The 266,570-nt window shown below is 44.1% G+C and overlaps 1 protein-coding gene across 7 annotated transcripts; it reads right to left on the reverse strand.

The window, feature by feature from the left end:
• Positions 1–4,795: 4,795 nt before the first annotated feature.
• On the reverse strand, positions 4,796–213,739 carry actn1 (actinin, alpha 1). Of its 7 annotated transcripts, none has more exons than XM_070878915.1 (22): positions 213,479–213,739; positions 131,501–131,615; positions 128,775–128,894; positions 76,401–76,487; positions 72,848–72,935; positions 70,842–70,920; positions 64,567–64,648; positions 58,288–58,373; positions 45,064–45,156; positions 42,371–42,601; positions 38,202–38,349; positions 34,371–34,521; positions 31,543–31,651; positions 26,064–26,204; positions 22,130–22,312; positions 20,180–20,314; positions 19,130–19,309; positions 17,488–17,634; positions 12,946–13,026; positions 12,491–12,556; positions 6,765–6,923; positions 4,796–5,327 (listed from the first exon to the last, which is right to left on the reverse strand). In XM_070878915.1, the coding sequence occupies exons 1-22, from the start codon at positions 213,578–213,580 to the stop codon at positions 5,169–5,171; spliced, it is 2,742 nt and encodes a 913-aa protein (XP_070735016.1). In that variant the 5' UTR covers positions 213,581–213,739; the 3' UTR covers positions 4,796–5,168. The 7 variants fall into 7 exon arrangements, with proteins under 7 accessions (XP_070735016.1, XP_070735015.1, XP_070735021.1 ...); XM_070878914.1 differs by lacking the exon at positions 58,288–58,373 and adding an exon at positions 58,590–58,675 and having other exon boundaries at positions 213,479–213,737; XM_070878920.1 differs by lacking the exon at positions 12,946–13,026.
• Positions 213,740–266,570: the final 52,831 nt, after the last annotated feature.

Below are 266,570 nucleotides of genomic sequence, written 5' to 3' on the forward strand. Positions count from 1 at the left end.
TTGGAGCTGCACCCATCCGGGCAAGTGGAGAGTATTGCAGCACATCCGACTTGTGCCTTATGGATAGTGGAAAGGCTTTGGGGCATTAGTAGGTGAGACACTCACCGCAGAATACCCAGCCTCTGACTTGCTCTTGTCGTCACAGTATTTATGTGGCTGGTCCAGTTAAGTCTCTGATCAAAGTTTGCCCTCCAAGGCATCAATTCCACCTGAGACATGGTCACTTCGCACCATGAAAGACAGCAAAAAGTGGGAGACCGACAAGATATTTGACAATTTCAAAAGGAAGATGCTTTTCAATGCACATTTTAGAAACAAAATCCAACAGATTCCAGCCAAAAACCCTTGCATCGTTTCCTTTTTAGTGCAAAATTGTGTTTTAGCTACCATTACTGAATGATTTTCTGCTTCTTTGTGTTAATGTTGAAGCTGAAAAGCCCTCACCTCAAATTCCATGAACCAGCACACACTGTAACAATCACTGGATTTCAAATCTACAGAGATACATTCCTTTTATGTTTCGGTTTACGGAACTATGCACAGAAGACATAATTTTCAGATCAGCACAAAGTGTACTTTGGGGGGAAAAGAATACGCAGCCAAAATCTTATTGAATGGCAGAGCAGACTTGAAGGGCCTTATGGCCTACTCCCGCTCCTAATTCTTATCTTATGTTCAAATATTCTCACACACACCCCACAAATATTGACGCACTCCCAGGCCCCACAAATATTGATGCACTTCATCTAATCCATTAATATAGATTGTAAGTAGATGAGGCCCCAGCACTGATCCTTGCAGCACTCCATTAGTTACAGCCTGCCAACTGGAAAATGACCCATTTATCCATTTTCTGCCCGTTAACCAATCCTCTATCCATGCTAATATTTACCCCCAAACTCCATGAGCCTTTATCTTGCGTAGCAACCCTTTATGTGGCACCTTATCGAATGCCTTTTGGAAATCCAAACTACATCCACTGGTTCCCCTTTGTTTACCCTGCTCGTTACTTCCTCAAAAAACAAATAAATTTATTAAACACGATTTCCCTTTCATAAAACAATATGATGATTTTCTAAGTACCCTGTTATTACTTTTTTTGGAATGCTTTGTGTGTATTCTACGGTGAAGACAGATACAAAATATGTGTAAAGTTTCTGCCATTTCCTTGTTACCCAACATCATTTCCCCTGTCTCAACCTCTAAGAAACCAATACTTACTTTTGCTTCTCTCTTCCTTTTTACATACTTCTAGAAGCTCTTACAATCTGTTTTTATATTTCTTGCTCATTTACAATCATATTCTACTTTTTTTCCTTTTAATCAATTTTTGGTCATCCTTTGCTGGTTTCTAAAGCTCTCCCAATCCTCAGGCTGACTACTATTCTTCGCGACATTATAAGCCTCTTTTAATCTAATACTATCCCTTAACTTCTTTAGTTAGCCACAGATGGATCCCTTTTCCCATGGAATTTTTATTTCTCAATGGAATGTATATTCATTGAGAATTTTGGAATATTTCTTTAAATGTTTGTCACTGCTTGTCTACCATCATACTTTTAATCTAATTTCCCAAACTACCTTAGCCACTCGCTACTCATACTTGTGTAATTAGCTTTATTTAAGTTTAAGAACTCTCATTTCAGATTTAAGTATTTCACTCTCAAACTCAACATGAAATTCTATCATATTATGATCACTCTTCCCCAGAGGATCCCTTATGAGATTAGTAACTAACCCTGTATCATTACACAATACAAGATGTGGGGGGGTCAGAGTGCGCGTCAATATTATGAGAATCTGAATGTGCCAATATTTGTGAGGGTTGAGAGTATGTCAATATTTGCAGTGTCTGGGAGCGTGTCAATATTTGCAGTGTGTCTGCGAGTATGTTAGTATTTGCAGTGTCTGGGAGCATGTTAGTATTTGCAGTGTCTGGGAGCGTGTCAATATTTGCAGTGTGTCTGGGAACGTGTCAATATTTGCAGTGTCTGGGAACATGTCAATATTTGCAGTGTGTCTGGGAACGTCAATATTTGCAGAGTCTGGGAACATGTTAATATTTGCAGTGTCTGGGAGCATGTTAGTATTTGCAGTGTCTGGGAGCGTGTCAATATTTGCAGTGTGTCTGGGAACGTGTCAATATTTGCAGAGTCTGGGAACATGTTAGTATTTGCAGTGTCTGGGAGCATGTTAGTATTTGCAGTGTCTGGGAGCGTGTCAATATTTGCAGTGTGTCTGGGAACGTGTCAATATTTGCAGTGTCTGGGAACATGTCAATATTTGCAGTGTGTCTGGGAATGTCAATATTTGCAGAGTCTGGGAACATGTCAATATTTGCAGTGTCTGGGAGCGTGTCAATATTTGCAGTGTATCTGGGAACATGTCAATATTTGCAGTGTCTGGGAACGTGTCAATATTTGCAGTGTCTGGGAATGTGTCAACATTTGCAGTGTGTCTGGGAGCGTGTCAATATTTGCAGTGTGTCTGGGAACATGTCAATATTTGCAGTGTCTAGGAACGTGTCAATATTTGCAGTGTCTGGGAATGTGTCAATATTTGCAATGTGTCTGGGAACATGTCAATATTTGCAGTGTCTGGGAGCGTGTTAATATTTGCAGTGTGTCTGGGAACATGTCAATATTTGCAAAGTCTGGGAACGTGTCAATATTTGAAGTGTCTGGGAACGTGTCAATATTTGCACTGTGTCTGGGAACGTCAATATTTGCAGTGTCTGGGAACATGTCAATATTTGCAGTGTGTCTGGGAACATGTCAATATTTGCAGTGTCTGGGAGCGTGTTAATATTTGCAGTGTCTGGGAACATGTCAATATTTGCAGTGTCTGGGAACGTGTCAATATTTGCAGTGTGTCTGGGAACGTCAATATTTGCAGTGTCTGGGAGTGTGTTAATATTTGCAGTGTGTCTGGGAACATGTCAATATTTGCAGTGTGTCTGGGAGTGTGTCAATATTTGCAGTGTGTCTGGGAGTGTCTTAATATTTGCAGTGTGTCTGGGAGTGTGTCAATATTTGCAGTGTGTCTGGGAGTGTGTCAGTAGTTGCTCCACACAGAAGTGGAACTATTGATACTGCAGGATGCGCCAATGCTCAGGAGTACAGCCAACCCAACTTTTAAATAAACTCACTATTTAACATACTATACGCAGATGATTTGCAAATATGATATCTTTATTTTTAAGTTTAAAGAACCAGTTACCAATACAAACTTATTTTATGTATAAATGCTGCAGTCAAAATTTCTCTCATTCTCTTTCCAAATGAACATAGATGCAATTCAACAGTAGTTTTCTACTTCTGACCCCCAAAACATAAGTACTTTAGTTGAAAAATCTGAGTTAATTTTCAAACTTGCCAGATAAGAAGTTTATGTGCAGCTAGAATTTTGGATGACATAAAAGGGTCAAATGTTGGTCTGAACCAAACCTCCTTGCACGTGAACTTCTTCAAAACTAGGCAACCAGTTTGGTTGCTGACGTCAAATATATTTCAGCAGGCAAAAGAGCACCAAGTCTGAGTAGGGCCCAGTCAAGTTTAATGCCAAGTGCATTATCATCCAGGGCTAATTTGATACCATTTTGGATGATGATCCAGCATCACTATTATTAACTGTTTTTACATTTTAATAACCAGTAATATTCTAGTATGGTGTGGCACAGCATAGGTGAATATTTCTGGTGCTGTTTGACATTCCCAACTTTTGGCTAGATCTGCTTCTGCCAGACAGGGAAGATACACTCAATGGTATTGAGCCTGTCTCTACTGAAACTTCACAAGAACCATATGAAATTGTTCCACATTTTGTTGCACAGTTGGCAAGTCCTGAGTGGCACCCACTCCAAAGCAATGTCCATTTTGGACTTATTTTCCAATTGAAGATAGCTTTGTTCAAACACCGAAAGCCTGAAATCAAATAAATAACTGGAATAATTTGTGCTTCTGGTGAAAAAGTTACAAGAGCTGGGGGAGAAAATAAAACATAATTTGCAGAAACTGTCTCTTTTTTTCCAAGAAAAAAGGATTGCAACTTGGGAAAGTTGTTCTTTTTTCCAAGAAAAAAGGATTGCAACTTGGGAAAGTTGTTCTTTTTTTGCATACAATGTTACACAGGCACATAAAAAATTATGAAAGTTTGTGCTTTTGCGTACGATTCAAAAGTAACCAATATGAAACATCCATCTCATCTCCCCCTCATCTATATTATTCCAGTCTTCAGTAATCACAAAGCAGGGATGTCAAAGTTTTTTGTTTCTATGGGCCATACTGAGGAAGGGGAGCCACATATCCATTTTAAATCAAGATTCCCATTAATTTGTTCAGCTAATTTATTTATATATCTCAAGCTGCTGATATTAACAGACCTTGGTGTTCTAATTATTCCAATGAGGCAGCAGCACAAAGAACAGATCCGTGTAAATCTCTGGGCCTGCAAAATTCAAACAGGACCAACCAGCGAATTAGACTGGGTTGCCGTTGTTTCGAGGGCTGGATTGCCAGGGCTTGGGGATGGTAAGGGGCACAGGTAGTCCACAGGGCGCAGGTTGGATATCCCTGGCACAAAGCACAAGGGTGAGAAACTCCTCAAACCACAGCTGAAAGTCGCTGCTGCAATCTTATTGCTGTCTTTTTCCACTTGAATATTTTAACTACAACATTTGAAACCGCACATCTAATGCGTATATTGAGAAAAAAACCCAACTTAAATATCAAAACAATGGCACCCGTCACATACAAGGCAGGGTGATTTAAAAAAAAAAGTCTGAAAATATTTAACATATTTATAAAATAAATCCTTTATTATGCGGTGTAATGAGTGAACTTGCTCAATTTTGTGCAACAGTGAGTTACAATGTGGCCTGTTTTCATATACATAAAATGTGTACGTTAGTAGAAAATCATGGAATGCAACATTGTGCTTAACTACAGATATCACAACAAAAGTAAATGGTGCATTTTGATTCTTGTTTTTGGAACGTTTTGAGAAAAATACCTATTTCTATAATAAAATATGTTTTGAAGTCGCCTGAAGAAAAAAATATTTCTTCTGTAAACTGCACTTGCCAGCTCAAAGCAGACATTCCGCAATTTCTTTAGTTTAAAGCCAAATAGAGGTGAGCAGACACTGGTTTGCATACAAAAGATGCAGAGTTAGAGGTCACTTTCGCCGTAGAGCGCTGTGGAGAAGGACATGTAGTCCAGGGAGCCAGGAATGCCATCCGGCCCAGAATAGGGAGCCATTCTTGCGATGCAGTATTCCGCCTGGTCTGGGGGTAACTCACGACGCAGTTCTTCAGCTGTGATGTAGTTCTGCAAAATGGAGGAAAATAGGTGTTTTTAAATCAGAGCAGTTTCCCCACTCCAGGGACTGGAGCACACAAATCTAGGCTAACAGTTCTGAAGAAGTGCTGCACTGTCGGAGATGCTGTCTTTCAGATGAGACATTAAACCAAGGCTCCGTCTGCTCTCAGGTGGACGTAAAAGATCCCTTGACATTCTTTCCAAGAGCAGGGGAGTTATCCCCGGTGTCCTGGCTAATATTTATCCCTCAATCAACATAACAAAAACAGATTATCTGGTCATTATCACACTGCCGTTTGTGGGAGCTTGCTGTGTGCAAATTGGCAGCCGTGTTTCCCACATTACAACAGTGACAAAGTACTTAAAGTAAAACGTTTGCGACGTCCAGTGGTTGTGAAAGGCGCTATATAAATACAAGTAGGTCTTTTTTTTTTCTTAGTTAAAATGTAAACTGGGGTTTCCCCAGTCTCAAACAGTTCTATTAAAAGTTACAATGCTCCAATGTTAAATTTAGTACAAATTCAAAGTGGACTTCACTGTTAATTGCACAGTTCTCATCCTTTTCTTTTTAAAAAAAAAACAAACTTCGAAAGAGTAAGGGTGAAATTGCATATGGGTGGGGCATTCAACAGGGAGAAATCGTATTTGTCAACCATTATATGACATGCCCAATATTCAGTTCCATTGAAATGAATGGAACTGAATATTGGACAGGGAGTGTATAACAGGCACTGAATGTGAAAACGCCCGTTATGTGTCCCTGCCCATTGTCACCCGTTAAATATTTCAGTCTGTAGAAAATACAATATATCCAAGTGGAAAACTTTAACACCGCCCCCATCCATCCGCCTGACAAAGTGGCAGTCTCACTTTGCAGGGCACAGGCCAACGATATAAATGTCGACTGATGCTTATGGGTCAGCTGTGTCTCAGTGGGTAGCACACTCGCCTGTGAGTCAGAAGGTTGTGGGCTCAACTTGCACTCCAGGGACTTGAGCACATAAATCTAGGTTGACACTCCAGGGCAGTGCTGAGAGAGAGAGTGCTGCATTGTCGGAGGTGCCATCTTTTCAGATGAGACGTTAAACCGAGGCCCCGTCTGCTCACTCGGGTTGATTGAAATAATGCCATGGGAATTTTTTACAAGAGGAGCAGGTGAGTTAACCCCGGTGCCCTGGCCAATATTAATCCCTCAATCTACATAACAAAACAGATCTGGTTATTATCACATACCCATTCGTGGGAGCTTGCTGTGCGCAAACTGGCTACCATGTTTCCGCATTGCCGTATTACAACAGTGACTATACTCCAAAAATATTTAATTGGCTGTAAAGCGCTTTGAGACATCCGATGGTCGTGAAAGGCACGATATAAATACAAGTCTTTTTTTCTTCTTGGTGAAGAGATGAACGACATCAAATGAACTGAATAGAAGTCAGGACTGACCTTATCACCAGCTAGAACTTTAAACGAGGCCATGACCTGGTCAGCAGTGTCTGTGTCTGTGGTTTCCCGAGACATGAAGTCCAGGAAGGCCTGGAATGTTACCACAGTCATGTTGTTGGGGTCAACGATGTTCATGATGCGTCCAAACTCTGCTTCACTCTGAAATCACCAACCACAGCAATTGTACTGAAGGCTCCACAGAGTCAAAGAGCGCGCACATTCCCACATTACTGCCCATGTTCGGTCTGATCAAGCTCAACGTGTACACCTGCATCACTAATTTGCAGCAGCTAAACGTCATGCTCAACTCGAGATTGATGATCGACAGGTGGTGACTTGGTATAGTCAAGGTTAGGCAAATGCAAATCAGGCTTCTATACGTCAGAAGCTCTTGTGAAAGTGTTAGCTCCCGAGTCAGAGAATTGAGAGTTGAAGGTCCAGTCCAGGACTTGTGCACATAATCAAGGGAGACACTTTGGTGCAGTAATGAAGGAGTGCTGCGTTCTTGCGCACACCAACTTTTGCAGGGAATTTAAAACCAAGGCCCTATCTGGTGTCCAGATGGATGTAAAAGATCCCACTGCATTTTTACCACCCCCTCCCACCCCATCCCGCAAAATAACCAGTGATTTCTCCTGGCTTTCTGCCCAACATTCATCCCTCAAGGCCTCACTAAACCACCGGAATAAATAAACTGGCCATTTAGCTCATTACTACTGACTCCCACTTTTGCCGACATTTCAAAAAAAGGGAATTAGTTGGCTGTGACTTTTTTGGGATGTACTGAGAATGTGAAATGTACTAATATAATTTCACGTTAATTCTTTTGTTCTTCCCAATCATGTTATACAGAACTCTAGATTCAAGCAGAAATAAATTCTTATTCAGGCCTCAATTAACTTGGCATTTGACATCCAGCAATTCAGGGTTTTTAAGGGGATTCTTAAAGTGGGGGGGGGGGGGGGAGGAGAGGGGGTAGGGAAAGGGGTTTTGGGAGAGAATTCCAGAGCACAAGACTGAGGCAGCTGATGGCACAGCTGGCAAAAGTCTGACAAAGAGGGGGATTCACAGGAGGCTGAATTCAGAGGAATGGAGCAGTTTGTCATGAGGGTTTATAGGGCTGGAGGAGGTCACAGATAGGGAAGGCGAGGCCATGGAGCGAGGGAAGGGCCAGGCCATGGGGGAATTCAAATCTAAGGATGAGAATTTTAATTTTGAGACATCAGTGAACCGGGAATCAATGTAGGTCAGCAAGGTCGGAGGCGAGTACGAGACATCGAACTGGCAGCTGAGTTTTGGATGAACTGAAGTTTTTGGAAGCTGCAGTAAGAAACCAGCCAGGTGAACATTATCGAGTCTGACAAATATGACCTGGGAGTGGAGGCGTGTGGTGTCATAGAGGAAGTAGGGAGCTTTAATGATGAACAGAATATGGAGTTGGAAATTCAGCTGCAAGTCAAATAGGACACTGACGTTGCAAACTGTTTTGTTCAACCGCAGACATTGGCAGGAAGGGGGAATGGAGTCTGTGGTGTGGGCACAGAGTTTCCAATGGGAGCCAAGGACAATCTTGCCAGTGTTGAACTGAAGACAGTTACAGCTCATCCAAGACTGGATGTTGGACAAGCCAACTGATTATTAACAGAGGCAGAGAGCGATTGAGAGAGGCAGTAAGGGTTTGAGAAAGGTGGTGGACTGTCCTAAGTGGAGGAAGAGCATCCGGGAGGGCGCTGAGCACCTCGAGCCTTGTCGCCGAGAGCGTGCAGAAACCAAACACAGATAGCGGAACGAACGTGCGGCAAACCGGACTCCCCAACCACCCATTCCTTCAACCACTGTTTGTCCCACCTGTGACAGAGACTGTAATTCCCATATTGGACTGCTCAGTCACCAAACAACTCGCTTTTAGAGTGGAAGCAAGTCTTTCTCGATTTCGAGGGACTGCCTATGATGATGATGATGATGATGATGATGGAGAGGTAGAACTGAGTGTCATCAGCATACATGTGGAAGCTGACCCTATGTCCATCAATGATGTCGTCAAGAGGCAGCATTTAGATGAGGAAGAGGAGGGGACCAAGGATTGATCCTTGCATGAACTCCAGATGAGAGAGTGCAGGGCAGGAAGAAAAGTCAGTGATTCAGATAGACTGGCTGTAATCGGACAGGTAAAAATGGAAACAAGCTAGGCCAGTCCCTTGCAGAGGCTTTGGGGGAGGGTGGTGTGAGCAACTGTGTCGAAGGTTGCTGATGTATAAAATCTTATTTACAGAGCTACAGGACTCTTGTGTATATTGTTAAAAAAAAATGTGAGCTAAACAGCACTGCCCTCCCTTTAGCAGCATACATCGGACACTGGCAAATCTGCAAAGTGGGAATGGAGAAATTCAAACCTGCATACCACCACTCTGGCAGGACTGGAACTCAACCCGTTGGCATCAAAGTGCACCATGAACCGGTTACGCCCCAAGTTAAGGGGCAAATGGCACTAACTCCATCTTCAACAAATGTATCCAAACCTCTCTCTGCAGCCCTGGTCTATTCAGGGTTTGACCACACTGAACACATTATTAACTGATCAGTAGTATCAGCAGTTTATTCAAATATCTCTGGCTGGAATCCCACCAATTTTTTTTCCCATTTCACTCCTGGCCCGAAGGTGTTGACTCACCGTTTGGGTAAAGTTCCACAGGTGCTCGTCACCCTCGAATGCTGGCAATTATTCAGATATGTGCCAAGGCACCAAGTGTCAGCAGTGTATTCTACCTCAGGGGAAGTGCAATTGCAGCTCATATGGAGTTCACACAGTGATCAGGACAGGAGTCCTAGCTGATTGGCCCCTTCCTGACCCAGGGTGCTGAGGTTGGTTGTAGGCCCCTATCGTCATCCTGGCTGACATCAGCAGAGATTGGGGATCAAAGCTGGAACCTGCCCGAACTGTACAGATCAGCTGTACCTCAACCTGCTCAGCCAAGGCAGCAGAATTTGATATGAGAAGAGAGATGATCTGGGTCATATTTATACCAGTTCACATTGGGTGTGCCCCGAATAGAGAGCACGGTGGCTGCAGAAAGTGGTTTGTCTGCATCATTTCGTTTTCAGGGACTGTTACTGATTTGTTTAAACTTGGCTAGTTAAAGCTATTGGAAGGCAAGGCACACATTAGTTACAAGGCACAGCATTAACATTCCTTACCTTTTGGGTGAAGGTATAGGTTTATTAACTAAAAAGCTGCTGGGTGGTTAGCTGTGGCCTCTGGCTCTATAGATTTGTTCTTTATCTTTGTCTCCAAAACAAGTTGTGGCCAACAGTATGAAATAAAAGGGGAAAGGAAACTCTGGGTGGGTGCTATGAGAATTATATATTTTTAAAGTTCCATCTGATTTGTCTGGGTTTGACTTGAACCCAGGTCTCCGAGGTGAAAGTGCAGTTTGCCAACCAGCTACACCATGCAGTCCCCCCCCTCTGTGTATTAACAATTAATTTATTAAATAAGCCCATGTTTTATGCAGTCATGAATTCCCTCCAGTTAATGTCCTGTAAACAGATGTTTTTTTGCAAATAATTGTTCAACCCCATCCCCTCTCGCCCCAAACCCCCTCCCTACCCAAACTTATGACACACCTTTGTCCCTGGTACTGAGCTCTGGAGAGTTCCCTTCTCTCTAAGTATTTCACCTCTCCACCCATTGGGTGGAGAATAAATTACACTGTAACAAGATACTTTTTATTGTTCTGCCTATTTTGAAAGCATTTCTCTCTGTATAAATATAGAGAGGCAACCATTGCACCCAGCTCCATTTTTCTCAGATGTGATACCTCCATTATAAAAGTTATCTTTTGCAAATGAACTATTTAAACAATCCTGTGCTCTATTCTGCCCTTCCCTGCCTCACCCATAAACACCATCAGCTGCAATATTAAAAGCAAGGTCTTGCAATAACCTGCAGCTCTAAATGCTGGCTGGGAGACTGGGTTCAATAAGTAAACTATCAAACTTCCCCATTGTTTAAATAGCGTGCAGTTCCCTTCAACAGCTCACCACAATAAGCAATGTACTACAGCTACTTTCAATTATAGGGTAAATTTGACAAGACTTTGAGAATATTAGAAGCACTGCAAATCAGGAGAAGGGGCCTCCATACCCACTCCTCCATTGAGCAAGGCACTGTGGCAGGAGCCTCCATTGCAAAAGTACTCTCAGGTCCCAACAATTGTTTTGAAATCATTCCATTTACAAGACACAGATTCACTGGAGAGAATTCATGAATGTAGAGAGGTCATTTAGTAAATTGTTAAAAAGAGTAGAGAGAGTGGGGGAATGGATGGTGCATTCAGTTGGCACGCTGTCCTTACACCTTGACAACCTGAATTAAAATCAAATCCAGACCAATGAGTCTGCAGAGTTAGCAGAAATGGGCAGTGGTCTAAACACCCTTTTTTCATATTACAGGTTCAACACACTTCATAGAATCATACAGTACAGAAGGAGGCCCTTCGTCTCTTCATGTTTGTACTGGCTCCTCGAAAGAGCTACACAATTAGTCTCAACTCCCCTGCTTTTTCCCCATGGCCTTGCAAATTTCTCCTTTTCAAGTATATATCTAATTCCCTTTAGAAAGTTACCACTGAATCTGCTCCCAACGCCCTTTCAGGCAATGCATTCCAGATCATAACTCTCTGCGTAAAAAAATCTCATTTCCCCCCCTGGATTGTTTGGCAATTATCTTAAATTGTGGAAGACAATGAGGACACCAACAACATGTAAGCTATTTTGCTTTGTTCAATTAAAAACAAATATTGTTTCACTATGATATCTATTTTTATCTGAGAATCTAATGTCTTTTTGTAATGGTTACATTTATTCTAGTTTACTTTTTCAATCTCCAGTTCCTGAGGTTCTGAACATCTTCTCAATGATAAAACAAAGGAACACAAAAACTGTACTGAACATTTGAACTTTACAGACGGTATAATTTTGTGTAGATTGCTTTATCCAAAAGCTGCAATGCCCGGCAATTGCCCCATGTTGATAGTATCACAAGGAACAGGAGCAAGCCATTCAGCGCCTCAGGCCTGCTCTGCCATTCAATTAGATCATGGCTCATTTCCACCTCAACTCCATTATCCCATAATCCCTGGATCCCTTACCTAACTAAAATATATCGCTCTTAGTCTTGAAAACTCCAATTGTCTTGGAATCCATAGTCTTTTGGTGGCAAGAGAGTTCCAAATTTACACTACCCTTTGTTTACATGTTACATGACTCACGCTGAAGAAACTAGTCATTATAAAGTCTATCTTGCAGCCTCCATTATGAAGGTCTTGAGATTTTCACAGAGGAGGAGTGTATCTACTCCTGCCACGACCTCCATGCTGCACTATGTCTTTGCAGTTTGCAGAAATCCAGGGGCAACCCACTGAATTAGTCAGAGCATGTTAACCAGTCATTCTTCTAAAGTGAAATACCTGAATGTCTGGACAGATTCATCCACAATTTTTCAACAAAAGTACTGTGGGGCATTGCAGCTTTAGCTCAATGTTTCAATGGTCTTAAATAAGACTTTGAAGGAGGATACCCAAGAATTCAGTATCTGGATAAAGCAAATCACTAAACTGCACACAGGTTGTTCTACAACGAACACCATGGATCGCTTACATTCATCACCCGGCTTCAGAACCAGGTGCTAATAAATTGAAAATAGAAGGAATGGGAAGTCACCATACCAGATTGTAACCCATGGAGATAAGGCAAGCTTTGAAATCATCACTGTCCATCATTCCAGTCCTCTTCTACAGAGAGAGGAGGAAGGAGACACCAACAGGACAAAAACAGAGTGAAGGGTAATCACAACAAGAGAAGAATGAGACAGCAAAGTGCAGGACAAGCCAAATGGAAATATGTATCAACAATGAATCAAAGTGGAAAAATAAAAACACAAGATGTGATCAAAATAGATGAGAAGCAGATAGAATGGTTCAAAGACAGGTTCAAAGGTCACAAGCAGGATTCATGGAGAAGATCGTCAGTTGAATAGGAAGACAAATTACAAAAGAGAATCCATCACAAACACAGAGACGGTAGATCAAGACAGAAAAAAAAAAGAGAAAAAAAAACACAAGTTTAGTTAATTCAACATACAGGATTGGAGTAGTTCACATTATACACTAGCAGTCAATACCTGTGCGTCATTTCCAATATCGTACCCCAAGCTGATGAGGCAGGCTTTGAACTCCTCTGTTCCAAGGGTGCCAGAATGATCCTGTGTTAGGCAATGCCACGTGGTACGCCATGCATGGTGATGGAGGCAGCAGTTGTTGGGTGATGGCAAGGGTGGGGAAGAGTGAATAGTTGGAAGGTGTACATGCAAAGGGAACATGGGAGAAGGAAGTAGGTCATGCAAGTAGAAAGAGGAAAACAAAGTGCACAAAATTAGACATCGCAACGGTTCAAACATCATGGTTCCAAATGATATCGCTTCATTTCCAGACCACTAGAAAGTTGAACTCCTCAGTGGCTTGTCTGACAGGGACCAAAACTAACAATACATTCCCTCCTAATCACAAAAGGTAATCTTCAGAGAGGTTCATGCTTTCAGTCAAGAGTTAAGAAGGAACAAATATATACCAATAGTTAACGCTTCAAATCCTGAGAAAATTAAAAGGGAGGATTTTCACTATTATAAAGGAGAACAAACTGATGCCATCTCCAGGTAACCAATGATTTCGACATCCTAGATCCTTTGTGGAATGATCCGATGGTGATTCAGCAGAATTCAGTGTTGTACTTTTGTTATCGGGTTTGCTTCCTGAAGCGATCTCAGTACAAGCTGCCCAGGCTGGGGGGAAGTGGGGTGGAATAGAGAAGAAAACACAATGGAGCAGTTCGACTGGCCATGATGCACCTTTCGTTGCTCATCTACATTTAAAAAAAATGTGTTCATGGAATGCGGGCATTGCTGGCAAGGCCAGAATTTATTGTCCATCCCTAATTGCCCTCGAGAAAGGCAGTTAAGAGTCAACCACATTGCTGTGGGTCTGGAGTCACATACAGGCCAGACCGGGCAAGGACGGCCGGATGATATTAATGAACCAGATGGGTTTTTAATGACAATCCTGTAGTTTCATGGTCCCTATTATAGAATCATAGAATGGATAAAGCACAGAAGGAGGCCATCATCAATACTAGCTTTTTATTTCCGATTTATTTAATTAACTGAATTTAAATTCCCCAGCTGCCGTGGTGGGATTTGAACTTGTGTCTCTGGATCATTAGTCCAGGCCTCTGGATTACTAGTCCAGTAACACAACCACTATACTACCGTACCTGGTAATCCTCCTGCCTAATTCATGGAGTATCAAAAAGGTACAGTTGGGAGGTCCGTGGCCCGTTTTCCTTTCACAATGTTAATTGTGGGAGGGCTATGACTTTAAATAATTGTGTGTTTTTTTTTTATATAAAAGGCAAAGGAAGAGAAAGAAAATGGAAAATTAAAAAAAATTGTTAAGACATTTTTGAAACCCCCACCCTATGGGACATCTCGATTCTGACTGTCCAGAGCCTCAGATTGATCCAGAAAATTCGTCTTTTTAAGACACCAAGTAAAAATTGTCTAATTAACTCGAGTCTCCCCCTCACTCCATATCCCTCTTATATTTAAAAAAAACCTTAATGTTCAGCCCCATCAGTCTCGTGTCAAACCCGTGACATTAGATGGAAGAGCTTGTTTTATTATTCAGAAGTACCTTAAAACAAAAGATATCAATACAATTTCACAGTAGAATTGAAAAAGCTACACATCCAGGAGCAAATGCATCCTTTAATGCAGTGACACGCACAGTGCTCGGGGTAAGGATATGCAGTGACAGCAGTGCAGTGACAGAAGGCAGGTGCAGTCAGAGTTACAAAGTAAAACATATTCAATTCCTCTAAACCAGGTGTTCAAATATCAAAAATATATTCATTAATTAAATACGTCATTCTATTTTTTGCAACTTGCAACATTTAAACAGGCCTTTTATTGGCACTATGATAATTGCACTATATTGTTAATATACAATAGAAAATTAAGCACCTCACACAGAAACCAAATCTTAATATTCTAGATAATTTATGTAGCAACTGTAATGGTTCTCAGAGGGTTAACACTTATTGTATAATACCAGAGTTGATTGCACTTTTAAGAAATAATCCAGCAGTAGAAATACATTAACTAACTTTGACAAGAAGTATTGCACAACCATTGTAGAATGTATTTAATTTTTTTAAATGATACACGTGCCTTTATTTTCTCCTCAGGCCATGCACCACCTGCACACCTCCTCCCTGGTATCTGCCAAAGCTGTTCTGACCCAGTTGCTAAGGAGGACAGCCAGCGATGACTTTCCCGCTCTTCCAGGCTCGGAGTGCCCGAGTTCAGCAATGCAATAGCATTGGGAATTCCAACCTGCATTTCCCCAGTAGTGTGGCTATTCAACTCTCGGACACTCTACGTTGACAGTGTCAAATTGGAAGTTGGTCAAGGACAGATTTCCCTAAATCTCACATGGGTTGGGTTAGCTAATGAGTTCCTTCTTAAGCACGCAAGTGTGTTCGGCTGACATGAAACAGAGAATTTGGCCAGGCAGAATCAAGAGCATGAACCGGAGGGGATTAGTGTACCACATGAATTCACCAATAGTGTGCTGTGGAATGGTAGGACGAGGGTTTTAGTTTACGATCCATTACACGGCAAGTTTCCAGACTTTGAAGAAACTGAAAGTTGAGGGGGAATTGAATGCTGACTGTGCTGGTGGTGTGTGATGCCGAAGGGGGAAACAAGTAAACAAAAGATATTGAAGTCTGCACAACTTTTGTTCTTAATCTAATTGGAACCTGAATTCATTCACTGTATATAAAAAAAAAAGCAGCACGAGTCAAGTTTTGCTGTTGCTGGCTGTGAACCAGCACCAATCAGGCTGGTGATGCCTTAAGGAAGCAGATCACGACTCCCGGTCAACATCCAGGGGAGCAAACTGTGACAATAGCCCCGCTCTCCAAGCCCACTGTCATAAAGCTCTGATCCCTCCGTGGAGACCGGACCCGCTGTCACTCACACGTGGGAGTTAAATGAACAAACACAACCTCTGTGCAACATCAAGAGCGAAAACATTCCTTTCGGACGGAACAGGCTTGAGGGGCCGAATGGCCTACTCCTATTCCTATGTTCCTTTCGCATCCCGCCACCCTCCCCCAGAGGCATTTTCCTTTTCACAAAATACATACTTTGGTATTCAACTTCATCATTTCCCCCCCCACAATTTAATTCCAGGACGCATTAATCACTAATTCCACGTCTTTAATGGATAATGGATGTCTGACAGCACTTCAAGTTCTGATAATGTCCAACCTTAAGATTGAGGTATAAATAATCAGTCAAATACTGAGCCTGAATTAGTTTTGACCGCTATGTTAATCTACACAGGACAAAGTCTAGTTTAAAAAGGCAACTCCCTTGCCGCCTAATTTTCTGCCCTTCTCTCCTTGAAGCGCTGATTCATGCTGGCACCATGGATGCCAACAGTCCCCTATATCCCATTGAAGTGGCCATTCTTCATGTGTGAAGTTGAACTGAATGTTGGCAGGCTGTTTGACAGGGGACAGGAGGTGGGGAGTGCAGGAGAGGGGAAGGAAACAGGAGAGTGGGTTAGAGAAGGACTCCATAGCCGAGTATGATCCTGTCCTAATCAAAAGTCAACATGTACTTTTCCAGGTACTCACTAACAATCAGAAACAGAGCCCTGGCATATTTTTCCCCTTCCTGGCTCTTAGGTGCTGAAAATTACTCTGCTGTTGACGTCAGTTAATTCAGTGAAGACGGAGGTTCCAATCGGAAACCTTCCTGATGTGTGTGGCTCAGGATCACCTGGCATTTACCTACTGAGCCAGCAGGGAGCACAAAGTAATTCGTGCTTTAACAAGTTGAAATTCTGCAGGGAGAGACAATGAGACAAACAAGATAAAGTATAGGAGCTGAAGATGCATGGCACTAAAGGACTACTTTTACCTTTGGTTCCTGTCTCACAATGAGTTTTTAAACATGCACACACTATGGTTGAAAAATTTATAATTGGAAATATTTGCAGGCAAACGCTTAATGCATTTGTATGTGAATCTGCTGAAATGGAGGTGTTCCTACTGAAAGTGCATGTGTGCAGTGAGGGTTTAGCCGTTGTGACCCTATCCCATCGTTAAATAGTCTGCCAAAGCTGCTGTCTAGATTCACACATATGGAGAATGGTCTTTGGAGATGGTACTGAGGAACAACTTTTCTTTGCGATAAGCAGCATGACTTCGATCCCGTCCCCTGTACCCCACAGCATGGTACCTGTACCTTCAGGATAGAAGGGAGGAGGGGAGACATTCAAGTCAGGGTACAGCATACTGAAGAAGCATCCTTTCATTTTAACATCTTATTAATTACTTTGTGTTGTATCAAAACCAGTAATAGATCTTGAGCATTGCACACAGTTTCATTTGCCTATTGGTTAGGTCTCGAAGTTTAGGAGCAGCTAGTAACTCCAATTTAAATTTGGTTTAATTTCCGTGGGAGAGATTCTACTTTTAAAAATATCTTCTGCTTCTTGAAAGAAAATACTGTAATCAAATAACCTCCATAAAGAAAATTAAGTAAGTTTCATTGAGAAATACACACATCAACAGCAAATCAAACCTGCTTGCTTACCCTGTCAAAGTGGTTAAAGGAGGCCCGGAACTCATTCATTTGCTCCTGGCTGATGCCCTTGGCATCTCTGGTCAGGACCTGGTTCTCAATTTCATTGATTGTCCTGGCAATAGTGGTGAGCAGCTGTTCCCAGCCCACCCGGATATGCTGAAACAAAGAGAAGAACATCGATGAAATCACAACACTTGCCTAATGCATTCTCTGTCGCTTCTCCCTGCACTTCAATTTGCTGTTCATTTTGAAGGCCTTTCTCATTGTATCGCTGATCAAATCTGTACCTTGAAAACCATTAAAAATAAACTTAAAAAATTGAAAACCATTTATTCAAATTTGAACAGTTGACATATCTCCTCTATCAGCAACTTTCCCCAGGTACTAACATGGTGGGAGGGAGATAATGTAGCAGGAGTTTTCTCAGTCATTGAGACTTCCTGAAAACTCAATCGATATTGCACCTTCAACAGTTGCAAGGACAACCTCCCTCATTTCAAAACCTGCTAATGAAAGGTGACTAAAAGTAGATGCTTTCAAAATGCTAATTTTGACTTGATTGTCATTTAAGTGTTATTAACCAGTGAAATGAAAAAGAGGTGATATAACCTTAAACAGTCAGCAGGTTGAGGAAATGATGGTCTCCTCCGGCTGGTCAACTTTTAAACGTTGTGCTTTCAACTTGTGTACCATGACATTAAAGCAAACAAATTAGAGGTGAGGATTATTATTGAAATATTAATCCTAAACCTACAAAAATGGTCAGTATTGCACCACCAGAGGTGCAGCAGGGCATGAAACAACAGTGAGAGAAAGTGACCATAACTTATCTTCCCCTCTCTCCACAGCTCAAAGTTAATACACAACCAGCAAAAATATTGCAGTAAATTCAAAAGAAACTATTACTTTCGGCCTTTTCTAAACTGAGAATTTAGCCCTCTGTTTTTTTGAGATGAGTGGATGCCAGATCAAAGTCATGCTGCTTATCGCAAAGAAAAGTTGATGATCAATCATTCTGCAGTATATTTTATATGATAATTTTACTGGACAAATCTTGTGTTAAAAGATTAAGAAATTACACTGATCCATCGAAAAGGGCACGGGATATGTGTAAGTGGTGACTTGTTAAAAGTAAAGGATCAAGTGCCAGGAGGTCAGATTATTCACAAGCTGTGTGCCGTCAGTAGTTTCAGTTCCATAACCCCGACTGCTCCGATATGCACTTGGTTTACAGCATACATGCTGGCATCTTATGTCAAATGATCTGGAGTCTTGGTATGTATGATGTTCGACATTGCGGGGATAAGGGATGGCTGACCGGTGGATTGGGTCGGTGCTCCAGCCTGGGGTACAGGCTGTGATTAGAGGTCCCACTATTCACATCTATAAAGGTGCCAGGAACAACAAAGGGAGATGTGGGAAAGAGATCAGGATCGAGGAGAGGGAGGACCAGTTGAGACATTAAAAAAAAGTCCACACAGTTTCCCAAAAAGTTATCGTCAGCCAGCAGTAGGAGGTTGCAATACATGCAGCAACATTGTAAAATGGCTTCAGCACCTGAACAACGAGTGTAAACTACAAATGTTAGCGCCAAACAGGTGTACAGACACGTGGAACCCACTGCAGCACTGGGAATATAAAAGGTTCTCACCTCCATTGTGTAGTTGGTGTGCTTGTTGTCAAAGATCAGTGCCTCTTGAATGAGCTGATGGTCTCCCTCCAGCTGATCGATCTTTGGTTTGTAGTTGACGATGCTCTTCTCGTACTGTCGGAGGTGGTTTAGCTGGTCTTCCAACGTGCCATGCATCTCAATGGAAATACGGCCAATCTCCTAGAAAAGTTAACAGAAGGCAATGCCGATCAAGATTGTGCGATCAGTATCTCTGCTGCCACCGTGCATGGGCGAGGGTTGATTAACATACGCTACCTGTGACTTTACATCTATACAACAGATACAGCAACAAAGAACTGGAAAATGGTTGGAGTAGAAGTGCTACCCTTAATCTTACAACGTCTTCAAGTGTGAATGAACCCAATCAAAATTGCATAACTACAAAGAGACAGTTGGACGAGGGTACTTCACAATGGGGGAGAGACTACCATGTAACTCTGAAGGAGACATAAAGAACGTCATACACAAAATGCACGCTTTAAAAATTCTTTTTTACTGATCAAAAAGGACATAATCTAGTTTGATACTTCGGGGCAGTAGAGGAAGCGCTGCACTGTTGAAGGGGCCACCTTTGAGATGAGACGTTAAGCCGAGGACCCATCTCTCCTCTCAGGTGGACATAAAAGTTCCCATGGCACTATTCAAAGAAGAGCAGGGGAGTTTTCCCCAGTATCCTGGCCAATGCTTATCCCTCGAACAACATCACAAACTCATTGCTGTTTGTGGGACCTTGCTATATACAAATTGACTGCTGCTTTTTCTATATTACAACAGTGACTACACTTCAAGAAAAAAGTACATCATTGACTGAGATGCTTTGCGACATCCTGATGCCATAAAAGGCACTATATAAACTCAAGTTCTTTCTTTTTTTCAAAAATCTATCACTTTCCCTGTAATAGCACAGTTACTAATAACACAGCTATCACCGTCACCAATAACATAGCTATCACTGTCAGTGTAAAGCACAGGTCACCAATAATGCAGTTCTGCAATCAGCTATGCCATGTTTTTGAGAGTCTCAATTACCTCCATCTTTGTCTGTATCCAAGGACCAATGAAATTGGCTTGTATTGCAAATTGCTTCCGCAGCTTCTCATTGGACTGCTGACGAGCATTCTCCTCCATCAGAGCATGGTCCCTCTGTGGTACCAAGTGTCGAACCTAAAACCAAAATATAATCATACGTGTCACTGCACATGATATACATTCTTTTAGAAGCTCCTTAGGGATAATAAAAACAAGTAGGAGTACGAGTCTCTAGTTTTTACATTTCTCCCTTTCCATCTTCAGGTATTTTGCACTGGATGGGGGACTGGGTAGTGTAACATGGTTCTTTCACCTTCAATCTAGCCCAGTGTAGTTGGATGAAAGTTACCGTACTCTTGATTCTAATAACATTTCTCAGGTTTTATTCCTGGTCTGTACCAAGTTAGCCAATCATGGCCAGAGCAGAGCAGGGTGCTCCAATGGTTGCAGTACCCCTGAGCAAGAGAAGGAAGGGTACCCATCCTGACCTCTGTTGGGAGTGTGTGTGTATGGACCCCAGGTACAGACAGGATCAGCCTCAGATGTGATGTTCTTCGCAGTGGAACAGCCGGCTAGCATTCACCATCAGGACTCACACACACTTGAATAATGGACACTGAGCAAGGTACTGGGAGGAAACAGCTCCCCGAGAAACTGTATCCGAGCACGAAGTCGAAAGGGAGGCAGGGAGAAAGTGGAAGAATAAAATAAAACAACATTAGTATTCTATGCCTTCAAGAGGGAGCTATACCAGTTCTTGTCTGGGGCAGAGATGACATCATGTGGAAGGTAAGTGCCTTTATAGATAACACTTGGCCCATGTGATCTCCTGGACTGGTTTTGATCGCCTGAGGGTGTCGGAGAGGGATTTTCCAGAGCATTTCTTCCTTTATTGGCCCTGGGTATTTTCTCCGGGTTTTTTTTGGCTCCCAGGAGATTATATGGCTACAGGGGGTGGGGGTGTGGGAGAGGAGGGAATGTTTAGTCACGATGCTCCGTTCATCATGAGTGTGGGGCAAGTTTGATGGACCAGTCGGTCGTTTCCTGCCCGTCAATTTTGTACGTTCCTACTTAAAACAAGTTTGTGCACTCTCAGGCACCAATAGCTGGATTGTGTTCCCATTGCACAAAACTATCCATAACTGAGCAGTAATGGTTGCTAAATTAATTGGTTATTTCAGTTAATGAGGCTGTAAGGTTGACTGGTGTGGAAATTGGAAATGCCATGAGAGCAGTAGGAGGTGCAACGTTGAAGGCCTTGTTGGGGCAGAGCAGAGGGACCTTCACCCTATGTGTACCCTTCTTCACCTCCTTCAAAAAATAAAGTGAATGTGGAGCAATAAAATCCTTATGTAATTCAAACCTCATTCAAATAAATTGTGACTAACTAATCGGAGGTGGAAAATGGATTAATAAATTTTAGCACAGTTCGTTGAGAGAGTTGGCTACTGTCTCTTTCTTTTGAAGATTTGCAATGCAACAATCAGTTCCCTTCAGTAGATTACAAAAGAATGAAAAAATGCACACTCAGCTGGAAACAATCTCACCAATATTTTGTTGCCCCAGAGATTAAATTCCAAAGTTTTCAAAAGAAAAGTTTGACACAGAGCCAAAATTCAAATAAAAGCTACAACTGAGATAAACAATGTCTTTCATTCTGCACAGGAAGAATTATAGCCATATTCCGCTCAGAATGATTTCACCCTTGTGTAGGATGGATAGACAGCCAATATGTCTTGTATGATTGTGTTGGGTTTGTATCAAAACTTAACTTGGAACAAGGCTGGCAGACAGGGACAAAACAAATTATGCAAGGGGATCAACGGTTAAGGCCATCAAAAGTAGTTCTATTATGTGTGGTCAATTTAGAATTAGGGTGAGGCACTCAATCCCAACAGAGTCAAACGTGGTTGCAATCACAAGTCAGGTAAATTTAGGAAATGTTCTCACCTTTTCCCACTTGCTGTTAATATCCTGTGGGGCGATAGTTGTATAGGGGTTGATGCCCACCATGTTGACGTGGTAAGTTTGGACGATCTTTGACACCTCGTTGTGAATGCCCAGGATAGCCTGCCGTTCACGGTCTGCTTCGGGCAGAGTGGCTTTGAATTGCTCGTGAGCAGTGATCAATCCCTACAGGGGCAGGAAAGAGGCATGTAACAAAAGGTTAGTCACACTGGGTGCATAGCTTCACTGGACATGAAATGACTTCAGGCAGAGGATCATTTGTTTTCCTTAGAACTTAATCGGAACAGGAATTAATGGAAATTTGACACTGCCACCTCTAAAATTTCCCCTCCATAAATTTCTTACCTTCCAATTTTCAACTACCCACTTCTGATGGTACCGACCTATCCTGAAATACAGCTCCATGGGGACTGGTAGCCATCTAGTATCATTGCCAAATGGCCATTCATTAACAGTGAGCCTGGGGAGTGTGGCGATGGGGGATCCGCTGCAGTCCTCACTAAGTATCTATATGTACACACTTCCCAGATGTCACCGGAATGTGATTAGGAGCAGGAACCCTGGCTGATATTTCCCCTCCCAGGCCCAGAGGCTTTGCAACAACCCTGGCTGAGATCAGCTAGCTCAGCACAGACCGAATTGAACGTGGGGCTTTTCTGGTTCTCTATAGTCCAGTTCCACAGTGAGCAATATCTTTACTAGCCGAAACTTTGGGACAGTCTGCTGATTATAAAATCTGTAACTAGACTATTGGAAGTAAGCTGGCATTTTACAAGTAAAATGAGCAACTCAGCCATCAAAAGATATTTTTGTGACTTAAATATACACTACATGTGGTCTGCCACATTCTTTCCCCCAGATTTGGCATGTTAAAATCATTGGAGTTTACTAATTGTAGAGAACAATTTAACAGTCTTTTCCTAATATAGTAATATATTTTACTAACTGTTATAGTTCCAATTGCTTTCCTCGAGAAATATTTAATAGAGCATTATAGCAATTGAAGAGATTTAAACAACTTTCATTCCTCTTTTTTAAAAACAGGTGCATTTGGTGAAACTGATTCTAACATTTACCTCATGGGCTACAGTAGTGTAGTGGTTATGTTACTGGACAAGTAATCCAAAGGTCTGGACTAATGATCCAGGGAGGGTGTTCAAATTCCACACCGGCTGTTTGCAAATTTGAAATCAGTTAAAAAAGATATCTGGAACTAAAAAGCTGGTATCAGTAAAAGTGACCACTGTCAGATTGTCGTGAATCACTGGTTCACTAATGTCCTTGAGGGAAGCAAACCTGACGTCCTTACCTGGTCTGGCCTATATGTGGCTCAGTCCCACACCGACTCTTAACTGTCCTATGCAGTGGCCTAACACTCTGCACAGTTTTATCAAACCACTTTGGGCAACTAGGGTTGGGCGACACCCACATCCGGTGAATGAATTTACACTGAAATCCAACATTACACATGCTTTAAAAAATAATTCATTATTGGGATGTGGGGGTCGCTGGCAAGGCCAGCATTTATTATCCATCCCTATTTTCCCTCAAAAAAGGTGATGATGAGCCACCTTCTGGAACTGCTGCAGTCGGTGTGGTGAAGTTACTTCCACAGTGCTGTTGGGTACAGACTTCCAGGATTTTGAACCAGCGACGATGAAGCAACTGCGATATGTGTCCAAGTCGGGATGGTGTGTGACTTGGAGGGGGGACTTGGAGGTGGTGGTGTTTGATGGACCTGCTGCCCTTGTCCTTCTATCATGGGTTTTGGAGGTGCTGTCGAGGAGCACCTCCTACAATGTTCACTCAACAACACCAAGAATAGATGGGTGGCCAAGACTTTCTAAATCGTTTTACAAAATTATGGTCGATAAATGTAAAGTGAAGGTGACAACATATGCAGGAACAGGTGTGTACACACCGTCATGCAGTCTGTTGAAACAAAGCAGTACTGACATCAAAGACAAATCCGATAAACTGGGTGCATTCATTGAAATTTTTTTTGAACAATGGCATTAACCAATTTATTTTAAATCGCTTAATGTGTTTGTTGAGAAGCTTAAAATGAATGGTCTGTGTGGTCCATATGGTAGCATTCTGCCTAGAGTCAGAAGGTCGTGTACTCAAGCACATAATCTCGGCTAATAATTGAAGGAATGATTCATGTGGAAGATTCCATCTTTTGGATTAGAAAGTAAACCAAGACTCATCTGGACATAGAAGAGCTCATGACACTATTTGAAGAGAAGGCGTTCTCCTAGTGTCCTGGCCAATATTCCTCCCTTAAGCATCACCAGAAAAACAGATCAACTGGTTGTTTATTTAATTTACTTTTTGTGGGACCTTGCTGTGCACAAATTGGTTGCCTACAAAACAACGATGGCACCACTTCAAAAAAGAAAGTGTTGGCTGTGAAGTGCTTTGTGAGAATGTAAAAAGTGCTATATAAGTGCAAGTTTTTGTGATTTCTTTATTATGTACAGAGGAATTTTATACACACACATACACCCATGTGCATGTTCTCCACATACTTGCGTGTTGTACGGACTGCAACACAAGTATTCAGTGACAGTTTATCTCACACAGTATATGGTTGGGAGAAGTCAACATGAAGTACCAGATGCAGTAGGAACAAGAGAGACAGAAAAGCTAGAAATTATGTTCCATTAGTCTGTATTAGTAGATTTGTCTGGAAGAAGCTTTGCAACAGAAATGTTAAGCTACTCCCCGGGACACATCTCATTCTCCATCTAAGAGTTCAAGCAGCCTCTGACAACACTGTTTCGGCCATAAAGGCCAACTAAGGGGAAGCTATGGAGAGTGACCACTTTCCCTCCTCTCCCGTGTTAATATAAAAGGGGCGTGGCCATGTATTCCTAATCTGCCCTTCCCTTGTCCAGGGTGCTCATGTGGCAGCAACTTTGAAATCTTGCATCCAATTCTTGGACATTAAATTCAAATCAAGTTTGGATGTGAAATTCAAATCACAAAACAAATACAATAAGACTATTGACATCTTCAGAAACATGGCCATATACCACAAAGATTAATTCTGAAAAAGATTAACTCTCTGGAATTGGACAATGATTCAACAGAACTGCATTCCAGTAAGGAGAAAACTTGGTTTGTCTCCCCTCCCCAAAAAAGGTATCATTAAGCTTTCAAAACGAACGGTGAAAATACAATGACTGAATGGTACAGGGCAGTCAGACATCAAGAATAACCAGTGGGTGATGAAACGATTTGACAGGTATCATCACGGACTGCTGGGAGTGTGCAGTGATGAAAATTCTTTGTTGCATGACAGCATTGCTTCTGACTGGTCAGATGTAACAGAGCTAATAACAACATGGAGATAAGTGACTAAAGAGAAGATCAACAAAAGGGTTGGATATGGGTTTTTTTTAACAACAATCAGATTTAGCCGAATAATACAAGAACTCGGAGCTGACGGTGCATTATGACATCAGGTCCATGCATTGGATACATGTCTTAACAAACAGCACTAACAAATTGTCTGCCAGCTTTAATTTTTGTATTATTTTATAATATGTTAATTTTTTACAATAAATTGGAGGGGTGGTAGTAAAAGAAACTGAGGTTTTAGTGACACAGAATCCCATTGTTCGGTGCACGTGGGAATGCCCTTTCATCGTGGCTCCATTTGACGCACAATGTCAGAATGACACTCAGAGCTGTTTGCAAGTCGATTTTAATCAGTTTTGCATTTGCATGGCCAGAAACAAACTTAAATACATCACAGCGGATGGTGTCCTGTGTCAGGCTCCCCGAAATGCAACTCTTAGTTTGTTCCACAGAGCTGGTCACTGCTGGTTTTGGAAAAACAAAAAACACGAAGCAAAATAAAAATGGGCAGTGTCTGAAATGGACAACTATTGCAGTGATCAATACGCACCTGGATTTCCTCAATTGTGTGAACAATGAATGTGTCCTGCAGGTCCTCCATGGCACCCTCCATCCAGTTGTTAAAGGGAGCAGCCCTTTTCGCATATTCTAGATACAACTGGTCAATGGTCTCCAGTAGTTTCTCTGTCCTCTGAAAAAGAATGCAAAATACATTTCAATAAGCTGAAGAGAGGGATGCTGAATTATTTAAGACAGCTCACTGATGTTAATGGGAAACTTGTTTGGTGATTCACCCCCTTGGCAATAATAACTGAGGACTTTATACAGACATTCTGGCTAGTACCCTGTATTTATTAACTCTCAAATTATCCATCAGCCAAAGTTTTGGCTGAATGCATCATCTTGAGTAGTTTTCAGCACAGCCTTGTTGCCATCATAACATACTCTGGAACTCTGCTCTTAAACACTTTGGTGATTAAGTGATCTCGGACATGTCCAGGGACTTGAACAAGGTCTGGTACTGTGCATTTCTAAACAACTTAAACTCCCACCAAAGCTCTGTTCACAAATATATAATTTCCTCTCAAATCACTCAGTCTGTTTTGTAGTTAACATCCTCGGACTCATTTATAATTCACTCAGGGTTTCGCAGTTCGTGTTCGTTCTCTCGCTCGCTCTCTCCAAATCATTCATTCACATCTTTTCCACTCATTATCCAAACTAATCCACTCTTCTTGATGATTTCCCTTTACATTTATCTAGTTCCTTCAGAGTATATATCCTCAGTGCTCACAAGCACCATTTCACTCAGTACAATGGCTGGATTGCAATATCTTGATCTCCAGACATGGGGCAATGAAAATCTGGTTTCTTTCCATTCTTCAAAAAAAACACTTCCTTCTTGCCTCTCTCTAACCAACTAACATATTTTACCTTCAGTGGCTCCACTCTTATTCTTTTTTTTTCATCAACTGACATTATTGATCTCATTAATTCCTCGGAACTGAAATGGAACTTGCACATCACTTTTGCAGCTAAAACTGTTCCCAAACAGCTTGGTTCGCTCTTTCACCCAAAAAATTGTGTTTCCCCTCAACCAGTTTTATTATATAAAGCTCAAATCTATCTCAAGCCATGAATTTGGTTTCCATATCTGGGGAGGTTATATCTGGGGAGGTTCTTCTAATACTGCTCCAGCACGGATTCAAGAAAAACAATTTGCCCTTGTGATGATCTCCCTCCAGCCCGTCTCCTTTACAACCTTCCTCATCTCTTTTTACATTACCAAATTTTATTACGGCCATCAATGGTCAAGATGCCAATGGTCCTCTCTATGATGCTGTGCGTCGCAATATGAGACATGTTGTATTGATGGTCGGCTTCCATCCGGGTTACGTGTAGGGGCGTCATGAGCCAGGTGGCGAGGCCGTACCCTTTGGCTCCCAGTAGCCAGCTCTGTCTTCTGGCTGCTGCTGAAACAGGTCAAATATAACGCTGTCGCGTAGGATGAACGCATCATGGGTGCTGCTAGGATATCTTGCATCGACTGACATGATGCGATGCATGTTGTCTCACACGAGCTGCACATTCACGGAGTGGAAGCCTTTTCTATTCCTGAACAGCTCGGCATCCTCCAAAGGTGCTCGCAAGGCTCCGTGGGTACAATCAATGCAGCCTTGTACCTTTGGGAAACCAGCAATCCTCGAGAACCCCACAGCTCTATCATGGATTGCTTGGGCAGGCATTGGGAACTTGATGAATTCATTCCTCCACGCATACAGTGCAGCTGTGACTTGGCGAATGGAGATATGTATTGCATGTTGAGAGATGGCGCACTCATCTCCAGTTGTAGTTTGAAACGATCCAGAGGCATAGAAGGAAAGTGCAGCTGTAACCTTCACTTCAACTGACAAAGCAGTCCATCTGCCGCTTCTCAGCTGTAGGTCTGGTCTCAGCAACTCAGATCTCACGGACAACTTCTCTGCGGAAACACAGCCTTCTGACACTCCTGGCCAAAATTGAGCCCAAAATATGTACATTTATTTTTCAAAAATTTAAATTTGTTTTAAATATTTAATTAAATGTCTAATTAATTTTAAAAGATGTGATTTTTAAGAAATTTATTTGAAGTGTACATGTATTTTTGGGTGTACAGGGGGTGTTCCCATTTACGCTTATGGGGATTCCGTACATCCGGAATCCTCATAAGTATGAATGGGGATTCCCTTCTTTCATTGGTTGGGCTGACCCACATGATCCCAGGGGTGCTTGCGAACCGCCTGAGCCCCTGGGATATGCGGGCATCTATGCAGGCCTACAGAGGCCCAGAATCACAAGTCAGTGTGGATCCAAAACCATCAGGGAAGTGCGGAGATATTTTGCTGGTCGGAGGCATCGGCCTGCGGGAAGCCTCCTACCACAAATTCAGGGCCCTTGTCTTTTTTGTTCCTTTTAATCTGCAAATACACCATCCTGTGCAATTCCATTGACAAATTCCCATCAAGAACACAGATCTGTAGATATCTCCACAGTCCATAGTTGCCAGGAGTGGTCAGTTTACAGGCGTTATTTTCGAAGATGTGGACTTCCCTTCAGTTTTCCCAAGACAACAGTGACTAGTTGAAAATGAGTACATCTATATCAACTTTACCAAAACAACAGGAGTGCACAAAGTCAGGAAAATTCACCGTAACCCTAACCCTACACTTCAATAAAGTCACCGAGCAGTGAGACAGGGTGGCTGTATTGCTGTTAATGCTCAGGGAGAGGAGAACTTGCCTCAGACATAACTGGTCAACACTTCAATCTACAACAGACAACATCTGAACACAGCATTAGGAAAATGCACTCTTCTGAGCAATTTTAAAAGCAATTTTTCTTTTACCTACAAGATTAGGTTCCGTTTCACCAATTTTACCCTTCCTGTTCTCTCCTGTAGTCTTTCCTGTCATAAGCTCGAGATCTGCCTCAAACCCCTACTAGCATTCGACCCACGAACACTAGCAGTAGCGAGCCTAATTCACTAAATCTGTGCTCCATTCATGTCTGAGTGTTACAGTACCTGTATAACCGTGAGACAAACACCCAACCTTTCATTAACAGCAAATGAATGAGATGCTCTTGTTCAATATGAATGCGATTTGTTTACCAGTACATCAGGAAATCAGAAATGGAACTATATATTCTACACACTACGATATTACATGGGTCAGTTATAAACACACAGCAGAGTTCAAATGATTTAATGAATACAACAATAATTTTGTGAAATGATCCATCCGCGTGAACTCTGGCTAAGTACATGCACATGAATCACCACTAGAGGGCACCATGGGAGTCCACAGTCATTGCTCAGGTACCTCTTATAATATGAAGAATAAAACTGAACACTTCTCATTGTAAATCGGAACATGCTGAAAATCAGCAGTATGAACAATGTAAACAGCCCACTGAGCTGAATCTGGAATTGTCTTAGATCCACCCACACCAGTACAGGCAGGACATTGAAGATTCGTATTCACTCTTTAACCGGTCTGTAAAGCGCGTTCCACTATCTTGTGAGCGTTGACTAATTCCTTACAAATGTGTACAAAACAGTTGCGTTTTTCTTTTGCGGTTTTCTGAGCAATGATCCTCATGCTCCCATTATGCCACCTGCATTTTGCTCCAGTAATATTTATACATTTAGAAGGGTGAACTTTTAATTACTCAACACTTGACGCTTAAAAGCATAGTCCAGTAAAGCCACAACATAATCAGATTAGCAGCCTTCCCACTTTTCCGTAATTTAAATGTACAGGTGTTTTACTGTTTGATCCAGAAACTGTATGGTCACATGCAAAGTGACTGTACCCACCTTCACCCTCGCAGTGAGAACAAACTGACAGATTAATGTGGGAAAGCTGGTTCCGAATTCCACCTTTTTACTGTAGATCAATTTGATTCAATGCACTAGCCGTGCCCCAGGCAGCAGTTTCAGACTTCCTGTGAATAAGGCTGATAAAACTAATCACATCCTTCATAGGAACAGGAGCAGGCCACTCAACCCCTCGAGCCTGTTCCATCATTTCATTACATCATGGCTGATCTGTATCTTAACCTCATTTACCCACCTCGGTTCCGTAACCCTCAATATCCTTGCCTAACAAAAATCTATCAATCTCAGCTTTGATTTTTTTCATCTGGCCCCCAGCCTCAAAAGATTTTTTTTTTTGGGGGGGGGGGGGGGGGGGAGAAAAGAGTTCCAGATTTCTCTAATTTTAAGGTTATGTCCCCTTGTTCTGGACTCTCCCAACAGAGGAAATCGTTTCTTTCTATCTACCCCACTGAATCCTTTGATTATTTTAAACACCTCAATCAGATCACCCCTAAACCTTCTAAACTCAAAAGAAACACAAGCCTGGTTTCTGCAACCTGTTCTCATAAGTTAACCCTTTAAGCCCTGGTATCATCTTGGTGAATTTGCGCTGTACTCCCTTCAAGGCCAATACATCTCTCTCCTGAGCTGCAATGCCCAAAACTGAACGCAGTGCCCCAGATGGTGTCTGACCAGGGCTCTGTACAAATGAAGCATCACTTCCTCCCTTTTGTATTCCAGCCCTCGAGATAAAGGCCAACACTCTACCCTGTCAAATCCTTTCACCTTGCTCTCTCAAAAGATACCCAGTGCAGTCGTAATATTATGCAATCCAAAGAGACAGAGGGAAACTTGAATAAATCAAGACTTTGATGTTTCAATGTGTCTGCTCCTCAACTTCTACATGCCTTAACAAGCAGCAGTTTCACACTTCCTATGAACAAGGCTGATAAAACTAATCACATCCTTCATAGGAACAGGAGCAGGCCACTCAACCCCTCGAGCCTGTTCCACCATCGAATTAGATCATGGCTGATCTATACCTCAACTCCATCTACCCGCCTTGGTTCTGTACACTTGCTAAACAAAAAAGTCAATCTCAGTTTGGAATTTTTGATTGACACCCCCCCCCCGCCAACCTCAGATTTTGGGAGAGAATTCCAGATTACCACTACCTTTGGTGTGAAGCAGTGCTTCCTGACATCACCCCTCAATGGCCTAGCTCTAATTTTAAGGTTACCCTCCTTGTTCTGGACTCTCCCACCAGAGGAAATAGTTTCTCTCTGTCTACCCTATCCAATCCTTTCATCATCTTAAACACTTCAATTCGATCACCCTTTAATCTTCTATGTTCAAGGGAATAAAAACATAGTCTCTGCAACCGGTTCTGATGATGTAACCCTTGTAGCTCGGTATCATTTGGATGAATCTACACAGAACCCCCTCTAAGGCCAACCTGTCAATCCCGAGATGCCCAAAACAGAACGGACTACTCCAGATGGGGTCCAACCAAACTGAATATGATCCTTATGTTTCCACTCATTCTTTAAAAAAAATCTAAACTGTGCTTCTTAGTATGGGCTGTATTAGAGCCACAGCTCATGCACATTTTTTTTTTTTTTTGAGTAAAAAGAAACTACATCTACAAAGAACTGATTGAAGATAAAAGTACCTCCAAGGCATCTCTCCTCTTCTGGGTCAGGGCTCCTAGATTGTCCCACTGATCACAGATTTTCTGGCATCGCTCATTCACGCTTGGAGAATCCCAGTAATCCAGCTCACTGTAAAAGTCAGAAATAATTTACGTTATCTAATGGAAGTCCATGACCAGCAAAAGCTGATCATTGTCACCCTCAGATCTTTCTTCATATCTTTCTTCATATCTGAAAATTAATGCACTGCCATCTCAAGAAACTGTACTGCAAACAGCTTCTTGCTCATGGATTTTAGTATAGAAACCGCAACAGAGAAAGAAGACCAACTTCCATTTATAGAGCACCTTTTGCAGTGTCAGCTGTGGCTCAGTGGCTAGCATTCTTGTCCGAGTCAGAAGATTGTGGGGGTTCAAGTCCCACTTCAGGGACTCGAGCACAAAAAAAATCTAGGCTGACACTCCAGTACAGTGCTGAGGCAGTACAGTGCTGAGGGAGTGCTGCACTGTCAGTGGTGCCGTCTTTCGGATGAGACCTTAAACCGAGGCCCTATCTGTTCTCTCAAATGGACGTAAAAGATCCCATGACACTATTTCGAAGAAGAGCAGGGGAGTTATTCCTGGTGTCCTGGTCAATATTTATCCCTCAATCAACATAACAAAAAAAAAGATTATCTGGTCATTATCATATTGCTGTGTGTGGGAGTTTGCAGTGCGCAAATTGGCACCCACGTTTCCGACTTTACAACAATGACAACACTTCAAAAAGTACTTCATTGGCTGTAATGTGCTTTGAGACGACTGGTGGTCGTGAAATGCACCATATAAATTCAAGTTTTTCTTTCACATCCTCAGTGTTATGTAACTGTGTAAGACTTGCCACCAGAGGGCGCAACTGTTGGAGGCCCAAGGGTCACCTGCACACCTCGTGCAAGGGAGTATAAAAGGTTTTCTGCCATGCTGCTTAGGCAATGGAGTTATATTAAAGAGACTAAGGTCACATCAGTTTTAGCTCACAGTACTCAGTCTTGTGGAGTTCTTCCACACTTAACACAGAGGATATCCCAAAGTACTTTTGAAATGTTATCATTGTTGGAATGTAGACAAACGCAGCAGCCAATTGTACACAGCAAGGTCCCACTTCGCAGCAAGATGAATGACCGGATAATTATGTTGATTGAGGAATAAATGTTGGCCAGGACATTGGAGGAACTCCCCTGCTCCTCTTCAAATAGTACCGTGGGATCTTTCACACAGATCTAAGGCAGATGGGGTCTCTGTTTACCTTCTCATCCAAAAGACGGCACCTCGGACAGTGCAGCACTCCCCCAGTACTACACTGAAGTGGCGGCATAGATTATGTGCTCAAGTCGCTGGAGTGGGGCTTGAACCCATGACTTTCGCACTCCAAGGCAAGAGTGCAACCACTAAGTCAGGGGATTTCAGGATTTATATTTTATGGTATAATACCGGTAACAATGAAAGTTCTGCATCTTTGTATCTTCTCAGGAAGGCGCACAACCAGCTGTGACGGAATACAGTCAAGATTAAACTGTCCAGACCCACGTCACAGCAAGGGCGTGGCCTCTTACATAAAGGAGTGTCATCTGACAGGCAATGACTAGGCCCCAAGAGTAGACAACATGCCTTTTTAGCTGCAGCTTCCCTAGTGAGTCAGTGATCAATGTAGTGTGTGTTGTTGTACTGAGCTGTGCAGAGCAAGAAGTTCCAGGTTCAAACCATGGTGCCAAGTTAACCAAGTCAGTCTACATTACTGAAGAGTCTATAGCTGGCCCAAGTATCCTCAGGCTGGGTGAGAAGGGCTGAATAATGAGGAAATTCAGCCAGGGTTCCTGCGCCTGATTGCTATTCAATAACTCCAACTAGACAACGTGTGGACTTTGGGTCAGGGCAGGATCAGGCTTGTTCTCCACAGAGGATTAGGCCGATAACACTCAACATACAAGCTCACATAAAAATGGCTACTTGCATAAGGTACTGGAGAGTTGCTGGCACCTGTAGAATTAAAAATCGGGGGGAAAAAACAGAGAAGGAAAAGATTAACCATTACTCTCTTTCCCCCCCCCCCCAAAATATATATATTCATTAAAACTAAAGGACATAATTGCTAAAAGAATCTTAATGACTACCAGAGATGGTTACTGAAAGATCACAGGATCTTAAAATTGCTTAGCTCTGTAAATCACTACAAATCCACGACAGTCAGGTGCTTAGTTTCTCAGGATATTACATTATAAGCAGCTAAAAAAAAATCCAGCTGCTAAACAAAATGTTGTTGGCCCTATAAGAATGAATACAAATGAGCTCTAGCCCTACTTCTCGGTCTGTCCGCCCCCGCTCAGGCCTATTACAGCCAATACAAACAGCTGTAGCCGCCTAATCATTCTAACCACCCCCCCCAACCCCAGTTTACCCTCTCCCTCTCCCTCCCCCCTCCATCCACAGGCAAGTCACAACAACTGTTCGCCAGATGAAGTATGCAGCTCCTTTTCAAAAAGACAAGAATAAATGACTCATTGTCTACTCGAAGCTTCACCATATCTGGAATCACATCACGAGCATTAACCATGCCCCAAGTTCTCGCACGTAAACCAGGCAATGTCAGCGCATAGCATTGCTCAGCTTTTACTGTAGAGCCCGAGGAATTCCAATAAACGTCATCTTAGCTAATATACAATCCCAGGCTACCATGCCTGATTAACCCACAAACTACTGCTCAATGAGAAGATGAGACATTGCAAAACAGGTTTGGGAGGGGGGGGACTGGCAGGGGGAGAACGACCAATTTTCTTCACCCAGTAATCTGAAAGCTTTATTACAGCACATACTTCAGTTCCTGGGCGATTGCAGCAATCTGTTCGACACGGTCCTGATGAGCTGCCAGGTCACTCTCGAAGGCCTCATGTTTTTTCAATATAGCCTTGACTTCTGACAGGGTAGCTGTCTCGAAATCCTTTGCCATCAGCATTTCCTCCTTACCTAAAACAGGGAGGTAGATACACATACAACAGTGAAAAAGTACAGTCCACTAACACCCTCTCTTTCAATAACTTTTAACAGGGAATGGGCATTGTATTTTGGGGGACAAAGGTAGAAGGGAGGGAGAAGGAAAGCAAGAGAGCAATCGGTGACATCATCAGCAATACTCAGTTCTTCCTCTCCGTCTCCCCCATCGAGCCTCAAAGACATTTGTCATCCTTTACATTTGCCCGTCTGATGTCACAACTTAATTAAACCCAGCGGTACAGAACCTTGGCATACTGCTTGACCCCAAACTCTCTTTGCTCCCCACAAACATCAATTACCAAGGCCCCTTCTTCCATTTCCAAACCGCAACCCTTCGCTGCCCTTACTCTTGCCATTGAAACCTTAATGCATACCTTTATCACCTCAGAACTTGACGGGGGAGATTTTGCTGGATATGTCCAGGCACATTGGATCAACGAGGTGCAGTAAGTATCAGAACGTTATGTATCTTTGAGCAGCCAATGCAAGAGTGGCATGTGGGAAGGCCTGGGACAGCCCGTTGCCCAGGGGAACCAGATGTAGCTACATAAATGGACACCAAATGATTCCTGGGATATTACAATGTAAATGCAACTGCATCCACAGAGCTTTTCACTGTGGCGAATGAGAGGGCCCTTTATTCACAAGGACAGATTGCATTCAGCTTGGAATTTACTCAAGCTGAATGAATCAAATTATAAAAGAAGAATACTGCACTCTGGTGTGTAATGAACTGCACCAACATTGGCTGAACTGGAACCCTACACGGTAGTGGTCTGCAACCAACATTCAAATGATTTCTAAACAGCACATTATGTAAGATTATAGTAGAAGAATAGGTCTATTTTTGCCATGAAGTTGATGTGTTAGTATCTGTGATGCAAACGGTGGCAGACAGATGCGAGTGGGGAGGGAAGTGAGGCTAGTGATTCACTGTCACTAAATGAATTGGTTTCAGAATACTTATTCCACCAGGCATTGGGTGGTCCAATAGGGTAGAAAACTATCCTTTTGCCTTGGAGGCTCTGTCTGAATCTAGCTCAGACTGATGGGATAAAGACCTCTCTCTCTTAGCCAGTTGAAAGAGTCCTACATGAAGTAAGCTCGTGCTGTCCTCAAATGTTCAGTGTCCAGAGTACACAATTGAAATATAGGAACAGGAGTAGGCCTTCAGCCCCTCGAGCCTATTCTGCCATTCAATGAGATCATGGCTGGTCTGTATCTCAACTCTATTTAACCACCTTTGATCCTTATCCCTTGATACCTTAATCTAATAAAAATCTGTCAATCTCAAGTCTTTAAATTGACCCAGCATCCACAACCTATTGGGGGAAAGAGAATTCCAGAAACCGCTAAGCTGTTTGTGAAGAAGTGCTTCCTGATTTCACCCCTGAAAGACCTAGCTCTAATTTTAAGATTGTGCCGCTATATTCTGATCCCCCATCTGAGGAAATAGTTTCTCTGCATCTAACCTATCGAATCTTTTTATCATTTTAAACACCTGAATTAGATCACCAGTCAACTGTCTGAACTCAAGGGAATATAAGGCACGTTTATGTAATCTATCCTCATAAGTTAACCTTTTCAGCACTGGCACCATTTTGGTAAATCTGCATTGTACTTCCTTTAAGGCTAATATATCCTTCCAAAGGTGCAGTGCCCAAAACTGAACATAGTACTTCAGATGGGGTCTGACCAATTGGCCATTACTCAGCATAAATTGACAGTCTCCTACAGACCAGAAGGACAGCTGGTGAAGAAAGTTGGAACTTCCACACACACTTCAGAAGGAGGTACTCTTCTAGTTTACAGCAGTGCACTGAAGTACTGACTGGTCTACTTGGACGCCATGTCAGATAGTCTGGGAGCCACTATTTAACAACATAATACCTGTATATGGAAATACCCCAGAATGACCACTGCAATCAAAATGCAAATACCAATAAAAATCTTCTTTCTGCCAATAACCTTGTCACTTGTTGGACAGGAGTTGGGGGAAAGAGGGTGTGAAGAGAGAAAACACTAATGCAGACGAAGGGAAGTGGCCCTAGAAATAGTGGATGCATTGGTGATCATTTTCCAACAGTCTATTGGCTCTGGAGGGTAGCTAATGTAACACCACTTGTTAAAAAAGGAGGGAAGAGAAAGTGGGTAATTATAGACTGGTTAGCCTGACATCAGTAGTGGGGAAAATGTTGGAATCAATCATTAAGGATGAAATAGCAGAACATTTGGAAAGCAGTTTCAGGATTGGACCAAGTCAGCATGGATTTATGAAAGGGAAATCATGCTTGACGAATCTACTGGAATTTTTTGAGGATGTAACTAGCAGAGTGGACAAGGGAGAACAGTGGATGTGGTGTATTTGGACTTTCAAAAGGTTTTTGACAAGGTCCCACACAAGAGATTGATGTGCAAAATTAAAGTACATGGTATTGGGGGTAATGTACTGCCGTGGATAGAGAACTGGTTGGCAGACAGGAAGCAGAGAGTCAGGATAAACGGGTCCTTTTCAGAATGGCAGGCAGTGACTAGTGGAGTGCCGCAGGGCTCAATGCTGGGACCTCAGCTTTTTACAATATACATTAAGAATTTGGATGAAGGAATTGAGTGTTAATATCTCCAAGTTTGCGGATGACACTAAACTAGGTGGCGGTGTGAGCTGTGAGGAGGACGCTAAAAGGCTGCAGGGTGAGTGGGCAAATGCATGGCAGATGCAGTATAATGTGGATAAATGTGAGGTTATCCATTTTGGGGGCGAAGGCAGAATATTATCTGGATGGCAGATTAGGAAAGAGGGAGGTGCAACGAGACCTGGGTGTCATGGTTCATCAGTCACTGAAAGTGGGCATACAGGTTCAGCAGGTGGTGAAGAAGACAAATGGTATGTTGGCCTTCATAGCTAGGGGATTTGAGTATAGGAGCAGGGAGGTCTTACTGCAGTTGTACAGGGCCTTAGTGAGGCCTCACCTGGAATATTGTGTTCAGTTTTGGTCTCCTAATCTGAGGAAGGGCGTTCTTGCTATTGAGGGAGTGCAGTGAAGTTTCACCAAACTGATTCCAGGAATGGCTGGGCTGTCATATGAGGAGAGACTGGATCAACTGGGCCTTTATTCACTGGAGTTTAGAAGGATGAGAGGGGATCTCATAGAAACGTATAAGATTCTGACGGGTCTGGACAGGTTAGATGCGGGAAGGATGTTCCCGATGTTGGGGAAGTCCAGAACCAGGGGACACACTCTTAGGATAAGGGGTAGGCCATTTAGGACTGAGTTGAGGAGAAACTTCTTCACTCAGAGTTGTTAACCTGCGGAATTACCTGCCACAGAGAGTTGTTGATGTCAGTTCATTGGATACATTCAAGAGGGAGTTAGATATGGCCCTTACGGCTAAGGGGATCAAGGGGTATGGAGAGAAAGCAGGAAAGGGATACTGAGGGAATGATCAGCCATGATCTTATTGAATGGTGGTGCCGGCTCGAAGGGCCGAATGGCCTACTCCTGCACCTATTTTCTATGTTTGTATATCGCACTCTGTGCTGCCATGCACTGGGACAGTAAAACATCCAGTGCCAGGTTGCCCAAGGGTACAGACCTAAACTGATCCATACATTTGTATTTCATGTTAACCACTTCAGACAGTGAAATAGTTACCATTGGTCCAGGCCTCATGGATTGCTGCTTTCTGCCTGAATTTTTCAGCCAGGTGGTCCAGTCTCTCCAACCTCCTGATTTCATTCAGCAGCCATTCTTCATAACCTTTCTCGGCCTGCTCCAGCGAGCCCCAGGCATTGTTTATATCCTGTAATCATCCAGAACCACAATTAGTGACTCAGACCAATTCCACCACTGGGGTGCCCATTCACATTCACCAACCCAGGGCAGCAGCATCATCCTGCACCAACCGAAAGGCCCACTCCTCTCCTATTACCAAATGGATTGGCTAGCTTTAAATTGATCTCAACAAAGTAAAATCACCTCCAGGGTAGATCTCATACCAGTCAGTTTTGGAACTGAATTATCCCCACTTCCCGTATGTTCACATGCATGTGTCAAGCACACTTGTCAATTGAAGATACAACTTAGCTGTACATGCACGTCAAAAAATAACTATCAAATCATATGTATCAGTCACCGGAATCTCGCACAGTTCATGTAGCGGCCATCTCCGAGCAGGTTCAAATGGGGTGGCATTAACTTAGGCACATCTCCATGGGTACCCCATAATCGGTTACTCTGGTCACCAGGGATTGGAAAAGAGAAGCTGCCCCATTTTCATCACAGTCACAGCGGGGTTACGAAGGTAAAGGTGAATGCACTGTGGGCAGGGCACAAGCACAGCAGATCCTACAGACAAGCATCACCTTACAGCATCGTGTACTTGGTAAGGAAAGGAATTTATGATTCAGCACAGAACCAGTCCATGCTTTCATAGAATCATAGAAATTTACAGCATGGAAGGAAACCATTTAGGCCCATCGTGTCCGCACTGGCTGACAAAAGAGCTATCCAGCCTAATCTCACGTTCTTGGTCCGCAGCCTTGTAGGTTACAGCACTTCAAGTGCATTTCTAAGTACTTTTTAAATGTGGTGAGGGTTTCTGCCTCTGCCATCCTTTCAGGCAGTGAGTTCCAGACCCCCACCACCCTCTGGGTAAAAACATTCTCCCTCAAATCCCCACTAAACCTCCTACCAATGACTTTAAATCTATGCCCCCTGGTTGTTGAGCCCTCTGCTAAGGGAACTAGGCCCCTTCGATCCACTATATCTAGACCTGTCATAATTTTATACACCTCAATAAGGTCTTCCCTTAGCCTCCTCTGTTCCAAAGAAAACAAACTCTTGCTTTGAGCAAGACCTGCTCAGTTCTAGCTGCACATTCCATCCACTAATTAGGTAGTCACATTAATGCTAAATAGAAATCCCAAAACAGCAAGCAGGCTAATGGGAGCCTTACATTGTTATTTGAGAGGGACATACATATATTACGGTTTAGAAGTTTTTTGATTTAAAAAAAAAAGCCCTTAAATATAAGATTGCATTGCTCACTAATCCCTCCTGGGATTTTAAAATTAATTAATGCAAGTTAATCTGCAGTAACAGACACACTGAGTCTTCTGCATATGCCAAGGTCTGAATGTAAAATATGATCAAATAGTGGTGAGCACCAATGCCCAACTGTGATCTGCTGTGGGGGAAATGGTAGCCCCAGCAGGCAGCTAAAGTGCTATTCTACTTATAATAAAGTGCAAGATATCAATCAAAACTATTTGCAGCTCGACAATTATTCAATAGGTTTGTTATTTTAAAAGAAAAAAAAAAATCAGGAGGGTAAAATTATTTTCTCCCTTTATTTTATTCCCCTTGGCTCAACCCTATAAAACACTCCCTCCCAAAAGGTAACCTGCTCGGAGCCCATGATAATACCAAAGTGAAACTGACCATGAGATCATGTGGGCCGAGAGGAAGTAAGAGGTTAAAAAAAAAACACTTGGGTTGACTCTCCTACCCAATCTTTTCTTCCTCATGCTCGGTCATTAATGGAGTGCGAGGGGTTGTGGGGAAGCAGTGATTTATTTTACTTTTGTGAGGGCTGACATGCCCCAGTTCTGGGTGTGGGGGCCAAAGGGAGGACTGTACCCTGAACATTTCTTTTCACAGTGATGACCGGTGGCGGTCCCAGGCAGTTAGCAATCGCGTACTGCTGACCTCTCTGAGCTCTTGCCCAAATACCAAATCCATATTTACTCAGAATTGGTCTCTTATGGGATGAACAAGGTGATTTCATTCTCATGTGCTCAAAGTCTGGAAATATAACATTTCCAATCAGTTCCACAATCAGTGTAACTGAACGCTCTGTTCTGGGCCCCACTCACCCAACTTGTGTTTTTTTTTCTCCCTTCTATTCTCTATTAAATGGTTTCTCCACCTCTCAGAGGTGTTGACCTCTTCCTGGAGTGAGCTTCCATAGGCAATGTGTGCCCTTGACAATGAGAGTCAACTGATTATTGACCATAGGAGGCATCAGAGCCAAAGCTAACCCTGCCCTTGCCCAATGTTCACACTAAGAAGCATTTCCAGCAGGGGGTGTGGGATAGGGATCAGGTGTTACAACCCGGCCCACTTGCCCCTGAAGACACGGAAGCAGATTTTAGCACGACAGTTTTCCCTGCGGATATCAGCCACGGATTGAACCTGGGGTCTCCTTGGCCTGAACTGGATGAACTTCTGGGAAACAAACTCAACTTGATCTGAAGAAAAGCCTAAAAATTGATTTCTCGTTAAATTGCTGCATTAATACACCACTTCATTTTTTAAAACTGCGTACAACCATTAGGTCAGGCACAAGTCCAAAATCAATCAGCTGCAAAGCTGCAACATTTTTTCTTCTGCGTGCAGCTTTTTTAAAGCAGAAGTTTAATCATGTTTCATCTACCTCCCTTACTCTCCCTGCCTCTCAATTTAAAATTTATAACCCAACATTGTATCACTGCCGCATTTTCCAAATATGAAATAAAAGAAATGAACGGAGAAGTTCGTCCTAAAACCCGACAGATGTTCACATTCCCCAGAAGGACTTGAAAAGGTAAAAGGATTTTACCAAGACCAACACCATCAAGTGAAACATGACAACACTTCTGGGAGACTCGTGCATTTCTGAGAGGGTTCTGTCAATGTGACACCAAAAGAAATGGTCGCTGCCTAGGCTGCAGTTCAAGCTGCAACAATTTACATTTTCATGGTTGGTGGGCCCTTCCTAACAGCACTGTGGGAGTACCTTCACCACAAGGACAGCAGCAGTTCAAGAAGCCTAACAACTACCTTCTTCTCCAGGAGAACACAGGAACAGAAGTAGGCCATTGAGCCTCTTGAGCCTGTCCTGCCATTCAATGAGATCATGGCTGATCTGTGACCTAACTCGATATACCCAACTTTGCCCCATATACCTTTGGTTAACAGAAATCTATCAATCTCAGATTTAAAATTAATTGATCCAGCATTAACTGCCGTTTGCAGAAAAGAGTTCAAAACTTCTACCATCCTTTGCGTATAGAAGTGTTTCTCAACTTCACTCCTGATAGGCCTGGCTCTAATATTTAGGCTATGTACCCCTAGTCCTAGAATCCCCACCAGCGGAAATAGTTTCTCTCCATCTACTCTATTCCTAACCAAGAATGGGCAATAAATTCTGGCTTCGTTTGCGACATCTATACCTCCAGAATAAAAGAAGAAAATGCAGAAATTAATTCCAAACATTCACAATCAAACTGGACAGAGTGCATGTGATTTGCTGGCAATTTGCCACTAGGAAGATCAGGGGTGCCAAGAACCAAGTTATGATTGAAGGTCGTAAGCATTAGGAATGGGTGAAAATCATAAAATAATCTGATATTGAAATGAACAGTAACATATATTAGTATTTTACAGTTATAAATGTGAGGGGAAAGGGAATGTCACTGTGCTCCAACATATTGCACAAGCTGCTGTCTACAAAGGTCGGTCTGTCTTATGAGAAATGAGTTTGGACATGGGTTCACACCACTGTCATCAACAATTTCTTCAGTGCAAAATGACAGGATTACTGTGACCAGAGACCAAGCTTTAGATATACAGCCCCACAAGCTAACACTACAGCAATGATAAAATCTGCACCAAATGTGGAATGACTAAACCCCGTACAACCAAATCACACCCAATAACCCAAGAGTCCATTGGAAATGAAAAATGAGCTTGGGGAATCTGAGTTATGAAGCATTTACAACGCAATTGCTCCTCCAGTATATGTTGAGAAAGACGTACTGTATTATTCTATTAATACATACCGACACCATCTTGCCTTCGGATGGCATGAAGGCAGGTCTGTTGCTGAGCCGCAGTTTGGTCTGCAGGGTGTTGAAGTTGATTTCCAGCTGGCACTTCTCCTGCACTTTAGGTGGTTTGTGGAGCCGGCGGTAGTCTCGGAAATCCTCTAGTTTCTGCTGCATGGCCTGCATGGTGTTCTCTGGGGCACGATTCTCCAACCACGGGATGGTGCGTCGGATCCACTCCAGGAGCTACAACATAATGGTGCCTTTAGTGACCTAGAAAACTCACAAAACATTTTCGAGCTCTATACTGCTCCTCCCTCTATATGAAAGTGAATCTGGATGATCGTAAAAGGGACAGTGCGGTCATGGGAGAGTGTCTTACTATGTTATTAATGGAGGATGGGATTGGTGATGCTACCGGGTTGGTGGTCAGGCATGATGCTACGAATTTAGACATGCTAAAAACTACAGGGGGTCAAAGTTCATGCTGGGCACAGACTCTGCTGGACTTTTCTTGGTTGCCATTTTAAACTGTACCTCACCAATACTTGTACGGATGTATTGCTGAAAAACAAACATGGCTGCCAGTCACTTACCAGATCTGGTTGACCCAGGATAGACACCTGCATACCATGTCCAATTACAGATCGCCTTTTAATGGCCCAGAAATTGCGGTTGGATGCCTCCGACCTCAGAGATTTCTATGAAAGTACCTGGTGATCCGGAAACTTCTTGTTCTCGGCCTCTATGCAAAGGCCTGTATAGGGGCCCACGTATCCCAGGGACTTAGGCGCTTCGCACTCATCCCTGGGATCACGTGGGCTGGCCCAACCTATCAAGAGATGGGGGTGTTTACAATTCATACTTAATGGCGAGTTCCAATATACAGAATCACCATAAGTATGATTGGGAAATATCCCCCAAAACACAGAAACACTGAAAATAACAAAAAAAAAATCACATACTTCAAATTAATAAAAATTGAATTTAATTGATTTAAAACAAAAATTAACTTTGTTGAAAAATAAATTTACATATTTTAAACTTAGCTTATTTAACAGGATTTTAAATTATTATTTTTTTAAAGTTTTTTTTGTACTTTAAAAGTCTTACGCTGAAAAAGCAAATCTGCTTTTATCAGTTGTAAGAATTTGAAGGACATTTGTTGGGCAGGAGTTGGCCAACTTTCCGCCCACGGAGGCCCTTTACTTATGGATGTGGTGGATCTATCAAGAGGATTCTTGACAGATCACAAGTTCCTGGTTTAGGCGCATGCGCTTTGCATACCTAAACCCGGAACGTGCGGAGCCCCTACTGGCATGTGCGCACCTCGTTCACTCCTATACGGGCCGCAAATTCAGGCCCATTGTCACTATCCACCATTATGGAGACTGAAGAAAGCCCAGTGCTCAGTAAGCACTGAGGTACCTCAGACATTATTATACGTGCCATCCATGAAAGCTGATGAGTCCAGTACCAGTGACTTGGGCCCAGAACAGTGATACTGAACTTGCATAGAGGTTTACATTTCCTGAGTCCATCCCATTTTGTGTGTTCCACAAGCTCCTGACCCAACTTGACTTATTTTATTTATGCTTCAAAACTAGGGGAAAATTCTAGGAACATTCAGGAGTATAGGCCACCTGAGGTGGCATCGAGATTTGTTACTTCAGGGAAATTAAATAACTGACCCAGGATAACCCATAGCTGGGAAGGATCAGGACTGCAATAAACTGTAGAATTCTGGAACTCATTCTGGAGTGTTGCAGGGAAGGATCTCTTCACACCTCCATCTCTCAGCAATGGCTCAGTGGGTAGAAGCAATAATTGGCATCCTTGGTTATTTAATTCAAGACAGTGCACAACTGTGCCATGTCACAACACCATCCCATAGGTCAACTCTGCAACAAAGTACAGACTAGTTTCAAGGCCACAGCCGACCTCTGTGGTCCCGGACACCACCAGAGCTCTGCTGTTCAGTCTCCTTTGGGAAGAGGAGCCTCCGACAGCCATGTCTGCCACAGCGAGGTACACTACCTCTCGCTGCAAGAGTGTGAATGCTGGCAGGAGGGCGTACAGCAAATCCCTGGCAACCCGACCTACCTGGTAACCCTCCGCAGCTACACTTCCTCTTCCTTCGAAAGTATCAGCTCGAATTAACCCTAATGGCAATAAATGGAGCTTGGGATATAAAAAAAACCTTCAAAAAGCAACTGGGGCAGTTGGAAAAAACGAAAATGGTGTTAAAATCTGTGGGCCTGTCTGCAGGTCCACCTAAATTAAATAGTCTAAAATCAGCCTTCCAAGATGCAGAGGAAAACCAATCTGGAAGGCTACAAATGGCATTACTTGTGAATTAAGAACACAATTAAAAATTTCGGTGAACAGAATAATTACACCTTTCTGTACTTTAGGGCTGATCATTTAGTTTTGTTATATTGCTTGCAGCTATTTGGAGCTGTGTTATTTGAATATTTATCAAGGAAGAACTCCATAGGTGTGCATATATGTAGATGAAATGGGGGGTGGGGCGGGGGGAGAAAGGATGCAGATTTCCCACAAGAGCCTGATGAAGCTCATTTGCGGAATAATAATTAGGGCGATTCCCCAATCCCTTTTTTGAAGCACACATTTCAGATTCAAGGAGAAAACATCCCTACAATTCTATAGTTTTGGTTATGCGATCATGGAGAAATCTTTGTACTTACATCAGTAGCCAGCTTCTCGTAATCCTCCATTAGCTGCTCATTCTCCTGGTTAACAGCCAGAACTTTGCAGATCCGATTGGCTGCCGTCTCCGCCTGGAGAGAGGAGGAAAAGGAAAACAAATCTTGGTTCACACAAGGACATAAAAATCCCTGCTCAACAAAACTTGTCAACGCTGCTTACTCAGGTTACAGAATGGGAACTCGGATCACACCTGGTTTGGTTTCCATGCATCATTATCATCACTGGACAAGTATTCTCTGTTAAACCAGTGAGGCCTCTACAACACCAGAAATTCAATTCAAGCAGTGCAAGAGCAGAATGAAGAGGTTAAGCTTGCCGTTACGGATACTCTTCACAATATCACTTGTACCATTCTTTACCACCTGTTCTCCTTCAACCAGTGAGTGGGTTGGTTTAGGCTTCAAAACGTCTCCATTGCCATGGCTATACATAATCTACCAATGGCTGGCCAGTTTACTATTAGGTGACTGTACTGATCCTGCCAGCCATAAACTGGCAAAAAAATGACCAGTAATCATCATCATAGGCAGTCCCTTGAATCGAGGATGACTTGCTTCCACATCAAAAAATTCACAGGTGTTTCAACGAAGGACCTAAAATTCCAGGTCCAAACTAAATCTTGATGGGTGGAAGATGCCTGTGCTTGGATTTTTTTTTTTATAAACGTGTGGTGACTGTTGCACACCAGCCACCACACGGGCTTGACAGAGCTAGGTCTTGGCTCAGTAGCAAGGATTAACAATCTCCTGGGAGGACAGACGCACCAACGTCGGTGTTCTCGATCAGGCCAACATCCCCAGCATCGAAGTACTGACCACATTCGACCAGCTCCATTGGGCGGGTCACATTGTTCGCATGCCTGACACAAGACTCCCAAAGTAAGCGCCCTACTCGGAACTCCTAGATGGCAAGTGAGCCCCAGGTGGACAGAGAAAATATTTCAAGGACACCCTCAAAGCCTCCTTGATAAAAAAGCAACATCCCCACCGACACCTGGGAGTCCCTGGCCATGAACCGCCCTAAGTGGAGGAAGAGCATCCGGGAGGGCGCTGAGCACCTCGAGTCTCGTCGCCGAGAGCATGCAGAAAGCAAGCGCAGGCAGTGGAAGGAGTGTGCGGCAAACCAGACTCCCCACCCACCCTTTCCTTCAACCACTGTCTGACCCACCTGTGACAGAGACTGTAATTCCCGTATTGGGCTGTAGAGTCTCCTGAGAACTCACTTTTAGAGTGGAAGCAATTCTTTCTCGATTTAGAGGGACTGCCTATGATGATGATGATGTGTCTCCTTGAATGCCCCCCATTGCTCGGACACTGAGTTACCTTCAAGTAGCTATTTCCAGTCCACTTTTGCAAAATCACTTCTCAACCTAGTAAAATTGGTCGACTCCCCCCACCCCCCTCCCCCCTCCCCCCCTACCACCACCATCCCCAATTGGGAACCTTTTCTCCTTTTATTTTTGTCCATATCCATAACTGTTCCAAACCTAACTGAATTACGATCACTACCACAAAACTGCTCTCTCCAACTCATACTCCTTCCACCTGCCCAGCTTAATTCCCGAAAATTAAATCCAGAATTGCCACCCCCTCCCCCGCCTCTTGTTGGACTCGCTACGTACTGGCTAAAAAAAGTTCTCCTGAATGCAAGTTAGGAATTCTGTGCCCTCTATACCCTTTACACCGATTGTATCCCAATTAATAAATATTAGGGCAGTTGAAATCCCCCATTATTACTGTCCTATTGTTTTTGCACTTGTCAGAAATGTGTCTACAAATTTACTCTTCTATCTCCCTCGGACTGTTTGGGGTCTATAGTACACTCCCAGCAGTTTCCAGTAAAAATCGTGAATGAATGACTGAGTATGAGGATACCAGGTCACAGTCCTCTGGTTAATGGTGCTTGGCTCCATGACTGTAGGCGTTCAGACCCAATCAGTTAAACTCCTGTGGTTGTGCTTAAAGAACAGACCGAGTGGTTTTCTCCACCTTGCATTGAACAGCACCCAGCACTCCCAAGGAGGGCAGCTTCATACACTGGTGCCAATTACACCTGATCAGCAACTCAGTCCGACAAAGCACTGAATCTGGTGCCAAACTGGAAGCAGAGTTTTGACATGAGTTTTTGGCAATATTGATTTGCTTCAGCAGCAATCACAGAGGCTTTCATCCATTGTGACAGGGTTGGATAAAACGCCATTTCCAATGGCTGAGAGAAACATAGAAAATAGAAAATAGGTGCAGAACTATTATCATTTTCGCTTTCCGAGAACACTTTTGGAGCTGTCATTTTTGAGTGCCATTTTGGAAGCTTCCATTTGATGAATACTTCCTGTGGTCCACACTACAATCAACCACTTCCTAGATTTTTTCACATAAATTATTTAATTAGGAAGTTTTCTTATAATGTTCAGCCACGGGAGCACAACTAACTCCAGTTGCAAACAATGCTTTTGTATGAACTTTACTCATAACATTCCATTGAGAGATGGTTTATTGGTCTTCAATTAATTCTTTTTCAACCTGATAAAACTATTACATACAATAGTAAAAAAAATCTTAAAATTCAGCATTGTTTAGCAACGATAAATCTCCCCACATATTTAGACATTTTGACGAAGGGAGAATTTTGTCCAATGTAGTGAATTGTGAGTCTGCACAAAATCAATTGCCAAATAATGCAAACCACAAGGTAGGAGCTAGAGGTGACCATCAATTAAGAATAAAGCACCTTCCTCCACCCCCCTCGCACCACAGCTTTGACTGCCATTGGGAGATCCTTACTCTTCATTTGAGATGGTCACTGAACAGTCTCATTGCCAAACACTCAAAGGGCTCACATCTACATCTGCAGTCAGTCCAAAAGAGGAAACATTGATTCTATCTGCAGAAACAAGAACTTGCCAAGATATTTTGTGATAACCAGATCCTGGAATCAATTTAAGAACCAGATTAGCTCTGGAACTGGCCTGAACTGCAAAGCCACAATTCTTTGACAAGATTTAACCTCTTGGCTCTTACCACGCAACCATTTTCCTTTCCTTAACCTCCAGTCACGCAGTAACTTTCAACGTTCCATTTGGTTGCTCGGCAACCAAACAGCAATCTGCAGTTGAGCCTGGAAGATGCAAATATTAGCTGCAAAATGTATTTGTAATAGTGTTTCCAGCTGCATTAGCTCAGTTCCGAGCTGATTGTTGTAATCACAATTCTGCCCCTGTAGAGCACGAATTTCAGTTTTACATCAACAATATCGAAATGGGAATGAAGCAGCAACACTTCACTCCGCACATAACTCAAAGGGGAATGAATCCCCATGGTGTGGGACTGAGCAACAGAATAGAATGTTTCTCAGCTTCAAGCTCTGATCTGTGCCAAGTGAGCTCGTCTCAGTCAAGGTGATAGTGGGACATTTTCCCATTTCTAATGTCAGCGTCAAGCACTCCAAGACAGACCCAGGCCAGCCAGGTCCACAGTAATGGTCCTGCTATGTTCACCCAACAAAATGCCTTAACTGCCAAGCTCAGAAGTCCATTCTCTGCGACATTTCCATATCCCACATCACTCATCCTTCCTGCTTCCAATAGTGAGTTGCCAATTTGTGGCAAATTGTGGACTGTGGAATTGGGCAAGCTAGCCAGTACACAGCTCTACTCTTCCCTAAAACAGACTCATCCCAACTTCAGAAGACCATCACCTCTTGAAATGATTCCAATTCCAACACCAGTCATCCTGTGGCTTCCAAGCGAGATCACCACTTTCAAGCCAATTACTACTAAATTAGGGCCATTTATTTGTACTATGGACCCGTCTTCACTGAGGAACTGGGTTTAAGAGTGCTTAAACCCATGTCACATCCAGCAGAATGGAGCCTTTCATCTCATTAGTGAGGGCTGAAATTTAAACACAGCTGTCATCCAGGGTGAATGGCCACTGTGCCAGAAAACTCCCTGCAAAGTCCCTCTCTTTTTTACTAATCTGTAATGGATGGGAAATGGGGAGTCGGGGTGGGGGACATGAAGGGAGAAGTCAATGTCACACACCTCTTCGAATCTCACCAAAAGGTGTATTAATTTTGTTTGCTTCAGCAGTGGAAAAGAGAAGCAGAATCATCCAGGTTCCTTCTCCTTCTCCCCTGCCCCGCCCCCGCCCCCCCCCCCCACACCAAAAAAACAATTCAACTCCTATTGACTTTTTGAACAGGTCATCAGTAAGCTGCCAAACCAGGTGGAAATATAAACAGGATATTTGAATTGGAGACCGGTCATGTCTTGCATTGCAGCCAAACTTAGCAGTTTGGATTAGCAGGCCTGATTTGAAATGCTACGGCATCACTACAGCGAGACTGGAACCACAAACACTCTACGGGTTCAAAGCGCCAGACTGAAGTCCACACATGTGTAACAGCAGTTGGAATCCTCAATTCAAACAGATTGACAGCTGCTCAGACCGCCACTGTAGTCTTACTGAAACGAGGAAAAGGAAAAAAAAAGGGCAGACAGCCCAAACAAATACACAGGAAACAAAAAGTAAAGCAACAAAAGGCTGGTGGCAGGGAACAAGCAAGGTACTGCATCTGGTACAAGGCAAGTGGCAACACACTGCTTCAAAGTCGCTGCACGCTCACAATCCCCTGCAAATGGAGTCCGCAATCTCTGCCGTGTGATGGTGGAGCAGTGCTAAATACAAACCAAACACTTCCCTACAGGAAGGAAGGACTTTCTTTTTTTTAAAGAGACAGTCATCCTTCCTCACTTGTAAGTGAATTTTTCCAGAGCGAGTGTAGCAGAGACAGAGGCTGGAGATAGCGTGTGGCACAGAGAGACTCAAAGAAGGAGAAAGGAAGAAAAAATGTTTTCGAAAAGTCTACAGAAGCAGAGAAAAAAACAAATGCATCAATGCAAGAAAATGGATAAGCAATAAAAATTCAAGAAATATACAGAAATATCAATCTACAGTGAAAGACAGACAGACAAGCAAGCAGCATTTACCCTCATTAATCACATCTAATTTAAACTAATTGGGATATTACAAACCAAATTAATTTACTGTACTTATTTCAAGGTTCAACTAGAGGGCACCAACACAATGATGAAACTGGGTATTAAAATCCACATTAAACGCCTGAGGAAAAGTGTGTTCGAAGACCAGGCCCTCAAATCTACCACCAAGCTCATGGTCTACAAGGCTGTAGTAATACCCGCCCTCCTGTATGGCTCAGAGGCACGGACCATGTATAGTAGACACCAAGTTGCTGGAGATATATCACCAACGATGTCTCCGCAAGATCCTACAAATCCCCTGGGAGGACAGGTGCACCAACATTTGCGTCCTCATCCAGGCCAACATCCCCAGCATTGAAGCACTATCCACACTCGATCAGCTTCGCTGGGCAGGCCACATAGTTCGCATGCCAGACACGAGACTCCCAGAGCAAGCGCTCTATGCAGAGCTCCTTCATGGCAAACGAGCCAAAGATGGGCAGCGGAAACGTTACAAGGACATCCTTAAACCCTCCCTGATAAAGTGCGACATCCCCACTGACACCTAGGAGTCCCTGGCCAAAGACCGCCCCAAATGGAGAAAGTGCATCCGGGAGGGCGCTGAGCACTTCGAGTCTCAACACTGAGAGCATGCAGAAATCAAACGCAGGCAGCGGAAACATAGAAACATACAAAGTAGATGCAGGAGTAGGCCATTCAGCCCTTCGAGCCTGCACCATCATTCAATATGATCATGGCTGACTTCAGTACCCCATTCCTGCTTTCTCTCCATACCCCTTGATCCCTTTAGCCATAAGGGCCACATCTAACTCCCTTTTGAATATATCTAATGGCCTCAACAACTATGTGGTAGAGAATTCCACAGGTTCACAATTCTCAGTGAAAAAGTTTCTCCTCCTCTTGGTCCTAAATGGCTTACCCCTTTATCCTTAGTCTGTGACCCCTGGTTCTGGACTTCCCCAACATCGGGAACATTCTTCCTGCATCTAACCTGTCCAATCCAGTCAGAATTTTATATGTTTCTATGAGATCCCCTCTCATTCTTCTAAATTCCAGTGAATATAAGCCTAGTCGATCCAGTCTTTCTTCATATGTCAGTCCTGACATCCCAGGAATCAGTCTGGTGAACCTTCGTTGCACTCCCTCAATAACAAGAATGTCCTTCCTCAGATTAGGAGACCAAAACTGCACACAAGGTGTGGTCTCACCAAGACCCTGTACAACTGCAGTAAGACGTTCCTGCTCCTATACTCAAATCCCCTCGCTATGAAGGCCAGCATGCCATTTGCTTTCTTTACTGCCTGGTGTACCTGCATGCCTACCTTCAATGACTGATGTACCATGACACCCAGGTCTCGTTGCACCTCCCCTTTTACTAATCTTTCACCATTCAGATAATAATCTGCTTTCCTGTTTTTGCCACCAAAGTGGATAAACTCACACTTATCCACAATATACTGCATCTGCCATGCATTTGCCCATTCATCTAACCTGTCCAAGTCCCTCTGCAGCCTCCAAGCATCCTCCTCGCAGCTCGCACTGCCACCCAGCTTAGTGTCATCTGCAAACTTGGAGATATTACATTCAATTCCTTCGTCCAAATCATTAATGTATATTGTAAATAGCTGGGATCCCAGCACTGAACCCTGCGGCACCCCACTAGTCACTGCCTGCCATTCTAAAAAGGACCAGTTTATTCCCACTCTGCTTCCTGTCTGCCAACCAGTTCTCTATCCACTTCAATACATTACCCCCAATACCATGTGCTTTAATTTTGCACACCAATCTCTTGTGTGGGACCTTGTCAAAAGCCTTTTGAAAGTCCAAATACACCACATCCACTGGTTCTCCTTTATCCACTCTACTAGTTACATCCTCAAAAAACTCTAGATTTGTCAAGCATGATTTCCCTTGCATAAATCCATGCTGACTTGGACCGATCCTGTCACTGCTTTCCAAATGCGCTGCTATTACATCTTTAATCACTGATTCCAGCATTTTCCCCACTACCGATGTCAGGCTAACCGATCTATAATTCCCTGTTTTCTCTCTCCTCCTTTTTTTTTTAAAAAGCGGGGTTACATTAGCTACCCTCCAATCCATAGGAACTGAACCAGAGTCCATGGAATGTTGGAAAATGACCATCAATGCATCTACTATTTCTAGGGCCACTTCCTTAAGTACTCTGGGATGCAGACTATCAGCCCCATGGGATTTATCAGCCTTCAGTCCCTTCAATTTCCCTACCACCATTTCCTGACTAATAAAGATTTCCCTCAGTTCCCCCTTCTCGCTAGACCCTCGGTCCCCTAGTATTTTCGGGAGGTTATTCGTGTCTTCCTTAGTGAAGACAGAACCAAAGTATTTATTGAATTGGTCTGCCATTTCCTTGTTCCCCATTATGAATTCCCCTGATTCTGACTGCAAGGGACCTACATTAGTTAGTCTTCATTAATCTTTTTCTCTTCACATATCTATAGAAGCTTTTGCAGCCAGTTTTTATGTTCCCTGCAAGCTTACTCTTATACGCTATATTTTCTCCCTCCTAATTAAACCCCTAGTCCTCCTCTGCTGAATTCTAAATTTCTCCCAATCCTCAGGTTTGCTACTTTTTCTGGCCAATTTAAATGCCTCTTCCTTGGATTTAACACTTTCCCTAATTTCCCTTGTAAGCCACGGTTGACCCACCTTCCCTTCTTACGCCACACAGGGATGTACAATTGTTGTAGTTCATCCATGTGATATTTAAATGTCTGCCATTGCCTATCCACCGTCAACTCTAAGTATCATTCTCCAGTCTATCCTCGATAATTCATGTCTCATATCGTCGAAATTTCCTTTCTTTAACTTCAGGACCCTAGTCTCTGAATTAACTGTGTCACTCTCCATCTTAATGACGAATTCTACCATATTATGGTCACTCTTCCCCAAGGGGTCCCGCACGACCAGATTGCTAAGTAATCCTCTCTCGTTACACAAGGCCCATTCTTGGATGGCCTGCTCTCTAGTTGGTTCCTCGACATATTGGTCTAGAAAACCATCTCATACACTCTAGGAAATCCTCCTCCACAGGTTAGCCCAAATAATATGCAAATTAAAGTCACCCATGATAACTGCTGTACCCTTATTGCACGCGTCCCTAATTTCCTGTTTGATGCCATCCCCAACCTCCCTACTACTGTTTGCTGGTCTGTACACAACTCCCACTAGCGTTTTCTGCCCTTTGGTGTTTTGCAGCTCTACCCATATAGATTCCACACCATCCACGCTAATGTCCTTCCTTACTATTGCATTAATCTCATCTTTAACCAATAACGCTACCCCACCTCCTTTTCCTTCCTGTCTGTCCTTCCTGAATATTGAATACCCCCGAATGTTGAGTTCCCAGCCTTGGTTACCTTGGAGCCATGTCTCCGTATTCCCAATTACATCATATCTGTTAACAGCTCAGTTAATTCATCCATCTTATTACGAATGCTCCTCGCATTGAGGCTCAGAGCCTACAGGCTTGTTTATTTAACACTCTTTGTCCTTTTAGAATTATGTTGTAATGTGGCCCTTTTTGATTTTTACACTTGATTTCTCTGCCCTCCACTCTTGATTTTCTCCTTCCTACCTTTTGCTTCTGCCCCTTTTTTACTTCCCTCTGCCTCCCTTCATAGAGTCCTATCCCACTGCCTTTTTAGTTTAAACCCAGTCCCACCCACCCCTTCCCTCAACGACTATCTGTCCCATCTGAGACAGAGTCTGTGGCTCTCGTATTGGACTGTTCCAGCCACCAAAGAACTCACTTCAGGAGTGGAAGCAAGTCTTCCTCGATTCCGAGGGACTGCCTATGATGATGATAAATAGAACAGTCCAACACGCTGTTCCCAGTCTTCAAGACAATGATTCTACACAATGTTACTTAAAAGGAGCAAATCTTTTTGGAGGAGGTTGTGTCAAATTGTTTTATTGAAAGTGAAGTGTTACTAGATTTTCCAGGGTGTATCTGTATTGTGAGAATTACACTAACAAATGCAAGTAATGAGTTAATTTACATAAGAGAAGCTCCCTACAACCACCAACATTTTTGTATTTTTCCGATTTCGGACAAGAAAATCAAGAGTGTACGTATCATACCGAGACATAGTACTAATGGTGGCGTGAGTCGGGGCAGGTCGAGGGTCATTCGTCAAGGCTCAGACCGATTGCTCGCCATTTAAAACATAGCGGCGAAGCCGATACCTAATCCGGCCCGCCGGTTTTTGGACAATAATTCCAGATTTTATTTGACTGATATCAAATGGGAGTTTCTCAAAAATGTCCGGTTTTCGGACAATTCCGATTTTCAGACAGCCGGATTTGAGACGTTGTACCTGTAGCAGGTTTTTGGACCAGGACATTAAAATAAAAATAAGCAATGACGAGGGAAATGGGTTCATTTGATTAATTTGCTACAGCCCAATTTTCAGTTAACACTATCGGTAACACTGAGATTTTGCTGGCCAAGGGACTCAAAAAAAAATTGAAGGCAAGTTGCAAACTTATTCATCGTCCACACAACTTATAAACTACTATAAGACTTCAAACCCAAAGAACGGAAATGTTAAAGTACTGTGGAAGCTGGTAGTGGAGTGACTCACTGTATACTGAGTGCAGACAGTTCCTGTCAATTATTTACCAACTGCATTTCACACACGTGACAGAAGAGCTCACATGACAGCTTGTCAACAAAAAAATAATTGTTCCATAGAAACCTGCTAATGTGTGTTTGTGCAGAAAGTCACTCAGCAAATACATTTCCAATTCAGCAGCCATTTACAGTATAGGTGCAGGTTTGCTGTTTGTTTGTGGCCATTCAAATCCAATATTTACTTACTAAGCAATTTTCTCTCAAAGCTGCACAAATACATTGGGTAGTTATGCTAGGATTACCATGTGTGTTTAGAGTGCAATCCAGTTTGGATACCTCAATATTTTCATTTTTCAGGGAGGCAACAATCTCAAAACATGTGCAGTGTCCAATATTAGTATGCTATAATGCATCCTGAGTTGCTCAGCTCCCACAGTCAGGACCCAGCAGTGGAAAATGGATACCATCACATTTTGGAAAAGCAGGATTGAGAAATTCACTCCTCCTTAGAAAAGTATAAGCCTCTCAAAATACTTCACATAAAAATAAGTACTTGGGAGTGCAATGATTTATGTAGGCAAATGTGGCAGCCATTTTGCACAGCCATGAAGATGAACGGCCGAGGGAGGATCAGGTTGAAAGCCTATTTAAATAATAAATACAAGTGTGTGTGTGTGTGTGTGTGTGTGGCATTGGAACTCAAGTGAAACTTTCACCTCTGTCTCACTTTGGACAGACTGTTGGACCAGTTAGAACAGGGGGCTCCCTTAAGACACACAAAACCACAGTGAAAGACTTGCAGGGTACTAAAAGTCGAAGAAATGCACGACCAGTGGAACAATTCATGCACTGTCTGAAGAGCGAGTTACTACACACAAACTAGCACCAATTCAGCATCAACTTGAAACACAAGCCATTAGTGCAAAAGAAAAAAAACTACAGTAAAACCAGGGCCTGTACCTGCATGGTATCAGGGACAGGACGAGAGGGGAAGGAAACTGCTCATGGGTCATTTTCCTCAGGCTTGCAATACTAATATCGGAGTGGAAAATGAGCAATGAGAAGAGGGTTCAGAGAAGAGCAGACAATAAATGTTTACATTTGCACAAATTCAGTAAACTACAGGAAATCATTGCAGCTGTTTCTCTACTATAGTGCAGACAAGATGCTGCACGACAGGGAAAAACATATTTGTGGACAATATCTGACCAACTGTCCTTAGGAACATCATGTTCAATAAGCAATGCACAAAAGAATAAATTTTCATAAATGGCCTCACATTTGAACCACACACGCGGTCCAGACATTCATTTATAGGCTTGAATAAACCTTCCCTCATCAAAAGTTAACAGAGGGGCCATTCACTTACCAGTTATTTTCCAAGTGATGAGTTCTCAATCTCAATATCAGCTAAGCAATCATACAGGTGTTTAGGTTGTTCCACCCATCCAGGAGATAGAGAGAAATAAAAAAGGCCGAGTCTGCTTGGTTGCAGCCTCTTGATGGGTTGGTTATAAGCGGGTCAGCTGCCCATCTTCCGGACTCGGGAAGCGGTACAAGGAATGGAACAGAATGACTAAAGAGAGAGAACAACTAAAGCACGAGGGAGCTAATGCAAACAACTTGGCGCTATGGAAATTAATACAAATGTCTAAAAAGTATAGTTATATTTATGAAACGATAGTAATCGGGAATGGTTTTAATACGATTTCTCCATTGTTCATACTCAAGCCCTCTTCATAGAGAAAGAATCCACACTGAAGAGTTCATAAAAATGAGCGGACGCCACACAATGGTTTTAAGAGGCAGGCGTGTGAGCTCATGATTTGGACATCATTTGCTGAAATTATTTTTCATTCACTGTTACACATCTTCAATACAACCAGCCATTTTGAACCATAATGATGTTACTCTTCAGGTCCCATTAGAATATTTTTTTTTTTTAAAAAGCAGAAATCAGCTACATCATTAAATGTATAAAGTGCCCTGCCCCAGGAAACAAAACAAATATGGAAAATGGTACCGCAATTCGCACTACTAAAAATAAACTTGTATTGAGTTAATGCAGTTAGGAATCAATTAAGCATATTATACACAATGATTAATTGAACATTATATTGCTCTGAAGATCGGCCAAGCCAGAGAGTGAAGCAAAAGATATTAACATAATAAAGAGAAACGGATATAGTCTACGACAGATAAGAACACCAGTTGCAAGAATGAAGCAAAGAAATTGTAAAAATAAATACATATTTCAACATGAAAGTTGGAAAGGGATTTGCTGCTGGCTTATTATGGACCCACTAATGTTAAAGTCCGGGTTGATATCTCATCGATAGCTGGGATGCATAAAGAGAACTGTCACACAGAACAATTAGAAAGGGAAAGAATGAGAGTTGTTGACCTGGAGCCTGAAATTTACAACTGCCTTTTGATCAGCTCCAGTTGTAGTTACCAGGATTTGCCCATTTAGAGCAGAGGGCCTTAAACAGGCTAACCATCACAATCCTGTGCCAGACACAGGACTAGCTGCAATCAAACTTTGCTACAAGTTTGCCAAGCTCTGAGTCAGGTCCCCAAGATGGAACAATCCAGGAGGGAAAAGCAGATGCAAAGAATAAACTGACGGGAAGTATTTAAATGAAGTCATTCACGTTGGGGGAGATTTGGGGTGGCGGGGCATAATGATCAATCGGATTGATAGCAGGCATACAGAAGTCTATATCCCAGACTGTCCACTCCTGGCATCCCTGTGGCAGAACAATGAAGGAGGAACTTGAAGGGGGAGGGCGGGGAAATGGCAGAGTCAAATGTGGTTTTGGTTTGTTCTTTTGATGTCACCAGTTCAGCACCAAAGTATCATTAACAGTAATTACTCATACAGTTGCTCGGGATGATGAACAAATTTTCATACTGATGCATTCAATACTGACAGAAATAGGTCATTCAATGATTTACACTCTTCATTACAGAAGAGTTTTCTGTAAAAACTTAAAGAACAGCATTTGCTGCAAGTGAGAAGAGAGAGCCCTACAATCCAGGATAGTTGGTGTGATGTTCAGGTCCAAGGATCTCATTGCCACTCAAACTCGTCAGCTGTATCTTTTTTTTTTTAAATGGTTGGAGAGACCAATACAAGAGCTGTACAAAATCTGGTGGACGAGGCAACAATGCGATTCAGCTCAGCACTGCGCACACACACACACATCACACCTACCAACTCAACCGCAAAGTGATAGAGGCCAGGTGGATGGAGAAGTCTACAGTCAAAGTGCAACTTTGATATATTTCGCTCCTTTTCATATTTCAAAAATGTGGGAAAGCAAAATGGGGAATTTGACTACCCAATCGATCAGATTTATATCAAACAAACCGCATTCTAGGGTGACTGAAGTGGAATTGGTGCAATGGATGAACAATATATGTTCATCTCCTAAACCAGCATCTTTTAAGATTTTTATTAGCTGGACCACCGTAAGCCAGACTAAAATAAAAGGTGAAAAGGGCAATATTGGATCTGGCGAAACAAGATAAGAAAATCTAAATGAAAGAGGAATTCTACAGGGGTGAGGTAAGGTTTCTCACCTTCTGCGCACCTGAGAACGCATGGTAGTAACATGAAACATAGGTCATTATAGCCTTTTCATCCGGCCTAAGCGTGTTTATAAGATCTGTGCAAGGAAGACAAGAAAAGATTAAGAAAGAAAAGGTGAGCCAAGATGCAATCAGCGAAGAACCATACTGTTCCCATCATGCAACACAGGAGATCATATCAAGAGTGGAAAGTTCAGCATGGGAAAAACACATATCAGCTGGAGAACAGAAAAAAAGATTTATAGTTAGCCAGAGAAGCAATTGCTGCTGGGAAATATGGATTCCTGGGATACCTTTTGGGCTCCTGAAAATGCATGGTAGAAGCTAGAGACATAAGTCATGATTGCCTTCTCATCCGGACGAGCTGTACCCACAATGTCTGTCAGGAAACACAGGAAAGGATTTAATTTTTTTTATTTTAAATTCAACACAATGTATTCATCTACTGAAAAGTCAATCTTGCAGAGGGGGTGGGGGAGGGGGGGACATTTCGAGACAGTTATATTACACAAGACAGATGGAACTGGGGGCTACACCAGGAGCCTGGTGCAAGAGACCTGTAGTGATTGTTGCGTTCAGTTGAAGATGATCCACAATGAGTGAAAAACAACATATCGTATAGTCGTTAAGATTTTAATTGCCCCAATGCACGCGGAACGCCATAGCAGATTAAGCTAAATCCCACCATTGTTGATGACCTACAAGAGTTTGTTTCAGACAAATTAACAATATAAAATAGCACCATCAACGAGTCCAATGACAGAAATAGAAGGCATATTAAAAACTACTATCAAAAGAAATCAATACAACGTGGCCAATGCATCATCAACTTGTGAATTGGCTAGGTTGCCATGGCAGAATATCAGGTTATGGTGCGTCATTATTTTTTTTTTTTTAAAACAGGAAATGTTTTGCCATGGGACCAGCATTATCATGGATTACCAGAACTAGGGAAGCAAACCACAAGCAGCAAAATATATTGCTCAAGATAATAACATGTTTTACTTTGGATAGTACACAGTGTAACACAATTTTTATCAAAAGACATTAAAGATTTACCATTTTTGCTATTTGAATTTCTACTCCACAGTTGTACTTGAAGGGTGTGGGGGGAATCTGCTGTGCCCCACCCTGGACAAGATGATCAGATCTCACTGCATCCTTCAACAGTCACGTAAGTAAACGACAATCAGTGTCCCATTGCTTCTTTGAGGGATCAGATCATCATGCTCAACAGTTGGAAGGCACTTCCCATTTTCCAATTACGGACCGCAAACAATGACTTCCAATAATATGTGGCCAAACACAGGCATAGAGCCCATTCAAGGCATAAATCACATCAGTCAGGCGACAAAATTAAAAAGTACTGCAAAAGCTTTAGGCAATTGGTGCTCCAATCAAAAGGAAGCTCTACCCCAGAGGGGGATTGCTTTTCTGCTAATTAGTTTGAAGATAACAATGACCATTGATTTCACACACCAGGTAGGATAACAGGATGGGTCCACTGCAATTAAAAATATTCACATGCAAACTCAATCTTGCAATAAAATAAGGCACAACTGATGCTCAACTGAGTGCATGAAAGGAGCTTTAAAATCTAAAATCCTCTGAAAGTAGGCCAGGTGGATAAGGTGGTTAAGAAGGCATATGGAATGCTTGCCTTTATTGGCCCTGGCATAGAATAACAAGACAGGGAGGTATGCTTAAATTGTATAATACTCTGGTTAGGCCACAGCTGGAGTACTACGTGCAGTTCTGGTCGCCATATTATAGTAAGGACGTGATTGCACTAGAGAAGGTACAGAGGAGATTTATTAGGATGCTGCCTGGAATGGAAAATCTTCGTTTTGAGGACAGATTGGATAGGCTGGGTTTGTTCTCATTGGAACAGAGGAGGCCGAGAGGAGACCTCAGAGAGGTGTATAACATTTTGAGGGGCCTGGATATAGTGGATAGCAAGGGCCTATTTCCCTTAGTGGAGGGGTCAATTATGAGGGGACATAGTTTTAAGGTGGTTGGTGGGTTTAGAGGGGATTTGAGGGGAGGCTTCTTCACTCAGAGGGTTGTGGGGGTCTGGAACTCACTGCCTGGAGGGGTGGTGGATGCAGAAACCCTCACCACATTTAAAAGGTGCTTGGATGGGCACTTGAAGTGCCGTAATCTGCAGGGTTACGGACCTAGAGCTGGTAAGTGGGATTAGACCGGATAACCTCTTGTGGGCTGGCGCAGATATGATGGTAAGTACTGCAGGGAATCGAATACGGCCAGGGTGATCTTCTGGACTAGTTTTGATCGCCTGGATGAGTCGGAGAGGAATTTTCCCAGATTTTTCCCCCAATTGGCCTGGGTTTTTTTAATCTGTTTTTTGCCTCTCCCAGGAGATCACAAGGGGTGGAGTGTAGAATGTTGCGGTGCAGGGGGTGTCGCAGTTGTGTGAGGCGGACTGGTTGGGCCGGATGCTCTTTACCTTTCCGCCATTGTTCATAGGTTTATATGTAACCTTTAGGGCTGCTGACCGAGGGCCGTGTGGCTCTTTGTCAGTCGGCGGGACACGATGGGCCAAAATGACCTCCTCCTGCACTGTAGATTTCTATGCTTCTATATTGCTGCTTTTGCACTTAAAAAAGAGGGTTCTGATTTGCATACTGCAAAATGAGTAATATAAAGGCGAATCTGGCTCCTGATCACATTGAAATTGTGTGGCCTGTAATTACTCCGGTAGGCAGTCTTGCATGGTTTGGACATTGCACCAGGTATAGTGCAACTCCAACTCAATGCACAGCTATACTTTAAAAGCACCCAGGCCATTGATCCATCCAAGAACTTTGAAACTCAGCATGAAACCTTTTTAATGTTGGTAGAGAAAGGCACTCCGAACAGGAAATGTCACAGCCCAGGGTAGCAGAGCTCACAGTGAGTGGCAGACAGCAGTATAACTTGGACCTGCCAGTTGCACATCTCTATCTATGGCAGTCATCTGTAGTATAACAGCACCTTCAAAGAGGAGCGTTGGCATGTGACACAAGGGACTATAAAAAAAATCATAATTTTTGCTAAATTGTAACAGGTTTATTAAAGATTGTTTTCACATTGTTCAGCGTATACAGCGCTTAACAGAATGCTGAAGGTTAATCAGAGAAAACACCCATGAGATGATGTGAAATGGTGTGATTTTCCTGGTTTACATGCCATAAAACTTCCACACTTATTAAAATGTGTATACTACTGATCCAAGTTAGCTATTATCGCAACATTTAAGATCAAACAAACGTAAACCCTTATCAACTGTGTAAGGAACAGAACCGTTCAAAATTCACCCGGAATTACAGCCATTTAGTTTACCAATCAGCCTGATCTGGCACCAAATCCAGTTATTTAGCCTTCCAGGCATCTACACCTTTCAACTTTCCCGATTTAATCAGAAAGTATTTTGCAAGCCAATTCCAATTCTGTCTCGCTCTCTTAACTTTGAAGCATCAGTTTCAAATTGTAAAATATTCTGGACTATTGCAAGCCTCAAGGTCTCTTTCTGGAGTTATAGAAGTTGGGAGAATAAGGAAGTCTGGGATGTGCTTAACTTGTCATTCCTCCCCCCACCCCCGCATTCCACATACTTCCTTTAGAGGGATTAACAACTTATTGTACACTGCCTATATAAATCTATTGTAGAACAAAAATGCATTAGTATTTATGGAAATCATAATGGACAAAAACTTATGGTAAGTGGACAAATACTCCTCCCAGTGGCTTAGCAAATATATCTAGTGTGTGGCTCAACCTTACAGCCCAGGAGGATCCCTAGCTGTGCTGAGCTAATTGACGTCATCCAGGGCCATAGTAAAGCTGCTACAATATGCCTCATTGTCCCTCGGTGTGAAAGATGGGGGTGGGGAAAAAACAAAAACCAGTCGGGGTTGCTGCTCTTGATCACAATTTAGAAGCCCTGTCTGGAGTGGACAAAGGGTGAGGATAGGATTAGGCTTGGCTGTCAAACAGTTTGCTGACTGTCTAGGCTCACACATTAATAATGCCCATTTGGGCAAGGCACTGGAAGGCAGCCATTGTCCATGAATAGGCATCTCAGCAAGGAATGGAAACATGTGGGATGAGTGGGTGGAAGGGGAAAACAGGAGAAAATTGGTGGGGAAAATTTTGCCAATTTGAAAAAAAAAGTCACAAATAATGCTCCAAAATATGTAAACAGAAATTATTTGAATATTCAAGACAATATTCATAGTAAAATATTGTCCCTTACTTTAGCCAGATACGTTTGATAGTCTCTACCTCACCTCCACCCCTCTCGACCCCTCCACTGCCTCTGGTTTGTCACGCTACTTGTCCGACATCCAGTCCTGGAAGAACAGAAATTTCCTCCAAAGAAATATTGGGAAGAGCAAAGGCATTTGGTCCCCACCACAAACTCTGTTCCCTAACCACTTATTCCATCCCTCTCACTGGCTACTGTCTGAGGCTAAACCAGACTGTTTGCAACCATGGCATCCTATTTGACTCTGAGCTGAGCTTCCGACCCTTATCCTCACCATCAACAAGACCACCTACTTCCACCTTCTTATCATTGCCCGTCTCCGCATCTGCCTCCGCTCACCTGCTACTGAAACCCTCAACTATGCCTTTGTTACCTCGAGACTTGACTATTCCAATGCTCTCCTGGCCGGCCTCCCATCTTCCACCCTCCATAAACCTGAACTCATCCAAAACTCTGCTGTCAGTATCCTAACGTGCACAAAGTGCTGTTCACCCATCACCCTCTGTACTCAGTGGCCTACACTGACTCCCGGCTCAACAATGCCTCGATTTAAAAAAATTTCATCCTGGTTTTCAAATCCCTCCATGGCCTTGTTCCCCTCGATTTCTGTAATCTCCTTCAACCTGAAAACTCTTTGATCTCTGCACTCCTCCAATTCTAGCCTCTTGCACATTTCTGATTTTAATCACTCCACCACTGGCAGCTGTGCTTTTTGCTGCCTGGGCTTTAGGCTCCGGAATTCCCTCCGAAAGCCTCTCTGCCTCGCCACCTTTAAGACGCTCCATAAAATCAATACCTGTCCCGATATCTCCTTATGTGACTTGTTGTCAAATTTTGTTTGATAAGCCTGTGAAGCACCATGGGACGTTTTACTACGTTAAAGGCACTATATAAATGCAAGTTGTTGCTGTGTCCCCAATTAAAAAAAATTGCAGATGGTCACAGAAGTTTGTTTAATGAAGTTAAATGCAAAGTTTCTAACATGTTATTCAAGTAGGGAGCTGAAAGGTTAAAGCTACTTCTACACTCGAGACTTCAACTTTGAAGGTCAGGAACAATTGCTCAATTGAATACTTCAGTTGCTCGATCTTTCTTTGGTCAGTTGGGTGGCTGACGTGTGTGGAAACCTATCTCCACGTTTGAGTCTCTAAACCACGCTACTGAGAAATCTATATATCTATTATATATATCCCCCTCTCCTAGGCATCTCATCTTGGAGCCATCTCAATCCCAAAGGGAGCCTACTTTGAAAATAGACAAACCTTTATTGCCACAGCAGTGCCAATTAAGTCAAATTTTCTCAAGCCCTTTCTGGTCATTGATGACATTTGCTGTAATGTTAACCCTAGAGACCAGACTGGCAGTCATTGCACTGCAGCCTCTTTGAGTCTATTAGTTGGACCATTCTTTCAAATTAAATCCCAGAACACTAGGTTTGGACATTGAAGAGATGCACTGACTCTGCTCTTTGCAAAACAAGGAGCATTTGCCCATTTTCTCAAGGAGTTGCTGTGAAATCAGGATTCAATTCCAAGTAGCATATGCACTGTCATTTGGGACCAGTTAACTCTAGTCCTATTTATGCTACAGCTAACTAGTGGTAGCTTTGGAAGTGTATGTCTAGTCCAGAGATTATTGATTTTGATTTGAGTGAGCTCTGAAGTAAAATCTTAACTTCTGCATTTAAATCAGCTACAAACCAAACAGTTCTCCATAAGACAATAAATTATATCACAGCATATATTGCTGATTTTTAATCAAAGCATGAAGTGACGTGAAGTCCTGGAACAGCACAAATTGCGAAAGGGTGGAATTAAAGGCAACTTGCAGCCTAGGTGCACTTCAAACGGTTAAGACTGCAACATTTAGTTACTTGCTTTAACTATTTAAAGTGCTCTTTACTCAAAAGATTAGGTTCATCTAGTGATTATAACAGTTCTAAGATGCAACAAAAATCCACTAACATTTGGTTAAGACTAATTACAAGTAAAGCCCCTTCTCACCTTCAGCATCCAACATTTTGGGAATGTCCAGGTATTTTTCTGCCACATCAAAGGCCGTGTTCAGGTTGGTGTAAGGGTCATCCTAACACAACATGAAAGTCAAAAGGTCAGCAGGACATTTCAATACCAACTTGCTCCTCTTCATAAGGAAATTTAATATTCATATAGTAATCTTAAAAGTCTACTGCGGTGAGGAAATTCATAATCCTATCTAGAGCAAATTTAAGTGAAATTATTCATAGCTGACCACACAAAGCAAGATTTCTCAGCTTCCAATTGGAATAATTAGAAATTAGAGTCCTTTAAGTTGCAGCATTCAAACAGCATGACAGCATCACCACTCAACCATTCTCTGTCCCAATGATAATCACCAGATGCTGCTTTTGTGCTGGAGGATTTTTTAAAATACACTAGACGGTCACATCAAAGAAATGCAACAATCTTCCTCAGATTTCCTGGGTTAAAAACAAATCCCAACTGGGGCAGATGGAGGGAAGACATGACTGCAACAGATCAGGGAAAAAAATTACAAGGCTATGGGGAAAGAGCAGAGGTGTGGGACTAATTGGATAGCTCTACCAAAGTGCCAGCACAGGCATGATGGGCTGAATGGCTTCCTTCTGTGCTGCATCATTCTACGTCCCTATGATTAGTAATCAAACGAAGACAGAAGATACTAGAGATACTGTGCGGGCCAGGCATCATCAGAGAAAACACTTCAGGAACAAACCCCCTTCTCAGCACTGCTTCCAGACTGGTTTTAGATTTCCAGCATTTGCAGTATTCTGCTTTTCTTTTAATGATCGGTAGTCAATCCCGTTTCAATTCATAAAAACCTCTGCCCTATATCTGTTTTAAATTAGGAATTTAAAGTTTACCAGTATTGTCGCAAGTTTGAAATAATCTTCTGCAACTGCATGCTGGGAGTCTGTCTGCTGTCTGCCTGTGTGTACAGGGGAAGGTCGAGAAATTTGCATCCCTTGTCAGTCTGTACACTGCTGCAGGCAGTCTGTCAAGGTAAAATTGTTTGATTGTTTAAGCAGACACATGATGCCAGGATTTTTTTCCTTAGAGCAGTGAAGGGTAAGGGGAGATTTAATAGAGGTGTTTTATGAGGGGTTTTGATAAATAAGGAGAAACTGTTTCCACTGGCAGAAGGGTCCGTAACAAGATTTAAGATAATTGGCAAAAGCAGAGGGGAAAGAGGTGATGAGAAGATATATATTTACACAGCAAGTGGTTATGATCAGGAATGCACTGCCTGAAAAAGTGGTGGAAGCAGATTCAGTAGTAAATTTCAAAAAGGAATTGCATATTAAACTTGAATGGAAAAAATTTCCATGGCTACGGGGAAAGAGCAAGGGAGTGCGACTAATTGAATAGCATTTTCAAAGAGCCGGCACAGGCACGATGGGCCAAATGGCCTTCAGTGCTGGATAATTCTGAAGTACTTTTTCTGCCTCTTTCTGTGGGCATAGCACCAGTAACTTTTTTAGCATTGGACAATGGCAGAGGTGCGCTTTCACAACACTTAGTTGTCTCCTGGTTTTGTTACGTTTTTCCTTATCTAAGTTTTCGATCCATTTGCTGGGAGCAGAGATTGTACATGTTGTTTAAGTCTAAGCCAGTTGTATGTCCTAACAATTGGTAGAAGGTGCCAAGTCCATCCAAATGATCGAAATAATATGGATCCTGTGGCTATCAATCAACTGATTACAGACGTCAAGCCATTACCTGTGTTGACCATTTTACTGAAGCTGAGGAAGGAAAGGTGATGCTGCTGTCGGTAATGAGGAAATGGCTTGTTCAAGATTGTTACAAGGATACTTTGGGTTTCATCTCACAAAGCTTTTCATCACAGATATATGGTCCATAGTTACTGAACAGAACTGCTAAAGGATTTTAGAGCTTGAATTGCTTTTAGAACTATAGGCAAGAAATCAATAATTCTATTAGTGCATTCAACTGACTGACGGACCCATCTTGCTCCTGTGCTTTTTTCAGTAAAAACTAATTCGTAACTTTCAACCTATAGCAGGTTATTTTCTGTCCATTTCAAAGCAATCAGGAGTTACAGGGATAATCCACAATAGTAAAACACTTCATTATTCTGAGGCTGAATCAGACTGCTCGCAACCTTGGTGTCATATTTGACCAGAGATGAGCTTTCAACCTCATATCCTCGCCATCACTAAGACCACCCATTTCCACCTCCGTAACATCGCTAGTCTCCGCCTTCATCTCAGTTCATCTGCCGTTGAAACCCTCATCCATGCCTTTGTTACCTCTAGACTTGACTATTCCAACACACACCTGGCTGGCCTCCTACATTCTACTCTACGTAAACTAGAGGTCATCCAAAACTCTGCTGCACGTGTCCTAACTTGCACCAAGTCTTGCTCACTATCCTTGGGGGTGCGGCAGGAGGGCGCTTGCCCCTTCTCGGGTTCATATTCCTATTTATTGCTCAAGATTCTGTTGCACTGGGCACTGCCACTTCTATTTGGCTCATGCTTTCTATTCCTTCTTGCCAGTTTTTCTTGCCAATATCTGTTGCTTTTTTAAATCTTTGGCTGGGGTCATGGAATTGGGGGTTGGTCCTGGTCCCCGTTAATTTATGGCTCGCAATATTAGGGTTGTTTACTCAGTGAGTGCAGTTTATTAGAGTGTTGGTCTTAGCATTAGGAGTTGGGATGGGGGTGGGGCGTATATTCTGGATCAAGGAAAGAGGCAAGTCTGGTTCAGGGTTCAAAACTGTTAAGGGTCCAGGTCAGCTTGTTTTTTGTTTTGGATTATACACTTTAACCACAATATTAGTTTGCAACAACATGATCTTACTGATGAACTTTATTACAATTTGGTGTGACTAATATGTCCCAATATTTTTTACCAGGAAATACAAGTATTGAAAATATTTCCAAGTGTTGCAAAGGTTGAAGCGTGTAACTCAGATTACTTCATTGGGGTTATGCTACAACTGTGAATCAAAAGAGGCGAGTAAATTCCCCTTTAAGACTACATACACCCATAAGCAAAACTTCTGCTACACTAAAAATCTGCTTAATTGCTACAAATATTCGTCCTCAAGCATCACTGCTGAACACAAACCGGATTGTGTTACTATACAAACAATGCAAAGTGACTATAACTATGGGTTGCAGAGAGCAAGAGAGACAACAGTATTGTCCCTCTGAAATATTGAAAGGAAATTGAAAATCAAGCAAATTAATACTGGTAATATACAAATTATCTCCCAACAAATATTATTGCATAAATATTATGAATACATTATGGAGGCAAATGAGACACACTCTGGTTTGTGCTTCCAAACCCACACACCAAATCATCTCAAATCCAATCTCAGGACTGCATATAAGAATGTCACTCACATGAGACCAGCCATTATTCTACAGATCTCGATCTATCTTGCGATCTCTCTCTCTATTTATAGAAAAGCTTGCCGTGCCGAGGAGAGTTAGCTCAGCTACATGTGAACATAATGACAGCAACTAATGGTGGAAAATGGAAACTGAATGTAATGTTATCAAATTATCAAAGCACCATCTCATCAAAGCTTGGAATCTGTTCGTGCAGACTTCATGCATTTTATAATGTAGAAACTAAATTTATAAAATAAATTGAAGTCTTAGCCACAGTCTCATCAGATAATCTCTGCAATGCTGATCAGTAATAATCACCTAAAATGCATTCTCGTTGCTGGCTTGCAAGTTCACAGGTTTCTAGGTTTCTGTGAAAGATCACTTTGAGAGAAAAATACAAGTAGCAGAAAATAGCCACTTGCTCTTCAAGCAAGAAACTAAGAAAACATACCAAGAAACTTCCAACAACCTGAAAGATCTTTGATCAATCATGTTAGGGCTCATAAGAAACCTCGGTTCCTCTCTCTTTCTCTTCTCCGTAACAAAATAAACGGTTTTGTTTTACAACTAGGGAAGACCAAAGTTCTGACCAGCACTAGATGTCCTGGTGAGCCCATGTAGCTTGAGCATGGTAAATGATACAAAATGAGATCAGCAAGTACTTCCTTATTAAAGTGGACTTTACTTTTTATAGTGCCATCTATGCTTGCTCAGTACAATTCAGTATTGATGACAAATTTTACACTACATACCCATACAGGTTGACTGCTAAAGTTCTAAGAATCAATTAATTAGCCTGGTTTAAAACTCACAAATTTTTGTTTATTACAAGTCCTGGCCTTATATGCAGCCACCAAAAACATGTTTTTATTAAAATGTTGCAGTTTTGTTAATTTCTCCCTTCAACACTGCACCACTGTTCCTGCCTTTTAGTCCTATGCAAGTCTGCTTTTAAAGTATGAAGTACTACACCAATTTGTGTCAACAGAATACACGGTATCTTAGACTTTCCACGTCCTCGCACTGCTGCCGTTCATTGGGGCCCCATCTCTCGGGAAGGGGGCCGGGGGGAGGAACGGAGAAAGGGACTTTGACATTATGTAGTTGTGCCCAACCGACTTTCCAACCTCAGGGTCCTGCAGGGTTATTTAAATACAGTCAGCGGGCTCCCGGCACCACACTCGAGAGGTTAGCTGCTACTAGGCTTGCATGGCGAATGGAGACTGCCTCGGTTTGTAAAAACAGAATTGTTCTTTCTGTAAGTCTGCTGCCTCCTCTTCAGCCTGCGGCAGATCATGCTTCGTGAGCCGCAGGTGCCAAAAGAAAACAACATTGTGGGGCCTCCACTCCTGCCAGGTGAACACTAGCCACCTGGGCCTAACAGGCAGCTCACGTGTACATCGTTCAAAGCACATAAATGAGTCATATTTCCCCTATTTTTTAAAATTTATTTGTTCCTGGGATGTGGGCGTCGCTGGCAAAGCCAGCATTTATTGCCCATCCCTAATTGCCCTCGAGAAGATGGCGGTGAACCACCCCTTCTTGAACTGCTGCAGTCCATATGGTGAAGGTGCTCCCAACAGTGCTGTAGGGAGGGATTTCCAGGATTTTGGCCTGGCGACGATGAAGGAACAGCGATAAATTTCCAAGTCAGGATGGTATGTAACTTGTAGGGGAACTTGCAGTTGATGGTGCTCCCATGCGCCTGCTGTTATTGTCCTTCTAGGTGGTAGAGGTTGCGGGTTTGGGAGGTGCTGCCGAAGAAGCCTTGGCGAGTTGCTGCAGTACATCTTGTAGATGGCACACACTGCAGACACATTGCGCCAGTGGTGGAGGGAGTGAATGTTTAAAGTGGTGGATGGGGTGCCAATCAAGCAGACTGCTTTGTCCTGGATGGTGTTGAGCTTCTTGAGTGTTGTTGGAGCCACACTCATCCAGACAAGTGGAGAGTATTCCATCACACTCTTGACTTGTGCCTTGTAGATGGTGGAAAGGCTTTGGGGAGTCAGGAGGTGAGACACTCGCCACAGGATACCCAGCCTCTGACCTGCTCTTGTAGCCACAGTGTTTATATGACTGGTCCAGTTAAGTTTCTGGCCAATGCTGACACCCGATGTTGATGGTAGGGGATTTGGTGATGGTAATGCCATTGAATATCAAGGGCCGATGGTTAGATTCTCACTTGTTGGAGATGGTCATTGCCTGGCACTTGTGTGGCGTGAATGTTACTTATACTTATCAGCCCAAGCCTGAACGTCATCCAGGTCCAGCTGCATTCGGACATGGACTGCTTCATTATCTGAGAAGTTGCGAATGGAACGGATTTGCTACTCATTTGTCCTACGGATGGACATACATCTCATTGCCAGGCCTCAGCACTGGGGAATGAGTTTCTGGGGAAGATGAAAGGAGGCAGGTTTGCAGCAGCATGCATCCTGAAGAACTTTTCTGATCTGCCTTCCCTAGATGTGATGGAGGCGGGGCGTGAAAATCAGTGGGTGGAGGCGAGGGAGACAGCCGAGGCCTAAATGTCTAGCAGTGCTTAATTGGTCATCTTTACTGGTGAATTCACAAAATCCAGCCCACGAATGGAAAGGTATAAATAGCTGTAAAATGGGAGACATTAGTGAAGTTACCCATAGAGACCCAAACAACAGTCATAATTTGTGAAAGTTCTTTTCATCTGTGTCAGATCAATCTTTTTAATCTCAAACATTTTCAGAGATTTTTTTTAATGTTTCCCATGGGAATGGAAGGTTTTGCTGTAGCTGGATTTGGAGAGAATCAGTCAATGCACATACCCAAAAATATAAATCTAGATTGAGTATCCAACTGTCCTAATGTATAAATGTGCACAGCAAAGGCATATAAGAATATAAAAATAGGGTTCCAGACCTTTCGCAGTTTTGCATAGTCAATAAGCTCTGGCCGGTGTCTATGGATAATAGCACAGAATCCAAGGCCATCCTTCCAACTGAAAGGAGAACAGGTAAGGAAATTATATTGGCGTTAACATTTCCACAAATTTCAGTATCAGACTCAAGCGATATTTTGAAACTACTCGAGACTGAATGTCATAATGAAGTCCCAAAATCTTAATGTCACCACATTCTTCAGCCTGCCCAAATCTAATGTGCACTTGCCTTCCCCCCAGTATGTGTACAAACTGCTTAATAGGCGCTGGTATTTAGCACCACCCTGACAGGCCTGCATCTCCGTGCATTGTGCTAACAGCTCCTTTAACAATTAAAAGGATTTGCTCGAGGGGCTGAAAAGGCCTAATCCTGTTCTGATGTTCCTCAATTAATTTTTCAGATTTAACCTTCTGCACAGGTCATTTGGTCCCAACCAAGGATCAGATGATGTACAAGATATATAAATAAAGCTGCTTCTATATTGTGCAAGATGGCGTGCTAATGCCAATGGCTCCTGATGTTTGGACCATAGGCAGATGGTGGCAACCTCTATAACTTGCTGGATTCACTAATGCTGACGTCAGGGAAGATCAGATTCAAAAAAACAAGGTCTCCAGCTGCTTGCCTTGGGGAACCTGGCAAATTACCTGTGGGGTGACCTCCAGATCCGTTAGCAACAGCATGGCACTTACGTAGAAGCAGCTCAAGAGGTGCACAACAATAATCTGGGGTGACTCTGCCAGTGATGCTCTTGTGCCCCCTTCCACCCCTCTGAGGATAGACTGTTAACCCACAGCTTTCAGCGCTATTATAACGTGTCACTTTGGTCCACTGCCCAATCTGAATACAACTCTTTTCACTTCCTGGGATATTATGAGAATGTCAGTGGCATTGCTTTCTTCCGTTTATTTCAAATCCTCTGTTCTTTGTAAGAGGGCTCGGGCAAAGTGCAAGAGGATGCTGTGCAGACACTAGCTGAAGACCATGAACAATCATACTGCCGCAAGGCGGTGCACGATAGGACAAGCTGTATCATCCTGTACTCCATGACCCTGCCAGTCATCTTTTAGCAAGTTCATATGAAACCAGGTTGTCATCATTGAAGCCCATTTAATAAAACTAGAATTGAAACAACATTTTATTTTAATCTCAATGTGGGTGGTGTTGAGGCTGATCACTTCTTAGCAGAGTGGCATTTTCAGCAGATCAGCAGGAGGTAACCTGCCCTGGATGGATTGACAGTTTTCTTTTCCTCCTGTCTCTATCGAAAAGAAACAAAACTAGACTCTCAGTCGAAGCCGACGATTGTCAATGTGTTAGACTGAGAATTGGTGGTCTACCACATGTCCAACAAAAAGAGTTTGATGTTCACAACATGACCGTTTAGCTCAGCTCACCCCAATAGGCAACATATACCACAGTAACCATCTCTTTATATAGGAGCATCTACAAATGTAATGTTGTTGCAAAGTGCTACAGTTAATAGTGGAATTGCAGCTTTTATCCAGACATCAGATTCAGGAAGAGTTGGACTCCTTGAAGGAGGGAGTTTCACTCTGCTTTGCTCTAGAGTTAGGGCACAACAAAGGATTAAAACTACACAAACATAACATTGGTGCACAACAGAAACTGCTTTGCACAGATGTTAAACTTGCAGTGTAATCAAATTTTGCACAGGATGGTAAAGAAACCAATGCCAGTGGCCAAGTGAGTTTCTGCATTTCAAAAGTAAGCAGCCCAATTAATTTTTTTGGAATGACTGGATTACCAGGGATTTTGACCCCTCAAAGTTAATAAGTTTCAATCATTATAATGGGAACTGTGCAAAGTGAGTGAGTGAGCGAGAGAGAATGAGTGAGCCAGTGTTTCACTTTTACTAATTAACTCAGATGGTTTGATTGTAACATTTAATTACCCATCTTAACCAGGCAACTGTAAAACTCCGGCTGAATATCTTAAAAGGGGTACACTTTCAGACTGGATTACCTGATGTGAAAGTTCTGAATGTTCACATTCTTATAAGGAGCAGTCTTTCGCTGACACCACAGTAGGAGCCCTTCCTTCGCAGATGTCTCTGTGAAAACCAGAGGCAAACTTTAGAACAAAATGCCACTGTGTAAGGGTAGAGGAACAACATTTACCAGACAGTCTGAGGGTACATCTGTAGTTGGGAGTTCAGGTTCACCGGTCATTGAAGGCAGCACCTCAGGTTGATAAGACCATTAAAAAAATGAATGAAATTGTAGGTTTTCTCACAAGGTATAGTAAATAAAAGTCAAGTGGTAATAATGGGCCCAAGTTTCCACATGATTTGCGCCTGATTTTTTAGGAGCAACTGGTGGAGAACGGACTATCTTAGAAATCACAATTCTCCACATTTTTTTTTCTGCAGTTCTAGTCAGATAGAACAGTTCTACTTTGGAACAGAATTTTTTCTTCAAAAGGGGGCGTGTCCGGCCACTGACACCCGATTTCAAAGTTTCCACAGTGAAAACGTACTCCAAACTAACTTAGAATGGAGCAAGTGAAGATTTTTGTAGAACTGAAAAAACCTGTTCTACACATTAAAAAATCAGGCGCAGGTTACAAATTAGGCGTCCAGAACGAGGTGGGGGGGAGGGGGGAGGGGGGGAAAGGGAAGTTATTAAATTCTACAATAAATCCTTATTTATACTTCTACAAATATTATACAAATAAATCCAACCTGAATAAACATTTATAAGCAAAGAAAAGATTAAATAAACCATCTTCCTACCTGTGTGAAAGTGCTTCAGACACGGAGAATTTTGCAGTCAGCCTGAGGCGCCCGTTCTTCCCGCGGGGGGGGGGGGGGGGGGGGGGGGGAGGAGAAAGAGGAGGAGGTGCCCGTTCTTCCCGCGGGGGAGGGAGGAGACAGTGAGAAGGCTGCAAGTGCTGATGGCAATGTGCTTTTATTAAAAAAATGTTCAAAAATTAAACAGCTACAAAAATGGCCGAGTGCCAATGATTTTTTCACACTGCGCGTGCGCGAACGCCCCAACGCGCACGCGCAGCGTTGCCGGCAGGAAAAAAACTAATTTAAATAGTACCCCCCCCCTCCCACTTACAAAATCGCCGCGAGTGTAGGCTCCGCCCCCCTGGGCGCAACGCCAGGCAGACAAGGAGCTGCAGAACGCTCCAGAATCGCGAGGTTTTTTTTAGGCGCCGTTTTAGGCGCGAAATACGGGCGCCCAGCTCGGAGGGGCGCCCGTTTTTTATCGTGTGGAAACTTGGGCTCAATGAGTCAACATAAAACTTTTAAAACTACCGTGTGTAGGACTATGTGTCGGACCGGGCTCCACACTATAGGAAGGATGTTGAGTTTTGAGAGAGGGTACAACACAGATTTACTAGGATGTTGCCTAGTATGTTGAAAAAATGGGAGCTTTTTTTCCCCCATTAGATTGTGGGGAGATATGATCGGTGTTTAAAATAACGAAGCATGGGACAGGTAGATAGAAGCAGATAGGTTCCAGTAGCTGAAGGATCTAGAATGAGGGCCCATACTCAACATTAATCGTAAAAGATTTAAAACAGAGGGCAGGAGAAACCTCTTCACGCAGAGTTGAGGCCCTGTGGAATTCACTTCCAGGTTTAGTGGTTGAGGCAGAAACGATGCCAACATTTAAAATTAGAATGGATAGGTGGATGGGGGAATATGGGGATATGGGAGCAGGGTGGGCATATGTTGAACTATTTGCTCATCTGGAGGGTAAACACTGACATGGACTGGTTGGGACAAGTCTGTTTCTGTGTTATAACTTCTATGTATTTCAATAGATCACTTAGAATCCCATTAGATTGCCACTGGTCTTACAAATGGCAATCCCAGTCTCAAATTCATCTGGCCATTACCAAGTTATTTGTGGAGGTTCACAGCTGGTACCAGAGATGATGCACTTCCTGGTGGTTAAATGAGGGGAGGATTACACTACTCCTCAAAAATAACCTATCTCTTGTGCAGTTACTGGGTGGCACTGACAGCAGTCACAAAGCCCACAATACAGACCAGTTTGCCTTCCTAATTAAAGGAAAATAGCAAGAAAGTGAGCTTAAAGGGGCAGGAGGAGAAAATATAGCACTAAGAAAAGATCAGTATGAAACCTAACAAGAGCAAACCTCCATACATATCCTATCAATTGGAAGATCATTGCCTTGGAAATTCAAATCTGTCAACAATCAACAGGTTCACCTTTCTGGATTTCCTGTCCAGTTCAAATCATAGTTGCTCTAGTTAAAGGAAAACTATATGCCTGCAGTAGGGAATGAAAATAGGAACAGAAATATTATGCCCTTTCCACTTAACTCTGCTAAAAGGCTGCAATTATATTCAGATTACACATGTTAAAGACAAAAATCAGTCCGCTGGAGACCTGCCCCATTGGGTCCCCCCGATGGAAGAGATCTGTTTAGATGACATACCTATTCCACAATCTATTCATGGTGTAGCACTCGATTGGCATTCAGTAGCAGGAAGGGTGCCAAAATCCACTTTGCAGAATGACAGCCAGTTCATAATAGACCCATGAGATGTGTCACCAATTAATTTACTTATTTATTTCCAAGCAGTGGCATCTTGTCCCAAGGGGAGGGTGAGGTGGGAAGGGAAGTGGAAAGAGGTGACCCTTCTTCCTCCCGCACTTGTTTACTGTTTAAGACTCAAATCCCTTGCTGTATGGAATAACTAGCAGAGGATAGATTAGACTTAATGGCTGAATCATTAAAGGCAAGATCCACATTTTAAATAACTATCTGACATGGATGGTTCCTTGCCACAGCAGTGCTTTCAATATGAATTCCAGGGCATCAACATCCCCAGAGATCTTGATTGTTAGAACTTCGCAATAAAGGTTGCGTTGGAGATCATTTTGTGTGGGTGTTTTTGTTTTTGAAAGCCTACAAAAACACAAGTCAGTTTTAAAAAAATTACTTTAACATTTGGTGTTAAACATTTAGATGCTGTTCAATGCTGGGAGCATGCCATCCGTTGCAGGGATTTTACACTTTAGCTTTCCTCATCATCCATTTTATCCTGAGGACTGTGTTATAATAAGGGACAAGTCTGTTTGTTCCCCTTATGGTGAGGGGAAGGGGAGAGAATACAAACAATTTCTATTAAGATTTGGGGCCCCTATTGAATACCATGTATTTCTAGCTGGGATCAGAGAAAAGCATTGTAAAAGCAGAGTACTTAATTCATGAGGCTAGCATTATATAAAGTAAGCGATAAGCAGATTGCAATTTGCTGGTAACCATGGATAGAAATTGATTAGGTTTCCCAGCTAGTAACTACTTAAACATTTACTAGGAGTTTTATCGCCATAGTTTTGTAAACATGTTTGCTCTTCACCAATTCAATTCAGAAGGCAGGAAATGGTCACAGTGAGGACTACACATATTTAAGCTAAAAACCAAGCAGGCGTTCAATGTTTCAGACTCCAAATATTGACTGCAGAAGAAAAGCCACTGAGCTTATTTTTACTCTTGGCTACGAAAGGATTCCAACAGCAAACCTATTTACCTTCCACGGAGATATCCTGAATGGCAAATCGAAGGATGATTGTCCAGATCATACCAAGCGTCATCTTTGCATTTCCATCCACAATTTCTGGAAAGAGAAAAGAAAACAATTCTTCAACAAAGCCTCAAACAACTGTTTGACTAACTTAAGGCTTTAGATAAAAATAAGGCAATGAGCCCATTACCCACAAGAACAAAACAGGCATTCAATTTCTTTAACTCAAGTTAAAAGTGTCCAGAGATATATGTGTTTAAATGTCAAAACTTGAAGTCCAATACTGGTGTGTATTCAGTAAGAAAGTTAAACTTATTTGCATAATCTGTGGTTTCAAGAACAAGGGTGCATGTCAGAGGGCATATTGTAAGCAATTCAAACAGCTGCCATTAACAGTGTAAAGCACATTTTTGTTTTAAAGCATTTTATATAACAATGAACACTTGTGAATTTCAGCTACAAGCGTCCCCTCTATATTTATAAAAGGTAAAGAGATTAAACTCTAACTGAATAGGATAAATGCTTGAAAAGGGAAAAAGTTGTAGGACTGTGGGTAAAGAACGAGAGAGTGGGACTAATTGGACAGCTCTTTCAAGGAGCCAGCATAGACTCGATGGGCTGAATGCCCTCCATCTGTGTTGCAAGATTCTATGATTGGCAGTTATTTCCTTAAGTGGAAGAAATCACTGCATCTGATAGTAGACCAAAAGGCAATTATCAATTTCAAAAACAAATTTTATTGAATGCCACACTGATAATTCAGAATGCATATAACTGCAGTTCAAGGTCATTTTAAGGCCATGTAGCATCACCAAGGGTTCTAGCTTGCATCTTTCTATAAATATTTATTACCTATTGATGTTGTAGCCTGCTTCGTAAAAACAATAATGACATTATGTCGATCAAGTCCATCACAGCACACATCCTTATGGACCCTTTTCCCAGAGCAAATAATAAAAGATCAATTGTTCAAATCGATGTTTAAAATGAAAATTGTAGTTCACTCATATTGTGGTGAACTGGATATCAAACTGGGCTTCTACTGTGTAAAAATTAGTTTCAATATTCTGGTAACCTCATATATATATATACAAAAGGTTCCTGGTCTGACCAGAGTTTGCTGATCTCAGCAGGGGTGGAACAAATGGCCCCAATGTCCCTGTGATACAGAGAAGGAAGGAACATGAATCAGCCAGGATTCCTGCTCCGGACTAGGATCCATTGATTCTCACTGAAAAAATGGCCATGTGCACATCTGGTGGGGACAAGACTGGGCCCAGCTGATTATGTCCTCAAATAGCCTGCTGGCATTCACTGACGAGCAATGTACCCTCGAAGCTGCACGGCCGGGTAGTGATGGGATAGGTCCCGCGCAGACCGTTCACTGTATTTTACATTGTAAATACCGCGCATGCGCAGGAATTTAAAGGGACCGTGCACTAAACGAAACAGGCTGCGCGGAACAAAGTGCCGCTTCCAGCGAACATTGCTGACGAGACTTGCACACGAACAATAGCCATTGGGCAGGTACCAGGAGTGTTGCTGCCCCATGGAACCAAACTCCAGTACAGGTCATCGACTTCAGGAAAGGAAAAGTGAGAAGGTGGGAAACACGGAAAGCTACTTCAGTAACAAAAACTACTGTGAATTTGCATCCCTGATGGTTACAAGATTTCTTCAGCATAATCCCGATAGCAGCCAATTTAAATCCAGTGAAAAGTAAATAAGTTTGTTGCTGGGAGCCATTTCTGATGGTATTTGTCTGCCTTCAAGGCAAATTTGCTAACACAGATGGCTTATGACTTTCTCAGTCTTCTCCAAATTACATCCATCTACAACTACAACTTGCCACCTTGGACAAACAGAGTCAAGATGGATACACTGAGGCCGTTCTGCCCACCTATTCAAAAAGAAAAATCTACAGGTCTTTTCCTCTCCCCACAGTATCCATCATCATAGGCAGTCCCTCGAACGAGGATGACTTGCTTCCACGAGTTCACAGGTGTTTCGATGAAGGACCCGATGTTCCAGTCCTGAACTCCAATTGAGGGGATGGAAAATGTGAAGGGTGAATTTTTTTTAATTTTTTTTTTTATAAATGTGTGGTGATCGTTGCACACCAGCCACCACACGGGCTTGACAGAGCTAGGTCTTGATCCAGTGGCAAGGATTAACCAAGACAACTGGAGACCTGCTCTGCTGCACGGACCTAGCGCGCACACATATCGCAGTGTGGGCTGGCCCGTGCTGTCCCTGGGCCCTCTGCTCTTCTGGGCCCCGTACCCTCATCTGTCGCACCTCCGCCAGGATTTCCCGCCGCCCATCCGCCCCAACCTTTCCACTCCTCTGCACCTGGGCCCTGCCGATGTTCCTGCCCACACTCCAAAACGGCGACCAGGGTTTTGATGACATCACCCAGTCGCCCATCTCAAAATTGGCGCACACTTGGAGCAGCTTGCGCTGGTATTCTAACCCTGATATGATCACTGTTCCCCAAATGCTTCCCACTTCATTCTCCAGCACTTCCTCGTTGGGTTGGAAAGACATTGGTCAAGAAAGTTCTCTTGTACACATTTTATGAATTCCTCTCCCTCTTTGTTCTTTACACTGTTACTATTCCAGTTTATATTGGGATAATTGAAGTCCCCTATTTACCACATTACAGACATTTATTCTTTAAAGCAATTTGTCTCTCAATCTTCTGCACCTTGTTTATGTTTCATACTGGTGCACAACCCCCTGCCGAATGTGTTTAAACCGTCTCCCACAGCACTAGTTAACCTTCCCATAAGGACATTAGGCACATTGAACTTCCCTTGTCCGACGTGCAGGAGACTATGTGCATCCAGAATTGGCCTATACAGCCACTTGAAGACACATGCCATTGATGATTAGCACATCAACGTCTTTGTTGGATACGACAGACTACCAAGAGAAGGACATTAGTCCCAGCTGTTGAGGGGCCACAGATCCTTACTACCCCAGAACTGGTCCCAAAGCCCGAGGAAGCTGGAATCCTCCTGCACCATTTCTCCGGTCACATTAACCTATCTAATCCTACTATTCCCATACTCTTAATTTCCTCCCGAGCTCCTGACTGCAGGATGTCAACCCTTTTTCCTTCCTATACCATTGGCTCCTAACTTGGGCTATTCTCCCTCCCCCCACCCCATCAAAATGTCCTTCACTCTGGCTGGTGCAACCCACTATGCTGTGCACAAATTGGTTTCTGCCATTCTCTAGAAATGACTACACTTCAAAAGCACTTTGTGACAACCTAAGGTTCTGAAAGACATTATATAAATGTTTCAGAAGACAAATATTCCTGACAGAATGTTCTGTTATTTCCAGTTTGCTACACATGCAACACACAGGAACCAACTGCAAGCCTTATACAGAATCCAACAGGCTCTTGAATGTCTCAATTATTAAGCTTCCCGAGTTCCATTTCAGGTGTTCCTACAAGACATCAGTCCTGGATCTGTCCATTGCCAGTTTGAAACTATATGCAATTTTACCTACCACTAAAGTTCACCTTTTTGATACTGCTTAATCTCTTACATAGTCCCTCAGTCCTCATCTTAATCATCAATTTCCTCACCAATTTCACATATTAGCCCCATGGTGACACATTCCCATACAGTCAATGCACTATTAATGTAATCTTGAGCAAGTGCAACATCATTGTTCACTGCACATTTGACACTTGATGTCGCTTTACTTAAACTATTTTGCCAGACTGATTCTCCAGCTGCCCTCAATTAGAAAGCACAGATACACTCCAGGATCACCTCCCTAACCTCCATTAAACCCGGAGAGCCGCAACTCATCAGCTAAATACCCCACACAGCTGCTACAATTTACAACTTTATTTTCACAAAGTTGCATTTCTCCTGGTCTGAAAGGGGCTACATTCCAGAAGCTAAATCCTCACTACACACATCTCTGCAAAACAGAAAGAACCCCATAGGTTCTGTTCAAGTTTCTCGAATTGCAACAAAATTATTTACTTCCAACACCAATCTTTGCACACCAGCCACAAAAGCAAAATAAGTTTCATGACATATTTTAAATATATACTGAACAGCATCAGAACATCTAAATGCTCTGAAGTTTTACATTTTACTAATCTTTGTCAAGTTTGAGAACTGTTGTAAAATAAAATGGAAAATTAGCAAATGAACAATTAATATCATAATTATATTTAACAATTGTACTACTGAGGTACATGAACAACACGACGGTCTCATTTAAAACATGGACTTTTTTTGGTTCAAAAGTGTGTTGATTTTGTCTGCGAATATTCCTGGGAATGACCAGAAAGGATAGATCTGCTGTCCAAATGTTCTAGGTGCCCCATTCTCTGGTTTGGACATCAATAATGTAAAGTCCTTACACAATACCACAAATCCACACGAGGCACATTCTATGGACAAGGTCACTCCATGACCTGAACCTTTAGGACTAAGTGATGACCCTGCGTGGGACCTCCCTTTATATACCTGGGTGACCAGGTGAGGAGTGTCTCCCACAAGTTCACCCCGTGGTCAAGGTGTGCATTTCTTACATATATACAGTATTGCAGTGTTGTTACATAAAGGTTACATACATGACATCACCTCCCCCTCAACATCTTATTGGGATCATAGGTTAAGTCTCTCGGGTGGTCTGCGCTCTCTCATGGAGCGTCGCAGTTGGGGCTGATTGTTGAGCCTTGGTATGCGTGTCTGTCACCTGTGGTGATTCCGGCCTGACCGCAGGGACTGTGCATGCTGCTGAATGTTCTTGTTGCTCGTTCACTGGCGGTGGTGTTCACTACCATCTCATAATCTTCCTCAGGTTCCTCAGTGTCCATGCTGAACCTTTTTTTTTAAACTTGGTCCAGATGCTTGCAGCATATCTGCCCATTGTTACGTTTAACCACTATGACCCTATTCCCCTCTTTGTCTATTACAGTACCCTCAAGCCATTGGGCCCCTAAGCGTGATTAAGAACAAATACGGGGTCATCAATTTCTATACATCTCCCCCTTGAATTTCGGTCATGGTACTCGTTTTGGCGCTTGCCCTCAACAATGTCCGACAGGACTGGATGAATGAGGGACAGCCGAGTTTTGAGTGTTCGTTTCATGAGTAGCTCCACGGGCAGGACCCCCGTAAGCGAGTGCGGTCGGTACCTATAGGCCAGCAGGGGGCGCGATAGGCGGCGTTGAAGGGAGAGTCCTTGAATCCGGACCATGCCTTGTTTTATGATTTGGACCGCACGTTCCGCCTGGCCATTGAAGGCCGGCTTGAATGGTGCTGTCCTGATATGGTTAATGCCATTACCCGACATGAACTCCCGGAATTCGTAGCTTGTGAAACATGGGCCATTATCGCTAACAAGGATGTCCGGCAAGCCGTGGGTCGCAAAGACCGCCGCAGACTCTCCACGGTGGTGGATGTCATGCACGAATTCAAAATGATGCACTCGATCCACTTCAAGTACGCATCAACCAAAATGAGAAACATTTTTCCCCATGAATGGCTTGCGTAGTCTGTCAATACGTGACCATGGGCTGGTGGGCCAGGGCCACGGGCTGAGCGGGGCCTCCCTGGGGGCATTACCACGTCGTGCACCTGCGAACAGTTTTCCAGGTCTGAATCAATTCCTAGCCACCACACGTGACCGTGCAATGTCCTTCATCAGCACGATGCCTGGGTGCTCGCTGTGGAGTTCCCTGATGAATGCTTTCCTGCCCTTCTGGGGCATGACTACCCGGCTGCCCCATAGTAGGCAGTCGGCTTGGATGGAGAGCTCATCCAGCCGTCTGTGAAACAGTCTGACCTCCTCAGGACATGCTCCGTGTGCGGGCGCCCGATCCCCAGTCAGGGCACATTTCTTAATCAAGGATAGGAGGGGATCTCTGTTGGTCCAGATTTTGATCTGGTGGGCTGTGATGGGGGAGCCTGCGCTGTCAAAGACATCGACAGCCATGACCATCTCAGCGCTTTGCTCTGCTGCCCCCTCGGTGGTGGCCAGTGGAAGCCTGCTGAGCGTGTCAGCGCAATGTTCAGTGCCGGGCCGGTGCCGGATGGTGTAGTCATACGCAGCGAGCGTGAGAGCCCATCGCTGTATGCGAGCTGACGCATTGGCATTGAAGCCTTGCTGTCTGACAACAGGGATGTTAACGGCTTGTGGTCCGTTTCTAATTCAAACCTCCTGCCAAAAAGGTACTGATGCATCTTTTTCACCCCATAGACACATGTGAGTGCTTCCTTCTCAACCATCCCATATCTCCGTTCCGCTTGAGCGCGCGACCTGGAGGCATAAGCCACAGGTTGTAGTTGGCCCTCAGCGTTACCCTGCTGCAACACGCACCCAACTCCATAGGACGATGCATCACATGTCAGAACCAATTTCTTACGGGGGTCATACAGGGTCAACAACTTATTTGAACAAAATAGGTTTCGCGCCCGATTGAAAGCCCGTTCCTGACAGTGCCCCCAAAAACTAACACAACCCTTATGCAGGAGCACGTGTAGTGGCTCCAACAATGTGCTTATGTTCAGCAGAAAGTTCCCGAAATAGTTTAAGAGTCCCAGAAATGAACACAACTCCGATGTGTTGCAGGGCCTGGGCGCTCGTCGAATTGCCTCACCGGATCCCGTCTGCAACAACCCCCTCCTGCCCAGAAACGCGACCTCGGGAGCCAAAAACACACACTTAGACTTCTTGAGTCGCAGGCCTACCCGGTCCAGTCGGCGTAGCACCTCCTCCAGGTTTCACGACCGATGATGAGGATGCCGTCCTGAAATACGATTGTTCCAGGAATGGATTTGAGCAGGCTTTCCATGTTTCTTTGAAAAATCGCGGCCGCTGATCGAATGCCAAACGGGCACCTGTTGTAAACAAACAGTCCCTTGTGCGTGGTGATGGTGGTCAGTAGTTTAGATTCGTCGGCCAGTTCTTGGGTCATCTAGGCTGAAGTGAGGGCCAACTTGGTGAACAGCTTGCCACCTGCCAGCGTGGCAAAAAGGTCTTCCACTCTCGGGAGCGGGTATTGGTCTTGTAGGGACATCTGGTTGATAGTGGCCTTGTAGATCCTGACCAAGCCATCCGCTTTTAGGACGAGAACGATGGGGCTTGCCCAGTCGCTGAATTCAACGGGCGAGATGATGCCCTCTCAGCAACTGGTCCAACTCGCTCAATTTTCTCCCGCATCACATACGGCACAGCTCTGGCTTTGTGGTGCACTGGTCTGGCGTCCGGGGTGATGCGTACCACCACTTTGGTACCTTTGAACATCCCGATGCCAGGTTGAAATAGTGACTCAAATTGCTGTAGGACCTGTGAGCATGAACTTCACTCCACAGATGACATGGCGTGCACATCCCCCTATTTCCAGTTCATCTCAGCTAACCAGCTCCTCCCTAACAGTGCGGGACCATTGCCCGGGACAATCCAGAGCGGCAGCCGGTTCACCGATCCATTGTGTGTGACTGCCAACATTGCACTGCCTAGCACTGGAATGATTTCTTTGGTGTATGTCTGTAATTGCGTCTCAATGCGTTCTAGTTTGGGTCTGATGGCTTTGAGTGGCCACAGCTTTTCGAATTGTTGAACACTCGAGTGACTGGCTGGCCCCAGTGTCCAACTCCATGCAGGGACAGGGATGCCATTTATAGGACTTTCATCATCATGGGTGGTGTTTTGGTATATGAGCTGTGAATGTTTGCCACATGAACCCGTTGAACTTCAGCGTCCATTGATTTGCCCCAAGCGTCATCCTGCCTCGCAGACCCCTCATCTGGTTCATCCGCCTCGTATATTAGCCTGGTTACAGGCTTTCTGCACATTCTGGCTAAATGGCCACTGAGGTTACAATTTCTGCAGACAAACTGTTGAAACCTGCAAGTCCTGGCAGCATGTCTGCCCCCACACCTCCAGCATGAAATGAGATTCCTACTGTTGTGAACAAAAGAGCTGTTGCAAGGCATTCCTCGTTGATTGTCCCTTTGACTGCTCGAGCATCCTGTTAGTGGGCGTCAATGGTCCCATCCCGGGCCGCATTGTCCACCGGGGGGGGGGGTGGGGGGCGGGTGTAAATGTCCCTTCAGCCTGCCATTGTTTCTGTGGAGACTTACTCTTGGGTCTATTGCTGCCTGGGGTGTCTCGAACTGTCCTTGCCTGCCTGCGGGGCTCTGTCACGTTTATGATATTGACTCCCTGATCCATCGCCATGTTGGAGGCAGAATTGCACGTGTATATTGTCTTGGTTTCCTCCTCCCCCGCCATAAAAGTCTGAGCCATCAACGCCGCCGCTTCCAAGGTCAAGTCCTTGGTCTCAATTAGCTTTCTGAAAATCCCAGCATGACCGATGTCCTCAATAAAGATATCCCTTAGCATCTCCCCCTCCTGCAGGCTTCAGTGAACTTACAGAGGCTGGCCAAGCGCCGAAATCCGGTATGCTCTGTCCTTCCCGACGTCGGTATGTATAGAATCTGTGTCGGGCCATGTGTACGCTGCTCGCCGGTTTGAGGTGCTCACCAATTAGTTTGCTGAGCTCTTCGAAAGTTTTGTCCACCGGCTTCTCGGGTGCTAGCAGGTCTTTCATGAGCACGTAAGTCTTAGGTCCACAGCTGGTCAGCAGATGAGCCCTTCGCTTGTCGGCTGCTGCGTCTCCCAGCCAGCCCTTCGTGACAAAGCTCTCATGGAGCCTCTCAATTAAATCATCCCAGTCCTCACCAACACAGTACCGTTCATCTGTGCTGCCGGTGGCCATTCTCGTGGGTCGTTGATTCCCATTCTTGTCGCCAATGTAAAGTCCTTACACAACACCAAAATCCACATGAGGCACATTCTATGGACAAGGTCACTCCATGACCTGAACCTTTATTCACAGGACCAAGAAGTGATGACCCTGCGTGGGACCTCCCTTTATATACCTGGGTGACCAGGTGAGGAATGTCTCCCACAAGTTCACCCCCTGTGGTCAAGGTGTGCATTTCTTACGTATGTACAGTATTGCAGTGTTGTTACATAAATGACAAATAACGTAACAAAACCACAGAAAAGCAGCTCTGCATAATACAGGGCCAGGGAAAGAGCATCTGGCACTGAAGGGAGGTAATGCAGGAATTGGAAGGAATTTGTATTTTCCATCACCAATTAGTGGGCAGCAGGAAATAAATATAAAATGATTTATACAATAGCAGTGCACTTACATCACATGAAGTAGCGCAGCACTGTTAACCAACTTCAGTCACAAAAGAAAGGAATACACAACTCAATACTAAAATAAACAAGAACATGTGGGAAAATAACAAAAAAATAAAAACGTACAAAAGAACAACAATCCACGCTAGCCACCTTCAGAGCTGTTGCTAATGGTTCCCTACACTGCAAATCTGCTTACAGGCAGAAACAGATTTGGTAAATGGCTAAATGTGGGAAGAGTGAAGGGTAAATTCATGCAACAATATGGCTACCAGTAAAACATCATTGAGCACCCGTGCTCCGGACTATTCATAGTTTCAGGTGACTAACCTGGTGTGTTCAACCAGCTCCTGTTTTGGGGCTTCCATAGATATAACTAATTTGGTATTATTTCCATTTTTTAAAAAAATGTATGAACAGTGCTCTGACAGCTTTGCATATGCTATCAATTGGGACCTGTTAAATATATACCCAGGAAGCAGCCATGGCAACAGAGGAATGACCTTTAACCCGGCAAGATGTTAACAGTATAGGATGCACTCAACCATCCATTTTACTTGGAGGTGATGTGTGTGCGAGTGCGTGTACGCTTGTGTTTGTTTTACTGGCAGTGTTGATACTGACTTGTTAATGCGATCAATGTTCTTTGTGTGTGATGCTCAATGAGGAATTCACAATTGTGATAGAACTGTAGGTGCTGAGAAATTTACATGGTAATTATTGAGACTTATTAAAACTACCCTTGGATGACTTGGCACTACAATTCCCATTTCATTTCTCCAATGGCCACAGGTTTATTTAGTTACTCGTGACCCTTGATATGCTGCAAAAGGCTGAATGGTAAATCACTAGCTTTCTTCTTTCTGAACATATGGTTATTGAAAAGCTGTATACAATAGTGCTAATTATGTACTGTAGTGTATGAATAAAGACTCTGACCAGATACTGTGAGCTCAAAGTAAAGTGTGACCCTAGTCCTTTATTGCAGGTCTTCAGAGTGCCTCTCCAGCCTGTGAAGCCTCCTTAAGTACAGGTGCTCACTCCAGGGGATGAGTCCTCTGGTGGTTAAACAATGTATTTAAGGGTTTACATATAGAACACAACTCCCCCCCCCCCCCCAAAAGTCAATAGTGTAACTATTTACAAGGTGAGTCGATCTGGGGCATTTCTTTCCTTGGTTGATTGTCTCGGTGCAGATGCTGGTTTTGGTGAGTAGTCTGTTGGGCCCTCGCTGGGCTGCTGTGCAGCTGGCCTTGCTGGGCTGCCTGGTGTGGCGAGTCCTGCTGGGCTGCTGTGGGTGATGGGTTTCTGCTTTGTCGTCAACTGCTGTATCGGTTGCCACTGGTGTGTGTGTGTTGGGGGTCAAAAAAGGTAGGGTCTAATGTGGGTTGCGCTGGATAGTCCGTGAATCTGAGTTTGGTTTCGTCCAAATGTTTCCTGTAGATGAGTCCATTTGAAAGTTTGACCCGAAATACCCTACTCCCCTCTTTGGCCACAACAGTGCCGGGAAGCCACTTGGGACCTTGTCCATAGTTCAACACAAATACAGGATCATTAATCTCAATTTCGCATGACGCTTTTGCACTATCCTGATATGTACTTTGTTGAAGCCTTTCTCTCTACCTGTTCGTGTAGATCAGGGTGGACTAACGAGAGCCTTGTCTTAAGTGCTCTTTTCATGAACAGTTCAGCGGGTGGAATCCCAGTGAGCGAGTGGGGTCTCATGCGGTAACTAAGCAGGACTCAGGATAGGCGAGTCTGTAGTGAGCGTTCAGTTACCCTCTTCAAGCTCTGCTTGATTGTTTGCACTGCTCTCTCTGCCTGACCATTGGATGCTGGTTTGAACGGGGCAGATGTGACATGTTTGATCCCATTGCGGGTCATGAACTCTTTGAACTCTGCACTGGTGAAACACGGCCCGTTGTCACTCACAAGGACATCAGGCAGGCCATGCGTGGCAAACATGGCCCGCAGGCTTTCAGTGGTGGCAGTGGACGTGCTTGCTGACATTATCTCAAATTCAATCCATTTGGTGTGCGCATCTACAACCACTAGGAACATTTTTTCCAAGAATGGGCCTGCATATTCGACATGGACCCAAGACCGCGGTTTGGAGGGCCAGGACCATAAACTTAGTGGCGCGTCCCTGGGTGCATTGCTTAACTGTGAACATGTTACATTTGTGCATGCAGGACTCTAAGTCTGCATCGATACCAGGCCGCCACATGTAGGATCTGGCTATCGCTTTCATCATTACAATCCCTGGGTGGGTACTGTGGAGATCACTAATGAAAGTGTCCCTGCCCCTTTTTGGTACCACCAATTACCCAACAGAAGGCAATCTGCCTGTATAGACATTTCATCTTTGCGCCGCTGGTACGGCTTTATTTCTTCCTGCATTTCTAATGGGACCCTGGGACCAGCTCCCATGAAGCACACAGTTTTTTTTTACTAAGGACAGTAAGGGGTTCTGGCTCGTCCAGGTTCTAATCTGTCGGGCGGTAACAGGTGATTGCTCATTCTTGAATGCTTCCATTACCATAACTAAATCTGCAGGCTGTGCCATTTCCAACCCCGTGGTGGGCAATGGCAGCCTACTGAGAGCATCGGCACAGTTTTCTGTGCCTGGCCTGTGGCGGATTGCGTAGTTGTATGCGGACAACGTGAGCACCCATCTCTGGATGCGGGCCGATGCGTTGGTATTTATCCCCTTCCTTTCAGAAAAGAGGGATATCAGTGGCTTATGGTCAATTTCCAATTCAAATTTGAGCCCAAACAGATATTGATGCATTTTCTTTACCCCATAAACACATGCTAACGCTTCTTTCTCAATCATGCTGTAGGCCCTCTCCGCCTTAGACAAACTTCTGGATGCATAAGCAACCAGTTGCAATTTCCCAGATTCATTAGCTTGTTGCAATACACACCCGACACCGTATGACGACGCATCGCATGCTAGTACCAAACACTTACATGGATCATACAACACAAGCAATTTGTTTGAGCATAACAATTTTCTAGCTTTTACAAAGGCATTTTCTTGGTGTTTACCCCATACCCATTCATCTCCTTTACGCAGTAAGACGTGCAGTGGTTCTAACAGTGTGCTGAGACCCGGTAAGAAGTTACCAAAATAGTTCAGGAGTCCTAGAAACGACCGCGGCTCCGTCACGTTCCTTGGCCTCGGTGCGTTCTCGATTGCCTCCATCTTCGAATGGGTGGGCCTGATGCCGTCCGCCGTGATTCTTCTCCCCAGGAACTCCACTTCAGGCGCCAGGAAAACGCACTTCGAGCGTTTTAACCTGAGCCCCACGCGGTTGAATCGACTAAGAACCTCCTCCAGGTTCTGCAGGTGCTCGACTGTGTCCCGACCTGTAATCAAGATGTCGTCCTGGAAGACCATGGTGCGCGGGACCAACTTCAGTAAGCTTTCCATGTTTCTCTGGAATATCGCCGCGGCTGATCGAATCCCAAACGGGCATCTGTTGTAAATGGAGACCTTTGCGCGTGTTGATGCAGGCGAGGCCCTTAGATGATTCCTCCAGCTCCTGCATCATGTAGGCCGAGGTCAAGTTCAGCTTCGTGAATGTCTTTCCTCCCACCAGCGTCGCAAAAAGGACGTCTGCCTTTGGTAGTGGGGATTGGTCCTGCAGGGAGAAACAATTGATAATTACTTTGTAATCACCACAGATTCTGACGGTGCCGTCTCCCTTGAGGACTGGAACAATCGGACTGGCCCACTCGTTGAATTCAATCGGCGAAACAATGCCCTCTCGTTGCATCCGTTCCAGCTCGATCTCCACCCTCCCTCTCATCATGTACGGTACTGCTCTCGCTTTGTGATGGATGGATGCCCGGAATTAGGTGCCTCTGCACTTTTGCTCCTTGGAACTTCCCGATGCCTGGTTCGAATAGCGAGGGGAACTTGTTTAGGACCTGGGCACACGAAGTGCCGTCGATGGGAGCGCGTGCTCGGACGTCGTCCCAGTTCCAGCATATCTTCCCCAGCCAGTTCCTGCCGAGCAGCATGGGGCCATCGCCCGGTACCACCCAGAGTGGTAACTTGTGCACCGCTCCATCGTAGGAGACCTTTACAGTAGCACTGCCAATTACGGGAATCAGTTCTTTTGTGTACGTTCTCAGTTTAGTGCGAATGTGAGTCAGGACTGGCCTTGAGGCCTTGCTGCACCACAATTTATCGAAAGTCTTTTTGCTCATAATGGACTGGCTCGGCCCGTGTCCCGCTCCATTGACGCCGGGAGTCCAATTAATTCAAATTTCAGCATTATTGGGGGACACTTTGTGGTAAATGTGTGCACCCCATATCCCTCTGCCTCCTTGGTCTGAGGCTCTGGTTCGTCATGATCCGCCGTGGATCTGTCCTCCTCTGCAACATGGTGGTTTGCAGGATTAGCAGGGTTTGCAGCTCGCCTGCACATACGTTGGAGAGATCACATTTTTCCACAGCCCTTGCAAACGTATCCTTTGAACCGGCATGAATGGAAACGATGATCACCCCGCAGCACCAACAAGGTGTTAACGGCCTAGCATTCGTCACCCTTGATGGTGGACTCAGACATCTGTGGACGTGCAGCTGCAGGTATGTGTGACCTGCCCTGTATGTTACGATTCAAAAACAACATCACTTTGTTCACAGTACTTGTAGCAGCACTCATGTGCTGAGAGATTTGCTTGGTATTGTCATTGGTGGCGATGAACGCCTGGGCTATCGCTATGGCTTTACTCAAGGTTGGGGTCTCTACAGTCAAAAGTTTGCGAAGTATGGTTTCATGGCCAATGCCACGTACAAAGTCGTCCCTGGGCACGTGCTCCAAATGTCTTTCAAATTCGCAATGTCCTGCAAGGCGTCTTAGCTCGGCGACATAGCTCGCCACTTCCTGGCCTTCAGACCTCTTGCATGTGTACCTCGCCATCAGAACGCTTTCCTTCGGGTTAAGATGCTCCCAGACCAGTGTGCACAAATCATATGATTTCTCTGTGGGTTTCGCTAGAGCGAGCAGATTTTTCATGAGGCCATACGTTGGTGCCCCGCAAACGGTGAGAATCGTCCTTTGTTTGGCAGCTTTCGCTTCTCCTTCCAGCTCGTTGGCCATGAAGTATTGGTCGAGTCGCTCCACGAAGTTTTCCCAATTATCTCCCTCCGAAAATTTCTCCAGGATTCCCACTGTTCTCTGCATCGTTGCGGTGGGGTTCGTCATCTGTATCTCGTCACCAGTTGTAGTGTATGAATAAAGAGTCTGACCAAATACTGTGAGCTCAAAGTAAAGTGTGACCGTAGTCCTTTATTGCAGGTCTCCAGAGTGCCTCTCCAGCCTGTGAGGCCTCCTTAAGTACAGGTGCTCATTCCAGAGGATGAACCCTCTGGTGGTTAAACAAGGTATTTACGGGTTTACATATATAACAAAACTCCCCCCTCAAAAGTCAATAGTGTAACTATTTACAAGGTGAGTCGATCTGGGGCATTTCTTTCCTTGGTTGATCGTCTCGGTGCAAATGCTGGTTTTGGTGAGTCGTTTGTTGGGCCCTCGCTGGGCTGCTGTGCAGCTGGCCTTGCTGGGCTGCCTGGTGTGGCGAGTCCTGCTGGGCTGCTGCGGGTGATGGGTTCTGCTTCGTGGTCAACTGCTGGATCGGTTGCCACTGGTGTGTGTGTTGGGGGGTCAAAAAAAGGTAGGGTCTAATGTGGGTTGTTCTGGATAGCCCGTGAATCTGAGTTTGGTTTGGTCCAAGTGTTTCCTCTAGATGAGTCCATTTGAAAGTTTGATCTGAAACACCGCATAAATAGGAATTTTTGTTCCCTTTGTGAAATAATAATAATCAAAGCACTTTTATTAGACATTTAATCATAGATAACTACTATCTATTTAATAAAGACATCAGTGGCTGCACATATTAACAGGAAATGCACTTTCTTGCAGTGAAAGCCTGCGCCAATCTACTTCATAAATCCAATCACTGAGTAAACACAAAGAGCAGAATGACATTCATGGCTGAACCTTCCTTGCTGGTGGTATTTTTGCTTCTTGTGGTGCTGTGCATGAAGCACCTATGAAGTTGTACAAGATAACTGTGACTCCACCAATAATTGAGAGATGGATGAAATGAGCAGTAATGGCCCGGATTTTGTGGTCAACGGCGAACAAACGGCACTCATCATTCATTATGCTTACATATGCCCACAGAATGAGCGTTTACACTGCGATTTGTGGTTATCAGACAGTCAAAACAGTGTGGCACCATCTGGGGCCTTTGTGAGCAGAAAAGCAACAGCATGTCCGCTCAACCAATCAGATTTAGGAATCCTTACTGAGGCACGCAGAGTTCAAACCAAGAAGTGTAAATTAGAATAATTAATTCAATGTAAGTCATGTACGGAAAGCAAAATAAAGAGGGAAAGAAAAATGGGATTAAGAGGGAGTGATAAAAGACATTTTTATTTTATTTAAATGGTTAAATGTTTTAAAACCTCCAATAATAATTAAAATCTGAAGGAATGAAACTTCACATTGGAAAAGTAAATTTTCAATACCAGAAAGGCTGTTTGCTGGTAGTCAAGGGCTGGATTTTCAGTTTTGCTGTTTTCAGAGTGGGAAAGTTACTGCCCGGGGAATGTCTATGCTCTGGGGAGAAATTTTTGCCATCTGGGCCCTGCGCCCGCAAAGGGAGGCGTTGTGCCGTTTTCGCAGCGCAAAAATGGGAACTTCGCCAACTAGGGAGTGCTCAGAGAGATGCCTGAGGGGGGGGGGGGGGGGGGGGAAGGGGGGGGAAGCACAAACAAATTTTTTTAAAAATCACAAAGCCATTGCCCACACAACACAAATCGCTACAAAAAAAAAAACACTCAAACTTGAACTTATCTTTTCTGCACTTGATTTACCTCACTGCCACCGGCGAGGCTGGACCGCTCGGTTTGACCTGGCGGTCACTGCGGGGCATACGGATCGGGTGTGAATTAAAACTCGTGTGGTGCCGCTACGAGAGGCGTTACACACTTAGTGCGGCTCTTCCCAGCGGTGTTTCAAAGCGCCGCCGCAAAACCCGACCCGAAGCTCCCGACCGGACACAGAAGACCTTGTCGCCCCATTTCCCACCACCCCGGGGCGGGAACCTGGAACGCAAAGTACCTGAAAATCCAGTCCCATGACTCATCACACCGTTAAAAAATCACTTACACTTGAATGGACAAGACCTAACATTTTCTGGCGTGTTTAGTGGGTAAGTACTGCAACTTCTCGCCCTTCATATATGTGAATGCCGAGTCTATAGGCAAGATTCTGTTAGCGCGAAGCTTGTGGAGGATCATGGCAACTCAGACTGCAACTTCCTGATTTATGTGTTTAACTGCGCATGTGCAGACGCCGAGGTTAACTCCTTAATGGTGAGCGCTGATAGCCAATATCTACTTGGCTGTGGAGAATGTCATTAGCCGGGAACTCTGTACAGGCACTGCTCTAGTCCACAGTAACCTGTTCAGTCTCTCGTTGCTGGAGAAAGACCAATTTCAGATCATTACCTCTCACCACAGTATCTTACCCCAAAATGGTTTCTTTACATAATTTTATTTAAACCTTTTAGATGAACAACAAAAACATTATTTCTGATAAGAGTTCAAAAGTTGTCACTAGGAATAGATCAATTGAATGTTGGAGCTGCTTCAGGAAGGAAAGTGACTTTCTCCGTTAAAATTCACCACCTGAAATCAGTTTGTGCACCTGTGATCCAACATTTGAATTAACTGTAAACAAAATTATTGTTGTCTCAATGTGCTTGTGACCGCCAGTGCTAGCCTGAAGATACAACTCATACGGAACTAGTTCCATGATGCATATACTAGCCCATTGAGACAAGCGTGTAGCGCAATTAAATTAACAATCTCAACATTAAAGCCAGTTAGTTCGTCAAACCTCACTAAGTAGCAATGGTTGACTGTCATCATCATAGGCAGTCCCTCGAAGCGAGGATGACTTGCTTCCACGCCGAAAAGGGATGAGTTCACAGATGTTTCAATGAAGGACCTAATATTCCAGATCCCGAACTGCATCTTGGAGGGTGGAAGGTGTCTGTGCTTGGATTTTTTTTTATTTTTTTTTAAAACGTGTGGTGGCTGGGTGCACACCAGCCACCACACGGGGCTTGACAGAGCTAGGTCTTGGTCCAGTGTCAAGGATAATCCAAGATGACTGGAGACCGGCTCTGCTGCACAGACCTAGTGTGCACACATATAGCAGTGTGGGCTGGCTCATGCTGCCCCTGGGCCCTCGCCTCTTCTGGGCCCCAGACACACACCTCTCTTGGACCCTGGTCACTTCATTCTACAAACTCTTGCTGCTCCTTCGCCCCTCCTGCTGTACCTGCCCATACTGCAATCAGCGACCTGACTTCGCAGCCGTCGCCCTCCTGCAGTTGACTGTAGAGCCCCCCTCACATCTATTGCCCTCTCGACTGATGCACCTCTAGGATGGACACCATTGTCTTTATCAGAACAAGCTGCTGGAACCAAGCTTGCTTCAAGCTCACTGGGTTATTTTGATAGTGCACATTAATATTTTTCTTTGATGATGATTTGAAGCAGCTCCAACATTCAATTGGTCCATTCCTAATGACAACTTTGCAACTCTTCCCTGAAAGAATTTTTTCGTTATTACCTCAAAAGGTTTAAGTAAAATTTATGCAAAGAAATAATCTCGGGGTACAATATTGACAAAAAAAAACAAAGGCGACTGTAAATGGCCCTAAGCAAGTGTGTCCACTTGGAAGGGAAGGACATCTGGAGGATACATGCTCACATGCCTCTTAGTGGTTAGTCGGCAGGCACGGCAAAAAGGTGGAAGCAGGTCACTTGGCTAATGTGACATCAAAGGGGAAAGTGGAAAGAGGGGAGAAAAAAAAAGGAAGTTAAAATGGGCCAAAAAAAATTCCTTTACAGTACAAGGCAGAATGATTGCGCAGTCAAAATACTTGCAGATTATTTGAATCATAAAATTCTTTGAAGGGTTTTCCGCACAGTAAGATGTAAACCCCTTGTGAGCAGTGACACTGAAAAACAAGTTCGAGCAGGAGGTGCGCACTAAAATATATGACTCCCTGGCCTCAGCAGCTGGGCTGTACCGAGAGGAAAAAGGGAAAGCACGCAACCGATGCAAAGTTGGCAGCTGAGTCAAACTTCATGTTCTCACAGGTACAGCAGTCTGCTGACCCACAGGAAAGGAGGTGTCACGTTTTGTTTCAGGAAAGAGGGAGCAAATGCTGCAGAATGTTACAGGAAAGCATAGCGTCATGCGCAAAGTTCACCGGTGCTTGTCGGAATTCAAATCCTTTACGGCAAATACTCAAATTCCCCAGAAAGAATTCAGGAGGGCTCCAATGGCTCAGTGAGTAGGTATGACAACCAATGCTGAGCCACACAGAAAATCAGGATCAGCCCCAAATTAGCTGATGGCAGGAGTAGACACTACGGGCCCAAGTTTCCACATGATTTGCGCCTGATTTTTTTAGGAGCAACTGGTGGAGAACGGACGATCTTAGAAATCGCAATTCTCCACATTTTTTTTTCTGCAGTTCTAGTCAGGTAGAACAGTTTCACTTTGGAACAGAATTTTTTCTTCAAAAGGGGGCGTGTCCGGCCACTGACGCCTGATTTCAAAGTTTCCACAGTGAAAACGTACTCCAAACTAACTTAGAATGGAGCAAGTGAAGATTTCTGTAGAACTGAAAAAACCTGTTCTACACATTAAAAAATCAGGCGCAGGTTACAAATTAGGCGTCCAGAACGAGGTGGGGGGGGGAGGGGGGGAAGGGAAGTCATTCAATTCTACAATAAATCCTTATTTATACTTATACAAATAAATCCAACCTGAATAAACATTTATAAGCAAAGAAAAGATTAAATAAACCATCTTCCTACCTGTGTGAAAGTGCTTCAGCCAGGGAGAATGCTGCAGGAAGCCTCAAGCTAAGGCAGCCGTTCGTTCCCGCAGGGGGGGGGGGGGAGAGGGGGAGGAGGCAGCCGTTCCAGACGGCGGGCGGGGAGGGGGGAAGGAGACAGTGAGAAGGCTGCAGGAAACCTCAAATTCAGCAGCCATTTCCCGGATGGCGGGGAGGGGGGGAGGGGGGCGCCTGTCGGGAAACGACTGCCTCAACTTTGAGGCTTCCTGCAGCCTTCTCACTGCTGCAAGAAGCCTCAGTGCTGATGTGCTGATGGCAATGTGCTTTTATTAAAAAAATGTTCAAAAATTAAACAGTTACAAAGAACTACAAAAATGGCCGAGTGCCAATGTTTCCTTCACACTGCGTGTGCGCGAACGCTCCAACGCGCACGCGCAGGATTGCCGGCAGGAAAAAAACTAATTTAAATGGTACCCGTCCCCTCCCACTTACAAAATCGGCGTGAGTGGTAGGCTCCGCCCCCCTGGGCGCCGCGCCAAACAGACATGGAGCTGCAGGGCGCTCCAGAATTGCGCGTTTTTTTTCCGGCGCCGTTTTTGCCGCGAAAAACGGGCGCCCAGCTCGGAGGGACGCCCGTTTTTTAGCGTGTGGAAACTTGGGGCCTACAAATCAGCTCAGCGGCCTGGGCAAGAAAAGAAAAAGCAAAAAAAAAATCTCTGGTTGGCCAGTGACCAGGGATGGAAGGTACTGTGGAGAATGGCTAGTGTTCAACTACTGCACCCTCCCAGATTAAATGGCCTGCTGACATGCAGTGTCTCAGCCACACAGCAAGAATGACAACTTACACAGAATTTACAGCACAGAAACAGGCCATTCGGCCCAACAGGTATATGCTCCACACGAGCCCCCTCCCACCTTACTTCACGTCACCCCAACATATCCTGGAGCAAAGTTACCATTACATATGGACCAATGAGGATAGGACTACCCAAGACTACTCAGATTTCAGTGAAAAGCACGTTAGGAATACTTGTGACGTTCAGCTGGGTCTTGTATCTTTTGCGCATACTCCAATATCTCTATCACTACCATCCTCTTCCTATTCAACTCAATTCAACCAAAATAATAAAATTAGGAATATGCAGCCTTTCTCTTCCCCCTGCCCTTCTGCCCCCTCTTTCTTCAGCCCCACCCTAAGAAGATGGCAGCCAAAAGGTTTTCTGCTAGTTTTTAAGCATTAAAGCTGTCACACTGAGTCATGACACTGCCATTAGGAAGCAAGGCTGTAAGTAGTATCATAGGGTCGAACTTACGAATGGCACAGTTTTTGTACAATATTTTACATACTGGCAGTGCCTCGCTGCATTACTTTAATGCAGGCATTAACCCATGTAGCAATAATCATCATCATTTCTTCCCAAAAAAACTGTCTCCTCCCCCCCTCCGTGGTTTTTATATTGCACGGGATGTGAGCTCCCGCAGCTGGTGCCAAACCCAGAGTACACTTCCAGCAGACATGCCCGCCTGGTGCCAGTGGCACAAGCCTTGTGCAATCTAACAGCAGCTTACGTCAAGCAGCACACCAGCTTCCGACGTTCAAGAGAATTAGCCCGAGGAGCAGCCATGTGAACACTATCTAGGCCCACTCCGAGGCCTCAATTCCAAACTCTACAGACTGCCTTAAATTGTCATTTCTCACAAACTGAAAGCAATGGAGGCACGAATTTGATTTGGGCCCGGAGCAGAGTGGAACGACAATGCAGTTTTACTAGCCAGAGGCAAACGTAAAATTTCAAAAGGTAGTTGGTGAAGCACAGTCTGTGCTCTTTCACTGTACATTACTGATGGTGTTGACAGCCTTGCAGCAGTGCTGTAAAACTAGGTGGCACCACCTCCAGTTCCCTTTATAAAAACACCACCTCCAGAGGAAAGAGTCATCATCAGGTCTGGCTGCCTGTAGGCGAAACAAGCAAAAGGTCCAGCCAGCAGAAAATAAAAGCAATACATCGCAACTTAAAAACACCTGCACATACATTTTTGGGGTCCTTTCAGTGCTGTGGAATCTGGAGTACTAGAATCCTTAGGCTATAACAACGGGTTAAAGGCATTAAGATTGGTGATCAAATGCATTGAAAGCAGTGTCAAATTTCGGATTGTTTGAGAGTGGTCATTCTGTGGGCGATCATATTGTGAACAGTATCAGCTGTGGCTCAGTGGGCAGCACACTCTCCGAGTCAAAAGGTTGTGGGTTCAAATCCCACTCCATGAACTTGAGCGCATATATCTAAGTTGACACTCCAGCGCAGTGCTGAGGGAGTGCCGCACTGTCGGAGGTGCCGTCTTTCGGATGAGATGTTAAATCAAGATCCCGTCTGCCCTCTCAGGTGGATGTAAAATATCCCATGGCACTATTTTGAAGGAGCAGGGGAGTTATCCCCAGTGTCCTAGCCAATATTTATCCCTCAATCAACATAACAAAAACGGGTTATCTGGTCATTATCACATTGCTGCTTGCGAGCTTGCTGCTGCGTTTCCCACATTACAACAGTGACTACACTCCAAAAGTACTTCATTGGTTATAAAGCGCTTTGAGACATCCAGTGGTCGTGAAAGGCGCTATATAAATGCAAGTCTTTCCTTTCTTTAAACACCTGATGGAGGCTCAATGGCTCATTAACTAAGACGCAATTCTACTTGGCTATCATCAAGCTCAGAATTTGAATTCCACACTCAACTGGCACTGGATTATCTCTAGCCTCAAGTCATCCATCTTCAGGGTGGAGGGGGAGAAGAATAGCCAACACTGTAAATGGATAAGGGCGGGGGGAGGGGGGCGGAAGAGAGAGGAGAAAGAGAGGAGACACCCTACAAAAGCAGGAAATTGGAAACTGAAAATGCAAAGTAGATCTGTTGTCATCTGACACGCAAAAACCTGACCCTGATTTCTCATTTCAAATGCGGACATACAGGGACCTGCATTTGATATAATGAGCGCCAGTGTAATTGTGCATATATTGACATGGTACTTTTACAACCTTCAGGATCCGAAAGGTTGAAGGATGAAGACTAAATTATTGTTTTCGGTGATGGACCTCCCTTTTCTGGGAGTATTCCTGGGAGTAGCGTTTATAAGCAACTACCTGCTCAGAACGTTCCTCCCTGAACAATCCCTCATTTTACACAGGGCCGTTCTACATAAATAAAAATATATTGGGGGCAGTTATTGCTAAATTAGACCATGTTGGAAAATTAACATAACCCAATCCACCCGACAGAGAAAAACAACGATAAAAAATTCCACGGGCTTCTTTCATTCCCGCATGGAGCACTCGAGCGCCAAAATGGACTTGATTTTGGTCAGGTCTATATGCAACACTGCAGACAAGTAGCTTTAAAATGTTACTGCAGCATAAATCGCCAAGCATGGATCTCAGCAAAGTTCCTTCTGCTCTCCAGCTTAGCTATAGCAGTATTATTTTATCAGGTGTATGGAACTCAGAATCCTTCCCCTCCCATCCTGTTTCATAGGAACACAGGAGTAGACCATTCAGCCTCTCGAGCCCGTTCCACCATTTATTTAGATCACGGCTGATCTGTATCTTAACTCCATCTATCCACCTTGGCTCCGCAACTCTCAATACCCTTGCCTAATAAAAATCAATCAAGCTCAGGTTTGAATTTTGCTACTGGCCCCCAGCCTCAGGTTTTTTGGGGGGAAGAGTTCTAGATTTCCACTACCCTAGAAGTGCTTCCTCACATCACCCCTCAATGGCCGAGTTCTAATTTAAGGTTATGCCCCTTTGTTCTGAACTTTCCCACCAGAGGAAATAGTTTCTCTTTATCGACCCCACTGAATCCTTTGATTATTTTAAACACCTCAATCAGATCACCCCTGAACTTTCTAAACTCAAGGGAACACAAGCCCGAGTTTCTAACCTGCTCACATAACTTAATCCTTTCAGCCCTGGTATCATCTTGATGAATTTGCACTGTACTCCCTTCAAGGCCAATACATCTCTCTTGAGCTGCGATGCCCAAAACTGAACGCAGTGCCCCAGATGGTGTCTAGGCATCAACTGAAGCATCACTTCCTCCCATTTTGTATTCCAGCCCCTGAGATTAAGGCCAAACATCCTCCCCAATCAAATCCTTTCACCTCGCTGAAGAGATACCCAGTGGAGTCTTGATATTATGAAATCCAAAGGGACAGGGGAAAACTTAAATAAATCAAGACTTTGATGCATCAATGTGCCTGCTCCTCAACTGACTCCCCAGCCTTAATATTCTCCCAGGCTGCTCTGTGGGCCTGCAATGTTTCAAGCTCCCATGACTCCAGCGCTGGGAATTCTGTAGCAGCTTCTCCCAGTGTTGGTCTGCCACTCCCCACTCTGTTACCCCCAGTTAGCACATGAAATGGTCTAGGTGGCTCCTTTTCTATGCCACTGGGCTCATCTGTTTTCATTTGGAAGCCCCAGTGCCAGAGGCCGTGATAAAGAGGCAGCAGTAGTTTCCTATGCTGCTGAATTCAAACAGGGCAAACCCAGCAGCAAACACAACAGCCACACTGACTGGGAATCAAAGGGGGGGGGGAAAAAAAAAGAGTGGCAGACCAGCACTGGTGAGTAACGCAGGGCTTTGCCACCGAGTTTCCAGCATCCAAGCCAAGCTAGTGTAAACAATATTGCGAGTACCTACGATGCCCGGGAGAGCAGGAGACCTGCTGGAGAGCTCGCCAGAACAGGGTTGGGCCAGAAGCAGCTACAACAATACTTGGATAGATCGGTTTTTTTACTTGGATTTATCAAGACTCCACTGCTCTATAACTTGTGTAGCAGAAAGGTCACTGTGGCTCTGACTTTACAAACCGAGTAAATCTGTCCATAACCACTTTTTAAATGGCAAAGTAAATGTCAATTTCTTACACTAACAATGCGTATGGTGAAATGTTCAGCATATTATGCACAGAGTTAGAGAGTATGGACAGGCACAGGGATTCGAAGCTAGTTTGGGATGAGCTTTTGTTACAGTGATGCTCAATTTTACACACCCCAGGAATTCATCCCATGAACATCCTACTTTGTAGGATATGCATGAGCCCATGCTTTTTCAATCCCGTCTCCTGGTGAAGTAGCCCAGCGAGGTAACGTAGGGACTTTGACGGGAGAAATTAAAAATAAAAAGAAAAATATTTAAAAATTTGCAAAATAAGCTTTTGATTCGACTTCATAAAAGTGGCAGGATTTTAAACAGAAATCAAGTTCCAGCCACTGTAATAGATTTCAAAATAATACTTCAATATTCACCAACGATTGTATTTTTAAAACACAGTATAACTTATTGGACTAGTTAACAAAGTTTCCCTGATCTACTTTTCTATTACAACCTGAACAGAATCTGGAAGTACAGGTGCAGCATCCAAAATTCGGAGTTCCAGAATCCGGACCAACTGGTGGAAGGGTCATAGAAACATAGAAACATAGAAAATAGGTGCAGGAGTAGGCCATTCGGCCCTTCTAGCCTGCACCGCCATTCAATGAGTTCATGGCTGAACATTCAACTTCAGTACCCCATTCCTGCTTTCTCGCCATACCCCTTGATCCCCCTAGTAGTAAGGACCTCATCTAACTCCTTTTTGAATATATTTAGTGAATTGGCCTCAACAACTTTCTGTGGTAGAGAATTCCACAGGTTCACCACTCTCTGGGTGAAGAAGTTCCTCCGCATCTCGGTCCTAAATGGCTTACCCCTTATCCTTAGACTGTGACCTCTGGTTCTGGACTTCCCCAACATTGGGAACATTCTTCCTGCATCTAACCTGTCTAACCCCGTCAGAATTTTAAACGTTTCTATGAGGTCCCCTCTCATTCTTCTGAACTCCAGTGAATACAAGCCCAGTTGATCCAGTCTTTCTTGATAGGTCAGTCCCGCCATCCCGGGAATCAGTCTGGTGAACCTTCGCTGCACTCCCTCAATAGCAAGAATGTCCTTCCTCAGGTTAGGAGACCAAAACTGTACACAATACTCCAGGTGTGGCCTCACCAAGGCCCTGTACAACTGTAGCAACACCTCCCTGCCCCTGTACTCAAATCCCCTTGCTATGAAGGCCAACATGCCATTTGCTTTCTTAACCGCCTGCTGCACCTGCATGCCAACCTTCAATGACTGATGTACCATGACACCCAGGTCTCTTTGCACCTCCCCTTTTCCTAATCTGTCACCATTCAGATAATAGTCTGTCTCTCTGTTTTTACCACCAAAGTGGATAACCTCACATTTATCCACATAATACTTCATCTGCCATGCATTTGCCCACTCACCTAACCTATCCAAGTCGCTCTGCAGCCTCACAGCATCCTCCTCGCAGCTCACACTGCCACCCAACTTAGTGTCATCCGCAAATTTGGAGATACTACATTTAATCCCCTCATCTAAATCATTAATGTACAGTGTAAACAGCTGGGGCCCCAGCACAGAACCTTGCGGTACCCCACTAGTCACTGCCTGCCATTCTGAAAAGTACCCATTTACTCCTACTCCTTGCTTCCTGTCTGACAACCAGTTCTCAATCCATGTCAGTACACTACCCCCAATCCCATGTGCTCTAACTTTGCACATCAATCTCTTGTGTGGGACCTTGTCGAATGCCTTCTGAAAGTCCAAATATACCACATCAACTGGTTCTCCCTTATCCACTCTACTGGAAACATCCTCAAAAAATTCCAGAAGATTTGTCAAGCATGATTTCCCTTTCACAAATCCATGCTGACTTGGACCTATCATGTCACCTCTTTCCAAATGCACCGCTATGACATCCTTAATAATTGATTCCATCATTTTACCCACTACTGATGTCAGGCTGACCGGTCTATAATTCCCTGTTTTCTCTCTCCCTCCTTTTTTAAAAAGTGGGGTTACATTGGCTACCCTCCACTCCATAGGAACTGATCCAGAGTCAATGGAATGTTGGAAAATGACTGTCAACGCATCCACTATTTCCAAGGCCACCTTATTAAGTACTCTGGGATGCAGTCCATCAGGCTCTGGGGATTTATCGGCCTTCAATCCCATCAATTTCCCCAACACAATTTCCCGGCTAATAAGGATTTCCCTCAGTTCCTCCTCCTTACTAGACCCCCCGACCCCTTTTATAACCGGAAGGTTGTTCGTGTCCTCCTTCGTGAATACCGAACCAAAGTACTTGTTCAATTGGTCCGCCATTTCTTTGTTCCCCGTTATGACTTCCCCTGATTCTGACTGCAGCGGACCTACGTTTGTCTTTACTAACCTTTTTCTCTTTACATATCTATAGAAACTTTTGCAATCCGCCTTAATGTTCCCTGCAAGCTTCTTCTCATACTCCATTTTCCCTGCCCTAATCAAACCCTTTGTCCTCCTCTGCTGAGTTCTAAATTTCTCCCAGTCCCCGGGTTCGCTGCTATTTCTGGCCAATTTGTATGCCACTTCCTTGGCTTTAATACTATCCCTGATTTCCCTTGATAGCCACGGTTGAGCCACCTTCCCTTTTTTATTTTTATGCCAGACAGGAATGTACAATTGTTGTAGTTCATCCATGCGGTCTCTAAATGTCTGCCATTGCCCATCCACAGTCAACCCCTTAAGTATCATTCGCCAATCCATCCCAGCCAATTCACGCCTCATACCTTCAAAGTTACCCTTCTTTAAGTTCTGGACCATGGTCTCTGAATTAACTGTTTCATTCTCCATCCTAATGCAGAATTCCACCATATTATGGTCACTCTTCCCCAAGGGGCCTCGCACAACGAGATTGCTAATTAATCCTCTCTCATTACATAACACCCAGTCTAAGATGGCCTCCCCCCTAGTTGGTTCCTCGACATATTGGTCTAAAAAACCATCCAAAAGTCGTCCGGAATCTGTAAATTGTTCCGGAATCCGGCTCCGCTGATCCTGGGCCTCGCCCCTCTCACTTCGCTGCCCTTAACTCAAGGCTTTCTCACCAGCCCACCCCAACACTTCCTCGGCGGCGGGGCCCCGCCCAAACAGCTCCTCGGCGGCGGGGCCCCGCCCAAACAGCTCCTCGGCGGCGGGGCCCCGCCCAAACAGCTCCTCGGCGGCGGGGCCCCGCCCAAACAGCTCCTCGGCAATGGGGCCCCACCCAAACAGCTCCTCGGCGGCGGGGCCCCACCCAAACAGCTCCTCGGCGGCGGGGCCCCACCCAAACAGCTCCTCGGCGGCGGGGCCCCACCCAAACAGCTCCTCGGCGGCGGGGCCCCACCCAAACAGCTCCTCGGCGGCGGGGCCCCACCCAAACAGCTCCTCGGCGGCGGGGCCCCACCCAAACAGCTCCTCGGCGGTGGGGCCCCACCCAAACAGCTCCTCGGCGGCGGGGCCCCCCTTTCTGATGTTCCGAAATCTGGAAATACTCGAACCTGGGTTTGGGTGTTTCGGATTCGTGATGTCAAAGACATTCCAAAGTCCGGGAAAACGCGGAATACGGAATGGCCTCGGTCCCAAGAGTTCCGGATTCTGGACGCTGCACGTGTATTACGATAGGGAAACTGTAAGGAGTTCAGCAGTAAGTATGTTCACTGAGTTGCATGGTTAACAGGGGCACTGCCAATGGACAGGACAAATGCTGAAATATCCTGGTCCAATGAGACAGCAGCTCAACTTCAAAGTTGACAGAACTATTGGGTAAATCTTACCACAAGACAACATCCAGATCCAGTTTTATCAACACATTCACTGTACCATCTCCACCGCGAGCGAGCAGATCACAACACAATTGCAGCAGCGGAACTTCCAGAGACAGTCCCATTGCATCAGTAGTTAAAATCACTGTATATAGCTGCCACCACGGACCATATCCCACCCTTGCTGTTCAATGGAGGTATGCAAGCTTTTTGTAAGTTGCGGAGAAGGAGCAATTATGAACAGTTACCTTCCTACTATCTGGTTCAACGTACCATTGACGGTTATTGGGAGAAGGGATCAGTCTTCAGGGGGAGAGGAAAAGCACGGAATGTTTCTTCATGTTTCGGAATTTAATAGTGAACACACTAACAGTACAGACAAGCTCACTATAGATGCTCCATTAAAGGGCAAATTTTGACCACACGATTAGGGAAGGAGAACCAGCTCAGCATAAGCCAATTCTTAAACATTAGCAGCTATGACGGTTTCACAACCGCTTCGACTTTGTTATCTTACTTACCACATGTCAAACTTAAATTAACCACAGTCCAATTATCTGCCTTCCTAATTATGCACCAGAATTCTAATAGGACAAAACCTTGAATGAGACATAGAAACAACATCATTTTATATTTGTTATTTGAATTTTATGTATTCCTATTTGAGGATATTACTGTACCATACAAGACTAAAATGTAAAGGCTCTCAAATAGCCACCAATTCCATTATACACAGGCTGGAGGTGAAGGGGCAGAATGTCCCTCCCATTAGGGTGGACAATGGAGGAGGTACAGTATTTGAAATAGCTGACTGATGAAGATAATGCTTTAGTTAAAACATTCAGCAGCTCATATTGGAGAAGGTTCCTTTTTTGGGGGAGAGGGAAAAATATATTTTAAATGGCTCATTTGTAATCAAATCCACACACATCTACTGTACAATCACAGCCAGACTTCACACATTGTCATTGATAGTCCTGTATAGCAACTTTAACTACATTACTTGAATAGTTATCCTAGTAAATCTGCATTTGTTGCAGTTTGTTTTTGTCTTGGAGTATGGCCAAAGTGCTGGTTAAAGTTCTGCCAAGAAAGGTGAAGCAGGGGGAGGGAGGCACAGATGGTTCGAGTCAGAAGACTAGAGGGCGCGGGGGGGGAGGGAGGAGAAAAGAGTGCAAGGCTGCAGATGTAAATGGCTGGGGTGGGGAGGGACGGGAAGCTGCAGATAAGGAACAGGATTTTAAATTTGATCACTTGGGAGAACAATGAACCAGCATAGGTCAGCGGCAATAGGTGTAATCAGCGGATAGGGCTTAGTACGGGACAGGATGCGGTAGCAGAGTTTTGGACAATTTAGAATGTGTGTAAAGTGGAGGTTTGGAAGCTGTCAGAGAGTAATGGAGGAATCGACCCTAGAAATGGAGGCCTGGAAAAGGTCGACGTAGGAGCATCAGGTGATTTTGCAATGGTGAAGGTAAGTGGCCTTAATAAGGGGTAGAATATTGTGTCTGAAGCTTTGTTCTGAGAACAGGGAGTCGAGGTTGCATACAGCCTGAGTGAGAAACCAAAGAGTGTGAGCAAGTCAGCAATAAGGGTAACAGGGGACAAACTATGCCTTTGGTCTTTCTGATCAACGACTGGAGGTAGGTCAGATTTATCAATAATTTAATATCAGTTGATGTCTCCGAGCGGCAGGACTGTCGTATGAGGAGAAATTGGGTCAACTAGGCCTAAATTAACTAGAGTTTAGAAGAATGAGAGGGAAGCTCATTGAAACGTATAAAATTCTGACTGGGTTGGATAGACTAGATGCGAGGAGGATGTTTTCCCTGGATGAGAAGTCTAGAACAAGAGGTCACAGTCTCAGGATACGGGATAGGAAATTTAGGACCAAGATGAGGAGAAATTTTTTCACTCAGAGGGTGGTGAACCTGTGGAATTCTCTACCACAGAAGGCTATGGAGGCCAAGTCACTGAATATATTTAAACAGGAGATTGCTAGATTTCTAGACACAAAAGGCATCAAGGGGTATGGGGGAAAAAGCAGGAATATGGTGTTGAGAATGAGGATCAGCCATGATCATATTGAATGGAGGTGCAGACTCGAAGGGCCAAATGGCCTGCTACTGCTCGTATTTTCTGTTTCTACGAAGGGCTCTTCCTGTTATTTCTCGTATGCGCAGCTGAACATTGCAAAACAGCACCTTGTCCTTGAAGTGGCTGTGACAATAGAGAATATTATTTCTAAAAGTATTTTTTTATGTGGCCGTCCCATCTCTTTCATTCACCACCCCTCCTCCACCAAACCAAATCCACAGCCAGAAACATAGTTACAAACCATGGCTGTTGCCACCGTGCATCTGAATCTACCCCACAAAGTAAACTGCCCGAACGAGAGTATCAAACGTGTGTACTCTGCTGAACGAGGGTATTATCTTACATTTACGTGTGTTTGGATGAGAATCTTGCTCAGAACGTCAACAACAACTTGCATTTATATTGTGCCTTTAATGTAGTAAAACATCCTAAAGCACTTCACAGCAGCATAGCAGACTAAATTGACACCAAGCCACATAAGGAGATCTTAGGACAGATAAAGAAGTAGGTTTCAAGGAGGGTCTTAAAGGAGGAGTGGTAGAGATACAGAAAGGTTTAGGAATGGTACTCCAGAGCTTAGGGCCTAGCACAGCCACCAATGGTGGAGCGCTGAAAATCGGGAATGTGCAAGAGGCCAGAATTGAAAGAGTGCGGAGGTCCCGGAGGGTTATAGGGCTGGAGGAGGTTACAGAGATAGGGAGGGGGCGAGGCCATGAACGGATTTGAACACAGATGCGAATTTTTAAATCGAGGCATTGCCATACTTTTACTTTGAAGTACTTCAAGTACTTTTAAATGAGGTCGATTGACGGTGTTGAGACCGAATAGAACAGAAAGGGTTAAATACTCGGATTATTGACAAAAGGTGAAGTATGATCTTCCTGAAGACCCAAATAATAGAAGAGTATGTAACGTACGTGAGGACTACTGCATGTTACATAGAAAATGGAGGAGTGAACCATTTTGGGGTGGTTACTTGCCATTTCTTTTGGGGTTAGATGACAGTGGCGTGCCTTTGGGTTCCAGAGGCGTCACTGAAGGTAATGCATGTTAGCAGTCACCTTCCTTGCTCCTCTGGTTCACAACAACACGTTTTGTGTAAGCACAAGGCACTTCGTAGTGGAGTATACGGAATAGACTTTATTGATACACCATACAGGTGATCAGCCTAACTGTACACAGAGAGTGGCTTTTCAGCTTCAAGTTCTATCTTTCGAGCCCTCCAAAGAAATACTGAAAACGATGCTCCTTTATATACCATATTTTGGCTGCCTCAAAGGAAAATGTCATAGATAAGACTTCATGAGGTATCTGTTCCCAAATCCTTTGAAGACAGACCATTCATGTTAACAGTTGTAATTATTTATTCCAAAACTACTTCCCCCAAGCAAAACTTCCTGACATAACAGTTACTAACATCCTTGAAGAATAGACTTTATCAACCATTACCTTTCTATACAATAGCTAATAAATACTTCTAATGTTTTATTACCCTAGCTTCTAAAGTTACACTGCAATCACTCATGGCTGATGTCATCTATTTCTTTGCATAAGCTTTTTTCATATCCGAAGACAAGCTATGCCTTCTTCTCACGAAACTTCAAAGCCATCCTGTATATGTTGGAAAGTCTAATGCTCCATGATATGAAGAAGTTCGACTGTTAAACTTGGAATTCTCCACGATATCCAACAATGCTGTTCCTTTTAGCACTGCTCACGGTACGGTCTCTAACATTCAGTACTGTCATTTCCTTCATGAAGAGCTGGGACACGAGAATGTTTCCAATGTACAGCACAGCCCTCTGTGTGCTCCTGCTGATGAACAATAGAAGCCCCCCAGAGGCCATTTAAAAATTCATCTTGCTCCAGACAGGTCAACGGTTCAGGTGCATACTCATGCTAATTACGGGAGAGAAGGAAATGAACTGGTGTGAGTTCAACCTGGTGTTCTCGTAACCCAACATTTACATGTTTCCGCCCAAAATATTATCTGACACATCATTCACTCACATGGACACAGTGTTGAGCTGACTGTGTTCTGAAGACATTACAGACCAAGATGTAATGTTCAGAGTGGCATTGGATTGTCGCTGGATCCTGACATGGTGTACAAAAAGGAGGTCTGCTGCCCGAGCCTGTGCAACAATTTATTATTCTTTTTTAAATTATACTTCTAAATTTTGATCTTGCCAAAAAGTGAGCTGCATCAGTGTTGGGAATTAAATATTGCCCGTCGCCCCCCCACCACCCTGGGTCCAGTGTGGAGCAAGCTGAAGCTCGCCCTACCGATGTACCTTTGGTTTTGGCCAATTCTCCTCCGCCTTTGCCCCGCACCCCCCTCCCCACTCTCTGAGGTGTCGGCTCCTTACTCTGGTGCAGTTTCACAACTCTCCAATACTGCACCCTGGTACTTTCTTCATCTGTGAGTTTAGAAAGTGATGTTGGCAGGCTATTTGGCTGTGAAGGACATCACAACCCAAATCAATGTGTTTTCCAGAAGGGATAATGATCAGGAACAGAAATCCTGACTGACTTTTTTCCTCCTGTACTGCCACCCCAGCTGGCTTAAGTCTCTGCCGATCACGAATCCAACTTTTGTCCCTCCTGGCTGGTGTAACTCAGTTAGCAATTGGACCATCAAGGATCCCCCATCAATTTCAGTCTCCATAAACACACCATGTCTCCGTGTCTGCCATTGCCAAATATATGTAGGTTAGGGTCTGCGGTTGTTGGTGTGATCTCAATCCTCTGCCTGCATGGCAAAAAGCCTTTTACTTCTAAACCTTAAGGAAAAAACACAAAGTTTAACCTGCACTTAACACTGGCTTTCAGGGATTCTGTCAGAAAATTAGTTGATGATAATGGCATAGAAAGTCCATGCATTCCATACTCCTCTATGGTGCTGCATGTCTGCGAGGAGGCAGCCCTGCTATTATGGTCCTTGACTTTAATAGAACAAGCCACAGTGCAAATAGCATCATAGACTATCGATGTGCCGAAACCTGCCTCATAAATAATTGGTTCCTTTATGGTGACCACATATTGGGCTCAATTTTCCCCAAAGCATTTTTTTGGCGTACTTGAAGAGTTACGCCCTATTTTTTGGGGGCCTTAGTACGCCCCCAAAAATATTCTAAGTCTCTCTCTCTCAAAAATTGAGCCCATTGATACTGTCTGGTGCTTAAAAAACGGTCTACAAACGTGTACCAATGGACCTGCTGTTTTCTTAATGTCAGCATTACAGGGGATTTAATGTTGGCTTCCTTTGCTCGAGATCTACAGGCATTTTATACCAAACTTGCCGCAAACTAACCGCTAGTTCTTGGTCCATCTCGCATTTTTCTTTCCTGCTGTTTTTAACCTTGGCGGTGTTTTGCAGTATGGGACTTGCCATTTATCCAAGTTTCTCAGTTATTTTTCTGTTGAAAGTGGCCCAATTTTCAGGTAAATGCCACTGTGCAATAGAGTAATGTAAGTCTCTATGTAGCGTGATACTTGGATATATTCTTGTATTCTACTTGAATACAGTGAATAGCTTCTATTGCAGCTGATGTAGACCAGCCATGCTATCTGCAAAAATGCAGTTCTGTTGGGGACATTAGGTCATCCTAGGTCACTTCCTATATAGGAGCCATACATCCGCAGCCACAGCAATACTTGCCAAACCTGGCAATCCGAGTGAAATACACTGCCCATGATTTACACTGATAGAGAGATTGCTTTATCCCTCTTCACTCTCACTCTGGGCTTGCATTGCTCCCCAGGACTAGATAGATTGTTAAGAATTTCCTCTATCGAGGGCTGTAGAAATCAGCTCCTCCTTCTGTATGAGCTCAGTTACATTGTGTTATGCTCATCCCTCCTCAGTTTGATTCAGTGGTGGCATTCTCTCTCCCGAGTCAGAAGGTTGTAGGTTTGAAGCCCACAGAGGTGCCGTCTTTTGGATGAGACATTAAACCAAGGCCCCTGTTCAGGTGGATGCACAAGATTCCATGGCATTATTTGAAGAAGAGTGTTATCCCAGCATTCTCCTCAACTAACAGCATTTACGGTCTCTAGGACCTTACTGTTTCTCTTTCAAGACCATTCTCAAAAGACCTGCACTTGATCCATCTGTCCTCTCCCAACTACTGCCCCATCTGTAACCTCCATTTCCTCTCTCATATCATTGGTTCCTAGCTCTGTGTTCCCTTCTACTACTTCCTGCTCAAATCCCTTTCACTCCAGTTTCGTCCCTGCTCACAGCACTGAGACAACCCTGGTCAGAGATACCAATGATGCCCTCTTTGACCACAGTGTGTGATCTCTCTTTGTCCTCTTCAGTCTCTCTGTAGCTGAGCAGAATTCAAGTTAACCGGGTCTGCAGGGAACTTTCCGTCACACGTGCCCCAGCTCTTCATGAAGGAAATAACAGTACTGAATGTTGGAGACCTTACCGTGAGCAGTGCTAAAAGGAACAGCATTGTTGGATATCGTGGAGAATTCAAAGTTTAACAGTCGAACTTCTTCATATCATGGAGCATTAGACTTTCCAACATATACAGGATGGCTTTGAAGTGCCGTGAGAAGGCATAGCTTGCTTTCGGATATGAAAAGTACTTATGCAAAGAAATAGATGACATCAGCCATGAGTGATTGCAGTGTAACTTTAGAGGCTAGGGTAATAAAACATTAGAAGTATTTATTAGCTATTGTATAGAAAGGTAATGGTTGATAAAGTCTATTCTTCAAGGATGTTAGTAACTGTTATGTCAGGAAGTTTTGCTTAGGGGAAGTAGTTTTGGAATAAATAATTACAACTGTTAACATGAATGGTCTGTCTTCAAAGGATTTGGGAACAGATTCCTCATGAAGTCTTATCTATGACATTTTCCTTTGAGGCAGCCAAAATATGGTATATAAAGGAGCATCGTTTTCAGTATTTCTTTGGAGGGCTCGAAAGAGAGAACGTGAAGCTGAAAAGCCACTCTCTGTGTACAGTTAGGCTGATCACCTGTATGGTGTATCAATAAAGTCTATTCCGTATACTCCACTACGAAGTGCCTTGTGCTTACACAAAACGTGTTGTTGTGAACCAGGAGCAAGGAAGGTGACTGCTAACATGCATTACCTTCAGTGACGCCTCTGGAACCCAAAAAGCACGCCACTGTCATTATTACAGATCGGACATCTAACCCCAAAAGAAATGGCAAGTAACCACCCCAAAATGGTTCACTCCTCCATTTTCTATGTAACATGCAGTAGTCCTCACGCACGTTACATTCTCTTCTATTATTTGGGTCTTCAGGAAGATCATACTTCACCTTTTGTCAATAATCCGAGTATTTAACCCTTTCTGTTCTATTCGGTCTCAACACCATCAATCGACCTCATTTAAAAGTACTTGAAGTACTTCAAAGTAAAAGTATGGCAATGCCTTGATTTAAAAATTCGCATCCATGTTCAAATCCGTTCATGGCCTCGCCCCCTCCCCATCTCTGTAACCTCCTCCAGCCCTATAACCCTCCGGGACCTCCGCACTCTTTCAATTCTGGCCTCTTGCACATTCCCGATTTTCAGCGCTCCACCATTGGTGGCTGTGCTAGGCCCTAAGCTCTGGAGTACCATTCCTAAACCTTTCTGTATCTCTACCACTCCTCCTTTAAGACCCTCCTTGAAACCTACTTCTTTATCGGTCCTAAGATCTCCTTATGTGGCTTGGTGTCAATTTAGTCTGCTATGCTGCTGTGAAGTGCTTTAGGATGTTTTACTACATTAAAGGCACGATATAAATGCAAGTTGTTGTTGACGTTCTGAAGAGTTCTGAGCAAGATTCTCATCCAAACACACATAAATGTAAGATAATACCCTCGTTCAGCAGAGTGCACACATTTGATACTCTCGTTCAGGTGCTTTACTTTGTGGGGTAGATTCAGATGCACGGTGGCAACAGCCATGGTTTGTAACTAGGTTCCTGGCTGTGGATTTGGTTTGGTGGAGGAGGGGTGGTCAATGAAAGAGATGGTTCAGATGGGACGGCCACATAAAAAATTACTTTTAGAAATAATTCTCTGTCACAGCCACTTCAAGGACAAGGTGCTGTTTTGCAATGTTCAGCTGCGCATACGAGAAATAACAGGAAGAGCCCTTCGTAGAAACATAGAAAATACGAGCAGTGGCAGGCCATTTGGCCCTTCGAGTCTGCACCTCCATTCAATATGATCATGGCTGATCCTCTATCTCAACACCATATTCCTGCTTTTTCCCCCATACCCCTTGATGCCTTTTGTGTCTAGAAATCTATCTATCTCCTGCTTAAATATATTCAGTGACTTGGCCTCCATAGCCTTCTGTGGTAGAGAATTCCACAGGTTCACCACCCTCAGTGAAGAAATTTCTCCTCATCTTGGTCCTAAATTTCCTACCCTGCATCATGAGACTGTGACCCCTTGTTCTCGACTTCCCATCCAATGGAAACATCCTCCTCGCATCCAGTCTATCCAACCCAGTCAGAATTTTATATGTTTCAATGAGATCCCATCTCATTCTTCTAAACTCTAGTGAATACAGGCCTAGTCGACCCAATCTCTCCTCGTACGACAGCCCTGCCATCCCAGGAATCAGTCTGGTGAACCTTTGCTGCACTCCCTCGATGGCAAGTATATCCTTTCTTAGGTAAGGAGACCAAAACTGCACACAATACTCCAGGTGCGGTCTCATCAAGGCCCTGTATAACTGTAGTAAGACATCCTTGCTCCTGTACTCAAATCCTCTTGCAATGAAGGCCAACATACCATTTGCCTTCCTAACTGCTTGCTGCACCTGCATGTTTGTTTTCAATGACTGGTGTACAAGGACACCCAGGTCCCTCTGTACATCGACACTTCCCAAGCCATCACCATTTAAATAATACGTTATGTTTTTCTTACCAAAGTGGATAACTTCACATTTATCCACATTATACTGCATCTGCCATGTATTTGCCCACTCACGCAACCTATCTAAATCACCTTGCAGAGTTTTTGCAACCTCCTCAACTCTCAGTCCCACCTAGTTGTGTCGTCAGCAAACTTGGAAATATTACATTTGATTCCCACATCCAAATCATTTATATATATTGTGAATAGCTGAGGCCCAAGCACTGATCCCCTGTGGTACCCCACTAGTCACTGCCTGCCAGCCTGAAAAAAACATGTTTATTCCTACTCTCTGTTTCCTGTTAACCAATTTTCAATCCATGCCAATACATTACCCCCAATTCTATGTGCTTTAATTTTGCACACTAATCTCTTATGTGGGACTTTATCAAAGGCCTTCTGAAAATCCAAATACACTACATCCACTGGTTCTCACTTATCTATTCTATCAGTTACATCCTCAAAAAACTACAGTAGTTTTGTCAAACATGATTTTCCTTTCATAAATCCATGTTGACTTTGTCTAATCCCATTGATATTATCTAAGTACGCTGTTATCACATCCTTTATAATAGATTCCAGTATTTTCCCTGCTACTGATGTCAGGCTAACTCCCTGTTTTCTCCTTCCTGCTTTTTTAAATACTGGGGTTATATTTGCCACCTTCCAATCTGCAGGAACTGTTGTTCCATAATCTATAGAATTTTGGACGATGACAACCAATTCATCTTCTATTTCCATGACTACCTCTTTTAGTACTCTGGGATGCAGGTCATCAGGCCCTGGGGATTTATCTGCCTTCAGTCCCATTAGTTTCTCCAGCACTATTTTCTTACTAATAATCATTTCCTTTAATTCCTCTTGCTCACTAGACCCTTGGTTCCCTAGCATTTCTGGGACGTTTACCCCCACCAGCTATCATTCTCCTTACTGCAGGAGCCTCAGGTAAAAATTGTGTTATTAAAAACTCAAGTCAAGTCATTAACAGAAGGCAGGTAAGGATTGATCTCATCTACATTTGAGCCCATCTCCTGACGTGCTCCTTCAGCACCGTGTGCCTGAATCCATCGCCGATTTCACCCTGTTTTGTGTTGGTGGCACTTGGCAATTCCTGCAGGAGCAGGAATTTTACAGCGCAGAAACAGGCCATTCAGCTCAACAAGCCTGCATTTATGCTTCACATGATCCTTACTTCATCTTGCCCGATTTACATATCCTTCGATTCCTTTCTCCCTTATGTACATATCTAGCTTCCCCTTAAATGTGTCTATGCAATTCGGCTCAACCACTCCATGTGGTAGCAGGTTCTATATTCTAACCACTCTGAGTAAAGAAGTTTCTCCTGAAATCCTTACTGAATTTATTTATGGTCCCTAGTTTTGGACTCCCCCACACTTGGTGGTTAGTTGAACATCACCTTCAAGAGTAAAGGCCAAAGCAAAGTATTCGATTAGCATCTCTGCCATAATCCAAGAGTCCTTTCTAAGCTGTCCTCAACTATCTTTCAATGGCTGAATACAGTCTTTGATGGTCCTCTGACTATTGGAGCAGCTTTTCTCATTATTACCACAGTTGTCGACTATCCGCTTTGCCATTAATCTTTTAGCTGATCCAAAACTGCCCTAGTTGTATTTAACTGTTACACACTTTTCTTTGTTTTGCTGGTTATTATGTACTTGTAATTTATAAAAGCATTTCTGTTTACATTTTATTTACTGTTGTACAATTTGAGAGAAAGTATCGAGCATCTTTGACAGATCACGAGGGAATAGGCTTGTGCATCTTAAGGTTTCAATCTGGACTCTGAAGGGGGATGCTGCATTTAGTAGATTCCTGTACTTGGTTACCAGCAGTTATATCTGTTGCTGCATATCATCGATTTGGTTTTTTAAAATTTAAAGATAGAACTATTATCCTCTGGGCAGCTGATACTGTATCTTTCAGAAGTTATGAAAGGGGCTTTCCCCGGGAGCGAGTCAGTATTTGCAGGGAGTTCCCCTGCTTAAAATTAAGCCGTATTGATTTCAACAGAGCTGCAAGTGACTTAGGAGATGACGAGATGGAGAAGCTTGTTACAAAACTAGATTCTTTATAGTAGCAGCTGGCTGCATGCCTGCTGAATCTTTTAAATTCGGTATGAAAGCATCAGTTTTTCTCCTCAGTTTTCTCTTTCACTGCCCGGCCCCCCACCCTCTCTGTTCCCCCCCCCCCCCTCCCGACCCTCCCTGTTCTCCCCCCGCACCCCACCCTCCCTCTCTGCCCACCTTCCCTGCACCCCCCCCCCCCCCCGGCTGTCTGTCTGCCCCCCCCTGTCTGTCTGTCTGCCCCCCCCAACCAACCCTCCCTCTCTGCCCCCCCCCACCCTCTGTCTCTCTCTCTCTCTGTTCCCCCCCCACCCCTCTCTCTGTCCCCCCCCCACCCCTCACTCTCTCTCTGTCCCCCCCCCCCACCCCTCACTCTCTCTCTGTCCCCCCCCCACCCCTCACTCTCTCTCTCTCTCTCTGTCCCCCCCCACCCCTCTCTCTCTCTGTCCCCCCCCCACCGCTCTCTCTCTCTCTGTCTGTCCCCCCCCCACCCCTCTCTCTCTCTGTCTGTCCCCCCCCCCACCCCTCTCTCTCTCTCTGTCTGTCCCCCCCCCCCACCCCTCTGTCTGTCCCCCCCCCACCCCTCTCTCTCTCTGTCCCCCCCACCCCTCTCTCTCTCTGTCCCCCCCACCCCTCTCTCTGTCCCCCCCCCACCCCTCTCTCTGTCCCTCCCCAACCTCTCTCTCTCTCTCTGTCCCCCCCCCACCCCTCTCTCTCTCTGTCCCCCCCCCCCACCGCTCTCTCTCTCTGTTCCCCCCACCCCTCTCTCTCTCTGTCTGTCCCCCCCCCCACCCCTCTCTCTCTGTCCCTCCCCAACCTCTCCCTCTCTCTCTCTGTTCCCCCCCCCACCTCTCTCTCTCTCTCTCTCTCTCTCTGTTCCCCCCCCCCACCCTCTCTCTTTCTCTCTCTCTACCCCCCCCTCCCCACCCTCTCTCTCTCCCCCCTCCCCCCCTCTGTTTTCTCTCTCTTTCTCTCTGTTCCCCCCCACCCTCTCTCTCTCTCTCTGTTCCCCCCCCCACTCACTCTCTGTTCCCCCCCCACTCACTCTCTCTCTCTCTCTCTCTGTCCCCCCCCCCCCAACCTCTCTCTCTCTCTCTCTGTTCCCCCCCCACCCCTCTCTCTCTCTCTGTTCCCCCCCCACCCCTCTCTCTCTCTCTGTTCCCCCCCCACCCCTCTCTCTCTCTCTGTTCCCCCCCCCAACCTCTCTCTCTCTCTCTGTCCCCCCCCCCCACCCCTCTCTCTCTCTGTTCCTCCCCCACCCTCTCTCTCTCTGTTCCTCCCCCACCCTCTCTCTCTGTTCCCCCCCCACCCTCCCCCTCTCTCTGTCTGTTCCCCCCCCACCCCTCTCTCTCTGTCTCTGTCTCTGTTCCCCCCCCACCTCTCTCTCTCTCTGTCTGTCTGTCCCCCCCCACCCCTCCCTCTCTCTCTCTGTCCCCCCCCACCCCTCCCTCCCTCTCCCTCTCTGTTTCCCCCCCCCCACTCTCTCTCTCTCTCTGTTCCCCCCCCCACTCTGTTCCTCCCCCACCCTCTCTCTCTCTGTTCCCCCCCCCCACCCTCTCTCTCTCTCTCTGTTTCCCCCCCACCCTCTCTCTCTCTGTTCCCCCACCACCCTCTCTCTCTCTCTCTGTTCCCCCCCCCACCCTCTCTCTCTCTCTCTGTTCCCCCCCCACCCTCTCTCTCTCTCTGTTCCCCCCCCACTCACTCTCTCCCCCCTCCTCTTTGTTTTCTCTCTCTCTCTCTGTTCCCCCCCACCCTCTCTCTCTGTTCCCCCCCCCCACTCTCTCTCTCTCTCTGTTCCTCCCCCCATCCTCTCTGTTCCCCCACTCCCCACCCTCTCTGTGTCTCCCCCCCTCTCTCTCTCTCTGTCCCCCCACCACCCTTTCTCTCTGTTCCCCCCTCTCTCTCTCTCTCTCCCCGTTCCCCCCACCCTCCCTCTCTCTGTTCCCCCCATCCTCTCTGTTTCCCCCCCCCCACCCTCTCTCTCTCTGTTCCCCCCCCACCCTCTCTCTCTCTCTCTGTTCCCCCCCCACCCTCTCTCTCTCTCTCTGTTCCCCCCCCACCCTCTCTCTCTCTCTGTTCCCCCCCCCACCCTCTCTCTCTCTCTGTTCCCCCCCCCACCCTCTCTCTCTCTCTCTGTTCCCCCCCCACCCTCTCTCTCTGTCCCCCCCCCCCACCCTCTCTCTCTCTCTCTCTGTCTGTCTGTCCTTCCCCCCCCTCCCCACCCTCTCTCTCTCTGTTTCTCCCCCCCCCCCCTCTCTATCTCTGTCTGTCTGTCTGTCCCTCCCCTGAAGGATTTCTATGTTTTGACTCTTGTTGGGATGCAGGTGCTCGAAGCCATGCAGTGTCTGTCCCAAGGTGACCACATGCGAGTGGAGACAAAACCGCTGCGATAACAAAGTGTGTTTGACAATGCAACACAGCTGAGCCTAATCCTTTCCTCAGCCAACATGCATTAGCCAGCGGGGAGCGCGGGATGGAAAAAAAAAATCACGAATGGGAGCCCTGGCGGATTTTTCTATTATCTGAAGCCAACTGTAGCACTCCAGGCGCTGCCTGGGCTGAGATGAGTTAACTCGGCACAGACCAGAGATTGGAAATGCACATCAGATGCTCACAGGATTGAGCTCAACTGCCTTTCTGACACCAAAAGTGGAAGTTCGCACATGAAGAACAGCCAGTTGAACGAGGGAGCTGGAGGTGGCCAGTGACCATGGAACAGTAGCTCGCCGTGGCTCAGTGCCTTCAGAACAGATGGTAATTGAGAGAGCGAAGGAGCAACATGCAGAGTCTTCATTGAAATCATCTCAAGGCAACACATCATTTCTATCCCCATCCCATTGAAAAAAAAAGAGGTAATGAGTAACCCTAACACAAGAGCAGATTCTAGCATCTCACAAAAAACAATGAACAGATTACCATTTTCCTTTAGGCTCAGCAAATTTTCTACTTTATAACCAAAGAAAAGGCACATTTTTTGCCCAAGGAAACACTGCTAAAATATGCTGAAGTAGAAGTCCAGACATTGGGATTAATGGAATACATCTGGAGGGAATCGGATGAACTGCTGCAACTGCACCACCTGGACTTACTGTATCTCGTCTCAACCGAGAGCCTACAGCTCATTTAAGCAACAAGAGGTCAGTAGCTACTGCAACACTCGACAAGCTACAATGTGCTTGGAGACTTGCAACATGTTGAAAACAAATCGGGATCCACACAGCACTTCCATCATTCATGAGCCAGCTGCTCAATGGCAGCAACAGTGCAAAATAAAGGCACATTTAATTAGATTAAAAGAAAGAGGATAGATGACAGAGTGTTGTTCTGGGAGGAAGGGAAGGAAGGAATTATTTCATACCAGCCACTCTGCAGTTTCCTCTATAAGCTGTGCAGGAGGACAGGAGATTGATATTGTGTGTTAACGTGCTGCAAGATGGAGTAAAAGGAGATCATGCACGATTCCCCCAAGCCATTTGGGCATGTTGCTCTGGGGATGCAATGAATGGAGACCAAATGTTTTAATGGGCAGCTTATGGAGAGGAGACCTATCTCAAACATTCGCAGAGCCCTGGTATCATGGATAGAATAAGATACCCAGCCAGATTTAGAAGACTCAACATGTCCTTTATTTTTAGGCTGCAGGGTATTCCAGTTCGATGCAATGAATACTGTTAATCGATGACATGAACCAGGTTCGGCTACATTTCACCATCCCATCTCATTCTCAGCACAAGAGGCTTCAGAATACATATATACATGGTTACAGGGTCCTTCTGTCTCAGAGCCTCCTTTTCCTTACAAACAGTAGTCCTTGAATAATCCAAGTTCCAAATACCTTTTAGTGCACATTAATAAAGCAAGACCAGACAGTGAGTTTTTCATCCTCCCACTCCAGGTGTAATAATCATTAGAGGGGAGGTTCTTAAAGGAGCCATGTCCTTCCTCTGGGAGCAGGGCCCTCATCAGCCTACGGCTGACATACCGCCCTCAAGGACCCTGTTACAACACATACACGCACACATAATGCCGTCTCTTTAAAATTGATTTCAGTCATATTCCAACACCCCCCTCCCCCCAACCACACTAATCTCCCAACCTCATCTCCGTTCCACAATTTAGTCTGAAACATTGTGAACTAAAATTGTTGTGTATAATTCTTGGGACGTATCTCCAAGGTGTCACCCTTGACTCAGTGGTAGCACTCTAATGCTGATTCAGAGTGTCACTGGTTCAGACACACAATCCAGGCTGACACATCAGTGCAGTAGCTGAGGGAGCACTGTGCCATCGGAGGTGCCATCTTTTGAATATGTTGTCAAACCGAGTTCCCGTGTGCCCTCGCAGAGGGATGTAAAGGATTCCATGGCACTTTTCAATAAAGAGCAGTGAGTCCTCCCCAATGTCCTGACCATCACCAAAACAGATTACCTGCTCATTTAACTCATTTCTGTTTGTGGCACCTTGCTGTGTGCTATCTGTCTGCACGCGGTTCCACTACATTGCAGCAGTGACTATATTTGGCGGTGAAGAGCTTTGTGGCAACATGAGGACATGCAAGGGAGAGAGAGAATGAATGAGGAAAAAAAGACAGAGAATTTGAGAGCGCAAAAAAAAAAACAGGCAAAAAAGATTAAGGGATAGAAAAAAAGATAGATGTGAGTGATAGATGCCTTTCTTCATGTAATCCTCTTACACATTTTTTGGTTGTATTGTGAAACCATTTAATTTCTTCACTTACATTACATCAGGTCAATGCTGATGGCAAGACAGAAATTTTGATTTCCAACACCAATAAGGCAGTGAGACTGGAAGTTGGGGGCGATAGAGAGACAGGGTTAGACTTTCCATTATTATCGCTATCGCCCAAAAATGGGAGATATTTCTGACGTTAGTGGTTGTTTTATTTTTCAGGATCGCCGGAATATCGCCCATTTTAAAAACCGCTAGTTTTGCCCTTTTAAATTTGGGGGATAGCCGTAGCGATATGAAATGGGCGATAGCTGTGTATTCAGTCGTGCAAGGCCAGCGTCCATAGCAATGGCAGTTCTGTGCATGCACTTTTTTTCAGGCAAATAATTTTTCCCGCAATTTGGGAAGTCAGGGGTCATCAGGGTTGGAGAGAAGGATGGTTGTGTTGAGGCAATGGAGGTGGAACATGAGGTGTCGGGAGAGAGTGATGTTACAGGGAGAAGGAGGGCAAACGCCTTTTCTGATGAAGCCAATGAAGCTCTGGTCCACGAGGTGGAGACTCGGTGGGGCCAATTAACCTGGGGTGGACTTGGGAAACCTCCCCACCCGGATATATGAACGAATATGGGCGGACATCGCCGAAGTGATAACTTCGGCAGCCCACGATGTGAGGGAGCCAAACCAGTGCCGCAAGCACTGGAACAGTCTGGTGGCATCTGCAAAAATAAGTATTAAATTAATAATTGTAATGATGCACTGACTCATTAATTAGAATGTAAATCTGCTGGATTGTAATTAAGCTGGGTAATCTTGGGTAGCATCCCTGTTAAGTCTTGGATTGGGGTCGGAATCTGCACGCCCAGGACTCGAACCCTGGGAGGGCAGGTGTCCCAGAAACCATTCCATGCAAATGTGCATTCGTAATCTTGCTGAGATGCCTTAAACTGAATCAACAGTATTATTATTTCAACGCTTTGATCAAAAATTGTGGCCACAGAAATGACTGGAAACAGACAGACCGCAAACACTCGGCATATCTACCACTTTAGTTTAGAAGGAGAACTATTAAATTATATCATTGCTTGTGTGTTGTGAGCAACTCTTTAACTAGGGCACCGTCTCCTTTTTAGTTAGGTTGGTGGATGAGGGCACGACTGAGTGCTGAGGAGTCCGGTCAGCTTTACTCAGACTGTGCGAGTCTCTCCGGCTGCTGTCAGTCACACAGTGAGCCAGCCTGGACCGAGGGAGAGCTGCCCTGGCTCATTGGGACACTTTGGGACATTAACTTCGGCCACACGGAGGTCTCAGAGCACAGCCCAGGGACACGGTGTCCCCTCCCCTCATGGTGTGGTCATTGCCGAGCTCACCAGCGGTCCCGATTCCCCCCCCGGGGACTTCCATCGATTGCAATAACCTGGCTCCCTCCCCTCAGGCGGCGAATGGCACGGCCCGTGGATGGGGCCTTTCCTGGAGATCGTACGCGAGGGGGTTGGTGTCAAGCATTAGTTCATAAATACGATCGTATTAAATTTCTTCTCTGAACATAGCTGTTATAACCATGAATCCACTGGATACAAACCATATTAGCATATAACGTTAATGATGAATAGCATGTACGATGACCAATTGTGGATTACAATATCTATGTTTCCCTTAAAGTATCGCGGCAATTATACCATGGTCTGGTCATGTTTGCAGAAGATGATATCTTAGAATCAGGTGGAGCAAAGGCAGACCCGGAGGAAGGCCTGTGGATCTTTTTCAGTTAACTGACCTGGAGGAGCGTGCCTCAGCCCTTGTAGGGGCACATAATCATTCTGCCACCTGTGGTGGAGCAGATCTTGTTGTTGCGCCACATGAGTAATGTATAAACCAGTGGTAATTTAAAGTAATTTAATGCCATTTGATTATAATATATAAATGATGTAATGTTATGCATGCAGCCTTTGTACTCATATGTAACGTCTCGCATTCAAATTTATTGCAGTAGTGTTGCTCCTCCTACATATGCCTGCGCAGCGCAATCATTCTCATGTCTCCCTTTCTCTTCTACTAACCTCAATTATGTTTTCCAGCTCCCCGGGCTCAACGAGAGGCCCCTGGAGCATCACCCCAATTGCTGCAGGTCACGCTGTCCACGGGGGAAAGAAGATACAACCGAGGAGAAGGATAATGAACCGGTCGAGGAATCTGCAGTACCTGCAGCCACGTCATCCTCAATGTATGAAGTAGCGGGGCCAAACGGCTTGCAGCGGGGCACTCCGAGTCGTCCAGTGCTCACGCCGACCCCGCAGAGGTTGGATCGGCGAGGTAGGGACACACAACGATGGATAGATATGAACGAGGACATGGTGTCACTGTCGAGGGTGAGCGTCGACATTGGCCGAGAGCTCCTCCAAGTGATTGGCGGGTTGACCGGCAACATTGCCACACTGTCTGCTAGAATCTCGGAGGACATGGGGCAGATGGTTGCGGCAATGTGGCGAACGGCCGATCCAGTCGATGCCATGCAGCAGGCGATGGTTTCAGGATACGGCACTGCACCCCAAGGTGCCGTACCACCAACAACGACGACAGGAGGAAGCAGTTGCTTCTGACTCCGAAGAAACATCTTCTCCTCGGCCCCCTGAATTGAATCCGCCAACGTCACCCCTCAAGGTGCTCTACTGCAAGGCGACTTGGCCCCATTACTAGGACATAAGTGGGAAGGTGGGGGGGGGGGGGGGGGTTATAATGAAGGGGGGGTAAAATAAAGGAGGGAAGTATGGCCGCAGGTGGCGGGGAGTGCCAATCTATTTTAATTAAAATTATAAAAAATTTGTTGAATGTTGGGGATGATAGAAGAGTGTTTTTGCAGTGTTATTATTAATGGGTGAAAAATTTTGTTGGGGTATTATAGTTTGTTTATAATTTTTTTTTACATCAATTGTTGAACTAGTAAAATTTTTTATTGAACTTTACAATTGTTGTGCAGTGTCTTCTAATAACGTACGGTTAAACATCAATACAAGGGTTGCAAACAATGGCCAGGCCAGGATGAAACGCAACTGTAACTGTCGCCAACGTAACTTCACGCAAAGCGTTCATTTAGGAGCTGCTGACGCAACAGTCTTGCAGCTGTGTAACTACCATGGGGCTTTTCTAGTGGGGGGGGCATGGGTTCATCACCAGGCTGATCGTCCTCCTCGAGGTCCTCGTCCTCGTCGCTCTCCTGAGGTGGACCGGCGGTCCCATCTGGCAACTGTTGCCCTCTCCAGATAGCTAGGTTATGCAACATGCAGCACACCACAATGAACTCAGCGACCTGTTCAGGGTCGTATTGTAGGTTGCCTCCAGAGTGGTCCAGGCATCTGAAGCATTGCTTCAGAAATCCAAATTGTCCTTTCGACGATATTGCGTGTGGCTATATGGCTTGTAGTGCTTCTCGGTTTCTGTCTGGGGTTTACGCAGGGAGGTCATGAGCCAGCTGGCAAGGCTATAACCTTTATCCCCTAGCATCCAACCATGACCTTGCAGCTGACACTTACAGGTCAGAGACAGTGCTCTCACGCAAGATGTGCACATCATGATGCTCCTTGGAAAATTTGCATTTACTGCCATGATTATTTGCTTGTGGTCAACAACGAGCTGCACATTTAGGGAGTGGAATCCCCTTCGGTTCCGAAACACCTTTGCATCCTGTAAAGGTGCTCGCAGGGCAATGTGCATACAGCCGATTGCTCCCTGCATCTTGGGGAAGCTTGCTATTCTCAAAAACCCCAAAGCTCTCTCACTCTGTGCCTCCATGGTCATAGGAAGTTTATAAAGTCCATCCTGCATGCGTAAAGGGCTTCAGTCACCTGTCGAATGCAGCAATGTGTGGTGCGCTGAGATGCAGCAAATGTTGCCAGCTAAGGCCTGAAAGGAGCCTGGTGCATAGAAGGAAAGTGCCACAGTAACCTTAACCTCAATGGGCAGTGCGGTCCTGATGGTGCTGGTAGGCTGCAGATCTCCCTTAATTAGCTGGCATATCTCGTTGATGACTTCCTTTCGGAAGCGCAGCCTTCTAACGCACGTTTTATTGTATAAGTCCAGGTATGATCGCTTATCCCTGTAAATGTGTTGGGTGTAAGGTCTCCTCCTCCTCAGCAGTCTGCCACCTCTGATTGGGAATGCTCTTCAATGAACCTTCTCCCATCTCTTTCTGCAGCATGTGAGTAGTCATTAATATTGGTTGAGAAATTACAGGCCCCATCACTATAAATGCTCTAATCTGTCATCAACAAATACAATATAAACTCAAAATTGACCAATGTGATTAGATGATTGGCAAGATTCTAAAACGCCCTTAAAATCACATAAGAATAATTTCAATGCTTCCATCAACTTCAAGCAGCCTTTTATTAAACTTCCTCTGATTTACAAAATGGCGGCCGGGTTAAGGTCAGGTGAGTGCAGCTTTTCTTGAGCGTCTTTTTGGGCGAGCAATCATTTGGGCGCAATATGGGTGAAATGTCGAAAGTAGCGCTCGGTGATAATCGGGCGTTAGTTTCCATTATAAACTGTATTCTGGGCCTTGCATAAGTGATGACGTCAGATTTTATTTTTTTAAAAAAATAGGCTGGGCGATTCAGCTCATTCCTTTATGCCGAAAGTTGCATCGGTGATAAATGGGTGAAAATCGGGCACTAGTTTCCATTTATCATCAAATAACAGCATCTCGGTGCTTATATGGGCGCTAAATGGGCGAATATGTGCTGAAAATCTAGCCCTAGAAATGGAGGGAGAGGGGCAGCGGAAGATGTGCACATCTGGAACCAGAAGCAATGTTTAAAAAACATAAAAGCACTGAACCTTAAATGGTTTCAATTTGGCTACAGGCATGCTGTTGCTCTCAAGTGCTGAGCTAGAACAGAAAGAGGAGACGACGCAGTTCGAAGAATGAGATAACTTTCATTATTGCCTATACAACAGAAGTAGGGATAACTAACCCACAAGAAAAAAAATTAAATGAACTACAATGGGGATTTACAAGTTCAAAGGCCTTTTCAAGGAGAGTTTCCCAGATAAGTCTCACCACACAGAAAATACAGCTCACGCAGGACTAATTCAAACAAGGCAGGAATGTTCACTGGCCAACAGTGCACACGCCGCACTGCTACATTTCTCATTAAGTACCGCAGAGAAAGAAATGACTGCTACACTTTGGGTGCTTTTATATTTCTGTTTTTTGCGCTCGGTATCAAATTTTGTCTGCTGACACTCCAGTGAAACCCCATGGGACATTTTACTACATTAAAGGTGCTGTATAAATGCAAGTTATTGTTGGGTTCTTTTGGGGTGGTGGGGGGAGTGGGTGGGTGACACCAAACCTACCTTCTTTAGTCAGTGTCTCAGCTCTCATATACTGTTAAGGGCCTCTACTAAAAGAATGCTGAAAGCCAATTTAGAAAATGCAGACACATGTGCAGAGCACCAGGTCTCAGTTTTTCCAGTTGGCCTCTTCCGACATGCTTAGAGGAGATGCCAGGTGGTATGCTCCTCCTCTATGCATTAGTAATCTCGCCTCAGAGTTAGTAGGTCATGGGTTTAAGCCACACTACAGGCCTTAAGGACACGGTCTAAGCTGATACTTCAGTGCGACACTGAGGGAGCACTACACTGTTGGAACTGTGGTTTTTCCAGATGGGACACTAAGCCACGGCCCCCGTTACCTGTTTTGGTGGACGTAAAAAATGTCACGCTTTTATTCAAAGAGGAACAGGGGTGTTTACCTGGTGTCCTCAACTAACATGGCAAAAACAGATTCTTTGCTAATCATTGGATCATGCTGGCACAAACTGACTGCCACATGTGTCTCATAACAAAGACTCCATTTTTAAATAAATTCATTGGCTGTTACACATTTTGGGACATCCTGATGACATGAGAGGTACAATATAAATGCAAGTTCATTCTTTATCAAAAGACTTCTGCAGTTTTTAGAAAAGGCATCAGTCTTGACTCAGTGGTAGCACTCTTGCCTCAAAGGGTTATGGGTTTTTGTTAGGCAAGGGTATTAAGAGTCATGGAACCAAGATGGGTAGATGGAGTTATGATACAGATCAGCCACGATCTAATTGAATAGTGGAACAGGCTCGAGGGGCTGAATGGCCTATTCCTGTTCCTAAGTTCCATTCCAGAGACTTGAGCCCATAATTTAGGCCGACACTACAGTGCTGCACGGTCAGAGATGTAGAGGCCGAAACTGCCCCGCGCTGGATTTGCAGCGCATAATTCAAATTAGTAATTCATTTTGCGCCGGCATGGGAAACGCCGGAGATGGCGCAGATTTGCCCTCCGAGAAAAAAAAATGGTGGGGCTGGTAACCGTGCGTTTTTGGGGTGCGCGCTCAATGACCAGCGCCGCGCTCCTCGTGTCAGTAGGCGCCGATGACGACAGCGCATTGGTGCTGACATCAGCGCATCGTTAACGCACCACGTTGCAACGTCCCTCCCCTTCTCTTAAAGGGGAGGGCTGCTGCGATCTGAGCAGCACCTTCAGTGCGGCCCACTGGGCCACCAGGGAGGGCGTCGGCTGTGCCAGCAGCCCAGCACCTAAGATGTGGTGTCGATCTGCCTGTTGACGGCCCGGACGAGCCAGCAGCTGCCATTGTCGAGTCTACTGGAAAGTCACCCGACACAAAAAAGATGGCGGCCCCTCCTCTTTAAGGGCTGCCGGGCACCACCAGCCACCACAGCTTCTCGCACCAAGAAGCTGTCTGTGCCATCACCCCGCGCAGACCTTGCTCCCGCCGGACAATGTCCCCCACATGGGGCACAAAGGGGGTTGACGCGGGGAGATAAGGGGTTGGCGCGCACACCGATGACATAATCGCCGTGGCACAGTGCAAACTCCTCTTCACCCGGCAACTCCCGGGGGCAATTCCTGAAGGGGGGGTGCTCTGTGCACAGCGCCCAGGTGAAAACCCTTTAGCAACGGCGCCAATGGGCCTTGCGCAAAGGGGCAATTTCGGCCCCGTAGTCTTTTGGATTAAATCAAGGTCCCGTCAGTGTTTGCAGGTGAGCATAAAAGATCTGACGGCACTATTTGAACCAAAACCACTAAAAAACAGGTTATCTGGTCATTATCTCATTGCTGTTTGTGGTACCTTGCTGTGCACAAATTGGGTGTCGCTTTCCCCTACATTACAACAATGACTACACTTCAAAAGTACTTTATTGACTGTAAATCGCTTTGGGGCGGCCTGAGATCATGAAAGGTGCTATGGAAATGCATGATTTTTCTTTCTTTTAAAAAAAAAAGTGAGTGTGCCAGGACTAAGGGCTCAACTGTCTCGCTGCATCATCCATCGGAATGTCATGATGCTGTTTAGCTCCGTGCCTTAAGCATACTGCTATTCTGAAGTAACTCAGCAGGTTTACAAGGCAGCCCAGGCAATTCCTAGTACGGGTGACAGACTGGAAGACCCAGAAATAAAATGGGATCCACACTGCTGGCAGAAGTCAGATGAGTAGGTCTGTACTTCGTTGTGCCACAGACTGAGGGACCCATGTGTTTAGAGTTGACAACAGTCTGGTTATTTGAACTGCTGGTTACAATTGTGGCATGGTTTCGGCGAGACAACCAGGTGTAGGAGAGGGAGCAGCAGTACCAGTCACATCGCTATCAGTGGAATGTGATACACACAATTCCACAGGCTCAGGAGTTACTATAGCTACACTTAACGTTTCACACAAATATGCTGAAATGTTACATGTTCTTGTATGAGTATAGACTTCAGTGATTCAATTTTTGACATTTCTTTATTCTGCTGTTTACTGTATTGTAAATAAATATAAAAACTAAACAAGTCAGTGGATAGCACCCATCGACAGGGAAATTGATCAAAATCTAAAACCCAGGGTTGGCCAGATCCACAGAAACATAGAAAATAGGAGCAGTAGTAGGCCATTCGGTTCTTCGAGTATGCACTGTCATTCAATATCATGGCTGATTCTTTACCTCAATACCATATTCCCACATTTTTCCCATACCTCTTGATGCCTTTTGTTTCTAGAAATCTATCTATCTCCCTCTTAAGTATATTCAGTGACTTGGCCTCCACAGCGTTCTATGATAGAGAACTCCACAGGTTCACCACCCTCAGTGAAAACATTTCTCCTCATCTCGGTCCTAAATTTCCTACCCCGTATCCGGAGACTGTGACCCCTTGTTCTAGACATCCCAGCCAGGGGAAACATCCTCTCCGCATCCAGACTATCCAACACAGTCAAAATTTTATACGTTTCAATGAGATCCCCTCTCATTCTTCTAAACTCTAGTGAATACAGGCCTAGTCGACCCAATCTCTCCTCATACGACAGTCCAAGTCAATAGACCCATGGGTTTGTGCTGAGTGTGCCAGGAGGAAGTACAAGGTTTTGTTTGACAGCCACCGGAGAGTCGGAGCTGCCAAGAAAATCCCAACAGCATGTAAAAGGGTCCCATGTACAGCAGTAACAGGATCATACCTCAGAATATTTTGGCAAGTAAGGCGATTATCGCAATAACTGTATTTACAGTATTAAGGAGCAGAGGGCATGGTAACGGGATGGTAACGGTCACACAGATTATCCTTCATGCCAGGCACATTACACAGGCAAAATGGTCACTGTGATTCAAATCATAACCAGTTAAAATTTGATATGAGAGGTGGCGTGCTGGCGAGGGAGAAAGGAAAGTGAGATGTAGAGTGAGTCACATATGCCGTGTCCCTGGAATTATTAAATGTGTCTCTAAATACTTTGATATGGCTATAGAAATCTCGGACGCGGCTATAGAAATCTGGATCAACTGCTTCATTCTTCACGTTCCTACCTTCAGCTCCAATGGAAACAAGTTTCACCCCCTTGCCGGCGATAAAATCCAGAGCTTTGTTGACATTCGATATTTTATGTACACGCATCTTCCCTCTTTCTGGCTTGGCCAAGCGTTCACCTGTTAATGGAAAATAAATATGCATATTATAATAATTAAGTAATTATCTGTCAGGCTTTAATAAATGCTTAAACTCCCTCCCCCCACCCTTATTCTTTGCCAAGGCCGATCAACACAGCAGCATTGTTCCAGTGATCAACATCTCCAGAATGGGGATATCAGAGTTGTAGATTCCGTATGTCAGTATGAAGCAGGCTAGGACAGGTGTTCGCCATTCTCCTCCTTCCTTCCTCTCACCACTTCTTTTCATCCAAGTGCTAAACGAGGAGTGAATGTAGATCCAAGAACAAATGAACCAAGTCTATCGTGGGCTACAATGGCGAGGCAGGTAAGCTAAAGCAGCACCTGCACCACCCACAGGACATACTATAAGCATCATCCATCTGAACTGCTCAAATACCTGACACTTCACAACCTTACAGACTGGACTTCCAACCACTTAACTGTCTCCTAACTTATCAAGCCTAGATGTGGCTAAATTAAAACAAAACAAATGATCTCCATAAACTTCAGGTCATCCAAAACTCTGCTGCCCATGTCCCAACTCGCACCACGTCCCGTTCACCCATCACCCCTGTGCTCGTTGAGCTCCAAGGCTCCCGGTTAAGCAACGTCTTGATTTTAAAAGTCTTGTTTTCAAATCCCTCCATAGCTTCAGCCCTACAACCCTCCGAGATACCCATGCTCCTCCAGTTCTGGCCTCTTGAGCATCCCTGATTTTAATCGCTCCACCATTGGCAGCCGTGCCTTCAGGTGCCAAGGCCCGAAGCTCTGGAATTCCATTCTTAAATCTCTACAACTCTCTTTCCTCCTTTATGCCGGTCCTCAAGACCTACCTCTTTGACCAAGTCTGCCCTCATATCTCCTTATGTGGCAAATTTTGTTTGATAACGCTCTTGTGAAATGCCTTGGGACATATTTCATTAAAAGCGCCATATAAATAAGAGTTTTGTTGTAAAAGTAAACATTAAATATTAAATAGTATAGTATGTTTTATCAAAGCTACTCTCTACCTGCCCTATGGTCGGTCATCATATAATCTGAAATATAACTCGTAGTTCAGTAATCTCCACTCAGATCCCAAACTGACTTTTTCCTCGTCGCACATGGCAAGTGATGCCTTCTCAGAGGATGCTCATCATACTTGGAGTAACACGAGTGAAAAACACTGCAACTCCCCAAAGCCCACAAGCAGCTGCTCACACTTTAAACAACATCTCATCAGTACACTACACATCCAACAGCCTGGAAGAGTCCAGCTACTGAATGAAGGCAGCTGCGTTGCACTGAGGATAACTGGAAGCTCTTGCCCGGTCAGGATGCTGGTACATTAGATTCAGCCACAAATGACAATGGGATCATAGTACAGGGTCCTCAAGTTAAAAGTTAGATCACCTATATTGATTGACTAGCAATAAACACCATAAACGCTCCAAGAGTTTTGTCAAGCTACGGGCAGAGACCACTTGTCTTCATTTGATAAGAGGGCACCAATACCTGATTCCTTGAGTAAATGACATTATAAGCTCAACCTGCAGAGTTTCAATAGCACTCTAAGGGAGTGGAAGGCATGGTAAATATGCTGCAGCTCCTTCATGGTCAGTACATGGTTCTGTCAGAATCTGGAAGAATTCAGTCTGTGCTGCTTGAATGTAGATATATGTATAGGTATGAACATAGACAAACACAAACACAAAACAATGGGCCAAAACTTGCGGTGGGTATGACACCATACTCGGAGTTCGCCATCATACCGCCTTTGAAATGGACCGCAAGTTTGGAATTTCCACATTCGCGCTAAATCCCAAAACCTGCTCAGCCTTGGAAATCCTAATTTCAGGCGCAGAGTGGGCTAATTACCCACCAACTCCCCAGCGATTAACTACGAAAATTTTATGGCTGATGTATAGAGGCCCTGTCCCTGTTTGCATCAGCCGTAAGAGGAAAAGGGCCTGTTTGCATTAGTGTAAAGGGATTAGATAGAGACAGTTATACATTCTATTAGCTCTGGAATGTGATGAAATGAATTGTAAAACTGTCTGAAACATCTCCAATGATTAATGCACAGATTTTTCAGATATTTGTTTGGGCTGTGTTGTATTTATGTTTGTATCACCTGTCCATGTTAATCGTGTCAGATATTTCCACTTCTTATAGATGAATTTTATATGAAATTTCACAGAGCTTGAATGATTTATCAGAACTCTCCAATTCCTAAATTAGATTTAAGAATTAATTTTTTTTTAATAAATGTGTGTGAGGGGGAGAGAGCGAGCCATTTTGAAATTATACATCTTCCTAGCCCTTATAATTATTCTGAAAGTATAACATTGGGTGAAATGCAACATAAAGGAAGTTACCAGTATTGGTGGTAGACACTCTCCCTTCAGTGTACTGATTGGAGCACCAGGCTCACGTGATCCCGGGTATACTTCCGCACATGCTATGCCCCTGGCATCCATGGGCCATTACTCTGCCCTCCAGTATACGGTGTCAGAGAGCAAGTTCAGGAAGGAGGGTCCCAATCAGCTAAGTTTGCAGTGGCATACTCCGCAGGAATGTTGCCGAGCGCAAAATCTGCCCCAATGAACAGTAAAGAAACCTACCAGAAATAACCTCCAAGAGAAGCATGAGTTTGAGGCCATCTCGAAAATCCTCCTCGATGCTTTCGATCTGTGTGCCTGCCTTGCGGAGATGAGAGTTACACCAGGCTGTGAAGGTCTGTAAATATAATGGAGATCTCACAATTAGGAAGAAATATTTTATCCACCGAGAGACTTGCATCATTAAGTGGCTTCTACAATGCAGGCTGAGATAGGGCGAGAATGTCACGCTGTATAATGGTAAATTGCTTTTGATTTTTTTTTTTAAAAAAGGGACATTTGCTCAATTTCTTTGAAAACTAGTCTCCATTTGCCATTTGGGAACTAATTATTTTTCTTTACGTTTTGGAACTTCTTTCTCTCAGTAGCAGATTATCTAAAGACCATTGCAGTCAGGGCTGGAGGTGGCAAATTTAGAACTAGAGTCAACAACTTGCTTTCACATCTACTCTTAGTTCAAAGTTACATCACAGATTATCTGATAATTAGAATTTTTAGTACTGAAGTTCCACATTATTATTTACATTGCTTAATTCAAATTGTTCGATAGTTCAGTTTTTTTTTAAAAACAAAATATGACCAAATTATCAGGAGTCAAATTCCTTGGCTTGTCAATTTTTGTCCAATTGTGCTTCTGTGAAGTGCCTTGGAATGCTTTCCTATGTTAGAAGCGCTATATAAATGCAAGTTATTGTTGTAGTCTGTATATAACGCCTTTAATGTAATGATTGCCCCAAAATATTTCAGTGGCAAAGGAGTTTTGGATGAGTTGTAATCCATCATGGGTAGAACCCAAGAGGCCAGCAACTAGAGTTGTACAGTAATTGGGGTCAGAGGTGATAAAGTAGTGAAGAAGTGTTTCAATAGCAGTGAGGACGAGGCAAGGACAGAAGCACGCACTGTTGCATAGATGGAAATAATTGGCTTTGCAGTTGGGAGCTAAACTCAAGATCAAATAAAACCCCAAGGTTGTGCAGCATCTGGATGCATCTAAGGTGTCAGGGAGACATCACTGGGGGCTAAGGGCTGTTTTTTTTGGCAGCAAATTCAGCTTTGGTCATGTCAATTCCAAATTGAAGGAAGTTCTTGCACATCCAGGACTGGACGTGGCCCAGCCAGTTGGACAGCGCTATTTGAGCGTCACCGGCATAAGTCGGATAAGCTGACTCCACGTCCCAAAGGGCAACTTGTAAATGGAGGAAAAGAAAGGGGTTAAGGATGGACAGTTGGGGCATATCCAAGGTGTGCCTGTGGCTTGTAGACCACTACCTTCACTGATCAACACAAGAAATCCGAGGTCCTCCCCACTAACTCAATTTAAAGATCACTGGCATTGGCCTCTGTTGACTGAATAGCCGACATTCCATTTTTATTACATGAGATCCTTGGATTTCTAAGCAATTTGTTAATTTTCTCTTGAAACTGGTAAATAAGTTGCATGGTCTACAATATACAAAAAGGACCGCTAATCCCTATAATCAAGATCACTGGTTTATGTTCACTGAATAAATCAACTTCGTGTTTATTACAGGGGATTGAAGGATTTCTTTTTTTAAAAAGGCATGTTTTGGATCACATTCCAAGATTCTGCCCAGTCTTTTGTGAAATCGAAAATCCCATGGCCTTGATCAAATTTCTAAACAGGCGTCATGTCAGTGGAACTCCGTAAGTGGCTGGTGATTCTTAACTTGCTAATGAGCAGCCTGCCTTCCCTCCCAGAGGGCATGCCCGTTCTACTGTTCAGTTAAATATTCGATTTCATCGTCTCAAAATACCGCACCCTTCCACAATATCACTGCCTTCAGGCACATAAAATACAAGAGTGTAACAATGAGAGAATTGACTGTCAGTCAATTCTTAACCATATATAGAGAAGGAGGGCTTCTCGTACCAAAATATATTGGTTTCTCATTTCCTCGCCATTGCTCTATTTCCTTCCAATATAAAAAGGAGTATCCATCCGGTAATACAAAGCCAGGCCTGATAATAAAGCTGCACCGTCAATACACGTTGGTTTTCTAGAAAGTGAGCCAATAGGTTTTATCTTTGAGAACAAAGTGGTTGCTTTATCGAAGTCTCTCAGCTGTTAAAAGCTTTTAGCAGCACCACTTTCTGTTATCTGTTTAAAATGCCTGCTGGCTGTTAACTTCCTCTTCAAATTTGTAGGACAAATAAAATGACACAGGGACCAGTAAATTACATTCAATGAGTAGGCTCGCTGTCTTTAACTCCTTAGTACCTTGACTATGTGCTACTTTCATAATTGCCTTTATATGAGTTTGTAAGAAACTTGAAGAAAATAGATGACTGCTAGTACCATTTCTTTTGTTTTATATGGTTTTATTTCCACTTGCCAATTTTTTCTCCGTAAGAAGACATTCCGGGATTTGTTCCCAGGGTGCCTGTTACCCTCTAGGACCTGTCAGAGGGCTATTCAGCTGCAGAGCTATCACAGCTGACCCTGATATCTATAAATGTGCATCTTTTCAGCAAGGGAGACTGGATAGTGGCCAGCACTGGGAATCCTGGTCTATTTTCCAATCCAAACCTGGGAGCACTGAATCCAGTTGTTCAGACCAGCTAACTCCTTGATAAATGTTCAGTCAATTTTAATCTTCAAGTTACAGTGGTGGCAAAATGAACACAGCAGGTCAACACACCACGTCAGCAAGCCGCAAAGTGATCAGCATCGTACCAATGATGGTCACGGTGGCGAGATGTTTAAAATGATCAAAGAATTCGACACGGTAGACACAGGGAAACTATTTCCTCTGGTGGGGGAATCCAGAACATGGGGGCATAATCTTAAAATCAGAGGCAGGCCAGTTAGGAGTGAAATCAGAAAGCACTTGTTCACACATAGGTTAGTGGAAATCTGGACCTCGCTCCCCAAAAGGCTGTGGATGTTGGGTCCTATGAGATTTTCAAGACTGAGATCAATAGAGTTTTATTAGATAGTGGTATCAAGGGATATGGAACAAAGGTGAATAAATGGAGTTGAGGTACAGATCAGCCATGATCTAACTGAATGGTGGAACAGGCTGCAGGGGCTCAATGGCCTACTCCTGTTCCTATGTTAAAAACACAATATCTACTGAAGTCAAGAAGCCAAAAAGTGTTGTTGATGGGTAACTGCAAATCACCAGAGCAGTTTAATGCACCTTCTAGCAGCGGCTTCAAGAACTGCAACCTCTAAAACCAGGGAACATTTTGTGGCTAGGCAAGATGGTTTTGGGTGGAGGGGTGGGGGGGGGGGGGGGGGGAAAGTGTGGTGGTTTAAAAAAAAAAAGAGACAAATTTAGGGAGCGAGGATTTAAATTAAAATGTAGGACCACAAAAGTAGTAATCTCAGGATTGCTACCAGTGCCACATGCTAGTCAGAGTAGGAATTGCAGGATAGCTCAGATGAATATGTGGCTTGAGCAGTGGTGCAGCAGGGGGGGATTCAAATTCCTGGGGCATTGGAACCGGTTCTGGGGGAGGTGGGACCAGTACAAACCGGACGGTCTGCACCTGGGCAGGACCGGAACCAATGTCCTAGGGGGAGTGTTTGCTAGTGCTGTTTTGGAGGAGTTAAACTAATATGGCAGGAGGATGGGAACCTATGCAGGAAGACAGAGGGAAACAAAATGGAGACAGAAGCAAAAGATAGAAAGGAGAAAAGTAAAAGTGGAGGGCAGAAAAACCCAAGGCAAAAAACAAAAAGGGCCACTTTACAGCAAAATTCTAAAGTGTCAAAATGCGTTAAAAAGACAAGCCTGAAGGCTCTGTGCCTCAATGCGAGGAGTATTCGGAATAAGGTGGACAAATTAACTGCGCAGAAAGCAGTTAACAGATACGCTGTGATTGGCATCACGGAGACATGGCTTCAGGGTGATCAAGGCTGGGAACTCAACATCCAAGGGTATTCAGCATTTAGGAAGGATAAACAAAGGAAAAGGAGGCGGGGTGGCGTTGCTGGTTAAAGAGGAAATTAATGTAATTGTAGGGAAGGACATTAGCTTGGATGATGTGGAATCGGTATGGGTGGAGCTATGGAATACCAAAGGGCAGAAAACGCTAGTGGGAGTTGTGCACAGGCCACCAAATAGTAGCAGTGAGGTTGGGGACAGCATCAAACAAGAAATAAGGGATGTGTGCAATAGAGGTACAGCAGTAATCATGGGCGACTTTAATCTACATATTGATTGGGCTAACCTAACTGGTAGCAATGCGGTGGAGGAGGATTTCCTAGAGTGTATTAGGGATGGTTTTCTCGACCAATATATCAAGGAACCAACTAGAGAGCTGGTCATCCTAGACTGGGTGATGTGTAATGAGAAGGGACTAATTAGCAATCTTGTTGTGCGAGGCCCCTCGGGGAAGAGTGACCATAATATGGTAGAATTCTTTATTAAGATGGAGAGTGACAAAGTTAATTCAGAAACTACGGTCCTGAACTTAAGGAAAGGTAACCTTGACGGTATGAGGCGTGAATTGGCTAGATTTGACTGGCAAATGATACTTAAAGGTTTGACGGTGGATAGGCAATGGCAAACATTGAAAGATCATATGGACGAACTTCAACAATTGTACATCCCTGTCTGGAGTAAAAATAAAATGGGGAAGATGGCTCAACCGTGGCTAACAAGGGAAATTAAGGATAGTGTTAAATCCAAAGAAGAGGCATACAAATTAGCCAGAAAAAGCAGCAAACCAGAGGATTGGGAGAAATTTAGATTCAACAGAGAAGGACAAAGGGTTTAATTAAGAATGGGAAAATAGAGTACAAGAGGAAGCTTGCCAGAAACATAAAAACTGACTGCAAAAGCTTCTATTGATATATGAAGAGAAAAAGATTAGTGAAGACAAACGTAGGTCCCTTGCAATCGGATTCGGGTGAATTTATAATGGGGAACAAAGAAATAGCAGACCAATTGAACAAGTACTTTGGTTCTGTCTTCACAAAGGAAGATACAAATAACCTTCCGGATGTACTAGGGGACTGAGGGTCTAGTGAAAAGAAATTGTGTTCGGGAAATTGACGGGATTGAAGGCCGATAAATCCCCAGGGCCTCATAGTCTACATCCCAGAGTACTTAAGGAAGTGGCCCTAGAAATAATGGATGCATTGGTGATCATTTTTCTGCAGTCTATCGACTCTGGATCAGTTCTTATGGACGGGAGGGTTGCTAATGTACCACCACTTTTTTAAAAATGGAGAGAAAACGGGTAATTATAGACCGGTTAGCCTGACATCAGAAGCGGGGAAAATGTTGGAATCAATCATTAAGGATGAAATAGCAGCGCATTTGGAAAGCAGTGATAGGATTGGTCCAAGTCAGCATGGATTTATGAAAGGGAAAATTATGCTTGACAAATCTTCTGGAATTTTCTGAGGATGTAACTAGTAGAGTGGACAAGGGAGAACCAGTGGGTGTGGTGTATTTGGACTTTCAAAAGGCTTTTGACAAGGTCCCACACAAGAGATTGGTGTGCAAAATCAAAGCACATGGTATTGGGCGTAATGTACTGACGTGGATAGAGAACTGGTTGGCAGACAGGAAGCAGAGAGTCGGGATAAACGGGTCCTTTTCAGAATGGCAGGCAGTGACTAATGGAGTGCCGCAGGGCTCAGTGCTGGGACCCCAGCTCTTTACAATATATATTAATGATTTAGATGATGGAATAGCGAGGGGATTTGAATACAGGGGCAGGGAGGTGTTGCTACAGTTGTACAGGGCCTTGGTGAGGCCACACCTGGAGTATTGTGTACAGTTTTGGTCTCCTAACTTGAGGAAGGACATTCTTGCTATTGAGGGAGTGCAGCGAAGGTTCACCAGACTGATTCCCGGGATGGCGGGACTGACCTATCAAGAAAGATTGGATCAATTGGGCTTGTATTCACTGGAGTTCAGAAGAATGAGAGGGGACCTCATAGAAACGTTTAAAATTCTGACGGGTTTAGACAGGTTAGATGCAGAAAGAATGTTCCCAATGTTGGGGAAGTCCAGAACCAGGGGTCACAGTCTGAGGATAAGGGGTAAGCCATTTAGGACCGAGATGAGGAGAAACTTCTTCACCCAGAGAGTGGTGAACCTGTGGAATTCTCTACCACAGAAAGTAGTTGAGGCCAATTCACTAAATATATTCAAAAGGGAGTTAGATGAAGTCCTTACTACTCGGGGGATCAAGGGTTATGGCGAGAAAGCAGGAAGGGGGTACTGAAGTTTCATGTTCAGCCATGAACTCATTGAATGGCGGTGCAGGCTAGAAGGGCTGAATGGCCTGCTCCTGCACCTATTTTCTATGTTTCTATGTTTAATTGAGTGTAATATTTCCAAGTTTGCAGATGACACTAAACTGGGTGGCGGTGTGAGCTGTGAGGAGGACGCCAAGAGGCTGCAGGGTGACTTCGACAGGTTAGGCGAATGGGCAAACACATGGCAGATGCAGTATAATGTGGATAAATGTGAGTTATCCACTTTGGGGGCAAAAACATGAAGGCAGATTATTATCTGAATGGCGGCAGATTAGGAAAAGGGGAGGTGCAGCGAGACCTGGGTGTCATAGTACATCAGTCATTGAAAGTTGGCATGCAGGTACAGCAGGCAGTGAAGGCGGCAAATGGTATGTTGGCCTTCATAGTAAGGGGATTTGAGTATAGGAGCAGGGAGGTCTTACTGCAGTTGTACAGGGCCTTGGTGAGGCCTCACCTGGAATACTGTGTTCAGTTTTGGTCTCCTAATCTGAGGAAGGATGTTTTTGCTATTGAGGGAGTGCAAAGGTTCACCAGACTGATTCCAGGGATGGCTGGACTGACATATGAGAGACTGGATCGACTGGGCCTTTATTCAATGGAGTTTAGAAGGATGAGAGGGGATCTCATAGAAACATATAAAATTCTGACGGGACTGGAAGAATGTTCCCAATGTTGGGGAATTCCAGAACCACGGGACACAGTCTTAGGATAAGAGGCAGGCCATTTAGGACTGAGATGAGGAGAAACTTCTTCACTCAGAGGTGTTAGCCTATGGAATTCCCTGCCGCAGAGTGTTGTTGATGCCAGTTAATTGGATATATTCAAGAGGGAGTTAGATATGGTCCTTGCGGCTAAAGGGATCAAGGGGTATGGAGAGAAAGTGGGAAAGGGGTACTGAGGGAATGATCAACCATGATCTTATTGAATGGTGGTGCAGGCTCAAAGGGCCTACTCCTGCACCTATTTTCTATGTTTCTATGAAATGTCTCATGATTTCGACCTCAGCAGCCGATGGCAGCACAGACTTCAGGGAAGTGCTCTTCCCATTCCCATCTCATAGTGGTCCTGATGGAGCAGATCACAATGTGGAGTTGTAATCTATGATAACCTTACTGTATCAAGGGGAAGAAACTGTAACTTTCAGTGTCACTATATATTTGTTATGTAAGCCTTGTGCACAAATCTTTGAAGATGGCAGGACAGGTTAATAAAGCAGTTGATAAAACATACGAGATCCTGGGCTTTATAAATAGAGGCATAGAATACAAAAGCCAGGAAGCTATATGCTGCACCTATATAAAACACTAGTTCATCCCCAGCTGTTGTCATATCCAATTCTGGGCACCACACTTTAGGAAGGATGTGAATGCTTTTAAAGAGAGTACAGAAGTGATTTACTAGAATGTTTCCCGGGATAAGGGATTAGAGTTACATGAATAGACTGGAGAAGCTGGGATTGTTCTCCTCAGAGCAGAGGAGGCGAAGGTGAGATTCGATAGAGGTGTTTAAAATCATGACGGGTTTAGATTGAGTAAATAAAGAGAAACGGTTTCCAATGGCTGAAGGAACGATAACAAAAAGGCACAGATTTAAGGTGATTGGCAAAAGATCCAGAGGCGGCATGAGGAAAAACAGTTTTATGCAACGAGTGGTTAGGATTTGGAATGCACTGCATGATAGGGTGGTGGATACAGATTCAACAGTAGTTGGATAAATACTTGAAGAAAAAATTGCACGGATATGGGGAAAGAGCAGGGGAGTGAGACTAACTGGATTGCTCTTTGAAAGAGCTGGCGCAGACTTCATGGGCCAAATGGCCTCCTTCTCTGCTGTACTATTCTATGATTCTATGAAGGGTTTATTCCACAGGATGTTCATTTGCACACGTATATGTTATCAGTCATAACCTACTGCTAACAGGAAGTCTGGTTAGGTTGCAGATGTGAAATAACTAGTGGTTTGGTACCTCAGGGATAGCAAAGAAAGAGATGTTTTAAACACTAAACTGTAACATAACTAAAGGGTGAAAAAGTAGCGAGAGAAATTAGATTTCAGGACTGCAGCACCTTCAACTGAAATAGCAAACTGGTAAAATCATATATTAATGCTTAAGCTCGAATCACACATTTTTAAAAACCCCATACAAAATACTAGATTTTCTGAATCTAAAAGAGGCTCTTTCACTTTTGAAACACTGCAAATTGTAGCACTTGGAGCCATTAACCTGCAAGGTGAAAAGCGGACAAACACAATGCTGTCAAGAGCTACACAACTAAATGTTGGAATACGACACAGAGACAATGGGATCATCAAAATACAGACCCTCAAAGTAATACACATGTTTTTTTTGCCAGATGACAGGGCAGAGTATGGTCAGTGGAGCAGGGAGTAAATTGCATTGACAAGATGAGCTTGGAGAGGGCATGAGGGGAGTTAGTAAGGAAATTAGTGAAAGATGCCGATTTGGGGCAGATTTGGCTTGTGGGCAAGGGGAAGAAGGGGTTACAGCAGACAGTCAACTTTAGTGACAAAAAAGCCCAAAAGCTCCTTGTACTTGTTGGAGATGAAGGTGAAGGGGTAGGGGAGAATGATTTCTGGAGACTGCTGGTAGTGGAGAAAAGCAGCCGCAGTTATCTCCACTCTAAAGAATGATCCTAAAGTAATGGATGGTTTTGGCAGAGGAAAGCATGTTTGATGTGGTCCAGTAAGATCGGATTACGGATGGCTAAACCAGTTGTGTGACCCTTGGACTTGAGGGAGTAAAGACGGTGGCCATACTGGGAGAGCAACCAGGATGGGAGAGTGAAGATTTTACTGGGGAAAAGGTGGCCATGATGGGGGTAAGAGAATGGTTGACCAAACTGACAGTTACAAGTTTGTGGCGAATGAAGGGTCAAAGGTCAGGTAGAATTTGAAGTGCAGTTGTAAGAGACTTGGGCAAAAAATTTTTTACAAGGACGGACAAAGAAGGAAATGGGGTTGGAAGGGAGATGTGGATGGTGAGGGAGTTACAGAAATAGCCTTGTCCACGATCGAGACTGTGGGAGTAAAAAGAGGCCACGGGAGAAGGCACAGTGAAGGAGTGGCCATGAATATGGGTAGGAGAGGTTATATGGAGGGGAGAGGTTTAGGGAAGGCAGGCAGGCACTGAAATCAGAGAGCAGAGAGTGGATATAAAGACTGAAATCACCGGAGGATGAGAAATCATTCAGTGCAGTGGCTGAGAGAGTAAAGGAAAGAGGAATCTATGCCAAATTCGTCCGGCTTATTAGATTTGTCAAAATTAAGTCAGAGGTTGGAGAGATTTGCCATTGAAATGGAACCTTGGACTCAGGGGTGCATTTCCTATAGAACTGAAGGAGGAAGACATTTCAGTAGCTCAGGTTGGGCTGGAGATTAATGGGAAACTCTTATCCCTGGTCTGTACAGAGCAGACCAATGCAAATCCAGGAAAGGCTTTACAAACATTATTCGGTGACTAATGCAGGGCACAATTAACACGAGCCGGAGCTAAAAGCTGCTCACATTGCTGTGCAAACATATATTAATTATCCAGCCAGCTTCCTGTGGGGCCAGCTGGCTCTGCCAACAGTTGAGATGCACCATGTCCTGAGAAGCAAAGTCACACCCGAGGAGCATGTGGCCATATCCCCAAACAAAGAAAACCGTTAGCAGTGCTGAAACTAAAATCTCTTGCAGTGGATACATTTCCAAATTCACTCGGGCTCATGGATTTGTTCTGTGCCTACGTGATTTGCGTTGAATTTATGGAATTCTGCAGAAAACAGTGATATACAGTACATAATATTTGGAAATCATGCCGTTTACACCTTGGAGGGAAATTATTCAATTAATTTTTTTTTTAATGTCCAAAAAATCTCGACAAACCTCACAATGCCAGTGTGCAAGCAACCATCTACATGTTTTTAAAATATCAGCATATGTAGGAAGCACAGAGCTGAAAGGAAGCAAGCAAAACGTTTAACTTATGATATGCAAGCACAAGCAAAAAATATTCAGTTATCTGCCAGCTTTTCAACCATCCCAGATATTTAATGCAATAAATGCTTTATTACTTTTCTGATTCCTGGATGCAGAACATGCACAAATTGGTGAAATCATCAGGAATCTTGAGGGGGTGAGGGAAGAAGGGCTTAGTGAGGAAAAGGAAATAATGAAATATTCACTGCTTTGCATAGTTCCATGCCACATTGCTGAATTGTTTATAAACGCTTCATACAATTTTGTTTTGGAGTGCAGTGGCTTACGTAGGCGGCTGACAGAACTGCATTTGTTAACAGGAACGATGCCGATCAGCTCCATTTAATGACGACATCACCCTTTCTGCTGCATCAGGACCAGCTCTGAATAGCTGTCAATCACCACATTCAATCAGGGCAGCATCGGAACCCTCAGAGTGCACTTACAACTGTAGGGTCATTATGAAGAAGCTTGGCTTTGCAACGAGACTGCAGTTATAAAGGTCGATTTTCCAAGTACTCGCCTGCAGTTTGCGTGTTCCCCATTATTGTTTTGAATAGCACTTCTAGCGAGGCACCTCGTCACAGGCAAGGAGTTAGAAACTCTAGCCTAGAATGTAAATGCAGCCTGAACCCAGTCCTACACTCAGAGGGAGTCTCATTTCACATCGTTTTGTTTCAGAATCAGTTCTGTCTGAACAACCGATTTCCAACACAAAAGGCTTAGTGTTTAAACTACAAAACATTAGCGATGATGAGCCCTCAATTGAATTTTTCTCTTTAGCTTCATCCAGAATATTCAAAAAGTTAGAGCTTGAAGGTTAGAGTATAAAAGGAGAATTGAATATTCTGATATTGCCAGGGATGAGGAAATTAAGTTATGAGGAGAGATCGGAAGTTAGGACTGTTCTCCTTGCAACAGAGAAGGCTAAGAGGTGACCCAATAAAGGTTTTCAAGAAGATAAGTGGTTCGGAGAGTGGATAGAGTAAAACCATTCCCTCCAGCAAGTGGATCAATAACCAGAAGCTATAGATTTAAAATCATTGGCATAGGATTTAGGAGATGAGGTGAAATGTTTTCACTCAGTTGTCGGGATCTGGAACGTTCTCCTTGAAAAGGTGGTGGAAGCGGATTCCATCAATAATTTAAAAAAAGGGAGTTGGACAAGTACTTGAGGTTGAGGAACTTATAGGGTTACAGACAGAAAACTGGGCATGTGCTTAGTCCCACAACTGCTCTTTCAAAAGAGCCAGCACAGGCACGACGGGCCAAATGGCCTCCTTCTGTGATTCAATATATATCTGTAGCAACTAACAGGTTAAAGAATTAGCTCCACTCCAGAACTGTACCAAGCATATAAAGAGGTATTCGGTAGATAACAGATATGTAGTCGCCAAAGGCAAGACAGAATCATTAATCTTTTGGGCTGATTGAGCATTTGGGCTGCAGAGCAGCAATACACTGGAAATACACAAGATAACCCTCTCTACTGTGCCCTATACAATTAAATGGATTGGGGTGCATTCATAGTGCAACTTCACTGAAAGGCTTTACAACTAAAGTAAAAAAATATAACATAAATCTGAACTCTTGACCTGACCTGACCCCAGACAATGGCAGTCTCAACGTTCAGGTTTGACGATTTGACACTGCGTGAAATATAATTCTGGGATGGTGTTAAACTGGGATTAAAGGGTACTCAGGGGGCTCATTTTAAACCCACTTGGGAGTTCATTTGAAATATTTATAGGGTGCCTCCTGCAAACAGTGTTTTCTATACCCTAAAATTTCAAGCACTGGGAGAGGTGGGTGTGTGCACGTTTGTGTAACCAGAAACGTGCGGAGCTCTCAGCTGGGCAGAGGAACTGCAAGTTCCAGCCAACGAGGGTACAACCTGTATGCAAGCTATATGGAGATCAAAACGGCTGCAGCAGATCCAGAATTCTCCAGCAAATTCTCAAGCTATTGTCGAGGAGAATCGGAGAAGAAACCGCTGCAATAAGTTATGCAAGGATGGGAGCAAGTGGGGAATCAACCATTTCTTTAGAACATAAGAAATAGGAGAAGGAGGAGGCCATTTGGCCCCTCGAGCCTGCTCCACCATTCAATAAGATTTTGGCTGATCTGATCTTGGACTCAGCTCCACTTCCCTGCCCGCTCCCCATAACCCTCGACTCCCTTGTCACTCAAAAATCTGTCTATCCCCACCTTAAATATATTCAATGACCCAGCTTCCACAGCTCTCTGGGGTAGGGAATTCCAAAGATTCACAACCCTCAGAAGAAATTCCTCCTCATTTCCATTTTGAATGGGCGACCCCTTGTTCTGAAAATATGCTCCCAGTTCTAGATTCCTGCACGAGGGGAAACATCCTCTCTGAATCTACCTTGTCGAGCCCCCTCAGAATCTTATACGTTTCAGTAAGATCACACCTCATTCTTCTAAACTCCAATGAGCATCGGCCCGACCTGCTCAACCTTTCTTCACAGGACAACCCCTTCATCTTAAGAACCAACTTCGTGAACTTTCTCTGAACTGTCCCAATGCAAGCACAGCTTGAGCGTCCAAAATCCGGAGTTCCGGAATCCGGACTGATTGGTGACAGGGTCGTCCGGAATCCGTAAAATGTTCCGGAATCGGGACCTGCCGACCTCAAGGTCCCGTCGCTGCCCGACCTCGGGCCTCACCTTGACTCACCGCCCCTCGCCGACCTCGGACCTTGCCTTGCCGGCCCACCCCCTCCGCGATGGGCCCACCCGACCAGCTCCTCGGCAGCGGGGCCCGCCCGAACACTTCCCCGGCGACGGGGCCCTGCCCGACGACCTCATCACCCAGCGAGCACCCCCCAACCCCCTTCCTGAAATCCGGAAATACCCGAACCTGGCCTCGAGTGTTTCCGGATTAGTGACGTCAGAAAGACGTTCCAAAATCCGGCAAAATGAAAAATCCGGAACGGCCTCGGTCCCAAGGGTTCCGGATTCTGGGCACTGCACCTGTATATCCCTCCTTAAATAAGGAGACCAAAACTGTACGCAGTACTCCAGGTGTGGTCTCACCAATGTCCTGTACAGTTGTAGCAGAACTTAGCTATTTTTATACTCCATCCTCCTTGCAATAAAGGCCAACATTCCAATTGCCTTCCTAATTACTTGCTGTAACCTGCATGCTAACCTTTTGTGTTTCATGTACAAGAACCCCCAGATCCCTCTGTACCGCAGCATTTTGTAATCTCTCCCCATTTAAATAATAATGTTTTTTTTATTTTACCTACCAAAATGGGTAACCTCACATTTTCCCACATCTGCCAAATTTTTTGCACACTCACTTGGCCTGTCTATATCCCTTTGCATAGGCTTTGCATCCTCCTCACAACTTGCTTTCCCACCTATCTTTGTATCATCAGTAAATTTGGTTACATTACACTAGGTCCCTTCATCCAGGTCATTAACATAGAAAAATAGATGCAGGAGTAGGCCATTCGGCCCTTCGAGCCTGCACCGCCATTCAATGAGATCATGGCTGATCATTCCTTCAGTAACCCTTTCCTGCTTTCTCTCCATACCCCTTGGTCCCCTTAACCGTAAGAGCCATATCTAACTCCCTCTTGAATATATCCAGTGAACTGGCATCAACAACTCTCTGCGACAGGGAATTCCACAGGTCAACAACTCTCTGAGTGACTAACCTGTGGAATTCCCTGCCGCAGAGAGTTGTTGATGCCAGTTCACTGGATATATAGATTGTAAGTAATTGAAGCCCCAGCACTGATCCCTGTGGCACCCCACTAGTAACAGTTTGTCAACCTGAAAATGGTCCATTTATCCCAACTCTGTTTTCTGTTAGTTAGTCAATCCTCTATCCATGCTAATATATTATCCCCAACCCAGTGAGCTCTCATCTTGTACAGTAACCATTTATGTGGCACCTTATCGAATGCCTTCTGGAAATCCACATCCACTGGTTCCCCCTTATCCACCCTGCTAGTTACATCCTCAAAGAACTCCAGAAAATTTGTCAAACATGATTTCCCTTTCATAAAACCATGTTGACTCTGCTTGATTGTATTATGATTTTCTAACTGTCCTTAATAATGGACTCCAGCATTTTCCCAACGACAGATGTTAGGCTAACTGGTCTATAGTTTCTTGCTTTTTGTCTCCCTGCTTTCTTAAATAGTTAGCGGTTTTCTAATCCGCTGGGACGTCTCCAGAATCCAGGGAATTTTGGTAGATTACAACCAATGCATCCACTATCTCTGCAGCCACTTCTTTTAAGACTCTAGGATGCAGGCCATCAGATCCAGAGGACTTGTCCACCTTTAGTCCCATTAGTTTGCCGAGTACTTTTTCTCTCGTGATAGTGATTGTTTTAAGTTCCCCCCTCCCAATAGCCCCTTGATTGTTATGGGATGTTTTTAATCGTGAAGACAGATACAAAATATTTGTTCAAAGTCTCTGCCATTTTCATGTTTCCCCATTATTAATTCCTCAGTCACATCCTCCAAGGGTCCAACGTTTACTTTATCGATTCTCTTCCTTTTTATATACTTGTAGAAGTTCTGATTGTCTGTTTTTATATTTCTTGCTAGTTACTCTCATAATCTGTCTTCGCTATTATTTTTTTTGTCGTCCTTTGCTCGTTTCTAAAAATTTCCCAATCCTCTGGCCTTCCATTATTCTTTGCAACATTGTATGCCTTTGTTTTCAATTTACATATTGAAACTTTAGCCATGTGCAAGTCCTACCTCAACTGTGCACCAATCCTCAGAAATTTAATAAAGCAACATTCAAGTTATTGCCAGCATGTTAAAATGTTAGAAACATTGTCAAACCCACGCACCCCTTTAATAAATTGTCCAGCTGGCTTCAGTTATTCTTCCATCCTCTCCACTTGTTTTCACAATTCCTTCCATGTATTTTAAATTTTGGGTTAAATGTGTTGTAAAAACATCACTTTAAAAAAAAATGTATATTCTGCTTAATTCAAATTTTCTGATGATTGAAATCTTTTAACACCATAATTCAAACATTTATGCATTATTTACATTGTGCAATTCAAAGGACTGGATAATTCACATTTTTTTTTAGCACAAGGAAGACGATGGCCATCCTATTAAAAATCAAGACCATAAATTGGACTTTTGGTTGCTGTAGGTTGCAATATAAATCCACTTAAAATAAAGAACAGATTTAGAGATGAACCAAACAAACATCATGCTCATAAAATCTCTGGAAATGGTCTTTGAATCCTTATCTAAAACTAAGAGGTGAGCGCCAAACACAATCTAGATACTATAGATTCAGTCGTGCCAATATTTACTGTAAAAATAAAGTCGAAGCTAATAGTGCAAATTGGATAGAAACTTGAGCACAGATGCGCAGAAGGTTTAGAGGGGATTTGAGGAGAAATGTTTTCATCCAGTGTGTGGTGGGGGTCTGGAACTCACTGCCCCCGAAAGGTTGGTAGAGGCAGAAACCCTCATAGCATTTAAAAAGTACTTGGATGTGCGCTTGAAGTGCCATAACCTACAACGCTATGGACCAAGAGCTGGAAAGTGGGATTAAGCTGGTTGGCTCTTTGTCGGCCGGCACAGATGCAATGGGCCAAAGGGCCCATTTGTTGTCCAAGATGCGACGCTCTGCCACAAGCTGCACGAAAACGGTATCTCAGGCTGGATTAAATGGCATCGTAGCTACGGACTAAATGCGCCACAAAAGATTAGGGCTTGTCTATTTCAGTCTAAATACACTTTTTAACGGCATAATAAATCTTGATGCCAAACAACCTCCCTGGCACCGAAAATTTACTTTTACAAGTGTAGAATCTCATTCCTTCAGCTTTTAATTGTTTGAGATTTTATTTAAAAAAAATAAAATTTCATTATTTTTTTCACTTTCTCTCGATCTCTCTCTCATTCTGTACCTTATTTGACATTGAACTTACACTTCCCGATTCAAACTCTGTGCTGCTCATTAACAATTCTTCAATCTGATTGGTTAAGGAGATACACAGTTGCTTTCCCTGTTCACACAGGTCCCAGATCCCCTGTTGAGGGTGCTGCGCTATTTCCATCTTCCATTAGCAGCAACGTGTCGTGCAAACACTCATGGCCATTTAACAGGCAAGGACAAGTCGAACAAACGGCAGTTGCAATAAATCCTGGCCGATTCCTTCATCGTGAGGGGTCATCATGTACACTGCACAGATTGTGTTCGAGATACGGAGCTCAATTTTGGCCCACCCCATTTTTCGGAGCACTTACTGGAGATGCGCCACTTTTCTCCGTTCAGAAGTGCACCGAAAAAATTCCTCCCCACTTTGGCCGCTGTCTGGCCTCTCCTCTGTCATCGCGCAGTATGGCCAGTCAAGTCCGGGGCGGAGCTAGCGTCCTGCACTGAAAACAGTGTCGGGATGTCTGCACATGCTCATTAGAGTTGGGTCGCAATGTGCAGTAGTGCCGAAATTTGGCAATCGGCCATTTTTAAAAGGAATCGTAGCTGCTTATATTTTGCCGTTTGCTTGCTGCAGCCTATTCGGTGAGTTTGCTTCCTGCAGCCCTGTGTGTACTCAGATATCGGCAGTTCAATCGCTCCCGCCCCTATCCCTGGCCGAGTGGCCTCCCGGTACGTTGTCATCCCGCACCTATCCCAGGCAGAGTTTTCAGATGAAGGTAGGACTTACTTCTATTTTTTATTTGTTATAGAATGCTCATTACATTTTGTGCTTTGTAAGTCTTGGTGCTTTAGGTGCAGGTCCTCTCCGCTTCCCGTCCCGCCCTATCCCAGGCCGAATGGCCTCCGACGTACCTGCACTGATTTCTTAACTCTCCGCAAGGGTTTTCTGAAGTGGCCACATCTGCTGGCCTATGTAGATTTGGAGTAACTATTAGCTGGCTAAAGTGGCCTAAATGGCCAAAACTGGCATAGGTGGCTGGTAACGCCCACTTTTGAGAAAAACTAAACTAAATTTAAAAATTTGTAACTAACTCATTTAGTGGCGCAAATTGAATGTGCAAAATGGGGGTTTTTAAGATACGACAGAAAAATCAAGTTACTCCAAAAAACAGAGCAACTGCTGGCCAAAATTGAGTCCACAGTCCCTGCACTAGGATTTTCCCAGTTCTGCACTGACAATCACATGGGCATTATCACTGGACACTTCTCTACTGTCCACTGTCTGTAGAACTGGTGTGCAGGACACTCCTGTAACTGCAGTTAGTGTGAAGACAGTCCTTGCAGTCAATGGTACGGTGTATTAAGACAAGGAGGTTACAATTAGTGGAACCACTGGAGGACACCAAGTTCTTATGAAACTTATTACAACAACCTTTGGACTGCTGTATTGATGGGGTTAGATGAAGAGGGGTAGAAGGAGGCTAATATGGAGCATGAACACTGGCATGGACCTGTTGGACCAAATGGCCTATTTCTGTGCTGTAAATACTTTGCAATACATTACTCTTTTGAATAGTAGATTTTCCTCACCCGGTTCCTCAAAAACATTAACCAGCTGAAGCAAGGAAGGATTTAATTCCTTTTCCCCCACCACCACCAAACCCTTTATCTCATCTGAACAGGGAAACTAACAGTGAGATACAAGTCCATAAGGCAACAGCCATTTGGCATCCCAGCCAATGAACCACTCTTCATGCACGATGAATGTCAGCGTGACATCATAGCCAACCCGTACCCCACGCATGCGTGCACACATGGAGCAAGGGACACAGAGGCCAACTGCAGCACCATAAAACTAGGGATTGAACAAGAAACAAGTGCCATGAAACACTTATCTGGAGAAACGGAAAGAAATCTTGTGAGTCAGAGGTCATGCAACATTATAGATGTTGGATATCATTTCTCCGTTGGACAGGATTCTCCTGTTGCACTCATGTACACTGATGACTTACTTAGGTACAGTACCACTTATATTAGAGCAAGGCCATCTTTATGACTAAAAATACTAGAATTCTTCCCTATTCGGCCACATAATGGAGGGCAGGCAAGCAACTTATTCCCAATGTTCTTAGAGCACCTTTGTACCATTGGGATTGCCCTCAACCACTGATGGACGGTTTTCCTAATATTTTTAAAAAAGGACCAGGAAACACTGGGAACCTGCATTGCTACAAGCTGTCTTTCGTCTACACTTAAAACTGAACTCCCCATTTACCTGGAAGAATCTCGGGACTCTGACCTCAGGAGGATCAGCAGCATCAGCTAAAGTAAACAGGGGAGAGCAGGGTATGAACGTTGCTGATCTTTCTTTGAGTGCCACTCCTTTAGGACTCCTTATATGGTTGTTAAAAAGTCTTCATATTGCTCTGTAACTCAGTCTCTTGGACATGTAACTTCGATATGACTCATCCTCCACTCTACAGCTTCTCAATATGACCCTGCCTGGATCAGGAACTGGTCATAAGGAAACAGAGGTTAGAGTCCACATCCTACACTACATATATTACACATTATATTCAAGGTTAGTTTCTCACCCTTACTCACAGATGAGGGAAGAAAATGTTGATTCTTATACGGTTTCTGCTCAGTTTCTATTTGAACACGAATAGTTTGGCTTTATGTGGGGCTTGTATGTGGTTCTGGTTATTTAAACCGGTGTTATTCACTATTAATTCTGGCTGACTAGTCTCAGCTCAGCAGTTGGTATAGTAAATGCCACACAAGGTATTAGAAGCAAACCATCACAATGTTTTAAAAGGAGAAATTCAGAAGCATCTTCCAAGAAAGAAAAAAAAACAATAACGAAGGAAATCAGTGTGAACTTTGAGAGGTAAATTTCCATATCCTTTACTCATTTGAATATATCTCACACGTACACCCACTCCAAAAAAACAATCTATGCAAATATAATCTCCAGTATCAGCAACCGACAACTAAAATGAACACAAGCTCACAGCTTTTACATGCAAAGAAGAGTTCAGAATTTGCTCGATAACACTGCTCTGCTACCTTATCTGCTGTGTTCACAACACTGAAACAGGAACTGGCTTCTGAGGATCCTTACAATGTCAAATAAAGAGCACGAATACCTAGCTAGTCATGACCCATAGAATTTTTTTTATCTTTGACCTTCAGAGGCCATTTTAACATTCAATGCTTTAAATGAAACTAATAGGTAGCCTCAGCAGTCCTTGCTATCATTATAAATCATGACTCCATAAACCTCACCGTATGACTAAAACTCGCAAGAACTCACGTCAAAAAGGCTGCTAAATTAATTCAACAATGTCAATATTTGAGTGTCAAAATGTTTCAGAAGGGAACCCTGACCCTTTGGCTCTGCTCCTAGCCTCATCCCCTGTACGATGAAACATTAATCAAACACTTCAGAGACCAAGAGTAAAGCCAGTTCATAAAATCAGCAACCTCCTACAGATGAGAAGCAAGATTTTTTTAGGAAAGCAGTTATATAGAAAATTCTTACCTCTGGGATTGGGGTTCAAATTCAGCCTAGGCTGACAGTAATGAAGCATCCCTCCCCTCTATTAAGTGTGAAGGTCCTAGATTGTATGAGTTTGTAGTGCACGAGAGTTCACAATATATGACAATTTAGTTCGAAATAGTGGTTAGTGTGCAACATGTACACTAGCCTCTATTTCATACTAAATTGTCATATCTCTGAGGCCAATTGGGAGCAAGGAATACTTGACTGCTGTACCTAGCCTGAAGAGGCTGAATGTGGACATCGGATGGTAAAACAACAAAACTGCTCCATCCCTCAATTTGTTGAGCACAATATTAATCCTAAGCAACCCCTAGCCCCAACCTGCCACAGTGCCAGAGTTTACCAATATATTGGTGAGAGCGAGAGAGGGAGAGAGCAAGAAGCAAAAACAGATTGCAAATCCATCTGGCTTCATCCCATGTAGCTCCCAGTATTAGAGGCTTGCAAACACAACTTTACTACCCTTTTGGCCATAAAATGCTGCAATCCTTACAGGACTTTTGTTTGGGAGCAAGGGCAAAGGAAAGAGAAAGTGAAAACACAACATTCCTGTTTGGAATGATATATTAAAAAAAGCATTTTAAATGGGGGTGGCTGAATGTGGGGTTTTATGCACCATACTTTTCTGAAAGGTATAAGAACCATGTCTGAGTACATGGAACCTCAGCAAAAGATCTCAAAAGCTAAATGAACTCTTATCCTGCTCAAAGAATGCTATAGGATTGTTGGAGAAAAACCAGAAGCAAATGCTTTAGGAGTGAAGTAAGAATGTTAAAACTTCCATTTTCTCTCTTGCTCCACTGTTTCTTAACCGAGAGCATAGATAGATGACCTGCTCTCAGCTTTTTAAACCAGCCTTGCTTAGTAACAAGTTGCCATCTGGTGTGCTAAAGCAGCTGGGCCTAACTATCTGACTTGATTTTCCTTCACAACTTGTGGCAAACAATTTAACTGGAATTGCAACAACTCGGGTGGATGTAAAAGATCACATTACACTCTCCGCAGTGTCCTGGCTAAGAGTTATCCCTCAACGAGCATCACTGATAACATTACCTGGTCATTTATCTCCGCGCTGCTTGCATGATCTTGCCGTGTGCAATTTGGCTGTCTCATGTCCCTACATTATAACATTGACTAGACTTCAAAAGCACTTCATTGGCTGTGAAGCATTTTGGAATGTTTTGAGGTTGTGAAAAGGTGCTATATTAATGTAAGTTTCTTCTTTCGTTCTGTGTAGTGATAGAGGCCAATACTGACCAGGATGGCCCATCCTCTATCAGCGAGGGGTAACTTTTCCCAGCCAAACAGTGATAGGGAATAATAATTACCATGGGAATGGTTGGTGGGAGAGAGGGTTCAGGTAAGGATATCGCTCAGGATCACTATCCATTCCTTGTTGGTGAGATCAGGTGAAGAGAAGATCAGGTGAAGAGAAGATCAGGCTCCACTATAATGGCCTGCTCAGTCAAACACGTGTTGACAGTCACCATCTAGCTCACACGGAGAACCACCACTTTGCCAAGATAGCTGGAAGGCAGTGATTCCCTTTGAAACAATATAGTCAAGCGAGTTGCCATACTTGAGAAGGTTGAAAGTTGGAGAGATCCTAAGCCAGCTTCAGATAACACTGAAGGCCTCGGGTGGCCTCCACCCGGCCTCAGCCATCAGCCCTGCCTGCTCGCCTTTGTCTGTCTCCAGCCCCCTTCTGGTTAATGAATCATCCAGCCTGGCATTTAGGTTTCGCCAGCGAGACCAAGTCTCGACTTTGGTTAATGATTTGAGCCGAACCGACCTGCCCCCGGGCTGAACTCTCTGCCATTTGATCCCACTTATCACCTAAAAGCAAGCTTGTTAATCTGCTGGACAAAATGTAATTAGAAATTATAGTTCACATTCCCTGTGTGGCACCAAAAGCATCTAATCCATTCGGTTGTTTCAGTGTTGCCCCCTTCCACCATTGAAAAATGGGATGTGCATTTTATCACCTATAGAAGACAGCACCCGAAAGAAATTGGAGAAACAAAGCAGCCAAAGAGAAAAAGCTAGAGGGCATGAGTTTGCACCTGGTGAAAGCTCATCCCAGCCATTAACTTGGGACATAAGTTAGACAGAAATACTGATCATATCTGTCATTTGGGAGAAGGCCAGGTGCAATTTCTGATTTACAAGTCTGCTTTCCATGTTACAAGCAGCACTGAATAGCACTAAATCTTGCATTTTACCAGTATTTTGAATAACTTTGATGTTGGGCTCATTTATTTTCCCTATTTCTGTGCTCAGAGACACACAAAAGCAATGGAAGCGGTCTTCTGACACACAAGCAACAAAGTCCTTTCCCTATGGTCTGGGTTGAAACCCAGGTCACCCAATTGCAGCACCATACGCTGTTGAATGATTCCAAGGTTTATGTTGCATTCCATGGGCTCAAAATTGGCCCCTGCCGATTTTTGGCGCACTCACCCGAGGTGCGCCAACTTCAGAGGATAAAAACGGCGCCAAAAGATTGTCCCCACATTCTGGCCGCTCCCATGGCTTGGAGCAGCGTGGCAATTCAATTAGGGGGCAGAGCTAGGGCCCTGCGCTCAAAAGAGGCCGGCAGTTCAATGCATGCACACTGGAGGTTTCGCGCATGCGCAGTAGCTCCTCTGCAGCGTGGGACCCGATGTCCTGCCCCTATCCCAGGCCAAGTGGCCTCACGACACGCACCGGGCTGCTGCGCGTCATAGAGTCCCGCACCTATCCCCGGCCTCCTGACTTCCCGGGTCGAGGTAGGACTTGAGTTTTATTTTTTATTTATTGATGGCTGTGCTTTGTTTAGTGAGGAGAGTTTTGATTGGGGGGGGGGGGGAGGGAAAGAGAGGTGATAACTGTTTTTATTTGGATAATTTGAAAAAATTATGTAAATATGTTTTGTCTCTTTACCTTTTATTTTTGTAGTTTAAGCTTCCATGAATGCTTCTGTTTTGTAGTAAATTAACTTTGCGAAGTTTGTCATATGTCCTGTATAGCCGTTTGATCCTATTTACATTCTTTAGTCAAGTCATTAAGTACCTACCTGCGCTGATTTCTTAACTCTCCGCAAGGGTTTTCTGTGCGGCCACAAACGCTGGCCTAAGTTAGCTTGGAGCAACTATTAACTGTGCAAAGTGGCTTAAATGGCCAAAACGGGCGTTGGTGGCTGGTAACGCTCCCTTTTGAAAAAAAACGAAACTAAAAAAAATCCTGACTGAGTCTTTTACACTGACGCAAATTGAATGTGCAGAATAGGGATTTTTAAGATACTCCAGAAAAATCAAGTTGCTCCAAAAAAACAGAGCAACTCCTGCGTAGGAAGCACTTCTTCCTAGCATCAGTCCTAAATGTATCTTTTACTAGTTTTTAAATTGCATCTTCTTGTCCTACCCTCAATTTAATTAAAAGTAATATATTATTCTCTCAAATTAAATACCTCCAATTGCCTCTAATGACACCTCCTTTCCAGACTGGAAATTTCAATTGTCTTTCCTCAACTCAGATCATGAACATTAGGGATCAGTTTTCTGGCTGTTCTTTACACTGCCTCCAGTGCTTGAATGTTTCCCTTGTCTCACAGCGATCAGACCTGCATGCTGCATTCAAGGTGCAATACACCACCTGAGATGTTGGGAGGTTGCCAGCACACAGGAGAAAAATTGGAGGAAAGGTTAGAGGAAAATTGCAATTTTTAACATACAAAGGAAACCAGATAAACTGCTCAAATACAAGATCAACAAACACCACCACTCAATCGCCTCATCAAGACACAAAATTAGACCATCTCTACCTCAGATAGAGACATACTTCCCCATGTATCTGGTCACAGATCGAGCATCCCTGCACCAGATACATCATAATCAATCTGATCACTGAAACAGCATGAATACAAGACATCGGTTAAGTTAAACATTTAGCATTGTTTCCAAAGCAAGAGTAGTGCTACTGACAAAAAAAAATTGATGACTTCCACAAAAGCTGTAACAAGCACCCATCTTTGTCCGTGTATGTAGCCATTTGTCAATAAGACACTAACTACCCATTGGGAGGAATGTCATCTTTCTGTTGCAACTTGCAGGTACAAGACAACTTCAATGCGTCAAGCTGGGGAGTTGAGAGATCCTCAGAAGGAAATACATATGCAATGAGGAAAAGCCTACAAGAATAATGGATTCCAATTAATGACTGCACTTGACATTGGTATTATTACAACTGAATAATGGGGATCTCCAAGAGTGTTTGCTACTTCAGGCATTTCAAGCTTTCCTGTGCTTATTGCTCAAGGCCATATTGATTATCTAAAAAAAGACAGCCAAATGGCTCAAATAAACAAATGCAAACAATTCTGTGTTGACAGCAATTATGCTAGCTATCAGTCGACGATTCTTTTAAAAATAAAATAATTCAGGGAGCTTTGCAAAGCCACTGATAAGAGTTTGGTGACTTAATTAAAAAAAAACTATCTTCTTCCACTGCCTCCCCGGCACAGTCCTCTCACCAGGAGGGTGGGGAGATAACCTGTATGCAAGCCTTGGTCGTGGTTAAATTGTTATATGGCATTCGTTTTCCTCTGCTCTTCCTCAACATACGGTGCGCAGAAACATTTTTAACTTGCAATTTCAACTTAGATTTAAGAAACATATTTTGGAAACTAGCTAAAACTACAGCAGCCTTTGGTCTGAAATAGAGAACAGTTAGCATCACATATTTTGACACTCCAACTCAATCGGGTGCAGTACACTTCTGGTGGGAATGGGAATAATTCCCTTATACAATCAAAAGCCACATACAAGACATGAACCAGAAATCATGCATAACTCCCTCTATGTTTTCCTGACAATGTGGGTTAGCATTAGCGATTGAAGAATATCCACTGTTACATCAGTACATATTTCTCACATTCCCTTCTTAAGCCAAGTCCTATTGTAGTTTTTTCACTTTGGAATTGTGCCCACTTAGGATGCTGAGCCATAGAGAAGCCCACTTGAAATAAATCCTGCAGAGTACAGAATGTGTGGAAAGAACTCAACTGCACCCCTGGATTAAGTCAAATGTAGATGCATGCTTAAATAGGATAGGATAATGCTCCTGACCAAATTACAACTGTCCTGCTATAGATGCCAGTCAAACATTCTGCTCCACAAATACCACTCTGACAGCTCACATCAGCTTCACTGGCACTACCTCCAATTTCTATTCATCTGCAACATATCATCACAGCAATCCTCAAATCAATCTCATACCGTATTTACTCTGAACATATGAAACACAATCAAGGTGAAACAAACTCCACAGATAACAGAATACAAAATCTGTCTCGAAGTGATACGGACCTTTATTTTCGTTTTTTTTTTTGGGGGGGGGGGGGGGGGAGCAATACTAGAGACCATAAATATAACAGTCATCAATAAATCCAATAGGAAATTCAGGAGAAACATCTTTACCCAGAGAGTGGTTAGAATGTGGAACTTGCTACCACAAGAAGTTGAGACGAATAGCATAGATGCATTTAAGGGGAAGTTAAATAAGCACATGAGGGAGAAAGGAATAGAAACATAGAAAATAGGTGGAGTAGGCCATTCGGCCCTTCGAGCCTGCACCACCATTCAATATGATCATGGCTGATCATGCAACTTCAGTACCCCATTCCTGCTTTCTCTCCATACCCCTTGATCCCTTTAGCTGTAAGGGCCACATCTAACTCCCTTTTGAACATATCTAACAAATTGGCCTCAACAACTTTGTAGTGGAGAATTCCATAGATTCACAACTCAGTGAAAAAGCTTCTCACATCAGTCCTAGATGCTTACCCCTAATCCTTAGACTGTGACCCCTGGTTCTGGACTTCCCCAACATAGGGAACATTCTTCCTGCATCTAACCTGTCCAATCCCATCAGAATTTTATATGCTTCTATGAGATCCCCTCTCATTTTTCTAAATTCCAGTGAATATAAGCCTAGTCGATCCAGTCTTTCCTCATAGGTCAGTCCTGCCATCCCGGGAATCAGTCTGGTGAACCTTCGCTGCACTCCCTCAATAGCAAGAACATCCTTCCTCAGATTAGGAGAGCAAAACTGCACCGCAGTAAGACCTCCCTGCTCCTATACTCAAATCCTCTCGCTATGAAGGCCAACATGCCATTTGCTTTCTTTCTGCCTGCTATACTTGTATGCCTATTGTCAATGACTGATGTACATGACACCCAAGTCTCATTGCACCTCCCCTTTTACTAATCTGTCACCATTCAGATAATCATCTGCCTTCTTGTTTTTGCCACCAAAATGGATAACCTCACATTTATCCACATTATACTGCATCTGCCATGCATTTGCCCACTCACCTAACCTGTCCAAGTCACCCTGCAGCCTCTTAGCATCCTCCTCACAGCTCACACTGCCACCCAGCTTAGTGTCATCTGCAAACTTGGATATATTACATTCAATTCCTTTGTCTAAATCATTAATGTATATTATAAATAGCTGGGGTCCCAGCACTGAACCTTGCAGTACCCCACGAGTCACTGCCTGCCATTCTGAAAAGGACCTGTTTATCCCACTCTTTGCTTCCTGTCTGCCAACAGTTCTCTATCCACGTCAATACATTACCCCCAATACCATGTGCTTTAATTTTGCACACCAATCTCGTGTGGGACCTTGTCAAAAGCCTTTTGAAAGTCCAAATACATCACATCCACTGGTTCTCCCTTATCCACTCGACTAGCTACATACTCAAAAAATTCCAGAAGATTTGGCAAGCATGATTTCCCTTTCATAAATCCATGCTGACTTGGACCGATCCGGTCACTGCTTTCCAAACGCGCTGTTATTACATCTTTAATAATTGATTCCAGCATTTTCCCCACTACCGATGTCCGGCTAACCAGTTTATTATTCTCTGTTTTCTCTCTCCCTCCTTTTTTAAAAAGGGAGTTACATAAGCTACTCTCCAATCCATAGGAACTGATTCAGAGTCCATGGAATGTTGGAAAATGACCAATGCATCTACTATTTCGAGGGCCACTTCCTTAAGTACTCTGGGATGCAAACTATCAGGCCCTGCTGATACGATAAGAGGAGGAGTTGTGGGAGAGGCTCGTGTGGAGCATAGAGGCTGGCAGAGACTAGCTGGACCGAACGGCCTGCTTCTATGCTGTAGACTCTATAACTCTATGTACTTTCTGAAGTCCAAATGCTGGCTGACTGGTATTGTCCACAGACCCGGTTCCACCAATTATGAATAAGTGACTACCATCAAATACTGGCCAATATTTTCTGCTCATGAAGCACTGATGCTCGGGTTACAGGAGTGTGTAATAATTCCCATAGCTTTCAATTCGGTATTACAGAATTGCAGATAAATTCTGTGATCTGGCCTAAGGATAATCTTTCACCATTATAGCCTTCAAAAGCAGTCAGTAATTGTAAATGTTAGAACGAGGCAGATTACTTCATATTCAGAAACATCATGTAGGCCAGGCAGACTGGTTAGTGAAACCCAACCATAATGCATCAGTCAAAAAGCAGTGAAAGGGAGCACAGCTACCGCCCAATAAAGTACAGCAAAATGCTCGGAGTGACTTGTAGATTGACTCTCTGATAGTGCAAAAAAATATCGGTTAGCTCCAGCATTGCGGAATCAGTTGATGGATGATTGTTGGAAGTGATAACTTGCCAGCAGAATTCTACAGGTTCTGTCAGGTCTGGTACTCAGCCATAGATTAGACTAGCCCAGTATCCAACAGGCAGGTCTTCTGAACTTCCCATTCCTCTGTGTAGCAGACACAATATCTGTTGGCAAGTCCAAATAGGAGGAGAAAGCTTTATGTAAAAAAAAAAAATGCTTCAAGAGAATTGTAACTGCATATTTTGTTAACCACAAAAATGAAGTCGTTCAGAAAAATGTATGGAGTTTAGGACCTGCTGCTGCAAGAGGAGGATACAGCCATTTAAAGTTATGTTTAAGAGATTTTTATTCTTGCGGGGGAGGAAGCGAGAGGAAGCAGGACGTCATTATACTTGACAAAAAGCCACGACTGTAGGGCTGAAGAGCTGCACTTTTCCTTCAAGAACCCTTTTCCTATGAATGGTTGATGGTCTGCAAATCTGTGCTTACAAAAGAATTCTTTTTTTTTAAGTGCAATTGTAACAAAGTGAACTAAAAGCGGAGGAAGAACTAAAGTATGGTAACTGTGCTTTACATGTTTGTCAGAAGGGTCAGTGGGTTAGGCTCCCATTATGATCTACATTTATACAACTGCCAGCCAATAGCCTGGACCAGCCCTGCCCGGCCCCCCCAGGTGCTGTAATATCATGCAAGACCCACGCTAGTGCTGCCAGCTTCCCCTGGCATGGGTCATGTGCAGCCATCTACAAGCAGAGTGTGCAACGGCCAGAACTCACCAAGTCCAGCTGTTGACAGGGCCCGTTTTTAGTAGGTCTTCTGGGCCGGGCTACTAGTCATGGCCAGTTTCAACAATTTTACACGAGGCATCAGTGCAACATGAAAGTGCCTAGTGGGCACCCCCCCCAAAAAAATAAGGAACGCAGGCCTCATTTTAGGTGGGGGAGGAATTCTTTAAACTAGCAGTAATATTTCAACAATTATTAAAAGAGATGCCCAAGAAACAGATGTACTAACAGATCTCGGCTCTAAATCAGCACAGATTGAGGTGGGGTGGAAGGGTGCTACAACTGATTGCAAGCCCCTAGGTTTGGGACGGGCATAGGAAAAAAAAAATCAGCAAGAGTTTCTGGTCCTTGATCGCTATTTTACGATCCCTACCCAAAGTGCACACTTATTGGGCGAGGACAGGACTGGGCTTAGCTGTAATATCCCAGGTGAACAAATACCATGACAACATTCACCATCATGGTTAACACATGAATATTGGGCACTTGGGTGAGGTGCTGGAGAGTAAACAGCGCTCATGGAACTAGTCGCCACATCCCTGGCAGTGACTGCAATTTTTTTCAAATTATCTTCTGCATTTCTCTTCCCCTACCAGGTCTATACTATTGAAGAATTCAAATTCACCGTTGATATATTGAGTGTTCATGTAATATTAACCTCCCTGCAATCTTGCAAAATATAATGACTGTTATAAATGGTCCTAGAATCGAGAAGGGAAGGGAGAGGAAATCAGCCCATTGAAGGTCACTTTGTTGTTGAAGCTGGTTAACATTTTAAAATTCATAACAAGAGTGACTTTGCATTGCAATGAAAGACACTCAGGAATTCAAAATGCTAACACTATAAAATTCAAAGCCCAGTTGTGAAGAGAGATTACTGTTTTGCAACATTTTGGACAACTAGCAAAATCCAGGTACAAGGGAGCTCCATTAGGTCATGATTTAAACCACCATAAATATACAGCATTAATTAGTACTTCATCATAGTTAAGTCTATCGTAAGCTCAAGTTGTCAGACTTGCGGGAATTGTATTTTTCAACTAAAACTCGGCTCACTCCCACAAATGCACTCATCAACCAATCACAGGTTCCAGCCACCAAGATGGCCAACCTAAGACTGTCCCCCCCTTTACTCTTGCACAGCGTGATGAAGGGCTGAAGGAAGAAATCGAAACCGTCCTATTGATCTAATTTAATTGGGGAAAATCTCACTTAAGTAGAGGTCAAAATGACTGCCAAATACATCCGTAAGTCAACAGTGGTGGACAAATATTTGCAGAAGAATTAGAAACGCATATTTCTTCCAGCTCGTACAATGATGTTCCAGGATGTTACTTGTGATTTTCTGCTTTGATGAGACAAAATAGTTCCTCAGCATTCAGAAGCCAGAATGCACTTGCTTTTATTCGCTTGCTAGAATCGACAATTGCAGCGATTGTCATTCATTGGCTACCCTAATGCTAAACAAAGCCTGTACTATAATGCTGGTACTTTGTAGTAATAACTGGTAAGGTACTTGGAGAAAAGTTCCTCTTTAAAACTACCATAGAAAACTGCAAGAAACCAGAGGACCACAGAAGGACTGAAACTAGGCAAGTTTATGAAGGTTTAATCTGAAATGCATACACCAGATGGGATACTGCCAGAAACTATCAAAAGAATGAAATCGCAGAACAGAACACTTAGTGATTCATAATTAAGAAGGAACCAGTCTAGACTGGGTGGGGGACACGAAAGAGTCCCAAGGACTGAGAATTGATCTTATTCTGGATCCCAGTTATATGGCAAAGAACTGCAGAATGACAGTGGGCCATCTAGAATAGTCACGACAAGATTACAGGGAGGTTATTACACAAACACTCAATATACAGTATCGCAAAAGTGAATTTTAATTCTTTGATGGCACGGATCTGATAGAGGAAGAGAAATGCAGAAGATAATTTAAACAAGGTGACAGTTACAAACAGCCATTAAGATGTGGTGACTAATTAGCCTGCATGACAAGAACAGGAAGTATAGACAGTCCTTTCAGGCCATCCTGGCAATGGCTAGATAAATCCTGACCATATCTATAGTCTTCCAGGATCTCTGTAGCCTGCCTTGTGGTCTGCAGAATTTCAAAATTATTCGCAAAAAAAGAGAGCAAGAGGAAATAATGTAATTTTCCATTTCTCTCCCCTCCAAGACTCCAATTCTTTCCTGCTTGAGCAATATACTTAAGCTCATTGTGCATCTTTACCTTTAGGTCACATTTACTCACACAAAATATGATCATTTAGTAATACACTAGGCCCCATTGTTAGCAATGCTTCAGCAGACTGCCTCAGCTGCATAACATCAGAAGTCAGCTGTCTGAAAGACATCAGTGCATTCACTTAAACCAGACGTACTCTGGGAGCTGGACTGGTGCCAGCAGCGACGTATTTTGATGCATAACTTCAGTTCAACCAATCGTGGCATGATAAGTCGATCCACTAAGCCAAAAAAAATCAAGTCATTAATGTTTATATTCTGATAGGTAGAAGGCCTGCTGAAACTCAGTACGAAGAGCTTTTCTTGTTGTTTTAAGCCTAAATGCCTCCCCTTTTTGATATAGTTTCCAGCCTGCCTTTTAGAACACCCATTTGATGCACACTAGTTCCCAATATCTCAATACAAAGAAACATTGCTCCTAGTTAGAACTCCAAGCTAGTTGGCACTTCAGTGGATTTTGGTACAAAATGCTTCTCTCTCAACCTCTACTTATAAACCTCTACTTTTCACACAGTAAATTGCAACAATGATTGCAACATTGATCCAACCATACTGTAAATGCATGATGACTTTTTTTTAAAAACGTGATCAAATGTAACTCTGTGGCCATATTGCACTGTACAGTGTCAACCTCAATCTTATACACAACAGGAAGGTCCCGGGTTCCCCTCTCCAGTCTGATTATGGTTAGTTTTCAGCCAGGGTGCAATGGTTCCCCATCATTAGATGCAGTGGAAGAAAGAAACATAAATGAACACAAAAAATGACCAGGGTTCCTATCCCTGATCTTTACTCAGTAATCCCTCCTGCATCAGATGCATGGTTACACTCTGCAGCAAGAGCCTGATTACGCCAATTAGCCTGCCAACCCTCAGTGCCCAACTCACACATGAACCACCACCACTTGGGTGACACAGGTCTGCTGCCACCTGCAAAACCGCACACCACAATTAGTCTGTTTTTATACCAATGTTTATGATTAGCAATGTTCAAGGATGGGATCTGTCCATAAGTCACAATTTCGCAGGCATTCTACTGGTTACAGACATTTACACTGAACAGATTTCTGTCCGTATATCACCACATATCTGATTGCTTTTCCATTTGCCAACTTAGTAGCACATTATTGCTGTTGCTCGGCACTGTTGCTAGCTTGTAGTGTGAATGCACCCAAAAACTCAATTTTCTATTATTGCAACTCATATTAGTAAATTTGAAAAAGATGAAGGATTCAATTTAAAATGATAACTATGAGAGAGAGGTTGGGAGAAATATCTTCATGCAGAGTTGGTAGTGCATGGAATGTTTTGCCACATGGAGTGGTTGAGGCAGAGACCATTGTGTCTTTTAATGGGAAAATTGGAGAAATATTTTTGAGTCAGAGGAAAATGCAGAAGTGCAGTAGAGTGAGGTTAATTCTGAACTGCTATTACCAAAGGGCTGGGTGCAGATATGTTTGGCCAGTTGACCCCTTCCGTGTGGTAAACATGTATGGTTCTATTTCTACATCAGGAGTGAAAATTGATAATTGAGCTCGCGGTAGTGTGCGCGCGCGCGCGCGCGCGCGTGCGCTAAGATGTCACATGTGAGTTCCTGATCCTTGCTGTGCTGTTAGAAGGGCTGCAAAGAACTCTACCTTCCAGCGGTGACAAAATCAGAAGATAAAATGGACATCGACAGATCCTTGGGTGAAGATCATGAGCACCACCTTGTTTGCGGAATGGTACGAGAGGAGAGACAGTAGCCCATGTCTTACGATCTAGTCCTTTCATAGAAACATAGAAAATAGTTGCAGGAGTAGGCCATTCGTTCCTTCGAGCCTGCACCACCATTCAATATGATCATGGCTGATCATGCACTTCAGTACCTCATTCCTGCTTTCTTTCTATACCCCTCAATTCCTTTAGCCGTAAGGGCCACATCTAACTCCCTTTTGAATATATCCAACGAACTGGCCTCAACAACTTTGTGGTAGAGAATTCTACATGCTCACAACTCTGAGTGAAGAAGTTTCTCCTCATCTCGGTCCTAAATGGCTTACCCCTTATCCTTCGACTGACACCTGGTTCTTGACTTCCCCAACATCGGGAACATTCTTCCCGCATCTGACCTGTCCAATCCCATCAGAATCTTGTATGATTCTATGAGATCCCCTCTCATCCTTCTATACTCCAATGTATAAAAGGCCTAGTTGATCTAGTCTCTCCTCATATGTCAGTCCTGCCATCCCAGGAATCAGTCTGGTGAACCTTTGCTGCACTCCCTCAATAGCAAGAATGTCCTTCCTCAGACTAGGAGACCAAAACTGTACACAATATTCAGGGTGTGACCTCACCAAGGCCCTGTACAACTGCGATAAGACCTCCCTGCTCCTATACTCAAATCCTCTCGCTATGAAGGCCAACATACCATTTGCCTTCTTCACCGCCTGCTGTACCTGTATGCCAACTTTCAATGACTGATGTACCATGACACCCAGGTCTCGGTTGCACCTCCCCTTTTACTAATCTGTCACCATTCAGATAATATTCTGCCTTCCTGTTTTTACCACCAAAGTGGATAACCTCACATTTATCTACATTATACCGCATCTGCCATGTATTTGCCCACGCACCTAACCTGTCCAAGTCACCCTGCAGCCTCTTAGCGTCCTCCTCACAGCTCACACTGCCACCCAGCTTAGCGTCATCTGCAAACTTGGAAATATTACATTCAATTCCTTCGTCTAAATCATTAATGTATATTGTAAATAGCTTGAAATAACCAAAACACCATCACACAACTGTTCAATTCGTGTTTAGATCCTCGTGATGGAGTCAAGTTACTCCTTGTTGAGCATCTCTGTATCCATCCACGGGTATGATTAGAAAAAATACAACCGGTCATTCATTTCATTGCAGTTTGTAAAATATTACTGGCCCAGATTGGCTGTGCTTTGAGATGTTCTGATGTCATTAAGTGCTTGTTACAAGTTTAGGATTGCCGTCGATACCTTTTTGGGTTCTGTAATATCACGTCAATTCCATGGGAGGGTCCTATACTTCATATGTGTTGGAGTTGGCTCTCACTGCCCAATATTTACACAATAAAAAGGAGATGTAACAATGCATCCCCCTCAAAATATCAACTGGATATTGTGTCTTTCACAAGTGCATGCTTCTTGAAATTTTTTTGAAGAGGGATCGAGAAACCAAATAAACCCTTATTTTAAAAAAAAGGAGGCAGACAAAAAGCAGGAAACTATAAACCAGTTAGCCTAACATCTGTCGTTGGGAAAATGCTGGAGTTCTTTATTAAGGAAGCAGTAGTGAGGCATTTGGAAAAGCATAATTCAATCAAGCAGAGTCAGCATGGTTTTATGAAAGGGAAATCATGTTTGAAAAATTTGCTGGGGTTCTTTGAGGATGTAACGAACAGGGTGGATAAGGGGAACCAGTAGGTGTGGTGTATTTGGATTTCCAGAAGACATTCGAAAAGGTGCCACATAAAAGGTTACTGCACAAGATAAAAGTTCTCAGGGTTGGGGCAATATATTAGCATGGATAGAGTATTGGCTAACTAACAGAAAACAAAGAGTCAGGATCAATGGGTAATTTTCCGGTGGGCAAACCGTAACCAGTGGGGTGCCGCAGGGATCAGTGCTGGGGCCTCAACGATTTACAATCTATGTTAATGACTTAGATGAAGGGACCAAGTGTAATGTAGCCAAGTTTGCTGATGATACAAAGATGGATGGGAAAGCAAATTGTGAGGAGGACACAAAAAGTCTGCAAAGGAATATAGACAGGTTAAGTGAATGCGCAAACATTTGGCATTTAGAGTGTAATGTGGGAAAATGTGAGGTTATCCACTTTGGCAGAAAAATAGAAAAGCAAATTATAATTTAAATTGAGAAGAATTGCAAAATTCTGCAGTACAAAAGGGACCTGGGGGTCCTTGTGCATGAAACAGAAAAAATTAGTATGCAGGTACAGCAAGTAATCAGGAAGGCAAATGGAATGACGGCCTTTATTGCAAGGGCGGGGGGAAAGAGTATAAAAGCAGAGAATTGCTGCTACAACTATACAGGATATTAGTGAGGCCACACCTGGAGTACTGCATACAGTTTTGGTCTCTGTATTTAAGGAAGGATATACTTGCATTGGAGGCTGTTCAGAGAAAGTTCACTTGGTTGATTCTGGAGATGTGGGGGTTGACTGATGAAGATAGGTTGAACTTATATTCATTGGAGTTCAGAAGAATGAGAGGTGATCTTATCAAAATATATAAGATAATGAGTGATCTAGAAAAGATGGATGCAGAGAGGCTATTTCCACTCATGGAGGAAACTAAAACTAGGGGACAGTCTCAGAATAAGGGGCTGCCCATTTAAAACTGAGATGAGGGGGGGAATTTCTTCTCTGAGGGTTGCAAATCTATGGAATTCTCTGCCCCAGATGGCTGTGGAGGCTGGGTCATTGAATATATTTAAGGTGGAGATAGAGATATTTTTGAGCGATAAGGGAATAAAGGGGTATGGGGAGTGGGCAGTGAAGTGGAGCCAAGTCCATGATCAGATCAACCATGATCTTATTAAAATGGTGGAGCAGGCTCAAGGGGCCAGGTGGCCTACTCCTGCTCCTATTTATGTTCTTATGTTTTTATAACCACTTGGCAGGATGAGGCCAGATACAAATTGTTACGCTACATCATAACACAGTAAGTGAATACGAGATCATTTATGATCGGATTCACTTTGTTCAAATCGGTACAACTTGCCTTCGCGTAACAGAAAGTAGTGTGTGTGCCATGCTTCCCCACATCAGTCCAATCATTCTACTGGATTTGAACTACCCTTCTGCATTCTAGACTTGAGCCTGGCCAAAGCCAGTCTTCGCAGCTTTCTGAATGAAGACCAAATGGACTTCGCGCTGGACCTGACTGCCCGGTGTCTGACTGCCTGTGTCTGTCTCTTCTTTTGTCCTCGTGCTTGCAGCCAGAGGGCCAGCGCGCCCTTGCCAAACATTTGGGACAGAGACTGCCCAACACCTTAACAAAACCTTCCCTCTGGGACACTATCAAACATCTTCTGAAAATTCATATACACTGGATAGATAAAGGGAAAGTAGTAATTGGTCACTTCTTCAAAAAGCTCGACTTGATGCGTCAAACACAACTTGCCCGTAACAAATTGATGCTGTCTGTACACGATTGTCCAAATGCTTACTAATTTGGTTAATAATTATTATGGATTCTGAAAGTTTCTCCCAACTGACATTAGACTAACTGGTCTCCAGTTACCCGATTTATTGTTCTCTTCCTTCTAGAGTAGTGGTGTTAAATTAGCGACCCCTCCAGTCCCCTGCCACAACTTGCATATCTAAGAAGGATTGAAACATATTGGTCTTTCATCAGCTTAGGGTGCATGCTGTTGGTCCAGTGACTTGTCCAGCTCCAGTTTTGCTATTTTTGTCAGAACCAATTCCTTCTCCATAGTTATCGCCAACGAAGATTCAACATTCTCCTCTAGCACATCTACATTCTTACTCCACCATCATTTGTAAACACTGACACAAAATACCATATCTTCATCCTTCACAACTGGATTCCCCCCAGAGTAGTTATACTCAAATTATTCTTTTACTTTTAATTAAAAATACACTTACTGTTCCCGTTTTACAATTATCTGCTTTTTTAAAAAAAAAATATTTCCATTTCGTCCTTCTAATCTGTTTATACCTCCCCATTACACTTCCTTAATTCCTAATGACTTTCTTCAGTATTGTTAACCCTAGTTTTATTATACGCTTTCATTTTAAATTTCAGTTTGGTTTTAACCTCTATTTATCCACAGAATCTTTTGATGCACCCTTGTTATTTTATATCGAAATAGTTTGTACATGCAGTCTCATAGTAAATGCTTATTTGAAGAATCCTCACAGCTGATCTGTCGTCTTGCTTGCTAACTTTTCTGCCAGTTCCTTTCTTATCTTAATTAACTTGGCTTTTCCAGTCCAGCTCCCATCTTTGACTCACTCTTTTCTATTTTTATACTGAACTATCTTGCGGTCGCTATTTCCCAATTGTTTTCCTACTTTCTCATCAGTTATTTGTTCTACTTCATTTCCCAGACCTTGAACAATACTTTTCTTTATGGACAAAAAGCATACTGATTTAGGGAGCAGTCTTAGATGCATTCAAAAAATGTGGTGAATATGGAAATGCAAGAAATATTCAAAACAGATTTGGAAGCTTTACCAACTATGGAAGGGTAGAATATAGTAGCAATAGTGGGGTATCTTTGATCATATATATTAATCAATTTTACCCCAGTCTAGTGTGGAATAGTTAGCCAATATTATTGCCTTGTTGTTCTTCTATGTCTCTCTAAATGGTCTACAAATTTCACATCTACCATGACTGTTTGGTGGCCTGTAATGTACACAGAGAATTATATCATTTCCCTTTCTGCTCCTTAACCCTATACATGTAGACACTATCTTAATCCCCAAAAACCATTCTATGCTCGAATGTTGTGATAGAATCCGTTAATAATATTGCTACTCCACAAACCCCTCTCTCTCTCTCATCATTCTTGAACAAGTTAAAACCAGAAATTAAGTTCCCAGGTCTGACCAAAGCTGAACTACCCCACTGTTATTGCTACTATATTATACCCTCCCATAGTTAGTAAAGCTTCCAAATCTCCAATTAGGTTTTAAATTCTTTCAGCATTCCCATATATACACACCACTTAACCCTGACTCCAATTTTATGACAATCTTACTCCTTTTGCCTGTATTATAACAGTGATTATGCTTCAAAAGTACTTTATGGCTGTGAAGCATTTTGGGACATGAAAGACGCGACAGAAATGCAAGTTCTTTCTATTTTTCCTCCTTCTGAATTAAAAAAAAAAATTTGTTCCCCCGTTTTCTCTTTTCCTTTCATACACCCCCTTCCACTTTCTTTATGTTTTTCCCTTTCCACTGCCATACAGGTTTAAACCCTCCCCACAGCAATACTTGCTTTCCCATGGAGGACATTAGTCCCAACCCTGCTCGAAGTCCACCCATACTATAAAGGCTATTATTTTCCTAGAAAGGACCCCGATGTCTCAGGAGTCAGAGCCCTTCCCTCCAATGTGTTCCCCCCAACCACACAGTCACCTCCTTTATCTTGCTATTCATGTGCGAACATACATGGAGTAATGCCGAGGTTATTACACTTCAGATTCTGCTCTTTAATCGACCCCCAATTCTGAAGTTCTCTTTGCAGACTTCAATTCAGTCTCTTCCTACGTCATTGGTTCTAACAAGTACAACTTCTGCCTAATACCCTTTTCTCTATAATCTTTGATATCTTTTACCTTGACATCTGGGAGCAACCCATTGTTCAGGACTCGGTTGTGGCTATTCTATTCCCATAACTATGAAATCCCCATTACTACCCAGCTTCTGCAATTCAGTTCCTCATCTTTGGCAATCACCTGCTCTCCACAGTGCTGTGGCTTTGCTCGTGGTTGTCCTCCTCAGGAGGAGTGGTCAGTCAGAAATACTGAACACCCGTTTCTCAAGTGAACCCGCTCAGGGGATCCCTGCACTGCCCCATCTCCTCTTCCTAACCCAATGGATAATTATTCACTTCCATTCCTCACCATCTTGCTCTGCCTGTGGGATGACCATCTCCTGGAATTTGCATTCCAGGAACCTTTCAGCTCCCTGTACATGACAGATTGCTCCAGGGCTCCTCAAACCCAAACTTTGAGCCAGAGACACATGTTGCATGCGTGTTTTATCTGTAACTGGTTTCAGAGTCACTATTTGGTGTGGCGGGAGGGAGAGACGCCATGGTTCCCACTCCTTATTCTAGTGACCCCAGCTGCAAAGTGCACACCTGGGTAGGTTGGCAATTAGCTGTGGTGCCCCACCATGGTCAAATAGCCTGACAACAGTCTCAGGTAAGGCTTCCACTTGAAGAATGGCCACTTATGCAAAGGAGGGTAACTGCTACCCATGTGACTGTGCTCTGGAATGAGCTAGCAATTTCAGGAGAATTGGGAGTAAACTGGAAGGGGTGAAATAATAATTGATGCAGTGTGATACAGGGCACTGAATCACAACATCCCAAAAACAAACCCAAAATGTTGCGACTCAGATTTTTCTATTTTAAATGTACAACAACCCAAAACAACAACATTTTGCAGTGACTAACAATTGTGAAGTGCAAGTTTTAAAATGAAACACAGCTGAAACCTTGCACATTCCTCCACGCATTGCCACTGCAAATTCCCCAAGGAAAAAACATTTTCTTCAAATTTGCATTAGAGACGAATCACAGCAAATTCTTTAAAGCAGTTCAGTATGGAACACTTCATCTTGAAACGCTTCCCCGATCTACTGCATTCATTTTATGGAGTGAAGTCAAAGTCTCGAGGGCTTCTATAAAAGTAATTGCTGCATACTAGGTAGAAGAGCAATAAGCCTGTATTAGCACTTTATGAACCAGCCATCAGGCAAGGAGCCCCCCGAGAAGCCTTGTGAATTAGACACTGCACCAGCTTTGCATTAACATACTGAGCTGGAGATATTTCAGCTGCAATGCGTTAGCACAACATTCAAAGCTTGAAACCGTCAGTCAAAAGAACTCCGCTCGAACATTCAATTGTTCGCCATAGCACTAATGTAGATTGCACTATGTGGACTGTTCTCATTTAAAAAAAAACGAGGCTGTTGAGATCCAAATCCTACGTCTTGTTCAATTCCTTGTGCTTACACTAGAATAAACAGATTTCTTGGCAGATGCTCATCTGGGGGCCAGTGAGCCTGGACAGTGTGCTGCCAACAAATCAGGCTATTCAGGGAAACATATGACTCACCAGTGAAAGTGTTTAATTGGTCATCAAGCAGAATTTCCATTTACAAGTATAATTAAATGCTGACAATTATCAAATTTGAACCATTAATGTTTCAATTTGCTCCCTCCGTATGCATGTGGCTACTTCCCTGCTGAGGTAGCTCGAAGCAATGCTGACAACTAAACGCACAGTAGTGAATGTGAGTGCGGTTCTGCCACTTCGGGTACTGTTCCCCTCCTTTTCAAAATCAGTCATCAACCCCTCCTTAAAAAGCCACCCTCGACCTTTCTACCCTTGCAAACTACCACCCCATCTCCAATCTCTCTTTCTTCATCAAAGTCCTCGAATGTGTTGCTGTCTCCAAAATCTGTGGCCATCTTTCTCCTACCTCCGTGTTTGAATCCTTGCAATCCTATTTCCACCCCTGTCACAGCACTGATGTTCCTAACCAGTCACAAATGATATTCTCTGTAACTGTGATGCATTACCCCTTTTTCTTCTCCTTGACCTCGCTGCAGACTTTGACATGGTCCACCACACCACCCTCTTCCAATGCCTTCTCCTTTGTTGTCCAGCTCAGTGGGACTGCTCTGGCTTGGTTCCACTCTTACCTATCCAATTGTAGCCACAGTACCTCATGTAATGGATTCACTTCACACCCCCAAACTATTACCTCTGGAGTCCCTCAAGGATCCATCATTGGCCTCCTCATCTACATGTTGCACTTTTGTGACATCATCCCCAGACATGGCATCAGTTCTACATGCATGCAGATGACACCCAACTCCAACTCTCTGACCGCTCCACTGCCTTTGTTTTGTCAAGACTCCTTATCGGATATCCAGGTCAGCGCCAATTTGCTCCAGTTAAACTATGACAATACCAAAGCCATCGTCTTCAATCCCACCACTCTGTACCCTCACCACTAGTTCCAACCCCGTCCCCTGCCATTGCCTCAGGCTGAACCAGATTGTTGACCTATTCGACCTCGAGCTCAGCTTCTGATCCCATCTCCTCTTCATCACAAAAAAACATCTACTTCCACTTCTGTAACATCGCCTGCCTCAGTTCCTGCTTGGTCCATCTGCTGCTGAAACCAGGATCTATGTCTTGGTCACCTCCAGACTTGATTGAAGTTTATGGAGGGTACACTCATCCCAATCCCTTTTCCTATCCCAAACATCCATCACCTCTGCCCTTGCTAATCTACAATGGCTCCTGATCCTCCAATGACTCAAATTTAAAATTCCCATTATTTTGTTTAAATTCCTTCATGGACTTCCCTGTCCTGTCTCTGTAACCTCCTCTAAACCTACAACTCCCCACCTGAATTCTCCATTCCTCGGACTCTGGCCTTTTATGAATCCCACCCCTTCACCCTACTATTGGCATCTGTGACTTCAGTCACCTAGGTAGGGCCCACACTCTGGAATTCCTTCCGTAAAGCCCTTCCCATCCACCTTCCTCGCATTCTTAAAACCCACCTTTTGGTCACCTCTCAACATTTCCTTCTTGCCATTCAATTTTTTCTTAGATCTATGAAGGGTCTTGGGGTGTTTTTTAAAAAATATATTTAAAATGCTATCTATATCCATGATGTGTGTGTGGCAGAGAGAGACACACACAGTTAGGCAGTGAGGAAACATACTAGTCATTATTTGTCAATTTACATTTTGATATGCAATGACTGATATGAGGAATACTGCAATAATCCTCCTCCTTGCCCATCCAGATGTACAATGCTCACAGAAGAGATATCGCTGCAGTACTACAGGGAGCAGATTAGCAGTTAAAGAAACAGGAAATTGTGCAGTGCACTTTCAGAGAAAAGGCTCGCCGGGTTATTGGGTTGTAAGGATACATCCGAGCTGCCTTTAGCACTTGCAGTTCACACCACGTGCACCTCGACAGCACCAGCACGCGAGAAAGATCCCAGCAGCAGACACCAAATTGAGCTGCAGATTGCAATTACAGTGTCCAGCCAAGGTGCATCACTAACCTCACAAACATGGCATGGGAAAACTGGAGAGATTAAAAGGTTGCAAATGCAGAACTGAAAAGAAGCCACCCCAAACATTAACCTGTTTTTCCCTTTCAGCCACTGATCAACTTGCTATGTGGTTCCAGAATTCTCCATACTTTTTTTCATGGAAAAACTGGAATGGGGGATCTCATCTGCCTCCTATCCCAATGAAATGCAAGTTTGGCTATGTTGGTGGAACTCTCGTCTAAGTCATGGGCTCGTTGTGGCTCCAAGACTTGCAGCATGTGCACTTGGGAGGGTGTGCTACTTGTGATTCTATCCTTCAAGGGAGACTTCAAATGAGGCCCAATCTGTCTGTCCCAGTGGATAAGTGGACACTAAAGATACCATCCCAATGAGTGAGTTGTACAAACCTACTTGACAATTACCCCTGCCATCCCTTCCCCTCGGTAAACTGCAGGGAAGGGAGAGGAGGCAGAGAAAGCAGAGAACCAAAACTGGTCTAGGTATGGTTTTGAAGAACACACATCAAAATTCTATTTTCCCAGAGACAAATAAAGAAAAATGCCCCGACACGTACACAAACATACAGCTGTACATCGGATGTATAAGGTGCACACATTTAAGTTTGGGACAAAGAGAAGCGGTGCTTTAATGGGGACTGTGACAATCGTGCTGTACTTCCCCATTTATCTTCATGGTGCCTCGCTTCATTGGTAAAAGGAAGAAAATACAGTTTCATGCATTTAGTTTTACTTTAAAGTGTAGACCTGACTGCAGCTGGCGAAGCCCATGAACATCGGAGTCTGGCCTCCAAAGTTTCCCCACATCTTACTAGCGTGTCGCTGACAGAGAGAAAGCAGGACATCTGCCACCAACTGCACTCTCCTATGATAAATTCACCTCCCTCAGTAGCAAACGTGACAAGTCTCTGATGTTAAGAAATCTTTTAAGTCACACTGAACATCTTGTTACCACAACCAGATTCCCCTTCCTCATCCCTTCCCCAGAAGAAATGCAGTGAAAGCTAAATATCGCACCTTCTGACTATGTATCATCAATGACTGAGGAGAACCCAACTACCACGCTGTAGCTATTATCTTTGTATGCATAACTCCATTTTAGTCTTTCTATAACTGGTTCTTGTTGGCACGGTATTGTAAAATAAACAGCAAGGGTTGCAAGTATAATCATGGCTCTATAGGGATATTCAGGGCTCCTTCTGTTAGCTCAATCTTAGCGCTTGCAGAAGGAGCAGGGAGTCCAGGGCCCAGATTCAGTGGCAGTCGGGAGCAGCGTCGAGGAGGTGCGTGGAGAGGCCTATAAAAGGTGTACTTGTGCAGCTACAGGGAGAAGGCAAAAAAGTAGAAAGAAATCAAAAGGTGATGTCACAGCCAAGAGGGTAAGTGATTGGCGAGTAGTTTTTCTTTTTACTCTTCTATATCAGTGAGTAACTTTTAACATTGTTGTTGCCAATTTAAGTGTATCTAAGGGTTAAGTCATGGCAGGAGAGCTCGGTCGGGTGTTATGCTCCTCCTGTACCATGTGGGAACTCAGGGACAACACCAGTGTCCCTGACGACTATATCTGCAGGAAGTGTATCCACCTCAAGCTCCTGACGGTCCGCGTTGTGGAGTTGGAGCCGAGGGTGGATTCACTCTGGAGCATCCACGATGCTGAGAATGACGTGAGTATCATGTGTAGCGAGTTGGTCGTACCGCAGGGAAAGGGTCCACAGCCAGATAGGGAATGGAAGACCAACAGGAAGAGCAGTGCAAGGAAGGTAGTGCAGGAGTCCCATGTGGTCATCCCCCTGCAAAACAGATACACTGCTTTGGGTACTGTTGAGGGGGATGACTCATCAGGGGAGGGCAGCAGCAGCCAAATTCATGGCACCATGGCTGGCTCTGCTGCACAGGAGGGCAGGAAAAAGAGTGGGAGAGCAATAGTGATTGGGGATTCAATGGTGAGGGGAATAGATAGGCGTTTCTGCGGCCGCAACCGAGACTCCAGGATGGTATGTTGCCTCCCTGGTGCAAGGGTCAAGGATGTCTCGGAGCGGGTGCAGGACATTCTAAAAAGGGAGGGAGAACAGCCAGTTGTCGTGGTGCACATTGGTACCAACGACATAGGTAAAAAAAAGGGATGAGGTCCTACGAAACGAATTTAAGGAGCTAGGAGCTAAATTAAAAAGTAGGACCTCAAAAGTAGTAATCTCGGGATTGCTACCAGTGCCACGTGATAGTCAGAGTAGGAATCGCAGGATAGCGCAGATGAATACGTGGCTTGAGCAGTGGTGCAGCAGGGAGGGATTCAAATTCCTGGGGCATTGGAACCGGTTCTGGGGGAGGTGGGACCAGTACAAACCGGATGGTCTGCACCTGGGCAGGACCGGAACCAATGTCCTAGGGGGAGTGTTTGCTAGTGCTGTTGGGGAGGATTTAAACTAATATGGCAGGGGGATGGGAACCAATGCAGGGAGACAGAGGGAAACAAAAAGGAGGCAAAAGCAAAAGACAGAAAGGAGATGAGGAAAAGTGGAGGGCAGAGAAACCCAAGGCAAAGAACAAAAAGGGCCACTGTACAGCAAAATTCTAAAAGGACAAAGTGTTAAAAAAACAAGCCTGAAGGCTTTGTGTCTTAATGCAAGGAGTATCCGCAATAAGGTGGATGAATTAACTGTGCAAATAGATGTTAACAAATATGATGTGATTGGGATTACGGAGACGTGGCTCCAGGATGATCAGGGCTGGGAACTCAACATCCAGGGGTATTCAACATTCAGGAAAGATAGAATAAAAGGAAAAGGAGGTGGGTTAGCATTGCTGGTTAAGGAGCAAATTAAGGCAATACTTCGGAAGGACATTAGCTTGGATGATGTGGAATCTATATGGGTAGAGCTGCAGAATACCAAAGGGCAAAAAACGTTAGTGGGAGTTGTGTACAGACCTCCAAACAGTGGTAGTGATGTTGGGGAGGGCATCAAACATGAAATTAGGGGTGCGTGCAATAAAGGTGCAGCAGTTATAATGGGTGACTTTAATATGCACATAGATTGGGTTAACCAAACTGGAAGCAATACGGTGGAGGAGGATTTCCTGGAGTGCATAAGGGATGTTTTTTTAGACCAACATGTCGAGGAACCAACTAGGGGGGAGGCCATCTTAGACTGGGTGTTGTGTAATGAGAGAGGATTAATTAGCAATCTCGTTGTGCGAGGCCCCTTGGGGAAGAGTGACCATAATATGGTGGAATTCTGCATTAGGATAGAGAATGAAACAGTTAATTCAGAGACCATGGTCCAGAACTTAAAGAAGGGTAACTTTGAAGGTATGAGGCGTGAATTGGCTAGGATAGATTGGCGAATGATACTTAGGGGGTTGACTGTGGATGGGCAATGGCAGACATTTAGAGACCACATGGATGAACTACAACAATTGTACATTCCTGTCTGGCGTAAAAATAAAAAAGGGAAGGTGGCTCAACCGTGGCTATCAAGGGAAATCAGGGATAGCATTAAAGCCAAGGAAGTGGCATACAAATTGGCCAGAAATAGCAGCGAACCCGGGGACTGGGAGAAATTTAGAACTCAGCAGAGGAGGACAAAGGGTTTGATTAGGGCAGGGAAAATGGAGTATGAGAAGAAGCTTGCAGGGAACATTAAGACAGATTGCAAAAGTTTCTATAGATATGTAAAGAGAAAAAGGTTAGTAAAGACAAACGTAGGTCCCCTGCAGTCAGAATCAGGGGAAGTCATAACGGGGAACAAAGAAATGGCGGACCAATTGAACAAGTACTTTGGTTCGGTATTCACTGAGGAGGACACAAACAACCTTCCGGATATAAAAGGGGTCGGAGGGTCTAGTAAGGAGGAGGAACTGAGGGAAATCCTTATTAGTCGGGAAATTGTGTTGGGGAAATTGATGGGATTGAAGGGCGATAAATCCCCAGGGCCTGATGGACTGCATCCGAGAGTACTTAAGGAGGTGGCCTTGGAAATAGTGGATGCATTGACAGTCATTTTCCAACATTCCATTGACTCTGGATCAGTTCCTATGGAGTGGAGGGTAGCCAATGTAACCCCACTCTTTAAAAAAGGAGGGAGAGAGAAAACAGGGAATTATAGACCGGTCAGCCTGACATCGGTAGTGGGTAAAATGATGGAATCAATTATTAAGGATGTCATAGCAGTGCATTTGGAAAGAGGTAATATGATAGGTCCAAGTCAGCATGGATTTGTGAAAGGGAAATCATGCTTGACAAATCTTCTGGAATTTTTTGAGGATGTTTCCAGTAGAGTGGACAAGGGAGAACCAGTTGATGTGGTATATTTGGACTTTCAGAAGGCTTTCGACAAGGTCCCACACAAGAGATTAATGTGCAAAGTTAAAGCACATGGGATTGGGGGTAGTGTGCTGACATGGATTGAGAACTGGTTGTCAGACAGGAAGCAAAGAGTAGGAGTAAATGGGGACTTTTCAGAATGGCAGGCAGTGACTAGTGGGGTGCTGCAAGGTTCTGTGCTGGGGCCCCAGCTGTTTACACTGTACATTAATGATTTAGACGAGGAGATTAAATGTAGTATCTCCAAATTTGCGGATGACACTAAGTTGGGTGGCAGTGCGAGCTGCGAGGAGGATGCTATGAGGCTGCAGAGCGACTTGGATAGGTTAGGTGAGTGGGCAAATGCATGGCAGATGAAGTATAATGTGGATAAATGTGAGGTTATCCACTTTGGTGGTAAAAACAGAGAGACAGACTATTATCTGAATGGTGACAGATTAGGAAAAGGGGAGGTGCAAAGAGACCTGGGTGTCATGGTACATCAGTCATTGAAGGTTGGCATGCAGGTACAGCAGGCGGTTAAGAAAGCAAATGGCATGTTGGCCTTCATAGCGAGGGGATTTGAATACAGGGGCAGAGAGGTGTTGCTACAATTGTACAGGGCCTTGGTGAGGCCACACCTGGAGTATTGTGTACAGTTTTGGTCTCCTAACCTGAGGAAGGACATTCTTGCTATTGAGGGAGTGCAGCGAAGGTTCACCAGACTGATTCCCGGGATGGCGGGACTGACCTATCAAGAAAGACTGGATCAACTGGGCTTGTATTCACTGGAGTTCAGAAGAATGAGAGGGGACCTCATAGAAACGTTTAAAATTCTGACGGGGTTAGACAGGTTAGATGCAGGAAGAATGTTCCCAATGTTGGGGAAGTCCAGAACCAGGGGACACAGTCTAAGGATAAGGGGGAAGCCATTTAGGACCGAGATGAGGAGGAATTTCTTCACCCAGAGAGTGGTGAACCTGTGGAATTCTTTACCACAGAAAGTTGTTGAGGCCAATTCACTAAATATATTCAAAAAGGAGTTAGATGAAGTCCTTACTACTAGGGGAATCAAGGGGTATGTGAGAAAGCAGGAATGGGGTACTTAAGTTGCATGTTCAGCCATGAACTCATTGAATGGCGGTGCAGGCTAGAAGGGCCGAATGGCCTACTCCTGCACCTATTTTCTATGTTTCTAAGTACAGGTAACAGATTGAACAAGAAGTTCCACAGGTGTGTTATACATCTAGGCTAAAAAAGCTGCTGAACACCTTCCTTGGCAGAATTAAATGGAGGGAAAGGGAAGGGGGAGGGGGTGGGGGGGTTCTACACTGTTACACAAGAGCTCTCAATGGATTCCACCAAGACCCAAGTGCCATTGAGATATGCGTAAAGAGGCAGTGGTCCAAGTTTTATTTGTTTTAAGTGAACACATTTTGGGCAGCCCAAGGAGAAGGAGGGCAGCAAAGGAACTTCTCCATATAATATACTCACACGTTGATCTCAGCTCAGCCATGGCACACCTTCGGAAGCAAGGGTTAGAAAGAAAGCATTTATTCACACACACGCTCAGAAGCTGGTGCAGAGCACTGAAGGGCAATCCAAGCAATCAAAAGAAGATAAATTAGTGAGTGGTGGTTGGAAGAACCAGAGAGAATCAAATGCATTTCAGTAACAAAATGTGGCCATCAGCAAGTATTTAACTCAACAAAAAGTGCACTCACTCCACTGGGCATTTATACCTCATAGAAAATGCGATTGGACTGAGTTGGAGAGCATCTCAGACACAGACACATCAAAAGGTCAGCTGCAACAGTGACTGATTGTGTTCGACAGGTTATTGTAGCTCAAGATGCAAAATCCTGCTTGCACTGAAGCAGAAAGTAGTTTAATTATATGAACACAAAATGTTTATTTGACGGAATATTTGAAACTTCCAGCATTTGTAGCTAGACTTGACTCAAGGGAATCTTTTGAGATCAATGTTTTAGGGAGATTTGACAGTTCTGTTTACACTGAATGCCAAGTCGCTGTAACGTTGGGCTCAAGTTTCGGCCTGAGTTGCTCCTATTTTTTTGGAGCAACTAGTTTAGAATGGAGCATCTTAGAAATTGCAATTCTCAGCATTTAGTTTGCTCCAGTTCTAGTAAGTTAGAATAGTTCCATTTTAGAACAGATTTTTTTTTCCAAAAGGGAGTGTGTCCAGCCACTTACGCCTGTTTTGCAAGTTTAAGCAGCGAAAACTTACTCCAAACTAACAGAATGGAGTAAGTGTAGATTTTTGTACGCTCAGAAAAACTTTGCCTCCACTTATCATCAGGCATAGGGAACGAGAGATGGGTGGGGCGGAGAAGAGAAGGGGGAGGGTTTACAAACATTAAACACTTCACTTTTACAAATAAAGAGCCATCATCAATAATAAATGATAAATAAAATCAATAAATCAAAAATAAATTTTTTTTAAATAAATAAAAAATTAAGTTTCTACTCACCGACAGCAGCACCGGGAGCCCTGCAAAAGCGTGCTGGGACGGGCCACACCCCCGTGTCTCTCTCTGCCTGTGTCAGTGTCTCTCTCTCTGTTTCTGACAGCGAGGGGTGGGGGGGGGGGAAAGAGAGGGGAGAGAGGAGAGAGAGGGGGGGGCGAGGGGGAAAAGAGGTGAGGGGGGAGAGAGAGGGACTGAACGGGTCCCTCCACCGCCGGGCACCCATGGAGGACTTCGGGCAGGGCCCACCCCCAGCGAGAGGCTGGGCGGGCACCGACGACGTGGGAGGGAGGGAGGGGAAAGAGGGGGAACGGCTGAATGGGAGGGATGAGGGGGTGCGGAAGTTGAACAGGAAGGAGGGAGGGAGGCTCGAGTCTGATCTTCGCCGCCCCAGTGAGCCCATTCGGCCAGGGCTAGGGGCGGCGTGTTTCGGACCCCTCCCATGTAGCCTCAGGGGCCTGGAGCTACTGCACTTGCGCGCATGTGCAGAGGTCCCAGCACTGTTTTCAGTGCCAGGACCTGGCTCCGCCCCTCACGCATTCTGCTGCCCTGCGCCAAGGGCCTGGATCGACCGGACGGAGGGGAGAATACCAAGGTAAATAATAGGCACTGTTTCTGTTCTAAAAAGTTGGTGCACCACACAGAGATGTGCCGTTCTAACCCTGGGGGCAAACTTGGGCCCATTAACCGGTGACACACCAATAGATATAAAGCAACACAGCCTTTAACTGCAGGTCAAAAGTGTTTTGGGGAATTAAGTTTCAATCTGTAAAGATTCACACCAGTGTAAGGGTTAAGACGGGCAGTCCATGTGCACGCACGCAACACTAATGGAATCAATGGCCATTCACACTGCCCAGCTCTTTCAACGAGTGTACGTGAAAAGCAACAGAAGGGAATTGAAATTAAAGTACTGTACACTGCATTTATTTAAAAAGTGAACTCATGTTCTGAATGCTGCTCTTACAAGTAGCCCTTTGTGCAGGAGGCTCAGGTCTGGAAGAGGTAATTGTGTATAGAATGCAAACAACACAGTAGTATGAATAGTTTTATTCTTTCAGGGAGGGAGTAGGTTTGAAGGGGGGGGGGGGGGAAAAGAGAAAGAGGGGAGGAAACAAAAAAAATGACTAAGCTGGTTGCCTGCTCAGTCAAGTGATTGATGAATTGATGTAAGCAAATGTCATTTGGCTGATAACATCCATTCACTGATGTCAAGGTCACTCTCATTGAGAAAGTTAGCTTGCATTTTAAATGGCTCTAGATAATTATGACAAGAAAATGATAACTTGCACAATTGAGCCAGCCTATATTAAACTGCAGTCGGGACTGCATGGTACATGCACTTGTTTGGGAGCATGGAGCTACTCAGAAGTCAGTCACAGCTGACTGTTTGCTGGTGCAGAAGCCAATTAGTTTTCAGCCGCAAGTACAAGTACAAAACCTAAATGTAATGCTCATCTTTAGTTCAAAACTGAGTGACAAAGGTTTTTTTCTTGAGATTAGTTAGCCATCTATAAAAAAGGAACACGGTCTCAATTTTCATTCCTCTTTACACCAAACCTCTGCCTCAGTTTGATTTGATCCTGCCAACACCCACTTTTGTCTGTCTGTCACAAGATGCATGGCAGTGACCCCCTCAAAGTTCCGACATCTGATTTTTCTCTGCCCCTTCTACACAAGGTACAACTCATAGCAGGAACTATGGGGAATGGAGGAAATCTGACCTGCACATTGAGCAACTGAATTTGGACATCACCATTCTACTGCTTCTACATCTTCCTAAAGATCCCAATATTCCTTTGAAACTCGGGCCATCACAAATTTAGGCCATTTGGGATCAGAATTTTTAAAATAAATATATAAATGTACACATGCACACAGTAAGTGCCAAGATCAGTGTTAACCTTGGAAAATACGCGGATGGCTGTTCTGCAACACAGTCTATTTAACAGAATCAAGGGAGCATCACCAAACTTGCCTTAAAAGGGAAAACTTCTTGTTTTACACATTTTACAAAAAAGGACAACACATGAAAGAACATTTTCCTTGTTGCAGATAGGCTCCCTACTATATACACAATCTTAAATCAGTGACATCCTACTATAAACTACAACAAGAGCATCAATAAATTAAATCAAGCACAAGTGCACTTTTCACCTTCACTTAGCTTATTCCCATCCTGGATGGCTCAGGTAAATGTGGGGCAGAGTGGGACAACAGTCTTTTTATTAAAATTGTGTCTTCACTTCATTCTGCATTCTTCAATAAAATGCAGCTTTGGGGTAGGGGAAAATAAAAGGAGCATCTTTCAGAAAGCAGCATGCACTCCGATTATGAAATGCCTCCAGTAAATTGGGAAAAAGCAGCTTAAAACGGTGCCCAGTTGTTTGATACAGTAATTATAATTGCCTGAAATTGTTTTGATCCTGCCAGTGACCCAAGGACACACTTCCCTGCAGTATCAAAATATCAATAGTGAACACAATACCAGCAACTTGTTTTACAAGAACCCTTTCATCAGGCCATAGGATTTACAGCGTATTTATAAACACAGCCCTCTCTTCAGTCTTCCTCTGCTCAGTTCCAAAGCTACTAACAGTTTGCTGGAAACTGTGTACTGGAACTTTGTTCCCAGTTTAAAATACTTAATTTGTCATTATTACAATTAGTATTTATGTGGGCCATCTCAATTGATGAAATGTCTATTCACACACATTAAAAATCTCTTGGGAGGGTGGGGGGGGGGGGGGGGGGAGGGAAAGAGAGGAAGAACGTACAACATAGAAATGCCTTTGAGCAGCGTCTTGTAGTTATGTTACAGTTTCCAGTTTAATTTCTCCGTCCCAATTTTGCCCTGTTCTTTTCTGAAATGCCATCTGCCCTCCAGTCCATTACCCAAGAGCCATTCACCATATGTAAGCTTAATCAACAAAGTATCACTCGGCTATTCCACCACACGGGGCATCACCACTATACCAATCTCGTCTTGACTGATCACCCACATTTGCAATGGGTACCAATCCCTGGCTGATTCTCCCCTCCTTTGCTCAGGGCAACATGATCCAAGGTAACAATACCACCCAAGATCAATTAGCTTAGCACTGACCAAGGATTGGATACAAGACCTAGTCCAAATGAGGCAGCAGGTCAGCCACTCAACCACCAGTCAAATGAAGCGTATCTTTGGAAATTGCATTGACAGGAGTCGGAGAGAAGCCAACATTTGAAGATTCTTCTCCACTGGGTAGAAAGGTGCAATCAGAACGAGAATGGCTTTGGTAGACTGAGGTTTATATCTGCTACACTGCTCCATTGCAATTACATTTGTTACAGCCTGCATACAGCCTACATGCAGCGCCAATAAAAGACTTACCTGTACAAATAATGAAGTATTTTTATTTTTTACTTTTGTAAAAATCAAGTATGTTTTAAGTCCCACTGTGCCCAACAGCATAGGCAGCCAGGAAACCTGTTCCCAGACTTTTGTCAGCGCGCCATCCAACACCCTCCCAGGACCACAGCGAAGTCATGCCCAAGATATGCTGTTTTAAATAAATCATCATCATAGACAGTTCCTTGAAATCAAGATAGACTCACTTTCGAACAACTCAATGCAAAGGCTGTAGCACGGTTCAACAAATAAAACACATTTCAGCTTCCTTATAGTCGCTGGAGAAATACCACCAACGATGTCTCCGTAAGATCCTACAAATCCCCTGGGAGGACAGATGCACCAACATTAGCGTCCTCGACCAGGCCAACATCCCCAGCATTGAAGCACTGACTACACTTGATCATCTCCGCTGGGCGGGCCACATTGTTCGCATGCCAGACACGAGACTCCCATAGCAAGCGCTCTACTCGGAACTCCTTCACAGCAAACGAGCCAAAGGTGGGCAGAGGAAACGTTACGAGGACACTCTCAAAGCCTCCCTGATAAAGTGCAACAACCCCACTGACACCTGGGAGTACCTGGCCAAAGACTGCCCTAAGTGGAAGAAGTGCATCCGGGAGGGCGCTGAGCACCTCGAGTCTCATCGCCGAGAGCATACAGAAATCAAGCGCAGGCAGCGGAAAGAGCCTGTGGCAAACCTGTCCCACCCTCCCTTTCCCTCAACGACTATCTGTCCCACCTGTGACAGAGACTGTGCTTCTCGTCTTGGACTGTTCAGCCACCTAAGAACTCATGTTAAGAGTGGATGCATGATGACGATGATTAACTCCTGTAGTGCTTTGGTCTGGTGTGATTTTTCCACCAGCTTCTCAAGATCAGAATGCAGCACAACTATTTATGGAATAACTGGAAATTTGTAAGAGAAAATGCTTGTGTTTGCAATAAAAAAAATAGCTCCTGAAATAGGAAAAGCTATGCAGAGAGGCCTTCAACTTTAGTAAATATTCAAGATTTTTTTGAAATGTGTAGACCCAATTCTGATCTACTCTCATCTGGTTATCATTTATGATCAAACGGGCAGTTTATCTAAAGTTTGCGTAATGGACAACAATCACAAATTCTGCAACTCCATAAGTATGAAGTTGGCATGCAGCAATGGAAAAAAGACCTAACATTTTCTATATATTACTCAATCAACGTACAACTAATCACATCTAACACCAACAGTATGCAATTGATAAGCGCATTGTTCATTTTAAGAAACAAAGACATTTAAACCTGCATAAACAAGCAACTTAAGCATTTAGTCTGATGTATTCCAAAGAACATTCACAAGAGAATTACAGACTGTAAGAAATACTTAAGAATAAGCTGTGTAAAACAGAGAGGATTTAGTGAGCTCTTTTGTAATGCATCACTTGACTGATCTTTTCTCTTTTCACACAGACTCTCCTACAGCACCGGAGACTATCAACTGATCAATAACCAGATAAAATAAAAATGTTAGCCTCTATATAGCATTTCATCATGCCAAAATGACTCAAGTACTTCACACAATGAATTACTTTTGGAGTGCTGGGACTGTTATGTAGGCAAATGCGACAGTTCTGTGCCAGCAATGTCCCATAAAACAACATGGAGTTGCATGACCAGTTAATCTGGTTTTTGTTTTTGGTGGTACTGGTTGAGGGAGCTATAGCGACCAGGTCATTGGGACAACTCGCTGCTCTTCGAATAGTGCCATGGGATCTTCACTAGCCACTGAATGGGTAAAACAGGCAAACCGAATATATTTACGTGGTCAGTATTCCTTGCTGATGGAAGGTGTGGAGAAGAGGGAAGGGGAGGGGAGGTAGGTGAGGGAACACTCAGCAATCAAGTGTATCCTCCAAGATATTGCTTTATGCCTCCTAATTGCATTGACGTGGACCATAAAGAGTTTGTTGTCCATCCACCCTCTCAATTGCAAGGAATACATGGCTCGCAATATCATGCCCTGGCAAAAAAGAATCTATACCACAATTCATAGTCAGGGCTCTGTTTTACCCTGTAGAAGAATTAACAGTTTCCCATAACTGTACAATGTGACAGCACACACTTACTATATCTGTATTTGTACAGTCCTGTAAATCTGCCTGCAATCATGTAAATAATTTCAGTTTATCCACAATCCAAACAGTATATTCATCCCAAATTGTTACTGTTATTCACAGTCCACCAAGCAGCTAATTGTTGCTTTATATCATATTCAGTGTATCTAAAAATGAGTCAGTCATACATAAAATAAGCAATACAGCATAGATTTTATCTAACTCTGCCTTAAGAAAGGCAACAGGCCGTTCTTTCCATTAACTCTGGGCATTAGCAAATGCTTCCTTTTACAAACATTCCGCATCCATGTCCCACGTTATCAGAGCTTTACAAGATTTTTTTTTTTACCATGACACAGGGCAGAATTCATAATGTTGATAGAATTCAGTTGGAACAAGGATGTAGTGGAATTGTGTTCGCAACCCCTTGTAAACCCATTTTCTGTCAGCTTCACTATGTACAGAAATTCCATCAGAGCTAAATTCTGACTAATATCAGATAAAATAGAAATGAGGTTTTAAAAATACTTTTTACATTACGAGTTGATTTATTATGGCATTGCACATGGGGAGTCGACTTGAGACCAAGTGTAGTCTTTAAGTGAAGCGAGGTTAGAGACTGGGAGATAATTGGACCAGGATGCACACAGGATTCATGTATTCTATCCTTATTTTTCATAATGCTTAGGATTTTATATTATTTCATCTCCAAGACCTTGACAGGGTACGGGAGCATAGAGGTTATGTTAGTGAATTAGTCATCCAGAGGCCTGGACTAATGATCCAGAGTACTTGAGTTCAAATCCAACAGCAGCAGCTGTGGAAATTAAATTGAGTTAATTAAATAAACCTGGAATAAAAAGTAATATCAGTAATGGTGACCATGAAACTATAGGATTTTCGTAAAAACCCATCTGCTTCACTAATGTCCTTTAGGGAAGGAAATCCACCGTCCTTACCTGGTCTGGCCTATATGTGAATCCGGACCCACAGCAAAGTGGTCTTCTCAAGGGCAATTAGGGACGGGCAATAAATGCTGGCCTTGCCAGCGATGGGCACATCCCATGAACGAATAAAAAAAACACCCTTCCTAAAGTGATGCCTAGAATTGGACAATACTCCAGCTGAGGCCTAGCCAGTGATTTATAATGATTTACCATAACTTCTTTGCTTTTATACCCTATGCCTCTATTTATAAAGCCAAGGATCCTGCCACTTTCAAAGATTTATGTAAGTGAAGCCCAGGTTTCGCTGCTCCTGTGCCCACTTTAAAGCGGTACCATTTAATTTATATTGCCTTCCCTTATTCTTCCTACCAAAATGCATCATTCACACTTCTCGGCATTAAATTTCATCTGCCATGTGTCTGCCCAGTTCACCAGTCTCTCGAAGTCCTCTTGAAGTCTGCTACTATCTCCTCACTATTTATTACATTTCCAAGCTTTGTCTCATCTGCAAACTTTGAAATTATGTCCTGCATACCCAAGTCTATGTCATTACATAGGAATTTATAAATGGAAAAAATTGACAGAAGCTACACACAGACATAAGATTTTTAAATATACTATTGTCAATCTCCCATATCGTTGCATACAACAAGTGAAAAAATAATCTTCAGATGTAGCAGGATTAGAGTTCAGGGAATAAATACCCAGGGTGTGCAGATGTAATTCAGTCCCCATTTTAAATTCATACATTGTCCTTATTTTTATATTTCCATTTTAAACTCCAATGTCCACATTTATAATAGAAACTGTGTGTAAATTTGCCATGTTGTATCTACACTTACCATCAGTGGTGATGCTGCATCACCTCCGTTGGAGGGAGCATGTTACTGCAGCGTGACCAGTTTATATAAGCAGCCTCCATTTTAAATATGCCCACAGGAATTTAAAAAAGGAAAAATATAATGAGAATCTTGCATCTGCTTGCTTCTCAATAGATTTATCCACATTCATTCATGAGAGTGCCCAACTGTGGATTTAATTTTTCTATAGCAAAGTTAAGTTCGCAGGCCAAGCTGAAATGTTTCTGGTGCGCTAAAGCCCAGAGGAATTTTCTTCAAACATAAGTTTATGTTCGTGAATTACAGGATGCATTGCTGTGGGGGAAAACTACCAAATACCAAAAGCATTTTGACAAAGATCACAAGGCAGCATAACCCAGGAGCAATTAACAGTTCGCCCACATAAGACAAGATTATTTCCAGTACACAGCTTGCCATTTGCTTCATATGCCTTTTATGCTTTTGAATGAATCAGCACGCAGGACAGCTTTTCAATGTCAACTTCATGTGGGTACTCACTGAAGTTACAGCAACAACTAGTCAGGTGGTGGTAGTGGAGGAAACAGACTCAATCGTGGCTTTCAAAAGGGAATTGAATAAGTACCTGAAGGAAAACATTTGCAGGGCTAGAGGGAGAGGGCGGGGGAGTGGGACTAGCTCAAGTGCTGTTGCACATAGCCAGCACAGGCTCGACGGGCCGAATGGCCTCCTTCCCTGCTGCAATTATTTTATGATTCTGGGTGATGCAGTCACAGTCTGGCCTGTTCTAAATAATAATCAATACCAACTCAAAAGCAGTTCAATAGATTAGGTATCCAAATTAGATTTTTTATTTTATGAACTAAGTGTGCACTGCTTTCAGCAGTCCTGGATAACCTTTTATGTTCAACAATGCCATCATCAGTGACATAGAACCGGGCCTATTCTTCCAGTTGGACATAGAACGCTTAAAAGAGACAGTGAATTATTAGGTACAACTCACCAGAGCACTCCAGCAAATCTGGGTTTCTGTACAAGAACTTGGGTTCATAGGAGAATCATAGTATCATAGAAATTTCCGGCACAGGAGGCCATTCGATCCATCGTGTCTGCGCCAGTTGAAAAAGAGCTATCCAGCCTAATCCCACTTTCCAGCTCTTGGTCCGTAGCCTTGCAGGTTACGGCACTTCAAGTGCATATCCAAGTACTTTTAAAAATGTGATGAGGGTTTCTATCCCTACCACCCTTTCAGGCAGTGTTCTAGACCACCACCAGCCTTGGGTGAAGAAAGTTCTCCTCAACTCCCCTCTAATATTTCTACCAATTACTTTAAAATCTATGCCCCCTGGTATGGGAAATAGGTCCTTCCTGTCCACTCTATCTAGGTCCATCTAATTTTATACACCTCAATTAAGTCTTCCCTCAACCTCCAGTTCCAAATTAAACAACCCCAGCCTATCCAATCTTTCTTCAGAGGATTGCAGCATGCAAATATCGGTAGAACATCCGAAATCCGGAGTTCTAAAAACCAGAATTGTCCGAAAACCGAACATTGTGCAGATTGCAAGAGTCGTTGTCCGGAATCTGGAAATATTTCCCGAAAACCAGACTTTTAAGCTGTACATACCTTTTTCCAAGCAGGAATCCAAAAAAATACACAGCCCGGCCTCGAGGTTGCCGGATTCGGGCAGTCAGATGTAATGCTCCGAAATCCGGAAATACACAAAACTCAGTCCAAGGGTTTCTGGATTCAGGACATCGAATTGTCTGCGAAATCCGGACAAACCCGAAAACTAGAATGGTCTCAGTCCCGAGGATTCGGGACATTCTACCTGTATTGAAGCTCCACTGAGGAATGTCTTACAAGATGCATGTGCCAACTAAAGGGAAGATGGTAGCCCAATATAATTTTCACTCGCTGGACAGTTCAGATTTTGGATGGGAAAAGTATGTCAAACACATGGACAGATGATGACCATTTCTGGAGCCTTTATTGCAACAATATTGCTCAGAGAATTATTGAAATGAGAGAAGCCAAAACCACATACAAAGTCAGCTTTGTAACTGAGCGTTACATACCACAACACTTCGCTGCCAGGAAACTGGTCTGTGTTTGCTTTAGTATAATTTCTAGGGCCTCAGTTGCTTCAGTGCTTAGTTCACTCCACAACCCGAGATGGCAATGCAGCCTTTTTAACAAACACTATACCTGTATTGTATTTGAATAAAGCATTCTAAATTTTAAAACCAGGCGATCAGAATTAAAAGAAATTGTGTTCAACTCTCCAACTCACTCAAGAGACTAGAGTACAAAAACACTCCTGTGCAGTGCTGCACTGTCGGAAGTGCCATATTTCCGATAAGATGTCGAACCGAGGCATCATCTGCTCTCTCAGGTGGACGTGAAAGATCCCATGGGACTATTTCGACTAGCAGGAGTTATCCCCGGTCTCCTGCTCAAAATTTAGCCCTCAAAGTAACAAATAACAGATGATCACATTGCTGTTTGTGAGAGCTTGCTGTATGCAAATTGGCTGTCATTTTCCTACTTTACAAAAGTACTTCATTGGTTGTAAAGCACTTTGGGACATCCTGAGGTTGTGAAAGCGGCTATATAAATGCAAGTCTGTCTTTAACCTTAAAGCTACAATAAACTTGCAAGGCTAAAACCTGGCACTTTAAGGTAGTTAACTGCTTAGTACTTGGGCAGCAAAGCACAAAATGGAAAGGGGGGGGGGGGGGGATGGATAAGAGAAATTTTAAGAGCTAAAATTTATTTGAGAGAGAGAGAGAAAAAATATAAGACTAAAGAAACGCTGGACCCAGGTAATTGTAAGCTTTCTCGACTTCTATTATCTGCTAACCAATACACCACTCATCTGTTCTACACAACAACTTCATATTGGTAGCACATAACCCGCCTGGCCTCCTCTCATACATTATTTTTACACATCCATCATTCACATAACCAAGCAAGCGCCCTGAACCGTCACTTAAAATGACAAATGCCTCCACCGGTGTATTCTGGAACACAAGACGGCTTGAAGCCTTGGGCTGCATTCTATCTCACTTCCTACTCCTCTAATCTTTCACATCTTTCGTACTACCTTGCAACTCAACAGCTTTTCTTTTTTGGCAGAGTGTCTCTTGTTCCCTAACTTGAGAGAAGCTAATCAATCATACTCTGATATACGATACAACGTTGGCTGAGTTTATAGTCCATGGTGAGGTTGGTGAACTTCATTTCCTGTCATTCTTCAATTTTAAAATTGTGACCATATGCAAAACATTTCTATCAATTTATCTTCATCCAGGTACATTGAGTAGGAGAAAGATCTAACGCCACTCCAATACGTCTGCAGAATAATGCCCCGTCAAACTCATTTTCCCTTCTCCCTCCTGTCATTACAGTACACATACACATGGTTCATCACAGCAACCAGCCACAGAAAACAAAGTATTTTCTACACTTCAAATGAGAATGTATGGTGTGTTAACACTGAAGATTCACTTTGACTATCATGTTGAGATATCTTTTTCATGGTCTCTATTGAGGATCACTCAAGCGGCAAGCTTCATTCACTTACCAAATGTTGATGCCTTCCGTGCCTGGGCTGTTTGAACAAGTTAAATAAAAATAATCATTGTTAAACTGTTTTTAGTCGTTAATAACGCAAACAAGCTTTATTCTAGCCTGAAACCACCTTGGAAACACTATATAGACATTATAGGGGCAGTCTTTTGGAACAAAATGTTGCAATGGCAGGGAGGAGGGAAAGAGAATGGGCAAGAAGACGGATATAAAATGGTCATTTTGTATGGCTCTTTCGATAATGATGGAGGTATTAAGTAATCCATCAGATAAGAAATGATGATGCTTCAACATTTACAAAGAATGCTGGAGCCAAGAAAACAAAAACCTGCAAATACTGGACATCTGGCAAAATAAAATAGAAACTTTGTTAATACACAACAGCATCTAGAGAAAGAAACAAAAGGTTAATATTTCAGAGTAAAATCATCAGAATTGAGTACATCTGAAACATTAACTTGACTTTTCTCCTTCAGATTTGTCTGACTTGTGCATTTCTTGTATTTTCCATTTATTTATTATTTTTGGAAGAACAGCTTTCTTGAAGGGAGGAAAACACTGATGGATTGTTCAACTTCCATGTACCCCAACAAAATGCACACACATGAATATCCCTTGTCTGGTCAGTCTCAAGTCAATATAGCAGTATACTCAACCCCATTTAATAGATTGTCAAGAATCATGAGGGGTCTAGACAAGAGTAGATAGAGAGAAACTGTTCCCATTGGAGGAAGGGTCGAGAATTAGCGGACACAGATTGAACGAGATTGGCAGAAGAACCAAAAAGTAGCAGGAGGAAAAACTTTTTTTTATGCAACGAGTGGTTAGGATCGGAAATTCACTGTCTGAAAGGGTGGTGGAGGCAGATTCAATTGTGGCTTTCAAAAGGGAATTGCGCAAGTACCTGAAGGGGAAAAAAAGTTGCAGGGCTACAGGGGAAGGGCGGGGGAGTGGGACTAGCTGAAGTGCTCTTGGAGAGCCGACACGGGCTCGACGAGCTGAATGGTCTCCTTCTGATAATCTGTACAATTAGCGGAAAGCAGACACGAATGAGTGCGAAACCACAGTCTGTGAATGAGCTCCACTTCCGCAGCTACATCATTAAATCCACTGCAGCAGATTTCATGCTCAAATAGTTCTTCAACCTGCTTGCGAGTCTCCAATTCCAGCACCACACATGCCGACCATAATAAACTACTTCCGTAAACAGCTGTGTAGGAGAACAGTGGCAAAGATTGAATAACTTCAGGAATTCATGACACTCATGTTTATACAAAGCCTTTCAGATAATGAGCTATCCCAAGCTCCCTTACAGTAGTGGGCAGGGCAGGAACATACATTAGAGCAGCATCAGAAAAAGAGGGTGTCCTTGGTATGCATAGCTGGAAACATTTCTTAAGAAACAGATGCTCTATACTGCCCTGGTCTGATGCCTAAAACAAGGAGGGAGGGCATAAGGGTGTCAGAAGGCAAAGGCAATACATAGGTGAGGAGATATGAAGCTGAGCAGGATGATTTTGAAATCAATGTGGGGAGAACAAGGAACAAGGTGGTTGGTGAGAACATGGGCAATGAATCTGTAGGACTTGGGTTGGGATGGGATGCAGGTTACATACAGGCTCCTGAATAAGCTGGAGTGTAAGGTGAAGCGGGGGGGAAGACCAGCAACAAGAGTACTGGAAATATGAAGGGAAATTTTCCAGTGGGTGATCTTTTGGTGCAAGCACTTTAATCCCTCATACCAAAAGATCATCCACCAGAAAATGTCTCCTATAGAGCCGAGATGACAGAGACCATGGACCTTTAGTGACCCCACACCTCAAGCAATGCCATTTATAACTACAAGGGTTTGAAACCTCCTTTGTTTTTGTTTGGAAGTTGCACTTGCCGACAGCTGATTTGGGCAGCTCACTGCTACAATAGACTAATTAATTGCCTTAGTGCAATTATTTTACATGTTGCTCAGCTAAATCATTAGCTGAAACCAGAGATGAGAAGTTTAGCGACTGAAACAGAGGAAATATACTTTCCTGGTCTGGTACCCTTAGAAAGAGGATGACATGAGGGAGGGGATAGGGAGGAGGGCATGAGGGAGAGATGAGAAAAGGGGAAGGAGCATTAAAATGCTGAGAGCCATGTGCCAGTGATATTGATGTGGAAAATAAATGTTAAATTCTGTAATTTTTATACTGGTTTAAATTATAAAAGAAATTAGGTCCATAAAGTAACTGTAGCACCGAGACAGTCAACAGTTATAACACACTCACTGTATCTTGGAAGTCTGAATGAATGTAGAAATTTCAGGAAAAATTTCTGGAATATTCCTACATTCATCTGAAACCACTGGGGAAGCTTCCATCTGTATATCAATGAGAGCCAGCCCAGCATCTCACTGGATCCCTCGACAACTTGCGTTGTCAGACTGGTTCTCTAACATCCAGCCTTGAATGATCTGAAACTTGGAAAGACCAAAGTCATCACCTTCAGATGCCGTAACAAACTCTGTACCCTTGCCACTGACTCCTTCTCAGGCTAAAATTTAATGTTTGTAACCTCACTGTCCCATTCAACCCCAAGCAGAGCTTCCAACAGAATAGCCACTCTTCCATCAACATAACTCCCTTCCTACCTCAGCCCATCTGCTGCTGAAACCCTCATTCCTGCCTTTGTCAGCTCCAGACTCGATCACTCCAATGCTCTCCTGGCCAGTCTCCCATCTTCTGCCATCAATAAACTTAAATTACATCCAAAACTCTGCTGCCTGTATTCTGTCTGACACCAAGCCACACTTGCCTATCATTCTGGTCCTCGCTGGCCCACATGGGCTCCTATTTCCCCAACACCTCAAATTTAATGTGTTATTCCTTGTATTTAAATCCCTCAATGCCCTAACTGATCCCATCTCTATAAGCGTTCTCCAATGCTACAATCTCTCCCTTTCCTGACTCCAGCCCCTTGTACATTCTCCCCTCCCTTCATCTCACTATTTGCTGCCACGTCATCAGATGCCTAGGTCCCACTCGCTGGAATTCCTTCCCGAAACCCATCCACTTCTCTCTCTCTTTCCCCCCCCCCCCCCCCCCCACCCCCAAGACCCTCCTTAAATCCCACCTCTTTCACCAAGATATGGGTCACGTGTTCAATTTACCATCTGTTTTCCTTGTGTGAAATGCTTTGGGATGTTTTTTTCCACATTATAGGTGCCATATAAATGCAACTTGTTACTGTTCTTAAAGTAGTTTGTTTTACAGTGTTAACTTTTTCCCCCAATGCTAGTAAAATACAGCAGAGGCTTTCAATACACACTTCTCCACCAAACTATATTGATTTTAAGTTAAAAATAAAAAGAATTTAAAAAAAACACTGCACATGAAACAATAATAAAAACAACACAAGAGGGGCTAGCTTTTCTAAGAGATGAGACTAATGAATTATTGACCTGCTGAGAAAATTAGCAGGAAATTCCTAGCCCAGTTCTGTATGAAGATATTCTGGTGCAATAAGCAGGGGTGTTTAAACCACAAGCACACATGATTCTTCCGGTACCAGTTTATTTCTCGCATGAGCTACTCATACCTACATTGTAATCATTGCAAGCCAAAGGTTCACACCATACTTCTCTCCTGGGGTTTTGTTTTTCAACAGTTGAAATGATCACGTGTGGTTACTGACACAACGTTCAACAGTCAAAAGTCCATGTTTCAAAAGGAAGCCTCGAACATGAAACCCTACTGAACGGCAAACAAATCTTTTAAATATGTGACACGATTCATCAACTCCAAACCTCTGCAGTTCAGAACTTGCATTAAACAATAAGCATCTCAATCATGTGCTGTCGTCCCTTCCAGCTGTATCATTCAGGTTAATCTCACTGATTCATCCATACCAACCTACACTATTTTGGCAAGTCAATATTTCTGCCACAGCTTCAATGCCACTTTTTCCTGCTCTCTTCCCCAGTCCTATAAATTATTCTTTCACTACGCTTGATCCAGTTATAATTGGCATTCCAGTTTCCCCTCAGTCCCATTACAGTTCATGCTCACTCATGCGCAGGCTGTAGGGCTGACTATATCATAACATAAAAAGGCCAAAAAAAATATACTTCTTGTATATTTTAAAATTTAAAGACGCCATGCTGAGCTAGAAGAGCGGCTCCTAAGCTTCTGCTGCCCTTTATTCAGAGTCTAGAAGCTCTATCAGGGTGACCAATGGTGACAGATTCTGAAAAGGTGAGATCATGAGCTGTGCAAACAAAGAATCTGGTCCCAACACTGCACGACACCTGCCTTTAAAAAGAAAGCTATTCAAATCACTGAGCTTCACCATGTAACCCAGACAAATCTGGGGGTTCACTTGGTTAAGTATGTTGGAAGGTGGGATTAGGCTGGGTAGCTCTTTTTCAACTGACACGGACACGATGGGCCAAATCGCCTCCTTCTGTGTTGTAATTTTCTATGATTCTATGAAGTATGGTGTCCGTAAATATTCCACATTACAGTATCGAGCAAGTGTTCATTAGTAAATTCTTTTATCTCCACTTCAGGACCCAATCATGATGCACTGCAGCAACTCGCCAAGGTTTCTTCGACAGCACCTCCCAAACCCACGACCTCCATCACCAACAATGACATGGGTAGCAGCCGCATGGAAACACCACCACTTCCAAGTTCCCCTTCAAGTCACACACCACCCGGACTTGAAAATATATCGCCGTTCCTTCATCGTCGCTGGGTCAAAATCCTGGAACTCCCTACCTAACAGCACTGTGGGAGTACCTTCATCACACGGACTGCAACAGTTCAAGAAGGTGGCTCATCACCACCTTCTCTGGGGCAACCAGAGATGGCAATAAATGACACCCACATCCTGTGACTGGAAAAAAAAAGTGGCTGACACTTAGTGCAGTACTGATGGAGTGCTGCATTACCAGATGTGCATCTTTCAGATCAATCATTAAACCGAAGCCCAGTCTGGCCTCTCAGGTGGGTACAAAAGGGTTCCTGCCAAAAGGGCAGTTCCTGCCCACTACAATCCTGGTGCAGTGAGGGTCTAAACTTCAATTTTAAAACAGTTCTCTTGATCCGGAGGAATTATATTAAAATTACAAAGCACACATACATAAAAACACTTCCAAATGGATTTATTGGTAACCAGTAGTAGTTCCCATACTGTTATTGAACTATTCTGGTCCCCAGTACCTGGTCTAAGTAGCCAATCACATGCTGTGCTCAACCCTGATGTCGACACACTTTCAGAAAGAATCACTGGATCGCAATGGGAAGCATAAATCCTGGTTGGTTTCACCCCTGCATATCATCCCATCATAGGCAGTCCCTCAAATCGAGGATGACTTGCTTCCACGTCAAAAAGTTCACAGGTGTTTCAATGATGGACCTAAAATTCCAGGTCCGAACTAAATCTTGAAGGGTGGAAGATGCCTGTGCTTGGATTTTTTTTTAACGTGTGGTGATCGTTGCACACCAGCCACCACACGGGCTTGACAGAGCTAGGTCTTGGTTCAGTAGCAAGGATTAACCAAGACGACTGGAGACCTGCTCTGCTGCACGGACCTAGTGCGCACACATATCGCAGTGTGGGCCAGTCCGTGCTGCCCCTGGACCCTTGCCTCTTCTGGGCCTTGAACTCATGCCTCTCCTGGACCTCGATCACGTCCCTCTACAATCTCTCGCCGCTCCTGCAGTACCTGCTCACGCTCCAATCACTGACCTGGACCTTGATCCCTGCATAGCAAGGATGCTAGTTCCCAATTGATGTAACCCTGCTGTCATTCTGACTCAAAGCAGCTTAGATCAGGCACTAAACGAGAGACCTTGCAAATGTGCATCACGTGTATTCTGGCCTTTTGAACATCCGCCATTGGTAGCCGTGCCTTCAGTTGTCAAGGCCCCAAGCGCTGGACTTCCTCTCTAAACCTCGCCACCAATGTTCCCTCCAATTTATTTTTTATGCGCGGGCCCTTTAAATTTGCTGCGCGGCCACGCATGCGTGGTATCTCTTCCAGCGCCAGCGGCTGGTGAGCGGTCTGCGCGGGACCCCGCGATTGATGAGCAGTTGCACATCTTGGGGGAACATTGCTCTCAATGCTCTTTCCCCCTTTAAGACACTCCTATATATTTATATATATGTATTTGTGCGATATAATAAGCAAAAAAGAAATGAAAGCCAATCATTTATACAATTAGCAGTCCATTGACAATGTTTTTTTTCCCCACACACACACACACACACACACACACACACACACACACACAGGTACATCTGGCACCCATTCAAAGGGATAGGCCACATTGTACATCCTTAGTATAGCTGACTTCTGAAACAGTGGTGGTCAACTCAAGGCATTCCTTCATTCACACCAAAGATTGTTGCAGCAAACTCAAAACCACAGTACTCGAGCTTTGGGACTTAGACTCGAGAAGCTGCAATAATTGCCCACAACATGCTAGATCCCCAGTGTGAAAAAAAGTGAACCGCTCATTTCATCAAATGTGTGAAAATTGTTTTATTAGTCCACTGAAGCTCATCAATGGCTGAACATGCAAAACTAATTACTAAATTGCCTCAGCAGAACCACGGTGCCATGCAGGAATAGGGCTGTCAGCTATCCCAATCCTTCATTATTTTCACTACAATGTAAGCTGTAGTTGAGGTGGGGTGCAATGTTCCATTAACTTTTATGCACAGAAAATGTCAACATTTTAATGGTAAAATGCTGGCGAGAAAGGGAGAAACCATCAGAATTTTACTTTTGTAAAAGAAAATGCAGATTATATACAAACACCTGTACTTCATCAACTGGCAACTATTCTTGTGAAATAAAAACAGAAAATGCTGGAAATGCTCAGGTCAGGCAGCATGTGTGGAAAGAGAAACAGAGTTAACGCCTGAAAAGATAACTCTGTTTCTCTCTCTCCACTGATGCTACCTGATCTGAGTATTTCCAGCATTTCTGTTTTTTATTTCAGATTTCCAGCATCCGCAGTATTTTGTTTTTCTATTCCTGTGTGAACCAAGATAGTAAATTTAAACAAGCTTTTGATGATGGGGTGGGGGTTCAAGAGAAAAGCCATCAAAGCCAAGCCTGGCTTGGTCTCAACTAGACATCCACACAAGCATGTTTTTCAGCAGGAGTGACTGGATTGCAATCAGGAGTAGAAACCAAAGGTGATTTTTCCCTGAATTGCCCAGTCCAGGCCATTATATACACTGCGTTTTGTTCTGCAGTGTTCCTTTTAAAAAAAAATAAAGAGCAGATATTTGGCTTACAATTTTAAGAGTTGTCATGTTATCAAATGCTTTCAATTCCAGTACCTGTGTCACATGAAGATTGAGAAGAGGGTTGGTGCGATGACGCAGCCCTGCTTGACCCCGGTCCGGACATGGATTGGGTCTGTGATGGATCCGTTAGTCGGGATCACACCACACAGCACTGCCCCCCCCCAGTCATCAAGATCCACAGCATGGCCCTGGAAAACATGGACCGCTTTGCATACCTTGGGAGCATATTATCAGCAAGGGCAGACATAGACGACAAGGTTCAACACTGCCTCCAGTGCGCCAACACAGCCTTCGGCCACCTGAGGAAGAGAGTTTTCGAAGATCAGGCTCTCAAATCTGGCATCAAGCTCATGGTCTACAGGGCTGCAGTGATACCCGCCCTCCTGTATGGCTCGGAGACGTGGACCATACACAGAAGACACCTCAAATCGCTGGAGAAATACCAACGACGTCTCCGCAAGATCCTGCAAATCCCCTGGGAGGCCAGACGCACCAATGTCAGTGTTCTCAATCAGGCCAACATCAAAGCACTGACCACACTCTACCAGCTCCATTGGGTGGGCCACATTGTTCGCATACCTGACACAAGACTCCTAAAGCAAGCGCTCTACTCGGAACTCCTACACGGCAAGCAAGCCCCAGGTGAGTAGAGGAAATGTTTCAAGGATACCCTCAAAGCCTCCTTGATAAAGTGCAACATCCCCACCGAAATCTGGGAGTCCCTGGCCAAAGATCGCACCAAGTGGAGGAAGAGCATCTGGGAGGGTGCTTAGCACCTCAAGTCTCTTCACCGAGAGCATGCAGTAAACAAGTGCAGGCAGCGGATGGAGCGTGCGGCAAACCAGACTCCCCACCCACCCTTTGCTTCAACGACTGCCTGTCCCACCTGTGACAGAGACTGTAATTCCCGCATTGGACTGTACAGTCACCTAAGAACTCACTTTTAGAGTGGAAGCAAGTCTTCCTCGATTTCGAGGGACTGCCTATGATGATGATGCTGCTGCTATGTCATATGACATATCTAAGTTTGTCTGTGTTGGAGATATGGTGGTGATCCTTTGATACCTTGTCTTATTTGAGATTTAACATTTGTTTAAAGAGAACTAACACTGTTCAGTGACATTTTGCTCATTGTTTTCCATGTCTGTAAGACACATGGGCTCAAAAATTGCAGTCCACAGCACAGCTCTGGAGTACACTGCGGACTTACGGAAAGAATACGCACCTACCTGATGGCGGCTCTCCTTCGCAAACTTGCGCCCTGATGCAGCGAGTAGGAGGGTAGTGCAATGGCCCACGGATCCCAGCCTGTGCAGAAGCGTACCTGGGATCACGTGGGCCTGGTCCTCCAATCACGAAACAGAATTAGATTTTACATAATTTCTGAAGGAAATCCCATAATCAGTTTAATAACAATTAATTTACATGATTGGAATTTAATTCCTAATTAGCTTCACTCCATCAATTTCACTACATCTTAGTTCTGTTAGTAAAGTTTTAATTTGGCTGATAATTATCGACCTCGTTAAAACACCAATCTTTGCAGAAACAAAAAAAAACTAATTTGATACTATTAAACAATCCGATTTCAGAGATGAAAATGGTTAAAACATGCCTGAGGTATCTCCTTACGCTGATGTAAACAGGCTCTGTACGCAATTGCTGGGCAAAGAGCCTAACTCTGTGCCAGCAATTGGTTTTTCTTTGGCAGTGTGGATAATCTGTCAATCCGTACGTTGGCAGATCGCAAGTTTGGAACTTAGCTCATGTGCAAATCTGGAACTTTCGGGCCATTTCAAAGGTGGTATGACGGCGTATTCGAGAGTACGCCATCACACCAACTGCAAATTCTGGCCCAGTGTTCCATGCTGGCTAGTTTCCTGTATATAGGCAATGTACACTGCACTGCATTGAATTGCTTGTATCTTTGGAAAGGATAGTTTAAATGTAGAATTCTCTGCCACAAACTATTGTTGAAGCAGAAATAATAAATTATTTTAAAAAGCATTTGGCTGCTTGAAGAGGAATATGAAAAAAGGACACTGGGAGCAGGCAGGAGAATGGGATTAGACTAGGTGGCTCATATGGAAAAAAAGAGACCACAAGAGACTTGAATGCCCAAAAATTAACAGGGAGACGGGAAGGGTGTGGGGAAGTGCGGGGGAAACCTGGCAAGGCTGGGGACGTGGAGGCCCTGCCGATCTTAATGGCAGAGCCTCATTTAAATAATCTGCTGCAGACTCCTGCTCTACGGTAGGCCGAATTAGTAGCCTGGCTGACAGGTGGGAACTCATTCAGACATCAGGTGGTCACGGTCAGGGTCCCGTTGAGACATTCCCTGCAATCAGTACAAGATGGAAGCTCCAGGCCACTATCAGGAAAGGGGGGGGGGGAGGGGGGAGGAACGACAACAGGGCTGCAATTGGACCATCGAGAAGAGGAAAGTGATCAGGGCTATCATTGCGGATATGTTGGGGGGTGAGGGGGGAGGCGGTGGTATGGAAGAGTTGGAGAAGAGAATATTGGTGCCCTGATCCAGGCTGGGGGAGGGCGAAGGCTTCCTTGTGAGCCTGGGGGTATGCTAAAAGGAGCAGATCTTCAGCATCCACCTTGGCCAGTTCGCACCTCCTGCCTCAGACCTGCTGCTGGGAATCCCACAATGTAGGCCTTCCCCTTACTCACTGTACCGATTATGTCACCAGTCCACAGCTTTTGAATGTTAATTAGGCCCTCGCCTGCCTTTTGCAGGAGCCTCAAAAAAGGCCCGATTTGTGTTTGTTAAATTTTGAACTGGCGGAAATGAGGTTAGATTGCTCAATCCTGATATTTAACCCCCAACTCTCTCCGGCCATTGGCGGGGGGCTAAAATCAAGGCCGATGTGTCCAACATGGTATGATTCTACGAGTTTCCAATTCAACCCAAGAATCAAATACCTCCACAATAAATAGATTTTGCTTACACTTGTCCTGCAGACCTTTGCCCAAGTACGTGACAAGAATTTCAACCCTGTATGGATGCAAGTTGTGTGCAATGGCGCGAGTCCCTATAAATACAGAGCATACAGGCTGCAAATGCCACACGGCTCACAAAGTAGCCACAGAAATTTAAAAAAATGAAGTGACAGATGGGAAGAGACAAAAATAAATAGAAGGACCCCCTTCATCATAGTAGTTTTGTACAATGCAGCTCATTGCACCCAATTCTTTTTTTTAAAAAACGCAGCGAGTTACGATCTGGAATGTATGACCTGAAAAGATGGTAGAAGCAGATTGAATAGTAACTTTCGAAAGGGAATTGGATATATGCATGAAAAGGAAAATTTTGCAGGGTTAAGGGAAAAGGAGGGACCAAAGAGCTAGCATGGGCCGAATGGCCTCCTTCTGAGCTGAAAGATTCTATGATTTTATGAAATCAATACTACTAAATTTACCACTGTGGATTTAAAAAAGAATAACTGAAGAAATCCACCAAATGCAACAAGATAATATACTCCAAGCAGCATTTGCAGAGAGGTCACAACACAGCACAGCACCCACACTGGTCTTTGAGAAATGGAAAATATAACTCAAAGTTCAACACTAATAGAGCTTTACTGCTGCAAGAGCAGAAATAAAGCACTTGCAATAACTGTATTGAGAAATGTGTCATTGTGAAGGCTCAAAGCTTTAGCACTTGCCCAAGGAAAGTTAAAAGCCTTGTGTGCGCAGTATTTTCTACATGCTTAAATTAAATTACACTCCCTTCTAACTATACCATTTAACTGCTGGTGTACTTCTTCCAAGGTCCGTTCTTTTCAGCTGACTCCTGACACGATAGATAACTAGCACCAAGCCGATCTGTGCCCTTGCACAGCAACTGCTGCCCATGACACAACTATACCATGAAGATAATTTGCCACACCTAGAGTACTGCGTACAGTTTTGAGCTCCTTATTTAAGTAAGGATATACTTGCATTGGAGGCTGTTCAGAGAAGGTTCACGAGGTTGATTCTGGAGATTAGGGAGTTGACTTATGAAGATAGGTTGAATAGGTTAGGCCTATACTCATTGGAGTTCAGAAGAATGAGAGGTGATCTTATCGAAACAGACAAGATAATGAGGGGCTTAACAAGATGGATGCAGAGAAGATATTTTCAGTCATAGGGGAAACTAAAACGAGGGGACATAGTCTCAGAATAAGGGGCCGCCCATTTAAAACTGAGATGAAGAGGAATTTCTTCTCTTAGAGGGTTGTAAATCTATGGAAATCTTTACCGCAGAGAGCTGTGGAGGCTGGGTCATTGAATATATTTAAGGCAGAGATAGACAGATTTTTGAGTGATAAGGGAATAAAGGGTTATGGGGAGTGGGCAGGGAAGTGGAGCTGAGCCCATGATCAGATCAGCCATGATCTTATTGAATGGCGGAGCAAGATCGAGGGGTAAAATATCCTACTCCTGTTCCTATTTCTTATGTTCTTATGTACTCTGTGCCCTCGCCCTGCTCCAAACATTGGAGTGCTTTGGTTCAATCCAGCTGAACAGAAGTAGCTTCACTTCGCTTGGATTCAGAAGGATCAAACTTACTTCCCTTTCACTCCCAAAACCACAGCATGGAAACCCTGTAAAGTAGTCAGCACTGAACCAAGGTCTTATCTTACTACTGAATAACAGAGGAACCACCCTTAAGCTGATCTGATTAGGTTCTGGTTGAACAGAACTAAGCTGGTTCGGTGAGGCTGTTCCAGTCCACTGCAGCAGGCCTAATATTACTGTACTGGAATCCGCAGCCTGTACTTGGAGAATCAATACTTCTCTACTTTACAAACCACTTTCCATGTAATAGATTTATCTCTTGCGACAATATTAGTTACATGGATAGAAGTCTATAACAAACTATTTTTAAAAAGCACACACTTCAACTGAAGAAATGCTGACTGATTCGCAGTAAATTTAGGCCTGCTTAGAATTTCCCATTGGCATCTATAGCAGTGAAATGAGATAAATAAACTGCAGCAACACAACCAGGAACACCCTGCAACTTTAGCAGGCACCACATTCAAGCTTGGCCATGTTTTAAACGTGACCTTAAGAGAAAGGTAGGGTTTCCCTGACAGTTCTGTGGGTGAATGCGACTTGTAATAACGAGCATACACATCAGGCAGGTTTGATGCCCAATTATCAGATCTGAGGCGTGGTGCGGATGTTGTCATTACTCTGAGTTCAAGGACTGAGCATGCATTGATACAATCTTTACATGACACGCATAAAACTGCCTGTAATGTATTTGCTTCTTGGGTTCTTATGAACTAGTTGGTTTATTAACAAAAGTTTATCACGCTACACATTACCAGTTCATCCACTGGACTCACAACTGTATAACTTATCATGGATGATCTAGACCCAACTGACTGGGATTTTATTGAGTTTTGTGAACATCAAGTGACTGGCTAAGCCACTCTCAATGCAACAGCTCTACAAACCTATGAGCATACTCACAGGTGCATACATTATACTGCCCATGTGCAGAATTCTGTTATGTATTCCACTGTGTATCTCATTTTACAAATTGTCAAATAACAAAACACACAATCCACATCCATTCAAGCTGCACTGCAATGAATAATGGTCAAAATTCCTTGCTAAATAATCTGAATTGTTTGAGTTTGTAAATAGTAGAGTGGACAGGGAGAACCAGTGGATGTGGTGTATTTGGACTTTCAAAAGGCTTTTGACAAGGTCCCACACAAGAGATTAGTGTGCAAAATCAAAGCACATGGTATTGGGGGTAATATACTGACGTGGATAGAGAACTGGTTGGCAGACAGGAAGCAAAGAGGAATAAACGGGTCCTTTTCAGAATGGCAGGCAGTGACTAGGGGGGCTACCGCAAGGTTCAGTGCTGGGATCTCAGCTATTTACAATATACATTCATGATTTAGACAAAAGGAATTGAATGCAATATCTCCAAGTTTGCAGATGACACTAAGCTGGGTGGCAGTATGAGCGGTGAGGAGGATGCTAAGAGGCTGCAAGGTGACTTGGACAGGTTAGATGAGTGGGCAAATGCATGGCAGACGCACTATAATGTAGATAAATGTGAGGTTATCCACTTTGGTGGCAAAAACAGGAAGGCAGAATATTATCTGAATGGTGACATATTAGTAAAAGGGGAGGTGAACGAGACCTGGGTGTCATGGTACATCAGTTATTGAAAGTTGCCATGCAGGTACAGCAGGCGGCGAAGGCGGCAAATGGCATGTTGGCCTTCATAGCGAGAGGATTTGAGTATAGGGGCAGGGAGGTGTTACTGCAGTTGTACAGGGCCTTGGTGAGGCCACACCTTGAATATTGTGTACAGTTTTGGTCTCCTAATCTGAGGAAGGACATTCTTGCTATTGAGGAAGTGCAGCGAAGGTTCACCAGACTGATTCCTGGGATGGCTGGATTGACATATGAAGAAAGACTGGATCAACTAGGCTTATATTCACTGGAATTTAGAAGAATGAGAGGGGATCTCATAGAAACATATAAAATTCTGACGGGATTGGACAGGTTAGATGCAGGAAGAATGTTCCTGATGTTGGGGAAGTCCAGAACCAGGGGTCACAGTCTAAGGATAAGGGGTAAGTCATTTAGGACCAAGATAAGAAAAACTTCTTCACTTAGAGAATTGTGAACCTGTGGAATTCTCTACCACAGAAAGTTGTGGAGGCCAGTTCGTTAGATATATTCAAAAGGGAGTTAGATGTGGCCCTTATGGCTAAAGGGATCAAGGGGTATGTAGAGAAAGCAGGAATGGGGTACTGAAGTTGCATGATCAGCCATGATCATATTGAATGATGGTGCAGGCTCAAAGGGCCGAATGGTCTACTCCTGCACCTATTTTCTATGTTTCTATGAATGACTTATTTTGGGTTAATTTACCAACTTCTGATTTTGTCTTTAAAAGCCCCAAACAGACAGGCAAGTATGCCTCTTGGTATGTGTGTCACTATTGTGAAGATTATTTTCCTACTCCAATAGCCTATGGAAGAGGACCACCAAAGGTACTTTTTATCCCCTCTCTACCTGAAGGCTTACTGTTCCAACAGTTAATTGCAATCTCCAGTTCTTCATGTCTGGTTCGTGTCAGTTGCCTATTCAACAATAAAAGGTGTCAGTTGTGAGTCTGACAATGTTCTTACCCGATATTCATATACATGCACTACTAAAAGGATGATGAAAACATTGGTGATTCTCGTCCTTATTCCTTTCCAAAGAAATCCCAGAAGAGTCACAGATCAGACTCTGTTTTTAACAGATCTCATTGGTGCCTGCATTGCTCTTCATATGCGAGTTAGACAAACATGTGGAGGATATGCAAGCAACAGCAATAGAACATTTCACCACCCAACATCTGCATTTATGTAGCACCTTTAAAATGTAGATAATTCAGCAATATGCTTCACAGGGTGTAAGAAATAACAATGGCAAGCCAAAGGAGGGGAGGTGACCAAAACCTTAGCCAAATTAGATGGGTTTAATGAGGATCCTAAAAGAGTGGGAGATAGAGAGGTTTAGTGAGGGAATTCTATAGCATTGAGCCGAGGCAGCTGAAGGCACGACCGCTAATGGTATGGTAAAGTGGAGGGGGGCGGGGGGGGGGGTGGCGTGGAGGAGGGGTGTGCACAGGAGTCCAAAGGAATAAAGCGTTTGAGGGAGGGAGGGGTCATAATGTTGGAGAAAATTATATCTAGAGGGGCAAGGCCATGAGCGAACTTAAATAGAATGATAAGAATTTAAAATTTGAGGCACTGGGAATTGGGAGCCAATGGAGGAGAGGGCTGTTTGGCAAATGCAATTTGATGCAGGATACAATAGGGCAGCAGAATATCAGATGAGCTGATATTTAGAGGAAAGAGGATAGTAGGCAAGTCAGAATGGAGGTGATAAACACACAGATGAGGGTTTCAACAACAAATAGTCTGAAGCAGGGGAGGAGGCGGGCAATATTATGGAGGTGGAAGTAGGCGGTCTTTCTGATGAATAGGGTAGGAAGTTGGAAACCCATCTCAGGGTTGAGCAGGATGCAAAGGTAGTGAGCAGTTCAACCGGAGACAGTTGCTGAGAAAGGGGATGGAGTCAGTGGTTAGGCTTCAGTTTTCCCAATATTTAGTTGGAGGATATTCAGCTTAGGCAAGGCCAAATGCACAATCCCAACCAGTGTTCATTTTTGTGAGGAAGGGGGTGAAAAGGGAGAAGGAACGAACGGATAAAATGCCCATTATCAATTTATATTACAAAGCCACAAAATAATCGATCACTCTTAACATGCCACATTGTTATTCCTAATTTCATTTGTAACCTTGGGAATATTGATAAGAGTAATCTATACTCTCAGCTGAAATTCAAAGTTGCTCATCATCATCATCATCATCATAGGCAGTCCCTCGGAATCGATGAAAACTTGATTCCACTCCTAAAGTGAGTTCTTTGGTGGCTGAACAGTCCAATACGAGAGCCACAGACCCTGTCACTGATGGGACAGACATTCGTCGGTGGAAGGGGGGGTGGGACTGATTTGCCACACGCTCCTTCCGCTGCCTGCGCCTGACCTCTTCACGCTCGCGGCGTTGAGATTCGAAGAGCTCAATGCCCTCCTGGATGCACTTTCTCCACCTAGGGCGATCTTCGGCCACGAACTCCCAGGTATCAGTGGTGATGTCGCACTTTACCAGGAAGGCTTTGAGAGTGTCCTATCTTCTTTGGCAGCCCCTTGGAGTCGAGGATGACTTGCTTCCACACTAATGGGTTCTCAGGCGACTGATGAGTCCAATGCGGGACCTACAGTCTCTGTCACAGGTGGGGCAGACGATGATTGGAGGGACGGGTGGGTGGGGTGTTTCCGTTGCCCACCTTTGGCTCGTTTGCCGTGAAGGAGCTCCGCATAGAGCAATTGCTTAGGGAGCCTCGTGTCTGGCATGCGAACTATGTGGCCTGATCGAGTGTGGTCAGTGCTTCAATGCTGGGGATGTTAGCCTGGTCGAGGACACTGATGTTGGTGCGCCTGTCCTCCCACGGGATTTGCAGGACAGTTTCGGGTAGCTTCTTTGAACTTGACAAACATTTCTTCAGGAAATACCTTCCACAAGTGCACCAGCAACACTCAACACTTCAAAAAGGACACAAAATGTTCAATACAATGCTTTCTGTTTCAATGAATCTCCCAGTTCAGATGCAGTTGTGCCAATCCACCACCCCCCCCATCCGATCTGATATCAGCCAATCCTGAAAGTTCCTGCATCCTTTTTTTATTCATTCTTAGAATGTGAGCATTGTTGGCAATGCTAGCATTTATTGCCCATCGATAGTTGCCCTGAGAAGGTGGAGGTGGACCTTCTGTTTGAACCGCTGCAGTCTGTATCTTTTGCAGCTGTCCCATGCAACTCAGTAACTTGCTAGACCACTTCAGAGGGCCGTTAAACGTCAACCACGTTGGTGGGACAGGAGTCACATATAGACAACCCAATACCCTACCCACCCATCCCTCCAATCACCGTCTGCCCCACCTGTGGCAGAGATTGTAGGTCCCACATTGGACTCATCAGTCACCGGAGAACTCATTAGTGTGGAAGCAAGTCATCCTCGACTCCAAGGGGCTGCCAAAAAAGATAGGCCAGATCAGGTAATAACAGCAGGTTTCCTTCTGTAAAGGACATCTGCGTCACACCTTTGCAGACGCCTCTCCCACAGTTGGTACTTCAAATACAAACTTTCAATAAAAGGGGCGGAGTATTCAGGTACATATTCCATATATTTTATTTTCATTCCCAATTGTTTGTCTCCCTGGTCAGATGCCTAGAGTCAAAAGAGCAGTGGAGACATAGACAGTCCCTATGCCACCAGCAATAACATCTAGGACCAGCTGGCAGGAGGCCACTCAAACACGAGTTCCCCTTTTTATTTTCCCTCCCAAATCAAGGCTCACACCTGTGTCAGTTCCCATAGCACAGCACCAAAGGTTAGCAAGCTGACGTCCAGTGTCATCGCACTGTCGCAACAGTAATCAAACAGGTAGGTTGGCAACAGCCAAAAGTTGACTTTTTTTTTTTTAAATGCATGAACCACCATAATTTTCCACCATCGCAGGTAATGAAAAGACAAGCATAAAATCCTATAGCATCACTTGATATTCTTGGCAACAGCACAAAATAAATTTTGGCGTGAAAATTGTGTTAAGACTTTGGCTTGCTGAGCAAAGCCCAAGACAAATCGTGCACTATGCAAGCACTTTCTAACTTTATCCATTCAAATTACCTTACACAAAAGGATTAAGAGAGAGATCCAAGGATTCATCTGCACAGTGTGTCATAGCAGATAGAAAGGAAACTTGCACCTTTAAAATCCGGAGGACATCCCAAAGTGCTTCACAGCAAATGAATTACTTTTGGAGTATAGGCATTGTTGTGATGTCGTCAAACACAGCAACTAATATGTGCACAAGATCCCATAAACAATTATATATGAGATAAATGACAGGTTAGGCTGCATTTTGGTGGTGTTTCTTGAGGCCATGTGGGCCATGACACCAGGAGAATTCCCCAGCTCTTTTTATAGCACAATGGAATTTATTATGCCCATGAGAACAGGCAGATAGGGCCTAACTTTAACAGCTTATCCAAAAGGCAGCATCTCTGACAATGGAGCACTCCCTCATTGCAGCACTCGAGTGGAATGATATCCATGCAACGGTGTAGTGCATCTCTGTAAATTTAACTTTAGGATTTCCAATATTAATGGATGAGAGACTCCAGCATGGGAGTCATGCAAACCAGGGAGGCCCCAGATTCAATCCCAGTCCGTTGAGCTAGCCAATTTCAGCCATGGCAGCAGTAGGGGTGCCCCTGGCTCAGGGAAGGGTAATCTACCTTTGATTGCTTGAAGGCAACCTCTCCCGTTTACAGTCTACCAGATGAGGACAGGATTAAGCTCAGCTATGATACTCCCCACTGTCTAATAGACTGACATTTGCCATCGCAGCTCGCACAAGAATAGCTAATCAACACCTGTGAAATCATACCCCAGTGTAAACATCTTTGGGAAAGATTGGGAGAAAATTGAAGGGGAAAATGAGTCCTAAATTATCAATATCTGTTTGTCTCACAAAACAAAAAAATCTTACTGATCGTACCAACCAAACATGCAGTTTTGTCCTCTATAAGCCATTTCTTACACCTTCAGTGCTTTGAATACCTTATGTCTGGGTTGATGAAGTGTTTACTCATCAACAGTAAATCTTTTATTTTAAACACTAATGTTCCATTTTAAAACCTCTTCCATATTTTTGCCTGTAGTTAATAAATGCCATCTGTTTTCACATTCTCAACATCTGCTGTCATTTACAGTGTTCATCAGGTTAGCTGCTACTCTCCAAAATCTACTGGTAGTCATTGTCTACCGGGGCTACTGGTAGCCAGTGGGGTCACCATGTGTTTTTGAGGTGGAACATGTCAGAAATGAATAAAAATGCAATACAAAAAGGGAGTAAAAACTCCCTACATGGTTTAGTATGCAAATGAAGCATTTGATATGGTACTAAACTGTACAGGCCAGGAAGTCCCCAGGTGCAATCAACCAAATTTGTGCTATGTTAGCCAATTTCAGAGACAACTCTGCAATTAGACTCAATGGCACTGGGTTGGTGGGTGGAGGGGAAGAGAAGAATGAAAAGGAAATTAGCTGGAGTTCTTATTCCTGATCATTATCCAGAAAATGCTGAGTGGCTATCGGATGAGGACAGATCAGATGAGGACAGTCCTTTCTGAGGAGTGACCACTTGGGTGAAATACAGAAGGCTGCTGCCATTTGCAGTGCCATATCTCAGCACGAGTCACAACACGCCAGAGAGGGAAGGGGAGAAAACTGGAGGGGAAAAAGTCGGATGGTGCAAGGGCAAGTAGTAAGAGTTGCATTAACCCTACTGGAGATTCCGGATCAAAATCCCCACCATTTCACTCCTTCATTTCACTATGTAGATAGTACAAGTTTCACTCGACCCGAGGCACTCGTGAAAGTATCTAAAACTTTAAACTGGCATATCATTGATGACCTGAAAGTTGATGCCAGTCAAAGATCACAGCAGTGACAACAATCAGCACTCTGACAACCCTTTGAAACACTGCAGTGACCTTCCATTGACAAAAGCATCAAAACTAAAAGCTACACAGCAGCACTACTGCTTTTAACCTTTTGAAAACTATAAGTAGAACAGAGCCAACAATTTTTTTTAAAAATGGATGAAAGTTTCACAGTTTCTTACATTACTGCAATTGAGTAGCTCACCTCAACTGACTCCAGATAGTTGGGGAAGGGAAGAAGGAATTATAGTGGGTTAGATCCCACACAACTCTGAAGAGGAGGGGAAAATATTGAGATGTAGGAACCATTAACTTGTAACCAAAATAAAGCAGAAATATTAATTTAAGGTTATGCATTTATGAAATGGACATTTTTCCCCCTTTACAATACAACATTAAAAAAACAGCTGATCCTGTAGTGTATTTAGTAGAGTACCTAGGCCCAACTCCAAAGCGCTGGGTGGGAGTGGCAGGAAGAGAGGGAGGTCAAGCCTCAGTGACTTATTAGACAAAGAATTCTCCAAGACACACACCATTGCCAAAGTCTCAGTTCTCCGTCCACTATCTTAACATAAACAGGTAATACATCCCACATTTCACCATACCAGCGAGCAAATAACATTCTAAACTCGTTGAAGACATCTAATGTGCACAGCAGCAGAAACTGCTTTTAAAACAGGACATTTTCAAATGCAAGGTGATCAGTCTTTTACTAAGTCTGCGCTCAAGAGTTGAGTACCCTTTTCATATGAATAAAATGGGATAAACAAGCAAAGTTCTTCCATCTCAGGTTTGTCCCGATATAGTACAGAGAAACTGAACATCAGCTGGATAGGTGTACACAATTGGTTTACTAAAATAGACTCAAATCTTCAAACAACCAGCAACTAAATTTAGTTGGCTTCTCCCACTCAATATGAATACACAGACAGACATACACAATTCCTCTCAATACAATCTGGTTATTGATAATGCTGTGTATTCCTTCTGGATTGGTACATTCCTGATGTTTTGTGTTTTTGTAAAAAAATTCAAGAATAGTGTTAGCAATTTGATATTTGGGGTGAGGTGGGGAAGGGGAGTCCTTACTGTGGCAGAATATAAAATTATAAAAAAGAGAAATAAAAAGAAAGGAGAGGACTAGAGTGTTGTAAAAACATGATAAATGCCTTCTGCAATGCACAAACAGACAGATTTTGTTATAAGGTACACGACCCCAGCCTTTATAGTCTGCAAAGAACAGTTCTTGATTTTTTTTTCCAAAAAGCACTATTCAGTCCTGGAAGGTAGCTTTTAAGAATTCCATAAGGATCCCCATGTCCATATGGGGTTAGGGCTGTGGGGGAGCAGGGGAGGGAGAAAGAAAGAGTCAAATATTTTTTCTTTATGGCAATGACAGATCAAAGTACAGCACTAATAAGCCACGTAGCCCATAATTCAACAACAAAAAATCCCAAATCAGACAATCAGTTAATAACTACCAAAATCACAGCATGGCAAACATTGTATTGAGCTGGGATAACCTTTGAACAGAAAAGTGGGAATCACAAAACACGCCCATCAAGCCAGTGGTTTCACTTGTGGAAACAGCATACAACTCATCAATGTAATGAAGCTGTTGTCTTAAAAGCAGTAAAGCTAGCAGGAGTGTTACATAAATGGGAAGAACAAACCAACACAGCACGCAGGCCTGGATCCTCTAACTAATTAGAAAGCTAGATCTGGTCTTCAAAATTATAGGAGGTGATCCCTTCGCACTTCGGCCCCTCCTTAGATATAAACGTTCTCTGCCCAACCTTTGACTAATGACTGAAGAAGGAATGGAAAAAAAGTAAAACCTTTCCTATAGTACCCCTGACAGGCAATACCCAGCACACACCCTATATATACCGTCTGATTCCAACAGCACTGTTTGCACCTCTTCGCTTATTTTTATGCTCTGTCCCTTAACATTTCAATCTGGGGCATCTACAAACATTTTCTTAATAAGTTAAGCTCCTTTCTTCAAACATTTCAGTCCATTCCTTAGGCCTGATAACAAGAGGGAAGCAGGAGATTAAGAGAAAAGCCACAGTCACCTTCACTCCGCAACAACAACAAGAGAATTTACAACTATCACGCGCTAATCTGAACAAAAAAAGTACAACAATGTCACTTCTTTGGTACGTCAAAGAAGTTCAGACATTTAAAATTATATACACCTAATACAGTGAAATGACCTAATGCAAAAAAAACTCTGGCCAAGACAAATCAAACACTTGCATAGAAAGAACGACTGTTACCATTTTTGGACATGACTGTACAGTACTAAGCCAACCCTCATCCTTTCGAAACTCTTACCAGCTCTAAAATATTTTCCAACATTGTCTGAAAATTATTTAAACGTGTTTTAGCACCTAAATTTCCCTATTTCGTTTTTTTTAAAGAAACAGTTCACTGACTTAGATCAGGAAAAAAAGAAAGTGTCAGTGTTTGAGAAAAGGCTTAGAGAAATAGAAGGCACAGTATGTTTCACTTTAAAACAATAGGATCCAGGCAGTAAATCCAAGGATTAACTGCTTCCTATTAACCAGCTTCCCGACTGACAGCTTGTTCATTCTGTCCTGCTTTCAATAGCACTCACAGAAAGGGAGGGGTGAATTAGTTATGAGCGACTTCAAATAAATAACAATGGTACCTTGTACACACGGTCACAGTCCTTTAAAAGAATCCCCTTAGCCACAGCACAGAGTGCGATTTGAAGATTAACCTCTGCTTGGTCTCTGCCTCGTGTCTGACATTGAAACAGGTCGGGGTGGTGTGGAAGACTCTCCCAGTAATACCAGGTGAGAGCGCGATAGCTTCGGCCTTCAGCAGTACCAACAGTATGCTAAATCCCATCATTTCAGTGGGTGATTCAACCACATTGCTCGATTTCAAATGTTTCCTTTAAAAAGAGTGCGTGCAACAGTCGATGGAGGAATTAACACCGAAACTGAACTCATTCGGTTCATTTCAAAACGGTCACAATTAGATTCGCATGTAAATGACCAAGATGAGCTTAATGGTACAGTATTCTGAAATCTGGTCAACCACAAAAACTCTAGGGGGATGGGGGGTCGAACTAAGTCTGTGCTAAACATGGAGACTACCTGCACAACGCCAGGACTACACCCAGGCCATCCCTGCTTTGGTCAGGGAGGAGGGGAGAGTGTGGGGATGTCTCCTGCATTCAAAGCTTTTATCGTTCATAGCCTTGTCTCCCCTCTTGACCATTGCAGGAGCGATATACGGGTCTAACTGTTTGCAAATCCGGGCAGATACTGGACGCTGCATTGCTGAATATACAGAGACTCATCCAGCGACCATCTGTTGCATTCAGAACTTCAGTCCACCAGAGCCCAGCTACAAAACCAGGAACGTGACTCAGCCTCAACTCTTCTCCCAGCTCCACACAACAATGACACACACACACAAAAAATGAGCCCTTTTCAACGATTCTTTTTTTAAAATAAAAATACATCACTGCGAACAATCTACAGCTTTCACAATCACTTTTCCCCCCAAGTAAAACAGCATTCATTTCAAAAAGGGGGTGTGTAAACAGAACTAGATCTGCGCCTTTGCTAAATGTATAATCATCCAGCGGATATCAGTTGGTGACTTCCATCTAACCGAACTGGAAAGCAAGGAAGAGAGATAATGCTTTGATCCTCTAGGTGGATAGAGCCGGTTGCTCAAAAAATGAAAGCACCCGCGCAGCCCGCTGCCACTTGCCTTTCTCTGCTGTTTTTCCCACGCTGGGTCCAACAGGAGGTCCCTGTCCCAGTCATCCTCTGGCTGCATGTAGTCTTCAGTCTGCGAGTGGTTATGATCCATGCTTTGCTTGCCTTTCCGTTCCCCTCTCGCGCGTTGTTCCAACCCGGGTTACAAGGTAACACAGATAGGGTGCAGCCAGCGGCGCTCGCCTCTCTCTCCGCTACACACAGGCGCCCAGCGCCGCACCTCAGCCGCGGAAATGCCGCCCCTCCCGCCGCCCATTGGCTGCGGCGCGCCGCCCGCGCGCACTCCTATTGCTGGAGTGTGCACGTCAGTCTGCCAGCAGTGTCCCTGGGAGGGGGATCTGTCCATGTGACAGGCCTGCCTGTGGCCCAGAAGCGGTGACATTTGTAGTTTTTCTGCCATTTAATCCTTCCAACCCGCTGCATTCAGACGGACAAGTTAGCAATGCAGCAAATTAGGCAATTGCTAAATTCTGAATGTAATGTTCTGGAACCTGTTATTAGCACTGCAATCAGTTTCAGGCGGATCGATAACACGGTGCATATACTGAATCTCAGCTCTCCCCGCAAAGCTGGTGCCGGCTGAAAGGTGCGATTCCCCTCTGTGAATGCAGCGTTTTAATCGAGGTAAAAGACTAAGTATAAAGAGTGACATTCCCTAAAATAAATTAGTAACATATAGATATTATAGTTATAATTATTGTCATAATACCAACATGGAACTATATATATATATATATATATATATAATGACAATGATTCTAACTATATATTATAGAAATAGTTATCATAATAATCTCATCGTGGACTATATATTTTTTTTTTAAATAAAAGTTCCACGTTGAATTTAACAATGATCCAACGCCCATTACATCGATGAACATAATCTATGCATCAGATGCCTCTTGGGTGATGCCACTGAGATGGGGGCCGCATCTTACAGCGTCTGTGGAGTCTGACTCAGTAAAGGAAGGCTAGACACTTAGATCGTAGCCGGGGAGGAAGTGGAGGGTTCAAGTGTCATTCTCAGGTTTCTCATTTGACCGAGTTGACGATAAAATGTGGAAGATTGTTTTTAAACTCCGCAAACGTTCTTTGTCATAGGGATGAGCATACATGCGGGAGAAGGGAGTGGAGGGATGTGGGGCCGAATGGGGAGAGCTGGTTAGAGTGGGGGTGTGAAGGATAAACACCCGCACAGAGTGGCTGGGCCGAATGGTCTGTTTGTGCTTATAATTTGTTTAATATGTGAACTATACAGGGTAGATATAAACAGGGTAGACCACTCAAAAGTGCTACTGAAAAATAAATATATATTTATAATGTGTCTTCATTACAACAGTGACTACACTCAAAGTACTTCATTGGCTATAAAGCGCTTTGAGACGTCCGGTTGTCGTGAAAGGCGCTATATAAATGCAAATGTTTCTTTCCGTTTGAAAAGATTGAGCGAATAGAAGGGCGTAAAATGGACATGTAACGGTCGCTAAAAGCACAATCCTCAACTTCTCTGATCTTTAATTACAGACAAATCGCTTTGTGGTGGTTTGGGAGACGGGACCAAACGTCCCTTTTGTTCACAACCCTCCAAACCCCAACTTGTACCAGGAGCTCCCTTGAAAAGCAGTTTACATCGCGGAGGAAGTACTTCAGTGGGATCTCACGATCCTTCTGCACAGTAACCAGCTCTCAATCGATTTTAATCCCACTTTCTCCCTATTATTAATGCTCTAACCGCCCCTATTATTCGTGTTCTTATATATACAGCCGTCTTTGCGTGTCTAACTGAATTTCAGGAGGCTAAGGAGTGTGATTTACATAATCACATTTCTCCTTCCAAAATCAGAAATTCTTTTCGTGTGCAGTAAACATCCCGAATTAGATTCAATTTTTTTCATCTCTCTCTCGCCGAGTTAACTCTGGAACCGAGCGCTCGCATTCCACAGATTGCTGGCAAACTTCTCCCTCTCGATGGCATGAAAAGTTGCCTGAAAATATGCAGGGGCAGGACGAGGAGAGAGGATCGCACATTTCCTCGGGCGGAATTTTCTTTCCCATCTAAGGTAGTCTCTCGGTTCTTAACACACACACACACACACACAAAACCCGCCCCCGGAATACTGGGGTATAAGGCGCAGAAAACTCGCTACCATATAAGGGAAAAGTTAAAAAGGGCTGGAGGTGACGTTAAGCAGCCCAAGGATTGAGACAGGACACAGAGGGAAAGTCGTTAATGCAGCCTACGGTCTCACTCGCTGTGCAGCGCTGACCGATCCGAAAGCACACTTGTCAGTATTTTATGACCAACTATTAAACAGGCAGGCTCCAACGGCCAGCATAGTTTTCAACCGAGCAGTTCAGTTTTACTTACAGTGGCCGTTAAAAGGTTCCAGTACAGCCACACATCGTAAAGTTTAACAGGACTGTACAGGCAATTTTATCCTTAGTGTAAATCTCATTTGTTTCATTGATGTTAAACGTGGCTCCCTCTCTGGGCTCAATGAGTTAAATGCACCACCTTCTTACGGTATTCAGTGCAATGAAGCAGTAAAGTAATGTACCAATGGAAAATGAGGGACACATTCAGCAGGTCAAGCAGCATCTGTGGAGAGAGAAACAGGGTTAACGTTTCAGGTCAATGACCTTTCATCAGGTGTGTTTAACCCCTGATCTGTGCTCAGTTATCTGATCTCAGCCCCTGTGACATCGGGTCCATTAAAATGTGAGCTTTATGTCCCCAGCCCTTGGGGCCAGGGGAGGCGAAAGCAGCCAGGGTTCCTATTACTGAGAATTAACCATTCACCCCGTTGAAAACAATATGGTGCTTACGAGTCTGATGTAGGGTACACATCCCAAAACGCGTCTCTTCTCTTTACAGATGGTGATTGCCCTCTTGTGTATTTGCAGCATTTTCTGTTTTCGTTTCAGATTTCCGGCAGGTGTAGCTTTCCCTTTTTATGTTGGTGATTATGAGCGTTGGGCTGAGGCAGAAGTTAAAAGTGTCCTCCACACTTAACCGGCTGTTGATACGTATTGACCAGACTGATGCATGTAAAATGGCTATTCAAGATTATTCCTAATTTCAAGCACAAAGTGTGGAATGACAAAAGGGTGTTCACCCCATCAAAACTGGGCCTTAGCAGAGCATATGCAGTCACAGACTCTATCCATTCAATACCCACCAGGAAGCAGCCAAACCTGCATCATAAGGCTCAATTCAGTTTAACACAAATGCCTAAGGCTAATCACAGATCCATGGTTCCATCATCATTGGAGCTCCTCGAATTATCCTTCATATCATTAATGGCAGGGACTTGAACCCTGGTGTGTTATTTCAAAACATTCATGATTGCGCCTCCATTGACTTGTTACATACTGCAACTGTGTCATGGCTTGCAAGTTGTGGACATCTTTGGCCTTTCAGTTCTGCGCGGAGGGGTTTCCTGTACAGGCTGCTCCTGCATACTCTCAACCTTGCCATCCTCGTCTGCCGTCCGGACACGCCATGGCATATCATCTTGCCGTCCGGAGGAGGCGGGAGTCCTCCCACTATTTATCGGGGACTTGGCCTGGAGGGTGGTGCACGGAGCAGTCCCGTGCAATAAATTTTTAAGCCGGTTCACGGGCTCCCAGGCCGCCTGCAATTTCTGCGGTCTGGAAGAGTCCGTGTTCCACGTTTTTATTGAATGTGCGAGGTTGCAGCCCCCGTTCAACCATTTAAAGGGGCTGCTCCTGAAATTCTGGCTGCACTCAGTCCCACACTCCTGATCTTTGGGCACCCTGTGCGGAGGGGAGCGGGTAGGTCCGAGGGTCTCCTCGTAGGACTGCTCCTGGGCACGGCCAAGGGTGCCATCAGCCGGTCCAGGCAGCGGGTGGTCGAGGGGGTCGTTCAGCCCGACTGCCTGCATCTCTTCCGTGTGTACATCCGGGCCAGGGTGCCCTTGGAGATGGAGCACGCGGTATCCACCGGTACGCTCGCGGCCTTCCGCGAGAGGTGGGCGCCGGAAGGACTGGAGTGCATCATCACCCCCGGCAACCAAATTTTAATTTGATTTTATATGTTTTAAAGTTTAATTTGTTTTAATTGCTGGGTTTTAGTGTCCCCCTCCCCATTTATAGGGGGCGCTTGTATATATTGATCTTTGATCCCTAAAAAAACCCACAAAAAATACAAAAAAAGGGGGAAAAAACAAAAAAGGGCCTGGAAAAATGGTTGGAGTGTCCCCCAGATCAGGGGGCACTTGATTTAATTATTTATTTATTGTTTCCAATGAAAAGAGTTTTGGACATCTTTGGCTCAGTCAATGATTAGCTCATCCACCTTTTGATGGGATTCCTCAATCAGTGGTCCCATTCCCCTTCCTCCTGACACTCATTTGCCCGAAGCAATTGACACTTTCTGCAAGTGATCAGGTTAATTAACCACCACCTCACACTTGACATTGACCAATCAAAGATAGTACTGTCTACTGCCACTACGTAGCAGCTTTTAACACCTGACCTGACTCCAATGGTTCCCTCCAAAAAGGTCTATTTCCAGTTGCAGTGAACATAAAATAGAACTCCTCAGATTTTTTTCCATCCATCAGCAACTTTCTCCCTCTCCCAAGATGCTAACTCCTTGCTGGGGGACCGTTCCACATGTAGCCATTGCTCATATATGAGCCTCGAAAATGAGTGGTGGCAACTGTTTGCTAAGTGGAGAAAATGCATCCGGGAGGGCGCTGAGCTCCTCGAGCCTCATCGCCAAGAGCATGCAGAAATCAAGCGCAGGCAGCGGAAAGAGCGTGCGGCAAACCAGTCCCACCCACCCCTTCCCTCAACTACTATCTGTCCCACCTGTGACAGAGACTGTGATTTTCGTACTGGACTGTACAGCCAGCTGAGAACTCAACTGGAGAGTGGAATCAAGTCTTCCTCGATTCTGAGGGATGGCCTATGATGATGATGCATTGGAGAGATCAACTAATTCAGCATTCAAAAAGGATCAAACCTGGGACTTTCTTTCTCAGTATGACTAAATTACACCCATATAAAGCCACTGACTCATTGGGGACATATTCTTACTTGTTTCAAATTCATTCATACCCGAGTAAAATCAGACACAAAATACCAGCTTGGATTGTTAATCTAAACAGTAAGAAATCTGTGATCTCAAATAATCCTGGTACGAACTAAACCCATCACCAGTTTCATTCTGACGCCCCCAAGTATATTCATTGCCAAGTATAAAACAAGACAGCTCCATTCCTGAATTAATTCAGTGTCAGTAAAAGCAGTTGCTGGGAAACTGAAACAAAATGTGAGATACCAGTCTTAAAAGGGAGTTCCACCATCAGAGCCACTTTAAAAAATGAATCAGTTAGTAAGAATTTTAAATTTTTACTTTTTTTGTTGCTGGTTCTTGGTTATGACTGTTTAGTGACTGACAAAAAGCAGATATTATGGTCCAGTTTTAGTTCAATGGTTGTTCCCTTAATCCTGTTACAGCAAATAAGCAGTTTAAAAACCAACAGACACCTGTACCAATTATTTTGATGCTTTTATGCAAGTGCTGTCAGTTACAGGCTGAAGAATAATTTCTTTTGAGTGGTGAAATATTCAAAATCCCTGATGTCCCAGTAACTTTTATGAGTAATATAAAAGACCAATTCAGTCTGAAGCTGGACGCTTGGGAGGAGGGGACAGGGGACAGGGGTTGACAAATCTGAAAATCCTGAAAGAAAGAAAAAAAAAGCTTGAATTTTCAAGAAACAGTTTAGATTAACACAGACTCCCACAATGTGAAGAAATTTGTATGGAGACATCAGATATTTCCAGTAGCTAAAAGCAAGTAAGAGACAATAAAATGAAACTTGCATTTATATAGCGCCTTTCATGACCTCAAGACTTCCTAAAGCGCTTTACAGTTAATTAAGTAGTTTTGAAGTATAGTCATTGTTGTAATGTAGGAAACGTGGCAACCAATTCGCACAGAGCAAGGTCCCACAAACAGAAATATGATAATGACCAAATAATCTGTTTTAGTGATGTTAGTTAAGGGATAAATATTGGCCAGGACACTGGGGAGAACTCCCCTGCCCTTCTTCAAAATAGTGCAAATGGGATTTTTTACGTCCACCTGAGAGGACGGACAGGGCCTCGGTTTAACGTCTCATTCAAAAGATAGCACCTCCGACAGTGCAGCACTCCTTCAGTCAGCCTAGACTTTCTGGGCTAGAAATTTGGTGCATTTGCATCACCAGTTAGCACCCCCGGAGATTATGACATCATCATCGTGCACATTGCCCCGTTAGCACCCCGGCCCAAAATTTAGCTTTCACTCCTCTGCAACTGGCCCGGGTGATAATGCTGACAGATTCAGGGGATGCATATCGGGTGGCCGGCCGCTACCAGGGCGTAAACTAAAGGCCGGGTGGCCAAGTGCAGAAAACCACACACCTTTTTGTTGCCGTTCCAGAAGCGGTTTCTTTGTGCGGTCGTGGCCGCGATCGCACAGCCCGGCACTTTGGTCTGATCACTCCCTGGTGGTCCAGGTAAGGGCCTTTTTCTTTTGCAGAGTCGGCAGCGTGGGCCCTTCCCTTTAATTGAGGGAGGAGCCTCTCAGACGCGGCAACGCTACGTGGCCAAGTGTGTATCGCTGTTGAGGTGTACGCCCTTTACTGCCCCAGGAAGGAAGTGGAGCGCTTGATTTAGTGCTCCACTTCCTTCCGGGGGCGGTAACCCGAATTTAGAGAGAGGTGGGGCTTCCGCACCTGGTGCTAAGTTTCACGCCTCCCGGATGTTACCACCCCCAAACAGGGTGATAATGAATTTCACCCCCTCTGTTCGTTTTCCAGGTACGTTACTGAAAGCCTATCTTAATCTTAGTCTAGGATCTCAAAGATATGGGGAATTGAGAGTCATCCATGAGACTGAACCAAGATATAAGAGCTGAAATAATCCAGTGTAAGAAGGTTGGAAATGACCCAAACACATAATGACATCATGGGAGGGAGGCAAGGGGAACAAATATTGTTCCTGAGGCCAATAATGTGAAACGATCTAGGGGTAGATTTCAGCCCATTGCCCACTGGTCGTGCAGATCAGCCACCATTCTAGAAACCGCCCGACTTCCATTTCCATTATAATTGGTGGCCAATCTGTAAAGACAGTTTTACACGCGCATGGCAAGTTGAAAATCTACATCTTAGTAACTTCTCCAAGTTAATTCCTTTTTATGAATAAATTTAAAATATATATATATATATTATTTATCAACACCTGCTGGAAACCTGTATGTGTGGACCCCACCGGGTGAGGACAGCATCACGCTCAACTGTGAGGCACCCACATTTGAATAGCCTGTCAGTAATCACCGAGAAGGCTCACACATAAATAATGTCCAATTATGCATGATACCAGAGGCCACCTAACAACCATGAGCCCATAACCCAAAGAGCCAATGCTACCAGGAGAAATGGGGAACAAGATGAAATTAGCACAACAAAAGTAATAGGGCTGTGATTAGTGAGTCTGTAGACATTGATTAATTTGGGAAATGGGTACATGAGTACTGGGATGCAGATAAGCCAGATCCCGTGCTCATCAAAGATCTAGGGGCTGAAATTGTCCCTCCCCTTAAGGCCTGTTACCGCCGGAAATCGGTGGCTATGCTGCGGAGTGCAATGGCCACCGATTTTTCGTGTAATAGCCGCCATTTTGAAAGTTCCGCTCCGGCGGTATCCCGGAGGTGACCTGCTCCCCCCATGAATGCTCCATGCTAAGTGCATCATTGGAGTGCACACCACTGATGTTCCCCCTCGATGGTGAAATTCCGCCGAAAAAATCTTGCTCCCGCAGCTCGGTGCCAACGGTAGCCTTTTCTGCCGGTGCACTGTGTTTGGAGTCCTTTTTAAAATGGCCGTGCGGCTTCCATTAAAGGGGAGGACCTACTGCACTGCCGCCGTGTTTTTTTTGTCGGCCGACTGCTATGTCGGGTCGACAATTATGCCCCTGGGTTTGGCTGGGCCGCTAACAGGCAGCCTGGCAACCCCTCTTGGGTGCCAGGGTGCTGGCCCAGCCGAAACCCTCCCTGGTTAAAGAATTGCACAGGCTGTCCCCTTTAAGTGAAGGGGAGAGCCGTGGTGATGTGGCACCACTGATGACTGAGAGCGGCGGCCACAACACTTGCCCCCAGCTTCCGCCCCTCTAGAGGGTGAACTTCCGATCATCGCTGCACATCTGCCCCCATGATGACCAACTTCCAGTCTGCTGAAAATAAAAGCCAAAGAGTAGAATTTCACTCACGAGGCCACCTCATCCAGCACACCGGTAAAAACAACAGAAACAGGGTAGACGCGGCCCGTTTCCAGCGGTGGACAATTTCGGCCTCCTACACTTTAGCACATTCCAGTAGGAGTCATTGGATAGTAATCAGTAACCAGAACTTTGACCAATTCTTCTGTTCTTTGGCAAGGGACAAAGACACAAACTGTAAAATCACTACTGCCACCTTGTTGGAAATTAGATAACTCAGCGCACATCGGGGATTAAACCCAACCGGGGTGGGGTGGGGTCAACCTAGTTTATATGGTTCATACCACACAAGGCATTGCACTAATTCACTGAGCCATTTGAGTCACTTTAAAAGTTTGGCCCCAGCTGGAGTATTGTGTCCAATTCTGGGCACTACACTTTCAGCAGGAGGTGAAGGTTTTGGAGAGGGTACAGTCGAGATTTACTAGAATGGTTCCCGGGATGAGGGATTAGTGTTACGTAGATAGACTGGAGAAGCTGGGGTTGTTGTCCTTAGAGCAGAGAAGGCTCAGAGGAGATTTGATAGAGGTGTTTAAAATCATGAAGGGTTGATAGAGAGAGACGGTTTCCAATGGCTGAAGGATTGTTAACAAGGGCACAGATTTAAGGTGATTGGCAAAAGAACAAGAGACAGGAGGGAAAATGTTGCTATGCAACAAGTGATTAAAATTTGGAATGCACTGCATGATAGGGTGGTGGATACAGATTCAGTAGTAGCCTTCAAAAGGAAATTGGATAAATACTTGAAGGAGCAAAAATTGTAGGAATATGGAGGAAATGTGGGGCCATGGGACTAACTGGATTGCTCTTTGAAAGGGCCTATGCAGACTTGATGGCCAAATTACCACCTCCTGTGCTGTACTATTCTATGATTCTAAGATTATCCTCATGTAAATGACCAATAAACATAGGTCCCAACCACAAACAAATCTGACTCAAACTGCTATTGCAAAGATTGCAATAGGCCGCTCAAATCCACCTCCCCAATCTATAAATATCACTCAAAGGCAACCTCAAAAGGTGGCCATTTGGAATGGAACTCACTGTTGTCCTTTGCTAATTCAGTCTAAAACATACTAGTTGCTGAAGCTAGGCATATCTCATAGGGCAAAACCTTGAGGAATGTATGCTGCTAATTAAGTTAATCAAAGTCATCTTTAATCTCACAAGTCAGGAAGAATCTATTGTAATTTTCAAGTGTATTATTAAACAATTGTTTGGTGTAAAACAAATCTACAATGTATTCCCCTAGGTCTGCTTTTTAAATTCAGCGCAGATGGAAAACTGGAGAGACACAACAGAGAGGGCAGTACACTTCTCCATAGCAGTAGTACTGTTTGCAGAAATAGGCCAACACTTCTAATGGATTGCACACAGCTAGGTTTCCTTTTTAAGTTATATATTAAATTGTTCTGCATTGGTGCTTTGGGGGCAATTGGGGAGTAAAGAGACAATGCAAAGAACAGAGCAGAAAAGGTAGTGGTAGTGATTGTGGATAACAGCTGTTCCTTTACATGTCTGGGTCCATTGGAATTAAGAGTCCCTTTGCACTAAAGAGGGAAGTGATTTTACCTGTAAATTCAAATAAAATGCTGCTTCTATAATACCCTGTATTAGTTATAAAGCATACACTGGCACAAACTCAGAGACCTTGTTAGGAAATGTAACCGTACAGGGCCCCAGGTGGAACCGGTGAAAGGACACCTGCGCAAATGTGATCCCTCCAATTGAAGGGGTGGAAGATGCCTGTGCATGGATTTTTTTAACGTGTAGTGACCGTTGCACATCAGCCACCACACGGGCTTCACAGAGCTAGGCCTTTATCCAGTGGCAAGGATTAATCATTGATCACTTTACTAACTATTAATACCTATTGCAAACATGCCTGTTCACGATCATACGTGTGTGGATTTGACACCAGATTAAGTAGGTAGTATTAAGAGTGCAAGAGTTTAGACCTTCAGAGGAAGGAGAGAGAAAAAAAAGGGGAGGGAGCTTGAAGGAGGGAGAAAAAAGGGGAGGGAGCTTGAAGGAGGGAGAAGGAAGTTAAATCATTTAAGCAGTAAAGGGCATAGCTTAATTTTAGTCAAAACAATTAGGGAAGGATAGATCAATGATGTGGCAATTCCGAGGATTGGAGAGCAGAAGGATAGTTTACCAGAGTTCCCATTTCTTTGACAGTGAGTCATAGAACACACACACACACACACGTGATGGGTTGGCGTTGGTACCAGTGATGGAAGAATGCTGCCAACACAATGGGTGGGAAAGTAATGAGAAGAAGGAAAAACCAGGGGAAATAGATTAAATTATCTTTTGAAGAAAATTCAACTTTAGTTAAGCAAAATTGTTTCAAAGAGCAGCCTGCTAGAATATGAATTAAACTCCAACCTGTCTAGAATGCAAATTAGAGCTAATCCTTGTCATAAATTGCTTGTTCCTTCTCTCTACCCCTTTCTCACGAGTCATCATCATCATCATTGGCAGTCCGTCGAAAGAGGATGACTTGCTTCCACATGGATTCACAGATGTTTCAATGATGGACCTGATATTCCAGTCCTGAACTCCAATTGAAGGGGTGGAAGATGCCTGTGCGTGGATTTTTTTAACGTGTAGTGACCGTTGCACATCAGCCACCACACGGGCTTGACAGAGCTAGGCCTTTATCCAGTGGCAAGGATTAACCAGGACGACTGGAGACCTGCTCTGTTGCACGGACCTAGTGTGCACACATATCGCAGTGTGGGCTGGCCCATGCTGCCCCTGGGCCTTCAGCTCTTCTGAGCCCCGTACCCTCATTTGCCACACCTCCGCCATGATCTCTTGCTGCTCCTCCGCCACAATCATTCGCCGCACCTCTGCCAAAATCTCTCACCGCTCCTCCGTCACAATCTCTCACCGCTCCTCTGCCACAAACATTTGCCGCACCTCTACAACGATCTCTCATTGGGAGCAGCGAGAGATCATGGCGGAGGAACGGTGAGAGATCGTGGCGGAGGTGCGGTAAATGTTTTTCATGAGTACAGTTGAGTCAAGTACACCTTTTTTAAAAATCAGTATGATTGAAACCAGAAATCTTATTAAAATGACATGACAACACAACTTGTATCAGCTCGCTCAGGAATGCTCATTAAAATAATGAGATGCTGGAAAAATAAATGATGAATAAATATTTGTTTTGCCTTTGAAGGTGCAAAAGTATTTGATTAAGTAAATCTTGGATCATACATATAGGGCCTAAAGTATTTTGAACTTGGAGGGACCAGAGAGATGCTTGCCTTGAACACTTTAAGCAACAGTATTCATCATATCTAAAACAAAATGATTTTGGATGACTGTAATTTAATTATTGGGCTGAGCTTTCTTTTGCAGCTGTGTTCCAACACACTATGCGTTGAGATATTATGGTAAGGATACAAGCACTATACAGCTACAACCTTCCAACTCAGGGGGAAGAGTGTGCTACCACCAAGCCAAGGATGGCACACAGTTAGGGGCTAATTGAACATTCTTAGGATCAAGAATGCAAGAAATTGTCACCATACTGCACATCAGGAGTCAATAGAATGAAAATCGGGCAAGTTCTATAAAGGACGTCTTATCTGCTTTGCCAGATGAAAATCTACTAATTATCTTTATAAAAAGTGTGTGTTGGGTAACTCTTTTTCTGTAAACTCTATTCTAGGATCATCTCAGAAGAGAAAAGATAACCCACTATTAACTATTTCCATAAACCCCTCTTCCCTACCCCTTCCATCCTTACCTACAACAACAAGTGTAAGGAGCTCATATATTTCTTTGTCACCAAGATAGAGACCATTCATTTCGCTGCCTTTGCTGCTTCCCCTTACCCACCGCCAAACCTTCCACAGCCCCCATCTTAACTCTGCACCTCCATCTCTTTCTCTCTGCTTTCCATCCCCAACTCCTCCCAAGCTCATTATATCCATGAAACCCACCTCCTGCTCACTTGACCCCATTCCCACTAAACCGCTGACCCCCAACTTCCCTTCCTGGCCACTATGTCTGCTTACATAGTAAATGATTCCTTCTTCTTAGGCACTGTCCTCCCTCCCCTTCAAAATCATTATCACCCAGTCTTCAAAAACTGCACCCTCAAACTAGTTTGTAAGAATAACAGTGCTTATTAATGATTAAAATTGATTTTGTGTGTGTATAAATATTAAAAGTGTAGGTTATACAGAAAGGCCTGTTTGTGTAGAAACAAAATGGAAGCCCACAGAGCTGCCACATGGGTTTTGTGTATTGGAAAGGCATTTCATCTAATCAAGAGATGGCTGAACCAGGCCAGACAGTCACATGTATGAAGAGAGTCAGTAAGGAACTGCCCTGGGACCAAGACCCAATCCTGAGGCTTTCAGAGGGACAATGGCTTTTGAGAGGTATAAAGAACTCAGCCAAAGACTCTTCTCTCTCTCCTGAACCAGCCAGCCAAAGGGAAGTAACGTATCACTCTTTATTATAACCTCATTGTATCTGTTGTAACTAAGGTGGACGTGCATGTGTGTGCGCTTTTTAATAAACTGTTCCAATTGTTTTAAAAGAATTGTCTTGCTGTCAAATTTAATGCCAGAGATTTAGAAATCTTACAATTAGTGGAGAATGCGTGCAACTGGCGAGACAGCTTTTTGATGATTCTTTTGAACAATTGGAAATCTCGGTAGTTGCGATTCTAATCTGTGTTGTGAATAAGCAAGAAACGATTAAACGGATCAGGAGAAATGGCGTCTTAAGGAGCGGTCATCTCGATAGTTGTAACTGTTTAAGTGGGGACCCACCAGTAGTTATATTCAAAAGACACAGGATGAAGGGATCAGTCATGGACAGAAAGCCAACAATAAAAAGAAATGTTGAGCTAGTTTATCAGCCGAAGTTATCTAAAAGGTTCCCGATAAAAGACATAGAAGAGTTAAAGGCACAGGCACAGCATATCCACGAGGGTCAACCTGCGTCATTTAGGGAGATGGTGAAACTTATCCAGGAAAGGGTAGATAAGGGAGAACTAAGGCCAAAACAGGCAAACACTCTCGTGGCCTTTAGAGCATTTTATTGTGCCCGGAGAGATGAGGAATTAATGAGACAGGACGTCAAAGTGATAAAAGATTTGAAAGAATTGCAAGTAAAAGAGATTCAACTAAAAGAGAGAATGAAGGTATAAAACAACAAAAGGAAGAAGGCCTCCAACTTGTGAAGCAGTTAAAAGAGGGAGAAATAGAGCATTTAAGACAAGAATTTGGCCAATTAAACCGCAGTATTAAGCAATTAGAAAGAGGGGCCGAACAGGCAACTTCATTGCTACAACAACAAAGTCTCCCAAACTTAAATGCCACAACAGCCATTGTTGAATCAAATGAAAACAAATTAGAGTTAAAAAAATATAAATTGGAAAACTTGAGGCTGCAGCAAGAGATAGAAGATGCTAGGGGAGCATTAAGGGAAGTAATTAAGAAGCCACATAGGGAGGCAGATCACTCCCAGTGCCAACTAGAAATAGCGAGACTAAAAAGTAAATTAGGGGAGCAGCAGGCCCTGGTATCTGCAGTAACTCGGGGAGCCATAACAGAGACAGCAGAAGGGGACGAGGTAGGAAGTCAGTATAATCCCCAGGAGGGTGGTGTAGAATGGGATACCTTGGAGACACAAGAGCCAATCGTAGCTATAGTAACCACTTCTTCATAATGTAATGCGCACGGCCACATCACCAGTAACTCACAGCCCATATCTGGTGTTGACGCCACGGCGTGTAGCCACAAGTTGGGGCCCCATTAATGATGGGGATGACCCACTGGAAGTTAATAGGAGGTGGGCAAATTTCAGGAGGTGTCACCCCGAGTTGGAAGAGAGACACATAACATGAGTTCTCTTCTTGGCCTGTTCCACTTCCCTAAAAGCTAATCGGCCAGACACAGTCCTCGAGCCTGGCACAGCGGCCGATGTACTCATGACCGAGATCCTAAACCATTTAGGGATCCAAAACTTGAACTTAGTGGCTCTGCTTAATCAGACCAAGCAGCGCCCAGAAGAAACCCCTAGAGCCTTCAGTAATCGCCTGTACGATATCTATCAACATATGCAGAACCAGGCACCCGCAAATGCTACAGTAGGAAAAAATCAGGAACAATTTAAATCGATGTTCCTGACCCAATTTCACCCTTTAGATAAAACCACCCTGGGAATAGCCATGAGGCCCACCAATCAGTAGACAGATATAGAGACCAGCGCTCAAATAGCCTGGGAGATGGTAAAAGAACAGTTAAAGGGGAAGTCACCACCCACTGCAAATAAACCAGTGTCAATGGTGGAGGGATCTTGAAACTACCCCTTTAAGGGACAGTGCTTTAATTGTAAGAAGGTAGGCCACCTAGCAAAAGACTGCAGCAGACCCAGACCAGCACCGAACCATGTTGCAACGCATAGATACCTCCCGAGGGACGAATCCAAGCCCTCTGGGACAGATCAACGATTGGATCAATTGATAACCCTCATACAAACCCAAATTGCCACGGGGAGGATGCAAAATCATTTACCGGTACACGCAATTGCCAATGCACACTCATTCAAGGACTGACCCTATGAGAGGGTTCGGCCCCCAAAGATTGGTCAGAAGTGGGGTTCCGACGTGATGGTAGTGGGAGATGAGTAGTCCTTGTTGTCGTAAAAAGGGGGCGGGCAGCAGATTATGCTTATCGATATTGGCTCAGCCGTTACCATCATCCACACCCCATACCCTGAACACCATGTGGCGGCGGGCAAGGGTTGTATGACCCTTAAAGGGTTTAACGGTGATATAACCCACCGCGTATACAGGGAAGGTCACTGAACTCCAGTTGTGAGGCCTCACCTGTAAGGTCCCAACACCAATGCTGACCACCACCCCCTACAGAAGGGGAATTTTAGGGACTGATGTGTTGGATCAGTATGATGCGGTGATAGGTTATAATCAGGACTGTGTTTGGATGGGATTGGGAAATAGGCAGGAGTGATAGAAATTTCAGATGCTCACTCGGTTTTTGCTATTAAAAAGCCATCTGAGTATGATGCTCCAGGGAGCGAAACTGAAGCTGTGGCAAAATTAATTCAGGAACACCTAGCAGTGTTTGCCACATGCAAGCATGATTGTGGAAAAATGGCAGGCGAGGAATCTATTGAGTGCCTCACTGATTCACTAAACTGTACCCCATCCCAAGGGAGAGTCACCCTTACATCCGAGACACCATAAAATCCCTAGTCGAGCAGGGTGTTCTTAGGACAGGCACTTTCACGACCAATTCATCCACATGGCCGGTTAAAAGGACTGATAGCAGCTGGCGACTGACTATTGATTACGGAACATTAAATTCTGTAACACCAGCCTGCTCATTGGTAGTAAGAAAAACTCCTATCATATTATCTCAAATTCCTGCTGGTTCCAAGTACTTCTCGACCCTCAACATTGCCAATGGATTCTGGAGTATCCCTGTTAAAGGAGAATTTACATTCACATTTGAGGACCAGAGCTATCCCTGGACATGCTTGCCTCAGGGGTTCCACAATGCCCCCACAATATTCCACAAAAGAATGGCTGCAATTTTAAAAGCCTTTTCCCACCCTACCTGCTTGCTGCAGTACGTGGATGACCTACAGCTGGCAAGCGACAGCATGGAGGAGCATCTGTCCTTTTTGCACGAACTTTTGACATTGTTGGCTCAGGCAGGACTAAAGGTAAATCCTCGTAAGGCTCAATTAGTAAAGGAACGGGTCACCTTTTTACAAGTGTCCATTTCTCCAGAGGGATCATCCCCCGATTCTTACAAGGTGGAGATAATACAGCGATTGCCATTACCCACTTCAAAAACAGCCCTACGATCATTCTTGGGTTTGGTGGGGTACCAAAGGAACTTTATCCCAGGCTTTGCAGAGTGTGCAAAGCCCCTGTATGATTTAATAAAACTGCAGGGTGATGACATACGCCCGGCATGGACTGATGCCCACACCCAGTCCTTGGCTAAATTAAAAACTGCAGTGATCCATGCCGCATGTCTGATCCCTCCTGATCGCACGCAGCGCTTCCATTCTGAGGTCGGGGCCACAGAGCAAAGCCTCACTGCAGTTCTGTGCCAAATGCGAGCTGATCGACTACAGCCCATTGCATATGCGTCTCGAATCCTGCAGGGGGTAGAAAAGACGTATACCGCACACGAGCGCCACCTACTGGTCATCTTCTGGGCAGTACATCAATTTACCTTTATTACTGGGTTACAGGCTACAATCCTGCACAGCGGAGACACACCTTTGAAACTACTGATGAAACCTGGAGATTCGCTGGTTTAGAAACATAGAAACATAGAAACATAGAAAATAGGTGCAGGAGCAGGCCATTCGGCCCTTCTAGCCTGCACCGCCATTCAATGAGTTCATGGCTGAACATGAAACTTCAGTACCCCATTCCTGCTTTCTCGCCATAACCCTTGATCCCCCGAGTAGTAAGGACTTCATCTAACTCCCTTTTGAATATATTTAGTGAATTGGCCTCAACTACTTTCTGTGGTAGAGAATTCCACAGGTTCACCACTCTCTGGGTGAAGAAGTTTCTCCTCATCTCGGTCCTAAATGGCTTACCCCTTATCCTCAGACTGTGACCCCTGGTTCTGGACTTCCCCAACATTGGGAACATTCTTCCTGCATCTAACCTGTCTAAACCCGTCAGAATTTTAAACGTTTCTATGAGGTCCCCTCTCATTCTTCTGAACTCCAGTGAATACAAGCCCAGTTGATCCAGTCTTTCTTGATAGGTCAGTCCCGCCATCCCGGGAATCAGTCTGGTGAATCTTCGCTGCACTCCCTCAATAGCAAGAATGTCCTTCCTCAAGTTAGAAGACCAAAACTGTACACAATACTCCAGGTGTGGCCTCACCAAGGCCCTGTACAAATGTAGCAACACCTCCCTGCCCCTGTATTCAAATCCCCTCGCTATGAAGGCCAACATGCCATTTGCTTTCTTAACCGCCTGCTGTACCTGCATGCTAACCTTCAATGACTGATGTACCATGACACCCAGGTCTCGTTGCACCTTCCCTTTTCCTAATCTGTCACCATTCAGATAATAGTCTGTCTCTCTGTTTTTACCACCAAAGTGGATAACCTCACATTTATCCACATTATACTTCATCTGCCATGCATTTGCCCACTCACCTAACCTATCCAAGTCACTCTGCAGCCTAATAGCATCCTCCTCGCAGCTCACACTGCCATCCAACTTAGTGTCATCCGCAAATTTGGAGATACTGCATTTAATCCCCTCGTCTAAATCATTAATGTACAATGTAAACAGCTGGGGCCCCAGCACAGAACCTTGCGGCACCCCACTAGTCACTGCCTGCCATTCTGAAAAGTACCCGTTTACTCCTACTCTTTGTTTCCTGTCTGACAACCAGTTCTCAATCCACGTCAGCACACTACCCCCAATCCCATGTGCTTTAACTTTGCACATTAATCTCTTGTGTTTCCTCGCAGCACCTCAGCAAATGGACATTGGAATTTATGGAAAGAGACATTGATACCATTTCCGAACCCACCACCTTGCTGTCACAATTTCTGATCTATGAGGGAGACCTGCATGTATGTCCATTACTCCCGATTAACTTTGAGACCCATCCTGTGCAGAAAGAGCCCATACAGGGTGCTCCAGACATCTATAATTGATGGGTCCTCATCACACATTGAAGGATCTCCTCACACCTGATATGCTGTGGTATTGCCAGAAAGAACCATCCAGCGAAGATGCAACAGACAGTCTTTACAATATGCAGCAGTCGCCGCACTTCTAACTGCTGTAAAGGAGACCTCAGATAGACCCGTGAATATTTGGTCAGATAGTGCCTATGATATGATCACCATGCTCTCCCTGCCCCTATACTACAAAAATGACTATTGTACGATAGACGGTAAGGCCCTGGTCCATGGGTCTGGTTACACCTGCTCTGGTCATACCTTAAACAGCGATCCTAGCCTTGCTTCATAGGAAAGGTAGCAGCCCATAGAAAAGGGGGTCCACATAGTGAGGGAAATTCCAGAGCAGACAGAGCAGCCAAGGATGCTGTGATTGATGGGGAGATAGAGAATATAGTTGGAGAGCCCTGCAATGCTGTTAGCCTCCCCAACAAGATACCTAGATTTAAAATCCATGTAGCAGCAATACTGGTCATATGCTGTTGTAAGCACCTGGCATGAGGAAGGCAGACCCCTTCCTCAACTAACAGCCTGGGCACCTAATACCATACTAGCCACTGCCCCTGACTCAGATGAGCAGTTGCTGATGTTCAAAAGAAAGCCAAACACTTGCCCGGTAGTGTGTGTTCCACCAGAGATGGTTCAGGAACTGCTCTCCCTCTTTCACTCCCACCCCACTATTCGGCCCTGGTAACCTTCCATAAGGTAGCATCCACAGCTTGGTGGCCTTCCATGAGGGAAACAATCAACCAATACGTGGCACGATGCCTACCGTGCCTGCAACACAATCCTCCTGCATGCACTAACCAAGCCTTGCTTCAAAGCGCACCCCCACCTCAAGGGCCATGGATTCACCTCCAGATAGACTTCATTGGGCCACTTCCACAGGCGCAAGGCAATTTTCAGCATGCCCAGTGGTGGTGGATCAATTCACTAAATGGATCGAAGCATTCCCCTGCCACTCCAACACTGCAATCACAGCATCCAAAACACTATTGAATCATGTGTTTTGTACGTGGGGAGTACCAATACAAGTGGACAGCAATCAAGCTTCACACGTTACCAGTAAAATTTTTACCTACCTGCAGGAAATGTTGGGGATAAAACACAAATTACATATTGCTCACCACCCTCAGTCGTCCGGAGGGGTCAAAAGGGGGAACAGGACCCTCAAATTAATGTTAAAAAAATTGTGCGCGGACCACCCCACTCAATGGGCTAACATGCTGTTAGCCCATTGAGTGTTAATGTGCTTAATGGCAATAAGGTCTACACTTCATAGAACAACAGGGATCTCTCCATTACCAGGCCATGACAGGTAGGCTCATGAGAACACCAGGCCAGCTAATACAACAGGGATGAGCCCCCTGACAATGAAAACATGTAATTGCAAGTGGCAGGAACAAGTGGTAGATCACACCGATCAGATCAATCGATTTGTGGCCACCAAATTGGGGAAGTCAAAAAAACAAATTAAAAAGGAATTTGAGAAGAAAGTACATCCCTTTGAATACGAGGTGGGAGTCTCAGTAATGATTTTTCCAGTAGAGTGGACAAGGGAGAACCAGTTGATGTGGTATATTTGGACTTTCAGAAGGCTTTCAACAAGGTCCCACACAAGAGATTAATGTGCAAAGTTAAAGCACATGGGATTGGGGGTAGTGTGCTGACATGGATTGAGAACTGGTTGTCAGACAGGAAGCAAAGAGTAGGAGTAAATGGGGACTTTTCAGAATGGCAGGCAGTGACTAGTGGGGTACCGCAAGGTTCTGTGCTGGGGCCCCAGCTGTTTACACTGTACATTAATGATTTAGACGAGGGGATTAAATGTAGTATCTCCAAATTTGCGGATGACACTAAGTTGGGTGGCAGTGTGAGCTGCGAGGAGGATGCTAATAGGCTGCAGAGCGACTTGGATAGGTTAGGTGAGTGGGCAAATGCATGGCAGATGAAGTATAATGTGGATAAATGTGAGGTTATCCACTTTGGTGGTAAAAACAGAGAGACAGACTATTATCTGAATGGTGACAGATTAGGAAAAGAGGAGGTGCAAAGAGACCTGGGTGTCATGGTGCATCAGTCATTGAAGGTTGGCATGCAGGTACAGCAGGCGGTTAAGAAAGCAAATGGCATGTTGGCCTTCATAGCGAGGGGATTTGAGTATAGGGGCAGGGAGGTGTTGCTACAATTGTACAAGGCCTTGGTGAGGCCACACCTGGAGTATTGTGTACAGTTTTGGTCTCCTAACCTGAGGAAGGACATTCTTGCTATTGAGGGAGTGCAGCGAAGGTTCACCAGACTGATTCCCGGGATGGCGGGACTGACCTATCAAGAAAGACTGGATCAACTGGGCTTGTATTCACTGGAGTTCAGAAGAATGAGAGGGGACCTCATAGAAACGTTTAAAATTCTGACGGGGTTAGACAGGTTAGATGCAGGAAGAATGTTCCCAATGTTGGGGAAGTCCAGAACCAGGGGACACAGTCTAAGGATAAGGGGGAAGCCATTTAGGACCGAGATGAGGAGGAATTTCTTCACCCAGAGAGTGGTGAACCTGTGGAATTCTCTACCACAGAAAGTTGTTGAGGCCAATTCACTAAATATATTCAAAAAGGAGTTAGATGAAGTCCTTACTACTAGGGGAATCAAGGGGTATGGTGAGAAAGCAGGAATGGGGTACTGAAGTTGCATGTTCAGCCATGAACTCATTGAATGGCGGTGCAGGCTAGAAGGGCTGAATGGCCTACTCCTGCACCTAGTTTCTATGTTTCTATGATTCCATGATTCCAAATTATGGGAAAAAGAAACATGCCTTTGAGCCCAGGTGGTGGGGACCGCATAAGATTATAGACCAATTGAACCCCGCGGTTTATTTGATTCAGTTACCGGGGAAAAAGGGAGTTAAGGACAAGAAGTGGTTTCACATTAATCAGTTAAAAATTGCCAAAGAGTAAATACTGCACTGATCTAGTTTCCCACAGACCATGTTATGGATCCTCAATTGTCAGGACGATACTGGCCACGACCGAAGCCGAAGGAAGATGGAGAAGCGGGAGCTGCAGCATGACTCACGAACATCATCAATGTGCTTTGAGAAGCGACGGTGCACTGAAGATACAGGAAGGGGAGAGTCTCTGCTGGAGATGTGATTATACTATAGTAAATCCCCTATGTGGCCTACACCTTACGAGGTGGGAACCAAGTTAGACCATCCACTTTTCTCTCTCTCCCTCTCAATGTTTATGATATGTGATCCCTGAGGAGATAAACCATATGAGGGGAGGGGAGTTTGTAAGAATAAAAGTGTTTATTAATGATTTAAAATTGATTCTGTGTACGTATAAATGTTAAAAGTGTAGGTTATATGGAAAGGCCTGTTTGTGTAGAAACAAAATAGAAGCCCACAGAGCTGTCGCATGGGTTTTGTGTATTGGAAAGGCATTTAATCTAATCAAGAGATGGCTGAGCCAGGCCAGACAGTCACATGTGAGGAGAGCCAATAAGGAACTGCCCTGGGACCAAGACCCAATCCTGAGGCTTTCGGAGGGACAATGGCTTTTGAGAGGTATAAAGAACTCAGCCAAATACTCTTCTCTCTCTCCTGAATCAGCCAGCCAAAGGGAAGTAACTTATATCACTCTTTATTATAACCTCATTGTATCTGTTGTAACTAAGGTGGACGTGCATGTGTTTATGTTTTTTAATAAACTGTTCCAATTGTTTTAAAAGAATTGTCTCATTGTCAAATTTAATGCCAGAGATTTAGAAATCTTACTCCCTGCCCTTACAAACTACCACCCTATCTCCATCCTTCCTTTCCTCTTCAAAGTCCTTGCACATGTTGTTAGCTCCCAAGTCTGTGCCCATCTCTCCTGCAACTCCATGTTTGAATCCCTCCAATTAGGTATCCACTCCTCCCACTGAAATGGCTCTAACTAGTCACGAATTACATTCTTTGTAACTGTGTGACATTTTCCCTCCTCATCCTCCCAGCAGCCTTTGACATGGTTGCCAATAAAATCCAATGTGTTTTCCATTGTTGCCTAGCTCAGTGGTTTCACTCTTATCCAATTGTAGCCAAAGCATCTCTACCAATGGCTTCTCTTTCCACCCCACACCATCACCTTCGGATCCATCGTTTATCCTATCCTCTTGCTCATCTCTGTATGTTGCCAGATAGTGACATCATCTGAAGGTGAGTATGATGATTACACCCAGCTCTAAATCACCAAAACCTCTCTTGATCCCTCCACTGCCATTAGACTGCTTGTCCAACAGTGAGTTTTAGATAAGTTACAATTTCCTTCAACTAAATGTTGGGAAGACCAAACCCATCACCTGCAGCCCCCATCATAAACTTCATATGCTCAGCATAGACACCATCCCACTTTCCAGCCATTGTCTTAGGTTGAACCAGACTGTGTGCAGCCTGGTGTCCTATTCAACCCCAAGCTGAGCTTCCAATTGTGTATCTTTTCCATTACAAAGAATGACCATTTCCATCCATGTCTTACAGTGCCACCTTATCTCACCCGAATCAGAAGATCATGGGTGCAGGCCCCACTCCAAGGACATGAGCACATAATCAAAGCTGGCAGCTGAAAGCAGTATTGAGGAAGCGCTGCATTTTTGAAAAAAAAAAGTGCGATTTTTCAAATGAGACATTAAACCGAGGCCCTGTCTATCTGCTTGAGTGCACATAAACATAGAAACATAGAAACATAGAAAATAGGTGCAGGAGTCGGCCATTCGGCCCTTCTAGCCTGCACCGCCATTCAATGAGTTCATGGCTGAACATTCAACTTCAGTACCCCATTCCTGCTTTCTCGCCATACCCCTTGATCCCCCTAGCAGTAAGGACCTCATCTAACTCCTTTTTGAATATATTTAGTGAATTGGCCTCAACAACTTTCTGTGGTAGAGAATTCCACAGGTTCACCACTCTCTGGGTGAAGAAGTTCCTCCGCATCTCGGTCCTAAATGGCTTACCCCTTATCCTTAGACTGTGACCCCTGGTTCTGGACTTCCCCAACATTGGGAACATTCTTCCTGCATCTAACCTGTCTAACCCCGTCAGAATTTTATATGTTTCTATGAGGTCCCCTCTCATTCTTCTGAACTCCAGTGAATACAAGCCCAGTTGATCCAGTCTTTCTTGATAGGTCAGTCCCGCCATCCCGGGAATCAGTCTGGTGAACCTTCGCTGCACTCCCTCAATAGCAAGAATGTCCTTCCTCAGGTTAGGTGACCAAAACTGTACACAATACTCCAGGTGTGGCCTCACCAATGCCCTGTACAACTGTAGCAACACCTCCCTGCCCCTGTACTCAAATCCCCTTGCTATGAAGGCCAACATGCCATTTGCTTTCTTAACCGCCTGCTGCACCTGCATGCCAACCTTCAATGACTGATGTACCATGACACCCAGGTCTCTTTGCACCTCCCCTTTTCCTAATCTGTCACCATTCAGATAATAGTCTGTCTCTCTGTTTTTACCACCAAAGTGGATAACCTCACATTTATCCACATTATACTTCATCTGCCATGCATTTGCCCACTCACCTAACCTATCCAAGTCGCTCTGCAGCCTATTAGCATCCTCCTCGCAGCTCACACTGCCACCCAACTTAGTGTCATCCGCAAATTTGGAGATACTACATTTAATCCCCTCATCTAAATCATTAATGTACAGTGTAAACAGCTGGGGCCCCAGCACAGAACCTTGCGGTACCCCACTAGTCACTGCCTGCCATTCTGAAAAGTACCCATTTACTCCTACTCTTTGCTTCCTGTCTGACAACCAGTTCTCAATCCATGTCAGTACACTACCCCCAATCCCATGTGCTCTAACTTTGCACATCAATCTCTTGTGTGGGACCTTGTCGAACGCCTTCTGAAAGTCCAAATATACCACATCAACTGGTTCTCCCTTATCCACTCTACTGGAAACATCCTCAAAAAATTCCACAAGATTTGTCAAGCATGATTTCCCTTTCACAAATCCATGCTGACTTGGACCTATCATGTCACCTCTTTCCAAATGCACTGCTATGACATCCTTAATAATTGATTCCATCATTTTACCCACTACCGATGTCAGGCTGACCGGTCTATAATTCCCTGTTTTCTCTCTCCCTCCTTTTTTAAAAAGTGGGGTTACATTGGCTACCCTCCACTCCATAGGAACTGATCCAGAGTCAATGGAATGTTGGAAAATGACTGTCAACGCATCCACTATTTCCAAGGCCACCTCCTTAAGTACTCTGGGATGCAGTCCATCAGGCCCTGGGGATTTATCGGCCTTCAATCCCATCAATTTCCCCAACACAATTTCCCGGCTAATAAGGATTTCCCTCAGTTCCTCCTCCTTACTAGACCCCCCGACCCCTTTTATAACCGGAAGGTTGTTCGTGTCCTCCTTCGTGAATACCGAACCAAAGTACTTGTTCAATTGGTCCGCCATTTCTTTGTTCCCCGTTATGACTTCCCCTGATTCTGACTGCAGAGGACCTACGTTTGTCTTTACTAACCTTTTTCTCTTTACATATCTATAGAAACTTTTGCAATCCGTCTTAATGTTCCCTGCAAGCTTCTTCTCATACTCCATTTTCCCTGCCCTAATCAAACCCTTTGTCCTCCTCTGCTGAGTTCTAAATTTCTCCCAGTCCCCAGGTTCGCTGCTATTTCTGGCCAATTTGTATGCCACTTCCTTGGCTTTAATACTATCCCTGATTTCCCTTGATAGCCACGGTTGAGCCACCTTCCCTTTTTTATTTCTATGCCAGACAGGAATGTACAATTGTTGTAGTTCATCCATGCGGTCTCTAAATGTCTGCCATTGCCCATCCACAGTCAACCCCTTAAGTATCATTCGCCAATCCATCTCAGCCAATTCACGCCTCATACCTTCAAAGTTAGCCTTCTTTAAGTTCTGGACCATGGTCTCTGAATTAACTGTTTCATTCTCCATCCTAATGCAGAATTCCACCATATTATGGTCACTCTTCCCCAAGGGGTCTCGCACAACGAGATTGCTAATTAATCCTTTCTCATTACATAACACCCAGTCTAAGATGGCCTCCCCCCTAGTTGGTTCCTCGACATATTGGTCTAAAAAACCATCCCTTATGCACTCCAGAAAATCCTCCTCCACCGTATTGCTTCCAGTTTGGTTAGCCCAATCTATGTGCATATTAAAGTCACCCATTATAACTGCTGCACCTTTATTGCATGGAAATATCTGAAAGAGAAGGGAAGTTCCCTCCCCCCACCCACCGTGTCATAGCCAACATTTATATTGCTAACAATATCAAAAAGCAGATTAACTGGTCATTATCTCATTTATGTTTGTGTGACCTTGCTGTGCACAAATTTGCTGTCATACTTACCTACTTAACAGCAGTGACTAAACTTCAAAATAATGGATTGGCTGTAAAACAGTGAGATTTCCTGAGCATGTGAAAGGCACTATATAATTACAAGTTCTGGTCTTTTTCTCCCCCTTTGTTAACCTCCAAACTTGACTATTCCAACGCTATCCTTCACCCTCCATAAACTTCAGCTCATCCAAAACACTATTAACTGTATCCCATCCTGGACCAAGTCCTGCTCATTCTTCATCTTTGTCCTGGCTCACCTATACTGGCACCCGGTCCCCATTGCCTCAAATTTTAAATTCTCACTATCTCACCCCTCACGATCTCTGTAGCTTCCTCCAGTGTTACAGCACCAAGCCACCCTGAAAACTGCATTCCTCGGTCTCCAACCTCTGATTCTGACATCCTCTCCCCCTTACCCTCACCACTGCCAGCTGTGTCTTCAGCCATGAAGGTCTGACACTCTAGAATTTCCTCCCAAAATCCCTCACCTTTCAAACTCCCTCTTGTATTTTAAGACCCTCCTTGTGAACTTTGATTGCCCCTCCTAATATCACCTTATCTGGCTCAGTATTCATTGCTTATCCTTACGCCTCCATGAAGCAACTTGGGCTGTTTTTTTATGTTAAAGGTGCTTTTTAAATGTAGGTTGTTGTTGACTCTATCTCACCCAGACAATAAACTGACATGTTATTCTGAAATGCAATTATGCCACTTACACATGACATCATGTTGGTCTCTCCCTCCCCAAGTTTGCCAAACATTTAGAAATATATTCAAAAATATAACCAATCTCTAAATGGTGGTGGTTTTATATTTTTAATAAAACCTCTGGCCTTGAACATTGTTCACCGTGGAAAGGTAAGATTCTGCTTAGAATCCAATCTCTATTATTGCACTCATCGAGAAAACAATACTTCTTATAAACTTGAAGTGAAACCTGTGAAAATTGTATTTTTTTTAATACAAGAGAGGGGAGACATTGTTCAGACCATAGCAGGCGAGTGTAAGGAAACATCCATTTAGTGCAGGACAGAAAGAGCCGAGTTACAGATTTATTAAAGGATTCCTTTGTAAGTAGTTTGACAAGTGGCCTCTGCTGGGAATAGGAGAGTTCACATTTCATCTGAGGCTGGGCTTTGAACCCAGATCTATCAGGGGAGTTGAGTGCATTGCCACAAGATTGATGTCCTGCATATTCTCTTTTGTTTAAAAAAATGACTAAAATATAACTTTTTACACTTCCTGAAATAATTCTTCAGTCTGGGATTTTGTACTTAGTGTCAGCCTTGGCTCAGTGGTAGCAGTCTTGTCTGAGTCAGAAGATTGCGGATTCAAGACCCACTCCTGAGATGTGAGCACATGATCCAGCTCGAAACTGCAGTGCAGTACTGAGGGAGTGCCGTCGGAGGTCCCGTCTTTTGGATGAGACATTATAGCTGCCCTCTCAGGTGAGCATAAAAGATCCCATGGCACTATTTTTAAGAAGAGCAGTGAGTTCTCCCCTGGTGTCTTGACCAATATTTATCCCTCAATCAACAACTGCAACTTGCAACTGATACAGTACAACAGTCATATGAGCAAGCAACTACACTTATAATGCCCATTTACAATGCCCCTAAATTTAGAGATACCAGAGCTCCTTGTGTCCTGCTGATGAACACTCTAAACATTTGCACAGACCACTGATTACTGACTTCAAACCTCCAGCTTTTTTCAATCAATACATACCAAATGGTGGTACAGCGGGCTTTCCAAAGTTTAAAAAAAACTTTTCGAAGGGCCCACGCATGGCTGAAATATATAGCGCCTGATCCAAGTCAAACAGGCCAGAAAGATCCCAGGTTTGATGCCTCATCTATTCTAACAGATGTTCTCAGATAGCAGTGATAGGGGTATTAGGTTTGGGTCAATGTCTCTGTGCTGGAGAAGGGAAAACCAACCACTCTTGAATTGTATGTACTAACCTCTGGTACGGTTGGTTGGACAGATTGATTGTATCTGTGAATGGGGAGGGGGAGAGAATAAGTCTGAAGTGGAAAGAATACTAAAAGTAACCTTTGGTGAAGTGGTTTGTTTTTTCTGTTGAAACATACAAATCCAAATATCCACTTACTTTTCCTATTTAAAAAAAAAGAAAAATCTATTGATTGTGAAGTAAGAAAAAAAAGTGCTTAAAATGAAGCAGCACGTAAATTTAATATAAAATTTCCAAAACATGTGCACTAGTAGGGAGAGAGAAGAGCGCTGTACAATTTTTAAAGTTATCGCCTACACTTCTGATAATGAAAGGCTGTAAAACTGTTTACATGAGGTACTCGAAGGCAACTGGTGCCTATGGGATTTTACCCCAGCAAAGGAATTAACACCTCCAGGAGAGAACTGCAGAGAATATGAATTTTAAAATAACATTGGAAAAGTTACTTGCTCTGATGGCCAAGTGGGTAAAATACATTTCCCAGTGTGGTATTTATGCCACGTAGACCAGAAGGTTCGATGTCCAATTTGCATTATGTGGTCATCTCACGTTAGGGCCTCACTGTCCTTTGTCTGCAACCACAAGAACAAACAATGCCCAGGTTCTCGCTTCCGACTGTAATCCAATGATGCTGCTGGGAACTGCGCAACTGTGTTGGCACACTGTTGGGTAAAAACTGAACTGGAGCTTGGCTTTGATGCCCCTCCCCCACTGACAAACAACCCGCTGACACTTACACTTCAGGAAATCCCGTTTGGGCGTGACGCTAGAGCATTGCTGACAGCTGACAGTCAGTCTTCAGGAAAAGAGAGGAGAAAACAGTTTTGTTAGGTAAGGGATTGTGGAGCCAAGGCAGGGAAATGGAGTTGAGGTATAGATTAGCCATGATCTAACTGAATGGCGGAACAGGCTCGAGGGGCTGAATGGCCGACTTCTGTTCCAATGTTCCTAAAACTGAGTGTAGTCGCTCTTATAGCTGTGTAGATTCAGCTCACAGTCACAGCCATATCTTCAGATGTGCCAGCTGTGCCTCAGTGGTAGTACTCTCGCCTCCGAGTCAGGTGTGGGCTTAAGTTCAACTCTGGACTGGACTGGAGCACAAAATCTAGGTTGACACTTCAGTGCAGTACTGAGGGAGTGCTGCACTGTTGGAGGTGTCAGCTATGTACATGCAAGTTCTTTCTTTCTTGCAAATGAGCTTATTCCTTGATGAGCCTATTTCTACAAAATCAGCAGTGTTATACCAAGGTTTGTCAAATTAAATTCAGCATTAACGTCAGTCAGGTAATGTCACTAAAGAACTCTTGGTTCATCAACTCTTGGTGTTTGTGCTATGCAGAGCCAAAACTATTGTCCACAGAACTGAGCGATGCTCAGCTTTCTCCTGGGATATGAAAGGGAAGATCATATTCAATTCTGGTCATCATGATGCAAGATGAATGGGATTGTAAGGATATACACGTTAAAACTCAGCAGAACTGGAGAAGGGGAAACAGGGGATGGGGGTGGGGGGGGGGGGGCGGGAAAGAGTCAAGTAAAACCAACACAAAAATATTCTCAAATGTTGCCTTTAAATGAGTACATTAGAATTTTACAGTAATATCAAAACAAACTAGCAAAAACAAGTGCACTAGAAATTCATGCTGCATCATTTCCTATAGGTCTGTCTACATACAGTAAATCTGTGTGTAAAACAGTGAAACTTACTGTTGCAAGAAAAAGTTGGTACATTTTCAGTTATTTCCTCTCCCCCCTCCTCCACACAAACATTTCAGTGACAGATTCACACATCTGCAGCTATCTCTGCTTTACTGGGAGAAAGCACCTTTGATATTGAGAATGATAGAACTCTTCTCTGCTGCAGGATACAAAGGATAATAACCAGCTTGGAATTTAATATAACATAAGAAAAGGGTCACACTGACTGGACAAATTTTTCTTACATGAAGTGACTGGCCACATTTGTAATGGAAGCACACACAGTGAGACAGCATTATATTACGAAATAGGACATCATATGCTGAAAAGAACTTGATGATGTGTACTTAGTAAGCACGTGTTAATCACACATTTATGATTGTCATCACTTTGGAATTACTTGACGATTCAACCAAGCAGATGTGCTCAGCAAACAAGCCCAACATTGACAAAACTGTAATTAAATTATCTTTATCATTCAATAGCAGTAATGAGAGAAAATATATTTATTAGCTCCATTAATAAAAGGAAGAAAAAGAGGGATCACTCAGAAATATACACTATATTCCATACATTTCCACTCATGCTTAAATTGATTTGCTTGGCTAAAACCACAGGTGTTGCAGGTTTCAGTGTACTCAGTCAGTCTGCTTCACATGTCGGCATTCCCTTTCACACGGCTTTTACACTATTCCAATAGTGAGAGATATGACAGAATACTTTACAGAAATATGCAGAATTATATTCAGGCTTTTAAGTGTAAAGTCCTGTCCCCTCAGTACAGATTCACACGAGGCATGTAGTGAAGTCAAGGTCACTCTGGACCTGCACCTTTATTTCACAGCTCTGGAATGCTGTACTTGCCTGAGACCTGCCCTTATATACCTGTCTCTTGCAAGTGCACCCCTGGTAGTAAAGTATGCAGGTGGTTACAGGTCATATCTTATTACAGTCATGTATAGCATGTTAGGATACAGTTATATATAATAATGTAAGATACATGACATCACCCTCCCCAAGGTCTTATTGTCTTTATAGGTTCAGTCTCTCAGGTGGTCTACGCTCTCGCATGGAGCATCTGAGTTCTGGTTCAGTTGTTTGCCTTGGTGTCTGTTTTTTTTTGGGTGTGGTTGCTGGTATCTCGCCTGGGCTGTCTGTTTCGATTGGTGTGATTGTTGTTGACTCGCCTGGGCTGTCTGTTGGCATTGTCCTTTCCTCAGGTTGTTCCCTCTGTCTGTCCACCAGGTGTGGTGCGAGTTCCACATTGTAGTCTGCCTCTGGTTCCGCAGTGTTGTTGGTAAATCTGCTTTTGACTTAGTCTACATGCCTCCGGCAGGTTTTGCCATTGTCCATTTGTACTACGAGTAGCCTGTTTCCTACCTTGCCCATTACTGTCCCTGCAAGCCATTTGGGACCCCTGCCATAGTTTAGTACAAACACTTTGTCCCATATCTCATTCCATCTCCCCCTCGAATTTCTGTCATGGTACTCAGTCAGCATACGGCGCTTTGCCTCAACGATTTCGTGCATGTCTGGGAGGATTAATGAGAGCCTTGTTTTTAAAGTACTTTTCATCAACAGTTGCGTGGGGGGGATCCCAGTCAGTGAGTGCGGACGAGATCTGTATGCCAGCAGTAGTCGCGACAGGCGACCCTGCAGCGTGGGACCTTGGATTTTAAGCATGCCTTGTTTAATGATTTGCACTGCTCTCTCCACCTGGCCGTTGGAGGCCGGCTTGAACGGTGCCATCTTGACGTGATTTATGCCGTGGTCAATTATAAAGTCTTGGAATTCTGCGCTGGTGAAGCACGGACCATTGTCACTGACCAATATGTCAGGGATTCTGTGCGTTGCAAACATGGTTGCGAGGCTCTCCACAGTGGTGGAGCTTGTGCTCGAGTTTAAAATGGTGCATTCGATCCACTTTGAAAATGCATCTACAACTACGAGGAACATTTTGCCCATGAATGGGCCCGCATAGTCTACATGCATCCGCGACCACGGTTTGGTAGGCCAGGGCCAGGGGCTCAGTGGAGCCTCACTGGGGGCATTGCTGAGTTGGGCACAAATGGTGCACCTTCGGACGCAAAGCTCCAGGTCCGCGTCAATACCAGGCCACCAGACGTGGGATCTGGCTATGGCCTTCATGAGAACAATCCCCGGGTGCTCGCGGTGGAGCTCCCGGACAAATGCCTCTCTGCCTTGCAGAGGCATGACTACTCGGCTGCCCCACATCAGGCAGTCTGCTTGTAGTGATAGCTCATGCATGCGCCTGTGAAAGGGTTTTAATTCCTCGGGGCAGGCATCGCGAGTCTCTGCCCAGTCACCGGTTAGGACACATCTTTTTACTAAGGATAACATGGGGTCGCTGGCCGTCCAGGCTCTGATTTGGCGAGCCGTCTTGGGCGAACCTGTGGACTCAAAGGCATTGATTGCCATGACTATCTCACAGTCCTGTTCGTCAGACCCTTCCATGGTCGCCAGGGGTTGCCTGCTGAGCGCGTCGGCACAGTTGTCTGTGCCTGGTCTGTGCCTTATGGTATAGTCGTAGGACGCCGGCATGAGTGCCCACCGTTGAATTTGCGCCAAACGTGAGGGACGTAAGGGGCTTGTGGTCGGTTTCTAACGCAAACTTGGCCCAGAAAAGGTATTGGTGCATCTTTTTGACACCGTACATGCACGCGAGCGCCTCCTTCTCTACCATTCCGTACCCGCGCTCCGCCCGCGAAAATGACCTGGAGGCATAAGCTATGGGTTGTAATTTGCCCGCACTATTGACATGTTGCAAAACGCACCCGACCCCATACGCTGACGCATCGCATATGAGAACTAGCTTTTTACCTGGGTCAAAGAAAGTCAAAACACTGTTGGAACACAGAAGGTTGCGTGCCTTATTGAAGGCACGTTCCTGGGCGTCCCCCCAAAACCAATCGCACCCCTTTCTGAGTAGCACGTGGAGAGGCTCCAACAGCGTGCTTAAGTTCTGCATAAAGTTCCCAAAGTAATTGAGTAGCCCGAAAAAGGCGCGCAGTTCTGAGACATTCCGGGGCCTGGGTGCCAGGCGAATTGCTTCTGTTTTGGACTCTGTTGGGCGGATTCCATCAGTGGCAATCCTTCTGCCCAAAATTTCAACCTTGGGTGCGAGAAACAGGCACCTGGATTTCTTGACTCGTAGGCCTACCCGATCCAACCGCTTTAGTACTTCCTCCAAATTACGGAGATGGGAGTCGGTGTCCCTGCCCGTGATAAGTATGTCGTCTTGAAATACAACCGTCCCCGGGATGGACTTGAGCAGACTCTCCATGTTGCGCTGGAATATGGCAGCTGCCGACCTGATGCCGAATGGGCATCGATTGTACATGAAAAGGCCTCGATGTGTGTTGGTGGTGAGTAGCTTGGATTCCTCGGTAAATTCTTGCGTCATATACGCAGATGTGAGGTCTAATTTTGAGAAAAGTTTACCTCCAGCCAATGTGGCAAATAAGTCCTCCGCTCTGGGCAGCAGGTACTGGTCCTGTAGGGAGACTCTGTTTATGGTAGATTTGTAGTCCCCACAGATTTGTACGGATCCATCAGGCTTCATGACTGGGACGATGGGATTTGCCCAGTTGCTAAATTCCACAGGTGATATAATGCCTTCCCGCAGAAGCCTGTCTAGTTCGTGTTCAATCTTTTCCCTCATCACATAGGGTACAGCTCTGTCCTTGTGATGGACCGGTCTAGCATCCTGTGTGATGTAGATTTTGACTTTGGCCCCTTTGAAAGTGCCCACACCTGGCTGAAAGAGATGTTCAAATCGCTTTATAACTGTTGAGCAGGAGGTCCGTTCCTCTAAGGACATGGCATGGACATCATCCCATTTCCAGTTTAGTTTTGCCAGCCAGCTTCTCCCCAGCAGTGCTGGGAGGTCTCCGGGGACAATCCACAGGGGAAGTCGGTTCACTGTCCCTTTGTGTGTGACAGAGAGCATGGCGCTGCCGAGGACTGGTACGATTTCTTTGGTATAGGTCCTTAGTGTGGTGTCGACCCTTGTGAGTTTTGCTCTGTCTCTTTTATGCGGCCACAGTTGTTCAAATTGTTGAGCGCCCATGAGAGATTGACTCGCTCCCGTATCCAGCTCCATGTTGACAGATATCCCGTTGAGTAGGACCCTCATCATTATAAGAGGCGTCCTGTTGTAGGAGCAGCGGCCATTGATAGTGTTGACCCGCTGTACACCGGTGTCCCGGGTACTGCCCCACCATCTTCTGATCTGCTTTCCGACCCATCCGATTCGTATACCAGCCGAGCTGCCATTTTTTTGCACATGCGGGCCAAATGCCCTGTATATTCACAATTTCTGCAAACAGCCTGCTGAAATCGACATCCCCTTGACGAGTGCCCACCCCCACACCTCCAGCACAGACCTGTTCCATTGTTCAAAGTGTTCCCAAAGAATGAGCTGCGTCTGGCTGATCTCTCTTGAGCTTCTCTTAGTTTGTAGTTGATTGCTCGCATTGTGGGTTGATGAGGTGTGAACGGCCGTTCCTGTGGCCCTTGATGGCTTCTGCTTGCTGTCGAGAGCCTGTTCTCCCGGTTTTGTCTGTGTGTGGGGGTAGCAGCTTGTTTAGTGCTGTGAACTTCTTGTTCCAATATTTTGTTAGTTGTCGTACCTGCGTTGTAAATCAACCTCGTTTCTTCTTCCCCTACCAAGAATGTCTGTGCAACCAGTGCTGCTGCCTCTAAGGTCAGGTTCTTGGTCTCTATGAGCTTTTGGAATATGCCTGCGTGGCCTATTCCTTCAATGAAAAAGTCTCTCAGCATTTCTCTCCTCAGTTCATCGGAGAACTCACATAAACTAGCCAACCTCCGAAGTTCCGCCACGAAGTCGGGTATGCTCTGGCCCACACAGCGTCTGTAGTTGTAGAACCTGTGTCTGGCCATGTGTAGGCTGCTCGCTGGCTTCAGGTGGTCTCTTACCAGTGTGCTCAATTCTTCAAACGACTTGCTTGCTGGTTTCTCGGGTGCCAACAGATCCTTCATTAAAGCGTATGTTTTCGAGCCACAGCTGGTCAAGAGATGGCTCTTCTCTTGTCTGCCTTATCGTCACCTAACCAGTCTTTGGTTACAAAGCTTTGCTGGAGCCTTTCTATAAAGTCCTCCTAATTGTCTCCCGCATTGTACTTTTCATCTGATCCGTTGTTCGCCATTCTGTGGATTCTGTAATCCCGTAACCCGTCGCCACTGTAAAGTCCTGTCCCCTCAGTACAGATTCACACGAGGCATGTAGTGAAGTCAAGGTCACTCTGGACCTGCACCTTTATTTCACAGCTCTGGAATGCTGCACCTGCCTGAGACCTGCCCTTATATACCTGTCTCTTGCAAGTGCACCCCTGGTGGTAAGGTATGCTGGTGGTTACAGGTCATATCTTATTACAGTCATGTATAGCATGTTAGGATACAGTTATATATAATAATGTAAGATACATGACATTAAGAATAAGAACACATGCTTAAGAGTCAGAAGCTTTAACGGCTCTGTTGATCCTACAGTTGATGTTATGCTGTATACTATATGTCACATTTGCATTTGTGGAGAACCTAATCACATCAAAATGCCTCAAAGTGTTGTACAGTGAGTTGAATTAAATCGACAAATGCAACAGCAATGTCTCACAAACAACAATGAGGTGCATGACCAGTTCATAGATTTTGTTTTTCTGGTGTTAGTTGAGTGAGAATTGTTAGCTGGGATTGGGAGAATCCTTCAAAAATGCAGCACTCCCTCTCACTGCACTGGAGCGTCAAGTCTACATTGTGAGCTGAAACCCTGATCCAGACTCAAATCCACAACTTTCTAACCAAAGGCGAGAGTGCTACCAACTGAAACAAGTCGATACGGGTGGGCTCCATACTTGGCTCAGTTCTGATGTATTCGCCTAGCTTGTTAAAAACTTAGTCATTTAAAAAAAACACTGATCATCACTCTGGAGCATAGCTTATGCCAAAGCATAATTTGCAACTGTAAAGATTTCATCCAAGTATTCGCAGCTCAATTTATTTTCTCAGTTTGGATCCTGGTTTTACCCACAGGAAATGTTGATTCTTTCGATCAATCAGTTTTATTTAGAAAGAAGGACTTGCATTTCTATAGCACCTTTCACGACCTCACAAGGTCCCAAAGTACTTTTGAAGTGTTGTCACTGTTGTAATGCAGGAAATGTGGCAGCTAATTTGTGCACAGCAAGCTCTCACAAACAATAATGAAAAATGACCAGATCAAGTGTTTTAGGGATTGGTTGAGGGATAAATGTTGGCCAGGACAGCAGGGAACGCTCCACTGCTCTTCTTCGATTAATGCGGTGGGATCTTTTCCATCCACTTTTACGAAGGCAGATGTAAAATTTCATCCAAAAGACGGTGTCATGTATTTAACCATCTTGCAATGACATAGTCATATAACTGTAACTCATGTACACTGTACCTGTACCCTAGAAATGCACACCCTGACCACAGGGGGTGAACTTGCGGGAGACACTCCTCAACTGGGTTTGCAGGTAAAAAGGGGAGATCCCACCCAGGGTCAGCACTCCTTGGTCCTGGCAATAAAGGTGAAGATCAGAGTGACCGTGTCTGATATATCTATGCCTCGTTTGAGTTTGCAGTAAGGTGCAGGGACACTACATTTGGTGACGAGAAACGGGAATCACCGAACCACGAGGATGGCCACCGGTGGCACAGAGGAACGTTACTGTGTGGGTGAGGACTGGGACGACTTCGTGGAAAGACTCCAGCAGAGCTTTGTCACAAAGGACTGGCTGGAAGAGACAGCGGCTGACAAGTGGAGGGCGCATCTACTGACCAGCTGCGGACCACAGACGTATACGCTGATGAAAGACCTGCTTGCACCCCAAAAGCCGGCGGACAAGTCCTTTGAAGAGCTCAGCCAGCTGATAGTGAGCATCTCAAGCCGGCGAGTAGCGTACACATGGCCTGGCACCGGTTCTACTCTCACCGGCGTCGGGAGGGACAAAACGTCTCGGACTTCGTGGCGGAACTGCGGCGCTTGGCCAGTCTCTAAGTTCTCCGATGCCTGCAGGGGGGAGATGTGAAGGGACTTTTTCATCGAGGGCATTAATCATGCCGGCATTTTCAGGAAGCTCATAAAGACTAAGGACTTGACTTTAGAAGGGGCGGCATTGATAGCTCAGACCTTTATGGCAGGGGACGAGGAGACCAAGCTAATTTACTCGTGCAGCCCTGGTCCAAATGTGACGACGGACCAGGGAGTTAACATTGTGAACGCGGCTTGGGACCCCGCAGGCAGACAAGGGCATTTCGAAACCGCCCAGGCAGAAACAGGCTCTAGGGTGGGCCTGCAAGGACAATGGAAAGGGAATCGGCAATTCACGTCATCTCGAGGAACAATGTATCCCGCGATGGGACCATTAACACCCACCATCAGAGTGCTTAGAAACAGCCAAATGGGCAATCAGAGAGGAATGCCTGGTAATAGTCCTTTTGTTAACAGCAATCTCAATCTCAGCTCATGCTGGAGGTGCGGGGTTAGACACACTGCGAGAAGCTGCAGGTTCCAGCAATATACCTGTAGGATTTGTAATGTCAGTGGACACTTAGCCAGGATGTGCAAAAAGGCAGTAGCGAGGCTAGTCTGCGAGACAGAGGAACCAGACGAGGGGTCTGCAAAGCAGGATGAGGCCTGGAGTAAAGCCATAGATGCTGAAGTTCAGCGGGTTCATGTGGCTTACGTTCACAGCTCATAGACTAAAACGCCACCCATGATGATGAAAGTCTTACTGAATGGCATCCCGATGCACATGGAGCTGGATACGGGAGCTAGCCAGTCACTCATGAGCGTCCAACAATTTGAGAGACTATGGCCACTCAGAGCTAGCAGGCCCAAACTGGAACACATTGGTGTATGAGACGCAGCTACGGACAAAGAGATCATCCCACTGCTGGGCAGTGCAAACTTGGTGGTAACACATAATGGATTACAGAACCGGCTGCCACTCTGGATCATTCCGGGAAATGGCCCCGCTCTTTTGGGGAGGAGTTGGCTAGCTGAGATGAATTGGAAATGGGGGGGATGTGCACGCATTTCGTCTGTGGAGCGAAGTTCATGCTCACAGGTCCTGCATAAATTCAGGTCACTGTTTCAACCCGGTGTCGGAACGTTCAAGGGCACTAAAGTAGTGATACGCATCACTCCGGACACCAGACCAGTGCACCACAAAGCCAGAGCTGTGCCATATGTGATGCGTGAAAAAATTGAATGTGAACTGGACAGGCTGCTCAGAGAGGGCATAATTTCGGCCGTTGAATTCAGCGACTGGGCAAGTCCCATCGTTCCCGTCTTCAAAGCAGATGGCTCGGTTAGGATTTGTAGCGACTACAAAGCCACCATCAACCAAGTATCGCTGCAAGACCAATACCCGCTTCCGAGAGCGGAGGACCTTTTATCACGCTGGCAAGTGATAAGCTGTTCACCAAGTTGGACCTCACTTCGGCCTACATGACTCAGGAACTGGCTGAAGAATCCAAGCTTCTGACCACCATCACAACGCACAAGGGATTATTTGTCTACAACAGGTGTCCGTTTGGCATTCGTTCAGCAGCAGCCATCTTTCAGAGAAACATGGAAAGCTTGCTCAAATCAATTCCTGGAACAATCGTATTCTAAGACGCCATTCTCATAATGGGTCGAGACACCGAAGAACACCTCCACAACCTGGAGGAGGTGCTATGCCGACTGGACCGGGTAGGCTTGTGGCTGAAAAAGGACAAGTGTGTGTTTTTGGCCCCAGAGATCGAGATTTTGGGCAGGAGGATTGCCGCAGACGGGATCCGGCCCACTGAATCAAAAACGGAGGCGATCCGCCGGGCGCCCAGGCCTGGCAACACGTCGGAGTTGCGATCATTCCTGGGACTTTTGAACTATTTTGGGAACTTTCTGCCGAACTTAAGCACATTGTTGGAGCCATTACACGTGCTCCTGTGTAAAGGTTGTGAATGGTTTTGGGGGGACTGTCAAGAACGGGCTTTCAATAAGGCGAGGAACCTGCTGTGTTCCAACAAACTGTTGACTTTGTCTGACCCTTGTAAAAAAAAACAAAAAAAAACTGGTCTTAACATGCGATGCGTCATCCTACGGGGTTGGGTGTGTGTTGCAGCAGGGTAACGATGACGGCCGACTCCAACCGATGGCTTACGCCTCCAGGTCGCTCTCCCAGGCAGAGTGTGGATACGGCATGGTCGAGAAGGAGGCACTCGCGTGTGTGTACAGTGTGAAAAAGATGCACCAGTACCTTTTTGATGGACAGTTCGAGCTAGAGACGGACCACAAGCCGTTAGCCTTGCTGTCGGACAACAAGGATGTTGTCAACGCCAATGCATCAGCTCGCATACAGCGCTGGGCCCTCACACTGGCTGTGTATGACTACACCATACGGCACCAGCCAAGCACCGAAAATTGCGCTGACGCGCTCAGCAGGCTCCCACTGGCCACCACCGAGGGGGTGTCGGAGCAGAGCACCAAGATGGTCATGGCCGTTGAAGCTTTTGACACTGCGGGCTCCCCCATCACAGCCCGCCAGATCAAACTCTGGACCAACAGGGACCCCCTCCTATCCATGATAAAGAAATGTGTCCTGACTGGGAATTGGGCACCCGCACACAGGGACGGATGGATGAGCTCTCCATCCAAGCCAACTGCCTGCTATGGGGCAACCGGGTAGTCATACCCCAGAAAGGAAGGGAAGCGTTCATCAGGGAACTCCACGGCGAGCACCCTGGCATCGTGTTAATGAAGGCCATTGCCGGTCACATGTATGGTGGCCGGGGATTGACTCAGACCTGGAACACTGGGTTCGCAGGTGCACGACGTGTCCCCAGCTGGGCAATGCCCCCAGGGATGCCCCACTCAGCCCGTGGTCCTGGCCCACCAGACCATGGTCACGTATTCACGTAGACTATGCGGGCCCGTTCATGGGGAAAATGTTCCTGATCATTGTCGATGCATACTCGAAGTGGATCGAGTGCATCATATTGAACTCGTGCACGACATCCATCACCGTGGAGAGTCTGCGTACGGTTTTCGTGACCCATGGCTTGCCGGACATCCTGGTCAGCGCCAATGGCCCGTGTTTCACCAGCCATGAATTCCAGGACTTTATGTCGGGCAATGGTATCAAGCATGTCCGGACAGCACCGTTCAAGCCGGCTTCCAATGGCCACGTGGAACGGGCGGTCCAAGTCATAAAACAGGGCATGCTATGCATCCAAGGACCCTCCCTTCAGTACCGTCTATCGCGCCTCCTGCTGGCCTACAGGTCCCGCCTGCACTCGCTCACGGGAGTTCTGCCAGCGGAACTCCTCATGAAACGCACGCTCAAGACGCAGCTGTCCCTCATTCACCCAGACCTGGCAGACATTGTTGAGGGCAAGCGCCAGTCCCAAACCAAGCTCCATGATCAAAACTCAAGGGGGAGGTGTATCGAAATAGATGACCCGGTATTTGTTTTTAACTATGCTTTGGGACCCAAGTGGCTTGAGGGCACCGTAATTGGCAAAGGAAATAGAGTCATGGTGGTCAGACTAAACAATGGGCAGATATGTCGCAAACACTTGGACCAAGTAAAGACAAAATTCAGCATAGACACGGAGGGACCTGAAGAAGAGCATGATGAGGTGGCACCCACATCAATGCCAGCGTATGAGCAACAAAGACAGCCCTCAGCATGCACAGTCCCTGCGGCCAGCCCGGGCAGGCCAGAATCACCTCAAGTGACAGAGACGTGTGCCGAGGCTCAGCCACCAGAACCACAACTGCGGCGCTCCACGAGGGAGTGTCGACCACCCGATAGACTTAACCTCTGAAACAAAAAGACTTAAGAGGGGAGGTGATGTCATGTATTTAATCATCTTGCAATGACATAGTCATGTAACTGTAACTCACGTACACTGTACCTATACCCTTGAAATGCACACCCTGACTACAGGGGGTGAACTTGTGGGAGACACTCCTCACCTGGGTTTCCAGGTATAAAAGGGGAGGTCCCACCCAGGGTCAGCATTCCTTGGTTCTGGCAATAAAGGTGAAGGTCACAGAGTGACCGTGTCTGATATATCTATGCCTCGTGAGAGTTTGTAGTAAGGTGCAGGGATACTACAGATGGCACCTCTGACAACGCAGCACTCCCTCAGTACTGCACAGAAGTGCCAGCCTCTATTATGTGCTCAAGTACCTGGAGTGGAATTTGAACCCACAACCTCTGTCTTCGAGGTGAGAGCGTTACTGCTCAGCCAAGGCTGACATTAAAATCATCAACAGGAGCGTGATCATAGGGTCAATTTTTATATCTTAACACTGTGTTATGGATTTCAATGAAGACGACAGAAAGATTTTGATAAAAGCGCAATGGCTATATGTATCATATGGTGTGGTATTAAGCTACAAAGACCAGGAAGGTCTGAATTTAAATTGCAGTAAAGACACGGAGTAAAATTCGAAAAGGTCCGTAAATGGCCGCGGAGATCATGATACATGATCTTGCTGTGCCCATTGAAAGGAGTGCAGGCAGCTCACGAAATTCATGCTGCCTGCTCATTACCATCATTGCAGCGCTGAGCCCAGTGCTAAACAGCTGCTGGTTAGCTCTTCATTCAACAGGTGGCCCAATATCCCATGCAATCTGCTCTCTATTAAAAGGTTGCCTGCAGAGTCAAAGACTGTTCTGCACTTCTTAAAAGGGGAGGTACTCTGATACAGAAGTACCTCATTGAGGCTGGAGCTGGGGCATTACGTCTCAGATGTAGCATTGGAGGTGTTGGTGCAAGGGGTGTACAGAAGGAAACACATCCTAACCCTAACCCTAAGTGCAGGGGGCAGGAGGCCTTCCAGACATACTGTGCAAAGGCAGTGGGAGGAAAGAGCAGAAGCCGTCAGTGTCAACAATCTTGCCACAAGACGTTTAATGACCTCACTTGAGGTCATTAAATGAGTGGTTATGATGAGTGAATGCATCTTCAAATGCCATATTCCACCAACTGCACCACTAGCCTCACACACTGCTCAATGCTCCACACCCCCATCACCCACCTACCAGCAATCACAATTCATACTTCACAATCTTAGTTTCACCTCACCTTCACACACCACTGCTGCAAGCCTCACATCCACATCTCACACCTTGCACACGATGCTAACTATTCAACCATGACAGGTACATCACTCAAACATATTGCACCATACTCACTGACACACTTGCCTTTCTCTTTCAGGCCAAGGTGGCTCATAACAGAAAAGGGGAAGAACAAACAGGTGGAAGGCAAGCACAGCTGCACAACCTAACCCCCATGGAGGAGACTGTGCTGGAGATCATTAGAGGGGTCATCACGGAGGCCGTAAGCATCAAGGACGATGGTATGCTCATACCTAATCCTTCTTCTCACATCCCACTTTCCCCTCATCCCACAGTTTCTTCTTACTTACAAGCTGCTAATGGTGTATGTATGGACATCTGACATCCCTACCCACCCATCCGACTCTTGTGTCTTTCTGCTTTCAGAAATCCAAGAACTGCCAGCAGCCCAGCCTGTGCAGCAAGAAGTAGAGGAGGAGAGTGATGAAGAGGTACCGTCATTCCCAGGTAGCAGCTCAGAAAATGGTACTGCTTGTACTTTAGAGGGTAGTATAGAGGCGGGATTTGCTCTTGGTGAGTCATCGGGCACGAGTCGACTGCAGGCAGGCCAAGGGGAAAGGATAGTGCAGGTCCAAGCTCCCTGGAGGGTAAGGTTGCACACAAGTTCTGCTGCACAGGATTCAGATGAAGATTTTGATGGGGTGACCTTAAGAATGATGGGCATGCACGCAGAAATGCGCTAGCTCCAGTGTTGAGAATGAAAATGGCAGCGTTGATGTCAAATCTTAACGTCGTGATCTGCCCCATTTGATTTCTTCCGGTGCAGGCAGACAATGGCCACGCTATCGCCCTTCCCAACATGGGCCACGTCGAAAGTCTGAGGAAACATGCTGAGTGTCAATTTTTCCTTCAAATCAACCATAAGAGTGTTGAATTTTACAGCCACTATCTTCTAGTTACATCATGTGGGGTGCCCATCTCAGCAATCAAGCTCTGGCAGATATTCATTGTGAATTTCTTTGGCTTATTGTATGTCAGCCAACTTGAGCATTAGCTGCAATATGCCTCCTTGGAAAGCAGACCATTTCTATATAGGACAGATTGTGACTATTATTTCACACCAATACATGTACAGCTGTTCAGTTACCACTGAGGTAAGTGATAAATGCTCCACCTGGTGAATTGTTTGGCTAAGTTAGGGGGAGGGGGGGGGGCGGTGAAATTAGCCAGAATTCCTGCTGCTGATCATGATCCAGTGACTTCTGCTGAAATTACATATGTATGGATAAGGATTAGGCTCAGTTTTGATGGTATCTACAGTCAAATATTCTGCTAACATACATTGTTTAAGCTTGCATATGTAGCCACTTGAACCAGGGACTGGAATTTTACTAGAAACTATGGAAGCATACTTTAACAAGTCACCACCTTCAGGAGAGGTGAGAAGATGGGAGGAGGGCAAATGGGAGAAAAGACTGCATTATTGGCCCATTATTTTTCATATTCACCTGTCCCAAATCTGCCATGAAATCTCAGGTGCTGGTCTCGAGTACACACTTAATGACCAGAAGTCCTCCTCAGAAACAATTTATTACTGATTTTGTAGCCTCAAGAGAGATTCTTCTTGTTATAATAGGATTTCTTCAATGGCACATTACCTAGCAAGCTTTCTCATACCTTTACCACTATATATCAATAGGAACATAAGAAATAGGAGCAAGAGTAGACCATACGGCCCCTCGAGCTTGCACCACCATTCAATAAGATCATGGCTGATCATTCCCTCAGTATTCCTTTCCTGCTTTCTCTCCATACCCCTTGATCCCTTTAGCCGTAAGGGCCTTATCTAACTCCCTCTTGAATATATCCAATGAACTGGCATCAACAACTCTCTGCAGCAGGGAATTCCACAGGTTAACAACTCTGAGTGAAGAAGTTTCTCCTCATCTCAGTCCTAAATGGCCTACCCCTTATCCTAAGACTGTGTCCCCTAGTTCTGTACTTCCCCAACATCGGGAACATTCTTCCCGCATCTAACCTGTCCAGTCCCGTCAGAATCTTATATGTTTCTATGAGATCCCCTCTCATACTTCCAAACTCCAGTGTCTAAAGGCCCAGTTGATCCAGTCTCTCCTCATATGTCAGTCCCGCCATCCCAGGAATCAGTCTGGTGAACCTTTGCTGCACTTCCTCAATAGCAAAAATGTCCTTCCCATGACTAGGAGACCAAAACTGAACACAATATTCCAGGTGAGGCCTCACCAAGGCCCTGTACAACTACAGTAAGATCTCCCTGCTCCTATACTCAAATTCCCTAGCTATGAAGGCCAACATACCATTTGCCTTCTTCACCGCCTGTTGTACCTGCATGTCAACTTTCAAAGACTGATGAACCATGACACCCAGGTCTCATTGCACCTCCCCATTTCTTAATCTGCCACCATTCAGATAATATTCTGCCTTCGTATTTTTGCCCCAAAAGTGGATAACCTCACATTTATCCACATTATACTGCATCTGCCATGCATTTGCCCACTCACCTAACCTTGTCCAAGTCACCCTGCAGCCTCTTAGTGTCCTCCTCACAGCTCACACCACCACCCAGTTTAGTGTCATCTGCAAACTTGGAGATATTACACTCAATTCCTTCATCCAAATCATTAATATATATTGTAAAGAGCTGAGGTCCCAGCACTGAGCCCTGCGGCACTGTACCAGTCACTGCCTGCCATTCTGAAAAGGACCCGTATATCCTGACTCTCTGCTTCCTGTCTGCCAAGCAGTTCTCTATCCACGTCAGTACATTACCCCCAATACCATGTGCTTTGATTTTGCACACCAATCTCTTGTGTGGGACCTTGTCAAAAGCCTTTTGAAAGTCCAAATACACCACATCCACTGGTTCTCCCTTGTCCACTCTAATTGTTACATCCTCAAAAAATTCCAGAAGATTTGTCAAGCATGATTTCCCTTTCATAAATCCATGCTGACTTGGACCGATCCTGTCGCTGCTTTCCAAATGCGCTGCTATTTCATCTTTAATAATTGATTCCAACATTTTCCCCACTACTGATGTCAGGCTAACCAATCTATAATTAACTGTTTTCTCTCTCCCTCCTTTTTAACCAGTGGTGTTACATTAGCTACCCTCCAGTCCATAGGAACTGATCCAGAGTCGATAGACTGTTGGAAAATGGTCACCAATGCATCCACTATTTCTATGGCCACTTCCTTCAGTACTCTGGGTTGCAGACTATCAGGCCCCGAGGATTTATCGGCCTGCAATCCCATCAATTTCCCTAACACAATTTCCCGCTTTATAAGGATATCCTGCAGTTCCTCCTTCTCACTAGACCCTCGGTCCCCTATTATTTCCGGAAGGTTATTTGTGTCTTCATCATACAATGTTCCTGACTTGCTTTTACTAGCATGCATCATGCATGTTTATTGTTGATCAAGCAGTAGCACATCTTTACCAAACAAGACTAAATTAAACAGCCCAAGACACTGAATACACACTTTGACAACAAAATAAAAGCACTTTCCTAATAAAATATAGCAATGTCTGACATCAAGATTAGCAGCATCCAATGCCTGTACTATATTAAAAGACTTCAACAACAACTTGAATTTATATAGCCCCTTTAACACAGTTAAACGTCCCAAAGCGCTTCATAGAAGTATTATCAAACAAATTGTGACACCGAGCACGAAATGCGGACGTCATAGTTTAAATGTGTCGGTAGCACTAAAAAGTCACGCTTTTAGGCTCAAATTTCAACAAAACTAATCAAAGAAACACTTTGAAATGAGATACACTTCCTCTCTTCACACCCTTCTTCCTGTCAAAAAAAGTTACAACTTAGGACTTTCTATATCTTTTGACTCACTGAGAGCAAGCCACAAGTCATTTATACTAAAGCAATTCATTCAGCATGAGTTTACAATACTAACAGGGGACAATGTTAAGGAAAATATCAGTAAACTGGTTTAAAAATATTCTTGTCCTTAAAAGATAAGGCGGATATACCACAAAAACGTATACTTCTGGGCATCACATATCAACCATTTTATGAAATGCACTGGGGAGCAGACAACTTCTTGAAAGAGATTTGAAATCATCAATTGCGTCAAACATTTAGTTGGCTTTTGCATGCATTTAGATTTCAAAACTATCCAGTAATTTGTCTCACTGTCAATTACTTCTTTTGAAATATTAGTTTTTGTGGTGTGGGTGTTACTGGGAAGGCCAGCATTTATTGCCATACTAGTACAATGGAATGACTTGCTAGGTCACTTCGGAGAACAGTTAAAGTCAACTACATTGATGGGAGACTGCAGTCACATATAGGCCAGACCGGGTAAGGACTGCAGGTTTTCTTCCCTAAAAGGATATTAGTGAACCAGTTGGGTTTTTAACTTCACAGTCAACTTTTACAGATACCAATTTTTTATTTCCAGATTTATATTTAAACAGAAACAAATTCTCATACTGCTATGGTGGGATTTGTACTCATGTTCTCTGGATTATTAGCCAGGGCCTCTGAATTACTAGTCCAGTAACAAAATCATAACACAACTATACCTGTAGCATATGTATTTTACTGAAAATACTTCTGGTTTCTTTAACAAGACTTTAAAAATGTTCAAATATCCTTCTGTGCTCAAAAACATTTTAAAATATAGCGAATGCAGTGCGCAACCTTACATGCTGTGCTAAGAATGCAGACAGCTTGAATGTCAACATAGTTTGACAGTCTGCTGTGAAGTTGACAGGAACTTAGAATGTCACAGTTTGGTGGGACTCTTTTATACAGGAGCCTCATTCACAATATTTTTCAATATTTGGTCAGAGGCTGGGTTTTCTGCGATGAGTGTCTCACCTCCTGACTCCCCAAGTCTTCCCACCATCTACAAAGCACAAGTCAAGAGTGTGATGGAATATGCTCCACTTTCCTGGATGAGTGCAGCGCCAAATAACACTCAATAAGCTCGACACCATCAAGGAGAAAGCAGCCCGCTTGATTGGCACCAAGTCCACCACCAGTGCACCGTGGCTGCCGTGTGTACCATCTACAAGATGCACTGCAGCAACTCACCAAGGCTTCTTCGATAGCATCTCCCAAACCAGCAGCCTCTACCACCTAGAAGGACAAGAGCAGCAGGTGCATGGGAACACCATTACCTTGAAGTTCCTCTCCAAATCACACACTACTCTGAATTGGAAATATATTGCATTCCTTCATCGTCACTAGGTCAAAATCCTCGAACACCCTACCTAACAGCACTGTGGGAGCACCTTTACCACATGGATTGCAGCAGTTCAAGAAGGCAGCTCACCACCACCTTCTCAAGGGCAATTAGGGATGTGGAATAAATGTTGGCCTTACCAGCGACACCTATATCCCATGAACGAATAAAAAATACCTTCTTAAATCCTGTTCATTTGCTATAAGGAAGGTTTATAAAACTGTACAATACTAATTCAAGACTATTATCTTTCTTGGGCAGGGGCGGGGGAGGAAAGAGTCTGCAGGAAAGTGAAGGCATTGAAATTTCTTTTGGATTTCAAATGTAATTAACTTCCTGTTTAGATTTGCAAAAGTACTTGGACCAACATGCAATAGGACTATAGGAACAGGAGTAGGCCATGCAGCCCCTCAAGCCTGTGTTCTCATTCAATTAGATAGGTCAGTCCCACCAAACTGATTCCCGGGATGGTGGGACTGACCTATCAAGAAAGACTGGATCAACTGGGCTTGTATTCACTGGAGTTCAGAAGAATGAGAGGGGACCTCATAGAAACGTTTAAAATTCTAACGGGTTTAGACAGGTTAGATGCAGGAAGAATGTTCCCAATGTTGGGGAAGTCCAGAACCAGGGGTCACAGTCTAAGGATAAGGGGTAAACCATTTAGGACCGAGATGAGGAGAAACTTCTTCACCCAGAGAGTGGTGAACCTGTGGAATTCTCTACCACAGAAAGTAGTTGAGGCCAATTCACTAAATATATTCAAAAGGGAGTTAGCTGAAGTCCTTACTACTCAGGGGATCAAGGGGTATGGCGAGAAAGCAGGAAGGGGGTACTGAAGTTTCATGTTCAGCCATGAACTCATTGAATGGCGGTGCAGGCTAGAAGGGCTGAATGGCCTGCTCCTGCACCTATTTTCTATGTTTCTATGGCTGATATGAACCTCAACACCATTTACCCACCTTTGCTCCATATCCTTATCCAACAAAAATCAAATCACGCTCAGGCTGAAAAATTGCAATGTCTTATCACTTCACTAACCAAATATCCCTGCTGCCTGCACGTGGCAGACCTACATCAAAGCCAGGCACAGTGCTACCATAGGGCTGGTCTTGTATGTCATTTTGAAACACTTATTTACAGTACGCACAATGTGATATTGTTTTCTATGTACCTGGTAATGAAGCTGTTTCAGACCGTTCCCAGTTACCAGCATTCAACAATGCACCTTTTCACGAAGACTGACAGCAAGTGTGGAATAGCTCAGACAGGATGTGTTGCAGCACACAAAAGCCAGAGAAAAACATAATGCTGCATTGACTTGATATTCCCTGAACATTTAGACAGATAGCAAACTCAGAGCTGAGCAGGTATGTTTTGATACCAATTGAAGCAGAAGCAGGGCAAAGTTTAAACAATCCATTTTATCCAAGAATAGAATTAGCAGTATTCCCCCTTTAAGGTAACAGAATGAACACAGCCCCAAATAGGTGAATTTTCATGCCAAAGAAAATGTTGAGTCAGTTGCTTCACTTTGTTGCTACTTATGTGGATGGTTCGAGCAATGTGCATTGATATCAAGAGCTGTGGAGGCTGGGTCACTGAATATATTTAAGGCAGAGATAGACAGATTTTTGAGCGATAAGGGAATAAACATAAGAAATAGGAGCAGGAGTAGGCCATTTGGCCCCTCGAGTCTGCTTCACCATTCAATAAGATCATGGCTGATCTGATCATGGACTCAGCTCCACTTCCCTGCCCGCTCCACATAACCCTTTACTCCCTTATCACTCAAAAATCTGTCTAACTCCACCTTAAATATATATCCAGCCTCCACAGAGGACAGAGAATTCCACAGATTTACAACCCTCAGAGAAGAAATTCCTCTTCATCTCAGTTTTAAATGGGCAGCCCCTTATTCTGAGACTATGTCCCCTAGTTTTAGTTTCTCCTACGAGTTGAAATATCATCTCTGCATCCACTTTGTCGAGCCCCCTCATTATCTTATATGTTTCAATAGGATCACCTCTCATTCTTCTGAACTCCAATGAGTATAGGGCCCAACCTATCTTCATAAATCAACCCCCTCACCTCCGGTATCAACCTAGTGAACCTTCTCTGAACAGCCTCCAATGCAAGCTTATCCTTCCTTAAATACGGAGACCAAAACTGTACGCAGTACTCTAGGTGTGGCCTTACCAATACCCTGTACAGTAGTAGGACTTATCTGCTTTTATACTCCCTTGCAATAAAGGCTAACATTCCATTTGCCTTCCTGATTACTTGCTGTACCTGCATACTAGCTTTTAATAAAGGGTTATGGGGAGCGGGAAGGGAAGTGGAGCTGAGTCCATGATCAGATCAGCCATGATCTTATTGAATGGCGGAATAGGCTCGAGGCCAAATGGCCTATTCCTGCTCCTATTTCTTATGTTTCCACTGTTGCAATTTTTACAATAGGGAGATCAGGCAAGGGGAACACCATCATGGGAATCAGCAAGATTACCCTGAAAGCAGAATTCTAAGTTGAAACACAACAAAGAGGTATATATGCCCCACACATCAGGTACAAACTCTCCTATCCTAGATTCTTCCTAACCAATCTAACCTGCTTAAAATGGCTCTGCACATTTCTCTGGCTGCATAATTGAGCAAAACTATTATACTGTGATAACTTTAAATCCTTGATGAATTGCCTTCCTTTATATGTAAGTCTTTGTTTAAAAAGTTAATTAAAAGTTGCCCTTAGAAAATGAAACAATGGCCCAGAATTTGTTGGGAGAACAGTGGATTTAATGCGCACACCATTATCGATATGTAAATAACCCAGCAATTTGTGGTGAGGAAGATACGCGGTGCAAAACATAATTGCTGAACGATTTCTGCCGTTAGCCTCAAAAAAACAGGAGCTCGCTGTCAACCTCCCCAAGAGTTTCAAGAAATTGCTACATTTGCATTGTAAATACAAATTAAACTCGCTGCAGAAAGTTAGAGCTAGTACTTAACGACACAAGGACCCTTTTAATGACAAGGTTTTGTGTTCCTGAAATGCAACTCAATCTCTCCGGCCCAGACCAGGTGCAATTGAAACTGTGGACTCATTCCGAGAGAGAGTAAATTGATCCTAGTTTTTAAAATTAAAATGTTCTTCCTTTTGCTTTCCTCTCTTAATCCAATCTTTCTTTCCCTCTCATTATTTCTTTTAGTATCTAACTCTAATTCACCCATTTCCTTCTCTGTTGTTCCTCTGTTTCTTTATCCTTAACATTTATTGGTTAAAGTGATACTGTTGATCCCGGCTTTCACCAAGGTCCTAGATCCCTCGTCTTGCCGTTATCAACTTGCATTTGCAGCAATTTGTGGAGCAACACTTTTTTGAGCTGAAGGACTGAGGAACAAATGGGGCAAAGCACGAAATGCCCCGCTCCAGCAAATTCTGGGCCAAGAATGCAGTATAAGTTAAATTACATAATTACTGCAGTAAATTTTAATGCCATCCAGTCCTTGCTTGGCCAAGCAAAGCATAGCACATTGCACTGAAAAATAAAGAATACTATGAGAAGAATTTTGAGAGATTATAAAAATGTTTTTATTTTTCATCTACATTCCTCCCTGTCCACATGTTCGTCTCTTCTGAAGGACTAATATTGGATTATCGTTTCACAAGCACAACGGCTATTTGGCACCTTGCCCCAGTGTCTATTCTTCAAGCAGAATAGGACAGTTGGATAGGCTAGACACCCACAAAGATCTCACCTGAAGCACACACGCGCACACTTTCCAATAGAAGTCAGTAGATAGTGATCAGGAGTGAGAATCTTGTTCATTTTTCCTTTTGCTAGTCAATGGAGTGCGGAGACATATTGTAGCACCCCTACTAATGTCCCAGGCAAAACCAGCTGATTTAGCAGACCACCAGAAATTGCCTGTATGAATTAGTATTACCTGTCAGGAAGTGGCTTTACCAACTAGGTCATTGGAAGAGCTGATGTCAATTTTTATCAAGTATTTCAAAAGCGTTTGGTGTAAACTGATCAAACTGGAGTGACACGATCTGGCGAGGATCTATAATTTTTAGCACAGCTTGGCAGCCGAGTGGATTCCTCAACTGTTTTTAAAAAAAACAAAAAGCCAATAATACAACTAGTGTGTTTGGATGAAACATGCTGATTCATTGCGATTATTCAGTGTTGGATAGCATTTATGGAGGAACCACACTACATCATTACCAATTTCCTCCAAGACTTTTTTTTAATAAGGATTTCAGAAGATAAAAAATGGTGACAGTCAAGTGGATCACAGGAGTTAACCATCAACATATTTTCTATTCAGGGAGGGGAGTTGAGGCCAGGATCAGATCAGTCATGATCTTATTGAATGGTGGAGCAGGTTCGAGGGGCCAGATGGCCTACTTCTGCTCCTATTTCTTATGTTTTGGACCCATAGTAATTTAGTGCCATTGAGACATTTTACCCCAAAACATAATTTGCTTCAAACCCAGTCACCTTTGCTTTATACATGTTCAAAACCAATCTGTTCTAAATGCTGCAAAACATTGCAATTTTCTTAAAAACAATTTTCACCACAGGAATAGCTCCCCTTTTTCAAGTGTTGTAGAGCATTTATGCACTCACCTCAGGCAGTTTCAGCAAATCTATCACAGCATGCATCACTTTATATCCTTTTTGTTGTGTTTGTCATACTTTACCATTATTTTGGTGTTTTTTTACTCCCTTGTGTATCAAACTGAGGAATGTCTATGCTGGGGCATATCAGCATCAAGCAAGTACATAATACACAAGGTAAGATTTAGGATCAGGAGTAGGCCATACAGGACCTCGAGCCTGCTTCACTATTCAATAAGATCACAGCTGATCTCTGACTTTTCTGCCCTATCCCCATATCCTCCATTTCAAAAATCTATCTATCTCAGCCTTGAATATACTCAATGACTGAGCATCCACAGCCCTTTGGGGCACAGAGTTCCAAATAATTCACAACTCTGAGTGAAGAAGTTCCTACTTGTCTGTCTTAAATGGCCAACCCCTTATCCTGAGACTATGCCCCTTGACTCTCCAGCCCGGGGAACAATCTCTCAGCATTTATCCTGTCAATCCCCCTCAAAATCTCATATGTTTCAATGAGATCTCCTCTCATTCTTCTAAATTCCAAAGCCTAACCTACTCAATCTCTCCTCATAGGATAACCCTCTCAGCCCGGGGATTAGTCTAGTGAACTTTTGTTGAACTGCCTCTAATGCAAGTATATCCTTCCTTAGAGACCAAAACTGTACACAGTACTCCAGGTGTGGTCTTACCTAAGCCCTGTACAATTGTAGGAAAACTTCTTTACTCTTGTACTCTAACCCCCTAGTAATAAAGGCCAACATGATATTTCCCTTCCTAATTGGTTGCTGTACCTGCATGCTAACTGTGTTTCCTGAACAAAGACACTAAATCTCTCCAAACACCAACATTTAATAGTTTCTCACCATTTAAAAAATATTATTTTTCTATTCTTCCCATCAAAGTGAATAACCCCACATTATACTCCATCTGCCACCTTATTGCCCACTCACTTAACCTGTCTATATCCCTTTGCAGGCTCTTTGTGTCCTTCGCACAGCTACTTTCCCACCTAGCTTTGTATCAGCAAACTTGGATACATTACACTTGGCCCTTCATCTAATTCATTTAGATTAGAAATAGCTGAGGCCCCAGCACTGATCCTTGCGGCACCGCACTAGTTACAGCCTACCAATCTGAAACGGACCCCTTTATCACAACTCTTTCCCTTCACCAATCTTCTATCCATGCGAATACATTACCTCCAATCCCATAAGCCTTTTTCTTGTGTAACAACCTTTTATGTGGCACCTTATTGAATGCTTTTTGGAAATCCAAATATACTACATCCACTGGTTCCCCTTTATCTACCCTGCTAGTCACACATCCTCAGAAACCTTTAATCAATTTCCCTTTCATAAAACCATGTTGACTCTGCCTAATCATATGACTTTTTAAGTGCCCGGTTACCACTTCCTTAATAATGGATTTCAGCATTTTTCCAATAATGATGTCAGGCTAACTGGCCTGTTTTCTCTCTCCCTCCTTTTTTGAATAGCGGGGTTACATTAACTACCTTCAAATCCATTGGGACCTTTCCAGAATCTAGGGAATTTTGAAGATCACAACCAATGCACCCATCATCTCTGCAGCCACCTATTGTTGAACCCTATGATACAGGCCATCAGATCCAGGGAATTTGTCAGCTTTTAGTCCCAATAGTCTCCCCAAGTACTTTTTCTCCATTGATAATTATTTTAAGTTCCTCACTCTCATTAACCCCTTGGTTCTCCATTAATTTTGGTATACATTTTGTGACTTCAGAAGACAGATACAAAATATTTATTTCAGGTCACTGCCATTTCCTTGTTCCCCAATATAAGTTCTCCTGTCTCAGCCTCTGAGGGACCAACGCTTGCTTTTGATAGTCTCTTCCTTTTTACATACTTGTAGAAGCTCTTATAATCTGTTCTTATATTTCTTGCCAATTTACTCTTGCATTGGCTGAATGCTGATTAAATGAACTTTCTATTCTGCCCAAGAAGTGTGC

The sequence above is a fragment of the Pristiophorus japonicus genome, chromosome 4 (genome assembly GCF_044704955.1).
Source record: "Pristiophorus japonicus isolate sPriJap1 chromosome 4, sPriJap1.hap1, whole genome shotgun sequence".
NCBI classification, from domain to species: Eukaryota; Metazoa; Chordata; class Chondrichthyes; family Pristiophoridae; genus Pristiophorus; species Pristiophorus japonicus.

Bases quoted from the DNA above. Each gene is read 5' to 3' on its own strand.
- actn1 (XM_070878915.1), bottom strand. From the start codon at position 213,580: ATGGATCATAACCACTCGCAGACTGAAGACTACATGCAGCCAGAGGAT. The intron at 128,895-131,500 runs GTAGGTTTCTTT...TTCCATTAACAG, and splicing joins TCTCTTGGAGGTTATTTCTG to GTGAACGCTTGGCCAAGCCA. The intron at 34,522-38,201 runs GTAACTATTTCA...TCCCTGTTTTAG, and splicing joins CCATGAGGCCTGGACCAATG to GTAAGGAGGAAATGCTGATG.